The following is a 288,358-nucleotide window of genomic DNA, read 5'->3' on the forward strand; positions in this document are numbered from 1 at the left end:
GCGCTCACACAACTCTGGTACTAGTATTGGTTTCTACCAGATGTGCCGGCGGCTAGTGGCCGTGCGGTTCTAGGCACTTCAGTCTGGAACCGCGTGAACGCTACAGTCGCAGGTTCGAATCCTGCCTCGGGTATGGATGTGTGTGATGTTCTTAGGTTAGTTAGGTTTAAGTAGTTCTAAGTTCTAGGGGACTGATGACGTCAGATGTTAAGTCCCATAGTGCTCAGACCCATTTGAACCAGTCTACCAGACGTAATCTCTCTTGCCAAACTCAAAACAGGATTGCATTATTGCGTGCAGCAAAACCTCCTCTTTCGCAAACCACGGTACACTCGTTGAGCCCTGCTGGACTCCAAAACGCGGTATGAGTGTCTGCATACTCCGCACCTATCTGCGACCAGCGCGTACTGTGAATTCGCGGCAGGTGGCGCAGTATCAGTTTCCTTCTGACTGAAAAAGGAGTGGTCGAGTCAGCCTCCTTAGCCGAGTGGTCATGGAGTCTGACATGCAGTGGGTCCGTGGTTCGATTCCTGACTGGGTCGGGGATTTTCTCCTCTCGGTTACTGGGTATTGTACTGTCCTCCTCATCAACACCATCACACCGACATCTAGGTCACCTGGTATGGGGTCGACTCAAAGGAATTGCCACTCGACGCCCGAAATTCTCCAGTTGGGGGCTGCCGACCATCAATGTCACACGATCATATCATTTCACCAGTGAGAGATTTGAAATATACGGACAGCTGGCACAGTTTTCACCACTTTTCCTAAGTGTTTAACCCAAACGCCGGGTTTATTCCATTCTATATAGCACGAATGACTTTTTTCTCTGTTTTTGTTCTGTATGAGACTGTGTCATAGCTCTTTCAGACTTGTCAGTGACGAAATGTTCTACCGTCCCTCCTTCCTTACGTCTGGATCGTCAGTGTAGGGCCTTACCAGATAAGAACTAAGAATGAGCACCAGGTGTTCCTTGGTAGCAAGACTGAGAAAGTTACGGACCTGTGCATCAAATTCCAACGGCAGAAGCGTTGTGCTCCACAGGTGGATTTACTGACACCATTCGGTGAGTTTACGTTCCAACAAGTGTAAGAAAAGTATTACTCCTCTCCACATACATGTGGGGATATGAGCACACGATAAGGAAATCAGAGAAATCAGAGCTCATATGGACGGAATCTGTAGCCCTCCTCACACGGGGCAAGGCGTCTAACGTTGAAGTGGACGCGGACGGGAAGTCCACCTCACGCGTCACAGCGCCCGCGACACACGGGATATGCCGGTTAACGTGATTTGAAACTGTAACGATCTCCAGTGGCAGGTGTCGGCTGTATTTGGTTCCCAAACCACGCAGTTTATTTACGAAAAGGGCCCCGCGTAAAATTTCTGCGTTAGCTCTAGTAAAACGGACATTTCCTCCACTGTCCATATGGTAGTCACGTTGTTCGGACTGTAGTATGTATAAACAAAAGCCTCATCTTCATGAACATATGAACATGTTATAAGACAAAAAAAACTCACAAAATCGAACTGACTGACTCCAGAGACAAAGCTTACTTATACGAGGTCTGTTCAATAAAGAATGATCATAATTTTTTTTTTGACAGCATACCTTTACTTATCCTCATAATTTTGATGGTCCTTCTCAAAGTAGTGTCCCATGAATGCGATGCACTTGTCTCAGCGTTTCTTCCAGTCTTCAAATACATGCTGGAAACCATTTTTTGAGAGGTCCTTCAAAATCATCTCTGCAGCCTTCACCACTGTTTCTGATGATTGATAATGCCTCCCACGAAGGCATTTCTTCATGTTAGGGAATAGAAAACTTACAGATGGGGCTAAATATGGACTATTTGGAGGGTGAGGGACACACTTCACGTTGATTTATGCAAGATATTCAGCAAATACATTGGCAATATGAGGCCACGCATTATCGTGGTGCAGCATCCAGCCTGCTTCGCGGAAATGTGGTCTTTTGCGCCTAATATGGACTTGCAATGTTTTCAGGACATATCTGTAGTATTGTTCAGTTACTGATGTGTTCAAATGGTTCAAATGGCTCTGAGCACTATGGGAATCAACTGCTGAGGTCATTAGTCCCCTAGAACTTAGAACTAGTTAAACCTAACTAACCTAAGGACATCACAAACATCCATGCCTGAGGCAGGATTCGAACCTGCGACCGTAGCGGTCGCGCGGTTCCAGACTGAAGCGCCTAGAAATGTTCAGTCTAAGGTAATTCGTCGATCCTCTCTCACAATGACACCAGCAGTGATGATGTTTTTTCCGTAACTGGAGCACCGGGTCCACCTTCCTTTGAAATTGATTGTCCCCCTCTGCCTCGTGATGACTGGGTGTTGTGTGATGTCCTTAGGTTAGTTAGGTTTAAGTAGTTCTAAGTTCTAGGGGACTGATGACCGTAGATGTTAAGTCCCATAGTGCTCAGAGGAATTTGAACCAATTTGATTGTCTCCCCTCTTTAAACAATTTAAACCGCCTTCGAGCTGTGCTGTAGGGAAGAAAAGGCTCTCCATAGGCGTACTGTAACATTGTATAGGCACCAGCTAAAGATTTGGTGAGACAAAAGCAGAATTTCCAAGCTGTATTGTTCCTCGCGTGTTACCTCCTTTGCAGCAGTAGGTGGTACTGAACATGTCTGACCTCGCCTGCCTCTCACAGGCGGGAACCAGGAGTCCTAACAATGAATCTACTACAGCGTGTTTGTTGCACATTAAGCTAACAGAATATCATAAGATTAAATTTTAGCGCGAGAAATTATGACCATAAAAAATTATGATCATTCTTTCGTGAACAGCCTGCGCATTTACGAAGGCATGCTGAGAAGTGAAGCCTCCGATTTTTTATGTGAAATCTCTTAAAGCTTTCTTAATAAAACGAATTTCTTTAACATTCTGCACCTTCATTCTCTTTGTCTGCATACTTTCTGTCCTCTGCCGATAGATGGTTCCGAACTGTAGCGTGTAATATGGCGATGTGTAACATAACTTATGTCGGAGCGTTTTATAATCGAGTTTCGAAATCGAAGAGTTTTTCTACTCTTGGAACACCCTATCCTTCAGTATGACAACGCCAGACCACGAACGAGTGTTGCAATATCTGCAAAAAAACTGACGTAATGAATTCTTGGTCATCGATCATCCTCCATACAGTCCCGACTTCGGCTATCTGATTTTCATCTATTTCCGAAACTTAAACAAGACCTTGGAGGATAGTAATGAAGCAGAGCAAGCAAAGGTGGGGCTGTTGCTCCATCGAAATTCTAAAGGTTTTTGCTCTTTAAAGAAGACACACTATAAGAAACGTGTGTGTAGGGTGATTCAAAAGTGGCTTTAGACACTTCGTGGATGTAATGCATGGATCTAAACTTGATTAAAATGTTAAATAAAGTTCTGTCTGGAACTGTTTCATTTCGGAGGTATGGTGCATAATGTCATTTGTTAAAATGTTTCAAATGGCTCTGAGCACTATGAGACTTAACATCTGAGGTCCCCTAAAACTTAGAACTACTTAAACATAACTAACCTAAGGACATCACACACATCCATTTCCGAGGCAGGATTCGAACCTGCGACCGTAGCAGTCGCGCTGTTGCGGACTGAAGCGCCTAGAACCGCTCTGTCACGGCGGCCGGCTTAATATCATTTGTGGTAGGTATTATTTCGTGGGCCAGTACAGGCTTTTGGGGTGTTGTGTTCCTCTGTATATCTATCGAGATTGCTTTGTAGACGGTCCCCCTTCACATTTCAGTCGGGAGGCAAGAGAGTATGTCAGCGTTGCTTACCCCGGTAAGCGGACAACGGGTCGTACAGGACCAGTTTCTTGAGCCGCAAAACTCGGGATCTTAGGACGCTGGACTCCTACCTATGCAGTTCGTCTCAGGGAGCTCCTGTGTAATGCTGCAATTGAGAATGCAGCACACCTGCAGCAGCGAATTGAAAACAGCTGTGCAAGTGTGCAGAGTAAGATGAACGATGCCTGCAACATTCTGAGAGCGCTAAAAAGTCGAGCGCCTCACTGTCTTCGCCTACATGGACACCATTCCGAATAAGTCTCGGGATAACTAAGCAGTATGTAGTTGAGTTGAAGTTCGGGTCCCTTCATGTCGTTGCTTCCGCAGAAGAATTAATCTTGTGTTGTTTCTGTTGCACTTGTGATACTTACTCTATTGCATAACTCTTATTTTGAGTACTACATTACACATACGAAGTGTATATAGTTACTTTTGAGTCACCCTGTAGAACGAAAATAGGATAAGATGTGAAATTTACGAAATTACATAATCAAAAAAAAACATAAGGTAGTTCCTACCGTAATAAAACATTAAAAGCAAAATAGGAAGTCTACGCTTTTAGAAAACCGAAATTATCTTTAATGAAAGGCATCCAGCAACCAGAGGGACTAGCGGCGCGGTGTGGCCAATTATTACTATACACCTGTCAGTGGACGATCTTCGGCTGTCTTATAGTGTCGTACTTAGCCCGGCAGCGTCTCCGTGTTTGTACGCTGCAAGTCACGGCAGCGCCGCGTTGCACTTCCTCCACACCGTGTCGCAGTTTTATTAATTCACTGTGACTGTGAATTTAAATGGGAAAAAGAAATTTTATGATATTGTAAACAAGTACTCCTAGTACCTACCGTACACCTGTGAGAGGTTGCACCGATGGGCTCTGGTCTCAGGATAGGCGAACACTAGTCCATACAACCGTGTAGTGCTGTCAAAGTTATCCTAATGTGGCACTTTAACCAAAATGTTGTGTAAGTTCAAATGTGTGTGAGATCTTATGGTAATTAACTGCTAAGGTCATCAGTCCCTAAGCTTACACACTACTTAACCTAAATTATCCTAAGGACAAACACACACACCCATGCCCGAGGTATGACTCGAACCTCCGCCGGTATCAGCCGCACAGTCCATGGCTGCGGCACCGTAGCCCGCTCGGTTAATCCCGCGCGGCTGTTGTGTAAGGGATGAGACCAGTTTACATCTACATTTACCTCGTGGATTACTGTGGGGGCTGTTTTATTCTTTGTTTCGTTATGTAACTTCGTAAACTTCGTATTTTATGCTATTTTCATTCTTTATATTTTTTTACGGTGTGTCTTTTTTTAAAGAACAGAAAACAAAATCAGTACATAAAGGGCGGTCATGTCACTGCTGGCTGCATTTTGCGTTTGTTTAAAGCTCGGCATAGACGTTTGCTTCTGGTATTTGAAACACCTAGTTGGGAAGCGAACGGCCTTGGTGCAGTGGTTCCCGTCCGATCACCTAAGTTAAGCGCTGTCGGGCTGGGTTGGCACTTGGCTGGGTGACCATCCGGTCAGCTGAGCGCTGTTGGCAAGCTGGTTGCAGTCAGTCCTTGTGAGGCAAAACTGAGGAGATACTTCATGGACAACTAGCGGCTCCGGCCACGTAAACTGACACACGGTTGGGAGAGCGGTGTGTTGACCACATGCATCTCCACACCCGCATCCAGTGACGCCTGTGGGCTGAGGATGTCACGGCGGCCGATCGGTGCCGTTGGCCCTCATGGCCTATTCTGGAGCAGTTCAGTTTCTTTACTTTGGAAGCGAGCGTAGTGAGTACGTGCCAGGAATAAGGGTCCACCTATTTACTTTAAAGTTGCACTCTGTAGCACACATTTGTTACCACAGAGAGAAAATATTTTGTAAACGACTCTGAGATTATTATTGTAGCTATATATTGTGATTTTATTTATCATAGAATGTCCTGAGGATGGTACTGTGTACGAAGACCGGTTGCCAGTAAATAAGAAAACTGAGACTATAGACTAAAACAAACTTTCTTTCTGAAACGTTTGACTTTTCGACTTGTAACCGATCCTATCACCTGTAACGTTCCCTGGCAAACTCACGTTATTAAAGAACAAGAGTTTATTTGTACCATATACGCCGCTCTGAGCAAGTTGTATATATCGAAATTATTGAACAAAAATATTACTGAATGTGGTGTAAAAGACATTTGTTATTCTCCCTATATTTTTTGTTGTAATATTTCTCTGTATTTAGGATAGGAATTTTTCTGTATTTATTATGTGATTGTAAAATGTGTCAGTATTTGCGATAGCAGAGATATAAAATGTTGCCAGAAAAGAATAATATCGTCAATTTGCAAAGAAATGTTAATAGTCAGCAATACTATTTAAGCACAATGCATTATGTATTCTTTGGTCTTCTCTGTTCAGAAGTCATTGCGGTAGGACACTGTGAAAGAGTTTTTTACGACTGTGTAGACTTCTTTTGTCTCTGTCTGGACTTAGCCGCCATTAGACGATGCGTTACGAATTAATGTGAGTTGTATTGTTGTTTGATCTAAATATATTAGAGTTTATCAAAAGTGTGAATTATTTATGTAAATTAGCTTGCCCACGTCATCTATAAAATTTCTTTAAGAATTTTTCAGCATTTTTTAGCGGTGTTGCTGGGCTGTGCCGCGACCAACAATAGCAGCGGCGGCGTATTTAAAAAATTATCAAACCCGTAAATCGGGAACAGATGCATAAAAATCAATAGTGAATTAAGAAATTGTTCTTCTTTTTCAGTAATCCTGTGGCTGATAAAATTTGAATTAATTATACGTTTGTGCATTCGTAGGCGGATAGTTAATGTTGGTTAACATTGAAATTTAAACAGTTTGGTTCTTTAAAATAACTCAAATGCGTAGTGAAGTAGGTTTGATCAGTGATAAATGTCGGCTTGGCAATAATTAAAACATTTTCTGCTAATAGAGGTAATCTTGTGTTCTATGGCTAGTGCCGGGATAAAATTCAGTAAAAATATTTAACAAAAAACCCACTGCATCTGGAAAGTGTATGCCAAGGCCGAAAGATTTAAAGGACTCAATTCTCAACCTAATATTCTTAACCAGTTCATATGAGTTCACGTAAATATTATTTTTTCTTTAAATGTACGTAATTCTTAAGAAAGTAAAAATTTTTATTACAACACGAAAATAAGAGAGTGGTTCTACAACAAAGTTCGCACGAAAGAAAATTAACTTAAAAGCAAAAGATAAAATTTATTATTCTTCTTTAACGAAATTGTGACGATTTCGTTAAATTGGCGCCCAACGTGGGGCTCGAATATGCAGTGGCCACTAAATACCCGTGAGATAACTAGGGAATTAATATAGTCGAACTTTGTTGCAGAACATTTAATAATTTTTCTATGTATTGTATGTATTGCATAACCAATATTGTGTGGTAATACCTGTGTATGATTTTTTGCATGAGAACACTATGTACCCAGAGGCAAGCTGAAGAAGAGAGCTCAATATTTCGAAAAATTAATTACCTACCACAATATCAGGGGGCAGCTGCACCCAAGATAGATCACCAAAAGGTAAAGCTACAGTGTAGTTGTCCTGTGGGTAGGAAAGTAGCCTCAGTGCAGTGTTCTCGGATCATTAGTGGTGTGCTTGTTGTTAGTGCTTTGTTTTAAAATAACAGGGCATTTGAGTAGTTAGTCATTGTAGTATATAATAAGTGTGTTTTAACAAATGACCATTTCTTGTGTGATCATGTCAGTGAAACCTGAGTGTTAGGATATTTAGTTCAGATTTTATTTCTTTTGTTTACTATGGTTAGATTGCGTAGTCAGAAAGATATCAACATGGATAATGAGCAACAGTCAGTAAGTAGTGATACCGAGTTGGAAAGTGGGACAGAAAGTAATGTTAGTGACGTAGTTCAGGAAGTACAATGTGAGAATCTGGGGGCCGAAGGACAAGAAATGTTGCCACTGCCACCCAGTGATTCAGTTGATAGCGGAAGCACTGGACACGGACCAGAGAGTGGTGTGATGTCAGAAGTGCAATCATTAAGAGTTATGTTCGAGCGCATGCTCAATTTCCAAGCTGAATTTGTACATATGCAAGCAGAGCGTGACCAGAGATTGGTAGCTGAATTTGCATGCAAACAAGCAGAACGCGATAAAGAACGTGATGCTAAACAAGCAGAGCGTGATAAAGAACGTGATGCTAAACAAGCAGAGCGTGACCGACGCCTGCATGAGAGGGACTTGCAGTTGATGCAAACTTTAGAAGTTATGCAAAGTGAGCTTGTTAGTTTGAAACAAAAATATGAAACCATACCCAAAACAGTGCATGAATTAAGCGAAAGAGTAGACAGTATTCAAGTGGCTAACGCCAATATCGTAGAGGAAATCAGTGTCCTGACTAATAGGGTCGACACAACTCAAGTAATTGAGAACAAAGTGATCGAACAAGTGCACAAAGTAGAAAATGAGGTCATAAAAGAAATAGATCAGAAAGTGCACGCCGCAATTGAGGCCAGAGATGTGGGCTCAAGTGCGGATGTGCAGGATCTAAAAAAGATAGTGCACAAAGACATTCCGCTGTGACAGCGGAGTGTGGACCGTCGTCTTGCCGAGATGGAGCTTGGCTTGCGGCATGACGAGGCACAGACGTATGTCACGCCAGCCAGGTCCAACAATGATAGGCCTATAAATACTGCAGTAAAAAATTGCGACTGCGAGACAGAACAGGCAACCAATGTAAGCGAAACAAATAAATGTCATTCCAAAGTAGTGATTGAAGAAAGCTTGATTAGGAACCGACAGTGTCAGATCTTTACAACGGAGAAGAAATCTGTTCACCCTGTAGTGTTTATCAAGGGATTTAGAAACATTTTGCCTAGCGTTTGGAGTCATACCCAGAAAATACAGTTCGTTATGTCTTACATACAAGGAGATGCTGCATTATGGGCAACCGAAGCAGCTGATAGTTGCGATTCATATGAGCAATTTGAGAAGGCATTCTTGGCCAAATATTGGTCAACATGTATTCAGGAGAGATTACGGAAGGAGGTATATAATCCAGAGCCGTATTCTCCACGACTAGGCAATTTGCGAAAATATTTCGAGAAGTACATTAATAAGACCCGTTACTGGGACGAACAGATTTCATCCCGGGATTTGATCAGACTTTTGAAATCACACTTGCCGATACATGTAAAGGAAAAACTTATACACGTGCCCGAAAATGATATGGAACATTTCTTGTCTGTTCTGGACTCAATTGACCTGATTCAAGAGGACGTTAAGGCAGCCTCTGAACAGGATAGAAGTAACGGAAATGGTTATAGAAATGGTAGAAATAACACGCCTCCACCAAGTAATGGAAACGGCGGAGGTAATAATAGGAGACAAGAGTATGCACAAAACGGAAATAGAGGTAGAGACCGGAACGGCAATAGTCCGCCGGTGAATAATGACCGGAAAAGGAGGTTCGATGACCGGTATGAAACAGGCCCACCAAGCAATAGTAGATGGAAAAATGCCAGGGGCCCGAGCAATACTAATACTTATAATGATGCAAACCGAACTTGGCCGCAGAACCAGAGGCCCAGTCCGGACCGGCAAAACAGTGATAGATATGACAATAACCGACCGCCACCACAAAATGCGCCAATTGCGCAACCGTGGCGGCCGACGCAACACAACGTGCACATAGTGGAGGTCAGTGACACAGAGCAGCCACGCCCATCCACTAGCAATAATTCAACAAACTAGATGCAGCCGAGATACGCTCTCCATCGTCGGCTGAGGTTTGGAGTGAGAGCAGCCCGACACAGAACAAAACACCGAACAAAATCTGTATCCTTAGGTATAATGACGGGGTACTGATGGGAGATGAATTAATAACTGAACCATCCACGTGCGTAAAGGAGCACTAAGACAAAGTACGAGCGATAATAGAGATCAAAATTAACAATATTGATGTGCAAGCGGTCGTAGATACAGGTGCTACTGTCAGTGTTATGAGTATGGACTTATTCAAAGTACTGGGGAAGGAAAGGCGTATGCTGACTTTTCCCGTGAATAATTGTAAAGTCACTGGAGCCATAAGTGCACAGCGACAAATAATTAAACTCCAAGTGCGGGTAGAGATGTATTTAGGGGATGAAGCCATAGCGTGCTCATTCCTGGTAGTAAAGGGTTTAAAGGTAGCCTGCATTTTGGGGGTAGATTTTTTAAGAGAAAGGGACGCAATAATCGACCTTTCTCGGGGAAAATTAAGCTTGATGAATGCTGATAGGAGAATAGAATTGTCCATGCTCAGATCTGAAGAGGTACCTGTACCTAATTGTAATGCTATTAACATAAAGTGTAGGAATCAGTCGATACTACATTTAGACAATCATCGTCTAGGACAGAATCTCTATTATCCTGACGTACAAGGTGATCAATTAAAAGCAAATGTGGACGCACTTGTGAACAAAGTATCACAGTCCGAAAATTTGAACTCTATGCAACAGCAGGATTTGGTACAGTTATTATCTAATTATGCAGATGTATTTTCAGAACGACCAGGATATCAGTACAATATCGAGGTGAAGCCTCACAAAACTTACTGTCGAGCCTCATACTCCATTCCTTGGTCCAAGAAGGAAATAGTAGCTAAAGAAATAAGAAAACTGATCGAGTGGGGAATAATAGAACCGTCTTTGTCCCCTTATAGTAGTCCTTTGGTGGCGGTAGCAAAAGCAGACGGACAGGTACGGTTAGTACTAGATGCGAGAGACATAAATGAAATTATTGTACCTGTTAGGACTCATCAGGAAAATCTTGATGAGCAAATTCAAAAATTTCATGGAGTGCAATATTTGACATCTATTGATATGAGAAGTTCTTTCTGGCAAATCCTGCTCACACCCGAGTCGAGGAAATATACTGCATTTATATTTAGGGGAAGGAGCTACCAATTTAGGGTACTACCTTTCGGCCTAAATGTAAGTGCAGGAGTTTTTATAACAGCCCTCGACGCGGTTTTAGGTCCGGATTTGCTGCAAAGGGTAACAGTGTATGTAGACGATCTAGTGATTGCCACTGCCACCTGGGAGGAGCACGTAGAACTACTGAGTAAAGTCTTAGAAAGGTTTAAGCAAACGGAAGTAACAGCGAATCTTGATAAATCCAAATTTGGACGTAATCAGATTAAATTTCTAGGTCACATAATAACGCCACAAGGCATCAAACCTGACAGCAAAAAACTTGATGCAATTCGTTGGTTCCCTAGTCCGAGAACTAAGAAACAGCTCAAAGCATTTATAGGTCTAGCAACTTTTTTTAGACGGTTTGTTCCCAACCAATTAATGAATAACGAATCTTTATTGAGCCTGTTGCGTAAAAATGCGCACTGGGTGTGGACGGAAGAATGTCAACGCGCATTTGACGATATCAAAAATGCCTTGGTGAACGCAAACATACTGCGACACCCAGACATGACAAAAGATTTTTGTATAGCGACAGATTCGTGTTCATACGGTCTGGGCGCGTGTTTATTTCAGTGGGACAGGAGCAACGACCCCACAACAATCAATATAATCGGATTTGCCAGCCGCACACTAAACAACTGCGAGAGAGCATATTCCGCTACCGAATTAGAGGCTCTTGCAGTGGTTTGGGCGTAAAGAAATTTAACTATTACATCTATGGTAAAGAAGTCAAAGTATTCAGTGACCACCAGGCTCTGAGCTATTTAATGACTTGCAAATTATACCATACCCGCTTGCTAAGATGGAGGTTAGCATTACAGGAATATAAAATTAAAATCATGTACCTAAAAGGACAAGATAATGTTGTAGCAGACGCCTTGTCGTTGCTTCCACTAGGGCTATCCTCAATGTCAAATATTTTGGAACAATCGGAGGAATATCGAATACTATTAGTACAAGATAAGGTACATAGGAGGGACTTTTTACATATGTGTAAAAATATGTCTATATTGCAGGAAACTGATCCGATCTGGCGAGATATCATTAGTAAAATTAAAGAAGGAACCAATCTTAAAAGTGTTCAGAATTTCAAAATAGTAGATAATATTCTGTATTATAAAACAGGTGTGTCAAATGACCATGGAGTCGTGTGTATACCACAACAGGCTATCCCAGCTGTAGTGTGGCACACGCATTTAGCATGGGGTCACGCTGGGATAGGCAAGACAATAAGGATTTTGTCCAAATTCTGTATTTTAAGGGGATAAGCCAGCAGACTCGCACCATTATCAGGACTTGTCCTCTGTGCCAAAAAGCTAAGTTTCAAAATAAGTCCACAAGGTTTGAACTGCATCCTATAGTGCCTCATCGACCACTTCAGTTAGTATCTATAGACATAGCAGGACCCTACCCACGAGCCAGGGGTGGATTATAGTACATTTTAGCGGTGTATGACCTTTTCTCTAAATATTTAAAAATATACTGCCTTAAATCAGCCACTGCTCGTGGAATAGTTAAATGGTTAGGGAAGGAATATTTTACACAAGTGGGTAAGCCTGAAGCGATAATATCGGATAATGCTTCCTATTTTACAAGCCATACCTGGAAAAACTATTTACATGAACAAGATATAAAGCATATACTAATTTCCCGTTTTCACCCACGAGCAAGTTTAGTAGAGAGAACATTTGGAGAGTTAAATAAATTGTTCAGGTTATACATTGCATATAAGCACACAAGATAAGAAAAGCAGGGTGCAACCTTACCAGGTGCGCTCAGAAAAGGAAAGAAAAATATAATCGACATGTGACGAATAACAAAAAATTTAGTGTTGGGGACTTGGTACACTTACGCAATCATCCTAAGTCCTCGGCATCCTTGAAACAGAATAGCAAGTGGCAATTGGTGTACAATGGACCTTTTAGAGTAGTAAGTGTGCCACATGAGTGTAGCTATCTCTTAGCAGATCCCCACTCAGGGAGAGTACGGGGACTGTATCCGCGTAAGGATGTAAAAGCATTCCTACAGTAAAAGACTAATAGTCCTATGTGGACACCATTCTTTTGTAAATAATGAACATTAATGATGTGTGATCTTTAGAGATAATGTACTAGTGTAGAAGTGTTTAGTTATAAGAATATGATTGACTTTCTCATGTGTATGGATATTTGTGTTATGTACTCTTTTAATTTGTGTTATCTAGAACATGCTCTAAATGTTTGCACAGATAATCTGATTAGTGCAATTATTTGTAGTGTTAAGCTGTGACAGAGTTCAATCAAAAAGAACATTTTAGTAATGATTAGTTAGTGTACTACATAATTTTCTATGTGCCCAATTTTGAAATATTTCTTGGCACAATCTTTTCTATTATGTGTATGTATGTATATATGTGTAGTTGTCAGATTGACAGATTCGAACCCAGAATAATATCAATAATATGAGGCCCTGAGAACTTTATTATCTAACCAATGTTATTAGAGAAAATAATGCACCCAGTAGTGACCCGAGGGCACCACGGGAGGCAAACGTGTAGCAAATTTAAGTAGTGCAAAGTTACGCACAAAGAAGCTTCAATTGAAGCACGTGCAGATTCAAACAGTAAAAAAGAGCTAGCCAGATACAGTCCAAGTCAATTTTTGCCTACAGAGACTACGCTGTAGTTACGTAGGACGTTGATAGTAAAGTGTGACATGAGTTCAAAGGAGTTATTGAACAATATGCCTGAATCCGGCTGGAATGCACAAATAAAATCTACTCGAACACGAATATAGATGACTTTTGGGCAAACTACTACCAAATTTTGAATATTTGTTACCATGTACGCAAACATCACACCTTGGTAAAGAGTTACGAATGTGCTATTACAAAAAAAAAAAAAAATTGCACCGCGGACATTGTAAATAAAAATAAAGGAACTTAAACAAAAGTGCAGTATTGTGCGGCAGACAAACAGTGACTGTTAAACCTGCAGCAATACGTCACGGAATAGTTGAGTATAAGTAATAAAAAAAACTGTATCATCGCCGTGTGTGCAAGTGGACAAGGAACTAGCACGACACGAACAGTGAACCGATAACGGACGGTGGATCAAGCTAGTGTCAAACTTTAACTCTTTGTGTGTCAAGGGACGCTAGGAAAGCGCATTGACTACAGAGATACATTTTGTCCTAAGGTGAAAACTTGCGTGTGACTAATGACAAGTCATGACATGGTGAAAAAATATTGTATGCCCATAAAACGTGTTACTGTGACAACGAAACATTGTGCAAACCAGACTAGTGAAGGCCTACTGAGTAATAGCTGCCACTAACTGTGTGCGTTCTTTCCCACAGCAGGAAAAGTGCCTATAAGGATAGTACACTGTTTCTGAACTTGTTGCATGTTTCCTGGAGCACTGCAAGAAGACGTCGCACGGTCGAGCGGATATCCAACGCGCATCCGGCTACATCAGCTATGCAGCGGCCGCAGCAGGCCCGTAGCAGACCAGACAGACAGCCACGCCCCTCCGCGCCGTAGCTGTCAACGCCGGGGGCGGTGACCTACACGGAGTCAGCGCGCCGAGCCGAGCGCCGCTCAACAATCACTCCGCACCGCTCACCAAATACAGCATTATTGATTTTTTTTATGTTCACATAAACTGAATAACATGTCAATGACTTCATTTCGATAAACATTGAACATTTACTATGTAGGACAAGTGACCTTGTAGTGTATCACAAGAATAATAGTGTCACGCACAAAAACTTCCGTTGAACTGTATGTGACTGTGATATTGTGTAATTGTGTAACCGTTTGTGACGAACAGCTAATTTAATTCAAATGAATAACTGCTAAAGAGACAATATTGACCATGAACCAACTGGGATGGCTGGGCTCCGGCACAGTTTTGCCCAGGTTTCCTGTTTGCCTACGCCCAAATGGGGGAGCCATGAACTTATATAACCCTGGGACTAAATAAAAGAGCCATTCCGTAAAATATACAAGTGTAAAGAACGTTACTGGCACCATTGTGTCAAAGTGTAAAAACTCTTTGCCAAATGCTGCCAGGGGCAATGTAACGTTCCCTGGCAAACTCACGTTATTAAAGAACAAGAGTTTATTTGTACCATATACGCCGCTCTGAGCAAGTTGTATATATCGAAATTATTGAACAAAAATATTACTGAATGTGGTGTAAAAGACATTTGTTATTCTCCCTATATTTTTTGTTGTAATATTTCTCTGTATTTAGGATAGGAATTTTTCTGTATTTATTATGTGATTGTAAAATGTGTCAGTATTTGCGATAGCAGAGATATAAAATGTTGCCAGAAAAGAATAATATCGTCAATTTGCAAAGAAATGTTAATAGTCAGCAATACTATTTAAGCACAATGCATTATGTATTCTTTGGTCTTCTCTGTTCAGAAGTCATTGCGGTAGGACACTGTGAAAGAGTTTTTTACGACTGTGTAGACTTCTTTTGTCTCTGTCTGGACTTAGCCGCCATTAGACGATGCGTTACGAATTAATGTGAGTTGTATTGTTGTTTGATCTAAATATATTAGAGTTTATCAAAAGTGTGAATTATTTATGTAAATTAGCTTGCCCACGTCATCTATAAAATTTCTTTAAGAATTTTTCAGCATTTTTAGCGGTGTTGCTGGGCTGTGCCGCGACCAACAATAGCAGCGGCGGCATATTTAAAAAATTATCAAACCCGTAAATCGGGAACAGATGCATAAAAATCAATAGTGAATTAAGAAATTGTTCTTCTTTTTCAGTGATCCTGTGGCTGATAAAATTTGAATTAATTATACGTTTGTGCATTCGTAGGCGGATAGTTAATGTTAGTTAACATTGAAATTTAAACAGTTTGGTTCTTTAAAATAACTCAAATGCATAGTGAAGTAGGTTTGATCAGTGATAAATGTCGGCTTGGCAATAATTAAAACATTTTCTGCTAATAGAGGTAATCTTGTGTTCTATGGCTAGTGCCGGGATAAAATTCAGTAAAAATATTTAACAAAAAACCCACTGCATCTGGAAAGTGTATGCCAAGGCCGAAAGATTTAAAGGACTCAATTCTCAACCTAATATTCTTAACCAGTTCATATGAGTTCACGTAAATATTATTTTTTCTTTAAATGTACGTAATTCTTAAGAAAGTAAAAATTTTTATTACCACACGAAAATAAGAGAGTGGTTCTACAACAAAGTTCGCACGAAAGAAAATTAACTTAAAAGCAAAAGATAAAATTTATTATTCTTCTTTAACGAAATTGTGACGATTTCGTTAAACACCCTATTTCCTATTCGTAATGTCTAGTGTCGTAACATCGTCTTATGTTTGGAATTTTTGGTCTCGCTCGCAAAGCATTGTGACCTTGCCACCATTCTAGTTATCTTTCGTAACACAACTTCGACACTGTGAACACCGTTTTTATAACCTACACATTCCTCATATTATTAACCTCGTTAATGACTATCTGAAAATTAAATAAGCATTCTTACTTCTTCGGAGTGATTTGGAGCACAACTTAGGGGATCGTTGCGAATCAAAGTTATCAACTTCGCCACTTGCCTTCAACTGTTGTTCTAACAGACGGCGACTAAAACGCAGTGACAGCACTTAGACCATTAGGTCAGGATCGAAACTCACTCATCTTGTGATCAATCCTTCTGAAAACTTATTTACTGCTTGCTATAAATGGCCGCCTGCTAGATATTGCTTGTTGCGTCTACATCTATACTCCGCCAAGGCACCTCGTGGTGTGTTGTAGAGGGTACCTTGTATGCCACTGTCATTTGCTCCCTTACCTTTCCCAGGAGCGAATAGCTCGCGGGGAAAAGGATTGCTGGAAAACTTCGGTGTGGCTTCCAATCTCTCTAATTTGATCTTCACGGTCTTTTCCCGTGATATACGTGGTAACAATAAATTAGCACACTCTTTTTGAAAGGTGGCCGAGCGGTTCTAGGCGCTACAGTCTGGAGCCGCACAGCCGCTACAGTCGCAGGTTCGAATTCTGCCTCGGGCATGGATGTGTGTGATGTACTTAGGTTGCTTAGGTTACTTAGGTTTAAGTAGTTCCAAGTTCTAGGGACTTATGACCTCAGAAGTTAAGTCCTTTTATTTTTTTTTTTTTAATTTTAACAGTAAACCAGACCGTGTTGCAAAACGCCTCTGTTGTAGCATGTGCTACTGGAATTTATTGACCATCTCTGTCACGCTTTCGCCCTTACTAAATGAACCTGTGACGAACCAAGCTGCTGCTGTTTGGATTTGCTTTATTTCCTGTATCTATCCTATCTGCTACAGATCCCGTAATAACGGGCAGTATTTAAATATTGGTCAAAAATGGTTCAAATGGCTCTAAGCACTACGGGACTTAACATCTGAGGTCATCAGTCCCCTAGACTTAGAGCTACTTAAACCTAACTAACCTAAGGATATCACACACATCCATGCCCGAGGCAGGATTCGAACCTGCGACCGTAGCAGCCACGTGGTTCCGGACTGAAGCGCCTAGAACCGCTCGGCCACAACGGCCTGCAAATATTGGTCGAAGGAGTGTTTTTTTAAGCTACCAAATTTGTTGATGGCCTACATTTTTTGCAGATATTCAGATGAATTCCTTCGGACATCTGCCTTTCTGTGATTTTATTTATATCGTCTTTCTGCTTTAAGTAGGTCCGTAACTATACTCCTTGATATTTTATGGAAGCAAGAGCTTTAGCGATTGTTCTGCAGTCATGTAATCGTACATTAAAGGGTAGCTCCGTGCATGTATACGGAATAAGTTACATTTGTTTATGTTTATTTTTGTGTTAGCAGAAGAGCCAACACCGTGTTACGAATGGAGGCCGAAATGCACGCGTTTTAGCTCACGCAGGCTGGCGTGAGGAGGGAAGAACTATATTGACGTGAGGTCTGGAACATGACAAGGAATGTGAATTCAGAAAGCGGACATAATTAGTTAGATACTTAACTGTAATCCATTAATGAAGAACGTCGCTCTTGACGCTACATGATACACAATATTATCTGTTCAGAATACATTCTTGAAGACAGTATTTATAGTAACTGAATATGGCGCCTTGCTAGGTCGTAGCAAATGACGTAGCTGAAGACTATGCTAAACTGTCGTCTATGCAAATGAGAGCGTATGTATAAAGTGAACCATCGCTAGCAAAGTCGACTGTACAACTGGGGCGAGTGCTAGGGAGTTTCTCTAGACTAGACCTGCCGTGTGGCGGCGTTCGGTCTGCAGTCACTGATAGTGGCGACACGCGGGTCCGACGTATACTAACGGACGGCGGCCGATTTATAGGCTACCACCTAGCAAGTGTGGTGTCTGGCGGTGACACCACATTTATGGCACTCCCTGCAGCAAAGGTCAACCCTCTGCAGGTCTTGCTGCATTTCGCTAATATTTTCATGGGCTTCGACTTCTATGAACACAACAGCATCACCCTCAAAAACTCTTACGCAGCTTCTGATGTTTGATGTGGCATATAGTGAAAAGTAATGCATATGCAGTGTTCCCTTGGATTACATCCGAAGTTACTTTTACGTCTGTAGATTTTCTCCATTGAGAATGACATGCTATGTTCTTATGGTCAGAACCTCTTCACTCCAATCACACATCTGGTTTGATAATCCGTATCTTGTTCATTTGGCGGTAATGCAGCTGTTCGAATGTCTTTCGGAATACAGGGAACACTATATCTATCATCTTCTGGGTCCCGTGAACGATCAAAGCGAACTATGTTCCACACGATCGGAGCTGTTGGAACTCATGTTGATTTCTACGTACTGGAGAAATTGTTTCGAAGTTAGCAGAAATAGATCACGTCCTGGACGTCGTACCACAAGATGCTCTCTCATTATGACTGCCAGCAGGCTCCTCTTCCCAGTTCAGTCAGTCTGCGGTACACTTCTTACCGGAAAAAGGGCGTCCCCAAAACGGAAAGTGTCAAATCACACGTGCCATACTTTCTCTTCGCTGTCCACTGGGACTGCTGTGCAGTTCCCTTGTAGAAAAGGTGTTTCCAAAATGGAACAACAAGGGGAACAGCTTGACCGCGCTCGGCCAAATGATTACCACACTTCCTACGCAGAATACTTCGCATCAAGTAACAATGATGTAAGGTATACGTCGGAGAGGCTCGGACCGTTTATTTGTACATTTCTGGTTTATTCATATATTTAAGGTTAGAAGAATAGCTAAACAGACTGTATCAAATAATCTTGTACTTTCGCAAGGTTTATACACTGAAGAGCCAAAGAAACTGGTACACCTGCCTGATATCATGTAGGGCCCCCACGAAAACGCAGAAGCGCCGCAGGACGACGTGGCATGGACTCGACTCATGTCTGAGGTACTGCTGGAGGGAAGCTACACCATGAATCCTACAGAGATGTCCATAAGCCTGCAGATGTAGGGTATGTGGAGATCTCTTCTAAACTGCACAGTGCAAGGCATCCCAAATATGCTCAATAATGTTCATGTCCGAGGAGTTTGGTGGCCAGCGGAAGTGTTTAAATTCAGAAGAGTGTTCCTGGAGCCACTCTGTAACAACCCTGGACGTGAGGGGTGTCGCATTGTCCTGCTGGAATTGTCCACGTCTTTCGGAATGGACAATGGACATGAATGGATGCACGTGAACAAACAGGATGCTTACGCACGTGTCACCTGTCAGAGTCGTATCTAAACCTATCAGGGGTCCCACATCACTCCAAGCTTGTGGAGGCTCTGTAATGGTGTGAGGTGTATGCATTTGAACAATTTACTGCCGACATGCAGGGTCCATGCATTCATGAGGTTGTCTCCATACCTGTACAAGTCCATCCACTCAACACAATTTGAAACGAGACTCGTCCGACCAGGCAACATCTTTCCAGTCATCAACAGTCTTGCAGGATCTTTCTCCGATCAAAGCGATGTCGAAGATCTGGTGTTTTACCGGATTCCTGACATTCGTGGCACACTCGTGAAATGGTCGTACGGGAAAATCCCCACTTTACTGCTACCTCGGAGATGCTGTGTACCATCGCTCGTGCGCCAACTATAACGCTATGTTTAGACGCGCTTAAATCTTGATAACCTGCCATTGTAGCAGCAGTAACCATCCAACAACTTAGGCAGACACTAATTGGGTTGCATTGCCGATTGAATATCTCCGTATTTGAATTTACATGTCTATACCAGTTTCTTTGGTGCTTCAGTATATTAGATCTCGGTTTGCATATGAGCATCATGACACAATCAATACTTCAAGCAAAGCGTGCGCATTCGCACAGACGAAGCTCAATGGCCAGGTAGCCTTTAATTGTACGAAGACGGTATCTGATCCCGAAAGAACAGATACCATTGATGACAGTGAAGCTTCTCTAGAATGAAATGATAATTACATCAAAACCGTTAGCTACTGACAGGTGTTGTTGATATACATCAATGGGGAAAGCCGAAAATGTGTGCCCCGACCGGGACTCGAACCCGGGATCTCCTCCTTACATGGCTGACGCTCTATCCATCTGAGCCACCGAGGGCAAAGAGGATAGTGTTTCTATATGAGCATCATGACACAATCATACACTACTGGCCATTAAAATTGCTACACCAAGAAGGAATGCAGATGACAAACGGGAATTCATTGGACAAATGTATTATACTAGAACTGACATGTGATTACATTTTCACGCAATTTGGGTGCATAGACCATGAGAAATCAGTACCCAGAAGAACCACCTCTGGCCGTAGTAACGGCCAAGGTACGTTTGGGCATTGAGTCACACAGAGCTTCGATGGCGTGTACAGGTGCAGCTGGCCATGCAGCTTCAACACGATACCACAGTTCATCAAGAGTAGTGATTGGCGTATAACGACGAGCCAGTAGCTAGGCCACCATTGAGCAAATGTTCTCAATTGGTGAGAAATCTGGAGAAAGTGCTGGCCAGGTAGTCAGTCGAACATTTTCTGTATCCTGAAAGGCCTGTACAGGACCTGCAACATGCGTTCGTGCATTATCCTGCTGAAATGTAGGGTTTCGCAGGGATAGAATGAAGGGTAGAGCCACGGGTCGTAACACATCTGAAATGTAACGGCCGTCTGTTCAAAGTGCCGGCAATGCGAACAAGAGGAGACCGACACGTGTAACCAATGGCACACCATACCATCACGCCGGGTGTTACGCCAGTATGGCGATGACGAATACGCGCTTCCAATGTGCGTTCACCGCAATGTGGCCGAACAAGGATGCGACCAACATGATGCTGTAAACAGAACCTGGATTCATCCGAAAAAACGACGTTTTGCCATTCGTGTACCCAGGATCGTCTTTGAGTACACCATCGCACGCGCTACTGTCTGTGATGCAGCGTCAAGGGTAACCAGAGCCATGGTCTCCAAGCTGATAGTCCATGCTGCTGCAAACGTCGTCGAACGGTTCGTGCAGATCGTTGTTGTCTTGCAAACGTCCCCATCTGTTGACTCAGGGATCGAGACGTGGCTGCACGATCCGTTACAGCCATGCGGATAAGATGCCTGTCATCTCGAGTGGTAGTGATACGAAGCCGTTGGGATCCAGCATGGCGTTCCGTATTACCCTCCTGAACCCACCGATTCCATATTCTGCTAACAGTCATTGGATCTCGACCAACGCGAGCTGCAATGCCGCGATACGATCAACCGCAATCGCGATAGGCTACAATCCGACCTTTATCAAAGTCGGAAACGTGATGGTACGCATTTCTCCTCCTTACACGAGGCATCACAACAACGTTTCACCAGGCAACGCCGGTCAACTACTGTTTGTGAATGAGAAATCGGTTGTAAACTTTCCTCACGTCAGCACGTTGTAGGTGTCGCCACCGGCACCAACCTTGTGTGAACGCTCTGAAAAGCTAATCATTTGCATGTCATAGCATCGTCTTCCTGTCGGTTAAATTTCGCTTCTGTAGCACGTCATCTTCGTGGTATAGCAATTTTAATGGCCAGTAGTGTATTTTTATAACACACCACGAGCGCTGTGAAGTACCAGCGTCCCTTTACACACTGTTGAGTTGACTGTAGGCTAACTGTGTGCTGCCGTGGTACTGGGTTGTCGGCGTGCAGAGGAGGCGCGGGCGCCGGCCGGCTGGGCAGGATGTGTCGCAGACGGCAGCGGCGGAGGCGGCTGGCTGCTGGCTGCGTGCAGATGTGGCTGCGGGGGGCAGCTGGCGGTCGCGGCGCCGCCTCTCGGGTTACGGCGGGAGGCGGGGGCGGCGGGCGGTCCAGGTGCCGCCGGAGGTCTGGCCGCGGCTTCCGGCTGGCCGGCGGCCACGTGTGTGCGTCTCGGCACGCGCGCATCCGGCGCCGCCAGCTGCGGCCGCCGCCACACGTCGCTCCGGGAGGATGTCGCGGTGTGGACTCCGCCGGCAGCCCGGCACCTGCTCGCCAGGGGGGCGGCGTACCTTACGACCCGCTAACAGCGGGTAATGGCGCTACGACCCCACAACTAGGGACAGATGTAGCACCAGGGGTCCCCCCAGGGTTCAGCACTGGGTCCGTTACTCTTCTTGCAGGGCCTTCACAACTTACAAACAGACCCAATAAATACACTCCAAGACAAGAAACCGACGCACCACGAACTATCCTTATGGGGCGGTACTCAGAAGAGTGTTATGTGTGTTCACAGTCAAACAAATGATTGCAATTCGAAGCAGGAGTATCACTGAAGACAATTTTACCCCAATCAATGACAATCCAGGCCGAACACGTGTCTGAAATCCCTGTGAGACCTGGTTGTTAAGTGAAGGCAGGAATCGGTTACAATTGTGGACGGGGCCGTAATCAGTTACTATTGGTTGCCTTTTACACTTACACGTATTTATTTTTAAAATAGTATTTCCGGGCTTCAAAATAAATTTAAAAAATTCCACACATTATTAATGAAGGAATAAACAACTGTGTAAATAGTAGTGTTTTCAATGCGTTACAATACAGCAGTCACCATGTATCACGGCCGGGAGTACAAATGGGTGGGGTGGTACCTCAAAGTGGTTGTCGTTTTGTTGTGTACATAGTTCCGCGTAGTTAGCGCGTACACAACTTTCCCACTAGAGCGCGCCTCGCTAAGCACAACAGCGCAGGCGCAGCGCTCGTCCGTCTCCGCACTACGAGATGGCACTGTCTTAGAGACGGACCAAATTCTGCTTCCGCCGATCCGCGTATTAATATGTAACGCAGCCAATGAGATTGCTGCTAATGTAGAACCTTTTCTCCTCGCGGATCACGCTCGCGCAGTGATACCTGAACTCTCGAGGTATTATAACGAGTGTACAGACCTCCGATTAGTCAGTCTGCATCATTCTGCATCAGTCTGCTTTAGTCTGCATTTGTCTGTACCAGTCTATTGTCAAGATTCTGTCTGCGACTAATAAGATTGTCATATTCCTGTACATAGCCATGAAGAGAAATGTATAGACACTTTGTCAAGTATCAGAGATGTGAGAATAAGATTAACGTACCAAGACTAAAGGAACTTCAGATTGTCCATTGTAAACAGCATCCAGAATCAAGTTACGTAATATCTATGCCTTTTTATTATTTTAATAAATGTGTGTGAAAATTAATTAAGTTCTGTTTAATGTTGGTCACCGTCAATCTGCTACTCTAAGCGTGCAAGTGGTATTTCTATCATCTGACCTAACGGCAGGAGATAAACACGCCACGATAAGACCATGAGACATACTGCTGACACTCGCCTACTACGCTAGAGCGACAAGTCGAATAATCTGATGGTGTGTGTACCGAAGGCCTTACAGTACGCACACCACACATTTCTGCTTTTCTTGACCGTGCGCCTGTCCATACCACGTACCTGATAATCCCGCGGCGGTCGTACTGTTCTGCTCCACACTGCTGTTGGCTTGCCTGACATTATTTATCGAAATATGCAATCGAATTAGGGGAGCCACTCAACGTTAAGCACAACACTGTTCTACGTCTGGTATGAACATCTGTATTCTGAGACGATGTGGAAATCACAGGTTGCACTGTTTACACTATAAGTCGTAAATGTTTATCCCAATTGACAATGACCTCAGCAGTTGAGTCCCATAGTGCTCAGAGCCAAGAAATGGTTCAAATGGCTCTGAGCACTATGGGACTCAACTGCTGAGGTCATTAGTCCCCTAGAACTTAGCACTAGTTAAACCTAACTAACCTAAGGACATCACAAACATCCATGCCCGAGGCAGGATTCGAACCTGCGACCTTAGCGGTCTTGCGGTTCCAGACTGCAGCGCGTTTAACCGCACGGACACTTCGGCTGGCTGCTCAGAGCCATTTGAACCATTTTTTGAGAACGCATGCCCTTACAGTGTGATTACCTGTAAATACCACATTAATGCAATAAATGCTCAAAATGATGCCCGTCAACCTCAATGCATTTGACAATACGTGAAACATCTTGTAGTAACATAGGTAGAATATTACGTAGGAAATCAGCATACATTACACGGTTTAGATTGCCATCGATTAAATGGGGGCCAGTTATCCTTCCTCCCATAATGCCGCACCATACATTAACCCGACAAGATTTCTGATGTTCCACTTGTCACAGACATCGTGGATTTTCCGTTGTCCAATAGTGCATATTATGCCGGTTTACGTTACCGCTGTTGGTGAATGACGCTTCGTCGCTAAATAGAACGCGTGCAAAAAATCTGTCATCGTCCGTAATTTCTCTTGTGCCCAGTGGAAGAACTATACACGACGTTAGAAGTCGTCGCCATGCAATTCCTGGTGCACAGAAATATGGTACGGGTGCAATCGATGTTGATGTTGCATTCTCAACACCGACGTTTTCGAGATTCCCGATTCTCACGCGATTTGTCTGCTAGTGATGTGCGGATTAGCCGCGACGGCAGCTGAGACACCAACTGGGGCATCATCATTTGTTGCAGGTCGTGGTTGACGTTTCACATGTGGCTGAACACTTACTGTTTCCTTAAATAACGTAACTATCCGGCGAACGGTCCGGACACTTGGATGATGACGTCCAAGATACCGAGCAGCATACATAGCAGACGCCCGTTGGGCATTTTGATCACAATAGCCATCCATCAACACGATATCGACCTTTTCCGCAATTGGTAAACGGTCCATTTTAACACGGGTAATGTAACACGAAGCAAATACCGTCCGCACTGGCGGAATGTTACGTGGTACCAATACTTATACTTATCTATCACAAAGCGAAAAAATTGGTCCAACTAAAACATTCCTATTTCTTTACGTACTACACGAATATGTAATAAAAACTGGGGGTTCCTCTTTTAAAAACGCAGTTGACATCCGTTTGACCTATGGCAGCGCCTATGGCGGGCCAACCATAGCGCCATCTGGTTTCCTCCTTCAAGCTAGTCGAGTTTCTTTCTTTGTAGTTTTTTCGTTTGATGCTTATTTCGTGAGATATTTGGCCCGTTCACAATCAATGGACCACCCTGTATACATCCACTGATGTTGTGTCATTGTATTAAGTTACACTCATATCCCGCCATGGTTTCTGGGTGTCTCACTTTTCCTGTCAGGCGCTGTAAATATACGTCTTAGAGCAATACACTTGTGTAGAGATTTAAATTCGGAATAAGTCACTACTTTTTTTTAATTCATGGATATTACCGTTACTTCTTGGCAGAACAGTTCCATATTTAAGGTTGAGCAACAATTGCACTGTTTCTCTTCAGCTGATTTTTTTTATTTCGAACTAGTTTCCGGCTTATTAGGCCATTTCCAGGAAACAACTGACTAGCGTGTGGACGGGACACTGATTCTGAGGTAACAAGACATTAAAGGCGAAGATACAATCAATTGCATAGAGTGTTATGCATCAAACTTGTTTCTTAATGTTGAAATTACACATTACACAATGGGAAATGTTAAGTACAACAAATAATTAAACTGGACAATATTACATGTTCAGTGGATTTTTTTTTCCTTTTTTTCCAAGATACTGTTAAACTGAGTACTGTTCATTTATGCTGTGCCACAGACACATTAAAAGTTATATTGTTGAAGTTTGTGGAGTGAAGGATAGGAAAAATGGTATGTTTTAATTTTGAGTAGCAATTTGTGGGTATGTAACTGACTGATATCTTCATCTGAAGCTTAAAAATGGAGATGTGCTCAGCTGTAATGATCATTTAGAACCAGCTGATGATTTTGAGCTAAATGTCTATTTTATAAGGCATCTAATAGGCTTAGTTTTCTTCCTTTGTTGGCTGCATACAGAAATTCTGTGTGGATTTGGTACACCTTCAGCAAACACGGAGTCTGATTTGTGCAATCTCCAGCAGCGTTTGTGTACAATCAGCCTAGTTGTTATGGTCCTGCCTGTCTGACCTATGTACAGTTTATTGGGGTCATAGCAAGTGAGTCTGTAAACACCAATGTTATTTAATAAATCTGTTATTTTTTTCCTTTCTGTTGAATAGGGTATGGTCTGTGATGCCTCTTACTTCAAATGAAGTTTTGTAATTGCATGATTTGGGGGTTGTAGCTAATTTGTCAGATAGCTTTCCTAACTACGAGACAGTCCACCAGTTGGTTTTAGATATGACTGTTGCTGTTGATGGGGCATAAAAATAGGATAACATTTTTCTTTTTTGTATTTTTATGTAAAATTTTGCCAATTAATTCAGGGATATAGAAATTATGTTTTGCAGTACATTTAATAGTGACTAATTCCATTTGAAAATTTTGTTTTGGAATTGGTATGGATTTAAGACGATGAACCATGGAATGGAATGCAACAGGTTTGAGTGATATTGTCTGTTGTGAACATGAGGGCATTACAATGTCTGTTGTGGTGGGTTTTCAGAAAATGTTGAAACTATTTGCGTAGTGATATCTATGTTGAGATCAAAGAAGTTAATTTATTTTTCGCCAAACTCCATGGTGAAGTGTATCTTTTGTGTTGTGAGTTTAGATGTTCAACGAATGTGCTCAGTTGTCCCTTGGTTCCAGTCCACAGACACAGTACATCATCTACGTATCTGTACTAATATTTGATATTATCACTGAGAGGCTCATTATTTAGGAACTGTTTTTCAAAATGGTCCATGGAGATATCAGTTAAAAGAGGGCTGAGGGGCGACCACATTGCCAAGCCATCTATCTGCTTGTATAGAGCACACCCAAACGGAAAATAATTTTCTTGTAAACATGTCTGGGTGACCAGTATTATGCCTCCTACCTGTACTGGGCTTACACTTGCACTGTATAGTAGTTCTGTCAATACATCGAGGCACTCTTTCACTGGTATGTTCGTGAATAAGCAGCTAACATCAAAAGATGGTAGCTTTGCACTATGTAGAATAGGGAGGTGTTTAATTTTGTTAACGAGGTCCACCGCATTTGTAATTCCAATCTTAGATTTAAATTTTGTCTTGGTTTCCTTACAGAACTGTAATTCTTTGGTAATTTTGTAGTTTGATGCATTGTAGTTTGGCACAAGAGATCGTAAAGGTTCGTCTTCCTTGTATGGGTTAGATAGTTAACGCAGTTAGGAGCTGCTGGATTCACGCTGATAAAATACTTAGATGCATATTCAGGTATTTTGCTTTAGCATCTCTTGGTAACGTGTTCGGGTTCTTCACGGAAGGGTTTGGTAGGATCTTTGATGAGGATATGATAGGAATTGGGTGTGAGGAGTTTTCCACTTTCTCAACACAATCACTTTTGTCCATTAGAACTAAAGTACTACTTCCATCTGCTTTTGTGAGAAAATCTCCGACCCAGCCGGGAATCGAACCCGGGTCCGTAAGATTGACCACTCAGGTACCGGGGGCGGACATTATTATACTGTATACAGCACTGTAGCAGGCCTTATGTAATTACAGATGTGTTACGCTCTCAAGTAATTCATTTACTTGTTTTCAAGCAAGTAATGAAGAATTTCGAGACTACTGGAAGTACTATCAACAACTTGGAGAAGACGTTTTCGTGAGATATTTAGCATTTGATACGTACGTGTCTCACTTTTATCATTAACGATGTATGGGACAAAGCACAAAATATATATGGAGTTGGTGGATTGGAACCTGTAACCTTCACGACATTAATGCCAACAATAGGGAAAAAATAATTATTAATAATTCATGTAACCAATGTTAGAGTCCTACAAAATTGTGATAGTAGTAATGATGTCCTGCAAATACTTGACAGAAACATCATCGAATCGCTTAGCTTTTACCCATCAGAAAATTTTGTTTTACCCCTCTGAGGGTTATTATCCCCAGGGTGGGCAAAACTGTCCTAATTGATCGGAATACGTCCTAGACCATTGTTTTAAATTACTAATTTTACTCCACTCTTTAAGTGTTAGAGTAATGTTATGGAGATAGAGGCACTGAACTGTCTAAGCCTGTAAAGTTCTTGAGGACTTTGGAAGTGAGTGGAGAGGTGGGACAAACACCACTACTGTTACACGACCGTCATTCCCAAACTGTCGCGTAACTTACGTGAAACTTATAAGAAAGAGTGAAATCAAATCGGCATAAATTGATTCCCACTGTATAATGCAAAGTGAATTATTTCCTGTGATTGCCAATGCTTAACTACGTAAATTAAGATTTAATACGTTAAACTGCATGAATAGCTGAATGACAATCCGCCGTGTAAGCGCGCTGCACTCCACTGTGGATGAGGGGAAGCGAAGTTGGGCCACGAAACGGCAGGGAGTCAGCTAGCAGCACCATCTGCAGAGTAGCCACTAGCACCTTGTGTGATGGGAAACTCCATGCAGCTATAATGTCAGACTAGGCTGTGTTTTGTGGAATGAGAAGCAGAAACAAGGGCACCCTGGCGCCATGTGCCTGAAATCAGACAAAGAAGATTACATCTCACCTGCTGGTCTAAATAGTCTGCTTTTCACGAACAGTGTGGCCACGAAACGTGTGCTGCTCAACGGTTGAGTCCCAGAAGATCCGCCACAGCAGAGGGAAACAGTGGACAGACATACTCCACCGAAAAACACGGTCCGTTCAGATAACACCTGAGAATGTGAGGCGGGAACAGGGAGTTCGGTGCTTCTATGAAGATTGTGGGATGCCGACACAGGCCTGGTGGGGCCAAACGTAAAGTTTAAGGAAATGTGAAAACGGCTACCTTTCGTTCACGTGAATAATTTGGAGGTGGGAGTAAGGATTGCGACTGTGCTCAGAGAGGCCTTACCGCATTGGCCAGAGCACGAAAGTGGGCAGACAGAGAACGTCAGACTCATTTTGCAGCACCAGGACTAACATGTTCCTTCACTGGTTAATAACCTGAAACCCAACTAATGGAGGGGGACCAGCGTCTTGTAAGATTACTTCTTGCTGGATGATACTCACAAGAATTAGTATTGAGCCAGTCAAAACTACGTGGCACCGAAAAATACACAGAACAGAGTTTTTTTCTTGTCGGAAGCACTCTGCCGATAGTTACTTATCAGGTAGGCTCCTTCTCGGGTAGACTTCACTTCTGGACGACTTCGGAACATCCAGGATCGTCTCTGGCTGAGTTAAACTTAGGGAGAGACAGAGAAGAATTTTTGGTTCATAGCCAGTGACTGATTTTGCAGACACTTCAGCTGCCACTTGCAGATCGTAGGTACAGTGAGATCCAGCAAAGTATAGGAAAAGGCCAATAACTTGTAACGATGTTCAGTAATTTAAATCTTTGTTTCGAAGACTTGTTTGCAGTTAGAGGTTGCTCTTAGCAACAGATGCACAAGTTTGTCCTTCTGTAGTATTTTATAAATGTGTCCTAAGCTTCAGCGGTTACAGTGCGACTCTCACGAATGTAAATGTCGTGTCCAGACATATGTTCATTTGAATTACACTTCATATCTTCTATTCAGGTTTGCCAAGGTAACAGTTAACTCATTTCAATGATCATTTGTTTCTTGCGAAATATTGTAGTGGAATTTCCTGAGTTACGCTGCATTACTGTTCTTAGGAAATGTACCACCACTCGAGGCAAGCTGATGTCCTCCAGTCTCGAGAAAAACACAACACTCCAAACAGAGACAAAACGATTAAACCCACGCGGTTGCTCCAGTTCTATGACGCGTAACTTGTCTAACAAGGGAACTCCCCACCGCACCCCCTCAGATTTAGTAGTAAGATGGCCCTGTGGATAGCCTGTCAAAAACTGTACACAGATCAAGCGTGAAAACAAGAAGAAGGTTGTAAAGTTTTCATTAGGGGTTCATTACTATTCGCTAGCGCACTTGAGCAGATTTAATTTCGATGGACTGCTCACGTACTGCCTGCTATATGGAATATCTATGCTACAATAGTATCGCAGGTCAGAGCAGTGTTGGCAGTAAGTGGAGTTTAGTAGGTCGTAGAGAGCATTCGTCTTCTGTAGCTCGCACAGAGCACCTGAGTTCTGGAGTTCGGACAGGGCAGTCCAGCGGTTGGCTTGTGTTGGGCCAGTCGTGCAGAACGATTGCAGTGCCTGAGAGATGTAGTATAGGGTAAAAAATAGATATATTGTTGTTCTTTGTTGCCACGCGCATATGTTAATTGTCACAACTTATTTAACCACAATTGTAATGTTAAAGTCCCATGTAATTCCTTGCAGAAATGTTTCAATAATAGCTTTTCTTCTGAAGAAAAGTTTTGCCAGTCATTTATCTGAGTTTAAAGATTTTGCGAATTTTACCTGTGCATACTCATGTTGATTAAGCAAAAGAAAATCAGTTGTTTCAGTGCAAATGAAAATCTAGTGGCCAGCATTGCATTGGGCTGTGCCAAAAATTTCTTGTAGGAGCAGATATATAGATAGCGTTGTCCGGCGACATTATTGTGAGGTAAGAATTTTCTCACATTCTCAGGAGGGCCATGACGCAGAGCTGCTGACATCAAAACTTATTAATCTCGATATGCAGTCAGTCTTTAATGGAAGGTCACATTAAAACTTGAAATTTTATTATTGGAATGAAATTTTTCTATTGGGAACTCAAACGAGATTTTTCAGTAGGGAGGTTACACCAAATGTGAATATGGGATCACCAATTTAATATTGGAGGGCAGCGTGGAGGGTAAAAATCGTAGGGGGAGACAAAGAGATGAATACACTAAGCAGATTCAGAAGGATGTAGGTTGCAATAGGTACTGGGAGATGAAGAAGCTTGCACAGGATAGAATAGCATGGAGAGCTGCATCAAACCAGTCTCAGGACTGAAGACCACAACAACATAATTATTTTGCTGTTGGGAGGTTACAAGGTGTACTGAACTGCCAAAAAAATAAAAAATAAGAACAATGTACGACCTAAGCTCAACGAGTGCAATATTGAGCGAAGTTGAACAGCCATTGCTTAAGTGGGTACGGTGTTGGATTGTAAACTGGACGAGCCGTGTTCGTAGCTCCCTCGTACTGTTTATTTTTATTATTTTTTTCACAACATTGTGAACTGTCCGTCCGGTCGCTGAAATGTTTGTTCTCTTTCTGTAGTCTTGGCGGTTCTCACACTATACATCGGTTATAAAATATGAGTCATGTGGTAAGAATCGTTACCGCCGGACTTATATGTGATGATTGGTGAGAGAAGGTGAGATATCACACGGACGTCTCACAGAAATAAAAACAACAAACTGGTGTGAATCATGTTACAACAAAGGAATTCAGGATTCGAAACTTTCAGAAGAGAACGCAACTTCATAAACGTTAAAAACATCTCTCGACAGAGCATAGAGAGAGACTTTGTGTTTGTGAAACTATTGCGTTCATTTGTTGAAGCTTATGTGACAAACTATTATGTTTTCAGCATTTCCTTGGGAGTAATCAGATTCACATTCATACGAACACCTAAATCGGGCAAGGAGGCGTACAAATTAGGTGCGTCGATAAGGGCTTCCTGTCATATGCACAAGTACGGTCACTAATGCCGTGTGTGACACACCAGAAATGTTTTCCGGTGCAGGATTCGGTTGACTTGTCGCCTTGTCGTCAAACGTTTGCGGTTCCCATTCAAATGCCACTTCCTCTCGGCTGCTGATAGAGTAGTTGCGCAGAATCAACTGTCAGTACAGGTTCCTTCCTTACACCTCGCTGTTAGAAACGGACGTTACACCACGACAAAGATGCGAATCTAAATACAGCGAAAAAAAAAGAAAAAAGAAAAGAAAGAAATGCACGAGGGGCGTTCTAATACGGCTCGCCTGCTTAGAAGTCCAACTAAACCACGACACCCACATCTTTTCTGGCTGCTCTGTATTGCACTTTTTGTCCATGATAGACCGTTCACTGGGACTGCAGTCTTTCTCGGCGTATTCCACTGAAGAATTCATCTCGGGTTATCAGCCGAGTGGTGGCGTCCTCTTGTCGCAACGTTTCAATGAGTTTCGTACCCATTTTCTTCAGAAGATGATGGGTGCGAAACTCACTGAAACGTTGCGACAAGACAGCGCCACCACTCGACTGAGAACCCGAGAAGAATTCATCCGGATCGTTAACTGTTTCTACTTTGCTTTTTTCTTCACAGTTCAGTACACCTTCTTCCTGTCTTCATGCTTGATCTGTGTTCAGTTTCTGACGGGCCGTAAACTGTCCCTCCTATAACTAAATCTGGCGGGGTGCGATTCGGGTTTTCCCTTGTTAGTGTAGTAACGCCGCGGCTGTGCTGTCCCTCAGAAGACAGTCCACTCCGCCAGCCAAGCGCCATCCAGACTCCACGCTTCTGACCCCCTCTCTCCACTGGCTGCTGACCAACAGAAGACCACATGGCCGGCCAGCGTCGCCATTTAAAACACCGGCAATTAAATCATACAAGTCAGACTTATGACTTGTTATAGAAAGGTCGTTAAAGTTACCGTAATGAACCATTACACAGATTTCAATACGATAAAACGTATCAAAACAAACATTTTCTCTAGCTATACACCCACCCGCCCACCGGATTTATCTGACATGCATATTGCAGCAGTTATAAATAAAAACGTTGATTGGTGCTCTCATACCACTTTAAAATGCGTAAAACATAAGGACTCACATTCGGGAAGACGACAGTTCAAACCTGTTGCAACGTAACCTTCCAGTACAGGTGGTGGTAAAAGTCTACGAAAGTAGGTAGATTATCGTCGCTTTGACATGTCCTACCGCTCCTGCAAGCTACCGTCTGTGGTAAATGGTTTCTTAAATTCGTGTGGTCCACGAAATTACTGGCCCCAGCGAGTTATTGCTAGGTATTAATAATTTATAGCGGAAGGTTTTAACGAACCGGTAAAAATTTGAACGCAACGGATAACGCATTTTTTTGAACCACTACAGAAGGCACCTATACAGGGCTTAATAGGCAGTATATAGCTTTTATTTGCTTTCATGACACAGAATTCGACTGTGGTACTGACTGCCACCTATTCTTTATGATGGAAGGAGTAAATAATCAGTCGAGGGTAGAGATTAATTGATATTTATTCAGTACCGATGGTATTTCAACAACTAGTTGTGTTTCTCTTGCAATGTACATCATCAAAACCGGTCTCTAATTAACATGGGTCAGTTTCGCCACGTAATTAAGGAATGGGACAGAGGAGCGCAGACCTGGCTTCAATGTAATTTCATACAACCGCACAATTATACCTAAACCCACGGTTATTACATTCAGTTGCTATAGATTACTCAGAACAAGTTCCGCAAAGACAATACAAGCAAAACTAGGTCAGGGTGGAAGAGTATTTCGCAAATCTTTATCAAATCAGTGGGCATTAAAATCCGATACTTTTCCTAGTGTCACGAGTATTTTACTTAACGCACAACATCGCCAACAACTCAAATCATTTTCAATAGCCAACAGAAACCCAGAAAAATATGGACACACACGATTATTCCTTCCTTATTTTACATTCGCTCACTATCGTTTGATTATTCATCGTGTACAATATATTTTCAGACCGAAACTACAATTTATCAATGCGGCGGTTGCTCCAAACGACCACGTGGCGCGAAAGTAAGTTCACAAAGAAAACATATGGAAAATAAATAAAAATCCCCAAAATATTACTGTAAATGGAAGAGCAGATTACAATACATTGAATGAGTGAATTTCCGTTAAGCACAGAGCAATGACGTGACCGTGAGCTTAAGGCACATGGTGCGTTGCCTGAACAAGGCACTAACGCAAGGTCTACTGAAATTCGAGTAAATTAAGAAAATAAATTCCCTTATGGGGTTCAGTGGTAATTTCGCACCTGATTTCAACATCTGGACTTCATTACAGAGCAGATTTCAGACAATCTAATACCTATGTTAACAAGACCAAAACGAGAGCTGCGTCTCCGTGTCTGTCCAGCACCACGACCCAGGAACAAGTGCTCTTCCAACCGAATTCGCCTAACCGTTCCACTTACAAACGTGGTGGGGGTGGCGCGCCAACCTGACAGAGCCAATACGGGCGCCTACGTGTTACCTTTGCCCTGACCTGCGAACTTGGTCTCTGCTAAACTTGTTCACGCTTGGGGGGTTGGTACTACCCTACCCCAGAACGACCATTCATGCAGTGTTACAATCTGTACCTAAATCTTTCTGCTACTTCACACACTCACTCATTTATACCGTCCAGGCCGCACAAAGGAAAGGAAAATGGGAAACGTGGTACACAACAGAAAAAATTCAATAAATAACACTGTTTAGTCCATTCTCTCCTTTTGGACACTAGCTGAGGTATTACATACAAGAGAAGAAACTCTTGCTAATAATTTCTGCGTGCTAGCAATTTAATAAAACATTGGAACGGTACAACAAGTTCCGTTTCACTGTGTCTGGCCATCCTGATTTAGGTCTGTCGTGGTTTACCTAAATCACTTTAGGCGATTGCCGGGATATGTAGGGAAGTAGCCTACTCACGCCATGTAGAATTCATGTGCTTTCCATTGTGTGCCAGCCTAGTCCGCTGTAACTAGCTATGACATCATGAATGATGCACAATACCTTAAAAGTAAAGTAAATAATCTGAAAGGTTAATAACATGTCAGGAGTGATGCTAAAATGATAATGTGTTAAGTTTCAGTTTTGTAACTGTAACAGTTTTCTAAATTTGGACGTTTTACATAAAAATCATCGGCGCTACTGGAAGGAGCTACAAACTTCAAAATTTATATTCGGATTCCTTTTTTATTTTAATTTAATGGAAACAGCATGCTGTATCTCACAAAGTAATATTTTGGTTGAATTTCATGATTTTCTGTTTTTGTGTGCTAAAAGTACGGAAGCAAGGTAGATTAAGTAAGTGATTAGATAAAGCTAGGATGTTTAGATTTAGGTAGAATGGAGATACGCTATAATAACAAAGTTGTGAGAAGTTTTCAAAAGGTAGCTATAAAACTATAGTTGTAGCGTCTCTCCAAAGGGCAGGTTCAGAGCTCATTTATTGCGGCTGGTCAGGAAGGTAAATTTTGTCGGCTGCCGTTTCGGCGGTGGTCCGCACCGCGCCTATGTAAATAACGGCGCTGTGAGCTAGAGTCAGGCCTCAGTTCTCTTCTAGATTCATATCAGCGCGCACTCCGTCTCGGAAGCCGCATCGCTTCTGTGCAGTTGCAGGGAACAGTCTTGGATGCCGTATTACGTAACTCGGTATGCACGTAACAAGGAGTTCACATTATGGTAAAGTGTTAGTTGCAGAACGACCTCAGTGATTTATTCTCAGTGTGCGTGCGTCGTATTTTCACTTCTCGCTGCAGGACAGACATTCTACCATTACTGGCGTGGCATTTGATGAGTATTAACATCAAATTTTGGCGAGCATTCACTTTGAACATTTACATCGATAACGGTTATTGAACAGTTTCGTTATCTAGGGATAATAGGATCTGCGCAATAGACTCTGAACAGCTCTGATAGTACAAGAACTGATAGAAGTATTGCTTGGGTAAACTTTACGCTTTATCGTTTTCAGAACACAGTGAAAGGTGTTATAGTACATTTTCTATGAATACCAGACATCATGCTAAATCCTCAGCGTAATGAACTTCAATGATCAATAACTTTATTTCTCCATCAGAGTTGGCACAGTGAACTTTAATTACAGGGATCACGTTTTTGCTAATCACTTTCTGGTTGCCAACATTGTAGTTAGAGAGCCTGTGTTGAGAGCAGCAACTATAGAAAATATTCCACCCACCGCCCCACAGATGGTTCTTTTGAAAGTGCACGGCCCATTTCTTTCACCATCCCCGATGATCTCGCTGTTTGGTCCCCTCCTCTAAATCAACCAACCAAAACATAACGAAATACATAATTGTAAATGATTGTGCCATATCAAAAAGGTAAACAAACTTTATTCTGTCTTGTGATGCGCTCAGTTCACAACTAGCTGACGCCAGATTTGCAATATCGGCGATTTACTCAATGTCTACCAACATAAAACATAAATTGGCATACAAATGTCATTTAGAATTAACGTCAACCATGTTTAGGTAAAGCATAAGCGCGTGAGGCAGCAAACGCTTGTATCTTGCTACGAGTTTCTGGGAATTATTTCGAACGCAGGCTCGTTTCATTCAATAGTATTTATTAAAGTCGTTGTTACTCCAGTATCATTTGAGTTGTAGACTAAATCATTGTGCACCTACAATATACAAAAGCCTCAGTTTGACATATTGATGAACGGTGTAGCTACAGTGGTTTGCCAGCAGTTTAACTTATAATGTGAGGTAAATCACAGTTTAAGAAGCTGTGTAGCTTGTGAAATGTAGGACATGCAACAAAGTGGAATGCTGCAAGGTACTCGTGAAATCAAGTCACAATTTTATATTCTCATGCATTTTGAGGCTCCATTAGATTCAATTTTACTATTTTTCATGAGCCGTCGGCGCGCACGCCCCCGTCCCCCAAACCCTTTCTCCACCAGTTCCATGGCTTTAACGTTCTCACCTGCTCCTGAATACCTAGACACGCTGACGTGGACCGTCTAGCTGCAGTGCTGCCCCGCCATTTCACAAAATGGGTAGTTTCAATAAAAGTGCAGAGCGCGCTGTCTCTTAAACTGCTTGTACGGCATCCCTGAACTGGATTCGACGTGAAAGTTCATTTTCTTTTAATCCAAGAATGTAAGTGAACTAGAAACAATAATTGCACAGACAGGGTGACGAAAGAGTGCACGTACCTTGCGAGAAACAGCCTTCACGATTGGTCGTTGAAGTATGTAATTTTCAGATTTCCGAGTTTCCTACCAGTTAATAGGAGGAGCGTTCAATAAGTAGTGCAACACACTTTTTGTCAAAGCACGTTGGTTTTATTCCGGATTACAACGCACCATTTTGTTCCCCATTCTTTTGGATACAAAATACTATTTTTCAACACAATCTCCGTTCAATGCACCGACCTTACGCCACGTTACTGGAAGGGTCTGTAAGCTCACATGGTACCACCCTACTAGTCGACGTCGCAGCCAATGTCTCCTTGCATCAGTAACCGTCCTATAATCCACACACTGCCTCCCGCGGAGTGCATCCTTTACTGGGGCAAACAGATGGAAGTCGGAAGGTGCGAGATCCGGGGCGTAGGCCGGCCGCTGTGGCCGAGCGGTTCTAGGCGCTTCAGTCTGGAACCGCGCGACCGCTACTGTCGCATGTTCGAATCCTACCTCGGGCATGGATGTGTGTGATGTCCTTAGGTTAGTTAGGTTTAAGTAGTTCTAAGTTCTAGGGGACTGATGACCTCAGATGTTAAGTCCCATAGTGCTCAGAGGCATTTTAACCGGCCCGTAGGGTGGATGGGGACGAATAGTCGAACGAAGTTTTTCGAGCTTCTCTCAGGTGCGAAGACTTGGGTGAGGCCTTGAGTTCTCATGGAGAAGGAGAAGATCGTTATTTTTGTGGCGAGGAATACGCTGAAGCCGTTTCGTCAGTTTTATGACGGTAGCACATTACACTTTAGAACTGATCGTTGCACCATGAGGGAGGACATGAAACAGGATAACCCCTTCAGAGTTCCAGAAGACTGTCGCTGTGCCTTTACCGGCTGAGGGTGCAGATCTGAACATTCTTCGAAGGAGAGATGGTGTGGCGCCATTTCATGGATCGCCGTTTTGTTTATGGTTCGAAGTAATGAACTCTTGTTTCATCACCCGTGATAATGTTTGACAGAAAATTGTCACGCTCAGCCTCTTAATGAGCAAGCAATTCTGCACAGGCGACGAGGGACTCAGCCAGCACACACCTTTCAGTACCCCAATTGGTGGACGAGCGTGTCAGTACTACCAACAGAGACGTCCAGTTATTCAGCGAGGTGTTTGATTGCGATCTATTACCTCGAATGAGAATGTATGCACGTCCTAATATTGCAGGAGTCACAGCCGTGCAACGACGACAGACGCCTCGAGCAGCGATTCACCGTGCTTTTGTTCGCTGCCAGGTCTCCTCAGAAATTCTGCAAGCGCCTATCAGTATTCGCAATTCTCTAGTTTTCCGCCAAAATAAACCCAATGACAGTTCTTTGCTTGGAACACACGTCGGTCACAGACGCCATTTCGAAGGTGTACGTAGGCTGTTTAGGTTTTTATGTTGGTAACGCCACTTAGCGCTCTGTATGAAAATCACTGACTGTGCTGTGTGCAGTCTGTGGCTGGTTGGACTCATTGTTGGAATATTCGCTTGTGTAGCGTTGGGCAGTTGGAGGTGAGCCGCCAGCAGTGGTGGATGTGGAGAGAGAGATGCCAGAGTTTTGAGAGGACGATCTGGACGTGTGTCCGTCAGAAAAAGGAAATTTGTTTAATTGGATGTCACAAAATTATATATATATATATATATATATATATATATACATATATATACATATATATATACTCCTGGAAATTGAAATAAGAACACCGTGAATTCATTGTCCCAGGAAGGGGAAACTTTATCGACACATTCCTGGGGTCAGATACATCACATGATCACACTGACAGAACCACAGGCACATAGACACAGGCAACAGAGCATGCACAATGTCGGCACTAGTACAGTGTATATCCACCTTTCGCAGCAATGCAGGCTGCTGTTCTCCCATGGAGACGATCGTAGGGATGCTGGATGTAGTCCTGTGGAACGGCTTGCCATGCCATTTCCACCTGGCGCCTCAGTTGGACCAGCGTTCGTGCTGGACGTGCAGACCGCGTGAGACGACGCTTCATCCAGTCCCAAACATGCTCAATGGGGGACGGATCCGGAGATCTTGCTGGCCAGGGTAGTTGACTTACACCTTCTAGAGCACGTTGGGTGGCACGGGATACATGCGGACGTGCATTGTCCTGTTGGAACAGCAAGTTCCCTTGCCGGTCTAGGAATGGTAGAACGATGGGTTCGATGACGGTTGGATGTACCGTGCACTATTCAGTGTCCCCTCGACGATCACCAGTGGTGTACGGCCAGTGTAGGAGATCGCTCCCCACACCATGATGCCGGGTGTTGGCCCTGTGTGCCTCGGTCGTATGCAGTCCTGATTGTGGCGCTCACCTGCACGGCGCCAAACATGCATACGACCATCATTGGCACCAAGGCAGAACCGACTCTCATCGCTGAAGACGACACGTCTCCATTCGTCCCTCCATTCACGCCTGTCGCGACACCACTGGAGGCGGGCTGCACGATGTTGGGGCGTGAGCGGAAGACGGCCTAACGGTGTGCGGGACCGTAGCCCAGCTTCATGGAGACGGTTGCGAATGGTCCTCGCCGATACCCCAGGAGCAACAGTGTCCCTAATTTGCTGGGAAGTGGCGGTGCGGTCCCCTACGGCACTGCGTAGGATCCTACGGTCTTGGCGTGCATCCGTGCGTCGCTGCGGTCCGGTTCCAGGTCGACGGGCACGTGCACCTTCCGCCGACCACTGGCGACAACATCGATGTACTGTGGAGACCTCACGCCCCACGTGTTGAGCAATTCGGCGGCACGTCCACCCGGCCTCCCGCATGCCCACTATACGCCCTCGCTCAAAGTCCGTCAACTGCACATACGGTTCACGTCCGCGCTGTCGCGGCATGCTACCAGTGTTAAAGACTGCGATGGAGCTCCGTATGCCACGGCAAACTGGCTGACACTGACGGCGGCGGTGCACAAATGCTGCGCAGCTAGCGCCATTCGACGGCCAACACCGCGGTTCCAGGTGTGTCCGCTGTGCCGTGCGTGTGATCATTGCTTGTACAGCCCTCTCGCAGTGTCCGGAGCAAGTATGGTGGGTCTGACACACCGGTGTCAATGTGTTCTTTTTTCCATTTCCAGGAGTATATATATATATATATATATATATATATATATATATATATATATATATATATATATATATGTGTGTGTGTGTGTGTGTGTGTGTGTGTGTGTGTGTGTGTGTGTATGTGTGTACAATTACTTTTGAACGCTATTAAGGTAAATACATTGTTCGTTCTCTATCAAAATCTTCCATTTGCTAACTATGCCTATCAGTAGTTAGTGCCTTCAGTAGTTAGAATCTTTTATTTAGCTGGCAGTATTGGCGCTCGCGATATTGCAGTAGTTCGAGTAACGAAGATTTTTGTGAGGTAAGTGATTCATTAAAGGTATAGGTTATTGTTATTCAGGGCCATTCTTTTGTAGGGATTATTGAAAGTCAGATTGCGATGCGCCAAAAATATTGTGTGTCAGTTTAGTGATGATCAGAATAGGTAAAGAGAAAACTGTCTGAGTACGTTGAGTTTTGCTCAGCTGTTTGAAAATCAAATAATGTGAGAGTTTTTCCAGCACTGTCATTCATAAATTTTCCAAGGAGAAGTTTCAAAGGCTATGCACAGAGCCGCCGCCTATCGGAACGTAATGAATCTATAGTGGCTGAAGCGGGAATATTACACGATGTTCCACAACAAGTCAAGCATTTTTTTCAACCGAATCTGACAGACAAGAGAAATGTGCTGCATTACTTACTGAACGCCCCTCGTGTCTTCTTTCCACTGAGATGTGCATCCTACACATCTGAGTAAGAGGGCAACAAAAGCCGCGAAAATTCCATCGATAGAATTACGGTCTCAGCTGCGAATTTAAAAATCTAGAGAGCACTATTTTATTCAGAAATTTCCTCATTTTGGAGAAGGGATCTCCACGACTGTTAATAGACATTTAAATAAAAGGCAACTCCAGGCGCCTGAAATATATTTTGTGTCACAGCACCTCGCCGTTATACTGCGTTATAATTCAACACATCAGAAGTCTTGGAATGAGGCTATGAATAGTTATGAAGATAAATCAACCGAACTTCAGCATCTTTCTCATAAAAATAAAATGATGTAATGGAAGCTCCAGCTACAGTGAAATAGTAAAGTTTACTTAGAAGAGTCTAATTTGTCTACATTCTCAGTAGCCAGTTCTTCCCTTTTGTATAAGGATATCTGATTTTTCACGAGCTAGTATTGATGCTGGTGATCCAATTGCAACCGATTGTATCTCACGATTCGGATCGAGCCACGTCATGTAGTTGAAATAAAGAGCTAGAAAGATCAGCACAAACATCCAGGACTATCATATTGAAAAATACATTTTGTGACGTATGATCGTACTACTTTTGTAACTATTACAAACAACTCTGTCTTCTGGCCATCCGCTGTTGTGGAAACACACATTGCAAAAAGGACACCGCTTACAGGTGCATAAAACTCTTTAATTGGACACGACCAGTTTCATAGCCTACAGCCGCATCCTCAGGTGTACATGGTGCTTTTTATAATTAAAAACATCATTACTCGGCGTTACTCGCCAAACGCACTGAATCGCTTGACGGATAATGTCGTTTCGTCAACAAAGCTAGGGTCCCTTCCTTCTACGATGATGCTTTTAGTGACAAAAGGCAACATGTACACCTGAGAATGCGGCTATAGGCCCCAAAAATCAAATAAAGGAACAAATTTTTTATAAACGTGTTTATTTTCACAGAAAATAATTTGCTGTACATTGCAGTATTAAACAACAAACAACATATGCTGAATAATATATTGTGAGGATGCTTTGGATACGCGTGTAAGTAGCATGAGTGAGATCAATGACACTGAATCCAACAGCATTCTGACAAAAATGCGAAAGTGACTTCCGTTTATTAAACAAATACGTTTGCTCGATTGTCCATTCGACTCAATGTATACCGCGGTGCATGATTTTTTTCCAGCTCACAAGTCGATGTCACCGAGCATCGATATAATATATCCGGTCCTTCCACAAAATTTTGCAGAATATCTTAGCAGTGACTGTAGTAGGGGAAAGTTCGATCCTCATTATTCCTTTAGACCTACAGCGCTTTTCAGCTGATATACTCGTATTTGGTTTGTTTATCAGGATTTGTAACTCATCCATCCATCCTTCGCTTATACCACTGTTTTACAATCTTTGGTTTATATCGTACTTAAATTAACGGAACTGATGAAACTTATAGCTTTATAATATGCCCTCGGATTAATCTACGTATAACTTGGCTCCAAACACACGGCTAGCTACATTTACCGCGTTAATAGACCGTAGATGTTTCTTACTTTGTACATTGGTACACGGTATGTACGTTGATACACGATCTTAGTTTTTAATTCTGTCCGTAGTCTGCTACAAAATCAGCGGTGTTACCGTCATTGTTCCACGGATTCTTCAATCCAGGTACCTAAATTTTAGATCTCTAACTTTTCCGATCCATTACAAATTACTAAACTGGAAGTAACAATCAGCCTCGAGTTATGTTACCGTTCGGGGAAAGCTGATTACATTTAATTACTAGAAATGAACAATGAAATAAACAATTCCTGCCTCCCTTCCTCGCTATGACATCACGGTTGTCTTCAGTAGTCGATGCCACAAAATAATTAATAATATGCGACTGTTTAGACATATGAAAGAGTGAAATTCAGTAATTGGAAGGTCTGATTACCAAACACGTTAATGAGATCAAGATTCGCAGAAATCACAGTACGTTAGAACAGAATCCGCATCATTATATTTGCTTCTGAAAAACGGATACCTATTAAACTGTTGCATATTCCCAGGAGACTCACCATTTTCAGAATTATGTACCAGTCCCTACTCTTTTCTGTCTTTGCTTGCTTCACAGTCACTCGTGCAACGCAGTTATGCTGACGATTCTTTGTTGGACTGAATGTGAACTTCCACAGCAAGAAATACCTGAATACGAGTAAATATCTAGGAAAACAGACTAGGAATTTTTGTAAATAATTTGCTTCTAGTGCTTCCTCCACTTAGTGCAGTAACAATATTTTTTGTGCAGCAATAAATAATGGATCACGGGAAAGCAGAAACAGCTGAATTTACAGAAACTTCTAGAAAGATAATTTCCGTTAAAAAAGAAAGAAGAAAAAAGAAAATAAAACGAAATAAAGGACGATCTGTTCATTTTTGAAAATAAACACGCTTTCACGTAACAGGCTTGCTGACATTCATTGGAAGATGTTGCTTTAAATATTCATGTCTAGACGTACAAAGTAAACCAACATATTGCGCGCGGTCGGTAAGTTCGTAGATGAGATTTCATTCAGCAACACTGGCTTCCCTTGAGGGTAAATGGCGTGCCCTATAACGGGGCGTTTGTGCGGTGACTTCAGCAGCAGTTATGGTCGAGGACGTAATTAAGGAAGTTGATCAGCGGGTCGTAGAGGGCATCGACGACGTCTGTGGACCAGAGAAAGCTGAGGTGGCTGAACGACTTGGTTGGTATCTGGTAGCTGCCCATCAGCTTCGGAAGCCGACCCGCCAACCATCGCATATCCTGGGAACAGGGAAAACGAGCAGTTCAGAGAAATACTGATCGAAAACATACATATATAAAAACAGGTGTATCTGTGTAAATGTGTCTGTGATTGTGTACGTATGTTCCAGCTTAGCTCAGTAAAGCGTAGAGTAATTTTAACCAAACTTGGTACAGGTGTGTAAGAAATTAGTAAATGAATGCAAGCAGCCTTGTATGCTTTCGACAGATGTAAACCCATTTTCGTCAGAAATTCTTGTAACCTAAGGACAATGTAACAGCAAAAACTAAAAACTCGGAAACATACACTATGTGATCAAAAGTATCGGCACCCCCCGAAAAACACACGTTTTTCATATTAGGTGCATTGTGCTACCATCTACTGCCAGGGACTCCATATCAGCGACCTCAGTAGTCATTTAGACATACGGACTTCGAACGCGGCTAGGTGATTGGGTGTCACTTGTAGCGAGATTTCCACACTCCTAAACATCCCTAGGTCCACTGTTTCCGATGTGATAGTGAAGTGGAAACGAGAAGGGACACGTACAGCACATAAACCTACAGGCCGACCTCGTCTGTTGACTGACGCAGGCCGTAATGTGTAATAGGCAGGTTCGTAATGTGTAATAGGCAGACATATATGTAGACCATCACACAGGAATTCCAAATTGCATCCAGATCCACTGCAAGTACTATGACAGGAGGGAGCTGAGAAAACTTGGATTTCATGGTCGAGAAGTTGCTCATAAGCCACACATCACCCGGGTAAATGCCAAACGACGCCTCGCATGGTGTAAGGAGCGTAAACATTGGACGATTGAACGGTGGAAAAACGTTGCGTGGAGTGACGAATCACGGTACGCAATGTGGCGATCCGATGGCAGGGTGTGGGTGTGGAGAATGCCTGGTGAACGTCATCTGCCAGCGTATGTAGTGCCAAAAGTAAAATTCGGAGGCGGTGGTGTTATGGTGTGGTCGTGTTTTTCATGGAGGGGGCTTGCACGCCTTGTTTTTTGCGTGGCACTATGGCAACACAGGCCTACACTGATGTTTTAGACATTTTCTTCCTTCCCGCTGCTGAAGAGCAAATTCGGGGATGGCGATCGAGAAAGTGTTTAAAATGCACGGCCTGCGGCGGAGTGGTTACACGACAGCAACATCCCTGTAATGAACTGGCCTGCACAGAGTCCTGACCTGAATCCTATAGAACATCTCTGGGATGTTTTGGAACGCCGACTTCGTGCCAGGCCTCACCGACAGGCATCGATACCTCTCCTCAGTGCAGCACTCCGTGAAGAATGGGTTGCCATACCTCAAGAAACCTTCCAGCACCTGATTGAAGGTATGCCTGCTGGAAGCTGTGATCAAGGCCATACTGAATTCCATTATTACCAATGGAGGCCGCCACGAACTGTGAGTAATTTGAGGCAGGTGTCAGAATACATCCGATCACACAGTGTGCTTGTCAAACTCACGCGTCATGCAGAGACCAAATCATCACATAGGAGTCGTAACATCACATATATCATTAAATATAACCAAATGAATAAAAACTAATACTTATTAAAATTTCACATCGGCAAAACACCAAATAACGAAGCAATTTGACATTTGTCCAATGAAAACATAGTGTCAGCATATATCATTGTATACATTAAAAAATATTCTGGCCCTTATGGTCAGGGCTTGTCAAGTAAGAATAGTTAAAACGTTAAAATCCAAAAATAAAACCAATCAAATAAAATGTCAGATTATGTTCTGAGCCGCACGCCGATTGACAGGGAATGGAGAGCGCGAACACCAGGAAAACCAGGCAGGTGGTGGGTATGTCGAGATGGAACTACGCCCGCGGCATAAATGGCCAGTAAGTGGAAATGCATTTACAGTGGGAGGAGGGGGGGAGTTAATGAGAGAATAGTGATAAATAAAGGATGGCAAAGGATGCTATTCTAAAGTAAAATATGGCAACTTGCATTAAAAAACTTTCAAGACACCACAAGTACATTATATTATGCGCAGTAATAAAGTTAGTGTGTGAACATGCTGTGATAAACGTACGTGACGATGAAGGGCATTAGTGTATGAGTCATCGTACAGTAAAAAATATGCAGTAACGAGAGTGGGTAAAATAGTGCTTTCAGAAAATACGAAGCGGGAGAAACGAAAACACGTATACACAAAGAATGTATACTGACAAGCACTGGTCATAGGGGTCAACATATTTAACAATGTACACAATGATGTGCGCTGACAGCATAGGATCACTTCATTATTTACCGTTTTTCCAATGTGAAATTTTAGTAAATACTAGTTTTTACTCTCTTGGACTTGTTTTATTATATATGTGATATTCCACGGCCTTTGTGAGGATCTAGTCTCAGTATGAAGCGTATGTGAGTTTCCGAGTTTGTAGTTACTGCTTTTACATTGTCTGCAGGTTACAAGTATTTCTGAAGAAGATGGGTTCACATGCGTCGAAACCACGCTCAGAAGTTGAATATAACCACCTTTTATTGCAACTGGTAGGCTGTTTGGATTCATTCACTTGTCTCTAACAGTTTCTAAAGAGCAGTCCTGTTCAAAATAATGGAAGGAAGCTCTCCATTTACTTGCCGTGTCAAAGTCGGATAAAATCCTGAGCTTTTGATAATTGTCCCCATCATTATCATCAAGGGTTAGATCTAACCGTCGTGCAACTGGCGTGGCTCACATTTTTATGTCTAAAGCATGGCATGCTAGTGGCTGGATTACGTAATGGAGACAACACGGAGTTGACCCTTCTGAGGTCTGTAGATTGTTATGTCTGCACTCTCTTTCCATCATCGCCTGGGATTGTATTAGAATTTGAAGTGTCAAGTAAAAAGTAAACTGAGAACTTTTTATTCAAGGACTCTGTAGCGAAAGAGTCCGTCATGATATTGATAAAGACATGAATTGGTACCAGCAGATAAATTACAGTGGGGGTAAGGCACCTCTAGGTCCTCTATTTATAAGATTGGGCGGTGGGAGTGTGGTTTATTAACTCGACTCAGGATCATACACATAGGATTTTACAAATGACAGTATGAGGCAAAGAAATAAAAGGAATATAATTACAAAAAACTAAAATTAAACAGTCTTTGTCCATAAGCGACGAACTGCTGTAGCATTTTCTTGTGTCTTTGACGACTCCTCTTTACAAGAAACAGGCCAACATAAACATTTACGGAGATGTTTCGTCGCCTGTGCTTGTACATGTCCGTAGACTGTTGTCAGATGCCATTATTCCCATTTCATGACGTTGTCCTTAGATTTGCCAACGTACGGTCGTTGCCTATACTGCGATCTCTATGTGGTCTGGTCCCGGTGGTGTTCGTCTCGTAAGCTTCCTGCTGGCTTTACCCTCCATGGGGATCATAGCCCCTTTTGTCTGGTTTTCTTGGCTGATGTATTTAGTGAAGATGTTGACTGTAAAAACTCCTTTTTGAAACTAGACCTAGTTCTTGGTGGCTTACGTCCACGAAACGAGAGTATCACTCTTTCTTCGACTTTATTTCTTTCGGCATTTGCGGTGACTTACCGATGTACATCAGGAGGAGAGACAGCTCATAATCTACAATTTATCAACAGGAGTTGGTTGCAGACACCCAGTAATTAGCCTTGCTGTTTCCTCAAGGACTACATGTTCTTCTTTCGTGTGGGTGGATTTATACCACACTGAGGAAGCATATTCACCAGCCGAGAAACAGTGTGCCTTAGCAGAAGAACGGATCACCTGGGACTGGGCACCCGAATTACCACCAACAAGTTTCCGGATGATGTTTGGAGCTGACAACTTTTGTCTGATATTAGGACAGTGCCACCTGAAAGTAAGTGATCTGTCTACTCTAACACCAAGAAATTTGGATGTAAAACAATGTTCCAGATCGATGCCTTCTCAAATCGCTTTCAGAATTATTCCTGCCTGTCTGTTTCGTTGGTGGAAAACGCAAAATCTGAGTTTGGTGTGGGTTTGGCTTCAGGTGGTTCTTGTTACAGTAATCATCAGCACTTGCTTTGTTTTCTCAAAAGGTGCCACCAAAAAAATTAAGAGTGCTGGTCTAAGAAAACAAGGTGTCATTTGCATAATATGAAGGTGTAGTGTAATACATGTGTAAGAGCTTGATAATGTTTCTCCTAAATATGCGATGCCCTCTGCCTTAAATTCACGGAAATTCGGAAACAGCCTGGAAACAGGATATTTCTTTTACTATCACTAATATCTCATAGACACTTTTCCTAAAGAGTCCACAGCATATTGGTCAATCGAATATGTCCATCAAGACTACGAGCCAAACTAAGACGTCTCTACTACGGAAGTCGGGAGCATAAGGTGCTATAGCGACAGAGGCCCTTTTCGTCATTCTGGGAACAAGTCTCGCTGACATCACTGTACGACATCTTGCTGCAGAATATTCATTGCGGCGGCATACCGCAGATAAAGTACAATAAATTACGGGTTCCAGAATAACTAATAAGTTAGATCTTCGGGACTGGGTACTTGATGAATGGCAGCGGTATTAGAGCACAGATTGCAGGACGTCGGGTATGCAGTCTGTTTCGGAACATAAGAGTGAAAGACTAAAGATGAATTATATCGGCTTCAATGGAGGTATGCTTCACTTTATGACAGGACAAGGCCATTACCCCCGCTATTTACACAGTACATGAAAGACAGCGTCAGCATTGTGTGAGTCTGGTGATTTAGGATCCTTTGAGAGTGTGGTGTTCACATGCCCTCTCCAAGTGGCTGCTAGAAGACATGGACCCCCCTCAAAGCTAAATGTTGTCATTGTGGTCTTCAGTCTAAAGACTGGTTTGAAGCAGCTCTCCGTGCTACTCTATCCTGTGCAAGCTTCTTCATCTCAGAGTAACTACTGCAAAATACATCCTTCTGAATCTGCTCGCTGTATTAATACCTTAATTTCCCTCTACGACTTTTACCCCACACGCTTCCCTCCAGTACTAAATTGGCGATCCATTGATGTCTCAGAATGTGTCCTACCAACCGATCCCTCCTTTTAGTCAGGTTGAACCACAAATTTCTCTTCTCCCCAATTCTATTCAGTACCTCCTCATTAGTTACGTGATCTACCCATCTAATCGTCAGCATTATTCTGTAGCACGACGTTTCAAAAGCTTCTAACCACTTCTTGTCTAAACTATTTATCGTCCATGTTTCACTTCCATACATTGCTACACTCCATACAAACACTTTTATAAAGGACTTCCTGATACTTAAACCTATGCTCGACGTTAACAAATTTCTCTTCTTCAGAAACACTTTTCTTGTCATTGCCAGTCTACGTTTTGTATCCACCCTACTTCTACCATCATCAGTTATTTTGCTTCCCAAATAGCAAAACTCATCTTGTACTTTAAGTGCCTCATTTCCTAATCTAATTCCGTCAGCATCACCTGATTTAATTCTACTACATTCCATTATCCTCGTTTTGCTTTTGTTGATGTTCATTTTATATCCTCCTTTCAAGATTCTGTCCATTCCGTTCAACTTCTCTTCCAAGTCCTTTACTGCCTCTGCCAAAATTGCAATGTCATCGACAAATCTCAAAGTGCACTAAATAGTGTACCTAATTAGGAATGCTGACACATTCCAGTTATAGAACATAGTCAAGAACAATATATCTGGAAAAGAACTAAACGAGTTCAGAACCACTATTGGAAACACAAATATGGGTGTGAGAAGTGGCAACAGAAGAGAGGAAATGAGTGGGTGGGAAGACGCGAATGATGATTCTGAGGAAGACAAAAACACTGCGTGATCAGTGGAGTATTGTGTGGTATCTGTTAACAACAGCATATTCAATAGTAACTTAGTTTTAATTCATTTCTAATATCAATAAACTAGTTATTAATAATGATAATCCAGATAATTTGAGGTTTCTTTCCGAGTCGCTAAACAACTGGACAATTCTGTTATTAATGGTTTTCCGTCTTGAGTTTACTGCAGTTTAATTAAAGAGAATTACAATAGAGGCATTTCGTTTTTACTTGTAAATCATCTTCCGTGGATATTCTACTGCGGAAGGTAACCACGTAAACAAATCTAGTATAACTGGACAATTAATTACAGATGGCTGAAAGGTAGGCTATTGTCCTACGCAGCATAGGCAAAACCCGAAGATGTAGCTAGGTAACCACAAACGGTAGTAACCTGAAGAAATTTACATAAAAAGTAACATCATCTCTTTTGATTATTTCATTACTTACTTTCGTGTTATTTCTTACTATCTATTTACTTTTCTCTACATAAACGCTTATTACTAAGATTTACTGTGTAATTTGATATCTTAATATTGCATCACAAATTTTTTTTTTAAATGTATGCCATTATCTAGTGAATTTTAAAGGTACTGATGTATTATACGATCTTCTTTGGACACACTTGTTTTATGACTGCAATAAATAAAAACTAATATCCACTGTCTGGTGGATCATGGGATGACAGCTGTTATTATATCTTTATGTGTGGTAGTGACAATTGTTTCTGCATCTTTATGTAGGGAGGACGACAACTGTTACTATATCTTCATGTAGTGGGGATCAGAGATGTTGCTACATTTTTATATACCAAGGACGTCAGTTATCACTATATGTTTATATAGTAGGGATGATACCTTCAGCTGCATATGTTTGTTGTTTTATTTGCAATCGCTTTCAATTTTCCATTACGCCATCTTCATGACCCTGATTACATTAAACAGATCTTTATCATAATTGTATTTGGTGTAGCAAACTATTATAGCTGTTTTTTTTAAATTTATGATACATTTATGCAGTTTAACTAAAACAATTCCATGTTTCATATTTACGTGTGACCATCAAAGTATTAAGACCTTGACAAAAGACAAGAGCTGTGGACAGTGCGTATACTACAAAAGATTAATATTTATTTCACTAAAATCAGGCAGTTTAGATAGATGTACTAACAGCCAAGAACAGTGAAAGCGCATATTGTGGTTCGATGCATTTTATTATTATTCAATAGGGTGTACACCCAAACTGAGCTATATTAACAATAGGAGGGGTGCTGTAGTTCTCTTGTGTCACTGACACCAACAGTTCAGGTGGAACAACGCATAACGTGTCACTTACACGGGGTGGTACCCGAATAAATCACGAAACAGAAATGTAACAACCAACCAAAGTAGTTGAAACGTAAAGTGCGCTAGTGAGGGCAAAGTCATTATTCGTATTGTAATGTATCATATTGAAATCTGCAGCAATAAAAGCAAGTGCCACAAATACAGCCGGAGGGTCATCCCTAATACATAAAGGTAAGGCATACTGGTTAGCCATATGAGCGACAAATTTTCAGTCTGTGGTGGGGTCGATCAGTGATCCTTGGAGGTTGGGGGAGAACAGTCCCGTGAGAGCTGCTGAAGTATTCGTTCCTATTGCCCAGTGTTGCTCTCCTCTGACGCCTTAGACAGCGGCTGAAAATGGGGACGTTGACAGATAATGATCAAAAGAATGAAAGACTGTTGGAGTTCAGTTTTGCGTAGTCTCTGTGCGACATTATAGCAGACCTGAAGCTAATTAAATTACCTCGAGCTTCCAGCTGAATTAAGTGGCTTATTATCTACGAGCTTCCAGACCAGTACCCCTCGGCTACTGTCAAGCTGACACCTGACAATGGACGAGGAACGATTCATCTGCGTCATGTGGTTTATTATCCATGAGCTTTCAGACGAATACTCTTCGGCTATTGTCGTCACTGGACAATGGATGAGTATCGCTCGTCCGAAAATTCGTGAACGTTTAAACACTTGTGAGACCAAAAATTCTAGAAAATAGTTTCAGTTCATGTCACCGTGCGCCCGTGCACATTGGATGTCCATTGTAGACATACGTCTGAATTTTTCATCCACGTTTCAAGAAAATGTTTTGCAGTACAACCGAATATCTACTTTTGTGTCAAAAGTTTGTTCCAGACTGTAAAAGCTGAAGGGAGAAGCGCTCTGAAACGCTCGTGACTGGAAGAGTGTTCCCCTAAGAGTGAATCCTAAAACAACACCCATAAAATTTCCTTTAGACTGAAAATCCGGCCCCACGCGTTTCCTGACTGGTAGTCCTGTTGATACAGTCACAACTAACTGCTATTTATGCACTGAATACCAGTTGTTCTAAAACTGTAAACTCATACCTCGGTTCTTGACTGGCCACTTTCTATTCGAATGCAGAGATTTTTAGTTGAGCTGTATAATCTTCCCCCAACCATGGGTGTCAGTCACTTTGACAAAGGGCGATGACCCACGTTATAGAAATGAGAACGAAGGAAATAGCGGAAAAGAGCACAAAATGCTAGAGTCAATAGTAAAATTAATCATCGATCAGCCGACGAGACCTGCATTAGGTCCTGGAAGCACCCTTCGACGTAAAATAATGAAATTTGAGTATGAGGAGTGTAAAGTAATAAGACTGACAACAAGTATTACGTATTTATTTTGAACTTAGATGCATAGAATGCTGCAGTGTTATGTGATGTGAGCAAATACCGCTTTCCGTGTAGCGAGAGCCTTGTTTAGCAAAGCCTTTTCGACTGCAACTTGCTCGCTTTCGCAGTGTGTCTGGTCGAACCCGTTAACGCTACAATTCAGTAAACAGAAAACCGCAAACGACGGTAATTTGCAAGCGCGTTAAACACGGAGAAGCGAAAAATGCAGTATTTTTATAACACTGCAGTAATTAAAATTCCGCGTTTTTCTCATTTGCCAACACCGCGAGTGGAAACCGCAACATAAACGGTTGTTTCATCTGCGTTTCTCACCTCAGTGGCTGCGAGAGGTCGCTGATGTAATTTACGAAATGGCGAATAATTTTCCGCACCCTTACCTAAAACGCATTAAAGCAAGAGCATAAGCGGTATCACCACTGTCAAGAAGTTATTATCTTTCTACGTATTTTGTCAACAGCGATGTTTTGTGGTCCACGATGCAGATCACCATTGTAAATCACTATTTCTGTCGAACATTAGTTAATAGATTCTCTCGCTTTTGCAACCTTCTCTTGTATTTAATGCTTCAAAACCTGTCGTGGTCGCAAATTAAATTTTGCCTGGGAATAATACACAACTAACTGTATATCTGAAAAGAGTAGTTGGTGAGATGCTTATATGATTAGCGATTTTAAACGTGTCGATGGCTTCGTACAAAATATTTTTATTTTATTTTATTTCGTGTTGTTCTCCCATTTATTTCTTCATTCCAAACAAAGCATATAATACAGAGGTGGCTGCCAACAGATAAACCCCAGTGTTTCCTGGGCGAAAGAAAATACACTGTGTTACAAGTGACACTTGTTGACAACCATAATTCTCTAAAATGAGCAGTAGAACATCAACGTGATATCGAGAACACCTACAAAATTGTCACCAGCTTGATATGTGGTGCGGAGTGATGCGTCAACTAAGCACCGTATCACTTATTTCGCAGTAAAGAAATCCACAGCACTAAAAACTTTTCTATGAAAGTGGTTCGCGCCAGACGAATCCCTGCTCTGTGTACTATTTCTCTAGACACCACCTTTCTTTCTTTCTTTCTTTCGCTACCGCTTTTATCCCTTATTGTGCGCAGGATCGGCAGGATTAAGTACGGAATTGGCATGGTTAATTTTAAAGGGTGGCCGGATGCCCTTCCTACCGCCCCCCCATACCCCCCAGGATGGAAGAAGAGTACCCCAGCTGTCTGCGTCTAGTGCGAATCGTGAAATAGTGTGAATGGGGTTCATATGACTGCAAGTCGAATAACTGAGGCGGGACGTGCGGACCAGCCCAGAATTCACCTAGTAGGATGTGGAAAACCGCCTAAAAACCACATCCTGGCTGGCTGACACACCGGCTGTCGTCGTCAATCCGTCGGGCGGATTCGATCCGGGGCTGGCGTGACTACCCGAGTCCAGGAAGCAGCGCGTCAGCGCTCTTGGCTACCCTGGCGGGTTTCTCTAGACACCACATCAATCAGTTATTTCGTTTACGTGTTACATGAATGAACGTGTTTATGCCAGTAAAATAAGCAATCTTCAAGAACTTACTAAACCTATCAGTACGGTAACTCCACAGTTGTTGGATCGAATGTGGGTAGAAACTGTGGAGAGCCAGCACATGAACAAATCCTCGCTGGTGACAGTTTGTTCATGGACACTGTTCATAGTCCACAGTCTGGAGTTAGTGAGGGTGGGATGGTGGTGGGATGAGCGGGAGGGGGGGGGGGGGGGGTAATAGTCTGGAATTGGTAACACAGAAACCTAGTGGGGACAAATGATCATCTTATGGATTAAATAAAGTATGAAACTGACACTCAAGCATCAAATCAAAAGAATATGACAAGTCTGGGAATCACACGATATTTATTTAAGCAATCGGGAAACGGACAATCTGTAAAGCAACGGGTCACAGAGAAGTGCTGTTGGCATACGGACGGTTGATATCTGCGACGCCGGCCGAAGGACTATGACCTGTGTCCAGGCGTATAACTACGTATCCCAGTACACAACAGTAAATATCTTCCCAAATATTTGTTCTTCTTAGCCTGTATTCTTCAGTACCCCTTAACGTGCGCTGAGTTTGTCACTCCATCTTTTCCTTGGACGGCCTATATTTCTTTTACCAGCTAGTAATTTATTTCCTACGATTTTCATAATCTTCCGTGTAACAATTCACTCTACGTGATTGTTTCGTTCAGGTTTTCTCTTATGCACCCACTCATTGATGGAAACCGTTTTACATCCTTTTCTAACGCTTTCACTTCTCTCTCTATCTGTCATTGTCTTTCCTACAATCCTTTGCAGTATTTTCAGTATCGTCATTTCTCAAAATTTTATAGTTTTTGATGTTTTGGGTCTTGTCTCAGTTGTGTAAGTCATAACTGGTATCACTATTGTTGCGTACGTTCTTGCCTTTGCATCTTTCCCAATGTATTTTCCCAAATTGTATCATTTAAGACCCTGGCACGCTACTTTTGCTGCTTCTTTTCTAGCATCATTTGCAAAATTTCCACAGCTTGGCAGTTCGATACTAAGGCATTTAAATGTCATTACCCGCTGAATAATTTTTCTATCCGCTTCCAATTTGGGTCTAATTGGCTCCAAATAATCGTACATTCGGTTTTTTGAGTGGATATGCGCTTATTAAGAGTCTGGCTGCCACGTCAAATTAATGTAAAAGTTTATGGAGGTTATTTTCACTATTCTCTGGCAGAACTGCATCGTCAGCATAACAAACGGTTTTTATTTCTTCGTTCCCCATTCTATAAACACTGACAGCCGATACCTTCTCTATGACCATGTCCACGAGTACATTAAACAGTAGCGTGCTTATACAGTCTCTTTGACAACTGTCACTATTAACTGCTATACAGTTAATTATTCTGGCACCAATTTTCGCCAGGATGTATTTGCTGGAATAAATGTTTCAGTTTTTTTTGTTAAGTTTTAAGGAATGCTCCGGCTGTAGAACAGGTTTACGACATCTGTTAACTGAATCGTATCAGGAGCATTATGTAAGTACGTAAAAAAAAAGATAAGCTGGTCCGTGGTAGTCAGTGACGCCTCTACGGCCTGTTTAAGAATGACTGCGTATTCGCAGATTTTTCAGAATGTGTTTGACACGGTGGCCCAGTACAGACCGTTGACGAAGATCCGAGTATATGGAATAAGTTCACAGATATGTGAGGGGCTCGAAGACTTTTTAAGGAATAATACCAGGGCTTTGTCCTCGGCGGCGAGTGTTCATCAGCGATGAGGGTATCGTCAGGAATGTTCCATGGAAGTGTGACAGGACTGCTGTTATTTTCTGTACACATAAATGATGCGACGGACAGGGTGGACAGCTGTTTGTGATTGCTACTGATGCTGTGTTGTATAGGGAAGTGTCGTCGCTAATTCACGGTAGGACTTTACTGGATGACAGACACAATCTATAGTTGAAGCGATGAATGGCAGATCGTTCTAAATGTAGAAAAAAGTTTAGTTAATGGGAAAGAGTAAGATAAACTATCATGTAATGTTACGCATCACCCCCTACGGCGTTAGTAGTGGGCTGCTTGACACAATGCACAGTCGTTTTAAACGTAGTGATTGCCCCGCTAACAAACAGAAATTATGTGAAATGGAACAGGTGTCAAAAGGTCAATGAGAGATTCTTTTAACGAATTTGAAAGCAATATTTTATCTGCAGATTCTAAAAATAACCCCAAAAACTTATGGTCGTACGTAAAATTATGAATGCAACAAGTAATTCAGTACCTTCTCTTGCTGACAGTACGGGTAATGTAACGGATGATGATAAACAGAAGGCCGAAATTATAAACCTAGCTTTCAAAAACTCGTTTACGGTGGAAGACTGCAGCACCATTACTTCTTTCAATTATCGAATGGCTGACGTAGTGTTTAGTGTATCTGGGATTGTAAAACAGTTAAGATCCTTAGACGCCAGGAAGGCATCTGGCCCAGACGGTATCCCGTAAGATTATATGTTGGCTATGCTACAAATAGAGCAACACTCTTATCAATCATCTATGAGAAATCATTGGAACAGCGGAAAGTTCCATGGGACTGGAAGAAGGCCCACGTCATAGGAATCGATAAAAAGGGTAGAAAATCGGATGCACCGGTCAATTTCACTGACATCGATTTGTTGTAGAATCATGGAACATATTTTGTGTTCAGATAATAATGACCTTTCTAGACTCTGAGAAGCTCATCTGCGGAAACCAGCACGGTTTTAGGAAACAGCGGTCCGGCGAGACACAGCTGGCCCTCTTAGTGCATGATATGCAACAGGATCTAGATGCCGGCTCTCAGGTTGATGCCATATTTCTCGACTTTCGAAAGGCGTTCGACTCAGTTCCGCACTGTCGCTTGCTCCAAAAAGTGCGCGCTTCCTGTTTATCCGATGACATACGCGGTTGGATGGAAAGTTTTCTAACAGACAGAGGGCAGTGCGTCGTCCTGAATGGGATGACTTCAACAGAAACAAGCGTAACTTTTAGGTGTGCCCCAGGGCAGCGTAATAGGTCCACTGCTTTCTACGATTTACATAAACGATCTGGTTGGTGGTATTGACGGAGGCATTAGACTGTTTTCCGATGATGCTGTAGTCTACAGGAAAGTAGTATCACACGAAAGCTGTGAACAAATCAATGAGGATTTGCAGAAAATAGATGCGTGCTGTAATGACTGGCAGTTATCTGTCAATATTAGTAAGTGTAACCTACTGCGTACAACAAGGCGAAAATCCCCATTAATGTAAGAGTACAAAATAAATGCCAAGTTTTTGGAAAAGGTAACATCCGTCTAGTATCTGGGTTGACAATTCGAAACGATCTGAAATCGAATGATCAGATTACACAAGTAACGGCAAGGCGAAATTTACATTGCGGTTTATTGATAGAATCCTGAAGCGATGCAGTCCTTCAACAAAGGAAATTGGATAAAATACGTTAGTTCGCCCAGTATGAGAGTATTGTTCGTCTGTATGGGCCCCTTACCGGTTTGGTCTGATTCAAGAGATTGAGAAGGTCCAAAGAAGAGCGGCAAGATTCGTGACTGGTACATTTAGCCATCGCGAGAGCGTTACAAATCACATATAAAGTATGAAGTGGGACACATTTGCAGGTAGACGACGCGCTAAACGGAAGGGGCTGCTCGCTAAATTCCAAAATCCGATCTTCGCCGAGGATGTAGAGCATATATTATTATCGCCAACTTTAAAATCGCACAATGATCACCATTCAAAGGTAAGGGAAATTAGAGCTCGTACTGAGGCGTTCAGACAATCGTTTTTCCCCCGCGCGATCCACGAGTGGAACAGTGGGGGGAAATATGACTTTGGCGCGAATTGTGCCCTCCGCCACACACAGCTTGGTGGCTAGCGGAGTATATATGTAGATGTAGATGTATATGCTGGATTAAATATCTTGGCATAAAGTTGTAAAGCAATGTGAAGTGGAATAATGACAATGACGTGACAAAGGATTAAAAATTTAAAAAATTATTTCCTGTGGAGATCGAATCCACGACTTTCTGCGCGTCAGGACTGTAACTTACGCACCACGGGCTACACCTCTACTTGCTGTAACAACGTTTTATTTGAAAAAAGAGCAGCATTGGTCGTATATTTTTTACTATTGCAAAATCGATTTTACTATGTGATTGCCGTAAGCTTAGTGACAACAGTGCATCCCAATTTAAGTTATACAATATAGCACTGAAGATGGTCACTCAGTGACAGAAAATCGATTTTGCAATAGTAAAAAATATACGACCAATGCTGTCTCTTTTTTCAAGTATACCTGTTATATGGTCGTAGTGCACAAGACAACATGGAGTCGCCAATCAATAACGTTTTATTTATCCCTCTACAGAACTTCTCGACAAAGATTTGCTGCCTTGAAAAGTTCAGCCTCATGCAGTGTCGTATGAAGTTTATCTGCTGTAGGCCGGTCTCTGTGATGATAGTAATTGAATATGTGACGCTGTATCGCATCTTGAGCGAAAGGATCCAGTAGTGTTTGGCCAATGCTGTATATGAAAGATGCGTATTTCGTTCCGATCGTTGTGTGTGTATGTTTTGTTTTGGTATGATTATCATGCCTGATGAAATGCAAAATAAAAAGATCAGACCCAGAACTCGGGACCCAGACACATCAAGAAAAGGAAGCGGGACAAGGAACTGGAAGTGAACTCATCACGTGTTGTGGCAATTCGAAAACGGTGAAACGTTCGCTCTGGTTGGAAGAATCCCGCTCCAATCCGTGAAGTGTCAACTAGCAAGTAAGAAACTTCGTGTCAGATTAAAACTGTTTGCCGGACCGAGAAGTGAGCTCGCGACCTTTGCCTTCCCCGTACAAGTGCTGTACCAACTGATGCTGTGAGAAGTGGTAGCGCGTCGTGTTTGTGTAGCGCAGATGGTGGAGTACTTGCCCAGCAAAGGTCCCGAGTTCGAGTCTCCATCCGGCACACAGTTTTAATCTGATACGGAGTTTTCTATCAGCGCATACTCTCCTGCAGAGTGAAAATTTCATTCTGCAAGTAATTTTAATCAGACTACAGTGAGCTCCCTAACTCAGTGACCTCTTTTAACCGGCCCATCTGTTGTTGCTGTTTCTCTGGAGAAACGCGTGGTTCCGCCTTACGAGATCTCTAGTGGTCAATTCCTTATTACATGATGCCGTCCGAACACTTTTTTTATCATATAGTGTATATTTTACAGTCGGTAATGTTCGGTAACGTGGCACGGAACAAGAGCCATAATGGCCTTATTACTTTAGGACATGGTGTAAAAAAGATCTGAGGATGGTCATTACGGACTGAAACCGGTCATCGTCTAAAGAATTGATATTGAGATCAAAGACTGTAATAAAAAACGTTTGACAATATTGGATCACTGTTTGTATACGCGACTATGTCGCAGTTGGTGAAAAGAGTATAAGAGTTTTCGAGTTATTTAGTGGTACAGTCTCCTCCCTCACGCAGTCCTACAGCTGTTGCGGAGCTCACCTCGGCGGTGGTGAAGGGGTCGCTGTCCCCGTAGAAGACGGCGGTGTGCGCCGCCACCCTGTGCAACGGGTACTCCGGGGGCTGCGCGCTGCCGTACACCCTCTGGTTCTCTTCGGCACCGTGGTCGAACATGCTGAAGCGGCCTGTGGGCACACGAAACACCACGTTACCGCACAGCGCTGATGCCGAAGACGAGCGTGCACTTTGAGGGAAATGGAACAGTCCTCTGTACAAGGGTGCCACAGATTTCAGTTCTGGGGCTGCTCACAAGAGGCACCCGAAACATTTGAAGTGTCTATTAGGCAATGATAAGTGGCAAGCAGAAAGTTTCCATAAATTTAGACAATGATGTCCGTGGAGCGCAGCGATCTGGTGCTATACTTTGGTTAAAGACAAGAGACTCGATTAATATTTGTTTTGTATTACCGGTTTCGGCTTATGTTAAAGCCATCCTCAGATATTTTTGCCTTCTATGGATGGTGCTGGCGGCTCCCCTATTTCTCACGTGATACCACGATCGTTCACTGTGTATTCTGAGGATGGCTTTAGCATAAGCCGAAACCGATCGCAATAAACAAATGTTATTGCGACCCTGACTTTTGTTTTTACCCAAAAAGTTACCGTTCTAAGCCCACACAAACCCCTTGCCTACATGTCGGTGCTTATATACCTGCATCGGAGACGTGTAGGGTCACACATACACTGCAGAAATGCCCTCAAACGCAGACTTTCTGATCGCAACATAAGTTTCTTAACCATCTCAGCCTCCTCCTGCCTTTTTTTAGTCTGTTAATAAATTCATATGTTTGCAAGTGGTTCAGAATTGTTGATTATATGTCATCCTCTTCCTGTCATGCGGTATATGGAATTGATAGCTGTGTAGTTTAGGACTTCCATGTGATATAAATTCAAGACGACAGTTCCAGAGTGGTGGAATGACATTAATATTTTCCCGGTTTTCTTAAAGCAGGCACCTATATTCAGGAAATTACTAAATACAATTACTTTCTTTTAAAAAAATTAAAAATTCTCCTTGCCAGGTTTGTCTTCATTCGTTCTAATTTGACGTGCTGTTAAATATATTTTGTGTCTCAGAGTACAAGTTGGAAGAACCGATATGTAGGGTGTTTGTTATTGGTAAAAATGAGAGGGAAGTGTAGAGGACAACAAAACGAGTAGTAATCCAAATATAGGTCCAGAAACCAATGGTTTCCCCGATGCGACGTGCGACGACCGAGATCATGAGCACCTTGTAGCACAGTCCCCGTGGTTCCACACTGCACAGCCGGCCGGAGTGCCCGTGCGGTTCTAGGCGCTACAGTCTGGAACCGCGTGACCGCTACGGTCGCAGATTCGAATCCTGCCTCGGGCATGGATGTGTGTGTTGTCCTTAGGTTAGTTAGGTTTAAGTAGCTCTAAGTTCTAGGGGACTTATGACCTCAGCAGTTGAGTCCCATAGTGCTCAGAGCCATTTGAACCATCCACACTGCACATATGCAATTGAGGACGAGTATGTTGCGACAGGTGTTCCACGCGGCCTCTGGTAACGTGAAGACAGCCTTCAACACGTCTCGTCACCGATGTTCAAAAACTCCCAGGCGCTTTCCGATCCCACTGACAGCCATCTACAACGCGTTCCCAGAGTTCATCAGCGCCATCAGCACAGTTAGAATAAACTGAAACATTTAAGGGGCTCCGGAACGCCCTATACTTGCAATGTTAAAATAACGCTTATAAATTACATCTTTCCTCACAAAGTATTTGAGGTAGGAAGTTGAACTTTTACAGATTATTTATTGGAATATGGGCTACAACTTAACACAGGGATTTTACAAAATTTTAGTTCAGTTATTAAAGATGATTTTTTTCAATTGTAATGAAAATTCACAACATTTTTTTTGCAATTTTTTATTTATATATTCAAAAATATACAGTTTTTTGGAAAAAGGCTGTGTTAAATTATGCAGAAGGTACTGTGTAACATTTACTGAAAGTTTGAAACAAATATGTTTGGAAGATCCTTAGAAAACATGTAATTAGTATGAGAAAATAAAAGTTTTGGGAATCGAGCGACAAAGATTGGATTAACTTTTTAGTGCATTCCAGGTCCATAGAATGGATTATCTTCATCCTCTGCAAACTCCTCCTCCAGCTTCTTCTTATTCCTCCTCCTGTTTACTCTTGCTTGTATTTCTAGACTCTTTACAGCCCTGTCTGCAGCCCGAAGGCGTTCCTTGTCTAAAGCAAGCATCGCTCGTTGTTGTGTTCGTAGATTTTGCTACCATTTTCTTCAGTTGTAGTTACTGCAACACTGTTCCAAAAGGTGGTCATGTATGAACACTTATCACATTTCAGTTGTATTTCACTAGCAAGTCCTACGTGCTTTATTATGGAGAGTTCCAGACCAACTTCACTACAGTGAATACATCCGACACAGTTTGAAAAAATTCCTTTGAGAACCGAAATATCAAATATTTCATTCACATCCGATTCGCCCATAAAACATTCATAGTTTTCACTCATTGAACCAAGCTTCTTCTGTGAAGTATTTTCTTTCCCACTTTGACTGCTATGGGCAGGTGTACTTGAGAGGTTAGGTTCACTCACTTGGTTATCGTCTTTATTGTTTACAGTAATAACACATACCTTTGGCTTTCCAACATTTCTCCTTTTCTTAAAAGCCTTCAGAGGATTTCTAATAACTTTACTTTTACTCATTATTATACTTCAACAAAACAGAGACTCAAGAAACAGAATTAATTACGAATATTTTCGAGATAACGACAGAGTAAATAAACATGAAACAATCGACAATCACACCAGCGATATATATTGAACCATCACAGGTTAGCCACAACACATACTTTATCTCACATCACTAAAATGTACCTGATGAACACGGACGTTAATAATAACACCATTTGACAGCAGTTTAACAGCGCCACAGTGGGTCACGCCCATGTAGAACACATTTCAAAAAAAATTTAAAAATAGTTGTAGTCTTCGGAATTGAATAAATTATGTATCTATTAAAAGGTAATAGTCTGCAGATTCAGAAAACGCAAAAAAGTAAAAATTGAACTTTTCATGATTTTGAGCCTTTCCGGAGCCCCTTAAATGTCCCCACACAGAAAATATCCAACGCTTTTGAGTCGGAGGACATAGCTGGCCATGGTATTGGCGTACTGCCGGAATGATAAATCAAACAAGGGCAGTTCATCAGTTTGTAATTTACACCTTATTTGCTGTGTTCCGAAATAAACGTAGCCTTAAGACACTGACAACGCTGTAACGTTGCAACTTGGACGTTAACACTTCTTTGCAAAGTTGACAAATGACTCTGCTGCGGTGTGCAGACATAAACTCTGAGCCTGAGATGTTATTATCACGAATAGCAGCCTGCGAACAGTAGTTGTTGAGAAGAGTTGGAAGTGGTCGGACGCAGGGTGCGGTGGAGGGAAGCCGAGCGACATGAGAGATCGTAGCCTCCCTTGATCGTGCTAGCAGCGCCGGACGAGACTTGGCTGTTAATTGAGGATTTCTTGGTAATTTGCCTTTTGTTGCACGTAGTTGTTACTTGCTTGCGCACTGGAGAGATTTTGTCAGATTTGTGTGTGCATACATTGAGAGTAATACTCGTATCTTTGTCGTGGCCAGAAACGAGTTTATTGAGTAAAGACATTGTGGAATAGTTGAAGTCTGTGTAAATTTTATCAGTGTTTAAATAATCTACTTTGTGAATGTAGTAAATTAAAGTCTTTATTGGTTTCTTTCGTTTTTTACCCAGTTTAGGAGTAGTTGATGAAACCCCTCCTGATCGTTAAATTTCTATATAAATAAAAATTTGTTATGATCACGCTTTGCGCTCTGCATGGATCGCAGTATTGGTTTTGAAATATTTGTAGCGTGATGCTGATCACGCAGTCGCAGTGGCATGACGAGGTATGTTGTCTGTTACGAACAGGAGTATTGCAGACCTGTTGTTAGGAGCAGTTAGAGAATATTTTAAAACTCGCAGTCAGATATTTGAGAACTGATTTCCTTATCACAAGTCCATTTTAAAAAAATAAAAAAAAATAACTAATGTCTGTTTCTTCATGTTCTCAGTCGGAATTCCATTATTCTCAGAGATGCAACGTCAGATATTTCCGTACGTCTTTCAGCTGAACAAACGGTAATTACAAATCTACACTAGTTTAAAAATAATTAAGATCCAGTTTCAACATTGCCTTGACTGCAAGTGTGCATACGCCGTATCGCGAAAACCATTCATTTCTGGAACTATGTCTGTTACTGTTGTTTGCCTGTGTCATTTTCCTCTACTTTCTCCTTTCGTTTGTGCCGATAGTAGTGAAAAGCCATGTATATGCCAGAAAGAAATGTTGCTTAATCAATGAATACCGCATATTTTTTTCTGAAAACATATTTACTTCTTGGTCTGAGTATTAAGTTACTTTAATGACTTTTTACTTACCAGTCCTGATCACATGAACGCTTCTAACCCCTCGCTTTCAACAACTGTTAATACCGAGCGATGTGGCGCAGTGGTTAGCACACAGGACTCGCATTCAGGAGGACGACGGTTCAAACACACGTCCGGCCATCCTGATTTAGGTTTCCCGTGATTACCCTAAACAGCTTCAGGCAAATGCATGGATGGTTCCTTTGAAAGGGCACGGCCGACTTCCATCCCCATCCATCCCTGACGTGAAGGGACCATTGACTTCGCTGCTTGGTCCCCTCCCCCAAATCAACCAACGAACCAACTGATAATCTTGGAATTTTAATGTCATGTCAAATCCATTTGCCCACAAGGCTTCCTTCTCACAGTGTTCACTAACACTTCCTCCTTCCATCCACTGAGCTCAACTATGAGCGCAACACCGAATAGATACCGCTTATTACGCAGATGCGACATTGATGTCACTCTGATATAACAGGTAGAAAATTAATATACAGTAATGCGCACCATAAACCGAATTCGCTGTCAGACCACTGCACCATTTCAGTTACTACTTCACTTGTTCGACCGTCAAATGACTGAGTTGGTAAACATCACATAGGCCTAACTACGGTATATGCAAACATATACACTGCAGAACCAAAGAAACTGGTAAGGGTATGCGTATTCAAATGCAAAGATATGTAAACAGGCAGAACAGGACGCTGCGGTCGGCAACGCCTATATAAGACAAACAAGTGTCTGGCGCACTTGTTAGATCGGTTACTGCTGCTACAACGACAGGTTATCAAGATTTAAGTGAGTTCGAACGTGGTCTTGTATTCAGCGCACGAGCGATGGGATACAGCATCTCTGAGGTAGCGATGAAGTGGGAATTTTCCCGGACGACTTTTTCACGAGTGTACTGTGAATATCAGGTATCCGGTAAAAAAACAAATCTCCAACATCGCAGCGGCCGGAAAATATCCTGCATGAAAGGGACCAACGACGACTGAAGATAATCGTTCAACGTGACAGAATTGCAACCGTTTCGCAAATTGCTGCATATTTCAATGCTGAGCCGTCAACAAGTGTTAGCGTGCGAACCATTCAACGAAACATCATGGATATGGGTTTTCGGAGCAGAAGGCCCACTCGTGTACCCTATGATGACTGCACGACTCAATGCTTTGAGTCTCATAATCGACATTGGCCTGTTGATGACTACAAATACATTGCCTTGTCGGACGAGTCTCGTTTCAAATTGGATGGAGCGGATGGTCGTGTACGGGTACGGAGACAACAACAACGATCCTGCATGTCAGCAGGGGACTGTTCAGGCTGGTGGAGGGTCTGTAATGGTGTGCGGCGTATGCAGTTGGAGGGATATGAGACCCCTGACACGTCTAGATACGGCTCTGACAGGTGACAGGTACATAAACATCCAGTCTGATTACCTGCATCCATTGCTTGGGAAATTCCAGCAGGACAATGCGACACCGCACACCCCCGAATTGCTACAGAGTGGCTCCAGGAACACTCTTCTGGGGTTAAACACTTCCACTGGCCACCGAACTCCTCAGACATAAACATTATTGAGCAAATGTGGGATAACTGGCAAAGTGCTATCCAGAAGAGGTCTCCACCCCTCGTACTCCTACGGAATTGTGGACAGCTCTGCAGCATTCATAGTGTCAGATCCCTCCAGCACTACTTCAGACTCCATGCACTTTGTAAGTAGGCTGTTTACGTTCTTTTATTGGTAACGCCACGTAGCACTCTGTATGAAAATCACTGGCTGTGCTGTGTGCAGTCTGTGGCTGGTTTGCATTGTTGTTTGCTCAGCGCGTAGCGTTGCGCAGTTGGAGGTGAGCCGCCAGCAGTGGTGGATCTGGGGAGAGAGATGGCGGAGTTCTGAGCGGGTGATCTGGACGTGTGTCCATCAGAGACAGTAAATTTGTAAGACTGGATGTCATGAACTGATATATATATATTATGACTTTTGAACACTATTAAGGTAAATACATTGTTTGTTCTTTATCAAAATGTTTCATTTACTAACTATGCCTATCAGTAGTTAGTGACTTCAGTAGTTAGAATCTTCTATTTAGCTGGCAGTATTGGCGCTCGCTGTATTGCAGTAGTTCGAGTAATGAAGATTTTTGTGAGGTAAGTGATTCATGAAAGGTATAGCTTATTGTTAGTCAGGACCATTCTTTTGTATGGATTATTAAAAGTCAGATTGCGTGCGCTAAAAATATTGTGTTTCAGTTTAGTGTTGATCAGAATAGGTAAAGAGCGAAATGTCTGAGTACGTTTAGTTCTGCTCAGCTGTTTGAAAATCAAATAATGTAAGAGTTTTATCAGGACAGTAATTCATTAATTTTTCTAAGGGGACGTTTCAACTTGTGCGTGTTCGCGGGGGCCCTACACGATATTAGGCAAGTGAACCAGTTTCTTTGGTTCTTGAGTTTGTATGCAACATGTAAAACGGATAAACTGTTTCGAAATTGTTATCTGTATACAGTCTCCGCGATTTAGAATCGGAAGAAAACAGAAATCGGAGGAATAATTAAGTACCACTGGAAAGGCTGGAGGACAGAGAACCGGCACGGGCAGAGAGGGTGGGTGTCGCAGCACGTCTGTGTTCGCTCTGAACAGGAAGCATTCGTGCAGGGGCGGGACGCAGCGCTCAGGTGTTGTACGGAGCGACAACATCGGCCTTTCAATTATTCAGCCGCAGATGAAAATATTTGATGCCAACGACAGGTGGCGTGCGCACGAGGCGTTCTGGAGTCGCTCAGTGAAACCCCGAACTTATTATCGCGTTCTCCGAAAAAAACACCCACACTCGCCCGTAGCTCCTCGCGCTTCGGAATCGACACGAATTCAAACAGTGGTGATAGGGGCGTCTGTCAGCTCATTTGACGTGCGACTACGCTGCCGAAATATTTTCCCACTCTTGTTACTCTTTTCAGAAATACATTTGATGATGACGTGCATCGGAATTTGCAGCCATCACATTTTCCGCGCTTCATGCTAGTCTGATGACAGAAAATGCAGATCGAGCAAGCTTTATAATTACTTTATGAGCCAGTGCCCTTCACTGCTTCTATTGGTTGCAAGTTGGCGTATTGTACGTACCACGTACTCCACGAAGAAAAAGATGGCTACCATTACAAATAAAGACAGGTAACTTTTTCCGGCTCTTCCTATGAAATTTCCTTAGGGAAAACGGGTAAGTGGCAGACTAATCATTCGATAGTTTCCTTATTCAGTCGCTCCTTCTTTCTTTCACAGCGCGATGATACTACTTTTCTGGAAATCTCACATTAATGCGTATTTCTGGGTATCTTACGTTAAGTCATTAGTTACAGAGATTTTTTTCGCTTGTTCCAACACCATTCTGCGCCATTATCACCCACAGTTCCATAAAACCGACACCTCCTGCTCTCCTTGATATCAGGTAATTCACTGCTCTTTCAAACACTAACTACATGAAGGGATTTTCTATATCTTTTATATCACCTTCCCTTTTCTATCCAGATTTGTAACTGTCTCTCACCCTCACATAACCATCAGATGTCATGTTGGCACATATGTGCTCAATTTCTGCATGTTACCGAAGTTTCCAATAGTCACCTCGTAAACCATCAGATTTTATGCTAGGGTTCTTACACTTTACCCGTCTAATACCGGGTCGACGTTTTCAACAATAATTTTTACGTGAACTAAACCTGTTGTTGTTGTTGTTGTTGTGGTCTTCAGTCCTGAGACTGGTTTGATGCATCTCTCCATGCTACTCTATCCCGTACAGGCTTCTTCATCTCCCAGTACCTACTACAACCTACATCCTTCTGAATCTGCTTAGTGTATTCATCTGTTGGTCTCCCTCTACGATTTTTACCCTCCACGCTGCCCTCCAATACTAAATTGGTGATCCTTGATGCCTTAGAACATGTCTTACCAACCGATCCCTCCTTCTAGTCAAGTTGTGTCACAAACTCCTCTTCTCCCCAATTCTGTTCAATACATTCTCATTAGTTATGTGATCTACCCATCTAGTCTTCAGCATTCTTCTGCAGCACCGCACTTCGAAAGCTTCTATTCTCTTCTTGTCCAAACTATTTATCGTCTATGTTTTACTTCCATACATGGCTACACTCCATAAAATACTTTCAGAAACGATTTCCTGACGCTTAAATCTGTACACGATATTAACAAATTTCTCCTCTTCAGAAACGCTTTCCTTGCCATTGCCAGTTTACATTTTATATCCTCTCTACTTCGACCATGATCAGTTATTTTGCTCCCAAAATAGCAAAACTCCTTTACTACTTTAAGTGCCTCATTTCCTAATCTAATTCCCTCAGCATCACCAGACTAAATTCGACTACATTCCATTATCCTCGTTTTGCTTTTGTTGATATTCATCTTATATCCCCCTTTCAAGACACTGTCCATTCCGTTCAACTGCTCTTCCAAGTCCTTTGCTGTCTCTGACAGAATTACAATGTCATCAGCGAACTAGACCTATAATGATTAATTTGTGCTAATACCAAGAAAATAAATCACTTTATCAAATATATTCAAAAACTGCAAATGATGTGCAGTTCACCGAAAATACATACAATAATAGTCTCAAGACACTTACGGGCCTTATTTGTGTCACTACGGTAAGATGATGTCGGCAACGAGGATATGGAAGAAAAAATGTTCAAATGTGTATGAAATCTTATGGGACTTAACTGCTAAGGTCATCAGTCCCTAAGCTTAGACACTACTTACCCTAATTATCCTAAGGACAAACACACACACACCAATGCCCGAGGCAGGACTCGAACCTCCGCCGGGACCAGCCTCACGGTCCATAACTGCAGCGCCTGAGACCGCTAGGCTAATCCCGCGTGGCTATATGGAAACACAGCTCACAACAAATCGGGCATTATAATTAGGGAAAGAAAGCTTAGTAATTATTATATAGTTTTATGGGCAACGTGATCAATAGTGCCTAAAATAAATGACTGTGACCAAACTAATATTAATGCCTGTAAATTGGGATTGATTCCTTCGGCCGTAACACGAGAACTGCCGTACAAGTTGCTTCTCCATAACTATCAGCCAAATACATAATTCCAAAATTTTGAATTTGTTCCTTGAAAGCTGCAGAATACAGCTTTCAGAGAATTCTTGAACTTATTCTGAGTTTGAAATTTCACTGGGATGGAAAGCTACATTCCACAAATCAGTACGGATTTAGAAAGTGGTGGATGTGGGGAAGTGAGATGTCTGATTTTTGAGAGCGCATGATCTGGACATGTGTCCATCAGAAACAGTACATTTGTAAGAATGGATGTCATGAACTGATATATATATAACATGACTTTTGAACAGTATTAGGGTAAATACATTGTTTGTTCTCTATAAAAAATCTTTCATTTGCTAACTATGCCTATCAGTAGTTAGTGCCTTCAGTAGTTTGAATCTTTTATTTAGCTGGCAGTAGTGGCGCTCGCTGTATTGCAGTAGTTCGAGTAACGAAGATTTTTGGTGAGGTAAGTGATTTGTGAAAGGTATAGGTTAATGTTAGTCAGGGCCATTCTTTTGTAGGGATTTTTGAAAGTCAGATTGCGTTGCGCTAAAAATATTGTGTGTCAGTTTAAGGACAGTCTTGTATAATTTTTCAAAGAGGACGTTTCATATGTCGACCCTTAGCCGAGGATACCTCACTGGAATCTTCTGATTTTTTCTTGTAGTTTGTGTAATTAGTGTAGCTATTGTTTATTGCTAGTGCGTAATTGTAGAGAGAATCTCCTTTGTAGTTGCAGTCTTTCATTGTTGTACCGTAAAACAGTTGTGGCATGCATGTAGATTTGCACCAAGTATTTCGCAGCTGCGCTTGCAATTAACTAGACATTATTTTCAGTGCTATGTTAATGTGTTTTCTATTTTTTTTTCTTCAAATTGTGCTTTTCTGCGTTGTCGTGTGTAATATTGTGACAATAATGGCGTGTGAAAAACGTAATACTAGGCTCCAAAGTAAACTTGGAAATGACAGTGAAGACGAAAGCAGTGTGTTAGCGCCACCGTGTAATGAATTAACTAATGTTCAACATAGTAATTTGGTAATTGTGCATAGGGAAATGGAGCGGGCGGCAAACAATGGTGTAGACAGTGAAACAATTAGTGAACAGGGAAGCATTATCGATCGATAGGTCGGCAACAGCCCGCCTCAGGAATCGGGAATGACAGGACACAATATTGCAAATACTGCAGATTCAGGTTTTGGGTCCTCACCGTTTTCTCAAATAAGTCAAGAAACATTTTCTGCTTGTCAAAATGTGAATGTTTCCGGTGCAACTTCACTGCCGAAAAGCACTGAGGAACATGTTTCAGACACCAGTGCATTGTTATTACAGTTAATGCAACAAATGGGACAAAGGCTACAAAAGTTAGACACAACGCTTGAACAAAATCAGAAACAAATGGGACAAAATCCTCAAAAGTTAGACACAATAGAACAAAATCTTCAAAAGATAGACACAGTGGAACAACGTCAGAGACAAACACAGCAAAAGCTTCAAAAGTTAGACACCAAACTAGAACAAACACGTGAAGATTTAACTACTGAGTTACATAACATTGAATCGAAATATCAAAAAGTCTGTAATGACGTAAAAACACAAATTTGTGAGCATTTTCTACCTATTTTTCCGCGGCATGAAAATGCATTACAGAATCACGAAGCAGCCATAAAAGAACTGCAAACTATTGTTCATGAAAATCATGAGACCTTGCAAGCTAAAATTGACTCAATTGCATCTACCGATTCGGTTACGCAACTTCCAAAAATTCAGGAAATCTTGAAGGACACAGTACATTCGATTTCAACACAAATGGACACTCTGAAACTTGGTTCAGAAAAACACACTGAGGAAATGTGTTCACTATCGGAGAAAGTAGCCGAACTTTCGGATCAGGTCACTAACTTATCTACAAAGGTAGATGATGATCTGAATGACACAAGACCTGTAGCCTTCACGGACACTGAAGAGTATGAACAAATTAGAAAATTCAAACAAAATCAAAATCAAATCAATACACTGTACAAAAGAGAAATCCGGGAAGTACAAGATCAGTTGGCACAAGTAATACAAGAATTACATATTTCAGAGGACACTCGCGCTCCAGTACGGGAAGAGGGAAATAGAAATACGGAACAACCACAAGATAATAACACAGGACACTGGAAATTATGACAGAAATAGGCAAGGTGCATTGGATTTTGAGACGGAACCGCCAAAACGAAGTAACAATGAGCGATGTGCGACTCGCCGACACGATGATTTTGACTATAAGCTGTTCATTACTACACGTAAATACAAAACATTTAAGAATTCTGACAACGAAATTCGTCCACAAGCATGGATTCATCAATTCTCTCATTGTTTTCATCCCAACTGGTCACTGGAGCACAGGTTAGAATTTATGTGTGGCTACTTGGAGAATGAATCAGCTGTAAGAAAGCGATCGTTCATTCACGATTGTCACAGTGAAGGAGAATTTTATCATGCCTTCCTCTCAGCGTATTGGTCTCAAGCTACACAATACCGAGTAAAACATAGCATCATAATGATGAAACGTTTCGAACAATCTGAATTTTCCAGTCTTATCAAATATTTTGAAGACATGTTGCATAAGAACCAGTATCTTTTAAACCCATACAGCCCCTCAGAACTCATCCGCATTTGCTTAATCAAACTGCCTGAACATTTACGACATATTATTTTAGCAGGACGTTGCAAAGACGACATTGAAGCTTTTCAGGGACTGTTACAAGAACTGGAAATTGACACTGACAATCGCGGAACGCGAAAACAGGAGCACAACAATTACAGGTCACATCTGTCACAATTCCGCGATGACAGAAATAATACACGACAAGGCTATTCTTACAACGTAAATCGTAACCAAAACAGCCACCACCCGTATGACAACCGTTGGCAGAGTAGTAATAATTACAGGGAAAGATCACCTCTCCGCGGTAATGACTATCACAGAGACAATCAGAGAAACAGACAATATGGGAACCAAAATAATTATTATCAAGGGAGACAGAATAACTTTAGATGCAACGGTCCAGCGCGCAGTTACGATTCAGGGAGAAATTCTCCACCACTTAACCGACAAGAAAGAAACTACAGGAACTACCGACATGACGACAGATGATGTGATCGTAACGACAGACCTGAATTGCATCAGAACTGGCGGGATTTAAACAGAGCAGGGCCCTCTCGACAAGGTGAATTTATAGAAGTTAGGTCTCCAAATCCCAATAACGACGCGCGCCGACAAAGACACAATAGGCAATGACTCATACTGCTGGCAGCCACAAAACGTACTTATGAAACTGACGATGCAGCTGCCGTAGATAGTAATTGCGTAAAAATGGAAGACATTAGGGACATCTTACTCCAGGAACACGACGTAAAACATAACAACATTACATATCCTGTGATTCACATTACTGTAAATGACGTAAAATTTACGGCAGTACTTGACTCTGGCAGTCCCATTTCAGTAATTAGTGAAACAGCTTTTAGCAAATGCAACAAATCGGACGATTGCCCCACACTTCCGTTACGTAAGATTAAATTACAAGGTGCAATCGTTGGAAAAAGTGTAGATGTACGCCAACAAACCAACTTAGAATTCTTTTGTCGAAGCCACAGCTTCTCTATGAACTTTCTTATTGTTCCATTATTGTCGACGGAAATTATATTGGGAGTAGACTTTTTGAATGAATACAAAGCAATCTTAAACTTTCACGATGCTGAAATAAGTTTAGAGAAAGAAGGTAAGTCAATAGCTTTGGAATTTGAAGATTGGCTCTCAAACCATGACGAGGAAATTAATCGGCTTTTCCTTCTGTTAGACAACAGTTCGGAATTTTCTACGGAACTAGACACTAACAACCACTCTGCAAGTACTGACAGGGATGATATCGACGGCATATTTGAAACTAATGAGTTAATTCAGAATAAAATTCAAACAATTGAGAATTGTAATGACACTGATAGGCAGGACCTTTTTGAGATTTTACAAGCACATTCTACAGTTTTTACTCACAAAACAGGAACAATCAAGGGATTTCAATACCAATTTCGTGTTCGTGAGCATACTAAATTTTGTGTTAGACCACACGTAATACCAGCACATTATAGGGACCGTGTTAGAACAGAAATACAATCTATGCTTAATGAGGGCCTTATTGAGCCTGCAGTAAGCTCATACAATAATCCATTACATGTTGTTGAGAAGAGAAATGGATCGATCAGGCTTGTCTTAGATTCGAGACAAATCAATATTATCATCATTCCTGAAACAGACAGGCCGCAAACGTTGGAAGAACTTCTTCAAAATTTTAATGGTGTAAAAGTGTTGTCTTCCATTGATCTCAGATCCAGCTTTTATCAGATCGAACTTCATCCAGAATGTAGAAAATACACAGCATTCCTTTGTTTCGGCGTTTGTTATCAGTTTCGGAAACTTCCTTTTGGTTTCATCATTTCTTCGGCAGCATTCATTCCATATTACCTGACTTCTTAAAACGTCACATCACCTTATATGTGGACGATATTCTAATAGCAGAAGCTTCATGGGAACAACATAATCGCATCCTCAACAGTTTGTTACGTATTTTTGCAGAATCTGGAATTACGGTTAACTTGGAAAAGTCTGAATTCGGTAGGTCAAAGGTGAGGTTTGTGGGACATATTATTTCTTCTGAAGGCACTCAGCCGGATCCTGAAAAGTTAGAAGCAATCAGAGCCATTCCAGTTCCATCCACAAAAAAACAAGTCCGCAGTTTTCTAGGTCTCGTAAATTTTTACCGTCGTTTTCTGAATATGCAGATTCTTGTTACACCAAAACTTTGTTCTCTCACTGGAAAAAATGCTATTTGGAACTGGGACGAACAAGCACAGTTGGAATTCAATTCTTTGAAAGAATCGCTACTTAACGCGCCAATACTAGCTCATCCAGATCTGTCACAAGATTTCTGCCTTAGCACGGATTCTTCTGAAGTCGGTCTTGGTGCCCATTTATTTCAAGAATCCATAGAAAATGACACTACTGTTCAGAAAACCACTGCTTTTGCTAGCCGAGTGCTAACAAAATGCTGAAAAAAATTATTCCGTCACTGAATTAGAAGCTTTAGCTATCGTTTGGGCATTTAACAAATTCCGTTTCTTTCTTTCTTTCTTTCTTTCCGGTAAGCACGTAAAAGTATACAGTGATCATCGTGCATTACTATTTCTTATGTCTTCTAAATTAAATCATGACAGGTTAAAACGTTGGGCATTGTTTCTGCAAGAATTCCACTTCACAATAGTCTACATTCCCGGCAAGGAGAACATTGTTGCGGACGCACTGTCACGCGCACCGGCTGGGCTTGAGAAAAGTAACGCAGAAGGCAACCTCGAGAAAAATGTCAATATTCTTTACATTCAGAAAGACGCCTTTGGAAACTTCATCTCCACATCTTTAAAGGACATTGCTCACGATCAAGATAAAGATCCGATTTGGAAAGACATCAAAAGTAAATGGCATGAAAATACACACACTCAGATCCGGCATTATTATCTGGTTAGATACAACATACTCTTCAAACGCTGCACTGTTGATGACAAGCTATGGGTACTTTGCATTCCAGATGATTTTGTTAATAAGCTCATTTGGTACATTCATTTCAGCTACGCACATTTTGGTCCACGAAAATGTTATCATATTCTTCGAACGACTTGTTATTTTAACAATATCGAAAAGAGAATTCGAAGAGTCTTGTCTATTTGTAAACTTTGTCAGAAGGCGAAACCATCTACTATCTCACATCGTGCTCCGTTGTTTCCTATCATTCCTTCTAAATTAAAAGAATTTGCTGCAGTTGATCTCTTGGGACCCCTTGTCAGAACATCGAATGGATTTTCGTACGTTCTAGTCGCTGTTGAACTTACTTCAAAATTTGTTTCTTTCACTCCGTTACGTAAAGCCACTGGAAGGTCTGTATCCAACGCCTTTGTTAAAAATTTCTTACGTGAAGTTGGCCACGTTGCTAAAGTCATTTCAGATAACGGACCGCAATTCAGATCTGCTGTTTGGTCACGCATGCTTCGGAACCATAAAATCAAACCTGTTTTTATTTCATTGTACTCACCACATTGTAACCCGTCTGAACGGATTATGAAAGAAATCAATAAGCTTTGCAGACTTTGTTGTCACAGAAAGCATCAGCATTGGGACAGATATTTACACTTATTTCAAAATGTGCTGAATGAAATGCCTCATGACTCCACTGCTTTACCACCTATTCTTGTACTGAAGAATGAAGAACCACCGAACAGAATCAGAGAGCTTGTACCTTTCCCGAATACACGTAAACTTCGACACAAAGACATAATTGATTTGGCTATTAAAAATATAAAATCTGCAGCAGACAAAAGAAAAAAACTACGCGGTAAAGCAAATGCAAAGAAATTATATATCGGCCAGAAAGTTCTCATTAAAGCTCATTCATTGTCACATAAGCAGAAATACTTAAGTCACAAATTCTTTCTGATTTACAATGGACCTTACAGTATCCGACGTATACCAAATGATAATTGCGTTGAAGTTGAAACTCTGCGTACTAGGAAGAGTAAAGGATTGCACCACATTTCACATGTAAAACCGTTTATTGAGAGATAATCTTTTTTTTAGTAATTTAGTCTTTACTATAAAATTTTTCACTTCACATTACTAGTACTCTTTGTCACACTTACAAACTGTTAACATGTAACTATGTTTTAAAATAAACTATCCAGTCTATAACCTAGGGAACATATTTAGACAGTAATTAAGAATGCATTGTTATAGTGAACAGACGACACAGTGTTATTGTGTGTGTACATTCTTGCTTGTTAGTTGCACAATTACGTAACAACTATAAGGCTCACATACTTAGAACATTTACCAGTACTGCTAATGAGATTTTAATGCAACATTTTGGTTTACTTGAAAATACATTCTGGATTTAAATTACTTTCTGTGAGATACCAGATGACACAGTGGTTAGTTTATGTGACAGCTACACGATTTTATCACGACGCTACTAATGAGTGACAATTTACAATGTTGCTTTTGCGGTGTATCTGTTTTATATCTGCACAGTTTTTCTGAATTCTTCTGGAAAGTAAAACATGTTTTAGTAGTAACTTTTGTGGTATAGTCACAAGGAGACAGCCTTTTCCGTAGCACAACATACGTTACAGCACAGTCACTTCTTCATCACGGCAATAAGCGTAATAACTGAGATATCTATATGTAAAGCATTTCATTTTTGTTTATCATGAGGTAAGTACATTAACTTCTGCAGAACTTAACTTTCGGAGGACGATAACTACGACACTTCCACAGAGATTATCTTACAACAAGACGCATAGTTTAGCGCTACAGTACACGTATTTGAGTGATTAATTTTGTACTTGAAACATTTATTTTTAAAGATCTTTGAATTACAACGATATCAAGGTTTTCCGTGATACATTTCATTCCATTGCTGTAATCTGTAACACCTGAGGGTATAATTACATTTATCCTCAGGTGGGGGGGGGGGGGGCGTACACGCTTACTTTGTGTATCATGTGTTTGGCAAGCACAAGGATCCCTAGCTAATATGGTATTTGCTTATACAACTTTACACGTCAGTACCATATTTCTCTAAGACAGAATTACACAGCTATCTGATCATTTAACTGAGAGAGACAAACATTTTTTTTCTACGTCAGTGACAGATGTTTACGCAATTACACAGCTGGATAACTTCACACTTATGAAATTGTATTTTGTCTTTACTGTGCGAACCCTTCATATGTTTCGGAACCATTGTGATACTATGAGAGCTTTGAATGATGTATTTGGTATGGAATCATGATTTTTAAAGTACTTTTGAGGTAGATGAAACTTTTGACATGAGCAGAGAATTTTTTTTAGGTTTTGAAATTATTGGAGGAGGCTACGATGATTTTGAGATTTGGCTGAGGGTTTATGACATTGTGATGACGATGTGTATTACGCTGTTGCCGTATGTTTATGATCAATAAGCTGATGCTATATGAGGAATTTGATTATGCTATGTATTTATTATGATGAAATATTGAAGAACTGTCTACGAATATGTATATGTCTAATAAACTGTTATATTTACAGGATTTTGTTTCTACACATTTGTAACGCAAATTCTCGACCTGTGAAATTTTTTATATGAGACTGTCACTGTAGTGCAAGCTGGTGTCGTAAATATTTTGGTAAGAAAGTTAAGTGATCACCTGCACGTAATGCGTCATGGGCACCCAGCTGCATGACAGTCGCCTGGAAAACAGCCATTAGTGTGTGCCTTTCAGAGGCACAAGTAAAAAAAAAAAAAAAGGCCATTATCCTTGCTATTGACATTTCTTTGTAGAAAGCGTCGCAAATTCGACACGCTCAAACTTGAAAACATATGATTACACTTTGGAGCTCTTAATTTATGATATTTACTAAAATGCCTAATGAAATTATGAGAAACATTTTTACATCTATTGTCTTTCTAGTTGAGAGATTGCTCAATTTGTTTAATATCTAGTTTCTAGCTGCCCTGCAGCATTGGTTAAAAAAAATTTTATAGATGTACTAATATAAATATTTTATGCCTACGGACCCAGTAAAGAATAACTTTATGATGTACTTAAAAAAAACGAAGGGGCACAAAAAGACATTTCCCTTCATAGGAATGGCATACAGAATTTTCTTTTCAAGTACTTGGTAATTTCATTTGTAGAATAAATTGTGATGCATCACTCTAGTATTAAGATGTGACATAGGTATTAGACATGGCCATCTTTAGTGTAATATTTTTTCTGCTTGAGCTTTGTCATGTTTAGATATAAGTTATTACATTTGCTGCTGCTGTTTGCAGGCACAGTGCTACTAAATTTCATGTTGTATTACTCTGTTAAGCTAGTTTTACTACTGATTTATTTTCAATTCTCATGTGTGAAATTAATGTTTCAAAGACTAATCTCGTTATTTTATTTATTTACTTCTGTCATAATTCCTGTAACACTGATGTATATGTTATTTCGATTCTTTTGTAAATCCTGTGCTTCTACAAATGTTACCTGTACTGTTATGTTCTTTGATGATGTATTTTTTACCTTTGTAATTGTATTCTTATGTTGTAAATTTATAATTGTATAGACACCAGTTCTTCAAATTAAGTATCATTTCACTGCACACGTTTCTGTTGGTCATAGTATATGCACAATTTGTGAAAGAAAGAGGACTATTAGCGCTCCCACGTGTGTTTATAATTCAGCAAGGGACTGGTTAACAGCATTGCTGGTTCTAAGGACAATTCCAAAAACTTTGTGTGTGCACAAGTGATGGTTTGTGGACTTGCTATATTCTCCACAAGACTCTTCGATGGTGATTGTGCACCTCCGCAGTCGCAACAGATGGCTGCTGGCCGTCTCTACAAGGACTATAGTGGGTCTGCATCTTTGATGGCCCACCAATACCATTATTTCTACAAGGACTACAGTGGGTCTGCACCTTTGATGACCCACCAATACCATTATTTCTACAAGGACTACAGTGGGTCTGCACCTCTGGTGGCCCACCAATACCATAATCTCTACCAGGACTACAGTGGGTCTACTCTGTGATGACCTACCTACCAATATTCTTCAAAACGTCGAATGACTCTGCTGTGGGTTTCCTCTGTTGTGGCCCATTACCTGTCTGCATGTCGAGAGTCAGCACTGTCTTTCCGTTGGAAGGACAACACTACTTCTTCAAGACTGCATGGAAATCCACTACTTCCGTGTGCATTTTCTTTTACAGCTCAGACTTTGATAAAAACACTGCAATTTTACTGTGATGAATGATCAGGACTGTCTTTATGGACTGTGAGAAAATTTTAGCTTATGGCCAACATTGTATTAATAAGTGTGTGCATTTGATTTCTTTGTTATTGAAATTAGGAAAAATTTTTTCAAATCTGTATTGGCCACTGCCCAAAACAATTTGTAAAATTTTTTGTGGGGAGCATGGGGGCTATGTAAGTAGGCCGTTTAGGTTTTATTATTGGTAACGCCACGTAGCGTTCTGTATGAAAATCACTGGCTGTGCTGTGTGCAGTCTGTGGCTAGTTTGCATTGTTGTCTGCCATTGAGGTGTTCGGCAGCTAGATGTTAACAGCGCGTAGCGTTGCGCAGTTGGAGGTGAGCCGCCACCAGTGGTGGATGTGGGGAAGTGAGATGTCTGATTTTTGAGAGCGCATGATCTGGACGTGTGTCCATCAGAAACAATACATTTGTAAGAATGGATGTCATGAACTGATATACATATAACATGACTTTTGAACAATATTAGGGTAAATACATTGTTTGTTCTCTATAAAAATCTTTCATTTACTAACTATGCCAATCAGTAGTTAGTGCCTTCAGTAGTTTGAATCTTTTATTTAGCTGGCAGTAGTGGCGCTCGCTGTATTGCAGTAGTTCGAGTAACGAAGATTTTTGATGAGGTAAGTGATTTGTGAAAGGTATAGGTTAATGTTAGTCAGGGCCATTCTTTTGTAGGGATTTTTGAAAGTCAGATTGCGTTGCGCTAAAAGTATTGTGTGTTAGTTTAAGCACAGTCTTGTACAATTTTTCAAAGGGGACGTTTCAAACTCAGCATGCACTTTTCCTGCATGATATCCTGCTAACCATTGATGAAGAGCAAAAGGCAGATGGCATAATCCTAGATGATTATCGGAAAGCCTTACACACGGTGCCGCACTGCAGACTGTTAACGAAGCTACGGGCGTTCGGAATACGTTTTCAGCTGTCTACATCTATATCCACACAGGTACTCCGCAAGCCGCAGTATAGTGCGTGGCGGAGGCTGCCTACTTACTACTCCATTCCCAAATAGAGCGAGAGAAAAACGACTGTCTGTACGTCTCCGTACGCGCTCTAATTTCTCGTATTTATCTTCGTGGTCCTTACGTGCGATGTATGTTGGTGGCAGTAGAAGCGTTCGGCAATGAGCTTCAGATGCCGGTTCTCTACTTTTTCTAAATAGTATTTCTCGGAAGGAACATCGCCTTCCCTTCAGGGATTCTAATTTGAGTTCCCGAAGCATATCCGTAACACTTACGTGTTGTTGGAACCAACCGGTAACAAATCTAGCAGCCCGCCTCTGAATTGCTTGGATGTCTTCGTTCAGTCCGACCTGGTAAGGGTCCCAAACACTCGAGCAGCACTCAAGAATAGTTCGCACCATCGTCCTATATGCCGTCTCCTTTACAGGTGAACCACTCTTTCCTTAAATTCTCCCAATAAACCGAAGTCGACCATTCGCCTTCCCTAACATACATCTCACATGCTCGTTCCACCTCATCTCGGTTTGCAACGTTATGCCCAGTTATATAAACGACTTGACTGGGTCAAGCAGGACACCAACAATAATGTATCTGAACATTACAGGTTTCATATTTCTACTCATCCTTATTAACGTAAATTCTTCCAAATTTAGGGTAAGGTGCCATTCATCATACCAACTGGAAATTTTGTCTGTCTTGTGTCTTCCTACTCAACTTTGACATCCTACCGTACACCACGGTATAATCAGCAAACAAGCGCAGATTGCTGCCCACTCTGTCAGCCAAATCATTTATGTATACTGAGAGCAACAGCGGTCCTGTCACACTTTCCTGGGGCACTCCTGACGATACCCCTGTCTCTGATGAAAACTCGTGCCGTCGAGAACAACACACTGGGTTGTATTACTTAAGAACTCTTCGAGCCACTCACATATCTGTGAACCTATTCTGTACGCTCGTACCTTCGTTGAAAGCCTGCAATGGGGAACCGAGTCAAACGCTCTTCGGAAATCTAGAAATATGGAATCTGCATGTTACGCTTCCTTCATCCATAGTTCTCAGTATATCATGTGAGAAAAGGGAAGCTGTATTTCGCATGACCGATGCTTTAAATGAGCGGCTCGAAGACTTCTTAAGTAATATATGAAGATGGTATTTGTTCTTCCAGACATATCCGAAAGAACAGATACCATATTCATATAATTAAGGCTAACCGGCAATTAACCTTCTTCTTCTGAGCTGGAGGCACACGCATTGCCCGAACTCTTACGGGACTCGGTAAGATTGTCTGCCGCGAGTAATGGGTGTAATGGGCAGGGGCACTACGAATGTAGTGTGTGGACATTAATTTGGGAAAGTGGGTCTCACGGGTGGCTCAGATGGATAGAGCGTCAGCCATGTAAGCAGGAGATCCCGGGTTACAGTCCCGGTCGGGGCAGACATTTTCAACTGTCCCCGTTGATGTATATCAACGACTGTCGGCAGCTTAAGGTCTTGACTTAATTATCATTTCTTAAGTAATAGGACGCAGTTTGTAGTCCTCGACGGCGAGTGTTCATCACAGATGAGGGTATCATCAGAAGCGCCCAAGGTAAGTGTTATAGGACCGCTATATACACAAAATGGGTGGGCAGTAATCTGCGGCTGTTTGCTGATAACGCTGTGGTGCAGGGGAAGATGTTGAGTGACTGTAGGAGGGTACAAGAAGACTTAGACAAAATTTCTAGTTGGTGTGAAGAATGGCACATTGCTCTAGATGTAGGAAAATGTAAGTTAATGGGAATGAGTCGGAAAACAATCCACTTGTATTGGTGTACAGAATAAGTAGTGTCCATGTCGATTAAATACTTATCCGTAACAGTGTCGAGCGATATGAAATGGAGCGAACATTTAAAAACGGTAGTACGGAAGGTGAATGGTCGACTTGCGTTTACTGGAAGAGTTTTAAGACTGTATGGTTCATCTGTAAAGGAGACTGCGTGTAGATCACTAGTGCGTCCCATTCTTGAGTGATGCTGGAGTGTTTCGGGTCCCCACGAGGTCGATTAAAGGGAGACATCGAGGCCCTTCTGAGTGGGGCTGCTACATTTGTTACCGGTAGGTTCAATCGATTGGTCAGTATTACGGAGATGCCTCGTGAGCTCAAATGAGAAAGACTTTATGGTAGATGACATCCTTTTCGCGAAACAGTACTGAGAATATCTACTGGACCGACATTTCACGTTGACTGTAGAACCATTCTAGTGCTCCCAACGTACATTTCGCGTAGGGACTACGAAGGTAAGAGTATTAGGGCTCGTACGTAGGCACTTAGACAGTCGGACTACGAAGGTAAGAGTATTAGGGCTCGTACGTAGGCACTTAGACAGTCGTTTTTTACTCGCTCTGTTTGCGAGTGGGAGAGGAACGGAAGCGACTAGAAGTGGTACAAGCTACCCTCCACCATGCTCCATACGCTGACTTTTGCAGTGTGTATCTAGATAAGATGGACTTCCAAAACACCATCGCTGCTGGGTCAGCACAGTAACGTCTACCTCCCAAGTTCAGAAATACGACATAAAATATAAAAACTTGACTTTGTTATACTAAATCTCACCTGACGCCATGAGCTGCATAAAGTGGCACATGGTCTTGATGGACGTCTGCGTTGGATAATGGGCAAACAGCTCAGGCAAGAGAGTCTGCAAAGAGAGAAATGGTTGTTAAGCAAAGACAAATGTTGTCGACAGAGAATAAAGCTTTGATGGTAGTAGTTTTTGTTGTGCTGTACGAAGATGGTCCATCATCCGATGTAACAAGAGCCCTCACGTGTATAAAAACACCCCGCGAGAATTAAATTCCATGTCTAGATAGAGGAGATGATCAAAGCTTTTAAATGCTGCCGGTAGATGGAGGTAGCTGTGCCGTTGCCCTCCAAAGTACAGTTTCAAGGTGGAGGGGTTGACTGATACGGGTAGTCGCCGATTAAAGTGTGAAGTGTAATAATATTTTTGCTTTCAAAGAAAACGTTCCAGGTTTAACTCATCACCACCTAGTTAAAGCCTACGGAGCGAGTATAAGGTCACAAAAAAGGTGTGGTTTTGTGGGAGGAATTTTATAGAGGCTGAATAAACGTGTGAGAGTTCAAAAGTCACCGCGACGAAGCGCTTCTAACTGTATGGCGAAATCACAATCGTCCAGTTTAACCACTCGATTGGCCAGTCCACTGTTTTTTTTTCCATTCAGTCGGTTGTTTCTTTCAGTTGAAAGATACAACTGGATGAAACTAGTCTTTGCGGCCATGATCAGGTATAAGCATATTTTTCACCTACTCTCAGGGTGCGAATGGTTTTGGTTTCACTCAGTGCGAGACAAACGGCTAACACAAGTTTCTGACTGCAATGTCAGTAGCTGTATGAAAGCTTTCACTCAGTTTCCCGATAGGAGTGTTTCCTTTTAGATACTTCTTCAGCCTTTTCGGTTACACGTGACCCATGACAAGGGTTGCCATCATTTTAAAGACATGTAACGTACCTTATTTCAAAGAGAGTTAAATGAAAAGTACATGTCTAAAAATGAACTATTTTCAGAATTTGTGTGTTATTTATCGAAATAGGAATTTTTCGGACTTCTGGCCTTAACTATCAATATTTGATTAGTTTTTAACAGTTTAATAACTGTCATTACCTTACAAATTTATGTTTAAAGGAACAGTGAGGACTTGATGTTAGATTTTCAACTTCAAGAATCAGACCGCTAAACAGGTAGAACTGGAACTATCTCAATATGATAAGTAAATTTGAAAGTTCATTGTAATCTTCGCTCCTTTCAAATCTTCATAAAGGACTTTTCTTATTAATTGCTGAGGCCATGGTCCTTTCCTCTAATTGGTTTCGCACCCATTCCCCTTAATTATATTTCGCTGAATACTGGCGTGATGTGAACAGCAAGCTTAGAGGATACCTTTTTTCTTAACTGGGGAATTAATCACGTGCTTTTCAAACATATCCTGCTGCTTGTCGTAAGCTTATTTTCACGAAACATGCTTGTCACATTCGTCAGTTTTCTCTTACCAGCCTAGTATTCGTCTAGACGATTGTTGGGAAAACGCCTAAATGACTCAGACTGGCCGACAGACAGAGTACAGACTAATTGCTATAAAATGATGAATAATTCAGCTAATATGCAAAACTACAACGGACTATACGGATCTCTTTTGATTCGATTGCTGCCACAGTTTCACTTGAAGGAAATGAATGAATGAATGAATGAATGAATGAATGAATAATAGTCCAACCGGCAAGTAAAACTATTACATTTCACTCGAAAGAAATGAATGAATGAATAATAGTCCAAGCGATACGTAAAAGTATTACTGACTGAGTTGATTGTTTTCATTTGGTTATTCCTGTCAGTAAACATAAGTCGGGTCGAAGGTTTATCTCAGCGCAGTCGTAGCATTCGTATGTGGCAGACTGCACATGAACTCAACATCACTGGCAGGGCAGTCGATATGTTGCATAACACGTCGGACTACCAGAGGAATTCATGCAGCAACTCTTACCTGTCAGATGAGAGTGAAACAAAGCGAATGGTGTTGCCCCGCCAGCACTTCTTGCTGTATTAGGAGGAGCGCAAGCCCATTCGTGTTCCGAATCGTCACAGGGGACGAAACAGAGGAGCATATTGTAGCAACTAAGCCAAATAAAATGTCAGTGTCATGGACACACCCTCCTTTTCCCCTGACAAGATTCAAAATAACAGTATCGGCTAATAAAGGTATTGTCATAGTTACTCAGGACACGCAGGTTGTGCTACTGGCTTATATCCTCACCCATGGTGTAATTGGACGTCCACCTCTAGCATTACTTTGCCTCAACAGTGGTTGTCGATACCAGTATTACTTTTCGTATTTTGGACAGGTCGGTATTATCTCAGTTGTTTTTCTGAAAACTTTCATATAATCTTATAAACAGTATTTTATATTTCAATCTAAAATTTATGAAAAGGAATTACTTTATAAAATATTTTAGTTTCGATGTTACAATCGATAAATACTGGTTCAGAATGTACAGTTAAAATTATTTTTTAGAAACATTTGAAATTACCAATTATTTGCACACTTAATATTTCTGTTAATAATTATCCTGTACTGTTTACTACGTTTATTTCTATATTAATTTATGAAATAATAATAGATATCAATAATGTAACACAAACTAGTAGGAATTCATTTATTAAGAAAAATTTTAACCCGTCTGGAATATTGTTATTTCCGCAGAGTGTGAAAGTCATAAGCTTGCCTCTGCTGTGATCGGACGTATTTTCTATAATAGGCGTCAACAATGTAATTTCGGCTTCGTTAATGTGAAAAATCAAAACACTGTATGAAATACTAAAACGTGAGAAAATCAGTGGAAAATATATATACGTAAAAAAATTCTATAACAACGTTCTTCCGATTTATTTGGTTCAAACCAACAGTGAGGACCTGATGTTAGATTTTCAGCTTCAAGAATCAGACCGCCGACAGGAAGAAATGGAGCTATCTCAACATGACAAGCTAAGTAAATTTGAAAGTTTATTGTAATCTTCGCTCCTTTCAAATCTTCATAAAAGACTTTGCTTATTAATTACTTGGACTGGACATTGTTTAATGTGGACAATAGATGGAAGAAGGAAGGGGGGGGGGGAATACAATGGGAACACGCGTTAATATTGCCCCGCTGGAACGGTTGCAGACAGCGATTCGGAGGAAAGGACTGAGATTACGTTCGACAGGTATCGTATTTCTGCACGAAAACACCCAACCACAGTTGGCTACGACGAAGGGTGATTTTGTTCAGATTTTCCGATGGAATGCATTGGAACGTCGTCCAAACGGACTGGATCCCGCACGAAGAGATTTGACATCTCTTCGGTCTACTGAGGAACCCTGCGACAGGTCGTCACTTCAGAAGCCATTTATACTTTAGCAGGCCGTTGCTAAGTGACTCCTATACATGGACCCTGATTTATTTCATGCTGGTTACAGTATACCTGTTTTCCGACGAAACAAGTGCTTGGACAACCATGGTGACTATCTGGCAAACTAATATGTGCCAGTAGTTTACAGACTCTGTGTACCTCTAGAATAAATCTTGTGCCTCAGTGGACCATCCTTAAATGTAGCCTTAAGGTAGACACACAAACACACACTAGGACTGTAGATAAAATGTCGATATATCGATTCTTTTTCCAAAAGTATCGATTTAATTATGTGGCTTACCTTCTACGATATATCGATATCGAAATGGCAATATCGATGGCCGATATTTTTATATTATATTTTTTGGAGATTTTCGGTAAATATTTGAAGTTGATCTTTTGATATTGTAGTAGAACTTAAATTTACTTTCACTGTGTGGAGGTGTCTTACTGCTTTATGAGCTTCCATCACGTCCAGACATTCTCTTTATTTGTGTGAAACAAGTTAGTATAGGTGGGACAAAGAGGGGTAGCGACGTGACTGGAATCGCAAGACTTCCGTTCTGAAGAAATAGCACACCAGCTGCGGTAAAAAAAAAAAAGTCGGCATTTTTGAATAACAGCTGCTGATAACTATGAACAAAAATCTAAATGACAAGATTAGTCTTTTCGGTGGGCGGAGGCGTGGAGGGAAATGCTGACGTAATCGGTGCTCGGCGCTACTAACGCGAACTGCAACGTTTAACTTCACCACGCAATTTTGATACTACAACTGCTAGGTCTCAGGCGTTTGCAGAAATCAAAAAACGGGGAAGTCGATATGAAGTGTTCTGGACAAATCCGATATGTGACGAAACCGAACGACGGACCCATCAGACACCGTTTATTGTGCCACTTACATGCAGTTACCATTGTTAGCAAAGTTGTTATCGCCGAGAGTGAACGTGCATGGTTTTCCTTCCAATTCTTGCTCTAAGGAGGATAAGCAAGCTGTTAGTTTGTTGATGTACAGATATAACAAATAATAAATCAATGCTTAAATATACAGCTCTAAAACCGGTAGTATATTTACAGTGTTTAATCTTGTGTAATACATCTCGCTCCGTCATGTGTAATTTTGTATTGTGTTCTTTGACGATAGAGTCAGATGTATTTCGCAATGATATCAGTGACTGCAGTTTTGGTACTGGAAGGCTAAACTCTTTGAAGGAAGGGTGATGGGTGGTGAAAGAGAGTGAAATAAATAACGTATAAAATGCACATTCGACCCATCAGCTGTTTTTATTTTAAACCCAAATATCTACCACTTTCGCTCTTGGACTATTTTTACGGATGAGAATTAAAATGTTTTAAGCAACCATATTGTATTAGTCATTACTTAGAAAATGTAGTGCTTGGAATGAATGTAAACATGTGACACAGTACTATAAAACCAAACATACGAATACTAAGTGTGTACATAGCAGTACTCAAGAGTAGATCAGGACTGTGAAATAGACAACAATGATGACCCCGTTTTATTGGGAGGCAAACATGCATTGGAAATTGGACTGTCTGGGTAGAGAGCGGATGAGAAGCTGTCAGCAGGGCGAACTCGACTGTCACAGAGTAAAATAAAAGTTATATTTCGCATCTCAGAACGTGCCATGATATACTTCCAGTTTTTAACCAGGCGGAGGCAGGCGAGCTATCTGACCTGCAATAGAGCTAAAACACAAGGGAGCAAGACTATGCAGAAGCTGAATGAGTTAATGGAAATAGTGCTGGATTGAGCTGCGTCTTCGAACTCTGTACTCTTGGACTTTGGTCCAGCGATTCAGCACTCATGGAGTAGCGCGTGTACCTGGCTAGAATACGTGAAGACAGAACGTCACATATTAAGTGGAAACGCGGAAAATATATAAGATTGTTATTAACTTCTAGTGATCCATGTTCAGACGGAGAGCTGGAATTGTAAAGCAGTAGTCAAAGGGCGGAAAGTATTCATATCACGTACGGTCATGGGCCGAAAGAAATGCAGAGTGATTGGGGAGATATGGCGAGAGATGGACCGTTACAGAAAGACAGAGGTAGAGGTGGAATAGAAATGGATGAGACATTAATGACCTCAATTTGATTTTGGTGTAGTATCAAGTAGTCCTTAGCGCTAAAAGTCATGTAACAAGATAAAATAGCTATTCTTTTATTCTACATCGTGATTATACCTTTGTTTTGTTTCTGGCAAACAACATTTAGTTGGTGGGATGAGGGAAGCAAAGAATCTCAGGGGCAGAATGGGAGAATACCTAATGCGGTAAACCATACAGTAACACTGTTAGGCAAAGCCAAGCGCGATTGGTAAACCCCGTGGTTCTGTCGGCGTCATCCTCATCCACATTCTCAGTGAAATGTACTCAAACCCTTTAATGCAAGGGCATGTGATACGACTGTGCTCAGACATACCAACTCATAATTTAACTACAGTTAAATTTGCCCAGGTGTGCAGCACTTCGATACGGCAATCCCCTACATAGTAATTCCGCGCTGTTTTCGATTACTGTTCTATCACATAACACATTAATTCGCTGTTTTAGGACGAAAATTGAAATAAATTATCAAACGGTCGATCGGGAAAAACCGCATTTTTCAGTAGGAGGTATCTACGTGAAGCTGTTTGCTACTGTCGTCCCACCGTCTGACTACACTTCTTTTGTTTTTTTCCCAACCTCATTGTCCACCTGAGCCGGTAAACAGCGGAAGCTAATTACTGGCTCACCGGTCACGCAACTGCCTCTCTTCAACATGCTTCATCGGTAAATAAGGCTTCGGACGCTCCTGCGATTCCCGAACTGCAGTGTAGAGCGCGTCACGGAAGAGGAGACGCGTAATGCATCAGCATGTCACCTTTGTTCTGGTTCCTTAAACGCGTTTTCCAAAAGAGTCTTTTTGGAATGCGTCACTGATTCGTTACATGCTTGCCATTAACCTCACTTTTTACGCCTTCTTTCTGTGGAGTTATATTAAAGATAGTGTGTATGAACGAAAGCACGGGATCTGACTGATCTGATGCTACAGTCACCATTTGTAAGGGTCTGCTATAGCGAACATTGCAAGAGATTTGACACAAAGTCAACATGTATTCAGGAAGTATATCTCTCGTGAAACACAACTAGTTCTTTATTCGCACGAAATAATGAGTACTATCGACTGCGGATATCAAATTGATTCAGTATTTCCAGATTTCCTGAAGGCTTTTGAAGTCGTTCCTCACAAGGGACATCTCACCAAATTACATGCGTATGGAGTATCGATTTACTTGTGCGACTGCATTCGTGATTTTCCGTCAGAAGAATCACAATATTAACCGATGGAAAATCATCGAGTAAAACAGAAGTGATATCCTCCGATCCCCAAGGAAGTGTTATAGTTATATTGCTGTCCATAATCTATATAAACCATTTATGGGACAATCTGAGCAGCCGTCCTAGATTCCCAGGTAGATGTCGTGTTTCTTGACTTTTGCAAGGCGTTTGATACAGTTCCCCACAGTCGTTTAATGAACAAAATAAGAGCATATGGACTGTCAGACCAATTGTGTGATTGGATTGAAGAGTTCCTAGATAACAGAACGCAGCATGTCATTCTCAATGGAGAGAAGTCTTCCGAAGTAAGAGTGATTTCAGGTATGCCACAGGGGAGTGTCGTAGAACCGTTGCCATCCATAATATATACAAATGACCTTGTGGATAACATCTGAAGTTAAAGAGGCTTTTGTGGATGATGCTGTAGTATATCGAGAGGTTGTAACAATGGAAAATTGTACTTAAATGCAGTAGGATCTGCAACGAATTGTCACATGGTGCAGGGAATGGTACTTGTATCTCAATGTAGACAAGTGTAGTGTGCTGCAAATACATAGAAAGAAAGATCCTTTATCATTTAGCCACAATATAGCAGGTCAGCAACTGGAAGCAGTTAATTCCATAAATTATCTGAGAGAGTGATTTAAAATGGAATGACCATATAAAATTAATCGTCGGTAAAGCAGATGCCAGACTGAGATTCATTGGAAGAATACTAGGGAAATTCAGCCCGGAAACAAAGGAAGTATACTTGTTCGTCCACTGCTTGAATACTGCTCACGGGTGTAGGATCCGTACCAGATAGGGTTGATAGAAGAGATAGAGAAGATCCAACTGAGAGCAGCGCGCTTCGTTACAGGATCATTTAGTAATCGCGAAAGCGTTACGGAGATGATAAACTCCAGTGGAAGACTCTGCAAGGGAGACGCTCAGTAGCTCGGTACGGGCTTTTGTTGAAGTTTCGAGAACATACCTTCACCGAGGAGTCAAGCAGTATATTGCTCCCTCCTACATATATCTCGCGAAGAGACCATGAGGATAAAATCAGAGAGATTAGAGCCCACACAGAGGCATACCGACAATCTTTCTTTCCACGAACAATACGAGACTGGAATAGAAGGGAGAACCGATAGAGGTACTCAAGGTACCCTCAGCAACGGCTTGCGGAGTATGGATGTAGCTGTAGATGTAGATGTAGATGATGCTGTTGTTTACCGTTTAGTAAGTCATCAGATCAAAAGCAATCGCAAAACAAACTTACAGACGATATCTGTTTGGTGCAAAAACTGGCAGTTTTTTATGAATAAGAAAGAGTGTGACATGAGTACGAGAAGAAATCCGTTATATTTCAGTTGCACGATGAATCACTTATATTTAAACGCTGTCAATTCCACTAAACACTTAGGAATTACAGTTATGAGCAACTTATAATGGAACGCTCACATAGACGATATTGTGGGGAAGGCAAAGCAAAGACCGTGTTTTACTGTCAGAAGACTCACAAGATGACACAAGTCTACTGAAAAGACTGTCTCCCCTGCGCTTCTTCGACCTCTGCTAGAGGATGCAGTATGGTATCTTTACCAGACGGTATTGCCGGAGGACATCGAAAAGATTCAAAGATGGACAGCTCGTTTTCTATTATCGTGAAGTAGAGTGTGGCGGGTATGATAAGCGAGTTGGGGTGGCACTCATTAAAACAAAGGCATTTTCCGTTCCCGCGAGATGCTTTCACGAAATTTCCGCCACCAACTTTCTCGAGAATGTGAAAATATTCTCACGAACCTGCGTAGGGAGGAATGATCATCGCAGTAAAATAAAATAAAAGAAATCAGAGATGGCACAGAACGATTCAAGTATTCATTTTTCCCTCCCTCTGTCAGAGGCTTGGACAGTTTAAAGGAAGATAGTACTAAGTACTTACACCAACAGCGATTGTCAAATAAACTGGAGAGCGCAGAGAGAACAGCAAAAGATAAAAATGAGTGTATAAAGGTTTTCTCTGCCTCGTGATGACTGGGTGTTGTGTGATGTCCTTAGGTTAGTCAGGTTTAAGTAGTTCTAAGTTCTAGGGGACTGATAACCATAGATGTTAAGTCCCATAGTGCTCAGAGCCATTTGAACCATTTTTTATAATAAAGAAGGCCATAGATGAAACAGCGAAAGAAGCCGTTGGAACATAGGTGAAGAAAATGAAACCAGTTTGGTGGGATGCAGAAAGAGCAGACATGGTTGAAAGGATAAAAATAAACTTATTTGACATTCCTAAATATGAATGACAGTCAAAGTAGAGCTAGATATAGGACACTAAACAGAGAAGTAAAAAGAGAAGTGATACCACGTAAAAAAGGCATGGGAAGAAATATGTGATTATGTAAGAAGGATGGTTGGTGGAGCTCGTAGTGCTAAGGCCCGAAGAACAATCAAGTCAATACGAGCGTCAGCTAGTGAATTGTTACATCATAAAGTTCTTAAACACTGCTATGAAATTATATGAAAATAACGCAGTGAGAATAAGCGCTTGGATTAGTTGGACAGAAGAATTCGATGTGAAGTATTGTCTGCGGCAATGATGTGGGCTGTCACCAACACTCCTTAAGCTGCATCTAGGAGAAATTCATCTGACTTGGCATAGAAAAAGCCAAGTTATGAGGGTGACAGTAGACGGCAGCAAGATATTTAGCCCGTATTTTGCAGATGACCAGATTGCAAGGGTAAAATATGAAGACGATCTGCGGTGTAAACGAAGAACGCTTAAACAAGAAGACAATAAGGCCGGTCTGAAGATGAACATGAAGAAATTTGAGTACTTGGCTGTTGGAACGGAAAAAGTAAATAATTTGGAGGTAGATGGAGAAGTAATTGTAGGTGTGGGAAATGCAAAATATTTTTGGGTATTATTTAACGAGCAGGGCACAAGCAATGCTGGAATCGCTAGTAGGTTTAACAACGGCGCTGTAAGAAGGGCTTTGAACTCTATTCTGTGGAACAAAAAGATAAGATGAACAACGAAGAAGGGAATGTGTAAGACTAGAGTCAAGAGTCTAGTTTTGTGTGGGGCAGAAGTCTGGGACGTTACCAGAAGAACTAAGAATAAACTGCTTGCCACTGAGATGAATTTCTTAAGATGAAACACAAATTATTACTAGGATGGATAGGATAAGAAATGACGTAATCCGGCAAGGGATGAAAATGGATAGAAACATCTGTGAAGACATCCAACAAAAACAGCTGATGTGGTTTGGCCATTTGAATAAGGCGAATGAATACGATACTACAATGAATACCGTCCAAGCGGAAGAATAGGGGTCACCAACGACGCAACTGACAAAATGATGTGGAGGAGGCAGTGGAGGAAAGGAATATGAACGGCGAGAAAAGTGAAGACAGAAGAAGAAGGCTACTGGGGGCGGAGGAGTGGCGCCAGCCGTAGATAATCCACAAGAAGAAGAAGAAGAAGAAGAAGAAGAAGAAGGTATCCTGTATCACCACGCCAGATGCTGGCCACGTATAGCTGGCAAATGCAGTTCCGTTCGGAGACCCCACACGTGGATAGGTCCATCGCGATGCTGTATGCAGAAATGAAACTCGCTTGATAAAGAGGACTCGGTGCCATTTTTTCCTATGTCAAATGTTGTTGGGTGTCTCTCTCGCTGCTGTTGACGTGTTGACGGAAGTCGCAGCAACTGTCACTGTTCTGAGAGTGTGTGCTGCTTAAAACGATGCCACAGTGTCCCTAAAGGTGAGTGCCTGGTAGCAAACAAGCACATCTCGTGCCGTGGTGTGGCTGCACGGCCGAGGAAACCTTATGTCTATCCTCTCGGACGCCAGGCGCTTCGGTCCGTAGAGATCGCGCACGACATTTAGTAGGCTATCGTGAGTGTATCGATTCCTTATTAACATCACAGTCGTAGGATCCTGGCCAATATAGAGAAGATATAAACCGCAGTGTCTAATTTGCTAGTGCTAGTAGAGATTTCTGCTTCTTCCACGGGACGTAACACAGTCTTATCAGAAAACAATCTTCATTCAAGTGCTGTTTTGACTGTAATCTTTCCTTGTACACAGAATATAAACGTCATTACTTCTACCAAATTTTTGCGATTCTGCTGAAATTTTTTTATCCATGCTTTTAGTACACTTCACCTCAGTCTGACGTTTGTTGTATGCCGCCTCATGGTGTTTCGGTTTTAGTGGCCAGTAGTCCTATTTAAGTTTTTTCTTCCACTTAATACACCTCCGTTTGGGCATCATAGCTGCATCTAGCATATGAAGGCGATATAACATCTAAATCTACAGTTACATTGCTACAGTGCAGTTCATACTTAGGTGCCTTTCTGTTCGCCAATCTTCCAGAAAATATGGAGAATATAAACTTTACATTCCGCCAAGTTCATTTCCGTAATCTGTCCCTCTTTTAATCCTGACATCGTGAATTTTTAAATTGGTCTTTTGCGTCAAGATTCGATAATCAATAATTAATTTCAATCCTCTTGTATGTAAATTTATGTATATTCTTCTGAGCAAAGGATGTATTTTCCACTCGTAATTCATACTGTTGTATGATGGCGTTCTTTTAGAACTTACAAACTGCGTTTACGTCCAATACGATATAAGTAAGCCCCTTCAATGATAGAAAAGATAGTTTTGTGCTCGTTCATTAAAAACATGTATGGACTGACATCGTCTAGTACCCTTAATCTATTGTATAATGTCTGCATGTTGGGTGAATGGGGAACAAGCAGAGATGTGAAACTTGTGGTAGAACGGAAGGACACAGGAAGCTCACACATTCCTTCGGACAATAGGACGGGACAGTAGCTTCCGGCGCTAATCCCGGGACCCGTCCATTAGCTGCACAACTGCCAAACGGAAACATGTGTCCGGCAAGTAGGCGTAAGAAAACGGCCTGGTGAGCCAAAAACACATGGCAGCAGGTATTCGCGTACTTTCCTACGGAAATAGAAAGAACTTCCAGAAACTTCGATCTGGATTATAAACTGTGATTGGTCGGCGTTCAGAAACGAGCGCCTTCCGGAAAGATGATTCGCCAACTTTAAGGGGGAGAAAAGACTTTGAGGAGTGAAAAGTTGAGAGAGGTAAAAAGTGAGTGGTTGCGGGGTCGTAGAGCAGAAGAGTCGTCTTGGAGGTCCATGGAAGTCGACTGACGTCTTCGGCTGTAATTTTGGTGAAGTACAATTTTGCTATTATCTCGCTGAGGCGAGAAGTTCTGTGGTAATAGCTTCTGATCATTACGGTGATCTTCCTTGTGCACCGGCGTGTAGGAAAGTGAATTTACATTGGTGAATTACGTATTCCACTCCTTTCTGCACTGTTTCACACTGCTCATTGAAATAGTAATTCCTTCTTGCTGTTTAGCACAACGGGGGATGTCAGTTACTTCGCGCCTAATCGCAGATCGCGAGCACATTATAGGGCAGAGCCAGACAGTTTAAGGACCAGTATTAATACAGGGAGACTCTGAGATTTGTAATCATTATTTTGTTTCCTTAAATTGTTTTTTTGATGAATAGATGTGTTAAAATCAAGCCATTTATCCTTTAGTAGATACTACACTCATGCTCATAAATTAAGGATAATGCTGATACATGGTGAAACAACGCTCTGGTGGGCGGTTTGCGGGTTTAAATCACCTCGGGGTATGACCATGCGGTTCATTTCACCTGCGGTCGTCACGCAGTGGCGCTGGCAGCAGTCCACATATGCACAGGTGTGTTCGTACATGTCAGAGTACGCTGCAGCAAGTAAGTGTCCAGACGTTTTCAGACGTGCTAACGGTGACTGTGTGTTGAAAATGGCTCAAAGAACACATATTGATGACGTTATGAGGGGTAGAATACTAGGGCGACTGGAGGCTGGTTAAACACAGCAGGTCGTAGCACGGGGCCTCCGTGTGCCACAAAGTGTGATCTCAAGATTATGGCAACGATTCCAGTAGACAGGAAACGTGTCCAAGCGCTACAGTACGGGAAGTCCACAGTGTACAACACCACAAGAAGACTGATATCTCACCATCAGTGCCCGCAGACGGCCATGGAGTACTGCAGGTAGCCTTGATCGGGACCTTACCGCAGCCGCTGGAACAGTTGTCTCCAGACATACGGTCCACAGACCACTGAACAGACATGGTTTATTCGCCCGGAGATTTGCAAGGTGCATTCCACTGACCCCTGGTCACAGGAGAGCCCGTAAAGCCTTGTGTCAGGAACACAGTACATCGTCATAGGAAGAGTGGTCCCAGGTTATGTTCACGGACGAGTCCAGGTATAGTCTGAACAGTGATCCTCGCCGGGTTTTCATCTGACGTGAACCAGGAACCAGATAGTAACCTCTTAATGTCCTTGAAAGGGACATGTATGGAAGTCGTGGTTTTATGGTTTGGGGTGGGATTATGATTGGTGCATGTACACCCCTGCATGTCTTTGACAGAGGAACTGTAACAGGTCAGGTGTAATAGGACTTCATTTTGCACCAGTATGTCCGCCTTTTCAGAGGTGCAGTGGGTCTCACCTTCTTCCTGATGAATGATAACGCACGGCCCCACCGAGCTGCCATCGTGGAGGAGTACCTTGACACAAAAGATAGCAGGCGAATGGAGTGGCCTGCCTATTCTCCAGACCTAAACCATCGAGCACGTCTGGGATACTCTCGGTCGACGTAACGCTGCACGTCTTCAAACCCCTACGACACTTCAGGAGCTCCGACAGCCACTGGTGCAAGAATGGGAGGCTATACCCCAGCAGCTGCTCGACCACCTGATCCAGAGTATGCCAACCCGTTGTGCGGCCTGTGTACATGTGCATGGTGATCGTATACCATATTGATATCTGCGTACACGCGCAGGAAACAGTGGCGTTTTGTAGCACATGTGTTTCGGGACGGTTTTCTCAACTTATCGTCAATACCGTGGACTTACAGATCTGTGTCGTGTGTGTTCCCTAAGCGCCTGTGCTAGTAGCGCCAGTTTTGTGTAGTGCCACGTTGTGTGGCACCACATTCTGCAATTATCCTTAATTTATATAATTAATGAGAATAACGTTCTCCTACTGGGGAACGTATGTGTGTCAGGGCGATTTCAGTAGCGTTAAAATATCCATTCCACAAATTATCACTTGTACGTGCTCATGGCAAGTCTCCTCCATCAATAGCCAGTAGAAGAAGTGGAGGTTCGTTATATTGTTCCAATACATGCACCAACCTTTCCAAACTCTCATTCGTAACATACTCCCCATACATTCCAATACCATTCTACTCCTCTCTTTCCCTATTCAGCTGTTAAAATCTCCTGTCAATGTCAGTTGATGGCCACTTACAAAGGCTTCTATAGTCTCTATAAGCATATGTGCAAACTCTTCTTTTTTTACTTCCAACGACGTCTTCAATAGGGACAAACACTCCCACTATCACTACATTCATGGCTCTACTTCTCAGATTGAGCTTTATCAACCTTTCAGTAACTGCTTCCCAAGAGGTTACGTACTTTGACCGCCATTTGTTTAGAATGATGGATACTCCTGCTCTCACCCTACTGCTTTTGTCCACTCCTCCAAAATAACGCGCGCGAACTCAAGCAGATATTCACAACCAGTACCTTTCTTTTTTGTTTCGGAAAGTACAGCTTCAGCATTGTTATGGTGCCTCATATGTATTAGAACTTCTTGTTGTTTATTACGCATGTCGCATACATTTCAAATATGAAAATGCAAAGGCCACTGGGTACGAAACACGATGACCTTTGCTCCGCATTGCGGGTAATTTGGACAGTAGCCGACGTGTTAAGGCCGTTGGCTGTGTCCTGTCTTAGGTATTTCTCAGACGTTACCTCAGAATGAGTCTGCATGAAGACGTGCCATCGTGGCCAACTTCGACACAGAAGGTACACAACTGACATCCTTTGGCTCGCACGTCCTGAAGATTTCTCGTCCACTGACGACACCTGGTCGTGGGCTGTTGACGGACTGGCATGCCAACACTCGCCAGCAGCTGAGACTGATGGACTCTGGCATACTGCTGAAAAAGCATGCGATGACGTACACGTGTCTGTCACCCAGCCCAGTTCGATTTGATGGCCAGCTGGTTCACAGTTGTAGTTATTATCGGAGGTGGAAACTCCATGTTCGCAACCATCATGCCCCCAAATCGACCACAAATTTCAAACATATACTTTTCTTTTCTCCACTGCTTATATCCTCGGTAGTACGGGGACATTATTGTCAGGATATGGCAAATTTTAATTTATTGTTTAACTCTGAGCCCGGGTGCCCTTGCTGATGCCACAGTCGTCAATGTAACCCAGAGTTATCCTCACAAGGCAAGTGTTTGTCATCGCACAGCTCGCCACACGTGGTGTCCTTCGTGGGTGCTGCACGTCCTGAAACGACCTACCTGTATCCCGCGGAACGTAGCCTGGCTCCTCGTAGTGATATGCGACCTTAGCGCTTTCCATGGGCGGTTCCCGGCTGCTTTTGACGTGTAAATCACACTATTTATTTACGAAAATGGACGTTTCTAATACAGCTGCGTTAGCGACTGCCGAAGAAGAGATCTGAGACACATATTAGTGGAAGCTATTGGGTAATTTAGTGGAATCTCCATCCCAATTTCAACTTTAAATGGAACTTAGTGAAAGTATAGTCTTTAATGTCAATTTGTGCATGCATAATATTTCACACTATCGATACTGCGTTGACTACCATCACTCGAAGTAACATACTTCATCAGGTATACATTTAAAGATCGAGATTCGTTTCGCAATTTCATTTGAAATGATGTGATTTTTTCGAAACTGCTCACCACCACTAAAAAGGATATTAGTGGCAAACTCCAAACATGAAGCAGTCCATAAAACCCAGAGACAGGTATATATATTTTACAGAAAATTTTATAATAGCAAAAACTTCCAGTACCCAACTTGTGTGTACTGACTGGCATAGACTGGCAGAAACGTCAATATTTCCGGCCACTGGGCAAACATTGCAGTCGTTGGACTGTGCAACAAGGACTGCATGAAATACATTATTTATAATAAACACCATCGACTTCTGATGATAATCGTTCTATTTATTTAATAAGGAAGACCCAGAAACCGTTAGAAAAGATAAGGTGAAAAAAAACTTGAAAGAAGGAAAGAGAGGCACGTAACAGTCAGTTGCCGTCCCATTACCTTTTCTTATTCTTGAAAATCTATATTTCGGCTACAGATAGCCATATTCAGTGCATTTTCGTTATATTTCTACGGACTCGTGGCAGTACATGTCACCATATGTTCTTACAGCTGTATATGCAGAAGGACAGCCATTCCATCGATTGTCGTTTCGTTTTGGGCTCAAAATGGTGAACTCAGGTTTCATCACCTGTCACAATCCGGGCCAAGAAGGCCTTCCACCCAGCTCAGAACGTTGCAACAAATCAAGACAAATATTTTTTCTGTGCTATTTGTGATCCACCGTTAGACACCGTAGGACCCATCTTGCACATGCTTTTGAATATCCAAGAGTGCGGATAATTGCATCCACACTTCCTTTGCTGATTGACGGATGCAGCACCAACTGCCGGGTCGTAATGTGTCTGTCCTCGAGAATGAAAACACCAGCACGCTGCAACACGTAAGGTGTGACAGCCGTGGATGGCCTCCCCGACCGCTGCAAACCGTGGACCTCCAGCGAACCAACTTCTGATGACCTCACCCTCCGTGCCCAGCGACTAACTGTAATTCTGTCGACAGCAGATGCTCCATAGACTTTGCACAGGCGCTTGTGAATATTCCCCTCAGTTTCTTCCTCTGCAGTGAGAAATTCAATGATGACAGACGCCATTTTGAGACTGTCCTGCAGCTACGCTGTCTGTCGGAAGTGACGGAAACTTGGCGCACTCACTCAGAAGACGTCAAATAATACATATATAATGTTTCGCATTCGTAGCATTGTTTTAGGGTGAGAAAAAAAATGCAGTGCACTACTTTCTAGGCAACCCTCGTACTAAATTTTGATTTTGACTTAAAATCGTTGTCGCACCTCATTGGCCACGTTCGTCTCCACGGGACAAACATCTGACGCGCCACATTGATTATTTCACGTTCCACAGTGTAGAGAAACCTCAGATTCCCCGCTGTGACGTCACCAGCTGCTCGTCCATGGGCGTTTCCACGTCCCGTGAGAGGACAGCTTAACGTAGGGAAGTCGTGAGCGCCGTCTGTCTATGATGATTCGTGTAAAATTTGTCTTGTGTGTTGTTCATGCACAGATCCTCTGAGGCTCACGTTGCGGAACAACGCAAAAGTGGCTTAAACGAGCCCACTATCATCAATCCTCTGCACGCAGTCGATCCGATCCTGGTTTGCATTCTTGTCTCACGAGTTAGCGCGCTACATGTTATACTATACGACGAGATGCTGTGTTACATACGCTGCGCGGAGTGGCCGTGCGTATTGAGGCTGTCAGTTAATTCATTTATCCGTTTCTAAGCAGTTTTTGGACTACTGCAGTTCCTGTCTGTAGCTTGGAGACGATAATTTCGTGAGATATTTAGTATTTGTTACAGGGACTGCACGGGACTGCACGGCAAAGGTTCGAGTCCTCCCTCGGGCATGTGTTTGTTTATTGTTCTTAGCAAACGTTAGTTTAAGTAATGTGTAAGTCTAGGAATCGATGACCTCAGCAGTTTGGTCCCTTAGGAACTCACACAAATTTGAACATTTTTTGTATTACATACACACAATATGTAAAATTTAGCTATTTTCTACCCATCACGGTGTAGCAAATTTAATGGCCAGCAGCGTATGTGTACCGTTTTGTGACAAACTTCAAATATCTGACTTCTCATTTTAGCTGTGTATCGCTGCCTAGTACTGTGTGCAGAGGGGTGTGGGCAGAACTGCGCATCACTTGGCCCCCTTAGGAGTCGATATTCCTTCTTTCTTTTTTACCAAATTTCATCGAAATCGGTTCAGCGCTTTACAGGTGGACATATAACAGCCACGGTTACTTTCGGATTTATAATATTAGTGTGGATTTTGGCAGCCAGTACGCTTGGAAAGCCAGTACATTAGTTAAGCAGTCAGATGGATATCCTAGGGCTGTAGCTGTGCGTTTTGTGCTGATAAATTATTTCAAGGGGATTTTTATGTTAGGCTCACCCGAGTCGAACTATATCAGAACAATTACGATGGTGGATAGCTTCGTAGCGTTTTTCCAGAAGTTTAAAAGTCTGTGTCATGTATATCTGTCGTGTTTATTAGACAGCAATAATATTTTCTCCTTTACGATTTACGTCTGCCCACGCTGGGGTATCTATTCCAAAAAAAAAAAAAAAAAAAAAAAAAGTTCAAATGTGTGAAATCTTATGGGACTTAACAGCTAAGGTCATCAGTCCCTAAGCTTACACACTACTTAATTTAAATTATCCTAAGGACAAACACACACACCCACGCCCGCGGGAGGACTCGAACCTCCGCCGGGACCAGCCGCGTGGTCCATAACTGCATATCTATTCCATTGCGTGACTGTAGAAATAACGCGCTTGTGAGGCGAAGAATTCGCCGAGCCACGTTCGGAGCGCGTTTTGATCCCGAAAGGAAGTTCCTTGAACTTTCTTTGATAGTGCGCGGAAAAGGAAAAAATCTGAGGGCACAATATCAGGTGAACAGGGTGGGTGGGGAGTGACTTCCAAATCCAGCTCCTATGTAGTGTTTCTTAAGAAGCTAACAGAATGCGGGCGCGCGTTATCGTGAAGTAGCATCACTTTACGTCTTCCTGGTGGTTGTTCTGCGGATGCGTCTGCAAGACGTCTCCGTTGTTGACAGTAGATGTCAGCATTGTGGTTACACCTTGGGGAAGCAATTCGTAGTACACCACACCACCGCTTTTCCATCACATGCATAATATTATCTTTCGTGGATGCGCGCGGGCCATTGTACGGTGAGCTGTTACTTTGTTTGGGCTCAATCATTCCTCTATCACCCAGTAAAATTACAGGATAGGGATGGTTGCTGTTGTTCGATGAGTAAGCAGAGATGAACGTATCGCCACCCTCTGATTTTTGTGACGTTGGCTTATACCACAGGTTCCCCGCCCCCTCCCCCACCTTACCATTAACTATAGCTCGTAACTACAATGTAGAATGAACGACTTCATTTAACACTTTTATTTTTAAAAAGATTGAGGGTGAATGATGTTTAGTTTGTGTGTTTGTGTGTGTGTGTGTGTGTGTGTGTGTGTGTGTGTGTGTGTTAGAATGGAATTCATGGTGCATCACAAGAGCTACCTAAAAATTCTTCTCAGATAAGAAAGCTATCTAATCACAGTGAGGGCAGACAGTTTTTGCAAAAGATACTTATTCTCCCGCATTACTCCTCTCCTTCGTGGCACTTACTTGACCTGCACACTCCAGCCCCATTTAAAATAACCGAATTGAAATGTGTGCACTATACTTACCGTTCGTAAAGCACTTGATTACCACACGCCTTACTTCTGAACTGGCAGAAATTGGACGATTTCAGGCAGTTAATGTTTGCGTCTGATCACAGCCATTAATAGTAATAGTAATAATAATAATAATAATAATAATAATAACAGTAACAATGTGTAAACCACTAGAGTAGCCCTTCTCTAGTTACTGAAGGGTCGTGCTGTCAATTAAATCATTTATCTGTTTCAAAGCAGTTTTTGGACTACTGCAGATGCTATCTATATCTTGGAGAAGATAATTTCATGAGATATTTAGTATTTGTAACATATATGCGTTACCTTTACAATCAACGATGTACGGGACAAAGCAAAACATATGTGTGCAGTGGTTGGAGTATGTGAGGAACCTGTAACCTACATCGCATTAATGCTATTAATTGAGAAAAAAAGTTATTATTGATAACTTATATAGCCTGTATTAGAATCTTACAAAACTGTGATAACAGTAACGATTTTTTGAAAATAATTCAGTTTCATGACTGAAATAGAATCGTATTGTTTCGTTTTCACCCCTCAGAAAATTTAATTTTTACCCCCCCAGGTTGGAAACCTCTGGCTTAGAGCATGCGATACTCATACACACAATTTCTGAACCTTCGCCGTTGCATGCAAACGTCGCACGGTGGTGAAATGAACACAGCTCATCACATTTGTCAGTTCCCGAGTACATTAACGTGGATCATTTTGGGTCAATGCGTTTAAAAGATTTTCATCAAACCCCGAAGGTCTTGCTGAGCGTGGAAAGTCATTAATCTCAAAAAGATCCATCTTCAAACGAAAAAATCCATTTTCTTGCCGTGCTCTGTCCAAAGGTATTATTTCTCTACACGGTGCAAATGTTCCTGGTTCTCTCCGCTTCTCTTACCTCTTCAGTGAACTCAAACAGAAAAATATGTCGGAAATGTTCCGATGTCTCCATTTGGCACTCCACTTTCTAGCGTCCAGAGCTTCACTTACTATATTCAAATGACAAAATGTCAATACGTAAACTCAAACAGCAACAGTGAACTACAGATAAAAAATGGCAATCGATAAATAGACCTGTAGCAACCACAATACCAAAATGCAAAACAAAAATTCTACGAACTTAACGCACCAACCTAATGCAATCGTGAAAGTTGGGCTCAGGTTACTGACCTTAATTTCCAACCTGTCAGAAAAGGGAATCTCTAGACAGAGGCCAAAAATACCAAAAATTTTGTATGGAATTGCGACCAAGTTTACAGAATGAAATACGTTATTTAAATTCGCAGCAGCATAAGATTCTGATTTTGATGTGTAACGCGGCAGGTCAATATCATTTCACCAATCTGTATGAGCTCAGTTTATTTCATCAATGAAAGCTGGCAGCATGAAAATTTTGTTCTAGGTTGATTGTTCTCATTTAAGAAAGCGATTTCCGGTACAGTCCGTGTTTGCTATCCAGTTGCGACAGAAAAACTTGCCTCAAGTCACGAGTAGCAAACATCTGTGACGCTCCCAGGGACAGGTGGGGTTGGTCACCTTAGGTAATTCTAAAGTGGTAGTTTCCCGGTATACATCATTATTTCCAGCCGAAGGAGCGCCTAAACTCTGAAGTGCCCACCTCAGTTGTTGTAAGTATATACTTCTATGGGCAGTAACAAGAACACCGCCTTTTCATTTCGCTTGCAACATGAGGAATTTCTTCTCGCCTCCAGCGTATCGCCCATCCTACTAAGACACTGTGTGTGCTGTGTCCAACAATAAAAAAGACTGTTCAGGCTCGGTACTAAGCTGATAACTGTAATATTCGTATTTGTAGGACATTTTAGCACCTTCCCCTCTGTTTTAAGATAACACTTTCACGTTCCTCATATTGGCAACAAGCACGCTGTCGTCCCTCTAAAAGAGTTTCTGACACGTGTTCAGCTAAGAAAGGTGAACATAGAAATCTTTTAATCATTTGCTTTCTGGCTTTCATCCTGTGCTGACCGTGCACTCTGAAAATGTAAGTTTCGGTTTCACAGAAACGCTGTTACCAAGAGGTGTTTCTTATATGTCAGAGCGCGTGTTCCGAGCATCTCGCATTTAATTTATTCGTTTGTGCATCTAGAAAGCGGAGTTTTTTGTGTTATTTCTCTCTTTAATTTTGAAAATGCAAGCTGGCCAGATGAGAAGCGCTTATTTTTTTCATTTCTTGCAATCTTCCTAACGACTTCAAAGTCCCTCATAATTAGCTTCAGTTTCTCGTATTAGTTTTCTGTTTCTAGGAGTAACATTCCAGTAAGATTTCATGTTGGTTTTTAAAACTGAACGGAAGTTTGCCAATTGTGAAATATACTTCCATTTGTGAAACCTATTTCCTACAACTTCTTCCGTGGTTAGGTGACCCTTATTTAACAGACATAACTAGTTGCTGATGTTTTCGGAGTGATGGTTGAAAGGTCTCTGTTGGATTCTCTTCATGTTTGATTTCTTAAATCTGTTGTCATTTATGGAAGAAATTCCTCTTCTAAATTTACTGTGGCGTTTCTGACTATCTGGGAGGAGACTGAGTAGTGGAACGTGTTACTTTTACACATAAACAAGAACGATCAGTCACACTACTACACTTTAAAACACAGTTTATATGTAATTCATGTCACACAGTCTCATATGGAACCCACATCCGCTTTCTTTTATATACTGTATATGATAAGATACTGTCATCCCCCTTCCCTTCTGTGTGAGAGGATGAATGAGCAAATGTGTTTCTAGTTGCATGCTTGAGGGTAGCAGACAAGCCTGTTTGCTAGAGAAAAGTAGGACCAACGTCGGAACAGGTAGCTACGCTTTCTAAAGGCAGAGAGGTTTCCATTCTTAGCATGGTCCTGGCCGTCCGTTGTCATGTTGGTATAGGAAGCTGCCCCTCTGGCCACTTCCGTTTGTATCTGTGAGCCACCCTCAGGAAGCACACTCGGTAGGAGCGCAGGGAGTCTGTCCGTGGCGAACGTCTGAAGTGGTAAGATCTCCGGCAAAGCGCGTGTCTGCTAAGTCCGTAGGACAATGGATTTCTTAAGTTCAGCCTAACTGAAAATTTAATCACCTTTATTTCAGGTTTAGCTCTAAAATATCTAATGTTATCTTAAATTGCAGCGCATTGTAATTCTCGTGTGAAGTTCAGATTATTTTCCGGTAGTTGTTTTGTCACTACTTTATGAGTAAAGTGGAACCACGTGTGGATCAGTAACTCTAACTAAGATCAATCTTAAATGCGAATGCTTGTGTGATTATAACGTCTCGTCTTGACAATATTTTTCAACATAGCAACTTTTCTTTATGTTCAACCCATATGGGGTGTACTTTGCGAGACCAGTACCACGTGCTTATATAACTGTTTGACCCGTCAGGTTAACAGTAAGACGTTAGTAACCAGTTCGAGGTCTTTCTTTTGTAAATTGCTTTTCGATCTAATTTATTTTAATTATCAAAATTATTGTGGAGTTACACTCTTTGTGTAAACCAAGTTGACCACGTGAAGCATGTGGTGTAATCATCAAAGTACCCCTCAGCTATTCTTTTCGCGAAGATTTCACAAAGAGTTAATATGAATTTAGTATACCAGTGTGTGGTAATTACATGACGGACAGGATTGTGCTACGAACGTAATTTCTTTGGGTGAAAATTTGAATCTGTTGGTAGTGGTTAATTTTCCGTTGCATATGTTTCAATGTTCTTTGTGTGTTGTTTTATGAATGCAGTGTTGTATGCAGACTCCCAATCTTGGCTCTATATTTGATGTGTTCCGTAAGATTAAAAACTCACATTTTCACAGTCCGAAACAAGGCACCAGCTCAGTTATAACTCACGTTTAATATGCTGAAATTTCAATGATCAATCTTAAAATAAATTTCCAAATATAAACTGATTTCTTTCTTTTTATTTAAATTCTCTTATATATATATATATATATATATATATATATATATATATATATATATATATATATATTACCGGTTGTTGTATGACTATTAAAAGATTATAATTAATGTTAGTCTGTTTGGGAATTTGGTAAACCTAGACTAGACACCTGGTGAAATAGTTGCTTAGTGATGGAAGATTAACTTCCCCAGACAGCTTACAGCTTTTAACCCGCTTTTACTGTCAAGCAGTACCGCTTTCATAGCAAAATTAAAGTAACAAACTTACATGGTGTTTCCACGTCCATAGTGGCCAAATAATGAGTGTGTGAGTGTAATTATATATAATAAACAAATGAGTTAAATCAAGTGACGACTGGCTAGCGCTCGCACGTTTTATAACGGAGTTATAAATCAGTTAGTATTAAAAATTAGTTTCAGAAGTCTGCCACAGCTGAAAGTCATTCGAATCAGATTTCAATGAATTTGAAGCCATTTAGACTATTTTTGGACCGTGACTGTCCCAAGAAATATGTAAAGGTATTTTTAAATTACCGCTACCAGTCACAAACTTTGTCAGTTATTAGAGTACTTATTTATTTAGCGACATGTTTCGAGGGTTAAATCTCATCTTCAGGCTAGATGGCATTACAAAAACAACTTTACATTAAGGTCATACTCATTCTACAGAACTGTTTGTGATCGTGTTTCCAAGTTACTGCTACGTTAGTGACAATTTGTGAACAGTAACCAAGAGAGCCACGGAAATGGATACACCGCAACACATCACAAGGAGACTGCCAAGCCAGAAGAACAAAGATGACCACAGCATTTACGAAAATATTATGTAATATCAGTATGACGTTAATGTAAAGTTGTTTTTGTAGTGCCATTTAGCCTGAAGATGAGGTTTAACCCTCGAAACATGTCGCTAAATAAATAAGTAATCTAATAGTTGACAAATTTGTGACTGGGAGCGGTAATTTAAAAAACTTTACAGATTTCAGTGGGTAAGCTCGCGAGGAGAGAACAGTGGTAATGAGTGAGGACAAAACGCGCAGCAGTAGGGGGAGGAGAGAGACGTATTGAGAGGGAGAGTGAGACAGACCATGTTGAGGTTGGCGGTGTATCCGGCGACGGTGTCGAGGAAGCGGGCGCACAGTGCTCGCCCCACGATCGGCGACCGGCACAGCGCAGACATCCGCGACCGCACCGCCCCCGCGTCCGGAGGGAATGCCCACACGCCGCCCATACGTGACGCCGTCTGGAAAGCAAGCGGGCCGTCCGTCATCTCCGAAACACTCTGTGTACCCACAGGGCTCTGACAATATTAAACAGTACCTCTGATGTTTGATAATGGTAGAAAGTAAAGAAATGAATTAAAATTTGTGCCACAGTCGGGACTTGAATCCAGGTCTCTTGCTTACTAGGCAGATATGCTAAATATTATATCACCACAGCGTATGGCTACCACGCTGTGCTGACTACCGTAATCCAATGGTCTGTGCTGAAGATGTGAATTGAAGTTTCTGTTAGGGAGGGCATTCGACTACGGTGGTCCATGCAGCTGTGTTAGTCACACACTGCGGTGGCGTAATGGTTAGCACATCTGTTTAGTAGGCACGAAACCCAGGGTCAAAGTCCAGTTAAGGTACAAACTTTAATTTGTTTCTTCAGCTTCTATCATTATCGAAGATAAAGTTGAGACTCATCTCTCTCAAGGAAAATATAATTCTATCAGATCAATAGACCACCTCTTCAGTTGTTAAGAACCCTTTTAATTTCCATTGTCAGTTACGTTCATCGAATATCTTGAGGTTATATGTATGTAATATATTGCAGGCATTCTTTGATATAAATTGAAACGGGTCTGCAGGCCGCTGTGGACGAGCGGTTCTAGGAGCTTCAGTCTAGAACCGCGCGACTGTTACGGTCATAGGTTCGAATCCTGCCTCGGGCATGGATGTGTGTGATGATGTCTTTAGGTTAGTTAGGATTAAGTAGTTTTCTAGGGGACCTCAGATGTTAAGTTCCATACTGCTCAGAACCATCTGAACCATTTTTTGAAACGGGTCTGTCATTGTCCCCCTGTTTCATTAACTCCTCTTTCCGGGTGTTTATCAGTAGCAGGAATGAGCTGATATTCTTCGTCCATTCTGTAAACGAGAATGGGAAACTGGGGAATGGCCACAAGACTGGTCGACTTCTCTATTCATCCCCTTGCACAATAAATGGTCAATCGTGGACTGCACCAACAACCGAACTATTGTTTTGGATACAGATTCCTCCTTTTATACAAAAGACTGTTTCTTCCTGTTACTCAAACTGGTTTCGGCACCTCTGTACCACCATCAGTGGGCGCCGAATCACGTTCGGGTAACAAGAAAAAACAGTGTTTTGCATAAAAGATGGGACGTATATCCCATAATTTTAACTGCAAACGCAGTAAAAGTACAAGAGCTCTAAGTCCAAAACATGAATATACCGAACTATCGCTCAAATATCCCACGCCAACGAAACATTGTCTGTAGCGGTACATTCAGCCTCAGATATTCACAGAACGGATAGATTTTGCTGAACGAAAGGAAACTCGTGAATAGATGCTACGAGGGGCGTTTGAAAAGTCTGTGCAAAAATAAAAACTACTTACGTGTTTGGGGTGAACCTTTCTTATTTTTGGACATAGCCTCCTTTTACACTTATACACTTCGTCCAACGCTGTTCTAATGAGTTGAACCCTTCCGAATTATAGAAATTGTCCAAGTCTGCAAAATAGCTATTAGTTGCTGCAATCACCTCCTCGTTTGAATAAAATCTTTCTCCCGCCAGCCATTTCTTCAAACTGGGGAACAAATAGTAGTCCGAGGGAGCGAAGTCTGGAGAATAGGGGGGATGCGAACGAGTTGGAATTCCAATTCCAATAATTTTGCGACCGCAACTGCTGAGGTGTGTGCTGGTGCATTGTCGTGATGGAGAAGGACTTTTTTGAGGTCCCAATCGCCGGCGTTTTTCTTGCAACTCGGTCTTAAAATGGTCCAATAACGATGAATAATATGCACCTGTAATAGTTGTACCTTTTTCCAGATAGTCGATGACGATTATCCCTTGCGAATCCCAAAAGACAGTCGCCGTAACCTTTCCGGCCTAAGGAATGGTCTTCGCCATTTTTGGTACAGATTCTCCCTTTTAACCAATTGTTTAGATTGTTGTTTGGTCTCAGGAATATAGTAATGTATCCATGTTTCATCCACAGTGACAAAACGACGCTTAAAGTCCTGCGGTTTCTTCCTGAATAGCTGCAAACCATCATTGCAACACTACACACGATTCCGTTTTTGGTCAAGCGTGAACTCGCGCGGAACCCATCTTGCGGATAGCTTTCTCATGTCCAAATGTTTACGCAAAATACTATGTACCCGTTCATTCGAGATGCCCACAGCACTAGCAATCTCACGCACCTTAACTATTCTGTCATCCAACACCATATCATGGATTTTATCAATGATTTCTGGAGTCGTAACATCCAAAGGCCGTCCAGAACGTTCAGCATCACTTATGCCCATATGGCCACACCGAAAATTTTGAAACCACTTATAAATTGTTCTAAGCGAGGGTGCAGAGTCACCTTAATGTTTATCAAGCTTCTCTTTGGTCTCCTGAGGTGTTTTGCCTTTCATAAAGTAATGTTGAAACACCACACGAAATTCTTTTTCGTCCATTTTTTTGTTTTGAAATTCACTCGACTTCCTTGATTCACACGAATGCCAAACCCAAAGAAATAGACCAATATGGATGAAACTTGGCGTGCATTCTTTCCAGAGATGCTACTAACTAAACATGACCTCGATACCCGCCGGTGGTGCCAGCTCTCTGACTTTGCACGGACTTTTCAAACGCCCCTCGTGCGACAAATATTGGTAACTGAGAATTCACGAGTGTTGCAAGTTCCCGCGTTTATCTGCTTCCTTGGCTGTAGGAATGGGACAGGATTTGGTGAAAGCTGACACAGAGAAAGGGGATATAAAATACTGCAAAAGCTAAAGACATTTGGGAACAATAATAAATAATTCCGTTACATGTGATATAGATATTTGTTGAGCAATAGCAACGGAAAACAGAGTTACTAAAGCTTTGCATGGTGTAATAATGAACAAAAATAATCGGCAGTGCCGTAAAAAAAGAGTATTTCACAGTGTTCTTTATGGAGCTGAGATGTGGCCTCAGACAAGGATATTAGGGAGAAAATTAGAACGGTGGAAATGGACTATATGAGAAGATGTCCGCTCTTAATGAGGCAAGATAGAATACGAAATGAGGATGTATAGAGGCCAATGGAGATAATGTAATAATAAAAACTTTGGGCAACAGGGTGCACATACAGAGAATACCTAACCATTGGTGTCCAATGAAAATTTTGAACTGGGAGGCGTCTCAGAAGAAGAAGGAGAGGAAGGCCCGCCCTAAGATGGAAAAAATACACACAGAAAGCAATGAAGCTGATTAGCCTGGAGTTGAATGGTTTTCACTTTGCCAAGTCTCTTTCTTTGATTTTAGCTCAGTTAAGATAGGACACCGACCGTGCTTCATGACGCTGGCCACGTTCAACACGCAGTCAATTTCCTGTCTTTGACGACGCAGTCCGATGCTGCAGTCTCAAGTGAGCTTAGTCACAAAATCTTAATAATGACAGATCGTACAGATCGTTAACATGCCTACTGTACAGATTTTCACGTATAAGGGAGGTCTAATCGACACACAGGTTTGGTGCTGCCCAAAGGTGACTAAACCAGAATCATCCTCTCTCATGGCCGCTCAGGTTCATTCTAGTCCCTCGAGGCTGAGTTATAAAGCATATGCGTTGCTACGGAAGGGCATATTTTGTATGCACCCGGTGCTCGCAGTAATTGCATCACGCTTAGCGGAATCAGTTGTCGTAATCAGTTCACATATGTGAGAGCTATTAAATGACGTGTTTCGACAATTATTGACTTTTGGTTGCTAAGATGTCACACTCTTTACTTTTACAGGCCTTAATCTAATATGGCGAACAGTCAGGATCATTAAGAAAGGCACAATTTGAACAAGTTTTACGCTGAGCCTCATGATGGAATACTAACAAGTACAAATGTCTCTAAAGCATAGTGGGGAACAACCAAGACGAAGGGAGTTAGCTACACATCGAGTCTGTGCACAAGCATATGATAAGCAACGCTTTGTGCTCGCGGACGTATTATTTGGTTGGCTCACATCGGTTTAGGTCTTCAACATTGCGCTGCAGATGATTCTTACTATTCTGTCATGGAGCTCAACCATAAAGAAACTGTTGTCATTTTTACCAAGGTTCTAGACGTCCGTCACCTGAAAATGATCAATGATCATATCCAGTAGTAGAAATAAAACCATTTCTCAGCAGCAGCTGAGGCGACTTTTTCTATGTATAGTAAAGTATTAGGAGCGATGGAACGCAATGCGGAATATAAATAAAATTAGCTCCGAAATCTCTCGTAAATGCCAGACCGAAGTGAAATGGACGAGCAAAATCATAAACAGAGTAAAAAATACGATTTAAATTGCTCGTCGTCGGCACTCACAACTACACTACTGGCCATTAAAATTGCTACACCAAGAAGAAATGCAGATGATAAACGGTTATTCATTCGACAAATATATTATACTACAACTGACATGTGATTACATTTTCACGCAATTTGGGGGCATAGATCCTGAGAAATCAGTACCCAGAACAACCACCTCTGCCCGTAACAACGGCCTTGATACGCCTGGGCATTGAGTCAAACAGAGCTTGGATGGCGTATACAGGTACAGCTGCCCATGCAGCTTCAACACGATACCACAGTTCATCAAGAAAAGTGACTGGCGTATTGTGACGAGCCAGTTGCTCGGCCACCATTGACCAGACGTTTTCAGTTGGTGAGAGATCTGGAGAATGTGCTGGCCATGGCAGCAGTCGAACATTTTCTGTATCCAGAAAGGCCCGTACAGGACCTGCAACATGCGGTCGTGCATTGTCCTGCTGAAATGTAGGGTTTCGCAGGGATTGAATGAAGGATAGAGCCACGGGTCGTAAAACATCTGAAATGTAACGTCCACTGTTCAAAGTGCCATCAATGCGAACAAGATGTGACCGAGACGTGTAACCAATGGCACCCCATACCATCACGCTGGGTGCTACGCCAGTATGGCGATGACGAATACACACTTCCAATGTGCGTTCACCATGATGTCGCCAAACACGGGTGCGATCATCATGATGCTGTAAACAAAACTTGGATTCATCCGAAAAAATTACGTTTTCCCATTCGTGCACCCAGCTTCGTCGTCGAGTACACCATCGCAGGCGCTCCTGTCTGTGATGCAGCGTCAAGGGTAACCGCAGCCATGGTCTCCGAGCTGATACTAATTGCTGCTGCAAGCGTCGTCGAACTGTTCGTGCAGATGGTTTTTGTCTTGCAAACGTCCCCATCTGTTGACTCAGGGATCGAGACGTGGCTGCACGATCCGTTACAGCCATGCGGATAAGATGCCTGTCATCTCGACTGCTAGTGATACGAGGCCGTTGGGATCCAGCACGGCCTTCCGTATTACCCTCCTGAACCCACCGATTCCATATTCTGCTTACAGTCATTGGATCTCGACCAACGCGATACGATAAACCGCAATCGCGATAGGCTACAATCCGTCCTTTATGAAAGTCGGAAACGTGATGGCACGCATTTCTCCTCCTTACACGAGGCATCACAACAACGTTTCACCAGGCAACGCCGGTCAACTACTGTTTGTGAATGAGAAATCGGTTGGAAACTTTCCTCATGTCAGCACGTTGTAAGTGTCGCCACCGGTGCCAACCTTGTGTTAATTCTCTGAAAAGCTAATCATCTTCTTCCTGTCGGTTAAATTTCGCGTCTGTATGTAGCATGCCATCTTCGTGGTGTAGCAATTTTAATGGCCAGTAGTGTACATCCACACGCATTCACACACGTAAGCGATTAATACTATTTTATGGGCTGGGCGAAACGGCAAAAGAACTGAAGCATTTTCAGAAATGGCGTTACAAAGGACGTTGAAAATTAAGTGAGCTGACAGAAAGTGAGGCAGTCCTTCAGAGAATCGGTGAGGAAGGGAGCATGTGGAAAACACCGACTAGAAGAATGGAGAGAGTAATACGATACATGATAATACTGCAAGGAACAAATCCTTGGGTACTAGAGGAAGCCATCGAGATCAAAAACTGTAGGACAGATAGATATTGGAGTATATGCAACAAATAATTGTGGAGGTGCGGCGCGTCTGCTACTACGATATGAGGTAAAGAGGTTGGCACAGGAGAGGAAGTCCCGTCTGTTCACAACAAACCAGTCATAAGATTAAGGAAAAATATTTAACTGCATAAACTTTTCAATCAGAAACTTTATTAATTTGGAATATATTGTTATCTCTGACTTACGAAAAACAAATTTCGTTGTTGAAATCTCAAACAGTGTCAGAAATGTTCGGAACGAAATGTGTCTGCAGCTTCTCCCCCTTCGGGGCCTGATATTTCTATGTCAACAAAGGTCAAGTCACTCATTGTGCAGCAATAAGATTTTGTCGGAAGGGAGGATATGAAAATAATGCCGTGCATCTGTTTTGGTGAGGACGCTGATGGAGTGTCAGAGTTTTAATTGGTACACAAGGAGGTAAGGCCACAGTGGGTGTCAAAATGCTGATGGTGCAGGTACTGGTGATAACAGGTGCCAGCCAGTGCCGTACCGAGGGTAGGGGCGAGATGGTCCCCCGCATAAGCGCAGGCGCAGACGAGGCGCAAAAGACAGACCGAAGAAAAAACATAAAAATAAAAATGGTGGTATGGCATTACTGCCCGGGAGACTCCATCTGTGGTTGGTCTCCCGCTCGGTGCAAGTCCTATTTGACGCCATTTCAGCGATTTACGCCTGTTTATGATGAAGACGGGATGAAATAATGAGGACAACACAGTTAAACAGTCCCCAAGCAAAGAAAATTTCCGACCTAGCCAGCAATCCAACCCGGGACCCCTCGATATATAGGCAGCGTCTCTGATCACTAGAACACGGTTTAGGAATTGAGCTTACGTGAATTTTCATGCCCTTCTCTTACATATCTTCCGGTAAATGCAAACTGTTGTGACAGTTTTATTTCTGCACTGGTATTTCGTCCCAGAATCACCACAAGACAAGACCGCTACCGGGTAGAGGTCGCTTGCTGACGTGGTTTACGTCGTAACGGTGCCTCACACAGCTGCCGCCTCCACAGCTCGCTCGTATGCAACAGTGGAGACGTTGCTGCTACTTGGCCACGGTGTTTGAGGACCACGAAGGTCGGCTAGCGGATGCTAGGCCAAATGTTGTATTTGACGGAAGGTTTCCGATTTGTGTCGATCTCTGCCGAATGAGGACTGGAGCGAGACGCAGCGGTATAGGAAGCAAGCAAAATAGGTGCATGGGATATGAAATTTACTTGTTCCTCCAGCCAGAACTGTTGCTGCTCCAAAGTTTCGTCTGGTCGATATGCTGCATAAATAAAAAAAATTCTAAAATCAGCCTTCTGTGGCTGGATAAATAATGTTATGGAAGTTGTTAGTCGTCGTACCTAGAGATAGCTACACTCAGCTCATCTAAGTGGAATCCTGACGCAACAAACTTACGCTCTGCCATTCGTCGTCGGCAGCAGACCTAAGACCACTGGAAGTAAGTTTTTCTTATGTATTTGGTATTCTTTTAAAATCGTTTGGGCCTCCTCTGGAACACAGTGTTAAAGTGTTCTTTTTGAAGTTTGGTAGCGGTTCTCTTTTTAGTACTCTGAGCTTTTCTGTTACCACAACATTACTTCATTTCCCGCTAAACTATATATGCTGTTTCTCATATCACTTCCGGTACTATTGTGCCCTTGTAAAGGATGTTACGAACGGTCTGGTTTCAATAGCTCAATGGTAGTCAGCACTTACTTTGCATGAAGTTCTACTGAGTCATTCTCTATTTGCCTGATCCACAGGTACCCAGTGGCTTTACCCTTGTTGGCCACTGCCACTTTGAAGATCTTACAGGACAGCCTATGGATGTCCACGCTATAGGTGGCCGTAGAGAGCGGGCCATCTTCTGACGGCTAGGGAGGGTTTTCTTGGTGTGGATAGAGTTAACGATTGGCTCAAATGGCTTTGAGCACCACGCGACTTAATTTATGAGGTCATCAGTCGCCTAGAATTTAGAACTAATTAAACCTAACTGACCTAAGGACATCACACACATCCATGCCCGAGGCAGGATTCGAACCTGCGACCGTAGCGGTAGTTAACGATTGGATTTGTACCATCGCCTGCATCTGGCAGAATCCTTGGTCCCACCGCCTTTTGCAGGAAACTATTTTCTTGTAATTCGAGGGTTTTATTGGGTCTTCTTGTTTAGGGATAAGTGCTACCTAGACGACTGTCGGTCTGACTACTGCGATACAGTGTCATAGTTTGATACTCGTCGATAGATGTTTCGAGACATATGTTTGTGAAAGGGTAGTATGCCACATCTAGTTTGTTTTTCATTGGTTTAGGTAGTTTAAAATTATTATAGAGCGAATAAAACTGACAGTAGCAAAGTAACTTAAGAATTGCGATATATTAATAATCGGAATTCTTAAGTTACTTTGCTACTGTCCTAAGCGATTAACCCATATAGTTCTTGAATCAGATTTCACTGTGCAGTCTGTTACCCTGAGTATCATTTTTATTAAACTTACTTACAAAATTATAATTTTGGTGAATCTGGGCAGAAAAAAATTACAGCACGGATTCAGAAAATATTGTTCTTGTGAAACAAAATAGTTCTTCATTCAGACGAGACAATGAGTGCTATCTACAGAGGATCTCAAATTGATTCCACATTTTCACATTACCAGGGGCTTGTGACCCCTTTCTCATAAATGGCTTCCGATGAAACAGCGTGCTTCTGGAGTACCGTCCCAGTTGTGGCGTCAGAAAAGTCACACTTTGCAGTAAATCGCGGAGAGTATAACAAAAGTGATATCTGACGTTCCCCAATGAAATGTTGTTGGTGCTCAGCTGTTCCTAATCTATATAAAGGATCTCGGAGGCAATCTGAGCAGCCCCCTTGGATTGTTTGGAGATGATGTTCTCATTTACGTCTAGTAAAATCATTATAAGATCACAAATAATTGCTAAAAGGTTTGGATAAGATATCTGTGTGGTATGAAAAGTGGCAGCTGACTAAATAAAGAAAAGTGTGAGGTCATCGTTATCAGTACTAGGCGGCGTTTTATTTGTAGAAAATTTAGAAGATACAACAGATCTACTAAAGAAACTGCCTGCATGGCGCTTGTCCGGCCTCTTCAGAAGTATTGCTGCGCTGTGTGGGATCCTTACCAGATAGGACTGACGGAGGACGCCGAGAAAGTTCGAAGAAGGGCAGCTCGTTTTGTATTAGCACGAAACTGGGGAGAGAGTGCCACGGAAATGATACGCGAGATGGGCCGCTTTTCGTTGCAGCGAGGAATTTTTATGAAATTTCAGTCACCATTTTTCGCTTCCGCAAGCAAATATATTTTGTTGGCGTCCAGCTACATAGGGAGCAATTCTTTTTTTTTCGTTTGGGTTAACTAAGCACCACGCGCTAATTTCAATGCTTGCTCCTGTGTTCTTCTTTCTTCTTCCTCCAGCATTCTTTCATCTTCTCACTGGGTATCCTTTTTCTATCCTCATACCATTTTGACTCTGTCTTCTTCTCCCTCCTGCCTTGGGATACTTCCGTTTTTAACACTTCCTTCCTAAAAATCTCTATTTCTATTGCATCTTTATGAATTACGTTCTTTCTTTCCAAACCTCTCTTAACTTCTTGAGTCCTAGCTATTGTTTACTTACTGTCTCAAAGATGTTAAAAAATTGTTTGCTTAACCTGTTGCAGTTCATTCTGTGTAAATGCCCAAAAAATAGCAGTCGCATCTTCCGTAGCGTTTCATCTATATTTTCTACCTTACGATATAGTTCTTCGTTACTTCTCAGTTTCCAAATCTCTGTATTATTTAGCGGACCGAGTATTTTTCGAACAATTTTTCTTTCTAGGACTTCAAATTCGTGTAATTTGTAATTCAGTATGAGGCGTGGCGCCTTATATCGCTCCTGCCTAAAGCCTGTGTGTCGGGAGAATGACTCTCGAGTGCACAGTGACAGATGTTCTGAAGCGGTTCAGCCGGCCGCTGGTGGCCGAGCGGTTCTGGCACTACAGTCTGGAACCGCGCGACCGCTACGGTCGAAGGTTCGAATCCTGCCTCGGGCATGGATGTGTGTGTTGTCCTTAGGTTAGTTAGGTTTAACTAGTTCTAAGTTCTAGGGGACTTATGACCTCAGCAGTTGAGTCCCATAGTGCTCAGAGCCATTTGAACCATTTGAAGCGGTTCAGTCGAGTGCGTAGTTCTAATTTCCATCCACCAGAGTACAGCAGCTCACAGAGACATTCAAGAAACAGGCCAAGAACTTGTTTTTATGAATTATTCTGTTTTTTCCCCCTAAGGCTTTTTTGTTCGTTTATGTTCGTACAGTTTTGTAGTAGTGTGAATGATGCATGAATGTGGGCTAAATTAAATATGTAGATCACTGTTCTACTGATAAACGCTGTACGAACTAGCGTAAGAATTTTTTAAGACCGTGTGAATGCAGACGACGGGGAATTTTGTATCATAATATGTTAAGCAAGTTTGTGGTAAAAAGAAAGCTAATTCGAGTGCAAATGAAAATAGTGAATAACGTGAAGTGTGAACAAAAAGCCGGCCGCTGAGGCCGAGCGGTTCTGGACGCTTCAGTCCGGAAGCGCGCAGCTGCTAAGGTCGCAGGTTCGAATCCTGCCTCGGGCATGGACGTGTGTCATGTCCTTAGGTTAGTTAGGTTTAAATAGTTCTAAGTGAAGGGGACTGGTGACTTCCGATGTTAAGTGCCATAGTACTTAGAGCCATTTGAATCATTTTGAACCATATGAACAAAATATCAGAATGTTAATGTGCTTTGGGAAAAAGTACAGTTCTAAAGTGTGTGAAAGTGTGTGATTGGCTAGTCATTAGAAGCGCTGACTAACGAGGAAGGATAATGTTTTTTAACTGGTCTTATAGAAAACTGACCAATCAGAACGAAGTATGCTTCTCACGTGTTTTCTCTTGGAGACATAGAATGCTTACAGAAGTCTAAGGTATTTGGAACGCATCCTTTTCAGTGGTACGGTCGTGTGTAGTATGAGCTCAGAAGGAAGTTATAATTTGCCGGTTTCAGTTATGCTACTCGTCTTAAAAGTGTTTAAAGTGAAGGTATATTTAATCCGTTGTGTTTTTTAGAAAGTACTGATTTTTTAAGTAATTTTTTTTATGCGAAAAGACAGTAATTCCGCATGGCATATTGAGCAAATCCGTGACTAAAAACCTGATTGCATTACACACCGATAAACTTAATAGTATGGCGAACATTTTCATTTAAGAACAATTCCTGCATAATAGCTTTCACATTTCGGGAAATACGTATCCATAAACTTGCTAACGTGACTGAACGGGTTTGTGCAGGACTGTGTTAAGATTTGGATGGATTTGGCAGTGAACGTGTACATTATCAAGGTTCAGAGTATAAAGTCTTGCCAATGTTTCCATCTTTCATTCAAAATTAAGACCTTTTCCCGTTTCTTGGAATAGTTACGTTGTATGCAGTCTGGTGCGAGTTGCAGTACGGTAGGATTCTGCTTGGCTTTCCTACAGGCGACCTGCTGCAACGAGTTCACAGACAGGTGCAGGTAAAGGACGAAGGGGAACTTCGCTGCCGCAAGTATTAAACATTTACTTGCATAGAGACATTCTGGTTTTACTACTGTATTGAAGTGCTATATTTTCCATTTTTTAGACAGAGACCTTCTGTTGTAAATTTTTCTGGTTGTACCACATGCTCTCTCTCGATTTCACGTACCCTTTCTACTACAACGAGTTTTGTAAACCATTTTCCTGAATCTTTTCTCCCAAATTTCAAATTTATTAAGCCTCTTTATCTGTTCAGTACCTGATACTAGGATTTATAGGGCATTTGTTATGTTTGACATAAGTTTTGTTTTCTCTACAGAAATTCCTAATCCTGGTTTGTTGGCTATTTGTATTTCTGCATTTGTTAGGTTTGAGAAAGAATGGGAAAATCGTTCGCAAATGCTACGCAGTGAATTTCAGTACCTTTATTCTTAGTCCCGAGTCTTTTTGGTGATAGCTTATGTTCTTTTAGTTTTTGTTTCCATTCTCTTACTATTTTCTCCAGGACGCAGCTGAGTAGGAGTGGAGACAGGCCATCACTTGGCCTTACACCTGCTTTTATTTTGGATACCTTAGATATTTCACCCCGAAACGTAGTTTTGATTTGGTGTTAGTGAGCGTTTCAAGAATACGGTTTACTAGTTTAAATTTATTGCTAAATTCTCGGATCGCTCTGCCTAGGTTTTACATAGCAACTGAATCACCGGCCGGGGTGGCCGAGCGGTTCTAGGCGCTACAGTCTGGAACCGCGCGACCGCTGCGGTCGCAGATTCGAATCCTGCTTCGGGCATGGATGTGTGTGATGTCCTTAGGTTAAATAGGTTTAAGTAGTTCTAAGTTCTAGGGGACTTATGACCTCAGAAGTTACGTCCCATAGTGCTCAGAGCCATTTGAACAGAATCAAATGCCTTTTTAAAATCTATAAATTTTACAGCCATGTCTTTGTAAGTCTGTGATGGTATATGAAGTAATTATCGCCGTAATAAATTAAGAGAAATCAGAGCTCGTATGGAAACATTTAAGTGCTCGCTTTTCCCGCGCTCATCTCGAGAGTGGAACGTTAGAGAAATAGTCTGAAGGTGGTTAATGAACCTTCTGCCAGACACTAAAGTGTAAACTTCAGAGTAGTCATTTACACGCAGTTACGGCGGGAAACAGGGGGTGGTGCGGTGGCGTGCACGTTTGGTAATACTTGGAAACTTGTGGTAAGATCCTATGGGATCAAACTGCTGAGGTCATCAGTCTCAAGGCTTACACACTACTTTATCTACCTTTAACTTGCGCTAAGGACAACATGAACGCCCATGTCCGAGGGAGGACACGAACCTCCGACCGGGGGAGCCGCGCGAACCGTGGCAATGCGCCTTAAACCGAGCGGCTAACCCGTGCGGCTGGTAGTTCTACACCTCGGCGCTGGTGCCAGCGACCGGCGGCAGCGGCGGCTTACCATGAGGAGCGGCCAGAGCGCGGCCGTGCCGGTGAAGATGCTGGTGGAGCGCTTGAGGCGAGCGACTGGCGCCAGCAGCACGAGCGGGTGCAGGTGGCGCGCCAGCCGCGGCCGCAGCGCCAGCGCCGCCAGCGCCGCCGTGGCGCCCATCGAGTGCCCGACGAGCGCCAGCCGCGGCGCGCCAGTAGCGTTCAGCGCCGCCTCCACCAGAGCGGGGATGTCCAGCAGGCCCTCCTCGTGCCAGCTGCGGTGCAGCAAGCACACAACACGGGCCCATTCACCAGAGGGCTCACAGAAGGATACACAATTTTATAAAGCATTATCGTGTTAAATCCGTACTGAATCAAGGGCAAGGGAATACCATAAGTAAAGACAATTTTAGGTTCCGTAGGATGAGAGTACTGACTGAACAATGAGACGCCTTAACCCTGTAGCCCATCGGCCAAACGAGACGTTCAGCCTACCACCTTAGCTACAACTAGTAACTCTTCTCATCCCAGATTCTTTAAAGAACCGAACTGCCATGTACACTGCTCTGCAAAATTAAACGATAATGTATCATATCATATTAACTACTCCGTGCAAAGAGCCATGCAAAGAGATGTGGACGCCACATGGTGTGAGGTCACCTTGATTATAGAGCAAAACTTGGTTCGTCCCACAACACGAGACAGCTGAGAAAATGGGAAATCACTGTGCATGTCAATCAGAGAGCAATTACAGAGCACTCTGCTGGTGCTCTTCATTTCATGTCCGCCCCGATAGCTGATTGGTCAGCGTGTCAGATTGCCATCCTAGAGGCCCAGGTTTGATTCCCGGCTGGGTCAGTGATTTTCTCCACTCAGGGACTGGGTGTGTGTTGTCTTCATTATCATTTCATCCCCATCCGGCTCGCAGGTCGCCCAATGTGGCGTCAAATATAACAAGGCCTGCATCAAGGTGGCCGGACCTACCTCATAAGGGTCAGAGGTTTTCTTCACTCAGGGACAGGGAGTTGTGTTGCGTTCATCATCATCATCCCCATCGACGCGCAAGTCGCCAAAGTGGCGTCAAATCGAAAGACTTGCATCCAGGTGATCAGTCTACCCAATGAGAGGCCCTAGCCAAACAACATTTCATTTCATTTTAGTCCCTTGATAGTTCATCCCATTGAGAATCGTCAGAAATATGATAGAATTCACCCTGTGTCGATGACATCTAACTTCGCCTCTGCTTGGTCCTTCCCTCTTCTCCCTCCTCCTTACTCCAGTCCTACTCCATTTCCTCTCCCCCACCCCTGTAGTTTCCATGCCATTGCCTCTGGGTGCCACTCCCCCTCCCCAGCTGGAGAAGTGCCTCCTTCTTCAGCACACATCAATAATGGGGTTCCCTCCCAGGGTCCTCCTCCCCCCTCCCCCCCAGTGCCTGCCAGACCAGTGGCCTGCAGTCACAACACAAACATGGGATTCAAAGTCGGTGTGCCCCAAGGTTATCGACTCTCTTTCATTTCAGGATAATGCAGTAGCCTGCTCTCTGTCTGTGGCCTGTCCTCCTCGGTCTATGAAATCTATGTCCCAGGACAAGCGCACCCCCCCTCCTTCCCCTCGAGTGCCCCAGAGATGCCATCTCCCCCATCACAACCTGAGTCTGACCTCTTATGTATGGTTGTCAGTCCATCCTCGTTGGTGATGGATGGTGACCCAGTGATGTGATTGGCTCCAACCCATTCACCTCCCATTTGGATCCCAGTTCCATGCTTATTCAATGAACTGTAATGTGTACTACATCACCTCCCAGAGTTGCAATCCCTTATTTTCTTTTACTCAGCAGCTTGTCTCATTTGGAATCTCATTTAACTGATGCTCACTCACTCACTCACTGATCCTTTGTAGGTTTCGTGCTTCCTGTTGGAATTGAGTTGGTCTTTTGAGTACTTCCACAGGTCCACTTGTATTCAGCAGTCACAGTTTGCAGTCTTATCTCTATCCTGCCTGGCCACCTACAGCTACTGACCTAACTGGCCTCCATTAGCAACTCCCCTCTATCTTGCTCCTTCTTGTGGATTTTAACGTCCACCGTCCTTTGTGGGGCAGTGCTTTTTCATTTATTCAGAGTTCCCCATTGACCACTATATTGTGGACCACGACCTGTGCGTTCTTAATGATGGCTTCTCTACTCATTTAAGTGCCACATATGGCACTTCCTCTGCCATTTATCTTTTTCTCATTTCTCCACCCCTCCTTCCTTCCTTACACTGGTCATCATACGATAACCTTTGTAACAGAGACAACTTCCCATTGATTCCATTGTTTCCTTCCCACCTCCTACTCGCCAGGTTAACCTGATGGGCTTTCCATCGTGCTGACTGGCCTCTACGTACCTCACAGGTCGTGTTTATACCTTCCCTGTCAGGTTGTATTGATAAATTAGTTCATGATCTGTCCAGTAAGATAATCCGCATTACCAACATTGCCATTCTCCATTCGACAGGCTCCATTCACTGCCGATCAGTCTCGTGTTGGAGCACAGCCATTTCCACCGCCATCTGTGATCGTCATCGTCCCTTATAATATCTAAAGTGGCACCCTCTTCCACTGGTCTTACTACCTTTAAACGTCTTCACGCCAAAGTTCATTACTTACTGAAACAGAGCTAGTGGGTTTTTTGGAACGCTTCGTCTCCTTCCTCGGTTCTTCTGCCCCTTTCTCATTCGTCTAGGCTACATTACACACCCTCCAGGATTGTCTGTGGCAGTCTTCTATTCCGGGCCTTGCCCTTCTGGGTGGGCTTTGTAGCGACCCATCAGTTCTCGTGGAACACCTGGCGACCCATATTGCGATGGCGTCGGCGTCAGCTATCTCTGCAGCCGCTTCCTTGTCCAGAAACAGTGGGCTGAAGCTTCCCACTTATGTTTTACCCCTTCTCAGGCGGAATTCTATAATGAAGGTTTTACTCAGTGGGAACATTAGGCCCTCTCTTCTTCCCACAATCCAGCTCCTGGCCTGAATCCATGTATAACCAGTTGCTTCAACACCTAGCTCCTTCACAATGAAAGTATCTCCTCAAGGTGTTTAACCTTATTTGATTCCAAAGCGTTTTCCCCTCTCAGTGAAAAGACCGTATGGTGGCCCTGTCGTTAAGCTCAGTTACCAGCCCATCAATCTAATCGGTGCAAGTTAATTGAATGGACAGTGGCTTGTCGGCTCACTTTGGTCCTCGAATTTCAGGATCTTAGGACCTTTTGTCTTCTTACCAGTGTGGCTTTTGAGAGGCATAACCTCCGATCGATCAACTGCATCAAGTGGAAACCACAGTTCGGTAGACCTTTTATTAGTGCTGCTATCCTTTTGTAGTTTTCTTCGACCTTCGTAAGGCCTATGACACGACTTGGCACCCTCACATCCTACTTATTCTCCATGAGCGAGGTCTTCGTGGCACTTTCTCGTTTTTTATCCCCCAGTTTCTGTCCCAATGGTCGTTCAGAGTCTGTGTTGGCACCGTTCTAAGCTCTCCGCAGACATAGGAGAATGGTCTTCTACAGGGCTCTGTATTAAGTGTCTTTCTTTTTCATATCGGTGTTACTGGACTTGGAAATCCAAAACCTCGTCTACATGTGTGAGAAGGTTCACGTGACCTCTAACATCAGCATCGTTCCACAACTGACACAACACGTCAATCTTGTGTGGGAATTCTCCGAAAGGACCATCTCGCTGCATAGAAGGCCACAATTTGACCCATTTCAAACTAGCTAAGTTGGCTGTAGGAAGCATGAGGGCATCTTCGTGGCATAGTCACCTTCTTGCTTCACACGTTTGCACCACACTGAGCCTTCTGGCTGTGAGCATTCTCTATTATAGAATAGAAACAGATGGCGCACTGTTATCTATGCCATCTGTTGGCGGATGACGTTGAAGCCATTATCAATATATCTACTGTCGTCCAGGTGGAATTGGATCAAAATCTACATCGTCTTTCCAAGGTAGTGAAGTTTGGGTAATATGACTGCACCTTAAATTTTTGAATTCAGTCAATAATAATATGAACTGCTGAAAATAAATTTTCTTTCAGCTGTAAGTCTTTCGACATATTGCCCACAACTGCCCATTAGTGACGTAGATGGCCGCCTGACACGGAGACCGGGAAAGAGCCGTTCAGTTGGGAGTCGTAAGCATAGGTTTGCCACAGGGCGTTCACTCAGCCCCTGCCGTATGTCCGTACTTACCACACTGGAGTGAAAGACAGAGATATGTTCCCAGAACACGGAATGTTAACGCTTAACGGACGAGAAGAAACTTGCGTAATGACGGAATGCCTCGGAGAAACAACTTTTACGGCAGCTGTGTGTGGTCTTTTAAGTGTGGGAATTACAGGCAGTGCACAACAGTTAAGAAAGGAGTCGTAACATAATTTCATTGGCCAGAAGAAGACTGGTCAAGCCCAGGCCGAGGGAGAGATTTCTGCAGAGCACTGGGGAGAGATATAGAACTAGTGTGAGAGACGATTTCCATACTGCAGATAAGTCGTAGGTACATCGATGATGGCCCTGATGAAATGTAATTACTATCGTGCCACCAATGTAAGACATCCAGCTCAGGCTGCTGGCAAAGACAGACACTGCCCATAGTACCCAGGGTGCCACGAGATGCTATCATTCGACTCTGGCAGGCATTCAGCCGCTCCACCAGAATCCCTACCATCGTCTAGTACGTGACGAACTCCCACTGAACCCCACCTGCCACCTCCGTCTGTGTCTTATCAGCCACGATTTAACTCTGATAACGATGATGAGAATTCTTTTTATTATTAAAGGTCACACGATTACATTTAATGGGAAGTAATGGAAACAGATCAAGTATACTGTAACAGAAATTTGTTACGTTTTGTATCAGTGGTCCATAATAATTTTGTTTGTAAGAATAAACGTGTGTGACAGTCTAATAAAATTCTTGTGGCTGTTTATTTGGAATACAGATTCCAGACTCAAGTCCAAACACAATTAAATGATGATAAACGTCAACACAAATCCCAGTCAATCAGCAAAGTCTTGTTACCGTTTCGTGGATCATTTGTGTTGGTTCAATGAACAGATCTATTTGTAGTGGTTTCTCGTCATTTTATTATGAGTTCCCCGTTATCCTTTGCACCAAAGAAAATAAATGAGAGGTGCAAGAAGCGGCCCCCGCTCTGTCCACCATCCCCTCCCCCCCCCCCCCCCCCCTAGCAGTCTCATGGACAGCGTTATTACTACAGAATTCTTGCACAGTTCCAGAGATTATAACACAGATTTTCTACCTACTTTTCACTGTATCTTGTAAATATTATTTGACTACTTTTTGCGTACATTTTGGAATTTCACCTGTGATATAAGTTGAAATATGTTTCTGTAATTAATTCAAATACTGTAAAGGGATTTAAATTGCCTTTGTAATGTAATTAATTTTATGATTACACCGGTTCAGTACGGACAGGGAATGCTGGGTAATTTTGTATCGTTTTGCAAACAGTAAAATAATAATGTCTGGCATAATTGTGGAACCACATCGCTCGTACTTACAATTTTAATAAAATGCAGTCCACATCGCAATAAATTATCCATTTTTGGTTCCTGTAAATGGTTTTGCCCTATAAGGCCATCTGCAGACCAGGGGCTCCAGGTGACCTGGGAGCCGTTGCTGAGTAGTACCTGGAGCAACCTATCGCAACTTCACCGGGTGTGATGGCACTGTTTTGCGTACTTTATTCAAAATTCAGGTAAACGGGAAGTATAGGACGCTATTCGTAAACATAAGTTGTTGAAGAGTTTTCCCATGCATCATTTATGCACTTTGGAAACCACTGTCTTAAAAATTTCTGACGCGGTTGAGCTGACTTGTTCAGTGCCAAATTTCACATAGCCGACAACAGAGGCCGAAGGCTAGATGTGGTGACAAAGAGACAGGACAGTATCAGTTCTGGTTTCGTCTATTGGCCTGAATTTTGAATTTAGTGCAAATCCGTATGTGAGTACGCGTAAGACCACTTTAGCGACGAATAAAAAACCACACACATAAAATAAAAGTCAGTAGAGGAAAAAACTACTGTAAGTGCGATACAGCAAACACAGCTAATGATTAGTAAAGAAACCAAAAATGTCGAACGCAATGAAACTGTAACTTTCGGCCACTTTCGTAAGGAACAGGCAGTGGAACAAAGAAAGCCACGAGCAGTGGAATCCATTTTTGAGGGCATGCCAGCAATCATCACAGACGCCGCCGTAGAAATCCAACGCTATACAGAAACGGAATTCCAAGCATTTTTGTCAACTCCACCGAATACAGTACACAAATCAAAACACAATCAGTTGACAATGAATACGTCTTGGAAATTGAAAAAGAACCAGAGTCAGCAACACAACTAGAATCTACTGGAAATGTGAACGATTAATTATAAAGTTAGATCAATAAAATGATTTGCTGTCATGTAAAATAGATGCTCAAAGTAGTTTTTTTGTGTTTTGTGGATGCCCACAATGTATCGACCAACAGAAATACTGGGACTCTGAACGAAAAGATTGATTCTACTAAAACAGCAATATGGGTTATGGTTACCGAAATCGATAATGTTAAGCCTGAAATATCGGTAGTAAATTCGCATGTTGCGGATATGAATAGTCGATATGACTGGGAAGTGGTTAGGATTCAAGGCAATACTGAACATATTGCGGAAAGTACAGTAGGAAAATTGCGAAATTAAACTGAGAAGAGAAACACATACACACAAAAGAGTTTTCAAATCTGAGGACGGTTGTAGCCACAAAAGATATTAAGTTTAACAGGGAGATCGAAACTTATGAAAAGAAACAGACGGGAATGGATACGTGGGCGACAACCACTTCACAAGTAATGAGTAACATTGCGAACACAGAACAAAAACTGCAGTAGAGTCCTGTAACACGTACATAGTACAGGCGTAGTTGCGAAAGAGGAACGATCTGATCCACTCAAAAAGCAGGATGGATGGTACCCAACGCATTTTATTAAGAAGAGTGAACTGGTATTGCCAAGAATGTGGACAGACTAACAGAAAATTAATGCTGCTGTTGACGCATTAGCAGAGAATGTTAAGGGGTGGGGCTTGAAACTCGGAGTCCCTGGCACGAGTTTTCGAGAATACAGAAACTAAATCTTGAAATAGTACAGTTGTGAGCAATAGCAAGACTGCGTGTGCCTTAATTTCGAAGTGACAGTATCATACGACGGCAACGTGAGAATCTAGATGAAGGAGCTTTGTGAGAACTGGTTCCACAAATTAGAATATTTGAATGTACGGTGCAGAAAATGAGAGATAGTTTGGGAACTTTCCAACAACTCTGGTTCGTTGGTTGATTTGGGAAAGGGGACCAAACAGCGAGTCATTGGTCGCATCTGATTAGGGAAGGATGGGGAAGGAAGTCAATCGTGCCCTTTCAAAAGAACTATCCAGGCATTTGCCTGGAGCGATATAGGGAAATCATGGAAAACCTAACTCAGGACGGCCGAACGCGGGTTTAAACCTTGGTCCTCCCAAATGCGAGTCCAGTGTGCTAACCACTGAGCCACCTCGCTCGGTCCCAACAACTCTGAACATCAAATTAGTAGTAATTACACAACGACTGCTAAATTTTTAGAAAAGGTGGCAAATGAGGACAACTGGAGGAATCATCACAAAAATTACAGGACTCGCGGTAACAGGAGTGAGATAGCTGAGTAGCACGTAAACACGGTAAGGATCCAAAGACGAGATAATAACTGGAATCGGAAACATCAGACCAAGCTGAAACTGAGAGGTTTATCAACACAAAGCAGGAAAAATATTAACTGTGCTAGTTAAGGACAAAATGGGCACAATTACTACAACACAGGTTGCTGAATGTACCAAAAGGGTACTCAGTAACAGGTTTTCTATATAAAAAAGAAATAGAAAGTATGAACATAATTTATAGACTGCAGCAATCAGTCGTCCTTTTTTTTGTTTTATATAGTAGTATTCAAAGAACTGTGACTGACGCCCGAACAACAGGGACTTACATACACTGAGAATAGAAAATAGTGCACTGAGAATGCCTAGCTACTAGCCGAAATCTGGATTTGTGTAATAAAATCTAAAAAGGACAACTGATTGGTGCACTCTATAATTCAAAAGTCACATGACAGTCCCTGAGTGCACCCACTTTCCGAATAGAAGGTAACCTGAATAGATAGTGTGCTTGTCATGAGGGCGATGGAAAAACTTTTATGGCCAGTTTACATGGACGACATATACACTCATGCTCATAAATTAAGGATAATTGCAGAATTTGGTGCCACATAACGTGGCACTACACAAAACTGGAGCTAATAGCATAGGCACGTGGGGTTCACACACGACACAGATCTGTAAGGGCCACGGTATGGGTGATAAGTTGAGAAAACCGTCCCGAAACACATGTGCTATACAACGCCACCGTTTCCTGCGCATGTACCTCGTGACATCAATATGGGATATGATCACCATGCACACGTACACAGGCCGCACAGTGGTTGGCATACTCTATATTAGATGGTCGACCAGCTGCTGGGGTACAGCCTCCCATTCTTGCACCAGTTCCTGTCGGAGCTCCTGAAGTGTCCTAGGGGTTTGAAGACGTGAAGCGATACATTGACCGAGGGCATCCCAGACGTGCTCGATGGTTTAGGTCTGGAGATTAGGCAGGCCACTCCATTTGCATGACACCTTCTGTTTCTAGGTACTCCTCCACGATGACAGCTGGGTGGGGCCGTGCGTTATCATCCATCAGGAGGAAGGTGGGACCCACTGCACCCCTGAAAAGGCGGACGTACTGGTACAAAATGACATCCCGATACACCGGACCTGTTGCAGTTCCCTTGTCAATGACATACAGTGGTGTACGTGCACCAATCATAACTCCACCCCACACCACCAAACCACGACCTCCATACAGGTCCCTTTCAAGGACATTAAGGGGTTGGTATCTGGTTCCTGGTTCACGCCAGATGAAAACCCGGAGAGAATCACTGTTCAGACTATACCTGGACCCTCCGTGAACATAATCCGGGACCACTGTTCCAACTATCATGCTCTGAGTTCTTTACACCAGGCTTTACGGGCTCTCCAGTGGCCAGGGGTCAGTGGAATGCACCTTGCAGGTCTCCGGGTGAATAAATCATGTCTGTTCGGACGTCTGTAAACTGTGTGACAAGTGTTCTAGTGGCTGCGGTAAGGTCCCGAGCAAGGGTACCAGTTGTACTCCGTGGCCGTTTGCGGGCACTGATGGTGAGATATCCGTCTTCTTGTGGTGTTTTGCACTATGGACGACCCGTACTGTAGCGCCTGGACACGTTTCCTGTCTACTGCAATCGTTGCCTTAATCTTGAGATCACACTTTGTGGCACATGGAGGACCCATGCTACGACCTGCTGTGTTTGACCAGCCTCCCGTTGCCCTAGTATTCTACCCCTCATAACGTCATCAATATGTGTTCTTTGAGCCATTTTCAACACACAATCACCATTATCAAGTGTTAAAACGTCTGCAGACGTACTCGCTGCACCGTACTCTGACATGCACCAACACACCTCTGTGTACGCTGCCAGCGCTACCGTGCGACGACCGCAGGTCAAATGCACCGCTTGGTCATACCTCGAGTTGGTTTCAACCCGCAAAGCGCCCATAAGAGCGTTGTTTCACCATGTATCAGCATTATCCTAAATTTATGAGCGTGAGTGTAGATGTGAAGATAGTAATTTTTAGTACTACTAATAGTAGATAGAGATGAGGTTCTCTCACCTGTAGTTCCAGTACGCCTGATCGCTGGTGGACAGCGTGAGGTGCTCCTTGGAGAAGACGTTGCCGCGCAGGTTTCCCATCCAGACGTCGTAGCCGGCGTCGGACAGCCGGTACCCTGCTGTACACAACTCGAGCCAATTACGCAGATTCTCGCTGTCGTCACTCAACGCGCGAAGCAAGACACAAGGGGAACGTAGCAGCTTTTCACAGATATTTACCTCGAAATAAACAGAAAAACATTTAAGAACGATTCGTAAATGTGTTGAAATCGGCAGTGTATGTAAAATTAGAACTTGTTTGGCAAACCAAACCCTTAACTTCAAGGAACTGTCCCAGCGCAGTTGACTGTTATTCCACAATCTGAAACTATGGCTGAAAATACAACATTTGGTGTGTGTGTGTGTGTGTGTGTGTTTGTGTGTGTGTGTGTGTGTGTGTGTGTGTGTGTGTGTGTGAGGAGAGCAGCGGGGAGGGAGAGAATGGAGGGGTCGCTAGCCCCTACTGTTTGATGCAGTCTGCCAATATTTCCTCCGCTTTGCCAATCTCAGAGTACCAGATACAACCAGAGCTCTCGTAATTTGTGGGAAAGATCCTTGCTAGGATTCTCTACAACTGACTACTTCCTCTGGCTAAAAAAAAAGTCCTACCTGAGACAGTGCGGCTTTAGACCGCACAATACATCATCCCACACTGCAATCCAAATGCGGCGTTCATGGCAATACAGGTAATCCAAGTTTACCGGCGTCGATGAGATTCTCGCTGGCATCTAATCATGTTCTCGCGATTGTTCAAGTGGTTTATGACTTCGCGAACCGCGGATTACGTCTCGTGAAGTATACGAATGATTACACAGCATCAAACACCTTTATAGTCACAAAATTTACTTGTTCTCTTAGCCTGATTCCTTAACATCTTCACACCACGCACACGGTTAAACACCACCAAGTGACTCCCTCGCTCGTTCTGAAGCGGAAAAAAAAGAGCCAAGGAAGCGACCATAGCGATGTTATCATAATCGATATCAGTGCTACTCGATACACGCTTACACACGGTGGGTATGATTTTCAGTGCAAGATAAATGCATCAAAAACCTAAAGAACAGAACCAGCCCTTCCCTGTACATGATATCCATAGACCTTGCCAAAACTCTTGGCTCTGTTAATCTAGAAGCACACTGGAAAATTCTGGCGTCAAATGGATGTCCTAGAAATTACATCAAAATACACTCCTGGAAATGGAAAAAAGAACACATTGACACCGGTGTGTCAGACCCACCATACTTGCTCCGGACACTGCGAGAGGGCTGTACAAGCAATGCTCACATGCACGGCACAGTGGACACACCAGGAACCACGGTGTTGGCCGTCGAATGGCGCTAGCTGCGCAGCATTTGTGCACCGCCGCCGTCAGTGTCAGCCAGTTTGCCGTGGCATACGGAGCTCCATCGCAGTCTTTAACACTGGTAGCATGCCGCGACAGCGTGGACGTGAACCGTATGTGCAGTTGACGGACTTTGAGCGAGTGCGTATAGTGGGCATGCGGGAGGCCGGGTGGACGTACCGCCGAATTGCTCAACACGTGGGGCGTGAGGTCTCCACAGTACATCGATGTTGTCGCCAGTGGTCGGCGGAAGGTGCACGTGCCCGTCGACCTGGGACCGGACCGCAGCGACGCACGGATGCACGCCAAGACCGTAGGATCCTACGCAGTGCCGTAGGGGACCGCACCGCCACTTCCCAGCAAATTAGGGACACTGTTGCTCCTGAGGTATCGGCGAGGACCATTCGCAACCGTCTCCATGAAGCTGGGCTACGGTCCCGCACACCGTTAGGCCGTCTTCCGCTCACGCCCCAACATCGTGCAGCCCGCCTCCAGTGGTGTCGCGACAGGCGTGAATGGAGGGACGAATGGAGACGTCTCGTCTTCAGCGATGAGAGTCGCTTCTGCCTTGGTGCCAATGATGGTCGTATGCGTGTTTGGCGCCGTGCAGGTGAGCGCCACAATCAGGACTGCATACGACCGAGGCACACAGGGCCAACACCCGGCATCATGGTGTGGGGAGCGATCTCCTACACTGGCCGTACACCACTGGTGATCGTCGAGGGGACACTGAATAGTGCACGGTACATCCAAACCGTCATCGAACCCATCGTTCTACCATTCCTGGACCGGCAAGGGAACTTGCTGTTCCAACAGGACAATGCACGTCCGCATGTATCCCGTGCCACCCAACGTGCTCTAGAAGGTGTAAGTCAACTACCCTGGCCAGCAAGATCTCCGGATCTGTCCCCCATTGAGCATGTTTGGGACTGGATGAAGTGTCGTCTCACGCGGTCTGCACGTCCAGCACGAACGCTGGTCCAACTGAGGCGCCAGGTGCAAATGGCATGGCAAGCCGTTCCACAGGACTACATCCAGCATCTCTACGATCGTCTCCACGGGAGAATAGCAGCCTGCATTGCTGCGAAAGGTGGATATACACTGTACTAGTGCCGACATTGTGCATGCTCTGTTGCCTGTGTCTATGTGCCTGTGGTTCTGTCAGTGTGATCATGTGATGTATCTGACCCCAGGAATGTGTCAATAAAGTTTCCCCTTCCTGGGACAATGAATTCACGGTGTTCTTATTTCAATTTCAAAAGAATCACAACAGCTCTTATCGAACTTCCGTTTGCAGCCGATAACGTTATCTTGGCAAACACAGAGGAGGATCTACAAACTACCCTAAATGCATTTAGTCTGGCATACAAATCCATTGGTCTCGAGCTTAACACAGACAAAGCGAACGTCGTCTATCAGCCAGCCCCAAATACCACTGCACCCGCTACATTTATCACTGTTAATGAAACACCTCTAGAGATTGTAGAGTATTTTACATACTTGAGAAGCCATCCTTCCGCAAAATCAAACATAGATGCAGAAATTCAACACAGACTAAAGTGTGCAAGTACTGCACATAGTCGTCTTTTTGAAAAGAGTGTTTGATAACCACGATATGAGTGCTAAACGGCCGGAGTGGCCGATCGGTTCTAGGCGCTACAGTCTGGAACCGCGCGACCGCAACGGTCACAGGTTCGAATCCTGCCTCGGGCATGGATGTGTGTGATGTCCTTAGGTTATTATAGATGTGAAACCTGGACCACCTACAGGCATCACTTAAAGTCCTTAGAAAAATACTTCCAACGCTGCCTAAGGAGAATGCTGAAAGTAAAGTGGCAGGATCGGCGAAGAAAATTAAGCATTTTGTCCTCCCAATTGAAGAATGGCGAACGCAGTCAAGGAGGGCAAACAAAACGATATAAAGAAGTCCTCAACTCAAATATGAGAAAATGTCAAACAAACTCATATGACTGGTAACTGCAGCCCTATATAGATACAAATGGGGACAAATTGTTCACCAAGGAACACTTAATTTTGAAAAGCAGTGACAACTGCAGGAGAATAGGAAGATGATGATGATGTTTGGTTTGTGGGGCGCTCAACTGCGCGGTTATCAGAGCCCGTACAAATTCGCAACTTTTGCTCAGTCCAATCTCGCCACTTTCATGAATGATGATGAAATTATGAGGACAACACAACCACCCAGTCATCTCGAGGCAGGTGAAAATCCCTGACCCCGCCGGGAATCGAACCCAGGACTTCGTGCTCGGGAAGCGAGACGCGATCGCGAGACCACGAGCTGAGGACAAGAAAGTAGGAAGAGAGATCGTAGAAGAGGACAAGAGCTCTTGAGAGGAACAAACCTGTTACATCATTTAGTCAACATCAACTGGGTATGGCATTGCTGCAGAACAATCTGTGGCTCCAGAATAGGACCATTTAGCCACCAAAGAATTCACAGTAACGGTACCAAAGACATTTCATGTTCGTCAACGAGTAAATGCCTATGATGATGATATCTGTTGTACATATTTCAGTATCTATGTGGCGCTGTAAGTTTCGTCTTTTAATGCTTCCTCTAGTACCACAGAAGTCGTTAACTGATCACGTGACACACAAACTTTCCCTGCTGTGAGAATCAGACTTACTCGCGCGTCGCACTTATTCGCAATTTTCTGCGCTTTCCTTGAACTTATTCTTTCATGCTGCCGCATATCGAGCCGTGAAGCCCCGACAGTCACGCAGCAACAGCGGGTTAAAGTGCACCCAGCTTTGCCCACCGGCAATTACCGATGTTGCCCGCTGTGTGTGCGCAAGCTGGGCGTAATGTCTAAATCAGGCACAGCTGGTCGGCAGCGCTCGTGAAATACAGGCGCGTCGAGACGTGTGATTCGCGGTAATGAGAACGAAATTGCACCTCTCTCCAGATTATGTTCAGTTTATAATCGTTCGCTCAACGTTTACATTTGAAAGTTGCCTGTTCATCTGCAGTTTAATTTTTTTGCTCACATTGTTCTTTTTCCTTCGATCGCGAGTTCCTTTCTCTCACAGTCAGCTTCGATTGGTCGAAATAAATCCTTTTAGCAATTTATTTGTCTGCATGATGTATTTAGTATCCTTGGAGGTTTTAGCCATTCGAGTTACCTGTACTCCCCTGATGCGTAATAATGACAGGTCGTCATGTGAGCTTTCCACCGGTTTTGCTAACTTCGATTTTCCGGTATTTCTTGACACCTCTGATCTTCGGCGCGTCTGTGCAAATGTAAGGATGTAGAAGCGAGTATCACTAGGGGTAAGATAGATACTGCCTACAGGAAAATGAAAGAGACCTTTGGGGATAAGAGAACCACTTGCATGAATATCAAGAGCTCAGATGGAAACCCAGTTCTAAGCAAACAAGGGAAAGCAGAAAGATGGAAGGAGTATATAGAGGGTCTATACAGGGGCGATGTTCTTGAGGACAATATTATGGAAATGGAAGAGGATGTAGATGAAATAGGAGATACGATACAGCGTGAAGAGTTTGACAAGGCACTGAAAGGCCTGAGTCGAAACAAGGCCCCGGGAGTAGATAACATTCCATTGGAACTACTGACAGCCTTGGGAGAGCCAGTCCTGACAAAACTCTACCGTCTGGTGAGCAAGATGTATGAGAGAGGCAAAATACCCTCAGACTTCAAGAAGAATGTAATAATTCCAATCCCAAAGAAAGCAGGTATTGACAGTTCTGAAAATTACCGAACTATCAGTTTAATAAGTCACAGCTGCAAAATACTAACACGGATTCTTCACAGACGAATGGAAAAACTGATAGAAGCTGACCTCAGGGAAGATCAGTTTGGATTCCGTAGAAATGTTGGAACACGTGAGGCAATACTGACCCTACGACTTATCTTAGAAGAAAGATTAAGGAAAGGCAAACCTACGTTTCTAGCACTTGTAGACTTAGAGAAAGCTTTTGACAATGTTGACTGGAATACTCTCTTTCAAATTCTGAAGGTCGCAGGGGTAAAATACAGGGAGCGAAAGGCTATTTGCAATTTTGTACCAAAAGCAGATGGCAGTTACAAGAGTCGAGGGGTATGAAAGGGAAGCAGTGGTTGGGAAGGGAGTGAGACAGTGTTGTAGCTTATCCCCGATGTTATTCAATCTGTATATTGAGCAAGCAATAAAGGAAACAAAAGAAAAGTTCGGAGTAGGTATTAAAATCCATGGAGAAGAAATAAAAACTTTGAGGTTTGCCGATCACATTGTAATTCTGTCAGAGACAGCAAAGGGCTTGGAGGAGCAGTTGAACGGAATGGACAGTGTCTTGAAAGGAGGGTATAAGATGAACATCAACAAAAGCAAATCGAGGATAATGGAATGTAGTCGAAATAAGTCTGGTGATGCTGAGGGAATTAGATTAGGAAATGAGACACTTAAAGTAGTAAAGGAGTTTTGCTATTTGGGGAGCAAAATAACTGATGATGGTCGAAGTAGAGAAGATATAAAATGTAGACTGGCAATGGCAAGGAAAGCCTTTCTGAAGAAGAGAAATTTGTTAACATCGAGTATATATTTAAATGTAAAGAAGTCGTTTCTGAAAGTATTTGTATGGAGTGTAGCCATGTATGGAAGTGAAACGTGGATGATAAATACACTCCTGGAAATGGAAAAAAGAACACATTGACACCGGTGTGTCAGACCCACCATACTTGCTCCGGACAATGCGAGAGGGCTGTACAAGCAATGATCACACGCACGGCACAGCGGACACACCAGGAACCGCGGTGTTGGCCGTCGAATGGCGCTAGCTGCGCAGCATTTGTGCACCGCCGCCGTCAGTGTCAGCCAGTTTGCCGTGGCATACGGAGCTCCATCGCAGTCTTTAACACTGGTAGCATGCCGCGACAGCGTGGACGTGAACCGTATGTGCAGTTGACGGACTTTGAGCGAGGGCGTATAGTGGGCATGCGGGAGGCCGGGTGGACGTACCGCCGAATTGCTCAACACGTGGGGCGTGAGGTCTCCACAGTACATCGATGTTGTCGCCAGTGGTCGGCGGAAGGTGCACGTGCCCGTCGACCTGGGACCGGACCGCAGCGACGCACAGATGCACGCCAAGACCGTAGGATCCTACGCAGTGCCGTAGGGGACCGCACCGCCACTTCCCAGCAAATTAGGGACACTGTTGCTCCTGGGGTATCGGCGAGGACCATTCGCAACCGTCTCCATGAAGCTGGGCTACGGTCCCGCACACCGTTAGGCCGTCTTCCGCTCACGCCCCAACATCGTGCAGCCCGCCTCCAATGGTGTCGCGACAGGCGTGAATGGAGGGACGAATGGAGACGTGTCGTCTTCAGCGATGAGAGTCGCTTCTGCCTTGGTGCCAATGATGGTCGTATGCGTGTTTGGCGCCGTGCAGGTGAGCGCCACAATCAGGACTGCATACGACCGAGGCACACAGGGCCAACAGCTGGCATCATGGTGTGGGGAGCGATCTCCTACACTGGCCGTACACCACTGGTGATCGTCGAGGGGACACTGAATAGTGCACGGTACATCCAAACCGTCATCGAACCCATCGTTCTACCATTCCTAGACCGGCAAGGGAACTTGCTGTTCCAACAGGACAATGCACGTCCGCATGTATCCCGTGCCACCCAACGTGCTCTAGGAGGTGTAAGTCAACTACCCTGGCCAGCAAGATCTCCGGATCTGTCCCCCATTGAGCATGTTTGGGACTGGATGAAGCGTCGTCTCACGCGGTCTGCACGTCCAGCACGAACGCTGGTCCAACTGAGGCGCCAGGTGGAAATGGCATGGCAAAGCCGTTCCACAGGACTACATCCAGCATCTCTACGATCGTCTCCATGGGAGAATAGCAGCCTGCATTGCTGCGAAAGGTGGATATACACTGTACTAGTGCCGACATTGTGCATGCTCTGTTGCCTGTGTCTATGTGCCTGTGGTTCTGTCAGTGTGATCATGTGATGTATCTGACCCCAGGAATGTGTCAATAAAGTGTCCCCTTCCTGGGACAATGAATTCACGGTGTTCTTATTTCAATTTCCAGGAGTGTAGTTTAGACAAGAAGAGAATAGAAGCTTTCGAATTGTGGTGCTACAGAAGAATGCTGAAGATTAGATGGGTGGATCACATAACTAATGAGGAGTTATTGAATAGAATTGGGGAGAGGAGGAGCTTGTGGCACAACTTGACTGGAAGAAGGGATCGGTTGGTAGGACATGTTTTGAGACATCGAGGGATCTCCAATTTAGTATTGGATGGCAGCGTGGAGGGTAAAAATCGTAGAGGGAGACCAAGAGATGAATACACTAAGCAGATTCAGAAGGATGTATGTTGCAGTAGGTACTGGGAGATGAAGAAGCTTGCACAGGATAGAGTAGCATGGAGAGCTGCATCAAAGCAGTCTCAGGACTGAAGACCACAACAACAACAACAACAACAACATGATATGATATGTTTCTGCGATCCCTTTCCTATTATTTGTTCCATCTGCTTGAGAGAGTGCATAACTGTCTGTGTGTGATGCTTCAAAATGCCATGATCCATGGGCACTGTGTCCTTGTGGATGCTAGTGGCAGTTTAGCCAACTTTTGTGTAGAATTTTGATAGAGCTATGCCGGGTTAAAGAGAAACTTTTGGTCACTGCTCAACAGCTATTGTCCCTAGGTTCGTACAGGTAGCTGGAGCTAAATTAAGTTACTTTCTGTTCCTTATTTCTGAATAGATTGCGTGTTCTTTATATGTTCGTGCTAGAGTTGTTTTTCTATCGTTCAATTTCATTTAATTTAGCGAGTTTCGTGTTTTAATAGGTTGAAAACATCAGCCCATCAGTTGCAAATCAAAGGTTTATTAACCCTTGACCTAGGTTTCGATACTTACAGAAATATATTCTTCAGAAGGAGTGTGCCCTATTTTTAAAATTTTTAAATTAATGTCCATGTACTTGGCGACAGCCTTTGATACCTGGGCAAGCATATAGTATATTTCAAGATCTTAAACATGGCTGCGAAGCTGCGAAACAGCAACTGTGTAAATCTGAAGAGGTTGAGAAAATTAGCCAACGAGTTGCAAAACAAACGTTTTTAGCCCTTTGGTGTTTCTTGCAGCGTGCGAGATTGTTCGAACGCCCTTACGTGTTTCTGATGTGGAGTACTGAGCATTCAGTTCTGGTAATGCATCATCTTTTGCAGTAGAGTTTGAAATAGTCTTCCCTGTGAATGTGAGTTCTTGTGATACGAATATCTTCCGCTAGTTCAGCGTTTTGCACCGTCTATCTCGTCTGAGTTAGACCACGTTTGTAAAGATCATCTTGTTGGTAAATGTGTTTCTTTCTGGTAGAATTTATGGAGAGATGCGTGATCTTCACGAACGTTTACTGAAGTGAAACTTTGTCCATTGCTCAATCGTATGGCTGTTGGTATATTCATGTTCATTGTTTAATGTAAATTCTATGTAGTGTGCTAAACCACTTTTGTTCGACACGCTTTTTTGTTTATCGTATTTCCGAAGTTACGTATGTTGCTGGTCATGCCACTGACCGGTAAAAACAGTTACTGTCTGGTCCAATGTATAGTGTATGGTAATATCCTTACAGATTCTATTCTTCTCTCTGTTTTGTCTGTTAGTATGAATGTACTCATACATGTGCATACGCTTCATTGAATCCTTTCTTTACTTATCCTACATACTCTCCACGTGTTGAGGTATAACTCATGAAGTGCATGCTCTGTTTTGTGAAGAGTATTACGTGCCAGCAGTCCCTTGCCACGATGGTTTTCAGTTCATATCTTTTGTGTTTTGAGTAATCTAACCAGAAAATAAATGTTCAGTTATTTCTTAACTGCAATCCGAATATTTCTTCCTCCAATTCAACCCATCTTTCCACCCTGGTCTCCTCCAAAGACATTCGCTTATCAGCTCCTCAGTGGTAACTAATTATTAATATTTTTTTAGGGGTCGGGTGGTAGGACACGTGCTGAGGCATCAAGAGATCACCAATTTAGTACTGGAGGGAAGCGTGGAGGGTAAAAATCGTAGAGGGAAACCAAGGGATGAATACACTAAGCAGATTCAGATGGATGTAGATTGCAGTAGATATTAAGAGATGAAGAGGATTACACTGGATGGAGTAGCATGGAGAGCTGCATCAAATCAATCTCTGGACATACGACCACAAAAACAACATTTTATTTTTACACTACTGGCCATTAAAATTGCTACACTAAGAAGAAATGCAGATGATAAACAGGTATTCATTGGACAAATATATTATACTAGGACTGACATGTGATTACATTTTCTCGCAAATTGAGTGCATAGATCCTCAGAAATCAGTTCAAAATGGCTCTGAGCACTATGGAACTTAAATTCTGAGGTCCTCAGTCCCCTAGAACTTAGAACTACTTAAACGTAACTAACCTAAGGACATCACTGACATACATGACCGAGGCAGGATTCGAACCTGCGATCGTAGCGGTCGCGCGGTTCCAGACTGTAGCACATAGAACTGCTCACCACTCCGGCTGGCTGAGAAATCAGTACCCAGAACAACCACCTCTGGCCGTAATAACGTCCTTGATACGTCTGGGCATTGATTCAAACAGAGCTTGGATGGCGTGTACAGGTACAGCTGCCCATGCAGCTTCAACACGATATCACAGTTCATCAAGAGTAGTGACTGACGTATTATGACGAGCCAATTGTTCGGCTGCCATTGACCAGACGTTTTCAATTGGTGAGAGATCTGGAGAATGTGCTGGACAGGGCAGCAGTCGAACATTTTCTGTATCCAGAAACGCCTGTACAGGACCTGCAACATGCGGTCGTGCATTATTCCGCTGAAATGTAGGGTTTCGCGAGTATCGAAAGAAGGGTAGAGCCACGGGTCGTAACACATCTAAATGTAACGTCCATTGTTCAAAGTGCCGTTAATGCGAACAAGAGGTGACCGAGACGTGTAACCAATGGCACCCCATACCATCACGCTGGGTGATACGCCAGTATGACGATGACGAATACACGCTTCCAATGTGCATACAGTGCGATGTCGCCGAACACGGATGCGACCATCATGATGCTGTAAACAGAATTAGGATTCATTCGAAAAAATAACGTTTTGCCATTCGTGCAACCAGGTTCGTCGTTGAGTACACCATCGCAGGCGCTCCTGTCTGTGATGCAGAGTCAAGAGTAATCGCAGCCATTGTCTCCGAGCTGCTAGTCCATGCTGCTGCAAACGTCGTCGAACTGTTCGTGCAGATGGTTGTTGTCTTGCAAACGTTCCCATCTGTTGACTCAGGGATTATGACGTGGCTGCACGATCCGTTACAGCCATGCGGATAAGATGCCTGTCATCTCGACTGCTAGTGATAAGAGGCCGTTGGGATCCAGCACGGCGTTCCGTATTACCCTCCTGAACCCACCGAGTCCATATTCTGCTAACAGTTATTGGATCTCGACCAACGAGAACAGCAATGTTGCGATACGATAAACCGCAATCGCGATAGGCTACAATCCGACCTTTATCAAAGTCGGAAACGTGATGGTACACATTTGTCCTCCTTACACGAGGCATCACAACAACGTTTCACCAGGCAACGCCGGTCAACTGCTGTTTGTGTATGAGAAATCGGTTGGAAACTTTCCTCATGTCAGCACGTTGTAGGTGTCGCCACCGGCGCCAACCTTGTGTGACTGCTCTGAAAAGCTAATCATTAGCATATCACAGCATCTTCTTCCTTTCGGTTAAATTTCGCGTCTGTAACACGTCATCTTCGTGGTGTAGCATTTTTAATGGCCAGTAGTGTAGTTTCTTACCTTAAGCATGTACTAATGCAATACTCGTTTACCAGCGCAAGCTTGAATAGAACCAATCAACAGTTAGTAAAAATTTAACGACTCATATGCAGCATTTCCACTGGCAGTATTAGCATGAGACACCAGCGATCTGAAGGAAGTTCTCAGACAGAGAGGCTGCATACATAAAGCACTGTGCCAGTGAGTCAGCTGGTTGGCTCAAGGGTCCACATAGTAGCTGACGACAGATACTGCCAGATAGCGCAAGTGTGGCCTGCTTCTGGAACAAACTCTGGTACGTCAGCGCAAACATACGCAGACGCACGAGGCTCGCTGGGTGCGTTTGTGCGTGACACGTTGCGAGTCTGGCACCACAGATAAGCCCACCTCAGCTGCTGCTCTGTGTTTGCCTGCGGTGGAGACAAACACAGGGCGTGCGAGCGAGCGCCCCGAGGCCACGGTGCCCAAAGCTGGCTGCACCGCAACCCCACCCCCACCAACAGCTCTTCCCTGTCGGCGACCCCACTTCCTCACAGCCAAAGCAGTACCGTTCCCCTACTGACTGCCGCAGCTGCGCATTTCACTGACGCGCGGAATAGTTCCTCTTGTTCAATGGTTCCTACTCAGTTTCCACCAAACATATCCTACTTAACCATCAAGATGAGATATTCGCCCTAGTTAACTATGAGTAAGTCTCAGTCAAACAATTTTCAAATTGGTGAAATTAAAATCTAATGTTGCAAAACTACTTCTCTGATTAGCAATTAATGAAAATCCGAACAGAGTGCCTTCTATTAAATACACTACTGGCCATTAAAATTGCTACACCACGAAGATGACGTGCTACAGACGCAAAATTTAACTGACGTCAGTTTTGCGGATGAATACAGGTTCTGTTTACAGCAACATGATGGTCGCATCCGTGTTTGGCGACATCGCGGTGAACGCACATTGGAAGGGTGTATTCGTCATCGCCATACTGGCGTATCACCCAGCGTGATGGTATGGAGTGCCATTGGTTACACGTCTCGGTCACCTCTTGTTCGCATTGACGGCAGTTTGGATACTGGACGTTACATTTCAGATTTGTTACGAGCCGTGGCTCTACACTTCATTCGATCCCTGCGAAACCCTACATTTCAGCAGGATAATGCACGACCGTATGTTGCAGGTCCTGTACGGGCCTTTCTGGATACAGAAAATGTTCGACTACTGCCCTGGCCAGCACATTCCCCTGATCTCTCACCAATTGAAAGCGTCTGGTCAATGGTGGCTGAGCAACTCGCTCGTCACCATTCGCCAGTCACTACTCTTGACGTACTGTTGTAAAGTGTTGAAGCTGCATGGACAGCTGTACCTGTACACGCCAGTCAAGCTCTGTCTGACTCAATGCCCAGGCGTATCAAGGCCGTTATTACGGCCAGAGGTGGTTGTTCTGGGTACTGATTTCTCAGGATCTATGCACCCAAATTGCGTGAAAATGTGATCACATGTCAGTTCTAGTATAATATATTTGTCCAATGAATAACCGTTTATCATCTGCATTTCTTCTTGGTGTAGCAATTTTAATGGCCACTAGTATAGTATAGGCATGCATATTCAAATACATAGATAAGTAGACACTCAAAACACAGCTCAGCGGTTAGCAACGCCTATATAAGGCAGCAAGTGCCTAGCAAAGTTATTAGTGTTCCGGCGTAACGACCAGTGACGTCACAAAGACGAAGATTGGAAGAGCAAAGAAGGCGGTGAGACGACGTCAGCCAATACCCGCTGACAAGGACAGCACCACTACAGGAGCGCCCTCTAGACAAAGAGAATATAACCGCCGCTCCTGCCAGCATCGGCTAACAGTATTCGCAGAGTACTAGGAGAGCACTATGATTCCAGTCACGTCTGATCCATATCAATTGCTTACATGGACCTTGTATACAGCAAAGGACTCTGACTTATTTGCATGTCGTCCATCGCTAGCGACACCATTGTAAAATCAAAGTTAAGTATTGTCTATCTTCTTTACTGTAATAAAATTTATTAATGTGATTTGCTTGAATTGCTGTATAGCATTGTGAGAACGCAGCATCTTTTAGGCACCCTATGCAAGATGAGTGGGCAGGATCCCACAGTTAGATCAGTTACTGCCGCTCATTGTCAAGTTATCAAGATTTAAATGAGTCTGAACGTGATGTTATAGTCGGCGCACGAGCGATGGGACACAGCATATCTGAGATAGCGATGAAGTGAGGATTTTTCCATATTACCGTGAATATCAGGAAACCGGTAAAACGGCAAATCTCTGACATCGCTGCGGCCAGAAAAAATTCCTGCAAGAACACGACCAATGACGACTGAAGAGAATCGCTCAACGTGACAGAAGTGCAGTCCTTCCGTAAATTGCTACAGATTACAATGCTCGGCCATCAACAAGTTTCAGCGTACGAACTATTCAACGATACATCTTCGATATGGGCTTTCAGAGCCGAAGGCCCACTGATGTATGCTTTATGACGGCCCGGCACAAAGCTTTACGCCTCGCCTGGGCCCGGCAACACCACATTCGACTGTTGATGACTGGAAACATATTGTGTGGTCGGACGAGTCTCATTTCAAATTGTATCGAGTGGGTGGACGTGTACAGGTATGGAGACAACCTCATGACTCCGTAGACCCTCCATATCAGCAAGGGACTGTTCAAGCTGGTGGATGCTCTGTAATAGTGTGGGTCATGTACAGTTGGAGTGGTATGGGACCTCTCATACGTCTAGATAAGACTCTGACAGGTGACATGTACGTTAGCATCCTGTCTGATCACCTGGATCGATTAATGTCCGTTGTGCACTCCTACGGACTTGGGCGATTCCAGCAGGACAGTGTGACACACCATACGTCCAGAAGGGCTCTAGGGACGTTCTTCTGGGCTTAAACACTTCCGCTGGCTACCAGACTTCCCAGACGTGAAATTTATTGAGCCTATCTGGTATGCCTTGCAATGTGCTGTTCAGAAGAGATCTCCACCCCCTTGTACTCTTACGGATTTATGGTCAGCCCTACAGGATTGGTGTCAGTTCCCTCCAGCACTAATTCAGACATTAGTGGAGCCATGCCACATCGTGTTGTGACACTTTTGCATGCCCGCAGTTGCTCTATCCGACATTAGGAAGGTGTACTAGTTTCTTCGGCTCTTCTGTGTATAGACACCGTATCCCTTTATCTTTACTATCCCAATTCTTTTTGACCAGAAGCAGAATAAAATAATGTATCAAGAAAAAGTTGTTTACCAAGAGAACATTATCGAACCCAACTGTCTTTCTTGTAACTTGTTTCGTCACAAAGATATGACAGCAGTTCATCTTTCCTAAAAGTGCCCTACGGTTTTATATTTGGTAATACACTGCTTCTGTGTTATAAATATTTATAAATGTATCACAGTGCACCATTCACAGAGACATGCCTTATTAAAAATAGAAAATTAACTTCGACTCTTCTGTCTACACACAGTGCAGCAAACTGGAAATGTAACTCGACAGCTTGCTGAAGTTGGCACTTGACAAATGGAAGCACAGGAAAAATGCATATTGGTCATTTAGTCGACCTACTCGTCTATGGAAACTGTAAGTTAGCATGGCAATAACTGCAGTAATGTTTTCTTATTTACCTGTAAGTACATTTAGGACCTCATAAATTAAGGCTGTCAACGTTAACAGTGCAAGGCTAATTCTGTTCTTATAACCTGAAAAGATAGCGGATACATGGAATGAGTACAACATTCAAAGCCACTATGTGGGTGGAGGAGAGAGGTATGTAAAGGCGCCAGGGGGAGGGAGAGAGAGGGATGCGCAGGAGGACGCCAGATGATGTGACAGAACAAGAAATAGCAGTTGATATGGAAAACATGGTGTAATAACATTAAAATCAGAGTTTAATAGAGCTCTCGAAGATTTACGAACAACTAATGGAGAAGGGATAGGTAATATGCCTTCGGAGTTCCTAAGATAATTGGCATAAAAGGCAACCAAATGATTATTCAGGTTAATGTGTAGAATCTATGAAGCTGGGACATTGGGACGTGTCAGAAGAAGAAAAATTTATTAACATCGAGTATAGATTTAAATGTCAGGAAGTCGTTTCTGAAAGTATTTGTATGTAGTGTAGCCATAGTTTAGACAAGAAGCAAATAGAAGCTTTCGAAACGTGGTGCTACAGAAGAATGCTGAAGTTTAGATGGGTAGATCACATAACTAATGAGGAGGTATTGAATAGAATTGGGGAGAAGAGGAGTTTGTGGCACAACTTGACTAGAAGCAGGGATCGGTTGGTAGGACATTTTCTGAGACATCGAGGGTTCACCAATTTAGTATTGGAGGGCAGCGTGGAGAGTAAAAATCATAGAGGGAGACCAAGAGATGAATACACTAAGCAGTAGGTACTGGGGGATGAAGAAGGTTGCACAGGATAGAGTAGCACGGAGAGCTCCATCAAACCAGTCTCAGGACTGAAGACCGCAACAACAACAACCAAATTTTCGGATAAATCTCACTTGTACAATTCCGAAGTTTGCACGGACAGATAAGTGAGAGAATTATCGCAATCTCAGCTTAACGTTTCATAATCCAGGTTGCTTACATATTACACCGTCCCCCCCCCCCCCAAATACATCTCGCGTATTCACCACGAGGAGAAAATTCAAGAAATTACAGCCAATACAGAGGCTTACCGACAATCGCTCTTCCCACGCACTATTCACAAATGGAACAGGGTTGGAGGGATCAGATAGTGATACCGAAAATACCCTCCGCCACACACATTAGCTGGCTTGCGTAGTATGATGTAGATGTACACTCCTGGAAATGGAAAAAAGAACACATTGACACCGGTGTGTCAGACCCACCATACTTGCTCCGGACGCTGCGAGAGGGCTGTACAAGCAATGATCACACGCACGGCACAGCGGACACACCAGGAACCGCGGTGTTGGCCGTCGAATGGCGCTAGCTGCGCAGCATTTGTGCACCGCCGCCGTCAGTGTCTGCCAGTTTGCCGTGGCATACGGAGCTCCATCGCAGTCTTTAACACTGGTAGCATGCCGCGACAGCGTGGACGTGAACCGTATGTGCAGTTGACGGACTTTGAGCGAGGGCGTATAGTGGGCATGCGGGAGGCCGGGTGGACGTACCGCCGAATTGCTCAACACGTGGGGCGTGAGGTCTCCACAGTACATCGATGTTGTCGCCAGTGGTCGGCGGAAGGTGCACGTGCCCGTCGACCTGGGACCGGACCGCAGCGACGCACGGATGCACGCCAAGACCGTAGGATCCTACGCAGTGCCGTAGGTGACCGCACCGCCACTTCCCAGCAAATTAGGGACACTGTTGCTCCTGGGGTATCGGCGAGGACCATTCGCAACCGTCTCCATGAAGCTGGGCTACGGTCCCGCACGCCGTTAGGCCGTCTTCCACTCACGCCCCAACATCGTGCAGCCCGCCTCCAGTGGTGTCGCGACAGGCGTGAATGGAGGGACGAATGGAGACGTGTCGTCTTCAGCGATGAGAGTCGCTTCTGCCTTGGGGCCAATGATGGTCGTATGCGTGTTTGGCGCCGTGCAGGTGAGCGTCACAATCAGGACTGCATACGACCGAGGCACACAGGGCCAACACCCGGCATCATGGTGTGGGAAGCGATCTCCTACACTGGCCGTACACCACTGGTGATCGTCGAGGGGACACTGAATAGTGCACGGTACATCCAAACCGTCATCGAACCCATCGTTCTACCATTCCTAGACTGGCAAGGGAACTTGCTGTTCCAACAGGACAATGCACGTCCGCATGTATCCCGTGCCACCCAACGTGCTCTAGAAGGTGTAAGTCAACTACCCTGGCCAGCAAGATCTCCGGATCTGTCCCCCATTGAGCATGTTTGGGACTGGATGAAGCGTCGTCTCACGCGGTCTGCACGTCCAGCACGAACGCTGGTCCAACTGAGGCGCCAGGTGGAAATGGCATGGCAAGCCGTTCCACAGGACTACATCCAGCATCTCTACGATCGTCTCCATGGGAGAATAGCAGCCTGCATTGCTGCGAAAGGTGGATATACACTGTACTAGTGCCGACATTGTGCATGCTCTGTTGCCTGTGTCTATGTGCCTGTGGTTCTGTCAGTGTGATCATGTGATGTATCTGACCCCAGGAATGTGTCAATAAAGTTTCCCCTTCCTGGGACAATGAATTCACGGTGTTCTTATTTCAATTTCCAGGAGTGTATATGTAGAAGTAATAATATACACAATAATGGAAAAGAAAACTGGGGAAGTGTTAGAGAACGATCAGACTCAGCTTTCGGAAAGGTAAGGACACCAGAGAGGCAGTTCTGAGACTGATCGATAATAATAAAAGCCTGACTTCAGACTAGTTAAGATTCGTTCATAGAATTTATCGTCACAGAAAAAGCATTTGACAATGCAATTTGGTGCAGGATGTCAGAAAATCTGAGAAAAATAAGGGAAAGACGAGTAAATTCTATCATGTAAATTAAACCAAGACAGGACAGTAGGAATGGAAGACTAGGAACGAATTCCTCGAATTAATAAAAGAAATATATACTAAGATGGTATCTGTTCTTTCAGACATGACCATGCAGCTCGTTAGAATGAAATTACAATGAAATTAAAACCCTTAGTTGTTTACAGGCGTTGACATACGTCAACGGGGGTAGATGGAAACGTGTGCCCCAACTGCGACTCGAACCCAGGATCTCCTGGTTACATGGCAGATGCTCTATCCATCTGAGCCACCGAGGAAACAGATGGTAGTGCGACTGCAGGGATTTCTCTCTGGCATGCCTCCCGCGAAACCCCCATCGTATTGTCCCGCACTACATTCGTAGTGCCCCCGCCCATTATACTCATTACTCGCGGCACGTTGCCGATTTCCGTAAGAGGTCGGGCACTGTTTGTGCATCCGCACAGAAGAAGATGATGGTCAAGTGGCCGGTGAGTCCTAACTACATATATACTAAGATGGTATCTGTTCTTTCGGAACACATTTTCATCTGTCCCATTGACGTATGTCATGGCCTGTAAGCAGCTAAAGGTTTTCATTTCATTGTAATAATAAAAAACTTAAAAAAAATAGTCAAATGTCTTGTAAAATGATTTGTTAAGAGTAAGAAATAAAATAGATTAGAGAAACATTTGATATGCCGTTGAATAATGTTCGGTATCAGATACAGCAATACTATCTCAGTAGACAAATGTTCCAAGCACTCTTTAAAAGTCTAAGATGAACACTAATAGCAATTCTGAGCCCCAAACAAAACGACATCAAATTTTTCTCTGATCTACTTCATTTTTACTATTAGACAAATCATTTCACAGGAAATTTGACTATTTTTTCTTAACTTCCCTGATTACTTTCAAGCAATTATTTTTTTTTTTCAAAACTAGACTTCGTACTGGCAAACTCGATACCCCATTTGTCTATTTACCACTTTTCATTGGATCACGAAAACTAGTGTGTTTCCCAGGTTATTAAATTTCTAGCATACACTAGATGCTAATGATAACGAACATATTTATATTCAGTCCTGGTTTGTGTTATTTAATCTGATGTCTCCGTTGAAAGATTAGCTTTTATTTTGGAAGAATTAAAATTCCTGCTATGCAATATATTAGGAAGTAACTCAGCACCGACAAGCAGCTCAAGATAAAGAATGTTAGAAACCTTCAGTTTCTTCACCAGTAGTGCTCCAGATGCATCACAAAGAGAAGAAAATATTGTTGAACATATAAATGCTTTTATATCTAATTAGACTAAATGTTTCTCTGACGTTTTACAGTTTGTCTATGACTACAGAAACTAACAACGCCTGACGGTGGATCAGCAGGGCGTAATGGGAGTCACTATGACACAGTGCTAGTAGAGTACTGTCAGCGCCACATGCGAGCGCTACACGCGTAACTTCGTTATTGACAGCCATTATCTCTCCATTTATTGCGAAAGAAAGCACTTTGGTCATTAACGAACGGCTGAATGCTGATAATGTGCCATTGAAGTTAATGGATACACAGACCGAGGCGCACATAACACCCGTCTCTGCCAACCAATGTATCGAATCTGAAAGTGACCTGGGCCGCAAAACATAGGGAGGAAAGGAGGAGCACTCTTTTGTTTAGACGCAATACACGAGGGAAGATCGAAAAGTAACGCACAGTAATTTTTTTCTCTCCTGGAACTGCAGATGGAATGTTGAAATTTCACAACGATATAGTTTGAAGTTTTCGCTACAGACGGTATTTTGTTTTCACTAGCAGCTCTAGTGGGAGAAGCCTGAACTACCAAACAAACATGGCACGTATATTACTATCGTCAACGTGTGAAGAGTAGCGAAGTGTAGTTTTATATTTGTGGGTAGAAGGACATAAACCGAGTGAAATTCACAGGGACATGTGTGGCGTTTACGGGAACGACTGTATGGAGCGTAACATTGTCTCCAGTTGGTGCGCATTCTTCTAAGAAGCTGTTTGAACCTTAGTGATTCGTTATGATCCGGACGGGCGGTAACATAGAAGCTAGTCTTCTTATAAAAGTAAATATCTAGCAGTAATTTCAATATGTTTTGTTATTGTTGGGGCTAAGTCCCCTCTTCCAAATGGCTCATATGGCTCTGAACGCTATGGGACTTAACATCTCAGGTCATCAGTCCCCTAGAACTTAGAACTACTTAAACCTAACTAACCTAAGGACACCACACACATCCATTCCTGAGGCAGGATTCGAACCTGCGACCGTAGCGGTCGCGCGGTTCCAGACTGAAGCGCCTAGAACCGCTCGGCCACCAGCGGCCGGCCCCCCTCTTCCAGCTCGCGTCTGTAGACTGTAGGTGACTCGCAGTACAGAAGAGTAGAGGTACATGTAGCGGCATGTCGGAGTCATCGAGGCAGCAATTTTCAACGCAAATGCGAATATCATCGCAGTAGCTCCCCGAGACGCTGAAATTTCGTAAAATTAGTGCTCGGTAGGTGAATAAGAACCTAACAAACAACCACAAGGGCCAGTGAAATTACATTACTCCGCAAAAAGGCGTGAGATTCTGAAAGCCATAATCACTGTGATGAGTCATGGGCCTACCACTACACGTCCGAAACAAAGAAGGCAGTTTTCCCAGCACGAAAAGAACTCAGAGTGACTCAATCTGCTAGGAAAGTGCTTGTGACAATGTTCTGGGGTATGCATGGCGTGGTACTGGTGCACAGGACCACTGTGAATGCTGCAGCCTACATTAAAACTGGTTAAGATCCGTCGTGCTCTTCGTGACAAAGGTCACAACATTAATTCTGACGGTGTCAGAACTTCTTCGTGACAACGCTCGCCCCCACGTTGCTGCTCGTGTTCGTTAGAAAATCACCAAATTTGTGTGGGAGGTGCTCCAGCATCCACCACATAATCCGGACACTGCAGCGTCGGACTTTCATCTGTCTGGTTCCATGAAGAATTTCGTGGCCGACCGAGGTTTAGCGACAGATGTGTAAGTAAAATCAGCAGTCCGCACTCAGGCTTATACGAACCACACAGACTTATACGAACGGGGCGTATTGAATTTGTTACCACTATGGGAGAAATGTGTTGAGGCCTTTGGTGACGATGTAGAAAAGTAGGTATAACATATAAGTTCACTTTTAATTTCTTTTGTTACCTATTATGTTCCATCTTATTGCCACAGAGGCAGCACGCAGCATTACACTTTGAAACTGCTGCATAACCACGTTATACCATCTGAAGATGCGCCTGGAAAGTTCGAAAACCGGCTCATGGAATAAACAACTATTTCAGAGTGATTCGTTGAAGTTTTCTGTATTTACATTAGACGAATATATGTCTATTAATTTCCGTTATTTCAAAATAGTTCATCTTTCCCTCTTTATGGTTGTGATGTAATAGCTCATGTTTCTCCTTGTAACTATGGCCTTCATTAAGCAAGTGGACTGTAAAAGTAGAGTCTCGTTTTCAAAGTTTCCAACTTCTGTGGTGTTCCTTCAAGTGGGTGCGTATTGCTGTGCCAGATTGACCTGTACAGAATCTGCCACAATTACATGTACTTTTATGTATTCCTTTCTTACCCTTTTTACTTTCTATGATAACAAACAACTGCTTCACTTATCTGCTTAATCTCACTAGTATATCTTAGGTCTTTACAATTTAGGACTTACTAAAGACAAGATTATTTTGTGTAGCCATACCTTTGGAATATGTCACTAACGTTTATAGTTGAATTTTTTTCTGCTATGAACAACTGTTGTAATTTGTGTATAATTCATTAGTTAATGTGCCACATATTTTATCTCAGTTAAATAATCTTAAATTGCATTTACACTGAAATAAGCCCTATTGTTTTATTCCTGAACCTAATGTTAAAATTTTTCATCTCTGGAAATAGAGATATTCCGTAGATGCACTAGTTTACAATCTTTGATCCAGAAAAATTTCATTGCATCACATAATTTTCTTTGCACCTGATGATGGCGTAGCAGCCCAAAATCGGTTTATGAAATAAATGTTTTAGTAGAATATTACACCAGTGTTGTGTGCATTTTAATTGATAATACATATCCATCATTACTCTCTCGATTTCAAATTAACGTTTAGCAATGTAATGGCAAAACATTCTCTCGAACTATCGCCTTAGCACTGCAACGACACTTTTAATTTCCACTGGCTGTCAGAAAAGATTTTTATACTTTTTACATTTCACAGTCGTCATCAGGAAGCGTTAAAACTTCTTGGGTTATCGCAGCACCTCTTCTTCAACACTTTTTCCCAAGGTTTCGGTACCACTGTGAGAACGTTCTTCACAGGATACTTTTCATTTCTCTTGCCTGAACTTCTGCAACCTTCTGTTATCATTTGACTGTTCTTTGCCATAAAGCGTAATACGTCTGGGTCTCCCATTCGCTCTTCTACGGTTGTTAGCGACAGCAAGTGTAATGACATGAAAGCGGTTTCCGACCTTTTAAGAAAAGTAGCTTGGCATTTACAGGCAAGTGTCTCTACTATTCGGTATTACGAGTCACCTACAGTCTGTAGAAGCGAGGACTTGGCTCTAACAATAACAAAAGATACCGAAGAACGAAATAACTGCCAGATATTTAATTTTAAAAGAAGACTGGCTTATAGAAGCAGAAAGACAAGTTGCCTAGAGAATTGCACACTGTCCCTTATAACTTGTGGAAGCAAAGAATGTTGTGACCTGCGTGTTTTTAAACATGCTCCCATCCAGAGTTCATTTAGTTCCGTGAGACAAACTGAACACAAAGAATTTAATCTTAAACACGGTCCAATATTTTGAAAAAGTACGCAGTTTCACTAGTCTTCATATTCCTCAGATGTAGGTTACGTATTTCAGTTTTGAGTAGGCATGTCATAAAAAAGTTATATTTTCTAATCCCCAGCTGCGAAAGGTTCACGTTACATAAATACGGTGGTGGATGAAATAGTGTAGGCGATGAGGATGAAATGAAATTTAACCTTTGGCATTACCTAACGACAATGTGAAACTCTTTTCGTTTTAAAATTTATCAAATTGGTTTGATTTGTTATATTTTGGACCAGCAGAAGTTTTATATTGCACAGTTATTTCTTATGAAAAACTATTTTCTTTCTCATTTTGATATCTATTTACACAGCTTTAAATTCTCTGTTGACGGTATTTTCCCCCAAGTTTGCAATGTTTGAGTCATTTCTGAATTGTCTTTGATTTCGGAAAATAATAAATCGACAACATCAAAAACTTAGTGAGCATGAGAAAAACCTAAATATTGAAAAAGGGCAAATATGCCGCTATCCATTTATTTTGAATTGGTAGTTCAGCACTAGAATTTTTTTACACAAATTAAATGCAGTTTAAAATCTGTGCAGGTGGCAGTTACCGTAAAGAACCACAGATGTAGTAAGAAGAAAAGTTGGCAAGATTACATACGATGTTTTATGAATTACAAAACGAAACAAATACGATAAGGAAATATTTATTGTGTGGTGTCTTCCTCAAGACAGCTCCAGAAAGAGAACGAACTGCTGGCCCACTTACATACGAATGAAGGTTCATTCCTGTGTAGACTTCACCATAAAAACACATTACAACTGCTAAGATCTCATGACTCTCTCTCTCTCTCTTCATCGTTATTTCAATCAACATCATGTAATAAATCTAAAGAAAAGTAGATTTGTATGTCCAGCACACTAAACCAGGGGATCAAATCACATAAAGAAAAGATCCTCTGCGAATAGTATAGAACTTTCAAAATTGGGTAGCTAACTGCTCACAGCCACTGGCAATAACTTTATAGGAATGTCTAATTAACAAAATTATCTTACAAAACTAATATTCAAAGGCCTCTGAGCCCATTTTTATTAAATGTTAATTCTGAACAGGAATAAAATCTCCTGAGCCTGAATTCAGGAGCATAATCAATAAGATAAAGATTGGTTATCTTAGGACAGTCCTTACAGACATGAACGGCAGAGATGTATACAGTGCTCATTGCATGAATGGAAAACACAACACCTTTACTAATAAAGTCCTTACATTATCTGAATACTGTTTTCCCCCGAAACTAACCCACATTAGACCAAAGCCTGCAAACAAGCCCTGCGTTACTCAAGAACAAAGGTATCTTGTGAAACAAAACGGAAGCTGTATCTGTCGGTCAGAAACAGCTCTGACGTTGATGCTACCTCACTACAAGACGTATTACAGAATACGAAAGACAGTAATATGGACATGAAAGCAGATAATTAAATCAGGTAACAAAATAAAGGCAGTATGGAACACTGTGAGGGAGGAGAATGGTAGAAGCAAACAGGAAGAGGAGCAGATAACATTAAGAAGAAATGATACTCTGATAACAGGTGTGTGCAGTGTTGCAGGAGTTTTTAAGAAGCATTTCATAACTATTACTGAAAGTATAGGGTTGTCAGTTTCAGTAAATGGTGCCATTGAATATTTCAGACCAGTTATTACACATAGCTTCCGTAGCACAAATATGACTGACTATATTAGTAGAAGTACTTTAAAATCAAAAAAATTCTAGTGGTTGCCATAAAATGCCAACAAAGTAAATCAAATAGCATGAGTATGCTTCTGAGTTTAATAACATGTTAACTTTCTGTGTAACCAGTCATTTATCAGTGGAACGTTTCATGGATGATCAAAATGTGCTGAAGTTAAGACGTTGTTTAAGAATGGAGATAAAGGAATACCATCAAATTTATGTCCAATTTCAATTCATGCCAGTATTCTCGAAAACTTTAGGAAAGGTTATATATAATTTGCTTGTTAACCATCCAGCAACAAACGACGTATTATCAAAGCTCAGGTTTCTGACGGACTCTAATGTTAACAAAGCTATCAGCACATACAGTGATAATGTACTTTATTAATTAGACAATGAATTTCAGGATTTTTTATTATTTTTGCGAGCTGTCAAAGCATTTGGTCTGTCAAAGGCATCTCAGCATCCTTTTAAGTAAGTTAGAAAATTACAGTATAAAAGAAAATGATTTAAACATTGATACCCTCTACTCCTAATAAATAACAAAGGTTGTCATGAGGAAAGAGACATTTATTAACCAATGAGGCATCATCCAATATGGAAATAATTGCATTTGGTGTCCAATGGTTAGCGCCCTTAATTTTTCCTGTGCATATCAGTGACCTTTTATCTGCAACATTGCCAGATGCCAAGTTTTTTTTGTTTGCAGATGATACAAACATTGCAGTAACTAGCAAAACGAGTATAGTCTTAGAAAGATGGATTAATGAAATTTTCACTGGTGTTAATAAATGATTCCTAACTAATTCTTTGTCTCTAAGTTTTGAAAAAAATACACTACATGCAGTGGAGAACTTATTAGAGGTTTTTCACCAGGATTTCCCCAAAATACGACGACAAAAGAATGGAAGACGTTGTCAGTGTTAAATTCTTGGGATTACTGATTGATAATAAATTCAAGTGGGAGGAGCATACCACAGAACCGCGAAAGCATTAAACAAATCTCCATTTGCTTTGCAAATGTTGACAGACATAGGTGATATAAAAATAAAAAGCTGACGTACTATGCTTACTTTCATTCGTTAATGTCATATGGGATTATTTTTTGCGGGTAACTCTTCAAGCCACGTCTTTCGGGCCTAGAAACGCGTAATAAAAATCAATATTTGTCGTGTGCACGCAGTGATATCCTGCACAGACCTGCTTAGTGAACAAGGGATATACACTACTGGCTATTAAAATTGCTACACCACGAAGATGACGTGCTGCAGACGCGAAATTTCACGGACAGGAAGAAGATCCTGTGATATGCAAATGATTAGCTTTTCATAGCATTCATACAAGGTTGGCGCCGGTGGCGACAACTATAACGTACTGACATGAGGAAAGTTTTCAACCGATTTCTCATACACAAACAGCAGTTGGTCGGCGTTGCCTGGTGAAACGTTGTTGTGATGCCTCGTGTAAGGAGGAGAAATGCGTACCATCACGTTTCCGACTTTGATAAAGGTCGGATTGTAGCCTATCGCGATTGCGGTTTATCGTATCGCGACATTGCTGCTCGCGTTGGTCGAAAGCCAATGATTGTTAGCACAATATGGAATCGGTTGGTTCAGGAGGGTAATACGGAACGCCGTGCAGGATCCCAACGGCCTCGTATCACTAGCAGTAGAGATGACAGGCATCTTATCCGCATGGCTGTAACGGATCGTACAGCCACGTCTTAATCCCTGAGTCAACAGATGGGGACGTTTGCAAGACAACAACCATTTGCACGAACAGTTCGACGACGTTTGCAGCAGCATGGACTGTCAGCTCGGAGACCACGACTGCGGTTACCCTTGACGCTGCATCACAGACAGGAGCGCCTGCGATAGTGTACTCGACGACGAACCTGGGTGCACGAATGGAAAAACGTCATTTTTTCGGATGAATCCAGGTTCTGTTTACAGCATCATGATGTTCGCATCCGTGTTTGGCGACATCGCGGTGAGCGCACGTTGGAAGCGTGTATTCGTCATCGCCATACTGGCGTATCACCCGGCGTGACTGTATGGGATGCCATTGGTTACACGTCTCGGTCACCTCTTGTTCGCATTGACGGCACTTTGAACAGTGGACGTTACATTTAGATGTGTTACGACACGTGTCTCTACCCTTCATTCGATCCCTGGGAAAGGCTACATTTCAGCAGGATAATGTACGACCGCATGTTGCAGGTCCTGTACGGGCCTTTCTGGATACAGAAAATGTTCGACTACTGCCCTGGTCAGCACATTCTCCAGATCTCTCACCAACTGAAAACGTCTGTTCAATGGTGGCCGAGCAACTGGTTCGACACAATACGCCAGTCACTACTCTTGATCAACTGTGGTATCGTGTTGAAGCTACATGGGCAGCTGTACCTGTACACGCCATCCAAGCTCTGTTTGACTCAATGCCCAGGCGTATCAAGGCCGTTATTGCGGCCAGGGGCGGTTGTTCTGCCTACTGATTTCTCAGGATCTATTCACCCAAATTGCGTGAAAATGTAATCACATGTCAGTTCTAGTATAATATATTTGTCCAATGAATACCCGTTCATCATCTGCATTTCTTATTTGTGTAGCAATTTTAATGGTCAGTAGTGTACCTGCAGATACATCTACGTCTATACTCCTCAAACGGCGTTACCATGTGTGACGGAGGGTACGTTTTGTACAATCTCACTTCCCCATTTTCTGCTCCACTCGCGAATCGTTCACAAGAAGAACGATAGCTGAAGGAAGCCTCCGTGTTGATTGGAGTCTTTCTAATTTTACCTTCATGGTCTTTTCGCAAGGCATACGAAGGAGAGAGCAATATTCTGATTGACTCTTCTATGAGCGTGCGCTCTCGGTACCGTGATGCAGGACGCCCCTCTTGCAGCGTCTTCCACTGGAGTTGGTTGATCATTTCAGTGACGCTTATGTGCTTACTAAACGAACCTGTAACGAAACTTGCTGCTCGTCTTTGTGTCTTCTCTATTTTCTCTATCACTCCGGTGCAGACCCCACTCAGACGTATTGCTTGAATGAGAGTCTTGTGAGCTCTTTATTTTTTCCTTTTTGTTCCCTTGAAGGTTGTTCCAATGAATCTCAGTCTGGCATCTGATTTACCCTTAATTAATTTCAAGTGGTTCTTCCACTTCAAATCCCTCTGTACCCATATTCATAGATACTTTATTGAAGTAACTGCTTCCAGTGATTGTTCTACAATCGTGTAATCACACACTAAAGGGTCTCTTCTTCTATGTAATCGCAATACGTTACATTTGTTTATCTTGAAGGGTAAATTGCCACTCTTCAAAAATGGTTCAAATGGCTCTGAGCACTATGGGACTTAAATTCTAAGGTCATCAGCCCCCTAGAACTTTGAACTACTTAAACCTAACTAACCTAAGGACGTCACACACATCCATGACCAAGGCAGGATTCGAAGCTGCGACCGTAGCGGTCGCGCGGTTCCAGACTGTAGCGCCTAGAACCACTCGGCCACCCTGCACCCCGGCCGGCAAATTGCCACTCTCTGCACCAAGTTTCAACCGTCTGCAGGTCTTCCTACGTTTCGCTACAGTAAGTTTCTAGAGTCACGACTTCCGTGTGTAGAACAGCATCGTCCGCAAAAAGGCTCATGAAATTTTCGACGTTATCTACGGGTTAATCTATATACAGGGTAGTCCACTTAAACGTTTCAGCGCAGATATCTCTCGAACAAAAATACATATTGCAAAACACTTTCATGAGTATGAATGTAAGGCAGGACCTCATGAAAGTAAATAGTATGAGACTTTTTGAAAAGTAAGCAAATATTGTTTTCCACGCGAACTTTTTCTTTCAAATGTATACTCCATATTATACCTTACGCACTCAATAACATGAAAAACCACAAAAAGAATGGCGTTGGTCGCATCGCAATGCGTTAATTACATCCCAATAAATTGCAAAGTGAAATTGACACTTGAAATAAACGACATACGTCTGTATTTCCCTTCTCAAGACGCAAGTTTGAACGTCATGTTGCTTGTAATCGCCATGTGACTGATGTACTACAATGCGACAGTCGCTGTACATTTTGCTATCAACACTGTTATTCACTTTATTGGAATCAGTGCAGATGTCCAGTCGCACAACTGTGTACAACTACCATTCACTCCTCTGTTAGATCCTTCGTCAGCCATAAATTATGTGTACCCTGGCTTGTGACACTCGATTTTTCCTTACCGTTATGTTTATTCTAATACTGTACTAAAGATGAATAACGTACCAACTCGTAAACACTGCACTTTTCACTTTTCATTGTGTGTTACTGGATAACTGTAATGGGTCCAGCCTACTTAGTAACAGTGCAAATAGCAATAAATATAGCGTTTGTTGCGTCGCAGTACGTCAATCACATCACGATTACAATCAAAGTGGGGTTAACGCTTGCAGCTTGGGATGTGCAATAGCGTTGCGTTGTGTTTATTTCAAGCTCCAACTTCACTTTTTGACGATGTATTGCGATGCAACCAACGTCATTCTTCCGTGATTCTTCATGTTATTCATTGCTTAGGAAACAATACGGAGTTTCCATTTGAAAAAAAAAAGGAAAAACACATAAGTTTGTGTTGAAAAGACACCGAAGCGCCAAAGAAACTGGTATAGGCATGCATATTTAAATACAGGAAGGTAAACAGGCAGAAAGCGGCGTTGTAGCCGGCAACGCCTATATAAGCTTCGTTTCACTTGATCGTCACTTTCGGAACCTACTTTGATTTCTACAGAGGAGATATCCGGTCCCCAGAAATTCCATAATACGCGCGCATGAAACACGTCCCAAAATTCTACAACAGACCGTCGTCACAGAAGCAGGCCTATAGTTTTATGCGTCTGTTTGATGACACATTACAAACAGCAATGACTTGTGATTTTTCTCGAACCATTTGCAACGCTTCGCTTGAGGAAGAAGACCATTGCTGACAGAAGAGCAACAAGTTTATTCGCATACTTTGTGTGGAATGCAATTGGTATTCCGTCAGGTCCTCTGTTGAACTATTTCAGTTGCTTTCTATCCCACGAGCACTTCTTTCGATATTTATATGGTCTTATCCCGATTGCAACAAGAACTCCTCAAGCAAATAACTACGGATTTTGAATGAAATGATCAGCACTGGCTGTAAAATACTTTTTATTAAAGAGTCACGACCGGTTTCGCGTTCGTTGAAGACGCATCCTCAGGCGATCTGTACAAAATTAATAAGGGAATTCCTTTTTTTTTTACGTAGAATTAATAACAACTCTCTAAAGAATAAAAGGATACTGAAAAGTAGTATTTCATAGGATTACTTGAAGAGTACGCACAAGGATCCTTTTTAACAAGTCATGGCAGAAAGCTAATTGCCTTAGAGCCAATCCCCATCGTTTACGTCAAATTGTTATTGTTGTATTTGTTGTGGTCTTCAGTCCAAAGAGTGGTTTGATGCAGCTCTCCATGCTACTCTATACTGTGCAAACGTCTACCTCTCCGAGTAACTACTGCAACCTACATCCTTCTGAATCTGCTTAATATATTCATCTCTTGGTCTACGTCTACGATTTTTACGCTTCGCGCTTCCCTCCAGTACTACATTGTGATCCCTTGATGCCTCAGAACGCGTCCTACCAACCGATCACTACTCCAAGTCAAGTTGTGCCACAAATTCCCCTTCTCCCTAATACTATTCAGTACATTAGTTACGTGATCTACCCATCTAATCTTCAGCATTCTTCTGTAGTACACCAGGCAAAAGCATCGATTCTCTTCTTGGCTAAACTGTTTATCGTCCATGTTGCACATCCATACAGGGCTACACTCCATACAAATACTTTCAGAAAACACTTCCTGACACTTAAATGTATACTCGATGCTAACAAATTTCTCTTCTTCAGAAACGCTTTCGTTGCCATCGCCAGCCTACATTTCATATCGTCTCTACTTCGACCACCCTTAGTTATTTTGCTGCCGAAATAGCAAAACTCATACACTATTTTAAGTATCTCATTTCCGAATTAATTCCCTCAGCATCGCCTGATTTAATTCCACTACATTCCATTACCCTCGTTTTGCTTTTCTTCGTGTTCAAGACACTGTCCATTCTTCCAAGTCCTTTGATCTCCTCGAGAGAATTACGATATCATCGGCAAACCTCAAGGTTTTTATTCTTCTCCATGGATTTAAATTTCTACACTACATTTTTCTTTGGTTGGTTTTGATCAAATTAAACACAAATAATAGGTTAAAAGCGGTAGTCCATAGTTAAAGTGAAGGGGCTAGCAGAACCTATAGAAATAAAACTTTGTTAAAAACCAAACTTGCCAAACAAAGATATAGACTAGTAACGCACATAGACAGTTTCTATATATGAACCTGCTCAACGAGAAGAGAGTTAGCATTCTAAAAGCAGGAGTGTGGTTGAGCTGGCAGGCTAGGAAGATAGTACTGATCACTTTGCAATGCGGAAAGTGTTTACAGGTGGCGCCACAACGACGGAAACAAACCCGTTGCTATAGAAGACGTAAAGGGTGCGAGATGGGTGGGAGGCTGTAAATTTGCTGAACTACAAAAAAAAATATGGAAGACGGTATAGAAAAGATTGAGTACCGTTTGTAAAAATACTGAATGTGGACAGTTAAAATATAAAGTCTGAGTGACAATACAATTTTCCTATTTCGCAAGTACAACTTACAAAAATACTGAAAATGGATAGATTAAATGTAAACTATTAATAAAAGCCGAGTAGTAATACACATTACCTCTTTCACAAAAATAGTACCAATGTTAATCTACTAACGATAATCTGGGCAGCTAGGAATTTCGTTAAAATAAAATAGTTGGCTGTAAGGGTAACGCCTATCTGTTTAGACAGTCAAAATGCACTAAAAGACCCTTGTGCTGCAAATCTGTCTGCTTCTTCAAGGTTGATTCAAGGAATATTTTTGGAGCTGCGGTAAATCTCAACTTCTTATAAAATACTAAGGATTTTTCCTTTGCTTTCGAAATGTAGTACCTGCATATTCTTTCGGATGTCGGTAATAAGGTTACGCCCAAATACGCGCTTGGTGCCGAGTCTGATCTGGAATCGTTGAGATGCCTTCTAAGGCGGATCTCTCCCCACCTGACTTACATATTTAGTATTACAGCCATCACAAATGATACTATACATCCACGATCACTTAAATTTATCTCGTGTTGCAGTCTGCTATGGGCCGAATTTTTTGCCATTTTTCTTTGGAATGTAAAACGCAGGAGCTATGCACTGAAGAGCCAAAGAAAGTGGTACACATGCCTAATATTGTGTAGCGCCCCCGTGAGCACGCAGAAGCGTTGCAAAACGAACCACATGGTATGGACTCGACTACTGTCTGAATCATTGCTGGAGGGAACTGACAACATGAATCCAGCAAAGCTGACTATAAACTCGTAAGAGTACGGTGTGGAGATCTATCCTTAACAGCACGTTGCAAGGCATCCCAGGTATGCTCAATAATGTTCATGTCTGGGGAGTCCGGTGGCCACCGGAAGTGTATTAACTCGGAAGAGTATTCCTGCAGCCACTGCAGCAATGCACAACGGACATGATTGGATAGACCTCCCCTGGCAGCTGAGTGGACGTGTTCTGTCGGAGGGCTGGGTGCTCCCTGTAACAGAAAAATACTGTCAAGGAATCAACGATCAACTTGAACGGATGTCTTGTGACGTCCGCCCAGACCAAACACAACGAACTATATCTAACAAAATGAAAACAAGGGGTCTACGCGCCAGAATGTCAATCCTAAGGGCCCGGGTTCGATTCCCGGCTGGATCGGATGTTTTCTCAACTCAGGGACTGGGTGCTGCGTTGTCCTCATCATCATTTCATCCTCATCGACGCGCAAGTCGCCTCCACCAGCCTGAATAGTCCCCTGCTAAAATGTACACTACTGGCCATTAAAATTGCTACACCACGAAGATAGCGTGCTACAGACGCCATATTTAACCGACATAAAGAAGATGCTGTGATAAGCAAATGACTTGCTTTTCAGAGCATTCACACAAGGTTGGCGCTGACATGAAGAAAGTTTCCAACCGATTTCTCATACACAAACAGCAGATGACCGGCGTTGCCTGGTGAAACGTTGTTGACATACCTCGTGTAAGGAGGAGAAACGCGTACCATCACCTTTCCGACTTTGGTAAAGATCGGATTGTAGCTTATCGTGATTGCGGTTTATCGTTTCGCGACTTTGCTGTTCGCGTTGGTCGAGATCCATGACTGTCAGCACAATATGGAATCGGTGGGTTCAGGAGGGTAATACGGAACGCCGTGCAGGATCCCAACGGCCTCGTATCACTAGCAGTCGAGATGACAGGCATCTTATCCGCATGGCTGTAACGGATCGTGCATCCACGTTTCGATCGCTGAGTCAACCGATGGGGACGTTTGCAAGACAACAACCATCTGCACGAACAGTTCGACGACGTTTGCAGCAGCACGTGCTATCAGCTTGGAGACCGTGGCTGCGGTTACCCTTGACACTGCATCACAGACAGGAACGCCTGCGATAGTGTGCTCGACGACGAACCTGGGTGCACGAATGGAAAAACGTAATTTTCTCGGATGAATCCAGGTTCTGTTTACAGCATCGTGATGGTCGCATCCGTTTATGGAGAAATCGCGGTGAACGCACATTGGAAGCGTGTATTCGTCATCGCCATAATGGCGTATCACCCTGCGTGATGGTATGGGGTGCCATTGGTTACACGTCTCGGTCACCTCTTGTTCGCATTGACGGCACTTTGAACAGTGGACGTTACATTTAGATGTGTTACGACACGTGTCTCTACCCTTCATTCGATCCCTGGGAAAGGCTACATTTCAGCAGGATAATGCACGACCGCATGTTGCAGGTCCTGTGCGCGCCTTTCTGGATACAGAAAATGTTCGACTACTGCCCTGGCCAGCACATTCTCCAGATCTCTAACTGAAAACGTCTGTTCAATGGTGGCCGAGCAACTGACTCGACACTATATGCCAGTCACTACTCTTGATGAACTGTGGCATCGTGTCGAAGCTGCATGGGCAGCTGTACCTGTACACTCCATCCAAGCTCTGCTTGACTCAATGCCCAGGCCTATCAAGGCCGTTATTACGGCCAGAGGTGGTTATTCTGAGTACTGATTTCTCAGGATCTATGCACCCAAATTGCGTGAAAATGTAATCACATGTCTGTTCTAGTGTAATATATTTGTGCAATGAATACCCGTTTATCATCTGTATATTTTCTTTGTGTAGCAGTTTTAATGGCCAGTAGTGTAGGATCCTTGCATTTATGAGGTTGTCTCCATACCCGTACACGTTCATCAACTCGATACTATTTGAAACGAGACTCGTCCGACCAACGTACGTGTTTGCAGTCGTCAACAGTCCAATGTCGGTGTTGACAGCATCAGGGGAGCCGTAAAGCTTTTTGTCGTGCAATCATGGGTACATGAGTGGTCCTTCGCCTCCGAAAGCCCATATCGATGATGTTTCGTTGAATGGTTCGCACAGTGACACTTGTTGATGGCGCAGCATTGAAATCTGTAGCAGTTTGCGGAAGGGTTGCACTTCTGTCACGCTGAACGACTCTCTTCAGTCGTCGTTAGTCCTTTTCTTGCAGGATGTTTTTCCGGCCGCGGAGATGTCGGAGTTTTGATGTTTCATCGGATTCCTGATATTCACGGTACACTCGTCAAATGGTCGTAGGGAAAATCCCCACTTCATCGCTACCTTGTAGATACTGTGACCCATCGCTCGTGAGCCGACTATAACATCACGTTCAAACTCATTTAAATCATGATAACTTGCCATTGTAGTGGCAGTAACCGATCTAACAACTGCGCCAGACACAGGTGTTGCCGACAGCAACGCCGTTTTCTGCCTGTGTACATATTCTGTATTTGGCCATTCTGATACAAACAGTGCCATATAAAGGTATGATACGGAATTTATTTTCGGGGAAATATGTGCTACTTGCTGGAGTGAGGAGGGTCGAAGCTCCGTACATCAGTGAGTCATGAGCCGTACTACGCATTCAGAGTTATATTATTGTTAATTTTACAAACAAAATCCTTTTCAGTACGCCATCAAATGAACTATTTTCAATGCTCAATTATGAGCTTCGCGGGATAATGGGACAGTATGCAATCTGTGGATCAGAACACTGAATCCTGCCTTTTTGATCTGCTATTGGTGGTTATATGTTTCTGTATGACGACGTCAGAAGTGTCCGAACTACCATCACTTTTTACAGACTGATTCAAGAAGGGAGGGCTCATTATTTCTTCGTTTCATAGTGTAATTAATCCTGTCACACATTTTGTTCTAGTCGAGGGGCATGAAAGGGAAGCAGTGGTTGGGAAGGGAGTGAGACAGGGTTGTAGCCTCTCCCCGATGCTATTCAATCTGTATATTGAGCAAACAGTAAAGGAAACAAAAGAAAAATTCGGAGTAGGTATTAAAATCCACGGAGAAGAAGTAGAAACTTAGAGGTTCGCCGATGACATTGTAATTCTGTCAGAGACAGCAAAGGACTTGGAAGAGAAGTTGAACGGAATGGACAGTGTCTTGAAACGAAAAGCAATGCGGGGATAATGGAATGTAGTGGAATTAACTCGGGTGATGCTGAGGGAATTAGATTAGGAAATGAGACACTTAAAGTAGTAAAGGAGTTTTGCTATTTGGGGAGAACACTAACTGATGATGGTCGAAGTAGAGATTATATAAAATGTAGACTGGCAATGGCAAAGAAATCGTTTCTCAAGAAGAGAAATTTGTTAACATCGAGTATAGATTTAAGTGTCACGAAGTCGTTTCTGAAAGTATTTGTATGGAATGTAGCCATGTGTGGAAGTGAAACATGGGCGATAAATAGTTTGGACTAGAAGAGAATAGAAACTTTCGAAATGTGGTGCTACAGAAGAATGCTGTAGATTAGATGGGTAGATCACATAACTAATGAGGAGGTATTGAACAGAATTGGGGAGAAGAGGATTTTGTGACACAACTTTACAAGAAGAAGGGACCGGTTGGTAGGACATATTCTGAGGCATCAAGGGATCACAAATTTAGCATTGGACGGCAGCGCGGATGGTAAAAATCGTAGAGGGAGACCAAGAGATTCAGAAGGATGTAGGTTGCAGGAAGTACTGGGAATGAAAAAGCTCGCACGGGATAGAGTAGCATGGAGAGCTGCAACAAACCAATCTCAGGACTGACGCTCGCAACAACAACAACAACAACAACAACAACAACAACCCCTTCGTCAACATAGCCAATATTAATTACGTCATAAATTCCACTGAATTCCTTCATTTCAAAAATGCACACCTCAAGTTACAGTACTCGTACTACGTGTGTTTGAAATTTTTGTTGTAGCACGTCGTTAGGTGTCCATTTAGTCTACGGTCAGAATTCCAAATTAGGAAAGATGTTTATATAGTATGATCCTAGGGCTGCGTTACAAACGACAGTGATTTTCTTCCTCTGTTCAATATTTCCGAGAACGTAATTTGTGATACATGAAATTATGCCGTAGTAACAAATACTTAATGATAACACTTCAGCGTCTACACAATTATAAAGTTCACTTAATTTTCACCTGAAGTAGGTTATGAATGGATACGGGGGTTGTGACCCACTGTAGATTAGAATTATTTGACTTACAAATCCCGGCCTTAGTAATTGCAGAAATGCAGCTTACCCTCAATAACTATGAATAGTAACAAGTGACACGACAAAAACAACAAAACCATATTTCGCTTTAATACGAATGCCACGTTTCGGAAATGTTCAAACGCAACTTTTCAATACGGTAGAACGGTAATGGAATTTGGAGAGAAGCTCCATCAATCTTCCGCGTCCCGTTGATTTATTGTATTCTGCGGTGTTATTCGTATTTGTTGGAAGCAGAAATAATCGCTGTTGATCGATGGATGACATGTGTGCGGTCAAGTAACGTTGTTAGGCACAAAAAGCTATTGCTGTCAGGCTGTGTACAAAAACACTGCAGCAGAGAGAGCCATTTGTCAGCGGGCGCGATAGCTGCTGCGAGGCTGGAATACTTCCTCAGCACCCGTGACGTTTCCACAAAAGTTCGAATTAAAGGCAAAAAAGGCAGTGTTGTTCGGAAAACGTGAGCGAAAACAATCCTCACAGTATACTGAATACAGATCCTTCAGCTATGTACAACCACAGAGCCGACTGTAACATTTTTTTGGGCTCCAAGATTTCAGAAGAAGACGCACACCTGTGCTTAAAACAAATATTGGGCCTTAACGTCCAGTTGGCCACGAGATCTTTAGAGACGTAGATAGGCTTGTATTTGGCGAGTATGTTGGAGGAAATTGATATCAATGTGGCTATGTAGTTGAGTACATACGAAATATTCTACCGACTCATCTGTTACATAAGTCACGGCTACAAAATACTAACACGAATTTTCCATAGAATGGAAAAACAGGTAGAAGCTGAGCTCGGTGAAGATGAGATTGGATTCTGGAGGAAATGGGGGAACACGCGGGGCAATACTGACCCTGCGACATATCTTAGAATACTGATTAAAAAAAGGCAAGCCTACGTTTGTATATAGTACTTGTGTATTTAGGGGGTGTTTTTGACGATGTTGACTGGAATACCCTCTTTGAAATTCTAAAGTCAGCAGGGACAAAAAAAAAAAAAAATGAAATGCCATGAAGTCTTTAATTTGTTCACAAAACATATGACATTTATAAGTTGTGCACGAATAGGACAGCGTTGTAGCCGTTCTACGATGTTGTTCAGTATGTAAACAAAGCAAGCAGCAGAGTAAATTGGGAAGGAGAGTTAAATTTTAAAACGAATGAATGAAGAAGTTAAGATTCTGTGATGACATTGTAATTCTGTCAGAGGCCGTAAAGGATTTTGAAGTTCCACTGAAAGGAATGGGCAGTGTCTTGTAAAGAGGTTATAAAATGAACTTTAATAAAAGTAAAACAAGAGTAAATGAACGTAGTTGAATTAATGCTGTTGATGTCACGAGGATCTGATTAGGAAATGAGACAGACAGTGATCGTAGGAGATGAGTTTTGCTACTTGGAAGCAGCTGATGACTGGAGGAACAGATGCGATATAAAATGTATACTGGCAACAAGAAGTAAAAGTGTGCCCAAAATACCGACATTTAATAACGTCGACTATAAACTTTAAGTTCTAGGATGTTTTTATTAGGTATTTGGGAAGTGAAATGTGGACATAGGGAGCACAGACAAGAAAAGATTACAAGTTACATAAAAATGAGTACATTGGAATACTAACAGAGAGGTACTGAATCGAAACGGTTCGAAAAGAAATTTATGGGATAAGATGAACGCAAGAAGGTATCGCTTGGTAGGACACTTCCTTGGTAGGAAAGTGTAAAAGGTAAGAATTGTACAGATCATGGTTTGTCTGGATGCAGTTTGCAGAAGTTATGCAGAGTCTCAGACTTCTAGTACAATATCGTCTCCTATGGCACCCTACAGAACCATGCAAGTTATTCCCTGGACACATATCGCGCCTTCCTACACTTTTCTTCTAGTTCATATTTTCACAAAGTGCTCTGTTCAGTAAATCTGCGAAGAACCACATTATTTCTCTCTTGTCAATGCACCTGATATTTAGCATACTTCCCTAACACCACGTTCCAGGCACCTCGATTCTCGTCTTCTACGACTTTCCGATAGCCGATGATTCGCTTCTCATCAATTTTGTGTTTAGAAACTTAGTTTCATCTAGAAGTAGGCCACACAGAAAATTAAATGGCCTCTGAGTCCACTGACCTTCGGCGCTCCGCAGTATTGTCTCTGGAACAAACTGTTGCTTGAGTGAGCACTATAGCGCTCGCTCCGGCACAGAATTACACCTTATCTCATAGATTTCAAGAAGCAAGTAAAAAAGAAAAAGAGCACTAGGAAGTCGTGAACTGTTAGGGGGTCGAGTCACCATTCAGTAATTTAGGAAATCAGTTTCTTAACCTCAAAGTGCTGTAGGTGAACCCAAGTGTGTAAATTCTCCTTTTGTGCCTCAGACGTGAGGCGTTTCTCTCTATCCCGGGGCAAAGATTACCGTCGTGCTTCGGGACGAAATATTATCCTCGCCTTGGGAGTGCCAACAGAGATGTTAATGCTAAGACATTACCAGAGCTATTCAGACCGCTGCAAACATATGAAATCGCGATGTATAAAATCCGTTTAATGTAGCTCTATTTCGCAATGGAGATTATTTTCTAAGTGCTATTCCAAAGTTACAGCGGTCAGCGTGACAAAATCTATCTGCTGCACTTTTCTTTAAGAAAATAACGTGTTGCCTTGTTTGCAGTGAATTATTTTGTACGTAGCGTGCTTCGTGGACACGCGCTCGCTCACCTTATTACACGGAAACCACGTACGCCAGCGCTGTAGGCACACGATAAGACCAGTGAAATTTACGGGTATTACACGCCTCGAGATGGTTAAAAGCCAAGGAGAGCCATTATCTCGCAATATAAAGACGTTTACGCTATTACATTTGACACAGTATTTGCAGAAAGAGAATACTTGTAAAAGATGAGGCAAGAGACCTTCCCGTTTGTTCAGGTTGACAAGAATGTCGTTGGTAAAGTGCTCCCATATTTAGTCCATTAAATTTCGGGCATGCAGCTGCGCAAATAAAATTTCTTCTACTGATATTTCGGTCCCGTATGGTCCGACTATCGTCTTGCGACTCACTCTGAATACATTTTTGGGCATCAAAAAACATTGACAGCAAAAGTGAGTAAAAGTAAATATTGTCACGTATACATAGCAGGAACCAAAATACAGATTAAAGACATCCATCTTACGTATCAAAAAACAAAATTGTTTACTTAGAAGTAAGCTCATAATAGAAATTAACTGGACACTTGTACTTATTTCAATTCCTGGAGCTCACTTATTTTACGAGTACATAATGGCAGACATGATTCATAACTTGTACGAGACTATGTACCTAAAGGTATATTGAAAGCTAAAATATTTCCGAGTCAGTAATAAACCAACTTACTGCATGCAATAACACAATTTTAGTTAGTAGAAATTATCATATTTCGTGAAGTTAATAGTTGTTCATTGTTCCATATATGCACGAATCTCATACAGATTTTCCACTGACGTAAAGTAGCGGGAGGATACGAGGAAAATAAAGTAAATTGACATAGGGAATGAGTGTCAAGTAGAGATATTTCATTGTAGGGACATTGATATATCTCGATAACATATGATGAACTACGGATACGGTGGCTGAAGAGTGCAACCTGGCTAAAATTTTCTTTGCATTTAAGAAAGGCTACAGAAGCTTCGCAAACAACTGTAGAGGAATTAGCGTCTTTAAAATTGGCTATAAAACCTATAGTACTACATCAAATAATGGACATGCCTATCTCCGATATAGTTCTATTAGAAAAAAATAGGTTTTTTAAACGGACTGATGGTACTTTAGTAGAAAACAATTGGCAGAGAAATGAAAAGAATGTAGCATACAAACGCAGATAGCTTTTGTAGATTATGCGAAAGCTTTTAAAAAAGACAGTAGATACCTATTGCGGCTGTTATGAAAAAGATGTTTTCCAATGCGTACAATTTATTTTGTTAAAGCTCTTCATAAAGAGATAGAAATTATAATCGTAGATTGAGATAACTTAAAGATTTCTTTAAATTACTTGTCTAAATAGGTAGCAAAATGAAGAGAAGTTGGGGTGAGGACGTGGCCTGTCTCCAACTCTATTCAGTATAATGACCGTCAGGGCCTGGAAACAAAACATTGGCTGCTGCATCGATATCAACAGGAAGAAACGTTTAAATAGTCTACTTTACGCCAGATGATGAGATAATAATTCAAGAAAATAAAGATAACCTTCAAAGAACCTTTTATCACCTTAATTTATTGGATTCTAAATACAACATGAATACCTCCACTAATAAAACAAAGATTATGGCATTGAAGGGAAAATCGCCTATGAAGTCTAAAATTATAAAAAGTAATGATTACTGGAACAGTAATACTTTCAGTATGTCGTCTGTGACATAGGGCAAAATATGGTGAACGAAACTGATGACAAGATGCTAAAATTTAACCAGTTTGTGGAAGAACTAGAAACAGCTGCAAAGATAAGTAACGAAAGATAAGACATCAACGAAGTTTTACTTAGTCGTGGCAGCACTAGGCTCTATGGATCTGAAACCTGAGTTCCCACGCAAAAAATATAATCAGGATCCACGCTGTGGAAATGAGATGTCTCCGTAGTGTCAAAGCGTGCATTAGAGAGACCGCTTCGGAAATAAAAACATTAGTAATGAATTACAAGTTAATTCCATGAACAAGAAAATAGATGTAAACACATTCTGGGAACATGTGCACAGAATGTATGGAAACATACTTTTAAAATAAATTCTTGTGTACAAAACCTAGAGGGACAAGACAGAGGGGAAGACGACGGAAGAGATGGGTGGACCTGTTGACTGGAAAAGGTGGAATAACATAACCCATGAGGAGAGAAGAGGAACAAGTAAGTAAAAGGAGGATACAGTCATACGCGGTGTGCCGTCGAGATTCCATTCGCCGACAATTTTTCATGTACCCGTAGTCTCTCCTCAGTAAAGACGTCTGTTGATTAAATACAGGGTGACTAAGCTGAAATTTGCTCCGCATATATTGCCGAAATGGAAAATGCTATTCACGTGCGGTTTTTACGGAATGGAATGGTAGCCAGGGGTCCATACTGTTGGCTAATAAAAAAATGTCAATGGTCTGATTTGATCCATTGTAAATGGTTTTTGAAATGTCAATGGTGTTTATAGATGATTCTAGAAAGCGTCGTTTAAGAGGTATAAAGTATCCACACCGATTTTTATCTGCGCCATTCAACCTGCGTAGTTGCCACGTACGATGTTGTTATGTTTGCTTACAGTGTGCTCGTGTTTTCCTTGAGTGCACTGCTACTTGCTAGTCAGTTATAGAGTGACATTCCAAGCAGTAGGTCAAAAGTGGACGATGGGATTTACCAATGCAGAAAAAGCCCAAATGCTCATGTTGTACGGAGAGTGTATGAAGAACGCAGCAAGATATTCCAACAGACGTCAACCATCACGGCCATTGTGTATCCAGCTCTTCAACCAGTACGTGAAAGTGGTAGAGTAATACCTAGAAAACGTAAAGACAGTAGACACCAATTGCGGCTGTTATGAGCTGCGAGCTGCGTGGCAGCGATTATGAGAATTGTGTTAACTTCTGTACCTTAAGACAGGACACTCCAGATGTGTCATATACTTTGTTGGTGATGAAGCCACATTTACCAATCATGGCCAGGTAAACCGCCGAAACATGCACTGTTTGTCTGTTGACAGTCCCCGTTGGCTTCGTCAGATGGAACATCAGCGTCCATTGTGTGTAAATGTGTGGTGTGGGATAGTGAGGCATCAGCTGATAGGCCCGTTTTTCACAGATGGAACACTGAACGTGCACGAGTATCGCAGCCTCCTAACAGATTATCTTCCACGGATGCTAGAACTCCTTCTGCAGACTGGGAGGAGCCTGTGGTACCAACGTGAGAGCCGCCCAGCCCATACTGCAGGAAGTACTACAGCATGCCTTAACGAATCGTTCCCCGGATTTGACGCCTGCAGACTTTTTTCTGTGGAGAAAGTCGAAATATGCTGTCTACAGGGACATATCAATTACGCCAGATGATATGCAGCAACGTATTATTGCAGCCTGCTCGGACATCTCCGCTAAAATAATGGCATGCGTGCAGCAGACGTTCCATACCAGACTGGAAGAGTGTATTGCTGCTGCCGGTGGGAAATTTGAATACAACCTGTGATAGCTGTCTCGTTACTGGTCATAATCCACATAACTAGAGTATGCAGTCACGTAGTAAGTTACCACAGGTATTGTACAGCTGTCAGTGTGGGAACTTATCAAAATACGCTATCTCGTAAACGACTCGCACTAGAATCGTTTAACAAACACCATCCAAGATGCTATTCCAGGCGGATGAAAATGAATGTGCGCAACGGAAAATAATAAACGCTAAAATGATGATTTGGCCCTGTCTGACTACCCCCTGAAGCAGATCTTAGGATCCCTTAATTCTATAAACTACAATCTAAACGGTGGCCGAGCGGTCCTAGGCGCTTCAGTCGGGAACCGCGCGACTGTTACGGTCGCAGATTCAAATCCTGCCTCGGGCATGGATATGTGTGATGTCCTTAGGTTAGTTAGGTTTAAGTAGTTCTAAGTTGTAGGGGACTGATGACCTCAGATCTTAAGTACCATAGTGCTAAGAGCCATTTGAAACATTTGAACAATCTAAACATAAACGAATGATGAAGGCAGCTAATATTACTGAAAGATAAACGTTGTTGTTCAATACATATGTATTTTACATTAAAATCAACCCTTTAAGTACAATTGTCTGTATTTCCTAACTAAAATTATTAATCAATTGCCCAACTCTGCCCCTTATTATGACTGCACGCTCTAATATCAATAACGCGAAATGACTGACATCATCTACGTACCAAACACTAGAAGACACTATTTTCAAAGATGATCTACGGTGATGTGGAACCTCAGTGGAAATAAACTAAAGTGATCACAGCTGTTTAGCTTTATAGCCCTAATACGTCGAACAATTTGCGATATCACCGTATGTACTGCGTCCGGTGCGTCGAAGTAATGGTTCTCGTACTCGTCTGCGACGATGGAAGAACTCCAGCCACAAAATACACTCTTCTAAACACTCGGACGGCAGAAGGCGGTCCAATGACTAATATACTCTAATGCTGACTTCTCCTCTCTGTGTTCTAAAGACGAGACATGTGGACTCCCAGCCACAAGGACGGAGTTCGGATAACGTCTCAATGTAAGTACAGGCAGAGAAAGTGCTCTCAATCACTGAACTCTGGGTACTCAACGACGACTTCCAACCCGGAGGTGAAATCCAGAATCGTATAGGTTCGCAACAGACAGTGCCTAATTGTTCTAACTATAAACTCTCCTGAGAGTAAAGACAGCAAGTCCGTCTGTACCAACAAAGTTGATACTGAGCGACCGTCACACACGGGCACTCACAACGGAAGACCTTGACTCTCCACTGCTGACTTCCCAGCAAGGCTCGACTCCCCACCATCGTAATTCCGAAAAGGAATCATATTCCCGAAACCACGGAATATTCTCCCTCTCTAAAGATTCTTCTGAACGCCGACCAACCATATTTTAGTCTTTTGTCGTCCAGCGTGGGAAGTTTGCGAGGAAATACCTATACTCATACAATGGTACGCTTTTAAGTAAAAATCCGCGGAAACAACCCACCCTGCGTGATTTACAAGATGACGCTTTCTCGTACCTCTTAGCTGCGTCCCAGATTATCATAGTTTCCGAAGTATAATCTTTTCCATCTGGCTACAAAACCGGCCAGTCGCGACTCTATTGTGCTCCAGCGCTCAGGTGTCCCAACGTACGACTTGGTATTTCCTGTGTTTAAGCAGGACCAACACACCTGTGTGGGCCTTCCACCCAGAGCTTGAGTTATAATAAACGCTAAAATGGTGATTTGGCCCTGTCTGACTACCCCGTGAAGCAGATCTTAAGATCGCTTAATTCTATAAATTATAATCTAAACGGTGGCCGAGCGGTTTTAGGCGCTACAGTCTGGAACCGCGCGCAGTCTGTAACGGTCGCAGGTTTGAATCCTGCCTCTGGCATCGATGTGTGTGATGTCCTTAGGTTAGTTAGGTTTAAGTAGTTCTAAGTTCTAGGGGACTGGTGACCTCAAAAGTTAAGTCCCATAGCGCTCAGAGCCATTTGAACCATCACTTCAGCAAGAAACGATGTGTGCAAGTTTGCTGCGCGAATACTGTGACGAATCTACTGCAAAAGGTCATTTGTCCGTTAAAGAAGCCTAAGTTAATATAAACGCTAGTCCAATATCCTTAACTGAGCGACTGTTTCAACCAAATGTTTAGATTTATGCCAACTATTACCTTTAATGACTCTTGTAAATTTGTTGGTCGTAATTGCTTGTTGCATTGTATAGTTTCTTCAGCAACTGGTGCTTCTTCTCTCGAATGGACACTTTTAAACGTAAACGCATTTGATGGCTGGTAGAAGGCACGCAATTCCCCATTTTAAAACAATTTCTTTTCGATTTCAGTCGTTTCGAGCCGAGGTATGGCGTTGTGGGTACAGAAGCCGGATGCCGTATTTTATTTTCTTGCTTCGCCCAGTGTGTGCTCGGAGACACTTTTGGTGGTCGTCGCGTCACCTCAGTAGCCAGCAGCTCTCCACTGAACGACCCTTCAGAGAGCGGAGCTGGTGCAAGCCGACCCGGTGAGGCTGTTGAGTGGCTGGATACTCCAGCAGAAGCCGCGAGAGAGTGTGGCGGTCGCTCTTAAGTCTGACCGGCACTTGAAAATGGTGCCCGACACGTAGCACCTCCCGCATGTCCCATGTGTTCTGCGAAAGCTCCTCAAATGTCTTCAAGTACCATCTGAAGCAGCGTTAACGACGCCACAAGTGGCTGGCGGGCAGACTCCAACAGGAACTTTGACGCTCTGATCCGGTAACGTGAGGTGACTTTCTACTTTGTTGGCCAGCTCACTGAGAGCTGTGAGGGAATGGAATCATACCAACTTAACAGCAAAAATACTCGACGAAAAATACAGCCGAGAAAACTGCTACAAGCGTCTTAATGAGAGAAGGAATTAATATCATCGTAACAGCAGTAATGCTCGATGGAAAATACAGATGAGTAAACTCATACATGCATCTTGCGGAAACAAGAAATTAATATCGTAATCATTTTATACATTATGCTTGTAACAACAGAATCAGAAATACAGCGCTACTTCTGTCGCAAGTACGCATAAATTCCACCGTAAGTTACAAAAACCGCTATTTTAAGTCACGTTCAATGGCTTTTCGACGCTGTGGATCTATCTTCAGTTGCTTTGAATTCTTCGGAATCTACAATCCTGGAAAATGAAATAAGAACACCGTGAATTCATTGTCCCAGGAAGGGGAAACTTTATTGACACATTCCTGGGGTCAGATACATCACATCATCACACTGACAGAACCACAGGCACATAGACACAGGCAACAGAGCATGCACAATGTCGGCACTAGTACAGTGTATATCCACCTTTCGCAGCAATGCAGGCTGCTATTCTCCCATGGAGACGATCGTAGAGATGCTGGATGTAGTCCTGTGGAACGGCTTGCCATGCCATTTCCACCTGGCGCCTCAGTTGGACCAGCGTTCGTGCTGGACGTGCAGACCGCGTGAGACGACGCTTCATCCAGTCCCAAACATGCTCAATGGGGGACAGATCCGGAGATCTTGCTGGCCAGGGTAGTTGACTTACACCTTCTAGAATTAGTGTTTTTAATTAAAAAAAAAATCTCACGGGATAGATAAGGATGTGCACTGTGCGGCTGCCGCGAGTGAAATGAGCCAGCAGCAGCCAGAGCACCAAGGACAGCTGATAAGACGTCACGCGCGCCTTATCGTGACGTCACTTCCGCTGATAAGTTTGATTTTCCAGCAACACGGGCTAAGTAAATATATATAGCGGTGCCGGAGGCGCTCAGCCAGCGCTGAATACTCTAAGTCCAGTGATCAGACAGAAGTGCCCACCCACCATCCCCACACCTAATACCACCCAACACAGAATTATTTAATGATTTGTTTAACTACTGTGATGTCCCAGGGAGCATCCCAGAGTGCCCCAGAGGTGCATCCCAGAGTGCCACAGAGAGCTACAACACTAAGAAGAATCGCTTCTCGGCTTTTGGCAAGATCAATGTGTAGTCTTCTTTAATAACAGTAAACAAGATAAGAATTACTGATAAGAAATTAAATAAGATAAAAGTACCATAAGACGAGAAGAATCATAACAAGTATAACCTGCTCAAGACATGCTAGCAGTCAACATTTCATTAATGATCCTACTAGATGATGGGGTTCAAACTCCAGTTCGCCCTACCCGATTTTAGTTTCTCGTAATTTTCCTGAATCGCCTAAAGTGAGTGTTACGATATTTCCCTTTATAAGAGAGCAGTCGGTTTCCTTCGTCCTCCTTCTCCAGTCGGAGCTTCTCGTACACCTACGAGGGACCGTTCATTAAGTAAAGCAATACATTTCTTTCTGAAAGCGGGTTGGTTTTATTCAGGATTCCATTACACCATAGTATTACGCACTATTTTGGCTACAAAATCCTTTTTTTCAGCATAATCTTCGTCCAATGCGACGGCCTTACGCCACTTTACTGGGAGGGCTTCTATGCTCGCACGGTACCACTCTACTGGTCGACGTCTCGCTGCATCAATAACCTCCGCAACACCCACGTACTACTTCCCGGGTAGCGCATTCTTTATCGAGTCAAACAGGTGGAAGTCGGAAGGTGCGAGATCCAGGTTGCAATCAACGAAGTTTCGTGAGTTCATCTCGGGGGTGCAGGCTTGTATGAGGTCTTGCGCTGTCGTGGATAAGTTCGTTTGCATTTGTGTGACGACGGACAAGGTGAAGTCGTTTCTCCAAGTTGCTGGTGGTAATATAATACATTTCAGAGCTGATCGTTTCACCATGAGGGAGGACATCAAACAGAATAACCCATACAGAGTCCTAGAAGACAGTCACCATGACTTTGACGGCTGAGGATGCCGCTTTGCACTTTTTTTATTTTTTATTTTTTTAATGGAGAAGTGGTATGGTGCCTCTCCATGGATTGCCCTTGGTTTTCGGTTCGACATGATGAACGCATATTTCATCGCCGTGACGATGTTCGACAAGAAACTGTCACGATAAGCCTAATAAAGCGCAAGCTACGCCGCACAGATGGTCTTTTGTTGCTCTTTATGGTCTTTGCGTGACCTTGTAGTGATGATGACAGACGGCACGCCCAACGACTCGCCGTGCTTTTGTTCACTTCCAGGTCTCCGTAGACATTCTGCAAGAGCCTATCAATGTCAGCGATACTCGGGTTTTCCGTCAAAGTAAATTCGATGACAGCAGTCTGCTTGGAACGCAGCTCGGTTACAGACGCCATTTTGAAGGCTACGTATAGCGTCGGCACCAATCGGAGCTTCATGAAACTATAGGGGCGCGAATATTCCCCCATGTCCCGCAACAAATTCCGCACTGCAGGTTATGGATGTAAATGTAGAGCTTGTCGTCTCCATCCCACTGAGAGTCACCAACACAGCCACTAGCTTTCACTCGATGAGATTCGGCGGAGAGTTTCGGAAATTGGGCCAGGGATTGGCGTAAGGTAGACTACCTCATAGTCTCTTCTGTGGCTCATGGGAAAGTTTTACACCACAGTTATTGGAACCTGCCTACCACCGAGCGATGCCGCCAAGCTCAAGCGACCTGTTCGCAGAAGTCGATTCAAAATCGTCCCTGTGGTTGAAGCTGAACTTTGGAAGGTGAGCTGTGAGGCTAAGTGCTGTGCCGTGCTTACATACAGCGCGGTCGCCGTACGTAAGTCGCGGCCACCGCCTTCTCTAGCACCGTGTGCCATCGTTTCAATGGCAGCAGCGCGACACACTTCAAAGTGCTCACAGTGGGGGGAGAGATGCAGCAGTCATACAGCTAGAGACGGAAGAGTCAGTCACGATGCAGCCCCACTTGATAAAGTCGCGTCGTCGCGGCCCGCAAGGGGAGTCATTTGGTGGACCTCCCAGAGTACGGAGCAGGTATCCTCTCTGTCGCGACGCTGTTACTGTGATAGAGTTTACGGGACATGAACTTTGGCTACGGACCTGGACACGCGGGATTACGCTGAGTTAGGTTTCTTGTTTTCAGAGTAAATCTTCTAAGTTGTAATTAATTCCGAATTTCTGTTTGCTAGTTTGTATCTGTGACACAACATTAACCACCAGAATACGGGAAACTAGCGATGGTTGATAATAGCAGGAAGTCAGTGACACCTGGAGCGGCAATACGTTCGTAACCCGCGGGAATTCAGCGTCTGCGGATACTCTATTCCTCAACACCTGATCAGGTAAGCATGACATTATTGTGGTGCTCACGCACGCGTTAATGAGAGATAGAGTGGAAAATTGTGGGAAGAGCGAAACGACACCTGCGGACGGCTTCCCCGTGGAAGCCCGCAGAGTGAGATCCGGTGTTGGGCGAGTGGCGTATCTCGCCGTCTCTATCTTAAGCCCCCGCACGCAGCACGCGAGCTCTGCCAACAACAGCACAGACCGCCACGGCTGCCCGAGAGGTCGATGCAGACGCACCAGCGTATCCGGTAACAGCTCGGCCACGGAGTTTTCACTGTACCAACACGACGCAGGATTACGTACCTCTGAGCCTACAATAGGTACAATTGCCGCTGTCACTTTGTATTGGGAGACACTTCCTTCATTGAATCTTTTCGTTGAACATCTACACCGAAGAGCCAAAGAAACTGGTGTGCCTAATATCGTGTAGGACCCACGCGAGCAATCAGAAGTGCCGCATCACGACTTGGCACGGACTTGACTAATATCTGCAGTCGTGCTGGAGGGAATTGACACCACGAATCCTGCAGGGTGTCCATAAATCTGTAAGAGTACGAGGGGGTGGAGATCTCTTCTGAAGAGCACGTTTAGAGTCATCCAAGATATGCTCATAAGAGTACGAGCGGGTGGAGATCTCTACTGAACAACACGCCGAGAGTCATCCAAGATATGCTCAATAATTTTAATGTCTGGGGAGTTTGGCGGGCAGCGGAAGTGTTTTAACTAAGAAGAGTGTTCCTGGAGCCACTCTGTGGCAATTCTGGATTTGTGGGGGTCGCATTTTCCTGCTGGAAGTGCCCAAGTACGTCGGAATGCAGAATGGACATGGATGTATGCAGGTGATGCTTACGTACGTACGTATGTGTCACCTGTCAGAGTCTTATCTTTTCGTATCAGGGGTCCCTTATCACTCCAACAGCACACGCCCCACATCATTACGAGCCTCCACCAGCTTGAACAATCCCCTGTTGACATGCACTGTCCACGGATTCACGACGTACTCTCTATACCCGTACACGTCCGTCCGCTCGATACCATTTAAAGCGAGACTTGTCCTTCCAGGCAACAAGTAAAAACAAGTAAAAACACGCTCTATTTTTTAAAATAAATACCACACCACAAACAAATTATCTGAATGGGACGGAAATCGTTAGATGTTATGTAATGTACAGCCAAACAAATGATTATAATTGTAGTAATATTTCAAGAGAAAGAGTTTCACGCGTTGGCCCACATCTGGCCCTTATGCAAGCAGTTATTTGACTTCGCACTCATTGACAAAGTTGTTGGATGTCCTCGTGAGGGATATCGTGGCAGATTCTCTGCACCTGGCGCATTAGATCGTCCAAATTACGAGCTGATTCGAAGGCCCTGTCCTTAATTCTGCAGATATTCTCAGTGGGTGAGAGATCCGGCGACCTTACTGTCTAATATATGGTTTGGCAAAGACAATCAGCAGAAACTCTCGCCGCGTGTGGTCGGGTATTATTTTGCTGAAGTGTGAGCCGAGGATCTTGCCATAAAACGGGCCGTAGAATAACGTCGACGAACCGTTGTGCTGTAACTGTGCTGCGGGTAACAACCAAAGGAGTGCTGTTATGAAATGAAGCGGCACCCAAAATCATCACACCTGGTAGTCGGGCCAAATGACACGCTGTAGCCAAGCGGACATGGCGCTTCGGTCCGGAACCGCGCTGCTACTACGGTCGCAGGTTCGAATCCTGCCTCGGGCATGGATATGTGTGATGTCCTTAGATTAGTTAGGCTTAAATAGGGGACTGATGACCTCAGATGGTAAGTCCCATTGTGCTCAGAGCCATTTGGATTTTTTTGCCAAATGACGTGTTGGTACCCTACCTTTGTCCGGGGCGTCTACCAACACATCTTCGCTGATCATAGGGACTCAGTTCGAAGCGGTACTCATCACTGACGACAATTCTACTGCACTCAAACAGATTCCATGTACTTTCAATCGGCTCTCTTCTCTGTGGTTTAATTTCACCGAGGGCTGTTTGACTTTTCTGTATAGTGAATCAGTGCTTTTGACGGCTATTTCATTTTCGATCTCTTCACATTCACTACCTATTTACTTCGTTCCTTTTTTTTTTTTAATTTTCTTCTGTCGTCGATCAACTGAAACATGTCTTCTACTACCCTGATCCTATATTCGTCCGTCCAACATCTCTAATTGCCATTTCCAATGTTTTCAGTTCTTCTTAACTGGACTACCTGTCTTGGAATTTATTATCGTGGTACCCACAGCATCTAAAGTCACCTAACCTTTCTTCAGTATCTCACTTCTTTCCACATTGATTCTTCCCGACGATGTCCTAGAACTTGAGCCTACCCTTTATCAACAATAAATTGTTGTATCTTCTCCTGCGCAGATCTTACAAACCAATAAATGATTCCGAAATCTCTGTCCAGGATGTAAACCAATTGGAGAGCGCGGAATACTCAGAAATGGAGAAAACCGTTAACGAATCCCGTGTATGATATGCAAGCTGTCGCATGTTCAAGCTCAGACACAAAAAGAGGTTCTTTTCTTTGCTAAGCAAAAATACCGTAATAATAACGAGCTTGGAGACTCCGACTCTAAAATTAAATATTTTTGTCGTTTCAAATCTGACATTCACTTTCGTGATAGTAAAACTAATTTGCGAACTGTTCGTCTTGGCTACAAACATTCCAGGAAAACTGAATCACAAACCTGTTACTGGTACGATTGAGTACTTGAGGATTGTGACTGATGCGGCTACGTATTGCCACTTTGTAACCCTTAATTCTCGTTTCTTATGGTGTTAAAATGCTATAGAATATACCAGTTCTGGAAGGCTATGAATCTATGAATAATCATGTATGTTTTTAGTTTTCGTTTTTTACTGTTTCCGGTTCCAAATTTATTGCTTTACTTTAGAAGCGAACTTGTTGAATGCCTCTTCACCATACAACATCAATCTGGTCTGAACCTTAGACAAAGAGGAACAATATTTTTCTAGCTTGTATTGTGATTACGTACATCAGTGTTGAGCTGAAATTGATTTTTACTGTCTGCAACATGAAGCAGTGAGAAGTAGATCTACAGAGAAGTGAATGCAAGGCTTCAAGAGCGGAAAAAATGCTTCTAAAAGGCATACGATTATCTGCGTAACACAGTATTTCACAGCTAGATTTCTGATTAAATGCACGAGCTAAGAACTCTGAAAAAATGTCTAACGTCGGCATCTTGATGTTTTTTTGTAGTCTTTGTACCACTCATAGAGTTAATGATTGATGTCAGCTGTGCTCTCAACATGATCAGGTTATTTCCTAAATAGTCTTTGACTGATTGTTCCTCCAGGCCAACAATCCTTTGAACATGTTCTAGGAAACGTTCAAGAACTTTGAATGAGAATTTCATTGTACAATTTCTATTTACCTATGTTTTACTAAGGCTACTTCAGATGGTCTTGTCAGTGAAGATGCAAGTACCTGTCCATAAATCATACACCTTTGCTGCTTTGACGCCGTTCGATTTTTTTCGCATGAATGCACATGTAGATGCCATCTTTCTCAGAAGTAACTATATTTTAAATCATTAATAATGACGTTCCTAACCATGTGGATCCTCTTTAAGGTATTCAAGTTTCCACTGTGCCGGCCTTAGTGGCCGAGCGGTTCTAGGCGCTACAGTCTGGAACCGCGTGACCGCTAAGGTCGCAGGTTCGAACCCTGCCTCGGGTATGGATGTGTGTGATGTCTTTAGGTTAATTAGGTTTAAGTAGTTCTAAGTTCTAGGGGGACTGATGACCTCAGCAGTTAAGTCTCATAAAGCTCAGAGCCAAGTTTCCATTGTGTTAGCACTATCTTAGACAATATGTGTAGATATTTTCAGAAAACAATAATTGAAAAATAAGCACCCATATCACTGTGTTGTCGGGGCTGACGGTCTACTGATAATGCGCGTGCCTGGTAACCGAAAGGTGGCGAAATCGAATCCCAGTGTACTTTAGGGACACCTAATTAACTAAAGTGGCGTCCAACTGAAAGACTTTCACCTGATAAACGAACGACATGGAATTATTGTTGTGTTGATATATTATCGAAACTCTTTTGTTAACAACAGACGTACGAAGTCGTATAAAGAAGACGCATATACACTCCTGGAAATGGAAAAAAGAACACATAGACACCGGTGTGTCAGACCTACCATACTTGCTCCGGACACTGCGAGAGGGCTGTACAAGCAATGATCACACGCACGGCACAGCGGACACACCAGGAACCGCGGTGTTGGCCGTCGAATGGCGCCAGCTGCGCAGCATTTATGCACCGCCGCCGTCAGTGTCAGCCAGTTTGCCGTGGCATACGGAGCTCCATCGCAGTCTTTAACACTGGTAGCATGCCGCGACAGCGTGGACGTGAACCGTATGTGCAGTTGAAGGACTTTGAGCGAGGGCGTATAGTGGGCATGCGGGAGGCCGGGTGGACGTACCGCCGAATTGCTCAACACGTGGGGAGTGAGGTCTCCACAGTACATCGATGTTGTCGCCAGTGGTCGGCGGAAGGTGCACGTGCCCGTCGACCTGGGACCGGACCGCAGCGACGCACGGATGCACGCCAAGACCGTAGGATCCTACGCAGTGCCGTAGGGGACCGCACCGCCACTTCCCAGCAAATTAGGGACACTGTTGCTCCTGGGGTATCGGCGAGGACCATTCGCAACCGTCTCCATGAAGCTGGGCTACGGTCCCGCACACCGTTAGGCCGTCTTCCGCTCACGCCCCAACATCGTGCAGCCCGCCTCCAGTGGTGTCGCGACAGGCGTGAATGGAGGGACGAATGGAGACGTGTCGTCTTCAGCGATGAGAGTCGCTTCTGCCTTGGTGCCAATGATGGTCGTATGCGTGTTTGGCGCCGTGCAGGTGAGCGCCACAATCAGGACTGCATACGACCGAGGCACACAGGGCCAACACCCGGCATCATGGTGTGGGGAGCGATCTCCTACACTGGCCGTACACCACTGGTGATCGTCGAAGGGACACTGAATAGTGCACGGTACATCCAAACCGTCATCGAACCCATCGTTCTACCATTCCTAGACCGGCAAGGGAACTTGCTGTTCCAACAGGACAATGCACGTCCGCATGTATCCCGTGCCACCCAACGTGCTCTAGAAGGTGTAAGTCAACTACCCTGGCCAGCAAGATCTCCGGATCTGTCCCCAATTGAGCATGTTTGGGACTGGATGAAGCGTCGTCTCACGCGGTCTGCACGTCCAGCACGAACGCTGGTCCAACTGAGGCGCCAGGTGGAAATGGCATGGCAAGCCGTTCCACAGGACTACATCCAGCATCTCTACGATCGTCTCCATGGGTGAATAGCAGCCTCCATTGCTGCGAAAGGTAGATATACACTGTACTAGTGCCGACATTGTGCATGCTCTGTTGCCTGTGTCTATGTGCCTGTGGTTCTGTCAGTGTGATCATGTGATGTATCTGACCCCAGGAATGTGTCAATAAAGTTTCCCCTTCCTGGGACAATGAATTCACGGTGTTCTTATTTCAATTTCCAGGAGTGTATTTATCGTCCATGTTTCACTTCCATACATGGCTACACTCCATACAAATACTTTCAGAAATGACTTCCTGTCACTTAAATCAATACTGGATGTTAACAAATTTCTCTTCTTCAGAAACGCTTTCCTTGCCATTGCCAGCCTACATTTTATATCCTCTCAACTTCGACCATCATCAGTTATTTTGCTCCCCAAATAGCAAAACTCCTTTACTACTTTAAGTGCCTCATTTCCTAATCTAATTCCCTCAGCATCACCCGACTTAATTAGACTACATTCCATTATCCTTGTTTTGCTTTTGTTGATGTGCATCTTATATCCTCCTTTCAAGACACTGTCCATTCCATTCAACTGCTCTTCCAAGTCCTTTGCTGTCTCTGACAGAATTACAATGTCATCGGCGAACCTCAAAGTTTTTATTTCTTCTCCATGAATTTTAATACCTACTCCTAATTTTTCTTTTGTTTCCTTTACTGCTTGCTCAATATACAGATTGAACAACATCGGGGAGAGGCTACAACCCTGTCTTACTCCCTTCCCAACCACTGCTTCCCTTTCATGTCCCTCGACTCTTATAACTGCCATCTGGTTTCTGTACAAATTGTAAATAGCCTTTCGCTCCCTGTATTTTACCCCTGCCACCTTTAGAATTTGAAAGAGAGTATTCCAGTCAACATTGTCAAAAGCTTTCTCTAAGTCTACAAATGCTAGAAACGTAGTTTTGCCTTTCCTTAATCTTTCTTCTAAGATAAGTCGTAAGGTCAGTATTGCCTCACGTGTTCCAGTGTTTCTACGGAATCCAAACTGATCTTCCCCGAGGTTGGCTTCTACTAGTTTTTCCATTCGTCTGTAAAGAATTCGTGTTAGTATTTTGCAGCTGTGACTTATTAAGCTGATAGTTCGGTAATTTTCACATCTGTCAACACCTGCTTTCTTTGGGATTGGAATTATTATATTCTTCTTGAAGTCTGAGGGTATTTCGCCTGTTTCATACATCTTGCAGTATTATTATTATTATTATTATTATTATTATTATTATTATTATTGTTGTTGTTGTAGGACATCGTTGAAAAAATATTTAAATACTCAATAAATTTATAGACCAGTGTTTAAATTTCACAACCAGATCGCAGCACCTGGAGTAACTTCATGCCAGTCTTACAGGTCATCATTAAAAGCGTCGAGAAGTAACTACTCCACTACTTGCGTTATTGTCTACTCCACCGGAGCACATAATTTTCCCAACAACCACGATTCTTCAGGGTGTTGGCACAGCTGGCTTGTCACGTCGAGTGGCGGGGAGGACCAGACCCTGGAGCCTTCGCCGTTGGGTTTTGAATTAGATGGGCGTTTTGTGATGCGTGTTCACTGCAGTGTTCTTTCCATTTCTCGGTGACATCGAAAATGCCTAAAATCGACCGAAGATTGCTTACGTGGCTTCAGACTAATACTTGGTGGGTTCTGGGAGGTGCTACTCAGATATGAGCTCTTATGCGATTCTGTCAAATGTTTTCGCTGAAGGCAGCTTTTCTTCTGAGATCCGGAAAGGTAATATTGGAGAAAACAGGCAACCGAAGCTAGCAGTGCCAGTAATGGTCAGCATGTTCTTCTTCAGACGTACATCTATCTTAGTTACAGGTGCTTTGTTTCCCTTTGCAGTAGCACAAATTTCAGCAGCTGACAATACAAGAAAAAACTGCAGAGCTGCGTTGCTTTTCTGCATTCTCTCACCGGTTGTTTCCATTTGTGTAGTGGAATGGATTTACTCTTGATCGAGGCTTCTTTGACAAGTTCTCACAGTATTAGATGTTACTTTAAATCGGTCCTACAGGCTCAACGAAGTAATTGTCGAAAACTTTGACCTCGTAAAACAACGCGTCTTAATTCCTGTGTGCCTCATTATCACGGAAAAGTTGTGATTTCTCATTTACTTCAGTTTAATTGGAATCTCCATTTGCAAAAGTATTCGTTCAGTTTGGTAAGGCCACGTGAGAGTGTTCTTTTGCTTTGCTTGCTATTTTCCTTCCACCACGTTCACGCCATGTCATCTACATACTGGACTTGCTTGGAGCCAGTTGCTGGTATTTCATGGACAAACAAAATAACACGGTGGGAACGACGACTGAGCCTGTAGGCGGGCCATTCTTGTGGATTATTCATCTGATACTTTTCCATTCAGAAATTTGGAAAAGGGCGATCGGAGAGTATTTCGTTCCGTAAAGGTTCTAGCTTCTGACAAGGAATTACATAAAAAAGTTTAGCATCGGCCTTTCTCCCCATGCTGTATCGTAACTTGTCGTCAGATTCACGAAAGCTGTACCCCTATGAAAATTCAGACTCAAAAAAATAATTTTTTGAACCGTGACTGAAGAAAATTTTATAATGGAAAGCAGATGAGTTCGCTGATTCTCTCAGCTAATAAGAAGCTATATATAAATAAACATACAAGCTTATAAACGAAGCTGGCTCAGGTATGCAGCGTTAATACGGATTCCTTGACAAAGGTATCCACTGATTTATTGTCAGCTGATACTGTCCAAACGGTACAATATTTCGACGATCGATCCTGTCCCTGTTATCAGGTACTTCATGGCTATGACAGGATCTGTCTCCAAATATGGCCGACAGTACACCCGTGAATTATTTTGCCCTCGAAGACGCCGCGAAAAACTAGAGAACCACATATTACTTCTACGTTTTTCCAGCTGAAGTGTCTGCAAGCTTCCTCTAGCGCTGCTCAGTATACAGACTGAAGAGCCAAAGAAATTGGTGCAGGAGTCTAATATCGTGTTGGGCTCCCGCGAGCGCGCAGAAGTGCCGCAACACGACGTGGCATACACTGGACTAATGTCTGCAGTAGTACTGGAGGGAACTGACACCAAGAATCCTGCAGGGCTGTCCATAAATCCGTAAGAGTACGATGGGATGGACATCTCTTCTGAACAGCACGTTGCAAGGCATCCCAGATATGCTCAATAATGTTCTTGTCTGGAGAGTTTGGTGGCCAGTGGATGTGTTTAAACTCAGAAGGGTGTTCCTGGAGCCACTCTGTAACAATTCGGGATGTGTGGGCTGTCGCATTGTCCTTCTGGAATTGTACAAGTCCGTCGGAATTCACAATGGACATGAATGGATCCAGGTGGTCAGACTGGATGCTTATGTACGTGTCACGTGTCAGAGACGGATCTAGACGTATCGGGGGCCCCTTTTTTCTCTCTAAATGCACACGCCCCACACCATTACAACGCTTCCACCAGCCTGAATAGTCCCCTGCTGACATGCAGGGTCCATGGATTTATGAGGTTGTCTCCATACCCGTACACGTTCATCCGCTCGATACAATTTGAAACGAGGGTCGTCCGACCAACGTACATGTTTGCAGTCGTCAACAGTCCAATGTCGGTGCTGACGGGATCAGGTGAGGTGTAAAGCTTCTTGTCGTGCAATCATGGGTACAGGAGTGGGCCTTCTGTTCCGAAAGCCCATATCGATGATGTTTCGTTGAATGGTTCGCACGCTGACATTTGTTGGACGGCCCAGCATTGAAATCTGCAGAAATTTGCGAAAGGGTGGCACTTTGTCACGCTGAATGACTCTCTTCAATCGTCGTTTGTCCCTTTCTTGCAGGATGTTTTTCCGGCTGCAGCGATGTCGGAGATTTGATGTTTTAGTGGATTCCTGACATTCACGGTACACTCGTGAAATGGTCGTACCGGGAAATACCCATTTCATCGCTACCTCGGAGATGCTGTGTCCCATCGTGGACTATGACACCACGTTCAAACTCACTTGAATCTTGATAACCTGCTATTGTAGCAGGAGTAACCGATCTAACAACTGCTCCAGACACTTGCTGTCCTACATAGGCGTTGCCGACCGCAGTGCCGTATTGTGCCTATTTTCATATCTCTGTATTCGAATTTGCAAGCCTATATTACTTTCTATGGCGCTACAATGTATTTGGTAACACGAAGGCGGCTTCTCTGACTCCCCTTCCAATTTTTCTTCAGTATTCACGTATGGACTGAATCAGTACCTTATCACTCAAGAGTTGCCAGTGCTCTTAGAAATGTATGCACTTTTTATGTTGAAGGCTGTGAAATACATAAAAGCTTATGTTTGGAGGATGTCAGACACTTGTGCCCTTCCATCCATTCATTTGACCAGTGTGCGTCTGACGTCGCCACAGTGTAGCCCCTATTCGGCCTGCCTCTCCTGGGCGATATTGATTCCGTAAAGATCACCGCGAGGCCTGTTTTAATCCAGAGGGCCAGACGGGATTACAGTTATTACGCTGCAGAAAACGCCGCCGCGTGCCTCCGCGGACTGCATTGTGAATTCAATAGCAATTACGCGCACGCCAGAGTGCGGCAGGCCGGCGTGGCCAAAATAAACACGTTTAAGCAAGCACGCCTCCGCAGTCGCCGGCGCAGCCGAGGAATTCCAGCCCGTCTTGCTGCATTCTGCATGAGGCCGTCCGTCTGTCCAGAAGCTGGCCCTAGCAGCGTCGGCGGTGCCTGCGAACTGCACAGTCACAGTGGGGCCCGCATTGTGCTACACTGCTGACCGTTAGATTCAAACGTTCAAACGTGTGTGAAATATTATGGGACTTAAATGCTAAGGTCGTCAGTCCCTAAGCTTACATACTACTTAACTTAAATTATCCTAAGGACAAACACAGACACCGATGCCCGAGGGAGGACTCGAACCTCCGCCGGGACCAGCGGCACAGTCCATGACTACAGCGCCTTAGACCGGTCGGCTAATCCCACGCGGCTGACCGTTAGAACGGCACAACCAGGATGGGCATGATTTTACACATTGTGAGTATGCTACATCCATTAAGAATGCATGACTGTAGATGATTCAGGGGCATACAAGACCAGGTATGAAACTTTTTTACATGGTGTTCAAAACACAATCGTAATCCGGCTAATCAAGGAGTCATTCTGAGCTTTCACGACAGATATGGATTTGCCGCCCAATACTGCTTTGACGATGGTGATGATGATGTTTGGTTTGTGGGGCACTCAGCTGCGCGGTTATCAGCGCCCGTACAAATTCCCAACCTTTACTCAGTCCAACATCGCCCCTTTCATGAATGATGTCGAAATGATGAGGACAACACAAACACCCAGTAACCTCGAGGCAGGTGAAAAACCATGACCCCGCCGGGAATCGAACTCGGGAGCCCGTGCTCGGAAAGAGAGAACGCGACCGCGAGACCACGGGCTGTGGACCATACTGCTTTGGTTCTGAACCGCAGTTCTCAGTGACTGACGAGTGGAGGTGTGCCAGTGACCAGTCATTACAATGGTTGAGACGTCTGGAGACCGAGCTGGCAAGCGCTTCAGGAGAAAACACTGTGTATCGAGGGCCATACGGGGTGACAATATTGTACAAACTGCTATTTCCCCGACCTGTGTCTGATTCGTGATATAATCATACAAACTGTCAGTCAGGTGTCCGTACGATCGTTTTCTGATTGCAAGACGGCATTCCGGTCAACGGACAACGATCCCAAAGATGACATCAGCCCACCTATCAAACGGGATAGTGTTCGCCGGGTAGTCCCACATCCACAACCGCTGTGTACACAGTCACAGACTGTGCAGTGCGGCACAGACAAGTTGCCTACCAGATACTCTGCAGTGGAGGACCATAGAAAGAAATGAGACGCAACAGTCTCAAAAATTTGGTGCGATAGCTTAAAGTCAATCGTTCTGATTTCTCTCGGATGAAGCGATACTTTATACAGACTGAATCAGTATCCCGAAGACCAGGACACGGCCGACCACATGTGACTTTAGAAGAGAGGATCGTTATTTAGCTATAAGGGCACGACAATACCGCCTTAGTACTGCACGGCAACTGGCTGTATGTCTACCTCTGAGCCGTCTTCACAGAAAAGAACTAGAGTGGAGTCCTCAACATGCCACCTGGCCGGTCGAACAGTGGGCTAAGGTTCTTTTCACAAATGAGTCCTAATTTAGTCTCGGAAGTGATTCTCGATGGATTCGAATCTCGAGGGAACATGGAATACGATTTCTATACCCAAACATTGCGGAAAGAGGCCGATATCGAGGAAGATCCCTAATGGTATAAGCAGGGATTGTGTTAACCACTCGAACACCTCTTCATGAAAGTGTACGGGTGAATCAGCAAGATTTAACTCCTGTCAGGTATCTTGATGAGACCATGGTGACTCATGTGCGGTTGTTGCGAGGTGCTGTGGACTCGGACTCCGTATTGATGGACGATAATACTAAACCTCATAGAGCACACGTGGTTGATGTTTTCTTGGAAACGGAAGATACTGCACACATGACGTGGGCTGCTCCCGATTTGCATCCCCTAGAGCATGTCCGGGATGCACTAGGGAGACACGTCAGCGTCCACCAACCATACTCCAAGACTGCGAACCGCTCTGCAGGAAGAATGGCCGTTATTGCCTCAACATGAGACTGATGACGACATTCACAGCATGCCCCATCGTTGTCAGGCCTGTAATGCTGCCAGAGATGGTCATACCCCATACTGAGCACATTAACCAGTTGGCGGAATGTGTGTGCAAACCCGTTATGATGAAAAAAAAAACGAATAACGTTTTTGTCTATCGTTATGCACGTTGCAGTTGTTTACGTTCTGTATCCTGTACATTGTTTGTGCTGTACTATCACCTGTTTATAATGTTTTGTGGCGAAAGAAACGCAACGTTGCAACGCTTTAATTTTGGACACTAATGAATATGAAAAGAAACCTAAATTACATACAAACTACGGAGTGCACACACTTTACTCAACATGTAAACGTCACTAGAGATATTTCGATTTAGGTTATAACATGTTCCATATGCCTGCCATCATTGGAGATGATGGGGCGCAGACGAATAGCGAAATTCTGCATGACGCGCTGAAGTGTCGAAACATCGATATTGTCGATGACCTCCTGAATGGCTGTTTTCACCGTCAATGGTTTTGTGGTTATTGATGTACACCTCGTCATTAACATAGCCCCACAAACAGGAGTCGCTTGTGTTCAAGTCCGGAGAATATGGTGCCCAATCGAGGCCCAAGCCAGTGGCCTCTGGGCACCCTAGAGCAGGAATACAGTCCCCAGAATGCACCTCCAGGACATCAAACACTCTCCTTCGTCGATGGGGTCGAGCTCCGTCTTGCAAGAATCACACTTTGTTGAAATAAGGATCACTTTGGATAATCCAAAACCTCCATGTACTGTTCGGTAGTCACCGAGCCAGAAAGGAATATCGTACCAATTATTCCGTGACTGTACACTGCACACTACACAGTCACCTGTGACTTCTCGACTGCGAAATTCGGATTCTTACTCCCCAAAATGCCCCAATTTTGCTTATTGACAAACGTATCCAAATGAAAGTGGTCTTCGTTGCTAAAGCAAACCACAGGTATGTACATACTAATTCTCATCATGATCCGTGCCCAACCATGCAATTTGAACGTCCTAACGCAAACCGTTGAGAAATTATGACGATTTTATTTCATGTAGTTCAATAATTGTTACCCTGTAAGAACAGCAGGGGTAAAATATGGTCTTGGATTACCTTGTTGAAATTCGTTGACAGGACACAGCACCCGCAATCAACATGTAGGAAATGTAACGGCTGCCTTCAAAATAAACGGCTCCACGAACGAGAACTAACCACTGTCAGATTGTAGGCAAGCAAGGCAACGGTACTGAAACGAATAAGTTTTAATGTCAGTGCAATAGAGCTCCTGATGTATGCTGATGCCACTAACAAAAAGTCTGCGTCATACACATACATAAAATAAAGTATTTAAGTATTGTGCCAAAACTTGGTCAGATTCTGTGAGATTATGAAAATATTTAATATTGTGAATCGTAGCATGGTTCGCTAATTAGTTATTTCACACAACCACTCTTCTTGTAAAAGTCTCAGACGCACATAATATTAATGCTAGAAAGTTCAAGTTTCGGAATTTGATGCAGCTTACCATAAAAATACGTGATAGAAGTTTTTGATGTTGCTAAGAAACATTCATACAATAATTTTAAATGACCACACCGCCATTTGACTGTATTGTTGTTTATTTATATTACGACCAAGTTTTACGCCTTTTATGACATTTTCAAGTGACTGAGTCTATGTGCTGCAATAAACGTTAATGACATAAACCCAGTCACTTGAAAATTGCATGAAAGGTTGAAACCTAAGTCGTAATGAAATAAACAACTATACAGTCAAATGGCGGTGAGTCGTTTTAAAAATCATGGTAGAAGTTTTCAGGAAGTTAACTCTTCCACCTTCTCACTTATCTCACATTTTTCGAAATATTACAAGCATGTAATATTGGAGTTACAGTGCTCTGCTTCTGGAATTAGGTTCACTTTATCACAAGAAGTATACTGTACGTATTCATCAAGATACCACATCCACATTTTGAATTATTAAATTGTGTCCAAATTTTCTAAAGCGAGTTTGATTAACTCAGCTTTGTTGTTAATCAACAAAACCAAGATGACAGCACTATATTCGTTATGTGAAATAATGAAGCTGTATCAAGTCTCAAGATAATTTTGTAAATTTTATAAGGTACTGTAACATCCACGAGATAAATTTTAGCTACAGTGCGACGAGAGGAAATTATGCCTCTAACAGTTATAAACATTATCTATTCGACGTATGAAAAAAAAAATAGTGAAAACGATGATAAATATTAATTATTTATGTAATATTCTATTATGTAATTGGACATCTCGATGTGTATCATACAAAGACAATGATAATTGTAAATTCCTTTTATCATCTGCGTTTGTCTTCCTTTGTTTTTACCTTTTGTTGGTTGGCTTTTGTAGGTTGCGGACGCATATCAAACTGAGGTCTGTTAAGAAATTGTAATTATTTGTTAATTATTACTTGAGAATAGAGTTCATTATTATTATAAATATGAGTGAATAATTATTTGTAACTCTAATTCCTCTCTCACTAAGCATTATCCGTGTTAATTATTTCTTTCCGCTGCAAGGAGCGCAGCCATTGATGATAGCGATTTGTATCGCGTTTTTGTCTGTGTTTTCCTTAGTAACAAATTAAATGTTTGCTTGATGAAGTCTAAATAGTGCACAACACGAAAGTAGAGTTTATAGAGTTTAATAAGCATTTCAAATACTTACTTATTTGGTCTAACAATAGAAAGTCTCTATCAGTTGTCTGCCCCCATCTTAACAATTATCTCAGCGGCAAATTCAAATTGCGCAACTCTGCAGACATAAATGCCGAACATAATACAAATGTGTAAAAATAAATGTGCACCTGTGGTCCCGAACTCATTTTAATGAAAATGATTCGAATCAGATTGGTTCTTTAAAAACAGTGCTCATAGCACGATCGTTATAACAAACTTTTCTAGCTGATGTATGGAGCCGAAATTAATTACGCACAGGTTGCGAATAATATTGTTTCAGGTAACATACGTCAGTGTTGTACGCGGCTGATATTCGGTGGTTTTAATGATCATTTTGCTGAAGATATCTATTTCCATCATAATCAGTAGTTGTATAGAATCTGTTGTATGAACTGTGATTTAGTGACACTTACACAACTTACAGACAACACTTTAACACGCCGTTAACTTGGAGTTCTTTAGCAACTTGACCAAATCTTTAGCCGGGAGAAAATTTATTTAGTAATTACTCAATGTAATAAAATAAGATTATCATTTTCATTTACAAATTAGTTAAATACCAAACCACTGAATAACACAGCGAACGCCACAGTACGGAATTAAAACAGAGACACTTCAGAGGGGACCATCTATTGTCGGATTCGTTTAGAAAATTCTGGAGTTCAAAATATAAGAGCTACTGGGCTAAGGATATTCTCGGACGTAAATGGAGTACAGACATACTTACAGAAAAATTTGGATCGTTGTTAGTGTTCAAATAATATAAATAATTTTGTAACCGTAAAAAGTGCTGGCTGGTGAGGCGGAACCAGTTTGGAGCAAGCTTTCCGTTCGCCGTCCGCACAGAGCGTATATAAATAACGAGGCCTCTGCACCTGAAAGGTTATTCGATCGTTGTCAGTCATACGGGAATGTGCTGCGCTCCGCTGCGAGTATGTTTCGTCCGCCTAACCCTCGGCTGGCGTTAATAATGGCTGACATTATTGTGTTTCGGTTCAATGATATATCGCGTATAACTGGTGAAACTGTGTAAAAGTGAACGTACCTGGATTATGAATTTATCTGGAAAATTCGTGTTTTGTTTTCCGAGTTCTGTTTTGTGTGCTGCCCGCTGTGTTACAGAAACCCGTGTGGCTAATGTCCGAAATTATTCTCCATTTTTCAGACGAGCAATGAACTTTTTCGTAAACGGGAACAAACAGCAGAAATCTTCTGTGAACGGTTTCGAGTGCTGAATGTGAGTTTTAATGATTTTCACACTTATTCTTTTGCATGTGAAAATTTATCATAATATACTGTTTCTTTAAATGACAGTAGACTTTTATTTATCATCGTGATTCCTGACTCCTTTGCATTATTCTTAGAGAGTTAGAACTTTTTCAGAAGCTGCGACATGGTCGCGAATTGAACAGTGACACGAATATAGAATAGATTTCCTTTGCTACACGTCTATGGTCACAAATTTTTCGTTATCAGACTACCGGTTTCGGTCTATAATGACCACCCTCAGATCTGTTTTAAAAAAACATGTCCTAGTATACTGGAGCCATAGCGAGATAAAACAGATCTGAAGAAAGTCGTTATAGACCGAAACAGGTAGTCTGATGATAAAAAATTTGTGACCGTAGACGTGTAGTAAAGGAAACTAATTACAACATTTTGTTTCAGTTAGGTGAGCTGAGAAGTGGACCTGTAGATTGAAGACTATGGACAGTACGTTCTCCATCGCCTTCTGGTTGTCTGCACAAATAGTTTTCAGGCCCTTTTAAAAGGCCGTGCGTGGTACTTAAGAATTGCATAGGCCTACCAAATATTTCTGCTTGTAACCTATAAACTAAATATGAAACTTGCTGGTCCAAATGACGATAACGAAAGCAGTGCGGCAACACTTGATTCACACACGGATACGCCCGTCGTGCACCCAGGATCAAGATTCGTTCGAAAAGACGACGTGGTGGCAGACCTGTGCCCCTTGTTGTGGTTGGGCGCACCACTACCGGAGACACCCCCCCCCCCCCACCCCACTCCCAGTCGCCATCCTCTGTCTGTTCCCGCGACACTACTGTAGAGTGACGTGACGACAGCCCCTGGAGCTCCACATGTCGTCGCATTGTTCGGGTAGATACTCGTATTGCTACAGAAGAAAGTGACGAGGCTGAAAGATTACACGTATACTTGGAAGGCACTACCCAACCAGTTTCGTGCCGTTGCTGGCGCTGCCATGCCGATCATTTGCATTTACACTGCAGCGCCAAAGAAAGTGGGTAGGCATACGTATTCAAATACAGAGATATGTAAACAGGAAGAATACGGCGCTGCGGTCGGCAACACCTATCCACGACAACAAGTGTCTGGCGCAGTTGTTAGATCAGTTACTGCTCCTACAACGGCAGGTTATCAAGATTTAAGTGAGTTTGAACGTCGTGTTATAGTCTTTGCACGGGTGACGGGACACAGCATCTCCGAGGTAGCAATGAAGTGGTGATTTTCCCGGAAGACATTTCACGAATGAACCGTGAATATCAGGAATCCGCTAAAACTTCTAATCTCCGACATCGCAGGGGCCTTAAAAATATCCCGCAAGAACGAGACCAACGACGACTTAAGAGAATCGTTCAACTTGCTTCCAAGTTGCTGCAGATTTCTATTCTCGGCCATCAACAAGTGTCAGCGTACGAACCATTGTACGTAATATCATCGATATGGGCTTTCGGAGCCGAAGCCCCACTCGCGAACCCTTGGTGACCGCACCACACAAAGCTTTACCCCTCGCCTGGACCCGTCAACACCGACAATGGACTGTTGATGACAGGAAACATGTTTCTTGGTGGAACGAGTCTCGTTTCAAATTGTATCGGGCGGATGGTCGAGTACGGGTATGGAGACAACGTCATGAATCCGTTGACCCTGCATGTCAGCTGAGGACTATTCAAGATGGTAGAGGCTCTGTAATGGTGTGGGTTGTGTGCAGTTGGAGTGATATGGGATACCTGATACGTCTAGATACGACTCTGCCAGGTGAAACGTACGTTAGCATCCTGTCTGGCCACGTGCATCCATTCATGTTCACTGTGCATTCAGACATACTTGGATAATTCCATCAGGACAATGCGACATCTCTCACGACCATATTTCTACAGAGTGGCTCCAGGAACACTATTCTGAGTTTAAACACTTGCGCTGGCCACCAGACTTCCCAGACATTTTCAGACGGTTTCTATTCTATTACAATAAGTTAAATTGACTTTTTCCAGATTGTTCAGTTTAAGTAAATATTTACTTTTTTATTTCTGTAACACTAAATGCGATATGCCATACTACAATGGGCTATGTACGTACATACCATGTCGTGGTTCAGAGAATGCAAGTCATATCGTTTCTTTATTTTTGTTACAGGTAAAATTCGACAGACCAAAGAGTATTTGTAACCTTTTAGGTATTTGTACTTTGTGCATGCGTCAATTTAATCTCTTTGGCGATCATATGGTATCTGTACTTTTAACAGTTATAACGTGTCAGTTGTTAAGTATGGAGTGATCACCAACTGTGTATTACTGAAGCTGTGCCAATGCACTGCCCATTATATGGACTGTGTCCAGGCGTACCGTTATTAGCTATGTATCGTCTAATTCGGTTGAGTCATATTTGACGAAATTGTATTTTTGATTTATTGATGTACAGTATGATATGCTATGGCTTTAAAATGACCTGTTTTAATTCCCACATTTCGTATGATGCTTGTGTACATTCTGTATTCGTCTTCTTTGTGCCTTACACGTTTCTCCTGTGAAGATGTTTTTAATAACCGAAACGGGTAGAGAATGAACACACAGTGGTAGAGCTGACGGCACAAATGTTTAAAAAAAAATATTTAACACCTACAAAAAATTTCAATAAAACATTCATTTTACGTACTATACATACCAGCACTAGTCATAAGAACTGCATTTAGATACAAAAAATGTTATCCAAAACGCAAGAAGGCAATTTTTAGTTGCAAAAAGTATAACTTCAAGAAATTTAATTACGTTTACATGACAACGAAGATAACGTAGCAGGAAGCTCACTGAAGCTGTTTCCATTTTTTTAACGCTTCATACAAATACCAGATAATACTAGAAAATGAAAAAATTCGCCTTTATTCCATCATTCATGAAATATAGCTAATGAAGTTAGTCGAAGAAGGCTATAAACGAAAGCGAATGGATGAGGTATAAGGGGGAACGGGAAGAAAAGCATTAGTCCGGAAATGTAATGATCTTGGGTTCGAGTCCAGGTCCGGCAGTGTGCTCGTAATGAAAACGTTCCCATGTTCATTGTTAGGAAGTCACGGAAATTCCATAACGCTGTATAAAAGTTCCTCGAGACTGTAACTAGATTCACAGCCACTCAGACGAATATCTGCCGAATATATCCATTCCTCTCTTATTTTCCAATACACTAGCAGACTATCAAGCTGATGAACTCTGAGGCTCTAATATGGTACGATAACACCAGAGAAGAAACCGACGTTGTTGCCGCATTATTCCGGCCTTCACAGCAAGCATGCAGATTGTGAAGCGTGGGCAGTTAAGGTTTTGGCAACAAGACAACCAAATACACTCTTTCAGCAACAGTTCTATTTTACAACATTATACACTTTAAAAAAGACTTAATATTACACCCCCTCTGCGTGCAGGCTAACGTGAACTAATCAGCACTGAAAAAAATTGTTCACTATCCATACGCTGGCAAAATCTCAGAAAATATGACATAAAATTTAAACAGCTGTCAAAGATGATCTGCGTTTAATAATAGCAACAAAACATTGAGATACTGCTGAAAATAAAGGAAATATAGTGTCGCACTTTCGGATGGACGTGTAATCCGTAGGATAATAGAAAAAAAGATGTCTGGATCAATAAACGTGTATATAGTAATTGGGTTCTCTGTACGTTGGAGATGTAGAACATGACATAAAATCGATTTAGCGATTGTTGAGAACTATGAAAACCACTCAAATGATGTAAACACTTACGTTCACCATACAACTAAGATTTCAAAAAGTTGAATTATTGGAGATAGAAAACATACGATATGACGTGTTATATTCATTTTAATAAGCACACACATTGTATTTCTATTCCTGTAAGTTTCATTTACACATGTGCAATATAAACAGATAGTTACAACAGTAAAACTGATTTCGTTTTCAAAATATAACTGCATATTTTGTATAGTTCTTTAAATCGGCGTGGTAGTGTCGCAGACATAAACTACGGAGGAACACATTCTGCGAAGTGACATTCCAAACCGAGTGCCAAGAAACGTTTGCTTGATACCTTTCATGTGACTGTCACTAAGGTTAGAGAAATTCGGGCTTTTCTAATCAATCTTCTCGCGTACCGCCCGCGGAGGGGGCGAGGGTGCAGAGAGGATTTAATTTAGTGCAAAATCTACCCTCCGCCATACACCATATCGCGACTTGTGGTGTACCCAGGCAGATGCAGATAGTGCCATGTAAGATAATTTTTGCACGCAGTGAAAACTGAAGTCCTGAAGAATGTTCCTTCAATATACGTGCGAATATGACCCCATAATAGTTCTGCCTAAACAATCATCCACTAGGAAACAGGATTCATGTACAAATATAGTAAAATCACGATGATAGAGTTCAGATACACTCATTTACGAGTAAGTGCTGTTTTATATAGATATCAGAAACGGGGCAGGGCTGAAATTATAAATTAAAATGGAATGGAAATTTCCAATTAAATGCGTTTTAATTTATCACGAATATGTTGAATTATTTCCTCAGTTTGAGCGATACAGCCGCAGCACAATGTGAAATGTTTCCGCAAGAAGTTATTTCTATTATTCTGCATTAAACCACATTAGCATAAAAATTTTAAATTCTGATTTTGCTATGAAGTCACGCGTACAGCATGCCCTGAATACTGTGTGAACCACCCAAGCCTAATTTTTTTACAAAAGGGAAATTCTCGCATGACAGAAATGAAGCCCTCTATTGTGTGCAAGCTGCTCTCGAAATTCTGATGGTGATGTCTCCACCAAAGCATATACAAATAAATAAATAGTATCAAATGTTGCGAAATGTTAACTTAAGAATAGTTGTTTTAAGAGCAGTACACTCGTAGAACACTGATGCGTCACTTACAGAAAAGATAGAGTATTTACATATCAACTGCGGAGAGAGAAGAAGAAAATTTCTTCGTCTACTTTGAGGCAATGTTATTTAACGGTTGTAACCCCTGTCTTTTTTGGGCTATAATGTTGTAGGGTTGTGCTTTTTAGTAAGACTTAATCAAGCGGATACTGTTCGGCTAAAAAGTTCTATCTTAGCTAGACACTTTAGTCTATCAATACTTTACAAATGGTACCCTCAACATCTGCTAGTATCTTAGTGAATGTGTGGTTACTCTCTACCATTGACTTCTGTATGAAATGTTCCTTCTTTTAACAAAATATTCGATACGTAAACTTTTGGATTCAGTGACTATCAAATTTGGATCAAATGTCACCCTTGCCTTACCTTAACGAGAAATAAACCAGAGTTGCAGTCTTCTTTCGGAAAACCTTTTTATTTTGGAAGATCACAAGGAAGGATACATCAGTTACTAGTTTAGACCAGTTAATTGGCCTTCTTCAGATTACATAATAGAATACAGTGTCTACATCGGCTCCTGAAGTATGACGCTTTGTCACCGTCACAATTTCAAAGTCAAAACTGTAAACGTGATTGTGACTAAACGTCGTGCTATTGGAGTCGATGTAAATAATGCATTCTATTATGTGATCTGAAGAGGGCCGCGTAAGTGGTAGAAATCGATGTATCTTTCCTTGTGATATTGGAAAGTAAATAGTTTTTCTAAGGAAAACTACAGCTCTGTATAAAGATCGCCTCCTGCTACACTAACAATGTCAGGCAATTAAAACACACAAGAACTTCAGCGCTTTACACACTGATGTGGCAAAAGTCATGGGGTAACGATATTCATATACACAGATGGCGGTAGTATCGCCTACAGAAGTTGTAGAAGGACAGCGCATTGGTGGAGCGGTGATTTGTACTCAGGAGATTCATGTAAAAAGGTTTCGGGCGTGATAACGGACGCACGACGAGAATTAACAGACTACAACGTGGAATGGTAGTTGGAGCTAGACAGATGGAACATTACATTTTGGAAATTGTTAAGGTATTCCCTATTCCGCGATCCACGGTGTCAAGAGTGTGCCGAAAATACCATATTTCTGGCATTACGCAGGGACAACGCAGTTGCGGACGATCTTCACTTAACGACCGAGAGCAGCGGCCTTTGTATATGATTGTCAGCGGTAACCGCAGAAGTCAGTGTGGGACACACGACAAACGATTCCGATCGGACAGTGGGGAAAAATTTGGCGTTAATGGTGTATGGCAGCAAACGACATACCCCAAGAGCCTTTGCTCACAGCATGACATCGTCTGCAGCGCCTTCCGTGGGTTCGTGACCATATCGATAGGACCCTAGATGGCTGTAAAACCGTGTTCTGGTCAGATCTGATTTCAGCTGGTATGAGCTAATGGTAGGGTTCAAGTGTACTGCAGACATCACGAAGTCAAGGACCCAAATTGTCAACCAGACACTGTGCAACCTTGTAATAGCTCCATAATGGTGTGGGCTATGTTTGCATGGAATGGAATGGGTTCTCTGGAGACGATCTACACCCATTCATGGATATTACGCGCGCCATGTCACTGCGCCACAATTGTTCACCATTGCTATGAAGAACATTCTGGACAGTTCGAGAGATTGGTTTGGCAACCCAGATCGCCCAACATGAAGCCCACGAACATTTATGAGACAGTCAGTTCGTGCACAGGTTCCTGCACCAGCAACACTTTCTCCATTTTACAGTTTTAAACATGGCTGTTTCTAAGCAACCGTATATTAGTTGCAACATAGGAATCACACAGCCAGCTGGTTGCAAATAACAGCTATTTGCAACCGGTTGGATGCGTCATTCCTATGTTGAAGCTTTCTCAATTCAGCTATAGGAGTAGCATGGTTCAATATTCCTGCAGGGGATTTCCAACGATTCGTTGAGTCCATGCCACGTCTAGTTCCTGCACAACACTGGGCAAAAGGAGGTCCGACATGGTGTTAGGAGGTACGTCGTGACTTTGTCACCTCAGCGTATGTTACGATTTATTGCACGCAAGTACCTTTTGCAGAGGATAGTCCACGTATCGCCTCTCATTTCGAAACAGTGCTACTGAACTCGTCTCTGCAGTGGGTGACGAATTGTTTCAGACTTAGTTTTCCAGCGATCTCAGCACCGCCTCAGAGAAATTGTGTAGATTGATGTTAGCTCATCTTTAAGTACGCCTCCGTACATGCATGGTCAGCGCGTCTGACTGCCAAGTGGGGGACACGGGTTCGATTTCCGGCACTACCAGGCATTTTTCCTCGGTGGGAGGACTGGTGGAGGTCAAATGATGAACTATTTCCAAAAGTAGTCGCTATTTCGAGGTCACGAAACGCGGCAACGGTCGAGAGAGCAGTGTGCTGACCATATGGCGCATTCTATGACGCCACTGGCAAAGGAGGACATGGTCGGCTAGACCGACTAGTCCCTCTACGGCCAGAACGCGGAACTCTATGCCTTTATAGGCCGTGGACCATACTGGAGCCTTAGATGCAGTCTCAAATCAGCAGTAAAATTTGTCAGTTCCCCTCGTGTGTGAACCACGTTCCTATCCAGTGGCAGACATTTGAGCCCTATTGGATGGAAAGTGAATTAAAAAGCTCCTGCTTCAAGTATGTTTGTACTACATAGATCAACATTTCACAGTGAATTCGGCGACGGCTCGCAAACACGCATCCAAAGTTATCTCGCCAACAGCTACTTTGTGGAACCAGTTGTACTGCAAAGTTTTTGATTCCATTGTGTTCTCTCAGTAGCGTCACTTTTCGCTATTGGTTTAATACATAATGTAGTAACCACGATAAAGAGATAAAAATTTACTTACTCGTATCCCAGCCGACGGCCTTGTCTAGTTGAATAAACCAGTTCTCGATACATCACCGACGTAAATGCAACGTCGGTCGTGAACTGTACTTGGCTAAGTAACCGCTTCTGTACGCCGCGCGCTGTTGGCTGGTTTACATTTTGCCTTTACGGAAACGGGCGGAAGGATGGCGGCGTAAATTTCCTCATCAACAGATTTTACGCTTGTGCCTTTAATTAAATTCCAAACCCCTCCGCACTGAGTCATGGAGTGAAGGTATCATGAAACTGTCGATGGTGATCCGTCCGTTGGATGGGGACGTTAAGCTCGGCGACATCTTTTGTTTCTATTCGAGAGGAGTAGGCTACGAGCCAGCACCGGGTTTGATACAGTCCCTCTTCACATCATCATCCGACACAAACAGATACTACACTACACACACACCCATTTCACTCAACTACTATACTTATCACATACGCTTCAACATGCAACTCTCACATTTTGCGAAGGAAAGGTGCAAACGTGCGCGAAGGGTAAGAAAACATTTAGTTAGCCAGCTGAACTTCTCTTTGATATCTCGCAGCCAATAGTGACATAAGACTTTAGTTGTTTTCTATTCCAATCTCTGAGGCAGTAGAAACTGGTTCCCTTCCCATTCCTAGCCGCTCGCAACTGCACATTTAAATTAAATCACACACTGAAGCGCCAAAGAAACTGGTTTAGGTTTGCATATTCAAATACAGCTATATGTAAACAGGCAGAATTTGGCACTGCGGTCTGCAACGCTTATATAAGACAACAAGTAGAATGAAATTTTCACTCTACAGCGTAGTGTGCGCTGATATGAAACTTCCTAGCAGATTAAAACTGTGTGCCGGACCGAGATTCGAACTCTGGACCTTTGCCTTTCGCCGGCAAGTGCTGTACCAACTGAGCTACCCAAGCACGACTCACTCGCCGTCCTCACAGCTTTAATTCCACCAGTACCTCCCGAGTTCGAGTCTCGGTCAGGCACACAGTTTTAATCTGCCAGGAAGTTTCATATCAGCGCACACTCCGCTGTAGAGTGAAAATTTCATTCTAGAAACATCTCCGAGGCTGTGGCTATTCCATGTCTCCGCAATAACCTTTCTTCGATGAGTGCTAGTTCTGCAAGGTTCGCAGGAGAGCTTCTGTGATGTTTGGAAGGTAGGAGACGAGGTACTGGCGGAAATAAAGCTGTGAGGAGGGGGTGTGAGTCGTGCTTGGGTAGCTCAGTTGATAGAGCACTTGCCCGCGAAAGGCAAAGGTCCCGAGTTCGAGTCTCGGTCCGGCACACAGTTTTAATCTGCCGGGAAGTTTCAAGACAACAAGTGTCTGGCGCAGTTCTTAGCTCGGTTATTGCTGCTACAATGGCAGGTTATCAAGATTTAAGTGAGTTTGAATGTGGTGTTATCGTCAGCGCACGAGCAATGTGACACAGCATCTCGGAAGTAGCGATGAAATCGGGATTTTCCCGTACGAACATTACACGAGGGCACCATGAATATCAGGAATCCGGTAAAACATCAAATCTCCGACATCGCTGCGGCCAGAAAAGGATCCTGCAAGAACGACGGCTTAAGAGAATCGTTCAACGTGACAGAAGTGCAACCCCTCCACGAGTTGATGCAGATTTCAATGCTGGGCCATCAACAAGTGTCAGTGTGCGAACCATTCAAAGAAACATCAACGACACGGGCTTTTGGAGCCAAAGGATCACTCTAGCACACTTGATGACTGCACGACACATATCATTACGTCTCGCCTGGGCCCGTGAACACTGGCATTGGACAGTTGATGACTGGAAACATGTTGCCTTGTCGGACGAGTCTCGTTTCAAATTGTATCGAGCAGATGGACGTGTACAGGTATGGAGACAACCTCATAAATCCATGGACTCTGCATGTCAGCAGGAGACTGTTGAAGCTGGTGGAGACTCTAATGGCGTGAGGCGTGCGAAGTTGGAGTGATCTGGGACCCCTGATATGTCTAGATACGACTCTGACAGCTGACACGTACGTAAGCATCCTGTCTGATTACGTGTTTCCATTCATGTCAATTGTGCATTGCAACGGACTTGGACAATTCCAGCAGGACAATGCGACAACCCACACGTCCGGAATTGCTACAGAGTGGCTCCATGAACACTGCCACTGGACACGAAAGTCCCCAGACATGAACATTATTAAGCATATCTAGGATCCCTGATGTAGAGGCTTATCTCACTAGGGGTAAGTTAGATACTGCTTACAGGAAAATTAAAAAGACCTTTGGAGAAAAGAGAGCCACTTGTATGAATATCAAGAGCTCAGATGGAAACCCAGTTCTAAGCAAAGAAGGGAAAGCAGAAAGGTGGAAGGAGTACATAGCGGGTCTATACAAGGGCGATGTACTTCAGGACAATGTTATGGAAATGGAAGAGGATGTAAATGAAGATGAAATGGGAGATACTGCGTGAAGAGTTTGAAGGAGCACTGAAAGACCTAAGTCGAAACAAGGCCCCAGGAGTAGACAACATTCCACTGGAACTACTGACGGCCTTGGGAGAGCCAGTCCTGACAAAACTCTGCCATCTGGTGAGCAAAATGTATGAGACAGGCGAAATACCCTCAGACTTCAAGAAGAATATAATAATTCCAATCCAAAAGAAAGCAGGCGTTGACAGATGTGAAAATTACCGAACTATCAGTTTAATAAGTCACAGCTGCAGAATACTAACACGAATTCTTTACAGATGAATGGAAAAATTGGTATAAGGCGACCTCGGGGAAGATCAGTTTGGATTCTGTAGAAATGTTGGAACACGTGAGGCAATACTGGCCTTACGCCTTATCTTAGAAGAAAGATGAAGGAAAGGCAAACCTACGTTTCTAGCATTTGTAGACTTAGAGAAAGCTTTTGACAATGTTGACTGGAATAATCTCTTTCAAATTCTGAAAGTGGTAGGGATAAAATACAGAGAGCGGAAGGCTATTTACAATTTGTACGGAACCCAGAGGGCAGTTATAAGAGTCGAGGGGCATGAAAGGGAAGCTGCGGTTGGGAAGGGAGTGAGACAGGGTTGTAGCCTCTCCCCGATGTTATTCAATCTGTATATTGAGCAAGCAGTAAAGGAAACAAAAATAAAAATTCGGATTAGGTATTAAAATCCATGGAGAAGAAATAAAAACTTTATGGTTCGCCGATGACATTGTAATTCTGTCAGAGACAGCAAAGGACTTGGAAGAACAGTTGAACGGAATGGACAGTGTCTTGAAAGGAGGATATAAGATGAACATCAAATAAAGCAAAACGAGGATAATGGAATGTAATCGAATCAAGTCGGGTGATGCTGAGGGAATTATATTAGGAAATGAGACACTTAAAGTAGTAAAGGAGTTTTTCTATTTGGGGAGCAAAATAACTGATGATGATCGAAGTAGAGAGGATATAAAATGTAGACTGATAATGGCAAGGAAAGCTTTTCTGAAGAAGAGAAATTTGTTAACATTAAGTATAGATTTAAGTGTCAGCAAGTCGTTTCTGAAAGTATTCGTATGGACTGTAGCCATGTATGGAAGTGAAACATTGACGATAAATAGGTTGGTCAGGAAGAGAGTAGAAGCTTTCGAAATGTGGTGCTACAGAAGAATGTTGAAGATTAGATGGGTAAATCACTAATGAGAAGGTATTGAATAGAATTGGGGAGAAGAGGAATTTGTGGCACAACTTGACAAGAAGAAGGGACCTGTTGGTAGTACATGTTCTGAGGCATCAAGGGATCACCAATTTAGCATTGGAGGGCAGCGTGGATGGTAAAAATCGTAGAGGGAGACCAAGAGATGAATACACTAAGCAGATTCAAAAGGATGTAGGTTGCAGTAAGTACTGGGAGATGAAGAAGCTTGCAGAGAATAGAGTAGCATGGAGAGCTGCATCAAACCAGTCTCAAGACTGAAGACCACAACAACAGGATGCCTTGCAGCGTGCTATTCAAAAGAGATCTCCACCTCCTCGTGCTCTTACGGATTTATGGACAGCCTTGCAGGATTCATGGTGTCAATTCCCTCTAGCACTACTTCAGACACTAGTCGAGTCCATGCCACGTCGTGTTGCGGCAACTCTATGTGCTCGCGGGGGCCTTACACGATATTAGGTAGGTGCACAAGTTTCTTTGGCTGTTCATTGTGTTAAGACACTTAAAATGGATTACATTCCGCGTGAACTGTTGCCCTTTTCGACCCGTTTGGGAGGAAGGTAAAGAAGGGAAGGGGCTGCGTTAACTCACCCAGGCCGGTGTCCGGTCCGGCGATGACCCAGTCCAGCGAACTGGCGAGCACCCCGTGCTGCAGCAGGACGACGGGGGCGGCAGTGGCGCCAGCGGACTGGCGCGGCAGGATGCGGTGCAGCGCCAGCACGTGGCCGTCCGCCGTCACCGCGCGGTGCTCCTCGGCCGCGTAGCCGTGCTGGCGCGCCAGCTCCACCTGCGACAGGCGGATATGGGGTTGTGCGAGTGTGGCCGGAACGCTCCCTCGTCGCTGGATACCATATACAGCGAAGAGTACGTGCGGGAATATCTACAGAGGATTGGCCCTTGGTTCAGGGAGTTGCGATTGATCCTCACCACACGCAAATGTAACGTATTGCGAATGACTAGACAGAAACAGCCGTTACTGTAAGACTACAAGACTGCACAATAATCACTGGAAGCAATTACGTCACTAAAACAAATATGGTTTTGTCGACGGAGCTGCTTAAAGTGGAATGACCACATAAAAGTAAGGCAGATGCTGGACTGAGATACGTTAGAAGAATCGTCAAGAAATGTAGCCCACCCATGAAGGGGCTAGCTTACAAAGCCCTCGCTCGATCAATACTCGATAATTTCTCGTCAGCCTGGGATCTGTACGAGACAGGACTGATGAAGGAAATAGAGAAGATCCAGAGAAGAGCAGGGCGTTTCGTTACTGTTTCACTCAATAAGCGCCAAGGCATGTTGTACTCGGAATCTCAGGGGCTTTCGGCACTACCGCGATTAAGGCACTGTGCGTGGTCCTGGGAGTTTTCCCTATAGACATTTCAGTTCGCCACAGAGCAGAAGAGGGGCAAGACGTGGGAAAATGAGAGAAATAACTGGACAAGACATAACCCACAAACGGAAATCAACAACTGGATAATCGATACATGGCAGACAGAATGGGACGCAACTGATAAGGAAAGACGACTCTACTCTTTCTTCACCTGTATACAAGAGCTGATGAATTTGAAGTACATAAATCCAGCATGCGGCATGGTGCACTCTCTCACGGGCCGTGGCCTGTATCCTGTGCATCCCCACAGGTTTGGCCTAAAAATTTCATACTTGTCCCTATGGTATGGCACACCTGAACACGTAGTGCTCATCTGTGATGCTCTAGGTCACATAAGACCGAGTTTAGGTAACGACGAAATAGGACAGTTAATACGCAGACAAGGTGACTAGTAGTCTATAAATAACATCTCCGACGAAGTATTGCAAGCATTTTATGCGGCATACAAACAGGAGAGACCATACGGTAGAATACGACAGACTCCACATGGGGCAGATCAGCAGTACAGAAACAAACACAGACACAAAATCAGACGCTATAAAACACACAGGAAATGAAGACAAGGTAAACATACAAACATAACAAAAGTAAGCGAGGGTTCTACCACTAAATCGAATCAGTATGAAAATGTAATTCTCTATGTAACTGTTGTTATACCATTTCATAGCATGTAACACTATCTGAAGATGTGACATTTCTTCTTCTTTCGCTGCATCAGGTGTGACTGACTGGAAGTTTTACCGAGCCCTCGCACCTGATGCAGCTGACTATGACATTTTAAATCAACTCGCGATCTCCGCTGTTACGTCAAGTTCGGAAACACGTTATAAGCTAACTAATCAATACATTAAACTAAGTATTACCACTGTCAAGGCAACGTATGTAACACATGTAACCATACATGCAGAATGTATGAAGAAAAGAATTGTTGCATCACGTATTAGTCAAATTGCTCTCTCTTGTTTCTTCCATTAAATACAGCTTTAATTTTAATTTAAAATACATCCACATATATCTTATTTACTTTCATTTCCTAAGTTATCAACAAGTTTAAATAAATATGGCTACGAAGTCTTTCGCGACGTATTTCCTGAGTAAACATTTCTCGGTGTACATGCCGCGTCAAATCAGGATAAATATCCAAGCTTTCGACCACTACCTCCATGGTCGTCGTCAGGGCTAAAACTGACTGTCGTGAACTAGCGAGGTTCCCACTTTTATATGCAAAGGACGGCTTCTTATTGGCTGGAATACGTCAGCGATATGGCGCGTAGCGAAGTGGTGCCCTCTACTTCCATAGATGTAGTTGCTATCCCGCGTTGCTTGCAGCGCCATCCCTTAAATCGGGAGGTAAAGTGCGAGAAGTTTTTCTCTGCGATTTTTCTTTATCCAGTGCACTCTTCCAAGTGTTGCTAAGTGCATAGCCATTGTCTCTATTAAAGTTATTAGCGCTAAGTCTAGTTTCGACTGCTTCCCGGATCACAGAGTCCCAGTAATTCGATGTGTGGGCTATTACTCTGGTTCCTTCAAATAAAATCTTATGCTTGTTAAGCAGGCTATGTTCAGCCACCGCTGATTTTTCCAAATACCTGTATTTCAGGTGGCGTTGGTGCTCGATGCAGCGGTCGGCAACGGTTCTTACAGACTGGCCCACGTAATTCTTGCCGCATTCGCAAGGAATAGTATAAATTCCCGGCACTCTTAAGCCGAGACTATCTTTGACTGGTCTCAACATTTCCTTAATTTTCCTAGGTGGTCGGAAAACTGGTTTTATTCCTTGCCTCTTCAGGACTCTGACTATCTTGCTCGTTGTAGCACCGCAAAAAGGAAGCCGCGCTATGTGTTGGTCCTCTTCTTGTATGTGGCCGGCATCGTGTCTTACTTTCTTGGACAATACTGATTTAATTTCAGCGGCAGAATAACCATTCCTCTTGAAAACAGTCGTCAAATGGTTGATCTCGGGACCGAGGTGGTCCTTGTCGGAAATAGTCCTGGCTCTGTGTACTAAAGTTACCCTTTTTAGATGTGTTGGTAGAGCGAAAGCCGGATGGACGACTGGGTCATTCTGTGTACAGGAAGCCAACCCATACAGACTTATATCTGCATAGCCATAGCTTCCATCATCCGTCTCAGAAGAGAGCTATGCTGAATACTTTAGTACACAGAGCCAGGACTATTTCCGACAAGGACCACCTCGGTCCCGAGATCAACCATTTGACGACTGTTTTCAAGAGGAATGGTTATTCTGCCGCTGAAATTAAATCAGTATTGTCCAAGAAAGTAAGACACGATGCCGGCCACATACAAGAAGAGGACCAACACATAGCGCGGCTTCCTTTTTGCGGTGCTACAACGTGCAAGATAGCCAGAGTCCTGAAGAGGCAAGGAATAAAACCAGTTTTCCGACCACCTAGGAAAATTAAGGAAATGTTGAGACCAGTCAAAGATAGTCTCGGCTTAAGAGTGCCGGGAATTTATACTATTCCTTGCGAATGCGGCAAGAATTACGTGAGCCAGTCTGTAAGAACCGTTGCCGACCGCAGCATCGAGCACCAACTACACCTGAAATACAGGTATTTGGAAAAATCAGCGGTGGCTGAACATAGCCTGCTTAACAAGCATAAGATTTTATTTGAAGGAACCAGAGTAATAGCCCACACATCGAATTACTGGGACTCTGTGATCCGGGAAGCAGTCGAAACTAGACTTAGCGCTAATAACTTTAATAGAGACAATGGCTATGCACTTAGCAACACTTGGAAGAGTGCACTGGATAAAGAAAAATCGCAGAGAAAAACTTCTCGCACTTTACCTCCCGATTTAAGGGATGGCGCTGCAAGCAACGCGGGATAGCAACTACGTCTATGGAAGTAGAGGGCACCACTTCGCTACGCGCCATATCGCTGACGTATTCCAGCCAATAAGAAGCCGTCCTTTGCATATAAAAGTGGGAACCTCGCTAGTTCACGACAGTCAGTTTTAGCCCTGACGACGACCATGGAGGTAGTGGTCGAAAGCTTGGATATTTATCCTGATTTGACGCGGCATGTACACCGAGAAATGTTTACTCAAGTTTAAATAAAATTGTATATATGCATAGTACTTATAGTATATGTACATTTTATTACTTGTTATTTTCTTTTAGTTATCCTTTTGTAAAACTTTCAACAAAAAGAATGTACTAGTAATAAAACTAAATTTGTATGACATAACACACGAAGTTCAAATGGCTCAAATGGCTCTGGGCACTATGGGACTTAACATCTATGGTCATCAGTCCCCTAGAACTTAGAACTACTTAAACCTAACTAACCTAAGGACAGCACACAACACCCAGCCATTACGAGGCAGAGAAAATCCCTGACCCCGCCGGGAATCGAACCCGGGAACCCGGGCGTGGGAAGCGGGAACGCTACCGCACGACCACGAGATGCGGGCACATACGAAGTCGCACAATGTACGACCTGCTGTATAATTACAGGCAGCATATTTTTACTGTATACACGAGCTATTCTGAGAGTAAGGTGCGATAGTTCGCGAAATGACGGTGAAAATCCGATGAAGCTTTTCAGTAATGTGCTGGGAAGTGCCTCTAGTATGCCTGCCGATCACGTCACGTAGCTGTTTTCAGTTATGAGCACGCATTGAGAACATAAAAAAGCCTATAAAGTACTGTCTCCCGCCTAGTATGGGTGCCCGCTGAGAGGTTTCGCCTGATTTCATGGAACACCACATAACGTACCTGTCACGTATTTTCTTCTTCGTAACAGTTCTCTGCCGCACACTGAAGGATCAATGGGGACGCTGCTGCATAGTTTTCGATGGGAAGTGTCTGATCACCCACAATACAGACCGTAATTGGCTGCCGCTGAGTTTTATCTCCGCTCACATGAACCGCTGGCTATAAAGACAACATTTCGGCCTGTACAAGGAACTGCAGACCAGCGTAGAGAAGTGGCGGAAAGCACAGGCGGCTTCCTTCTATGACGAGGTTATTGGAAAGTTGGTACAACGCTACGACAAAAGCCTGAATCATAGCGGCGACAATGTAGATACGTCGGTGGAAGGTGCAGCAAACTGTTGCAAATAAAACATTTTTATTTTCACTGTGGTTTCCACTTCCCGTCTGATAGGACCTCACTGGACCACCTAGTGACCCTACGACTTATCTTAAAAAGATAGGTTAAGGAAAGGTAAACCTACGTTTATGGCATTTTTAGACTTAGAGAAAGCTTTTGAAATTGTTGACTGGAATACTCTCTTTCAAACTCTAAAGGTGGCAGGGGTCAAACAAAGGGAGCGAAAGGCTTTTTACAATTTGTGCAGAAGCCAGATGGCTGTTATGATTCGAGGGGCATGAAAGGGAAGCAGTGATTGGGAAGGGAGTGAGACAGAGTTGTAACCTAGCCCGATGTTATTCAATCTATATGTTGAGCAGGCAATTTAGGAATCATAAGAAAAATTAGGAGTAGGAATTAAAATCCATGGAGAAGAAACAAAAACTTCGAGGTTTGCCGACGATATTGTAATTCTGTCAGAGACACCGAAGGACATCGAAGAGCAGCTGAACGGAACGGACAGTGTCTTCAAAGGAGGATATAATATGCGGATCAACATGAACAAAACGAGGGTCGGGGGTTGTAGTCGAATTAAATCAGGTAAGGCTGAGGGAATTAAAGAAGAAAATGAGAGACACAAAGTAGAAGATAAGTTCTGCTACTTTTGGAGCAAAATAACTGATGATGATCGAAGTAGAAGTATATAAAATGAAGAGTGGCTATGGAAAGGAAAGCATTTCTGAAGAAAGGAAATATATTAACATCGAGTATAGTTTGAGTGTCAGGAAGTCTCTTCTGAAAGGATTTGTATGGAGTGTAGCCGTGTATGGAAGTCTAACATGGACTATAAACAGTGTAGACAAGAAGAGAATAGAAACTTTCGAAATGTGGTACTACAGTAGAATGCTGAAGATTAGATGGGTAGACCACGTAACTAATGAGGAGGTACTGAACAGAATTGGGGAGAAGATGAATTTGTGGTACAGCTTCACTAGAAGAAGGAATCGGTTGGTAGGACACGTTCTGAATCATCAAGTATTGGAGGAATGTAGGTTGCAGTGGTTGTTCGGAGACGAAGCGGCTTGTGCAGGATAGAGTAGCATGGAGAGCTGCATGAAACCGATCTCTGGACTTAAGACCACAACAACAACAACAACAAAAACAACAACGACAGGACCTTACTTTCGGGACAGCTGTCGTACATGCTGGTAATAGCTTTATTGTATTTAGACAGCGCTTGAAAATGATCCATCGCTTGAAACTCGTAGCAGTAAACAAAATACAAAAAAAGCAGATGTGCTGGCTGAATTATTATTACAGCAGTAGCATTAAATTGAATTTAATCCTAGTTATTGTTTTACATAATGCATGTGTACCGACCTAGGTGGCGCAGTGGCTAGCACACTGGACTCGCATTCGGGAGGATGACGGTTCAATCCCGCGTCCGGCCATCCCTAAATCGCTCCAGGCAAATGCCGGAATGGTTCCTGTGAAAGGGCACGGCCGACTTCCATCCCCGTCCTTCCCTAATCTGATGAGACCGATGACCTCGCTGTCTGGTCTCCTCCCCCAAACAATTCAATCCAATCCAATCCAATGCATGTGCATCAAGTTACCTTCAATTACCAGTGTGGAATCCACTCAACGACTATGATATGAGTTTCAAAATTATGGAGCGCAGCGTTCAGTCATCCGTTCCTGTCAGACTTTATTAAAACAAATTTTGATTTCGGCTATTAAGTAGCCATTATCAGTGCAGTATTTGAGAGCTTTAATACATGTCCTAATACGTCAGGCCCCTGTTGCTCGGGCTCCTGTCACATTCCTTCTAGACTACTATATCAGCACTGATATTGGCTAGTTACTAGCCGAAATCTAGATTTGCTTTAATAAAGCCTGAAAAGAAAGGACGACTGATTACTACGCTCCAGCGTTTTGATTGCACGTCTATGTCTGTAGTAATAGTGTAAACACAAATACCCAGATCACAACTCGGTAACACGTCATGAGAGGTTGCTCCGTTGGCAAGTTACGGTACGCGGTATTTCATTGTTTGCCACCACTATTTTCATGAGCATACAAACAAACAAAAAATTAATTGAGTAACTTTATTTTTTCGAGGTGATAGTTAAAAATGAAAATACCTCGTAAAAAAGTATTATAAATTTTTGCTCCTTTGCCTAAAGGATCTCCTCAATATGGTACGCATCTCTAAGGACCAAAAGCAATTCCAGTAGATCAGTACTGGAAGAAAGGGCACCTGAATGTTGTCGGTCTTGTTTCAGAGCTGTTAGAACGCGAGCAGAGCCTGGGGAGCCCTAAAGGCGTGGGCCGCTCCCCTAGCAGCGACTCCTCAAAGCGCTCTGCCGCTTTCTTCCACAGTGGGGGAATCAGCACGTGCCCGCCGCTTCCCTCCACTCGTCGCCGGCAAAGCTCCGCTACTCCCTCGCGTATTTTTTTGCACCTGTCTCTTCGGCATCCACCCTCGCGATCCGCGTATAGCACCGCACCCTGTTTGCCTGCCCCGCTACCGGCGCCTATTGGCTCTTCTGAGGGGATGTTCGCATCGCGGGCAATTTCTTGTCCGGGAACGCTCCCTCCACGAGCGGAGGAGGTTATTTTGCCAAGTCTGCATCGACGTCGTGCCCGCCTAGCAGCGTCAGGAAATCCAATATAGCAGCATGAACCCGTTGTTCTCCGACTCCCCTGTTCCCTTACCTTTCCGGATGCTTCCTCATATGGCAGTGAAAGTGCAGCAGCATTAGGCATAGTGCTCGGTCTTTCGTGCACGGGATACAGTCTCATAGCAGAAACGGTACAGTCCTGTCTCTTTCTTGCGCTGGCAACGCTACTAATTTTAATTTAATCACATCACTACTTTTAAAACGCTTTGTCCACAGTGTACTGTTTTTAAAGTGCTATGACCGATTACAGTATATACCAGTAATAATAATTTTCTGCTTCAGTAATGGTTTATTTAAACCCGCAACGGCCGGCCGTGGTGGCCGAGCGGTTCTAGGCGCTTCAGTCTGGAACGGCGCGACTGCTACGGTCGCAGGTTCGAATCCTGCCTCGGGCATGGATCTGTGTGATGTCCTTAGGTTAGTTAGGTTTAAGTAGTTCTAAGTTCTATGAAACTGATGACCTCAGATGTTGAGTCCCATAGTGTTCAGAGCCATTTGAACCAACCAAACCCGCAACGAGATTTCGAGGAGTAGCGGAAATGAGATCAGCGAAAAACTTAACACCAAAATTCGTAACCACAGAATATACGAAGTTAAGGAATTATGCTGCCTTGGAAGTAAAATAACAAGAAGTACACGAAAAGCAGACAAGCACAGACAGGCAAAGTGGGCATTCGTGGCCAAAAGACATATGCTGGTATCAAACATAGGCCTTATTTTGAGAAAGTAATTTCTGAGAACCTATACGTTTGGCTCACATCATTGTACGATAGTGGGCTATGGACTGTGTAGGAACCGGAAAAGAATCGAACCTTTAGAGATGTGGTGTTACAGTCGACTCATACACTGATAAGATACGAAATAAGGAGATTCTTCGCAGAATCAGCGAAGAAATAAACATGGAAAGTACTGAAAATAAGAAGGGATAGAGTTATAGGTATCGTGTTAGGGCATCAGGGACTAACTTGCAATACTTACACCTTATTTATTTTAACGTCTTTGTTTCAGAGTAACATGTACAACTAATGACCTCATTTATTGGACGTATTCCACTTTCTGTCTTTCCATAAGGATTTTTCCTTCTATTTACCCCTGAATTTATAGCAACCATAGTGAATATTCTTGACACTAACGAGACAGTGAAATAAATGGAAATCTCAATAATTTAAAAGAATCTTTCTATTGGCTTCCCACAGCGTTTTTCCTATGCCAACGTACACTTCAAAGTCGCACCTTCACCATATAAGCTTCAATTGTAACGTAAGTGCCTTCTGTGCAACACGGCAGGAAGGGGTACCTGTGAGTTTTGTTGACTGACACTGAGTGTATTTGATGACATCACACTCAAGTAACTCCCTTATGTCATTTATAATGTTATACGAAATGTAAGTGTACACCGGCAAAGTAAAATTAAAAACGCTACTGAAATGACAATAGACGGATGTTAGCTATTAACTTTTCTATTTATTTCTTGAAAGTTTAACAGTGTCCTGTTCTCTTGTTTGTTCTTCCTGCCAGTGTTTCCCACATACTCCATTTCTCATCAGTCCTATGGAAAACATCCTAACATCTAATTAGCACACTTAGTCCTCCTCTAACACGACGTTTCAAACGTTTCAATACCCTTCATCTCCATTGTTACTAGAGACCATGATTATCTTCCATACAACGTTACGTTCCAGACGCACATCTCACTAATGCCTTTGCAAATTAACATCTATGGTACGTATTAATAGACTTCTTTCGGTGAAGAATTCTGTCTTTGCCACTGCCTCCCGGATTTTTATATCGTCCTCACTACGCAGTTCGAGCGTTATTTCGTTTAGAAGGCAGCATAACTGTACGGTTTTGTGTTGACCCCAATTTAAATGCTAAGTTTGTCCAAATCTCGTTTTTGCAACTGCACAATATTCTCGTCTTCCTTTTGTTTGCTGTTAGTTTTTGTTGTGTTCTCATTAGACTGTTCATTTCATTCAACAGGTCCCGTAACTTTTCTTCACTCTTGCGAAGAATACCAGTGTCGTAGCGAATCTTACCTATGAAGAGTTTTATCCTGAATTGTGATCCCAGTTGTGAAACTTTGATTTACTTCCATAATTGCTTCTTTGGTATACGTACAAGTTAAACAGCAGAGAAGAAAGACTGCATCCCAGCCTTACTTCACTTTTAATCTGAGAACCTGTCTCCTCATCTTCCATTCTTATTGATCCCACTTCGTTCTTGTACACATTCTGCATTAAAGGACTACATTCAACCTATACCAAATTTCCTTGTTATTACAAACATTTTGCGCTATTGTAAAGAAATGAATTAACAGACAGTACTAAACCAATGGAAATGGAACATCTACATAAATATCCGTAAAAAAAGCCCCTACGTAACGGATGGCGGAGGGTACATCGACCAATGTTATCTAACCTGTTAAATTCTGGTGGTGAGTGAGGGAAAACAAGTGAAGAAAGGGCTACAGGCGAATATCAGCTTGCTGCCAGGACTGATAGAAGAGAAAAACTAATTAACTCCTGCAACAAATGTCAGCAACTAATAGCGAATAATTTGTTCAAGAAACGCGAGAGAAGAAGGAACTATATTTGGAGAAGGCCGGGAGATGCAGGAAGATTTCAGTGACATTACATCATGGTCACGAAATCAGATCACACTTTGGTGGTGACGAAGAGGAGGCTGCAGTTTGAGAGACTAGTCAGGAAGAATCGGTGGGAAAAGTAGAGATATATGGAAGTACTAACGAATGGAGAGACACACTTAAAGTTCTCTGAGACTGTAGATACTGCGATAAGGAATAGCTCAGTAGGCAGGTCAGTTGAAAGGGAATGGACATCTCCAAAACGGGCAATCACACAAGGAAAGAAAAACATGAGTACAAAGAAAGTAACTACTGAAAAAACCATATGTAACAGAAGAAATAATTCAGTTAACCGATGAAAGTAGAAATTAGAAAAATTTCCTGGGAAGTTCTGGGATACAGAGAGTCATTTACGAATGAAATAAATAGGAAGTGCAGGGAAGCTAAGCCGAAATGGCTTCAGGAATAATGCAGTGAAATCGAAAAAGAAATGATTTTCGGAAGCACTGCCTCAGCATATGGGAAGGCCTAATCAACTTTCGGTGAAATTAAAACCAAGGGTGGTAACATTAAGAGTGCAATGGGAATTCCATTGTTTAATACAGAGGAGAAACCGGATAAATGGAAAGAGTACATTGAAGGTCTCTATGAGGGGCGAAGACTTGTCTGATGGCGTGATAGAAGAGGAAACACTATTAGATTTAGAAGCCATATTAGAATCAAAATTCAAAAGAGCTTCGGAAGACTTAAGATCAAATAAGGCAGAAGGGAAAGGTAACACTCCATCAGAATTTCTGAAATCATTGATGGAAGTGGCAACAAAACGACTATTCACTTTGGTGTACAGAATGTATGGGTCTGGCAATATACCATCTGATTTTTGGAGAAACATCATCCATACAATTCCGTAGACTGTAAGAGCCAACAAGTGCGAGAATCATCGCACAATCAGCGTAATAGCTCATGCATCCAAGTTACTGGTAATAATAACATAAGAAAGAATGAAAAAGAAAATGGAAGATCTGCTATATGGTAATCAGTTTGGCCTTAGGAAAGGTAAAGGCACCAGATACGCAATTCTGACGTGATAGCGGAAGCACGACTAAAGAAAAATCCAGATATGGTGATAGGATTTGTCAACGTGGAAAAAGCATTCGACAATATCAAATGCAGCAAGATGTTCCAATTTCTGAGGAAAATAGAGATAAGCTACAGTGAAAGATGGGTAATATACAATATGTACAAGAGACAAGAGGGAACAATAAGAGTGGAAGACCAACAACGAAGTGCTCGGATTAAAAAGAGTGTAAGACAGGGATGTAGTCTATCGCCCCTATTGCTCGTCCTAAAAAGTTCAAGGGTAGAATTAAAATTCAAAGTAAAAGAATATCAGTGACTAGATTCGGTGATGACGTTACTATCCTCAGAGGAAGTAGAGAAAAATTACAGGACCTGTTGAATGGCATGAGAAGTCTAATGAGTACAGAATATGGATGGAGTCTAAATCCAAGAAAGGCGAAAGTAATGAGATGTAGCAGAAATGACAACAGCGAAGAACTTAATACAAGGATTCATGGTCACGATGTAGGTGAAGCTAAGGAATTCTGCTACCTAGGCAGCATAATAACAAATGATGGATGGAGCAAGTACGACATCAAAAGCAGACTACCTCTGGCAAAAGTATATTCCTGGCAAAGAGAGTTCTACTCGTATCAAACACACCCCCTAATTTGAGGAAGAAATTTCTGAGAATGTAGATTTGGAGTACAGCATTCTGTGGTAATGAAGGACTGTGGGGTAACCAGATAAGAAGAAAATCGAAACATTTGTAATGTGGTGCTAGAGACGAACGTCGAAAAGTAAGTGAACTGATAAGGTAAATATAAGGAGGTTAATGCGCAGAATCGGCGAGGAAAGAAATATGTTGGAAACACTGACAACAAGAATGGAGAGGATGGTAGGACAACTGTTAAGACATCAGAGAATAACTTCCAAGGTGCTAGAGGTAGCTGTAGAGGGTTAAAACTGCAGAGGAAGACAGTTTGGAATATATCAGGCAAATAATCGAGGACGTAGGTTGCCAGGGCTACTGTGAGATGAAGAGGTTGGCGCAGGAGAGACGTTGCATAGTGTCTCCCACCTCGTTCTCGTGATCGTTTGGCGAGACGTACGACGCAGATAGCACAGTCTTATTCAAAGACATCTGGATTTACCCGGGAGGGTTTCGCGAAAACTACGTCTTCGCTCTTCCCAGGATATCCATTTATGTCTCCAGAGAATTTCTGTTGCACTATACAATAAGCCCGCGATAATCCGGCAGTCGATAATCCGGCAGACGCTTCAATCGGGCACGCAACAGACATTTTCCCGTATTTGTGGCTCAGCGCGGTTGGCAGTGCAGTCGGAAGCCTTCGAGAAACATTGGATGCGTTCGGCGTGACGCCTCGTCAGTAACAGTACTGTCAGCCCCACTGAGTGATTATATCTTCGCAAGTTGATTTGTTAGCTTTGTGCTATTATCAACAGTTCCTCTTTCTATAGACCTAAATTTACAGTACTTATAAATTAAATACACACAAGAACGGTATAACTCAGTACAATATTTATTATCAGTTTCACAAATCACTTTTCGGCTGTTACGCCATCATCAAATACAAAGGTAAGTATGTGGTGCTGTGAAATTTAGTTGAATCAAAGATTTTAAACTAATGCGTCTGAGAAGTAACTCCATTTCCAGAGGAGATACAGGATGGGCATGGTATAAATTACCCCTCTTACTCCTATGCCTCCTATTCCTTTAATTACTATAGTTTTTCTCATTATGTTAAAAATTTTGCTTTGTATAGTCACATCTACCTCACTCACCTGCTTAATATGATTGTCATGTCTTATTTGTTTGTAATTTAGGACCTATTAAAAACTAGATTATTTTGTACAGCCGTGTCCTTGGAATATGTCACCAAAGGTTATTGATCAAATATTTTTTCTATAAACAATAGTTGTAATTTATCTATAATTCATTTGCTAATTTATCATATGTTTTATCTTCGTTAAATAGTCTTACATCGCATTTACAATGAAATAATCCCTTGTTTTATTCCTGATTATAACATTAATATTTTTTATCTCTGGAAATGAAGATACTTTTTAGGTGCACTATTTTAAAATCTTTGAATCAACAAAATTTTACGGTATCGCATACTCATCTTTTACCTGATGACTGCGTAACAGCCGAAAATCAATTCGTGAAACAAATAATAAATATTGTAGACACAAGTGTTGTGTGTGTTTCATTCATAAAGTATAAAATATTCAACCACGAACCGACGGTGCAGTCAATCAATGCAGTTACAGTACTTACATTTGCATATGTGCTGAGTGATTTTGTAAGTCATTGTACTGTACAAAACTAAGCTACTTCTGCGACTGTCAAATAGACTACAGCACAGTAGAAAGTTCGTACGTGCACAGCACGGCTGCAACTCCTTGGACCTCTGTTAAAAAGTACATTATAGAAGGCCCGGAGAAAATTGTGGCACAAATTGGTCGAAGACGCCGAATGGAATGCGATGTAAATGATGAGTCGACAACTGATTGCTCTGAATTCTGGACGCTCTAAGTGCGTTTCGAGCCGCAGAACTTGACGAATGGATCGACAATGACAGAAATTTGACCATCGAAGAAGAGCTAGCAGACGACGTGATATTACAGAGTGTCTTCAGGCCACAGGAGGCACCAGAAACTGAGAGTAACGAAGGGGAACAACTCCTATCTCGTGAGCTGAAGCTTCAGAAGCCTGAAACACACTTCTGAAATTCGATGAGAGCAGCCAGCAACATAACGCTTCTCAATTTCTGAGTCTGCTCGTCATACAAAATAACTTTTGTCAGAAACGGAAATCCAAAGAACAAGTTAGCATTTCTGCAATGCTCTATAGGGCTGACAAAAGAGTTTCAGGATAATCACCAGTGGCAGGTATAAATTCGACATATTTCACCTCGTTGCCAACGTCAGATATCTGTGCCAATCCTGAAGACATTGCTTCCGATTATACTGCACCAAATTCTTAGTAACATTTTTTATTAATTAGCTGGTTCTTGATATTTTCAAATCAGTGGCGCTTATTTTACTTCGTAACTGGTGTAAAAAACTATTTCCGTTTTTTGCAGTTTTCTAAAACTTCGAGCCTTAAATTGATTTAATAGAGCGTTACAGTACTTGACTTTTAATTCAGTTCTAATTTTACAGAGAAGCAACAGGTACTTATAGTTTTTTGTTCTGCTATCTCTCCTGTTGTGTTTAATAAATAATAGTTACATGTTTTCGTGCTTTAAAACTGTAGATTTTGCTGGTGTCCCTTTTTTAAAACCAGGTATTTGAAGATGACCTTGATGATCCGGCATATTGGGCAATCTATCATCGACAGATCCCCGAGCATGCCGGATTATCAAGATCCTGCCACCTAGCAGTGGATCTCTGAATTGTTTCAATGCCTGTCGACGTTCCCATCGGATAAGGAACCCAAACATTGGAACAGTACTCTAGAAATGGTCACACTGGAGTCTTGAAAGCTATTTCGTTTCAGATGCACTGCATTTTTCCAGAAACCTTGTGAAACGTCCCCTTAGAACAATTATACACGACTGTCCTTAAACTGACACACAATATTTATAGCGCAACGCAATCTGACTATCAAAGATCCCTGCAAAAGAATGACCCTGACTAACATTAACCTATACGTTTCACAAAAATCTTCGTTACTCGAACTATTGCAGTACAGCGAGCGCCACTACTGCCAGCTAAATAAAGGATTCAAACTACGGAAGGCACTAACTACTGATAGGCATAGTTAGCAAATGAAAGATTTTGATAGAGAACAACCAATGTATTTACCTCAATAGTCATAATATATATAGCAGTTCATGACAAATTTCAAAACTGCGCCATCTCTCTCCCCACATCCACCACTGCTGGCGGCTCACCTCCAACTGCGCAACGCTACGCGCTGTTCACATCCAGCTGCCGCTGCCCAACACTACAATGGCAGATAACAATGCAAACTACCACAGATTGCACACAGCACAGCCAGTGGTTTTCATACAGAGCGCTACGTGGCGTTACCAATAAGAAAACATAAACAGCCTACTTACATAGCCCCCATGCTCCCCACAAAAAATTTTACAAATTGTTTTGGGCAGTGGCCAATAACGATTTGATAAAATTTTTCATAATTACAATAACAAAGATATCAAATGCATACACTTATTGAAACAATGTTGGTCAAAAGCTAAAATTTTCTCACAGTTCATAAAGACAGTCCTCATCATTCGTCACAGTAAAATTGCAGTGTTTTTCTCAAAGTCTGAGCAGTAAAAGGAAATGCACACGGAAGTAGTGGATTTCCATGCAGTCCTGAAGAAGTAGTGTTGTCCTTCCAACGGAAAGACAGTGCTGACTCTCGACATGCAGACAGGTAATGGGCCATAACAGAGCAAGCCCACCGCAGAGTCAGTCGAAGTTTTGAAGAATATTGGTAGGTAGGTCATCACAGAGCAGACCCACTGTAGTCCTGGTAGAGATTACGGTATTGGTGGGCCACCAGAGGTGCAGACCCACTGCAGTCTCTTGTAGAAATAATGGTACTGGTGAGTCAGCAAAGGTGTAGACCCACTGTAGTCCTTGTAGAAATAATGGTATTGGTGGGCCATCAAAGATGCAGCCCCAATGTAGTCCTTGTAGAGATGGCCAGCAGCCATCTGCTGCGACTGTGCAGGTGCACAATCACCATCGAAGAGTCTTTGCAGAGAAGATAGCAAGTCCATAAACCACCATTTGTGCACGCACAAAGTTTTTGGAATTGTCCTTAGAACCAGCAATGCTGTTATCCAGTCCCTTGCTGAATTATTAACACACGTGGGAGCGCTAATAGTCCTCTTTATTTCACATATTGTGCATATACTATGACCAACAGAAACGTGTGCAGTGAAATGATACTTAATTTGAAGAACTGGTGTCTATACAATTATAAATTTACAACATAAGAATACAATTACAAAGGAAAGAAATACATCATCAAAGAACATAACAGTACAGGTAACATTTGTAGAAGCACAGGATTTACAAAAGAATCGAAATAACATATACATCAGTGTTACAGGAATTATGACATGAGTACATACATAAAAGAGCAGAATAACTTTTGAAACATCAACTTTTAGTAATCTAAGTGTACTATTCGCCATCTCTAACACTGATTTTACGTGATTATTCCATTACCATATCACTTCTTGATATTAATTCTAAATGCTTATAAGCCGTTAACCACTGATCTTGTAATGGAACTCTATAGGGTTCTTTCTCTTTGTTGTAGGCCTGTGTTACATTTACATAGATGTAAAGAGAGCTGTCATTCATTACACCAAGGGCAAATATTTTTTCAAGTTTTTCTCAGATTGGTTAAGATCTTCCAAAGACGATACTTGCTTGAACTCAACAACGTCGTCAGTAGACGAGCTTATATTGGTGCCGATCATATCCGAATAACGGGTTATGTAAACTGAGGTCCTATTAAAGTTCCCTGGTGCGCACCAGATATTTCTTTCGTTTCTGCGAATCTCTCGCCGTCAGATATAATGCACTTAGTTCTATTAGTCAAATAGTCCTATTATATTTGCGAAAATACTCGGTGTGAACATATCTTGCTTACTAGTCGACGGTGTGATGCAGTGTGGAACACAATTCGCAAATCTGGAGAGATGTAATTTATCTGCTCATCTGCATTTATTGTTTGCAAGCTGTCGTGTATGAATGAAGCAAGCTGTGTGTCACAATAGTGGCCTTCCCTTAATCCGCGATTATTTTGTAGAGAAACGTATTGTCATCCTGCAAAGCCACAACATATTAACTTAGAATATGCTGCAGAAGCCCCCAACAGGCGGGCGGCAAAGAGATTTTAATCCCGTGCGTCATCCGACCTCTTATCCTTTTTGTAAACGGGAATGACCTGCGTTGCTTCCCATTCATACGACACTGTACGCTGCGCGAGATTCTCGATAAATATGAGCTGGTCAGTCGCGAAGACTCTGCGAATTAGGACCACCTCTGAAGATTTCCAGCGCAGCTCCGGACGAAACGTCAGGAAGGAAAAAGTTTCGAGGACCACGACCGTAGAACCCGTAAGTTTCAGTAACAGCTGAGTTAAGTTAGCAAAGCATGCGCGGATCGCAAACATTCATAAGTACCTTCGTGATACGAGAAGACTAGTTGACAAAAACTAGAAGATATACGGGAAGCGGACACATATCGGTGGATAGACCAGTCCTCTAAGTTTTTATCCGTAATGTGCGCCATCGCGTACTTGCACTAGGAGGCAGACGTGACAGAACCTGCAGACAAATTATTCGCTCTGAGCTTTCACATCGAATTTAGTCTGTGCCTGCAGATAGGCAATTTAATGAACAGATTTCCTAAACGGGTTGCTGTCGCAGCTTCGTGGGCAGTTTGTTTGAGCTTTTCCAATAACTGCACGTACATAGTGACATTCGCTGCTTCAGAAATTGTGCCGATGTTGAGCACCTATAATGTCACTCAAATACTTGCAGAAATAGTCAACGCACTGATAAGTGTCAGTCTCCCGTACGTCGTTTACTTCTTGTGCAGGCGTCTTCTGGTACCCTACATAGACATACAAAGTAATCTCTGTGGCGCACAGCCCCTGGCGATGTAGAGTATAGCACTTTCTTGCAGTGGTACTAGTACGGGGAGGGTGGCATGCTCTACATCTCAGTCACATTTAACACTCCATCCCTCGAGAAAAATTCCCAGTATTCGTCTCATGTCAGGGTACAGTGGACCAAGAGCCTTCCTAAAGGATCTGGAATGAGGAAAAAATTCACGCCCTTATCTAGAATGGGACATTAGAACTACAGTGATTGAGCCTAGTACTCTATCCACTAGAATCTACACAGAGCACCACGGTCATAGACACAGGGTATTTCAAAGTCTTTGCGACACATGTCTAGGAGCAATAGATCACATCACGGAAAACAACTTTTGTTAGAGCACATTAAATTTATTCGCAGTTGCAAGTACCATCAGAAAATGAAGACAATAAAAATCTGTGCTGGACCAGGACCCAAACCTGGACCTTTACGCCGGCCGGTGTGGCCGTGCGGTTCTAGGCGCTGCAGTCTGGAGCCGAGCGACCGCTACGGTCGCAGGTTCGAATCCTGCCTCGGGCATGGATGTGTGTGATGTCCTTAGGTTAGTTAGGTTTAATTAGTTCTGAGTTCTAGGCGACTGATAACCCCAGAAGTTAAGTCGCATAATGCTCAGAGCCATTTGAACCATTTTTGGACCTTTACGCTTTACGCAAGCGGTCCCCTTAAGGGGGGTAGGACGTCAATCGCTCCGACTTTGAGCAGGAGAGGCATCACAAGACATTTTAATTTCCAGTGTCTATACTTTTACAAATGAATTCATAAAACTTTGTCAGCAGCACCAGGAAGGATTCAGGATTCACACTCATTGCAGTGGATGTTCGAAAACGTAACAAAATAATTTTTTTTTACGTGCGAAATTTCGTAATTTTTTCACTTACTAATGGCTGCATTTGTTGCAGTAGGTACACTTTTCTTCATAAGTTAGAGAGATTCTTCTATGAATTTTGCACAGCATACCTACCATACTTACAGGTGTATGAAACTCTAGAATTTATTTAATTTATGAGAAAACGAATGAGCTGTTATATTTTAAACTTCATGTTTAGAAAAAGCACAAATTTTCTAGTTAATTACTTCAATTTTTACCACAGTTTTTAATAGATTTGGAAAATTCTATAGTTTCATCTACCTTTAAGTGTGTTTTGTATGCTGTGCAAAATTCATCGAAGAATCTCTCTTACTTATGAAGAAAAGTGTACCTATAGCAACAAATACTGCGATTAGTAAGTGAAAAAAAATGATGAAATTTCACATGTAAAAAAAATCATTTAGTTATGTTTTCGAACTTCCACTGCTATGAGTGTGAATCCTGAGTCCTTCCTGGTGATGCTGACAAAGTTTTATGAATTTATTTGTAAAAGGATAGACAGTGGAAATTAAAATGTCCTGTGGTGCCTCTCCTGCTCCAAGTCGGTCCGTTAGACGTCCTACCTTCCTTAACCGCTGTAGCTATCCGTGCACGTTTCACGGGCCGGCCCGAACTTCCATGTCGCCGCTCCTGCGCAATAACCTGTGCTCGTACACACAGTGTGTAATTCGTATACACGGGAGGACATTTTGACTGAAACTCGCTGCCTGGTATCGATGGATAAAAACGATGTTGCAGTGCTGTCTTGTTCAGAAGAACGATGCAATGTTCCTTCGGACATGCAGGTATGTCCAAAGGAAGATGCACTGTGGCGGCTGCAGCCGGTATGAAACACATAAAATGTATTCGCAGTTTCATCGTTCTTCCTAACAACATAGGCACTGCAACCGCGTATTCTGTTAGGGCGAAAATGTCTGCTAATGCTTTCCGGCGACATTAGACTTCCTTTAAAACTCATTATGCCCCTAACATGCGGCAAGGAGTAGGGAATTTGTGTTGTGTGTCTCCTAGTCATCTGTTCGGCTTCAGAGGCGATTAGGTGCGCAAAATGAAGTCCCTGATTTGATTCTAAGACATCTTTCAACGTTTAGAGACACTCATTCTTTGGTTTTCTTGTTGAGAATCACTGTATCAGTTTACTGGGGTAGGTAGTGCGCTGCACACCATGTTAGTAGACCCTGCTGGTTCGGCGAAATCTCGTCATCCCGCGGCCGGCGAATGCCTGAAGGACGCCTAGCGTTGCTGCGAAGCGACAGCGTACATTTCGTTTGTAACAGAGGTTGTTCCCCGTCACACCTAGACACGTTTGTCACAAGGATCTTGAAACGCTACGCATGTGTTCGTGGCGAAAATAAATTTTGCTTCAGAGGGTAAAGAAGACTGAGAAGAGTAATAAACTGGGACCAACCCTAACCCCCCAGAATTGACCTGCGCCTGCAGATTAAAGAATCAAATTTCTTTGCATATTCAATGTACACTTGATAGGACAAGACATCATGCTGACAATCTGCCGCGACGTTGCATGCCGCCTAGTAGCGTTAGGGGCACGTGACACAGTAAGAAAACTACGTCAGCGCAGCAGACACGGACAAGGGATCCCCCTAGTGAAGATATGGACAGCAAATGGGGAAATCCATGAAGATAAGTGACTTAGAAAAGGGCAGATTATTATTACACAGAGTCTGCTAACGAGTATCTAGAAAGGGCGAAGCTGGTCGAATGGTCACGTGCTACTGTCGTGAACATCTACAGAAAGAGGTAGAAGGACAGTGAAAATATCACTAGGCGCTAAGTGGTTGGGCGTCCACGACTCTTCACAGAACGTGTGCTTCGGCTTGTCTGCACTGTAAAGTTGGATAGATGTTGATCGGTGGCATCTCTGCCGAAAGAGCACAGTTCTGGTGCTCGCACAGGTGTTTCTGAACACATCGTTCATCGAACATTTGAACATGGAGCTCCGCAGCAGACCATCCCTATATATTCACATGATGTCCCATCGACATCGTCAATTACAATTGCAGTGGGCACGAGGTGGTCTGGATTCGACCATCAATCAATGGAAATGTGTCGGCTCTTTGGGTGAATAACATTTTTGATACACTAGGTTGATGGTCGTCTCCACAAACGCCGTCATCATGGTTAACGGCGGCTCGAAACGTCCAGCGCACCACGGACGCAGGCTACTGGGGGCAGTATTATACTATAGCAATTATTCTCTTGCGTTTATATATGACCCGTGGCGGTAATAGAAGACACGCTAACAGCTGCGAATGACCTACATACCTTCATGCTTGGTGTCTTCCCCCACAACGATGTCATCTTTCAGCATTATAACTGTGTGTGTTTCGGAGCAGAGCAGCGCTACAGTGGTTTGAGGAGCAGCACAGTGAACTAACACTGATGTCTCGGCGACCAAATTCGCTCTGATGTAAACGTATGCAACCCTCCTGGCTCACTATCTGGCGCCATCATCGAATCACTGCTTACGTAAATCAGCAGCTAGTTATTTACATCTACATATACATTTATACTCCGCAAGCCACCCAACGGTGTGTGGTTGAGGGCACTTTACGTGCCACTGTCATTATCTCCCTTTCCTGTTCCAGTTGCGTATGGTTCGCGGGGAGAACGACTGCCGGAAAGCCTCCGTGCGCACTCGAATCTCTCTAATTTTACACGTGATCTCCTCGGGAGGTATAAGTAGGGGGAAGCAATATACTCGATACCTCATCCAGAAACGCGCCCTCTCGAAACCTGGACAGCAAGCTACACCGCGATGCAGAGCGCCTCTCTTGCAGAATCTGCCACTTAAGTTTGCTAAACATCTCCGTAACGCTATCACGCTTACCAAATAACCCTGTGACGAAACGTGCCGCTCTTCTTTGGATCTTCTCTATCTCTCCTGTCAACCCGATCTGGCACGGATCCCACACTGATGAGCAATACTCAAGTATAGGTCGAACGAGTGTTTTGTAAGCCATCTCCTTTGTTGATGGACTACATTTTCTAAGGACTCTCCCAATGAATCTCAACCTGGCACCCGCCTTATCAACAATTAATTTTATATGATCATTCCACTTCAAATCGTTCCGCACGCATACTCTCAGATATTTTACAGAAGTAGCTGCTACCAGTATTTGTTCCGCTATCATATAATCATACAATAAAGGATCCTTCTCTCTATGTATTCGCAATACATTACATTTGTCTATGTTAAGGGTCAGTTGCCACTCCCTGCACCAAGTGCCTATCCGCTACAGATCTTCCTGCATTCCGGTGCAATTTTCTAATGCTGCAACTTCTCTGAATACTACAGCATCATTCGCGAAAAGTCGCATGGAACTTCCGACACTATCAACTAGGTCATTTATATATATATATATATATATATATATATATATATATATATATATATATATATATATACACTCCTGGAAATTGAAATAAGAACACCGTGCATTCATTGTCCCAGGAAGGGGAAACTTTATTGACACATTCCTGGGGTCAGATACATCACATGATCACACTGACAGAACCACAGGCACATAGACACAGGCAACAGAGCATGCACAATGTCGGCACTAGTACAGTGTATATCCACCTTTCGCAGCAATGCAGGCTGCTATTCTCCCATGGAGACGATCGTAGAGATGCTGGATGTAGTCCTGTGGAACGGCTTGCCATGCCATTTCCACCTGGCGCCTCAGCTGGACCAGCGTTCGTGCTGGACGTGCAGACCGCGTGAGACGACGCTTCATCCAGTCCCAAACATGCTCAATGGGGGACAGTTCCAGAGATCTTGCTGGCCAGGGTAGTTGACTTACACCTTCTAGAGCACGTTGGGTGGCACGGGATACATGCGGACGTACATTGTCCTGTTGGAACAGCAAGTTCCCTTGCCGGTCTAGGAATGGTAGAACGATGGGTTAGATGACGGTTTGAATGTACCGTGCACTATTCAGTGTCCCCTCGACGATCACCAGTGGTGTACGGCCAGTGTAGGAGATCGCTCCCCACACCATGATGCCGGGTGTTGGCCCTGTGTGCCTCGGTCGTATGCAGTCCTGATTGTGGCGCTCACCTGCACGGCGCCAAACACGCATACGACCATCATTGGCACCAAGGCAGAAGCGACTCTCATCGCTGAAGACGACACGTCTCCATTCGTCCCTCCATTCACGCCTGTCGTGACACCACTGGAGGCGGGCTGGACGATGTTGGGGCGTGATCGGAAGACGGCCTAACGGTGTGCGGGACCGTAGCCCAGCTTCATGGAGACGGTTGCGAATGGTCCTCGCCGATACCCCAGGAGCAACAGTGTCCCTAATTTGCTGGGAAGTGGCGGTGCGGTCCCCTACGGCACTGCGTAGGATCCTACGGTCTTGGCGTGCATCCGTGCGTCGCTGCGGTCCGGTCCCAGGTCGACGGGCACGTGCACCTTCCGCCGACCACTGGCGGAAACATCGATGTACTGTGGAGACCTCACGCCCCACGTGTTGAGCAATTCGGCGGTACGTCCACCCGGCCTCCCGCATGCCCACTATACGCCCTCGCTCAAAGTCCGTCAAATGCACATACGGTTCACGTCCACGCTGTCGCGGCATGCTACCAGTGTTAAAGACTGCGATGGAGCTCCGTATGCCACGGCAAACTGGCTGACACTGACGGCGGCGGTGCACAAATGCTGCGCAGCTAGCGCCATTCGACGGCCAACACCGCGGTTCCTGGTGTGTCCGCTGTGCCGTGCGTGTGATCATTGCTTGTACAGCCCTCTCGCAGTGTCCGGAGCAAGTAAGGTGGGTCTGACACACCAGTGTCAATGTGTTCTTTTTTCCATTTCGAGGAGTATATATACATATATATATATATATATATATATATATATATATATATATATATATATATATATATATATATATATATACCGGAACTGCATGACCGATCGTAGTCATCTAATGGCATACACATCCATAAACCTACCAAAACACTGTCGGATCCCTGGTACGCAGAATCAGTGATGTATTTCGTTCGAAAGACAGACAAACAAACTATTAAAGAGTTAGTCTTAATGTTTTGGCTTATCAGTGTCAAATTTACCTGGTGCTCGTCACGTCACTGCTCAGCGTCTGGGCAGCGACTACGAGGCTTGGAACTGCTGGTGCAAACGGACGGAAGAGAATCGCAAGATAACAGGCTTCCTGGGTGGGTTGGGACCACTACCATGACTGGAAGGCCAGTGACGGCTGCGTATAACACGGGCAAAGCGACTGCCAGTGGCCACTCACGGAGGCACGAGCGCCTGGCGGGTAGGCAGCCCGCTGGCCGGCCTCGGCGCAGCGTCGGAAGCGGCTGTCAGTCGCGGCGGGCTTACTCGGGGCGTGGCGCCTGCAGCTGGCGCCGCGTTATGGTCGATATGCGAAGGCGGCGGGGGCGGCAGAGGCGGCGGAGGCGGCACCCGTGCGCCGCCAGATAAGCGGCCTCCCACGCGACGTCGCCGCGTCTGCAGCTCTATCTGAATCCCGGCCCGCCAGCTCAACTTGAGCGAGCCCCGCTGACGTGCAACTTGGCTGCCCGCATTCCTTCCTCCGTAGACATAACGCTAATAGCACCCAACTTTCTGAAAGTTGCCGCACCCACTTCTCGGGAGCTTCAGACTGCGAGCGCAGCACACGTCGGCAATGATATCCGTAGAGGGCGTTCGCCAACTCCGATTAACGGTGCTCGACAATTGCGCTCGTCACCTAAACCGGCCAACGGAGAGATAAACTGTTTCAATTCCACTACGCTCACCAGACCAGAAAGGCCAGAAATTCCATAACAAATGCTCTGTAGACAAATATCTATTTCAAGAAAGTAGACTTGCATGAGCGTTCTCATTTTGCATAAAACCCTTTCGGCCCACATACAATGATGCTTTAAATGCAATCCGCCTACTATTTTAAGGTATCTTAATATACAAGGGAAGTATATGCGTAAAGTGTTCTCTTCGCTTATAGCTTTACAGCACCACCATCATTTGGTCATAAATGTTGTATTTAAATGGCAAAAGGGGATAACTTTCACATCACGACACGACTGTATGAATTAGAGTTGCAGTCCTTAGGGCTCTTCTCCTAATACCAGAAGGGCATCGGTGCAGCTTCTCACGTCTGCACGTTTCACAAGAGAAATGCTCATCGCGAAAGTGGAGGGTTGATCAACTGCGACGCGGTATGCTGGAAGCGATATGCGGCGCCACTGAGAGCTCTGTCGCCAGCCGCTTATTGCCGAGCGGTTCTAGGCGCTTCAGTCTGGAATCGTGCGACCGCTCCGGTCGCAGGTTCGAATCCTGCCTCGGGCATGGATGTGTGTGATGTCCTTAGGTTAGTTAGGTTTAAGTAGTTCTAAGTTCTAGGGGTCTGATGACCTGAGATGTTGAGTCCCATACTGCTCAGAGACATTTGAACCATTTGAGAGCTCTGTCATACTCATGGAAACTGCTGGCTTAAACACAGAACTCGAAAAGCGGCAAAAGATCGTCTACTGACAGTTGCGGAGTAACACATAGTGGAAGGAAGTAATACACTTTCATTTGGTTACTACGAGATTTAGTGTACATTTACATGCACCTAATTTATAGATAACTGTTCCACATACATTACCATTACTAAAAGGCCAAATACAGGTTTATTTCTTAAAACCTCTCTCTCTTCCCGGATTGCAGCTTTCAACTCATCAGTTTGTGGAGTCGTCGTGGAGAAACTTTGTACTTGAAATGACCGCGCAGAACACGATTAGGTGATGAAAAGACAGGTGACTTCGACGGCTGTGCTTTGTGTGCGAGAAATGTCGGACATTTCGCCTATTGACATACCCATGCAGATGAAAGTTTGTCTCTTCAGATATCACAAGATTTGTCGGAAATGTGCCATATTGGTCAATTTCGTCTGCTAATGTTATGCAGAAATTGTGCCTATCTGCCAGCAGTAACTGTGAAACTTCAAACCCTTTTCACAATCCTGTGCAGACACCTGTGAGGGATCTGTAATGCTCTGGAATGGCGACTGACGGATCGCTATGGCGTTCCGTACAGAGCTGCACGAACTCGTCGAATATTTCCCGGTGTTCGGACTGTCATTTCAGGCCCATTTTCTTCATAGTGGTTACGGAATACATTTCACGGTACTGTTTTATCCATCTGGATACGTCCTCCTGTCTGGAACACAGATACGGCTTGCGGTGCCCTTCCAGGCCCTATGTGCGTAGGACAGCTCCAACGCTGTACACACGACACAACTCTTCCACTGCCCTAATATCTGCATCCGCTGCCAACGCTCCGTTGTGAACTGAATGGCACACTATACGCGTCCGATCACATGCAGAAGATGGCGCAAGTACATCTGCATGTTAGCAGCATGGCCAACTGAAGATATACGAATGGTGTCCAATAAGGAATGCAACACTTTTTTCTCATTAGTTTCTGTTGAAAAAAAAAACGCGGAATTTGTTGTGGGGCATGGTGAAATATTTCCGCTTATGCCCCTATAGTTTCATGAAGTTTCTATAAGTTCTGGCGCTTAACGTAGCCTTCAAAATGTCATCTGTAAAGCACGTGCGTTGTATAGCATTCCGGTTCTCCTCTTCAAGCTCCAAACCTTCGCCATTCCTATCAACTACGTCCGTCTGATCGGGTCTTTTCTTTCCCAACGTCCTTCCTACGTCACCATCCATAACACGGATTCCTACACCTTCTACCCCTCTGCCGGTGTGCCCCAAGGTTCTGTCCTTTCCCCTCTTCTCTACCTTCTGCATACGGTGGACATGCCGCCGCCTTCACCCCCGTCCACCTTCTCCAGTACTCCGATAACACCGCCTTCCTTCCACTCGCCCCCACCCTGCAACGCTCCCAAAACCTTCTCCAATCCCATCTTGACCGGTTCACCACTTGGTGCAACCAGTGGTTGCTCAAGGTCAATCCTTCTAAGTCCCAGGCGATCACTGTAGGCAACGCCATCCCTTCCTTCCGTCTCCTCGATTTCTATATCACCATTTATAGCCGTCCAATCGCCCTCACCCCCACCCTGAAGTACCTTGGCATCACCCTCGACCGTCGCCTCTCCTGGACCCCTCATCTCCGGACAATCCAAACCAAGGCACACTCCCAACTCCATCTCCTCAAGCTCCTTTCTGGCCGCACATGGGGTCTGGACACCTCCACCACGCTTCACTCCTATAAATCCCTCATCCGCCCTATCCTCTGCTACGCCCACCCTGCATGGATCTCAACCCCTCCTACCTTTCACAAATCCCTTCAAATCCTAGAACGCCATGCTCTCTGCCTCGCCTATCGCATCCGTCTCCCCCACACGGATCCTGTGTGACCTTATTCCGTTCCCGCACCTCCTCCTTTTCCTCGAATGGATACAGATCCTCTAAATCTCCTGTAAACTTGATCCCCCTCACCCGCTTGTCTCTCCCATCCTCGCCCACCCCTGTCTGCTGCTGCGCCTGTATTCCCATGTCCCACCTGCTCTCCATATCTCCACTGTCCTTACCCTCACCCAAGGTGGCTTACACCAACTCCCCCTCCCTGATGATGCCCTCATTCCCTCTATCTACCCCTCCTATCAACTATGATCCTCCCCTCCCACATCCTGTGTTTCCTTAGGGCACCCTCTCTCTTTCTCTTCCTCCTCCCTTCCTCCCTCCCTCATCCCCCAGGGCTTCCCCTACTCCCCCGTACCTTCTTCCCTCCCCCTCCCATCTCCTCTGCTACTGGCATCTACTCTCTCCCCTCTTCCTCCTCCCCCACCTTTTCCCCTTTTGGCAGGTCCCCGGACTCGCACACATCAAGTGAACATTTGCGCGCCAGAGATCACTGACATCGGATCTGTGTGTGTGCCGTCGTGTTAGTGCTTCAGTGTTTTCGCCGCCCACACTCCTTCGTTCACGTGTGTCATCTCAGTCATCAGTGTTCGTGTATAGTGCTGACCGTTTTTTATTTTTCTACACCTGTGAACGACTCCGTGTTTTTTGCTCATGTGTCTACTGTTTTTTGTCCACGATTATGTTTTGTTTTTATGTGTCTTCCTTGTTTCCATTTCTACTGTCTGTGGCCTAAGAGCGGCGTACTATTGCCGCTGCCGACCCACCTTTTGTATAAGGTGTTAAAGTAACAATAAAGGGAAAAAAAGCAGGTGCGTTCTGAGCAGAGAGCCGTTATTTTCTTTTGGCGGAAACCCAGACCATCGCAGATGTTCAGAGGTGCATGAAAAATGTCTACAGAGACCTGGTAGTGAAAAAAATCATGGCGAGTCGTTGGGCGAGGCGTCTCTAATCACTGCAACAAACTTGTCCCAGCAAACTTGTCCGATCTCCCGCGCGCCGATCTTCATGCAAAATTGGGTCGTGCAGACACTCTCATTCGTGGTGGCAGATCACAAAAAAACACCTCGCTGCACACCTGGACGTGTCTGTTGGCAGCGCTCACACACTCGTCCACCCTAAAAGGTGTGTGCTGCGAAGTAACGGACGAGTTGTGGCGCCCTGAAATTATTCTGTTCGGAGTTGTCGTGGCCGCTCGGGCCGCGGTTCGTTAGCAAGCGCGTGATTCCGCACAATGGTCGGACCACGTGGCTGGGAATTCCTTGGTGACGCTGTGTCGATGAAAGAGACTTGTACGCTGGGAGTGCCAGAAATGTCTTACTTTGTGAAACCTTAATGGCAGACATTTCACTGTTCATATGGAACTTAATAGTAGACAGAAGAATCATCAAACCTCAAAAAGAAACATGTATGTTACCATTATTCGCACAACCATTCTGATGGTGTGATCAGATTTTAAATACCTTTATTAGTTTAAAGTTTAGTATCTGGCTGTAAATTGTATAACACCCAGTAAAGAATTCCCAAAATCTAAACGGTTCATCCGATTTTGTCGATCAATGAGTCTATATAAAGCTATTAGCGGAAACCTAAACTGGTATGAATTACAGGCATGTAACTTGAATAGTACATGAGTTATTGGAGGTCAAAGTGGAGATTACTATTAATCGCATCGTGCCATAAGTACTCCACAGTGACATGAAAAAATGGTAGCAGCACGCTTGTAAATAATTTGTTTTGATCCCATATACAGGGTTATTACAAATGATTGAAGCGATTTCACAGCTCTACAATAACTTTATTATTTGAGATATTTTCACAATGCTTTGCACACACATACAAAAACTCAAAAAGTTTTTTTAGGCATTCACAAACGTTCGATATGTGCCCCTTTAGTGATTCGACAGACATCAAGCCGATAATCAAGTTCCTCCCACACTCGGCGCAGCATGTCCCCATCAATGAGTTCGAAAGCACCGTTGATGCGAGCTCGCAGTTCTGGCACGTTTCTTGGTAGAGGAGGTTTAAACACTGAATCTTTCACATAACCCCACAGAAAGAAATCGCATGGGGTTAAGTCGGGAGAGCGTGGAGGCCATGACATGAATTGCTGATCATGATCTCCACCACGACCGATCCATCGGTTTTCCAATCTCCTGTTTAAGAAATGCCGAACATCATGATGGAAGTGCGGTGGAGCACCATCCTGTTGAAAGATGAAGTTAGCGCTGTCGGTCTCCAGTTGTGGCATGAGCCAATTTTCCACATGTCCAGATACACGTGTCCTGTAACGTTTTTTTCGCAGAAGAAAAAGGGGCCGTAAACTTTAAACCGTGAGATTGCACAAAACACGTTAACTTTTGGTGAATTGCGAATTTGCTGCACGAATGCGTGAGGATTCTCTACCGTCCAGATTCGCACATTGTGTCTGTTCACTTCACCATTAAGAAAAAATGTTGCTTCAGCACTGAAAACAAGTTTCGCACTGAACGCATCCTCTTCCATGAGCTGTTGCAACCGCGCTGAAAATTCAAAGCGTTTGACTTTGTCATCGGGTGTCAGGGCTTGTAGCAATTGTAAACGGTAAGGCTTCTGCTTTAGCCTTTTCCGTAAGATTTTCCAAACCGTCGGCTGTGGTACGTTTAGCTCCCTGCTTGCTTTATTCGTCGACTTCCGCGGGCTACGCGCGAAACTTGCCCACACGCGATCAACCGTTTCTTCGCTCACTGCAGGCCGACCCGTTGATTTCCCCTTACAGAGGCATCTAGAAGCTTTAAACTGCGCATACCATCGCCGAATGGAGTTAGCAGTTGGTGGATCTTTGTTGAACGTCGTCCTGAAGTGTCGTTGCACTGTTATGACTGACTGATGTGAGTGCATTTCAAGCACGACATACGCTTTCTCGGCTCCTGTCGCCATTTTGTCTCACTGCGCTCTCGAGCGCTCTGGCGGCAGAAACCTGAAGTGCGGCTTCAGCCGAACAAAACTTTATGAGTTTTTCTATGTGTCTGTAGTGTGTCGTGACCATATGTCAATGAATGGAGCTACAGTGAATTTATGAAATCGCTTCAATCATTTGTAATAGCCCTGTATACTATTCATGAAGAAATTGGTCAATTATTTACTGTGTTTTAGAGACATTAGGCTTCTGGCTTACTTCTGTTCCATTCCTTTGATATATATATATTTTGTTCATGTATTTAATAATGTGTGTTAGAGCGTGTTTATAGTCCAGCCGTAGGAATATTTATTTAATTTCAGGATATTTAAATGTAAATCCAGTATTTCGAATGTGTTTCATTATGTTTGTGAATCTGCATTGCTGAAAGACATGGCAAGAGCGCTCTAGCCAATCACAGCGCTTGTGAATGGGGAGACTGGATGTAAGTGGGAGAAGAGACGGGAGAGGACACGGGAGAGTTCTGAACAGTTAGCCGCGAGGGACAGTCGCACGGGACATGGAGAGAGTCAGGGACAGTACGGCGCGACGGACGCACAGTCGCGGGAAAGACTTGGAGAGTGTAGCAGTTTTGCGTGTGGTCGCGGGAGATAGAAGTATTTCGTAGTGCCGACTTGTGTACTTGTGAGATTTCCGTGGATTCTGCAGTGAAGACGTAGTATGCGTCAGGAAGTGAATATCTCGCGAGCTATGTCGTTGCTCATGACTAATTACTTGAAGTAGGAATCTATTGTTTCCCTGTTATTCCACTTATATTTTGTTTAACTGTTGGACCATCGACACCAATAACTGTTTTACAGTAATAAAAGTCATTCTTAAAGGTACTTCTGCTATCATACTCATCGTTAAAATAGTACCTGCAGAATTTATTTAATTGCAATCTTTCATTTATAAATTACTATGTTGCATTAAAAATTCACAATTGCCGAGTGATTAGGAACCTCCGACCATTCGATTCATGTGTGTTTTCATATTGTATACTGTAGACTCAGCAGTATGTGGCTTGTAATGCGGCAAGTATGTATCCCAGCCGCTAGACAACGAAACCAGCTAAAACGTTTAATATTTCAACTCTGAGTCAGAGCGTACGTAGCTGAGAGCCACCACATCACACCACATCATTTTATTTAAAAGCCGGCAGTGCCCGCTGGATTTCTCTCCGCCAAGAGGTAGACCATAAAGAGCAACAAAGGACAATTTGCACGGATTTGCCTGCGCAATATGTGGCTGATCGTGACAAATTTTTGTGGAACATCGTCACCGCTGGTGAAACGTGGATTCACTTCCAACTGGAAACAAAATGGCAATACACTGAGTGGCGCCACACCACATCTCCTCCGAAAAAATGTTCAAAGTCGCACCTTCAAGTGGTAAATGGAGACGAACTTCTGGGACTCTCAGAGGGTTATTCAGTTTGATGTCCTCCCTCACGGTGCAACGATCAACTCGGAAGTGTATTGTGCTACCCACCAAAAACTGAAGAAACGGCTTCAGCGTGTTCGTCGCCACAAAACTGCAAACGAACTTCGCCTCCTCCATGGCAACCCAAGGCCCCACACAAGTCTGCGCATGCGAGAGCAGTTCACAAAACTTCTTTGGTCTGTTCTTCCTCTTTCACCCTACAGCCCGGATTTCGCACCTTCAGACTTCCATCTGCTTGGCCCAGTGAAGGATTCACTCGGTGGAAAGTAATTCATGGATGACTGGGAGATGATTGATGCAATAGGACGTTGGCTCCAACGTCGACCAGTAGAGTACTACCATACGGGCGTGCAGGCCCTCCAAGTAAAGTGGCGTAAGGATGTCGCATCGAAGGAATATTATGTTGCAAAATAGAGTTTTCTCGCCAAAGGAGTGGTGAATAATCTGGTGTATTGAAATCCTGAAAAAAAACCAACCTCCTTTCGGAAATAGAAGTTTGTTGCGGTATTTGTTGACCGCCCCACGTACTATTTCCAGCACTCCACGAAATATACAGTTATAGTGCGCCACTATTCTCACTGGATACTAGCTAATCTTTCCTGTATAAGTATTTTCGGCTTTTAGTGTATAATGGTATTATTATGAACAACGAATGCTTGATTAATAGATTTATGTTCAGAACAGGATTTTACAGTGCTACATGCCATAGAAAATAGTGAATGGAAATATAGTAACCTAGATTTGTTGTTTTGCTTTTAATGTTATTACAGTGAGGACTGCTTTATTCTTTGTCCACAATTTATATTTTTTGTCTTGTTAGACTACTTTCATAGTGTGATACGTTTTTAGGAAGAGAAGCGGGTTACTCCAATCACTGCCAGCACTAGTTTTACATCTGTTATTTTAAAGTACAGCACTGAACTTTATTTCCAGTAGATGCCACATCTGCTTGGGAAGTGGGCATGATGATTGCCCGTCGGGGCTACCTGTACACTTTACGGCTGCACTCTATAAACCATGCATCTGCTGTCATGGGAAAATCGCCCTACAAAGGCGATTGAAAGCGTGTGTTCCAAAGGTTTCTCGCCAGATTGATTTTCTTTGGCGCTCCGCTGGTAGTTCCACGAAGAAAGCTGCGGATCCTTCAAAAACCAGTCATTAATTATACGATTTGTTGTAATAAGATGACGGGAAAGGTCCTAACGGCGATTAAAGTATTATTGTAGGTTGCGTATCTCGAAAGTATGCTGGTTCAAGGCATACTGAGAATCCATAAAAACGCATTATTCTTGGTACAATTTTTATAATAAAATGTCACTTAATTACACATCTATGATTAAGGCTTTCAGGAGATGGTAAGATGCAAAGTATGGTCGCAGACCATTTGGGATGGTCAAATGTAATGAGAAAAGATGCAGGTTAGCAATGTAACACACGTAAATATAAGTGCGCTCAAGCTGAGACATCAGTTTGTTCGATTGGCTTCGTCTAAAAATCATCTCGCACTAATTACCGTAAGATACTTTCCATTTTCTTATTTCAAATTTTTTATTTTACATGTCCTAAACGTTGTGCTACTGAACAGGAACACTGATCAAGTAAGAATGACATTAGGGTTTTACTGAAAAGCGAGAATGATGAAGTAATTTCTATCTTATATGGAGAATTATTGCAAATTTCTGTCCCACTATTTGTAATGTACATTTTGTAAACCGATGTCCTTATTGACTATACGTGGTACTTTCCTTTTTGACTAATGCCATGTTTCTGGATACTGAAATTTTTATTCATGAACACTACAAGCAGACCATCATCACTAGCGTATGGACAAGGGAGAAAATTTGCATTTTAGCAGAGCTAAAGCAGGAACTGTACGCCCGTCCATTTCTTAAACAGTGTGATTTCTTAGCCGACAACTGCCGCTGGAGTGCGCTGCGATCGCGTGTACCACGTTGTGGCACAAGTACCATATACACAAGTAGCATTATTTCTGAGCATTCAGCAGCACGCTGAACTATGGAGTCTCCATGCTTGCGTTCGAAAGAACGGTCCGCGTGCCGACGGCATAGCTGGCCCTGGTGTGGCGGTAGCCCGACCCTTCAGACGCGTGTACAGGTTGAAGTTTGCTCGAACGGTGCTGGTCTGAACAATGTGGCGCATTGCAGTGACTGTATCCCATGTCCGGAGAGGATTCACTCCCTGACAAGGGCACCGCAGCTACTCGCCAACACTCCTTTCGTCCAGGTGTATGGTGTATGCAGGGCTTGCCCAGAAATGAAAGTGAAGGAAGTGGTAGCGCAGGTGGCCTAGGGTTTTGAAAAAATTACGCATTTTTGGTACGAGTATGTGCCATTTCTGTCAGTCTTGTTCCCAGGCAACGGTTCCCGCTGCGTAAACATTACAGAACGGTAAGAAAGGGAGGGGGTGCGTCGAGTTTCTATAACGAAACTATTAATTTCAGTTTTTACATAAAAAAGGACAGAAATAACACTCAATATGTTCTATTTATTAATATTTACATAAAATGCATGGAGAAGGAAGGCAAAGGAAAATTCCGAACTGCAAACGAATTTACGGGGAAGGATTGTACTTGCAGCGTCCACAAGTAATCTGCAAATAACTCTTCAAGAAGGGAACTGCAATTAAAGTGCACAGGACTTTGTACTCTGTAAGTTTCGTGTTGATCTACCAGCAGCTCTCGGCAGCTGTACGCGAACAATAGGCTGCAGGGCTCTTTTGGACCGACGATTCAAAAAAACAGTTGGATGAGTACGCGGAAAAATATAAAATGTCTACCTCATCAGATTCTTGGCGTCTTACAACAAACTTACACAAAATTTTTTCGACTGATATGATGAAGAGAACAAATTGACTCATGGGGAGGACAAAAAATCAACTATTGTACGACGACATTTCTCCGTATGGAGTATGAGTGTCATAGTGCACTACTAAACTGTTCCTCCCCAGATGCCCTCCGCTATTGCAACCCAACGATGTCTGTTTTTGTCGTGAGTAAAGAATTTGATCAGAAAGCTTCGAAACTGCTCTTAAAACATCGGAAGAGGAAAAGAAATTAGGTTTTCAAAGTCTGTAATTTACGGCATGTCAATAGTACCGTACTATTAAAGAAATCGCATCCCGAGAAAACTGCATCAAAGTACATTCCACTGCATACTACCTTCTGTCCTCGCTAATATTTGACAAAATGAGGCGTTACTCCTGATTTTCTGCCAAACTGTCCGATGAAGGAGAACCTTTTATGAATACAAATCAAGTTTGTTTTTTTACGAAAAACTTAAAACAATCATGAAACTTTAAAAATGCCGCATTTATGTTGTGTGCAAGATGCCAAGAAAATTACTGCAATACATACTTAGGTTCCTGGCAGTGGATTCTTTAAACAACATGCAGACAATTTCTCTATCGTTCCACAATCTAACGGGGCGTAAATCTTCCTGTACGAGCTCCTCTAATTTTTAGTTTTCCATCACGATGATCATTGCTCCCTATGTAGTTTTGCGGGAATAAAATATTTTCGCATTCACAGAAGAAAGCCGGTGACTGAAATTCCGGGAATAGATCCCGCCTCAAGGAAAAATGCCTTTGTTTTAATGATGTCTACCCCAACTCACTTAACACATACGTGACACTTTCTCCTCTATTTCTCGATAATACAAACGAGCAGAGCTTCTTTAGACTTTTTCGATGTTCTCCGTCAATCCTGTCTGGTAAGGATCCCATACCACATAGCAGTACTCCAGAAGAAGACGGACAAGCGTAGTGTAGGCAGTCTCCCTGGTACACCTGTTGCATCTTCTGAGTGTTCTGCCAATAAAACACAATCTCTGGTTTGCCTTCCTCACAAAATTATTTATGTGATTGTTCCAGTTTAAGTTGTCCGTAATTGTACTTCCTTGGTATTTAGTTGACTCCCCTGTTTTTACGATGAATATTACTGCAACACGTGTAAATCGTCAACTGTGAAATTCTAAATGTACGCCTTACAATCTCCCTGGAAATTTATTCATAATCCCAAATTTTCTTTTTCCTTTAGTTTTGATGCCTTTTAAGAAAACGTTAATGAACATATTATACCAAGCATTACTTCCGTTCTTTGCAGTGAAGTAACGTAAAAATTTGAAATACGAAAATCGTTCCCACGCAGGGGTTCGACACAACTATCGCGACTTATGGTTCGGTAATCTTGCCGCTGCGTCCAACGCTTCCTGAAAACAAAGCTAACACAGATGGCTCATGCTTCGCCCGAACCGCGCGAAAAATGTTATTCCTGATGACACTTGGTCATCTGTATTTCCCACTTTTGTCACTTTCATATGGACGAAATCGCTGATTTACGAGTAGGTGCAGTCCCCTTGCACGAGCGAGCTTTTGCGGACACCGATGTAATGGCTGGCAGGGGCGGAGGGGGGGGGGGGGGAGTTGGGAGGGGGTGGGGTGGGGTGGGGGGTGAGTGCAAGTGCTGCACTCTGGCGGGATGCCGCAGCACTCGTTGCTAGGTTACGGAGTCAAAGATAAGATGGGAAGTATACTTCAACTGATACGGCTCGTGGTCCTGGAGCCAACATGTCAAAAATGATTCAGTCAACTAACAAAACAGGGAGCACTGGCTGTCAGCTCCGCTATCTTAACAAGGAAGAGGAACTGTGGTCACACTGCGTCATCGTAATACACTCCTGGAAATGGAAAAAAGAACACATTGACACCGGTGTGTCAGACCCACCATACTTGCTCCGGACACTGCGAGAGGGCTGTACAAGCAATGATCACACGCACGGCACAGCGGACACACCAGGAACCGCGGTGTTGGCCGTCGAATGGCGCTAGCTGCGCAGCATTTGTGCACCGCCGCCGTCAGTGTCTGCCAGTTTGCCGTGGCATACGGAGCTCCATCGCAGTCTTTAACACTGGTAGCATGCCGCGACAGCGTGGACGTGAACCGTATGTGCAGTTGACGGACTTTGAGCGAGGGCGTATAGTGGGCATGCAGGAGGCCGGGTGGACGTACCGCCGAATTGCTCAACACGTGGGGCGTGAGGTCTCCACAGTACATCGATGTTGTCGCCAGTGGTCGGCGGAAGGTGCACATGCCCGTCGACCTGGGACCGGACCGCAGCGACGCACGGATGCACGCCAAGACCGTAGGATCCTACGCAGTGCCGTAGGGGACCGCACCGCCACTTCCCAGCAAATTAGGGACACTGTTGCTCCTGGGGTATCGGCGAGGACCATTCGCAACCGTCTCCATGAAGCTGGGCTACGGTCCTGCACACCGTTAGGCCGTCTTCCGCTCACGCCCCAACATCGTGCAGCCCGCCTCCAGTGGTGTCGCGACAGGCGTGAATGGAGGGACGAATGGAGACGTGTCGTCTTCAGCGATGAGAGTCGCTTCTGCCTTGGTGCCAATGATGGTCGTATGCGTGTTTGGCGCCGTGCAGGTGAGCGCCACAATCAGGACTGCATACGACCGAGGCACACAGGGCCAACACCCGGCATCATGGTGTGGGGAGCGATCTCCTACACTGGCCGTACACCACTGGTGATCGTCGAGGGGACACTGAATAGTGCACGGTACATCCAAACCGTCATCTAACCCATCGTTCTACCATTCCTAGACCGGCAAGGGAACTTGTTGTTCCAACAGGACAACGCACGTCCGCATGTATCCCGTGCCACCCAACGTGCTCTAGAAGGTGTAAGTCAACTACCCTGGCCAGCAAGATCTCCGGATCTGTCCCCCATTGAGCATGTTTGGGACTGGATGAAGCGTCGTCTCACGCGGTCTGCACGTCCAGCACGAACGCTGGTCCAACTGAGGCGCCAGGTGGAAATGGCATGGCAAGCCGTTCCACAGGACTACATCCAGCATCTCTACGATCGTCTCCATGGGAGAATAGCAGCCTGCATTGCTGCGAAAGGTGGATATACACTGTACTAGTGTCGACATTGTGCATGCTCTGTTGCCTGTGTCTATGTGCCTGTGGTTCTGTCAGTGTGATCATATGATGTATCTGACCCCAGGAATGTGTCAATAAAGTTTCCCCTTCCTGGGACAATGAATTCACGGTGTTCTTATTTCAATTTCCAGGAGTGTATGTAAAAGGTGAAATACCTTTATTCCAAATGCGAGTTGAAATGTCAGCATATTTTATCCCGCATATAGTCAACATCAGGTTGCGATTGTCACCTGACTTAGGTAAAGCGGTGTTCGATTAAACGATACGCAAAAAGCGAAATTACAGCACTTACTCGCCTTCCTTTTATGATTCATTACTATAGTGCTGAACCACTCTTGTTATTACAGGTACAACGAGAAATTCTTATAAAATGAGGAAGAGTTACCGGTACTGTCTGTGGAAAAGTCTCACAATGGTCTGATTACAATTTTACTGCCAAGAAGTACTTTACATATTAAACAATATCGAGACATAGTGTAATGCAGGAGTAATGCAACATGACAAACTTTTCCGATAGTGTTGCTGTTGTCGTGGTCTTAATTCCGTAACTAAGTTTCACGCAGATCTCCCCAACAGTCTATCCTGGGCAATGCTCTCTATGTCTGCATAGCTACTGCAACCAGCATCGCATCCACTTAAATCTGCTTACCGTACTGAAACGTTGGTCGCTCACTACAGTTTTAACCCCCCCCTCCCCCCCCGTCCCCTCCCCACGCCTCATAAACCAACTTCCTTTCATCGCCATATTGAACATTCCTTGGTATCTCTGATGCGTCCTATCAACCGAGCCATTCTTTTAGTCACACAGTGCTACATTTATATTTTCTTCCCCGATTCCGAGCAGTATCTCCTTAGTTATTTGACCAAGAAATTTCTATTCTCTTCTTGCCCAAAATGCTTATTGTCCACATTTCCCTTCAGTCAGAGTCGAACCATGGGGCTAACGTTATAGAAATTCTGTATCACTGTCCCAAAACCTTTAGAGTGAACGAAGACGAAGGTGCTTCCTTAATCTATTATAAAATCAACTAAAATATACAGAAAATTTCTGAGGCTGTTCACTCTGAAAGGTATGTTACAAAGCACCTTTTGTTTTCTCAGATCAAGAAGAAGCAGTTATTGTTCTGGGGGTGGGGGCTATGGAGCTAATCCCCATTCCCCTCCCCGGCGCCCCTCAAGCTTGCTTCACCAATACAAATACCTTCAGAAAAGACTTCCTAACATTAAACGTTATATTTTATGTCAAAAAATTTAGCTCTATCAGGAAAGCTTTTCTTCCATTGTCTGTACTTTATATCCTCCCTATTTCGATCATCTACAGCTATTTTCCATTCCAAACAGCAATACCCATCAAATACTTTTAGTGGATCATTAGTAATCTAATATCATCATTACATGGAATTGATCCTACCACATTCCACAACGTTTGTTTTACTGACGCTGACTTTCATCTTATGACTTCCTTCCAAGATGCCATCCATCCATTCCGACCATATGATCTTGAACTTTTTTGCCGTTTCTGATGGAATTACGCTATCGGCAGAACTGAAGGTTTTCATTTCCTCTTCAGTTCTAAATTTCTTCTTGCTTCCCTTTACTGTTTGCTCAGTACACAGATTGAATAACACTGGTGAGAGGCTACAACACTGTCTCAATCCTTTCTCAAATTCTGCTCCCCTTCCATGGCTTTCGACTATTTTACTGCAGTCTTGCTCCTTTACGAGTTGTAAATAAATCTTTCCTCCGTGCATTTCACCCGCAACAGGTACAGAATTTCAAAGAGTGTATTAGAGATAATAATGTCAAAAGTTCTACGTAAATCTACGAATGCTAAAAATGTGGGTTTTCCTTTCTCCAGTGAATGTTTTGAGATAATTCGAAGAGTCAGTACTTCCTCTCGTGTTCCAACAATTCTCTGGAACCCAAAATGATCTCCCATGGCCATATTTTACAATTCAATGTAAATTTACGACTGTGTTAGTATACTGTAAGTCAACCCATTCAATGAATACACATTTCGACATTTCTAGCACTGTCAATCTGCAGACGACAGGATGACTAATTTTTTACGTTTTACTCGCATAAACATATCAATTATTACAGTCGCACGCGGCCGGTACATTACTAGTCCGTAAGATGTGGCAAATGGTTATGTGCGATTAATATCTTAGTTTGCCTAGAGATGAACGAAGATAAAAAATATTGCACGAGAAATAAAAACGGAAGAATTTTGTCCTTCAAAATGTTTAAAAGTGTACACAACCTGGTCAAAAGAATCCGGACACCCAGTAGCGAGCATTAATATGGGTTGCGTCCTCCCTTCGCCTTTACGGCAGTTTCATCTCTGCTCAGGACACTATCAAAGAAGTGTCTGAATGTCTGTGGAGGAATGGCAGCTCATTCTTCCTGAAGAACCGAAACCAGAGAAGCTACTGATGTCGGGTGCTGGCGTCTGGAACAACGTCGACTGTCTAACTCATCCCAAAAGTGTTCTCTTTGGTTCAGGTCGGCAATGTTACAGCTCACAAACCATTGCCTCACAGATTCCGTTTTACGACAGGGTGAAACGCCATATTGATGCAAACAAAACCGTCTCCGAACTGCTCCCCTACTGCACGCAGTACACAGTGCTACAAAATGTAATGTTCTCCGTACTCATTCAGTGCAACAAAGGGACCACACTCCAACCACGAAAGTCACCTCCACACCGTATCACCACCTCCTCCGTATTTCGCTGATGATACTGCTCATGATTGCAGGTAAGACTCTTCAGGCATTAGCCAAACCCAAACACTTCCATCGGGATGTCGCATGGCACAGCGTGATTCATCATGCCTTATCACTAGTTTCCAGTCATCCACTGTCCAGTGACTCCACTCTTTATACCACTTCCAGCGTCGCTTAGCTTTGACTGGAATGATGTTCGAGCAGTTGCTCGACCTTTGTACCACTTTCTTTTTTAACTCCCTACACACAGTCGTCGTGCTAGTCGGACAGCTTGTAGCACTTTGGAACTCATGACTTATTCCTTCTAGCTGTGTACGGCCTTCTAGCTGTGTGCGATTCTTTACAACCACTCTCTGCAGTGCAAAGTTCCTCTCCTTCAGTAGGTGTACATCTCATCTTAATTTAGCTGTCGTTAAAAACCATTCAACAGCCAAGATCGCATGAAATATTTTTTGATCTGAGCCAACCGGGTTTCAACAGACTATGCCGTCATCTTCAGGTCTTAAAACCTCTTGTTGTAAGACATGTTTATTTTACGATGAACTTATGCACAACATGTTAAGCCGATAAAGACAGTTCTTTATAAAAGGATAGTCATCGCTAAAATATTTAAAAACATAAAGGTCCTTGTGCAACAGGCTACGCGCGACCGCTGCGGTCGCAGGTTCGAATCCTGCCTCGGGCATTAGGTTGGTTAGGTTTAAGTAGTTCTAAGTTCTAGGGGACTGATGACCTCAGATGTTAAGTCCCATAGTGCTCAGAGCCATTTTTTTTTTTTTTTTTTTTTGCAACAGGCTATGTCAATAAGTACATTACTTACAGTTGCTTGTTGCATCATACAAACACAGTACATGATAGCACAACTGTTTACATGTTGTTGTTGTTGTGGTCTTCAGTCCTTAGACTGGTTTGATGCAGCTCTCCATGCTACTCTATCCTATACAAGCTCCTTCGTCTCCCAGTACCTATTGCAACCTACAACCTTCTGAATCTGCTTAGTGTATTCATCTCTTGGTCTCCCTCTACGATTTTTATCCTCCACGCTGCCCTCAAATGCTAAATTTGTGATCCCTTGATGCCTCAGAACATGTCCTACCAACCGATCCCTTCTTCTAGTCAAGTTGTGCCACAAACTTCTCCCCAATCCTATTCAATACCTCCTCATTAGTTACGTGATCTACCCACCTAATCTTCAACATTCTTCTGTAGCACCACATTTCGAAAGCTTCTATTCTCTTCTTTTTCCAACTATTTATTGTCCACGTTTCACTTCCATACATACTGTTTACATATGCTGGACATATTTTAAACAGTGCGAATCCACTTTAAAGGGCGTATAAGGCACAACAGCTGTGGCTGTTCCTTCGCGTTTCCACTTCACAGTCGAGCACCAACAGTATACGTGGGCTGCTTGAGTTGTTCTGCTGGTATAGCTTTCCTACTGAGGACCCATTTTTTAAAACTCCTCTCGTTCTCCACTTCTAGTAGTGGAGCGGGCTGTTTGAGATCTGGCCTACTCAAGAGCGCAGTTCTCTTCAGCCAAGCTGGCAGTGGACAGATGGGGAATCCCAACTGCCAATAAATGGGAGGGGTTACCAGTTTCGGCATACACCTTCACTCCATTCAGTAATACAGGGTGTTTCAAAATGAATATACGTATTTCGAATGCATAATATTTTCAAATTCTGAAAGTGGCAGGGGTAAAATACAGGGAGCGAAAGGCAATTTACAATTTGTACAGAAACCAGATGACAATTATAAGAGTCGTGGGGTATGAAAGGGAAGCGCTGGTTGCGAAGGGAGTGAGACAGGGTTGTAGCCTATCCCCGATTTATTCAATCTGTATATTGACAAGCAATAAAGGAAACAAAAGAGAAGTTCGGAGTAGGTATTAAAATCAATGGAGAAGAAATAACAACTTTGAGGTTCGCCGATGACATTGTAATTCTGTCAGAGACAGCAAAGGACTTGGAAGAGCAGCTGAACGGAATGGACAGTGTCTTGAAAGGAGGGTATAAAATGAACATCAACAAAAGCAAAACGAGGATAATGGAGTGTAGTCGAATCAAGTCGGGTGATGCTGAAGGAATTAGATTAGCAAATGAGACACTTAAAGTAGTAAAGGAGTTTTGCTATTTGGGGAGCAAAATAACTGATGATGGTGGAAGTAGAGAGGATATAAAATGTAGAATGGCAATGGCAAGGAAAGCGTTTCTGAAGAAGAAATATTTGTTAACATCGAGTATAGATTTAAAATGTCAGGAAGTCGTTTCTGAAAGTATTTGTATGGAGTGTACCCATGTATGGAAGTGAAACGTGGACGATAAATAGTTTAGACAACAAGAGAATAGAAGCTTTCGAAATGTGGTGCTACAGAAGAATGCTGAAGATTAGATGGGTAGATCACGTAACTAATGAGGAGGTATTGAATAGAATTGGGGAGAAGAGGAGCTTGTGGCACAACTTGACTAGAAGAAGGGATCGGTTGGTAGGACATGTTCTGAGACGTTAAGGGATCACCAATTTAGTACTGGACGGCAGCGTGGAGGGTAAAAATCGTAGAGGGAGACCAAGAGATGAATACACTAAGCAGATTCAGAAGGGTGTAGGCTGCAGTAGGTACTGGGAGATGAAGAAGCTTGTATAGGATAGAGTAGCATGGAGAGCTGCATCAAACCAGTCTCAGGATTGAAGACCACAACAACAACAACAACAATATTTATTAAACTTTAAGACATACAAATATGAAACTTTACACACATGTTTACGAATCTCTCAAGTTCAGATTACAGATGTTAAATATATCCTCCATCAGTGACACGAACAATATCACATCGATACTCAAATTCCTCCCATACTCGGGCAAGCATGTCATTCGTCACTGGCGTTATGGCAGTACAGATCCGGTTCTTCAACTCTTCCAAGTCCTGTGAGAGTGGTGGTACATGAACGTTGTCTTTAACGAAACCCCACAGGAGGAAGTCAGAGGGTGTCAAATCCGGTGACCGTGGAGCCCAGCTGAGACATGCTAACTCGCCAGCTCCTTGACGACCAATCCAACGGTTCGGTAGAGTCTCATTCAGATATTCACGCACTTGGCGAACCCCCGTCTTGTTGAAAAATTAGGTTGTCTTGGTGCAGCCTCGGAAACAATCAGTTTTGTAATATAGCGAGATACTGCTGACCGTTAATCGTGTTTCCATCCAAGAAAAATGGAATGATTATAAAGAATCCGCCTCGATTCCAAATAGAAACCGGATGTTGACCTAGGTTTCGGCGCAGATAACCACGCCTTCTTCGGAACACACTAAAACCACAAACTACCTAAAGAGGCATGGTCCAAAATTAATACAGAACGCCCAAAAGGGCAAAAGACTCACATAAAATGTAAAATAAACGGTACGTATTTACCATGTCAATAGCTGTACTTAGCTCAAACGTCAGAAGTGTGATTCCTCACCCCAGCCAACGTTCGATGGGCCGCGGGCTCTCAGGTAAATTGACGTTTGAGCAAAGTACAGCTATTGACATGGTACACACGTACCGTTTATTTTACGTTTTATGCGAGTCTTTTGCCCTTTTTGGCGTTCTGTATTAATATTGGACCATGCCTCTTTAGGCAGTTTGTGGTTTTAGTGTGTTCCGAAGAAGGCGTGGTTATCCACGCCGAAACCTATGTCAACATCCGGTTTGTATTTGCAATCGAGGCGGATTCTTTACAATCATTAAATTATTCACGATTGCTGACGCGCTGCAATGTTAACAGTTCTCAAAGAAGAATGGGCTGTAAACAGATGATCGGGATACCACCCAATACACATTGACTTTGGGCTTCCTCGTACATGTTCAATGGCTGCATGTGGGTTCTGTAGGCCACAAATTCGAACATGGAAAGTCGCTTCATCACTGAACACAATGCGTTGTGCGAAAGTGTTATCATTGTCAATAGCATCAAGAATCTCGTTACAGAAAGTCACACGTTTGCGTTTGTCATCAGGACGCAGAGCCTGTAACAGCTGTAACTTGTACGTTTTCATAACCAATCGACGTCTCAAAACACGCCAAATTGGTGTTGTAGGCAGTTGTAACTCCCGACTGGCACGACGAGTTGATTTTGACGGACTACGTTGGAAAGCGGTTTGGATTCGTGCAACGTTTTCTTCAGGAACACGAGGGCGACCAGGACAGTTTCCTTTTCATACACATCCTGTACGTAGAAACTGTCGGTACTAACTGCGAATGTTCCTTCCATTCGGAGGATCGATTTGGTACCTCAACCTGAAACGTCTTTGCACTGTAATCACGGAATTGCACTTCGCAAACTCGAGAACACAAAATGATTTCTGCTGCGGAGTAACCATTTTAAAACATGATGGTTACGAAGCAAAACAGAAGGCAACTGACATCTAGCGACTAGTAATATAAACTAGTATATATATTCGTTTCTCCAATAGTCGAGCCGAGGCGCAGCGATCGACAAAACTATACTTTATAACACGTATATTATTTTTGAAACACCCTGTATACACACACTTGTACAACACACCCACCCTCCCCACACACATACACACACACACAAATTTTAACGTTTGGCGGCGAGAATGTTCTCATTGAAGGGCATTGTCTCAGAAAGAAATCAATATGGTTCCAGTCCTCCGGTTCCGACCAAGGTTTTCGGGACATTCCTGTTGGACAACACAGTACTCCCGGCCACCTTTTATACCGGCGGGTCCGCCTCTACTGACATCTAGTGCCCAGTTCCGCACTATGTAGTTGCATCCGGATTCTTTTGATCAGATAATTTTATTTCTATGTGATGCCGTGTGTGTGTGTTTGTGTGTGACCTTTCTTAAATTTTTTTTCCAACTTTAGCTGGCTTTTCTGGTTATTTATTCAATTTTTGAATTTTGAGACGCGACATTTATTGTATAAGGAAGTCAAAATTTATTATGAAATGTGATAAATAAAGACGTGAAAATTTTGAATATTACTGTAGTTTACCACAGAAACAAATAGCGACATGTGTGAATTGTCGAAAACAGGCGATGTTCTAGCATCATGCGTTTCTAAGCTGTTAGCCAAATTCACCCCAAAAATAAACTAAAGCTTTTAAGACACCTGCAAAACTGGTATACAAAATCAACGGTTAGGTTACTAATAATCCACTTAATATTTTAGGTGCTTTTATTTCGGATCTAAATAAGACATATGCTGCACAAGCTTAACGTGACTAACACGCCTGTCAGTTTATATGAATCTATATAAAAATCAAATACATTCGTATGTACTCTTTATTGAGGTCACTCGATGAGTTAGCCTTACATATCCAACTCGACATTAAGTAACTGCGCTCTCGGGAATATAACAGTATTTCTCGCTGTTGAATTTTTAGAGCTAGTCAATAAATTTGCAACGGCACTTCGGGCTAGACAAATTCAAATGCTATGAGCCAGCAGATTAAATATACTATGGGTACAACACGTTGTCCCAGTATCATTTACTGAATGTTAAGTAAACCTGGGACCTATACTTCATGAAATTTTGGGTTTTCAGTATATTGAAAATTAAAATACTACAGATCTTTCTCAGCTCCAAGTATTGAAAATATTATTTTCAATAATGTGCTGTAGAGGGCATGTCGCGACATTGAATTTCCATGGATACATGTTCATTGAAAACATCGTTTTTGAAAACTTCCGGTCTTTCCAAAGACTTTATATTATGTTGGCAACACCATTTGATAGGCAATTGTTTTGTCCACGTATTGTAATCTTTGGATACTGTTGTTTACATTGAGCATTTGGTGGCTATTGCACGATTTGTGTTTTATTTCTATTGCGTAACTGGAACTTATCAAATATGCCTCGATTTAGTAACAGAGTTTACAAGTGGAAGAAGCCTCCTCCGAGGTACACTAGTGGAACTGTGACAATTTCTCCGACCTTGGGAAATGATTCTGAAAATAGTGAGGTTATTCATGAAGTGAGATCTACTCCTCTCTCTAGCACAAGAAAGGAGTTGCATGGATCAACTGAAAAATACTGCAGTTTATTGGAGAAGTGTAGTGGGGATAATGTGAACGAAATAATTAACATTTCATTGTTCTCAAAGGTGATTGAGAGTTCAATATTGTGTAAGGAATGTTGCAAATTGAGTATGTCAGTAAATGTCAAGCGACACATAGGACTTGCAGCAGAAATCTGTCTCCATTGTACTAGTTGTCATTATAGTGTTTCATTTTCGAACTCAGAATATGTCGAAATAGGCCAAGGTGAAACTGATAGTGAGAAAAGCTAGTACTATGGTGTAAATATTAGATGTGTTTATGCTCTAAGGTCAATCGGTAAGGGATACTCTGCTGGTCAAATGTTTTGTGCTGTAATGAGTCTGCCACCACCACCAACGAAATTCTCAAAATATAACTCGGTTATTGGATCCTGTGTTGAAGATATTGCCCAAGAACCCGTGAAAGAAGCAATGGAGGAGGCTGTGGCGGTGAATGAAGAAATTCCAGATGTTGAGAATCCTCGGGACCTGACTGTCGCAATAGATGGTACGTGGCAGAAGCGCGAGCACACTTCACATAATGGGGTAGTAACGGCAACAAACGCTGATACTACAAGAGTTATAGATGTTGTAATTAAATCCAAGCACTGTAGGTGCCCTAAAACAGTGAAGGATGAGCATGCAGAAAACTGTCGAAGGAATTACAGTGGGTCTGGTGGGGCCATGGAAGTTTCCGGTGTGAAAGACATTTCCAGTCGCTCTCTTCTGTGGTACAAGGTCAGATACCTACAGTTCCTGGGTGATGGTGATTCGAAGTCTTTTGCTGCTGTATCTGAGCTGAAACCTTATGGAAATGATGTTACCATTACTAAACAGGAGTGCATAGGTCACGTTCACAAACGTATGGGAACAAGGCTGCGTCGACTGAAGACCACAATGAAAGGCCAAGTACTCAGTGATGGAAAACCTTTGGGTGGAGCTAAAAGATTGACAGACGAGGTAATCAACAGATTGCAGAGAGACTATGGACTGGCAATAAGACAAAATACTCACAGTGTTGATGCAATGGAAAAGGCTGTAATGGCACTTTACTACCACACCTTATCGACTGACGAGGAACCACTACATGGACTATGCCCACAGGGCCAGTTCCTGGTGCAAGTACAACAAATATCAGGGATCTGAACGTGTATACAAGCATCATCACGGTCTACCAGAAACTGTCACGAAGGCTATAAAACCAATTTTCAGATATCTTTCTGCAACTGAACTTTTGAAGAAATATCTCCATGGACGTACACAAAATCAAAATGAGAGTGTGAATAATGTAATTTGGACCAGAATCCCAAAAAATGTGTTTGTGGAAATTCACACTCATCATTTTGGAGTATATGATGCCATTGCCACGTACAACAAAGGTAACATTATAAAGTGAAATGTGCTGCAGAAGTCGGATGTGATGCCCGGAAAGTACATGGTGAGTGCAATGATGTCGATAGACAATGAGAGGAAATGGGATGCTGAAAGGAAAGAAAAGGAGTGTGAGAGGCAAGCCAGACAAAGAATGAAAGGTGTGAAAAGAAGGCTGGATGGGGAGATGTCTAGTGACAGTGAAAACCCCTCTTATGGTGCTGGACTCCACTGAAATGTTAGTGATACTTTGAATCTCGTTTTCCACAAGTTCACTTTGTTGCCATATAAGGAACATTTTCTGCTAAACTATTAGAGATAAAGACTTAAAATTTTCAAGAAATGTAAACAGCGCCAATATTCACCTTGTATCATAGCCTTTTTGTGATACATAATTGATAACAGATTTTATTTCCAAGATACTGTGCCAAAAAATGTGCCAATTATTTTCGGTAACAAAATAATTAATATCTTCCCAAAAAAACACCAATAAATTAAAATCCATATGATACATGGTATTAAATATATGTCATATTATACTGTAAAAGTTTCATCATTCTGGTGTTAATAGCTCATAAGAAAATGTACATTTAACATTGGAGTTATAGGACGTTCCGGGTCCCCTTAAAAGTTCAGAACATCTCCTCTCGGCTGTTCTTCGTTCCAGTTTGCTGCCCTCCTCGGATGCTCCAGAGGTGTGAGACTGTAGTTGCCTGATGAGGTGTTGTATTGCCTGCGCTAGCAGATGATTAATTTATAAATAAAAATAATTGCAATAAATGGTTGTACTTTGTCATAAGTTGCATTGAGAAGTATCATTTATTTTTATTTCTTGATGGTGACTAGTTTCGGCCACCTGTGTCCAGTTTCAAACCATTCGTGCTGTAAGTGTGACTAAAACAGGCGATAGCCCATGTACAGAAACAAGTTTCTCCAGCTGGATTCTTTGAGTCCACCTATATGTCCACTCTCGAATCCAGACATCTGCATATATTGTCCATGGGGCTTCTGCATGACATAGATACTGTCCAGATGAGTACCCACAATGAAATTCGCAAAGACTTTACACCCTGGTATCGACATATCCCCTGTTTACTTTCCTTGCCAGCTGTGTAATGAAATTGCAATGCAGCGTCACACATTCATGCAACGACTGTCAAAGTTCACAATTTCACATTTTCCGTCGATACCAGAGGAATATCGATTTGTAGCCAATTTGTATAATTCCTTTGTGATGCGTTTTTTTATTGCAGGCCATGGTTGGAACCCGAGTACCAAAGCACTCAGCCTGGCTGGCACACTTCCCCCACTGCCACGCCACGCTGTCTGGGCGTGTGGAAGAGGGGGGGGGGGGGGAATCTGTGGACGCGTCACATTTAAGTAGTGGTGCAGCCACGCTGCGTACGACTTGGTTTTATGCTTCAAATTTCTCAACAAGATAGATCACAAGCAAGACAAATTTTCAGTATTATCTAAATATTTTTGAGGCACTGAAGACGCAATATAACGTTTATTTTTGGTACAAACTGTCGGCTTATGGACAGACGCAGAAAATTTCACAGAGTTTCGCACTTCATTGGCCATGTAATCGTAACTTATCTAGTTTCACAATCGGATAAAAGCCTTTGACACAAATATGTCGATTGAAATGTTGTAGCACTTTTGCAACGTTGTTAAGAAAACACCATTTGAGGAAACTGATGTAGATGTTGTGGACAGTTTTAATGTAAAAATATTTGTCATTAAAACTGGAATTACCCTGCACGTAGGTCGGTTACATTTGCATGTGTACAGGGATGCTTCCAACTGAAACGGCAAACAGTCTCGAAAACGGCTTGAAAACAGTTGCAAGATTGACAGTGCCTTAGAAACCTTTGTAAAACTATCCTCGTAATTACTTCAAGGCCGCAATGAATTCTTCCAAATTCGCATTTTCTTTAACGCCAGTGAGGAACTAAGCTTTGTCAGAATGTATCCCTCGTTTAAAGCGGTTTCCATTTGAAATGCATCCCCATCAAATCAGAAAGACGTTATGTCTTTTACGTTATGTCTCTTACTGTGGGCAGTGTGCAGTCTTCACTGAAAATACGAAATCTACCATCCATTCTGCATGTCCTGCAAAATGATGGTCAGATCCTGCAGAAAGTGTCATCACTTCTGTCTCTATGCTGTTCATTTTTGGAATACATCATTCGACCAGCTTAGAGACAGAAGTGATGACACTTTCTGCAGGACCTGATCATCATTTTGCAGGACAATGGTAAAGCACGTACAGTGCAAGCTGTTACTGATTTGTTTGACTGATGGGGTGCTAAGTGCTATACCACCTACTGCACTCCCTGACTTAAGCCCTCGTGAGTTCAACTCGATTTCTAAACTGAAGGAAACACTTCACGGCAATCGCTTCAGAACTGCTACAGAAACGTCGGGCAATAGACCGCGCCGCTCGAGCTGTCACCACAACTGGCACTGCTAAGAGTATCCGCGACTTCCACATGGATGGCAACGGCTTATACACAATGTTGGTGACTACTCTGAAGGTCAGTAAAACTTTGAAAAAACGTATCTATTTTGTACGAGCTGTAAATAAATAGTTGCCACTATTAAAGTTCCAACCTCCGTATAATATGATCGACATTGGTGGAATCGCTGCAATGGTTATATGGTTGCATCATCACCCACGAAGCCTGACTTCAAATCAGAAGAGGCGGCAGTTCCTGTTGCAGTTAGAGTGACAGCTTGCACATCTTTACACCATCAGAAGACTACTTGATATGAGCTGCCTTCAAAAGGGAGCAAAAAGTGGTCTTCTTGCTCTTGCATATGACTATGAGTCTAAAGGACTCCGTACACATGTGAATCACCAACCCACCAACAAGTGTATTGTACTATATGCATACGTTCCTTATACACACACAACATGTCTGTGACTCTCTGGAACTGTGGGTCAAACGTATGTCAACATCACCCTAAATTTCGTCATGCTGCGGAATTTATTCATTAGTGTTTCTTCAGTTGGATACGGAGGAAATTTGAGTACTCTGTTCCTCGCTGAATTTATGCCATAATCAAGGCAAATAGGCGGTGTTACATGGTATTAGCTTGATGTCTCCAGATATTGAGCAACGTTTTATCCGGTGTTGAAGCCACTGAAAAAAGGCGAGGTCTTGAATACCTAATAACAACGTCACTGATTTTAGTATGTCCATCCTTCTGATGGTTCAACTGGCTCTGAGAACTATGGGACTTAACATCTGAGGTCATCAGTCCCCTAGAACTTAGAACTACTTAAACCTAACTAACCTTAGGACATCACACACATACATGCCCGAGGTAGGATTCGAACCTGCGACCGTAGCAGTCGCGCGGTTCTGGACTGAAGCGCCTAGAACTGCTCGGCCACCGCGGCCGGCCATCCTTTTGACTGGAGGTCTTAGGGACCACGGCCCCTCGTTACTGTAAAAAAAATGAAACGATTACAGCTGTCCTTATGATCTCATTTATTGTGTAGCTACCAGTTTCGGCGCTTCAATGCGGGAACCTCAGGCCTTAGTTGATGTTGAAGGGGTTACCACGAACCATATATACGCTGCATCAGTGGCCAACATAACTGATTTGCGCAGACTACCTCTAACTGTGACGTTGATGGTTGGAGTGCTAACATCTCAGTTACAGATAGTCTGCCCCAATCAGTTATATTGGCCACTGATGCAGCGAATATATGGATCGTGGTAACCCCTTCGGCATCAATTAAGGCCTGAAGATGGCACATTGAAGCGTCGAAACTGGTAGGTAGACAATAAATAAGATCGTAAGAACAGCTGTAGCCGTTTCATTTTCTTACGTTACTGATTTTCTGTCATTCGATTTGCGTGTTGAGCGACGGAAAAATGACTTGCCATATGCCTCCGTACTCGTCTCAACCTCTCTAATCGTATTCTCATGTTCCGCATCCGAGAAATACGCTGGCGCCAGTGTAACAGTCGCAGGCTATTGGACAATGCGGGACGTCTGTCTTAACCTCGTGGTGCACTTGTCCACTGCAGCGGCAACTCTTACTGGTCGCATCTTCGGCGTTTTCGGCCAATCCTGTGCCTGCAAATGAAGGTAGGGCACAGCACCTATTGGGAGTGTCCACTGGAGTGGGCTGCATGCATTTTCAGCGCCAGGACTAATCGAAAACGCCAAAGAAGCGACCAGTAACACCTGTCCACTGCAGTGGACATGTACACCACGAGGTTAAGTAGCATGTCTGCCACGTCAACGACTTGTCTTATGGATTTCATTCCAACTCATTGCGCTTCTTCTGTAGGGCCATAGACTTCTTTTTGCGGAAGGAGGGTAGAACAATTCTGTTGTTACTGATAGTGATCTAATACGAAATAATCCAAAATGGTGGATTATTTATGGAATATTCAGAAACACAAACATGCCAATTTCCCACTAAGGAACTGCAAACTGTTCAAGTTAAATCTCTTACAGCAACATGAAAAGAGATCTTAAAAGGCATTGACCACGAGGGTTTGTGATTTCTCGCTCATTTTAACTGAGAATACTGAGATGGATAGCGTAAATTTTGCGCAATAACCCACCTACTCGTGCTGGCTATAAGTCTTTCGATGCTGATCTACTGAAGTGCTTTTCTTTATCCTGTTTTCCCCTTCGTGGGGAGATAATTGTGGACGTGGAAAGCCATTTCTATGCTCTAGGTGTTTCGTGTCCCGAATGCGCCACAACTTAAAGCTGAGTTGAGGAGAGAATTTCCTTTCTTTTAAGGGCGTTGGAGTGGGAGTCGTGGTGCATATAATTTGCGTATTGAAATAATTTCAGAGAATGCCACAATGGGAAAATACTGTGCACAAAAGAGTTTATAATGAGCCCTCTGTTTCAATACGACAGCCTCTTTTCGTTTTAGAGATTTAGTATAGGCAGAACGCCCACTATCTTTCTGATTACATAGGCCATTAAATTTTTCTTTTACTACTCATAAAAGCATACCGACAGAAAGGAACTGTACCTGATCCACCACCCATAGAAACATTCTCTTCTCGTGTATTCCAGCAAAAAGGTCAAGTAGTCTCGTTAACGCTGTTCCATCGCCAATACAGCCTTAACTTTCCCAGTTTCAAGTGCTGCTAAAGGTGTTTAACTACAATGGACCCGCTTCATGGTTCCTTTCTTCACATGATCTTTCGGTGCACAAATTAAAGAAAGAGAAAGACATCGTTTCGCTGAATTCAGTATTGTTTGCAAAAACTATTTGACACACTTATTTCAGGGAACTATTTGCGTCATAGAGTTTAAGCATTTATATTTGCACAGTGTGATTAAATATATTAATTGCCGTTTATTGTCCAAGTCCCGTAAAGTTTACGCATTTCTAACTAGTTAAGATATTTTAGTCGTCTTCTGAACGGATTATACAGTATAAATTCTGCAGAAAATTCCTAGCTAAGATGAAAAATAAATCATAGGCGATTGTGACAGAAAATAGAGTTACTAGATGAAGCACATATTTCCTTATATTCTGATAAAGACGTCCACAGAAAGAGACAGCAAGAAAGGTAACAAGTTAAGTCAAAATCCAAAGTCCGTCTCAAACAGCGTATGCCGTCAAACGTTTAGACCAGAGACTTACGTCTGAGTGGCTTCTATTAAACATATAGCGGTAACATTCAGCAAGTGACAGAAAGTGGATTCAGTACATAAAATTGGCTTTAAGGCAGGCGTATTGAGAATATATATAGGTTGTGAGAATTACGGAGAACTGAACGATACCTGTTAAGCCAATGTACAACTCACAACCTCTTTTTCAAATCCATAGTTTTAGTAGTCGTCAGCATGTCGGCTCGAATGAAGGTACATAAATACACTCCTGGAAATTGAAATAAGAACACCGTGAATTCATTGTCCCAGGAAGGGGAAACTTTATTGACACATTCCTGGGGTCAGATACATCACATGATCACACTGACAGAACCACAGGCACATAGACACAGGCAACAGAGCATGCACAATGTCGGCACTAGTACAGTGTATATCCACCTTTCGCAGCAATGCAGGCTGCTATTCTCCCATGGAGACGATCGTAGAGATGCTGGATGTAGTCCTGTGGAACGGCTTGCCATGCCATTTCCACCTGGCGCCTCAGTTGGACCAGCGTTCGTGCTGGACGTGCAGACCGCGTGAGACGACGCTTCATCCAGTCCCAAACATGCTCAATGGGGGACAGATCCGGAGATCTTGCTGGCCAGGGTAGTTGACTTACACCTTCTAGAGCACGTTGGGTGGCACGGGATACATGCGGACGTGCATTGTCCTGTTGGAACAGCAAGTTCCCTTGCCGGTCTAGGAATGGTAGAACAATGGGTTCGATGACGGTTTGGATGTACCGTGCACTATTCAGTGTCCCCTCGACGATCACAAGTGGTGTACGGCCAGTGTAGGAGATCGCTCCCCACACCATGATGCCGGGTGTAGGCCCTGTGTGCCTCGGTCGTATGCAGTCCTGATTGTGGCGCTCACCTGCACGGCGCCAAACACGCATACGACCATCATTGGCACCAAGGCAGAACCAAATCTCATCGCTGAAGACGACACGTCTCCATTCGTCCCTCCATTCACGCCTGTCGCGACACCACTGGAGGCGGGCTGCACGATGTTGGGGCGTGAGCGGAAGACGGCCTAACGGTGTGCGGGACCGTAGCCCAGCTTCATGGAAACGGTTGCGAATGGTCCTCGCCGATACCCCAGGAGCAACAGTGTCCCTAATTTGCTGGGAAGTGGCGGTGCGGTCCCCTACGGCACTGCGTAGGATCCTACGGTCTTGGCGTGCATCCGTGCGTCGCTGCGGTCCGGTCCCAGGTCGACGGGCACGTGCACCTTCCGCCGACCACTGGCGACAACATCGATGTACTGTGGAGACCTCACGCCCCACGTGTTGAGCAATTCGGCGGTACGTCCACCCGGCCTCCCGCATGCCCACTATGCGCCCTCGCTCAAAGTCCGTCAACTGCACATACGGTTCACGTCCACGCTGTCGCGGCATGCTACCAGTGTTAAAGACTGCGATGGAGCTCCGTATGCCACGGCAAACTGGCTGACACTGACGGCGGCTGTGCACAAATGCTGCGCAGCTAGCGCCATTCGACGGCCAACACCGCGGTTCCTGGTGTGTGCGCTGTGCCGTGCGTGTGATCATTGCTTGTACAGCCCTCTCGCAGTGTCCGGAGCAAGTATGGTGGGTCTGACACACCGATGTCAATGTGTTCTTTTTTCCATTTCCAGGAGTGTAATTGGTACACTATAACAGGAGAGTGGTTTTGTGTGTGTTGTGTTGTGGTCTTCACTCCAGTGTTCCACTTCTCATTACCGGGAGTATTTGATCATCAGATCACCTGTAACACCATAGTTAAGATCATAAATATTTTTTTCTGAGTAATTATGCTTTATATAAAGTATGTTTTCTTCCGTATGTAATCTTTGACATTCTGTAAAGGTGTAGAAAGATATGCACTATGTTTTCTCTTCACCGTTAGAACACTTTACATCATTTGGAGGAGGATGACTTTAATTATATGTATTTTTTGTTGATTTACTAATATATGTAAATGAAAGGATTTTGTAACAGGTATGAATATACAAGTATGTATATGCTGATTCACACTTAGGACTTTTGAATTGTATAAATGAAAACTTGGTGTGCTTCCCTCTGAAACGAAAGTGAGTTAGCGCGCGCAAAATGTGGTTGGTGCAAGGGAAAAGGTGGAACAATAGTCAGTCGGAGACTAGCAACCGTACAGTCGGCAGCTAGTAATTGGAAGGTGCATTGTGCAGGTGCCGAGTGAGGCTTTCAGTGCTTGGAGATATTATGGAAGAGCCTCGGGTGGATGAATGACTCTAATACATTGTTCTGTTGCTGGAACATACCATAAAAGCTGATGATTGTCGCCAGGAAGAAAATAACAGAGCACATCACTTCCAACGGAGAGTCAACCTGTTGTTATGTACTCGCCACCGACATTGCGCAATCACTTCAGCAGAGAGGAGAAGTCAGTACTTTCGTAAAGTGTGGATCAGCACATTTAGTATGTGCAAATAGTTACCCATGTTAAATTCGTGTACCTACCTCGAATTGTCTTCTATCCTGATACCTCTTAGGATCCTCTCGTTTTGAATAATGATTTTCGAGTGAACTGAGTATGAGAACTGATAATCAAAACCAAGTGTTTGATTACTTTTGCTTGAAATTGAGTGCAAACAGGTGCCTAAAATTACTGTGGATTTTGTTGAAGTTGAGGGAGGAAGTAAGTGTTGCCTTTATGAAAGCCTCCCTAGTAACTGAATTGCTTCAGTTCAAATTTTTGTGGTTTTAAAGATTTCTTGCCTTAACTCTGGCTATAAAAGTAAATGATTGTGCTGATGACGAACAGTTAACAAGTCATGTTGAGGTTAGTTAAGGTAAATGTTTTCAAAGGTAGATTTGAAATACAATATCTGGTAAAAAAATCTGCTGCATTAACTGTTGAAAAGGCATATACGGTGAGTCAAATTAATGAAAGAGTGCTACCAAAGTTTACTGATTTTAATTTGCTTCAGAGAAGTGTGTCCAGTTTGCTTTATAATAGCAGTCAAGATTAAGCCCCCCCCCCCCCCCCCCCCCCCCCCCGCCCCCATTGTAAGTTGTTCAAAATGCATAAAGTTACTTGGTTAGTGAATATACCAAATGTTTTTGAGGTTATTGTTGAGTTTTATGCACATTTTGTGATAAAAAGAGTAGTATCAGATTGGGAGTCCCCTACTTACTGTTTTTATTACTGAAAAATGGTTCAAATGGCTCTGAGCACTATGGGACTTAACATCTGTGGTCATCAGTCCCCTAGAACTTAGAACTACTTAAACCTAAGGACATCACACACATCCATGCCCGAGGCAGGATTCGAACCTGTGACCGTAGCGGTCACGCGGTTCCAGACTGAAGTGCCCAGAACCGCACGGCCACACCGGCCGCCCTTTTCATTACTGAAGGTAAAGCTACTACGAGTGCCCTTATTCACAAAAACATTTACAACGTTGCTTACTAAGGAATGTGTGAATCTTAATGCAAGTGAATTTTAATTAAATTTGTACTGTGTAGGAAGTATCTGATTACATAAGACTAGGCCCATATCCATTTCTAGTTTAGTAATGAATTGCAATTACTGTAATGATGAAATAATTCAGGTTTGGCAAAGTATTTAATGTTGACGAGTGTTAAAGTATCATTTTTGTTTGTGAAAAGTTGAATATCTCACATATCTACTTTTATCCGCTATAACATTTTTCTGCTTGTGATACGGTTCATTGCACTCTCGTAAGAAAGGGGTATAGGTGCCGTTTTTCCACCAAAGCTATTTACCTTGTCTTTAAAACAAATGTTTCACATTTCTATGGCTAATTATGCTGGCGACCTTATTCTTATCTTTTGAATCAATTTGATTAGTTGAAAACATTCTCTAAATTAGATCTGACGCTTCCAGTGATTTTACGTAAAATTACATTTCAAGTCCGATAAGGAAAAATCCTTTAGGCATTTCACGGTTAAATGTATAAAAATCCTTACAGAGGGTAGCATTATACTGTATTCAAATACTAAACGTGGGTATTATCTATATGCTGACATAGCAAAACGGTGAGACCCAACTCGCTTTATTTGTTCATGAGACCCAGAAGGTATTAGATACAGGCTCCCAGGTAGATTCCATTTTCCTCGACTTTCGGAAGGCGTTCGATACAGTTCTGCACTGTCCCCTGATAAACAAAGTAAGAGCCTACGGAATATCAGACCAGCTGTGTGGCTGGATCGAAGAGTTTTTAGCAAACAGAACAAAACATGTTGTTCTCAATGAAGAGACGTCTACAGACGTTAAAGTGACCTCTGGCGTGCCACAGGGAAGTGTTGTGGGACCATTGCTTTTCACAATATATATAAAGACATAGAAGATAGTGTCGGAAGTTCCATGCGGCTTTTGCGGATGACGCTGTAGTATACAGAGAAGTTGCAGCATTAGAAAACTGCAGCGAAATGCAGGAAGATCTGTAGCGGATAGGCACTTGGTGCAGGGAGTGGCAACTGCCCCTTAACATAGACAAATGTAATGTATTGCGAATACATAGAAAGAAGGATCCTTTATTGTATGATTATATGATAGCAGAACAAACACTGGTAGCAGTTACTTCTGTAAAATATCTGGGAGTATGCGTGCGGAACGATTTGAAGTGGAATGATCATATAAAATTAATTGTTGGTAAGGCGGGTGCCTGGTTGAGATTCATTGGGAGAGTCCTTAGGAAATGTAGTCCATCAACAAAGGAGGTGGCTTACAAAACACTCGTTCGACCTATACTTGAGTATTGTTCATCAGTGTGGGATCCGTACAAGGTCGCGTTGACAGAGGAGATAGAGAAGATCCAAAGAAGAGCGGCGCGTTTCGTCACAGGGTTATTTGGTAAGCTTGGTAGCGTTACGGAGATGTTTAGCAAATTCAAGTGGCAGACTCAGCAAGAGAGGCGCCCTGCATGGCGGTGTAGCTTGCTGTCCAGGTTTCGAGTGGGTGCGTTTCTGTATGAGGTATCGAATGTATTGCTTCCCCCTACTTATACCTCCCGAGGAGATCACGAATGTAAAACTAGAGAGATTCGAGCGCGCACGGAGGCTTTCGGGCAGTCGTTCTTCTCGCGAACCATACGGGACTGGAACAGAAAAGGGAGGTAATGACAGTGGCACGTTAAGTGCCCTACGCCACACACCGTTGGGTGGCTTGCATAGCATAAATGTAGATGTAGGTGCACTGATAGTGTTATAGACCTATGAGAAAATCTGTCGCAAAAATTCCCTATCCTTCCTAGTAGAGTCGTATTCACAATAAACTTCGCGCGACTATTAGCCGTGGAAATGCGTACTGCAGCTTTCTTTCTGTAATAATTACAGCAGGAGCCCATTCACCTTTATTTCGGTTCGAGCTTTCTTTCTGCCGAATAGCACACTTGAGTTTCGCTCCTAACGGCGATGTGCTCGGGTTTCACCTGTTCAGGAAGCAATAAAGCCCCGAAGCAGGGCGGACTGGCTGTCGCTGGCAGGAAAATGAGCGCAACGCCGCGCTACACGAGAGGGGGTCGGCGCGGTGTCGCATTGCGATGAAGCACTAGCAGTCCCCCAGGAATTAGCCCGCTCGAGTTTCCCTCCCCGGGCAGCCTTCTCTGACAGCGTCCGCGGAGAACGGCAAAGCGCGCCTCTGGGTGGGAGCCGAAACTGACGAAAAGAGGTTCACACCAAAGCTGTGCTTTCCTGCACATTAGTCTTTGTGCGAAGCGGAGATACCACTACACTCTTCACTACAGCCTATGACAGTTCATGGCTACCTACACTACTGGCCATTAAAATTGCTACACCGCGGAGATGATGACGTGCTACAGACGCGAAATTTAACCGAAAGGAGGAAGATGCTGTGATATGCTAATGATTAGCTTTTCAGAGCATTCACACAAGCTTGGCGCCGGTGGCGACACCTACAACATGCTGACGTGAGGAAAGTTTCCAACCGATTTCTCATACACAAACAGCAGTTGACCGGCGTTGCCTGACGAAACGTTGTTATGATGCCTCGTGTAAGGAGGAGAAATGCGTACCATCACGTTTCGGACTTTGATAAAGGTCGGATTGTAGCCTATCGCGATTGCGTTTTATCGTATCGCGACATTGCTACTCGCGTTGGTCGAGATCCAATGACTGTTAGCAGAATTTGGAATCGGAGGGTTCAGGAGGGTAATACGGAACGCCGTGCTGGATCCCAGCGGCCTCGTATCACTAACAGTCGATATGACAGGCATCTTATCCGCATGGCTCTAAAGGATCGTGCAGCCACGTCTCGATCCCTGAGTTAGCAGATGGGGACGTTTGCAAGACAACAACCATCTGCACGAACAGTTCGACGACGTTTGCAGCAGCATGTACTATCAGCTCGGAGACCATGGCTGCGGTTACCCTTGACGCTGCATCACAGACAGGAGCACCTGCGATGGTGTACTCAACGACGAACCTGGATGCACGAATGGCAAATCGTCATGTTTTCGGATGAATCCAGGTTCTGTTGACAGCATCATGCTGGTCGCATCCGTATTTGGTGACATCGCGGTGAACGCACATTGGAAGCGTGTATTCGTCATCGCCATACTGCCGTATCACCCGGCGTGATGGTATGGTGTGCCATTGGTTACACGTCTCGGTCACCTCTTATTCGCAATGACGGCACTTTGAAGAGTGGACGTTACATCTCAGATGTGTTACGACTCGTGGCTCTATCCTTAATTCGATCCCTGCGAAACCCTACATTTCAGCAGGATAATGCACTACCGTATGTTGTAGGTCCTGTACGGGCCTTTCTGGATACAGAAAATGTTCGACTGCTGCCCTGGCCAGCACATTCTCCAGATCTCTCATCAATTGAAAACGTCTGGTCAATGGTGGCCGACCAACTAGCTCGTCACAATACGCCAATCACTGCTCTCGATGAACTGTGGTATCGTGTTGAAGCTGCATGGGCAGTTGTACCTGTACACGCCACCCAAGCTCTGTTTGACTCAATGCCCAGGCGTATCATGGCCATTATTAAGGCTAGAGGTGGTTGTTCTGGGAACTGATTTCTCAGGATCTATTCACCCAGATTGCGTGAAAATGTAATCACATGTCAGTTCTAGTATAATATATTTGTCCAATGAATACCCGTTTATCATCTGCTTTTCTTCTTGGTGTAGCAATTTTAATGGCCAGTAGTGCATTTCCGTCAACCTCAAAATCGATTTTTCGTAATACACACCAAACCCTTACATACTATGCCGTTGCGCACGAGAAACTGGGCCCGAGTACAAACTGCTCGCCAACTGTTGTCCGCCCCGAACAGATACAACAACAAATAGATAAATGTGTAATAACTGGATAATAAAGAAATAACTTATAAGATAATGCTAAGATCTATATTTATTGGACTGATTCTGTGTTTTACATTACATTACATTATGAACTAACCTTCACCGTGTAAGAGGTCCATGACTAAGGGATTTATTACTAGCGAACTCGAGAAGATGTAATTTCGATGGTTTGCTCCCGCACTGCCTGCGATATGTAAGCTATAAGAGAATCTCAGACCAGAGAGCAGTGTTGGCTGCAGTAAGAGCAGTGTCAGTAGGAGTAAGTAGTAGCTAGCAGTCGTGTGTATGGAGTTGGCTGGGCTGTTCGGGGGGGAGCGATGGCGGTGCCTGAGCCATGTAGTATAAGGTAAAAGCAGCCGCGCGCATATGTACTATTGTTATATCAAGTCCCATGTAAATGTTTCAAAAAATCTTTTAATAATAGTCCTTTTTATAAAATTAACTTTTGGAAATCATTCATATCAATTTAAAGAATTACTAATTCTTCCAATCCATGTTCATCCCGATTATTGTAAAGAAAAATCAGTTGTTTCTTTTTATGCATGACAAATCTAGCGGCCAGCATTGCACTGGGCTGTGCCAGAAACATTTCTTATAGGAGGAGATACATACGCGTTATCCGGCGACATCACTGAGGTAAGTATTTTCAATTTATTCAGAATGATCTTTTAGGGCCATGACGCAGCACTGCTGACGTCCAAAAGTTATCAGTTTAAATTCACAGTCAGTTAATTATTGAAAGGTTATATGTGAGTCACCAATTTTATTGAGAGGTTAGTTAGTAGTGTAACCCCCCAACAGTAAAAATACGTATAACATTCACATTTAGTGTAACGTCCCAACAGTTTATTATTCTCCAACCTCGCAATAATAAAGTAACTAACCTCTCAATAAAATTGGTGACTCATATATAACCTTTCAATAATTGACTGTGAATCGAAACTGGTAAATCTGGACGTCAGCAGTGCTGCGTCATGGCCCTGAAAGATCATTCTGTATAAATAGAAAATTCTTACCTGAATGAAGTCGCCGGATAACCTGTATATATCTGCTCCTATATGAAATTTTTCTGGCACAGCCCAGTGGAATGGTAGCCGCTACATTTGTCATGCATAAAGAGAAACGACTGATTTTTCTTTACGATAATCGGGATGACCATGGATTGCAGAAATTAGTAAATTCTTTAAATTGAGATGAATGATTGTCAAAAAGTTAATTTTATAAAAAGGATTATTATTAAAAGAATTTTTGAATCTTTTACATGGGACTTGATATAAGAATACTACATATGCGCGAGGCTGCTTTTACCTTATACTACATGGCTCAGGCACCGCCATGGCACCCCACGACCAGCCCAGCCAACTCCATACACACGACTGCTAGCTACTACCACTCCTACTGACACTGCTCTTACTGCAGCCAACACTGCTCTCTGGTCTGAGATTCTCTTATAGCTTACATATCGCAGGCACTGCGTGAGCAGTCCATCGAAATTACATCTGCTCGAGTTCGCTAGCAATAAATTCCTTAGTCATGGACCTCTTACGACCCGAAAATGCCATGAAGGCCCAACGGTACCGACCAGCCGCCATGTCAGCCCATAGGTATCATTGGATGCCGACATGGAGGGGCATGTGGTCGGCATACAGCTTTCTCGGCCGTATGTCAGTTTACCAGACCGGAGCCGCTACTCTCAATCAAGTAGCTCCTCAGTTCGCCTCACAAGGGCTGAATGCATCCTGCCTGCCAACAGCGCTCGGCAGACCGGATGGTCATCCATTCAAGTACTAGCCCAGCCCGATAGCACTTAACTTCGGTGATCTGACGGGAACCGGTGTTACCACTGCAACATGGCCGTTGGTACATTATATTACGTGTTGAAGAATGACCTTTCGCTTCAGTGCACTTTTGCGCGTGCCCTAATACGTTAATATACGTTTTTCGCAACACTGCCGCGTCAGTTCTCAAAATTTCATAACGAATGTTGTCCTTCAAGTCTTCCAAAGTTATTACGTGACTTGCGTACATTTTTCACTTTAGACTGCCCTACAGATAATTGTCTTAAGGTCACAGTTCCGGCGAACTCGGCGACCACAATCCTTTGCCGACAGTCTTTTCTTCTGTGAATCTTTGATGAGTTCGCGAGATGACTCGCGTGAAATGTGACAGCTTGCCCCATCCTGTTGAAAGGCAGCACACGTACGTTCGTGTTGGGTCATCTGTGCGTAAAATTCCTCAAATATTTGTCTATAGACTGCGGTGTTTACTCTTCTCTAAAATATGGGACGAACAGTCCAACATGTTGACACGGCACATCACACTCCGATTTTTTCACCGTGAAGAGGTTCCTCATTAATCCTACAGGGATTATATGTTGATCAGTATCTGTCTTCCTAGAAGTTCACATGTGCTATCTAATGGAACCAGGCTTCACCAGTCATGAAGTACAGCAGTGGATCCACTTGCAGTTGTTCAGTATAGCCACGTACAGTAATTCCCACGCTTTGCCTTATCTACCTGCTGCAGCTCTTAGACACATGTCTGTATTCAAGGTTTCACCGTCATATGGCACAAAACATGCTGACAAGAACTAAGCGAAACGTGCACTTGTAGTGACAATTTACGTGTCGACTTCTTTGGAGTATGGATCATTCGTGCTCTATATCTGCGATCACATCAGGTCTACTAGCGGACGGGGCTCGATTCCCCTTTTTTTGCGTTTGCTACTGTCGCTATGATACGCCATTTTGTCAACAAATACTGTAAACTTCTCTTAGCTGGTATGGGAAAGGCAGGAAATTTCTTTTAAAATATGTCTCGAGTTTCCTTAAATGAACGACCAGAGTCGTACGCCTTCTCTACTGCGATACTTTCTTGAAGAGGAAACATCTCTATTTACTTCACGCATCTTAACGGCTTTCGCACTGACAATACAATACGTAGTCACAACAGCTTCGAAACGATAGATGACAGTTGGTGGGCGCAATGTCCAGTCTAGCACTCTGGGTGGGTTTTTCGTGCGCCACCTGTAATAGCAAGCTCAATGCACAGGACATACTGTGTACGTGCGAGTCGTTGTATGGAATCAGAGCATGAAGATGGGTTGATGGAGAGACTTAACGAAACTTCAGAAGGGAGCTCTCGTGTTTGAACGTCAACATGGCTACATCGCCAATGAAAGTGTCCGTTTCGTTGGTCTATCGTCGCGGACTGTACAATGTATCTACAAGGAGAGATGTGCCACTGATAGTCTGCTCACAAGGAGATGATGGATATTTGAGGTAGGCCAATCGCCTCCCAAGCACATGTTCAGCAGAAGAGGGAGAGGGCACACGCGAGGAACGGGCCGCACTTACCACACGCAGACTGTGCCATCTACTGGGCGCCTTAGTAGCTGTCAACTGCTACGTATTGCAGGTCTACGGAAATAAAAACTGACACATAAGCTTGTCGAAAGATACACGATTCGTGAAATCGAAATTAAAAAGACCTAATAGTAAAATTTACACTGCGGCAATGAAAAAAAAAAAAGATTTAAATTTCGAACACTTATTAACATATGTACCGCTGAACTGTAAACACACGTAGACCAGTCGAGAATCAGCCTCATTATATTCCTCATCTGTGCATAATTCATGACTACCATCGCTACAGCCCGATTCAGTATCATGAATAATGATTTCCTCTACTGCGAGTTCGACGTGACCGTAGCGCCACCTTCCAGCTGTTGAACCCTCCTGCAGTAGCCTTCCGAGTCACCAGCAGTTACTAACAAAAGGGATTCACGGGAAATTTTAAACAGATTGTCACTGGACGTGTGCCACGAAATGCTGCGCTCCCTAAACATCCTTCTCATTTTGGCCCATTATTGTTCCACAGCACTAAGATCACAGTTGTAGAGCGGCAAGCGGACAACAGCATCACCTTTCTCTTTAGCAATCGCGTTGACCACTTACGATTGTTTAGCAAGTCTACGTTCTTCTTCCTCACCCACTCATCGCAACCAACACATCCGTTTTCCAGCCACTCAATAACCTCGCTTTGGTATCGTGCCGTGGTTTTCCACCTGTCTGTTATGTTATGGATCGTTGTCCAAGTCAGTGACTGTCTCTGGAAGAAGATTTGGGAGAACCATATTCTTATTTCAGCCGTAATTAATTAGAATAAAAATAATGATGACATTGATCTTCATATTCAACGTCTACATCTGCATGATTACTCTGCAATTCACAATTAAGTGCCTGATAGAGCGTTCATCCAACCACATTCGGGTAATTTTTGTATCGTTCCATTCTCCACCACTCCGACGGAAAAGAAAAAACTTAAAACTCTCCGTGCGTGCTCTGATGTCTCAGATTTTACTATGATGATATTTTCTCCCTATGTCGGTGGGCAACAACAAATATTTTCACTCTCTGAGGAGAATGTTGGTCATTGAAATTTCATAGGAAGTTTCTGCTGCAGCCAAAAACGCCTTGTTTTAATGACCGCCACCCCAATTCGCGTGTAATATCCGTGGCACACTCTCCATTTTTTCGCGACAGTGCAAAACGAGCTGCCCGTCTTTGAAGTTTTTCGGTGTCATCCATCAATCCTGTCTGATGCGGATTCCACGTCCTGATGTGTCAGGACTCTGATCCATTACCTTCGGCAAGCCAGCCAAATAACTTTACCGCTACGCTGCAATAGATATTGATTAATGGACGTTGTTACTGTTACATTAGTCGTCCAGTATACCAAAGGAATCTCTTTTTTGTTTATTACTCGCAAGTGAGAATCCACCAGGATAAATGATTGCAGGGTGTGATCTGGTAACATAACCTACGCAGCCGTACGCGTGACCTTACACACATGAACAAAATGCCCATTTTTAAAGTAATTCAAATGAAACGCTGAAATATACTTCTTTTTGATGAGAGAGTTTGGTGATATCCCAGGATTACCTTTAAAAAAAAAAATTTTCTCTCTCAGAGCCGGCAGATGTGGCCCAGCGGTTCTAGGCGCTTCAGTCTGGAACAGCGCGACCGCTACGGTCGCAGATTCGAATCCTGCCTCTGGCATGGATGTGTGTGATGTCCTTAGGTTAGTTAGGTTTAAGTAGTTCTAAGTTCTAGGGGACTGATGACCTCAGATGTTGAGTCCCATAGTGCTCAGAGCCATTTGAACCGTCTCACAGAGCTGAAGCTTACTCCCGCATACATCACCGTCAACGGCTGAGAGTGATGAGAGAGGGGTGGCAACTTATTTTTGTTCCCCAGCTCGTAACATTCAGCGACAGAATTAATTATTTTCCTAGTGCAACTCCGTAAAGTACTATTCCTTCATTCGTTCGGGAAGTGGAAAAAGTAACTGGTACTGTCCTTGATAGGCCAGGAACCGCTACGTTATTCATCAAGAGATGTATATTTGCGTCACAGCACAACATGGCACTACAGTCACTTCGTAGTGGATACGTACTCAGAGTCCGGTATTATAGTGTAGAGGTTGGCAGCGGCTGGACATGAAACATGTGCGGGCCGAAGTCGGCCGACATCTACCGACTTCTAACGATCCGCAACTAGGGAGCACTCATTTATCTCTCTGTGAGCAGACTGGGAGAAAAAGAGGGAGCAGACTGTGAGAACACTGGTCGTAAAAACAACGTCGTCGATGGGCATTACAGAAGAATTGTCAACGACGGTCAGTTTGTCGACAGAAATTGCAGCTATCAGTAAATGTAGGTCCACCTCATCTAGTTTGCGAACGAACACTGCAAAAGCAACTGCATGCACTGGATATTTGTGTTGGGTGCCTTGCAAAAGGCAATGGCACAAAAAGCTGTACATCTTCAATGAATGTGAAAGCACAGAAACCGGCCAGTAGCTCATATATCACCGGGACTCTGGTCGGATGAGTCGCACTTCTGCCTCTCTTCAAATGATAGAAGGTGTCGAATACACCGACGAGCCAATGAGGTGCTTAGGCCACTGTGTGTGGAACGTGGGGATGGTTCTGCGATGTTTCTGTGGCGTTATTTGTACCATGACTCTAGCTGATTCATTGAAGTTACCTTTAAAAAGCCTATTTAAACATTCGTGCTGGCTAGGAGTCTCTGTTTCTTCTAAATCTTCATGGTGAGTTTGCTGAGATACTCTCCTCATCGAGGATGAAATCATCCTTGTTCACACTGCTGCATGCATGAGTTTCTGGTTTGATAAACACTCACTATACCAGCACACACCATCTGGCGCGATATTAATCCCATATAAAAGTCTGGGACAATGCGGATCAGCGGATGCAGCGTAAGAGAGAACATCCCAGCAGTTTTGTAGCTCAACCGGACCTAATTATCACTGAGTGGGTGGTTTCAGCTGGATACCTGAAGAAACGTGTGTACCCTCTTCGTCACCAAACTGACGCCATTGAAAAGACTAGAGGCGGCGTTACCATGGCAGTAACATGATGTCTCCTGGGTGGGAGGGGGCAAGTGATTATTTTGTACGGTGCGCTTGATAATACCACTTGTAATGGCGAATGTCTGAACTGCCAAGACTTTTAGATGCAAATATAAAAGAAATCACAGGCGACTGAAATGTGTGTTACGACGCTACTGGGCACTACCTACTGTAGCTGAATAGTTTGGCTCGAGCCCCAGCGTGCTATGGTACGAAAATATGTATAAAATATACATATTGGTATACTCAACACTCAGGTTAGTTGAGCGGCCCAGAGATGTGGCTGGTCTCAGTGTTTGGCTACGTTTTTCGTCATAGGGTACCAGCACACACCTGTCGTAAACTCAATTTTCAAGCCGAAATAAAATATAAAAATACAATGCACGCAGGTATTGCGGTGAAATTTAAAAAATATTGAGTCACTCACGTTGATTTTTTAATTTGAACAAGCAGTTTATTTCTGTTTTTCCACGAAAGTCTTCAATATATTCACTAAAATCTTAAAACGCAGTCTGAGGGGCTTTTACGTAATAGCGTACATTAATAATTGATGCTACAACAGTTCACAATAAAATTCATATGTCGCGATCACGATACTCGACAATCTGTTCACGGTTCACAAAATATACTGTTGTCTGTTGTCCTAATCCACTATATTCCGCTCAACTTGATCGTTTCCGAACGTCGCTGCATACATACTTGCCGCGAACGTGGCTGCCAACCCACTACTACCCCCAGATAGGCGGCACGTCCGTCTCTTAGCGTCGGTCAACCCAACTCCCTGTCATCAAAGATGGCCGCCCTATGCACCCTCGAAACGACTGCTTAACTCAAAACAATGTTTGACAAAAAGAATTACGAATTTTCTAAAACTAAACACAAAAACACATATGATACATTGAAAAATATGGAAATTTTCCAGGCAATATCAATTTAAGGTCCAATTTTCTGTATTTGCACCGTTTATTCACAAAAAATGTTCTTGTGGCGTGATATTGTTTTTCCAAATTTTTGATACTAAATATAAATAAACAAATCAAACTACATACTTAAATACTCATCTATCTCTTTAACTTCAGAATGCTGCCGCTAGTGTCATCTCTTTAAATTTGTTACCAAAAACACAGTTTCTCTCAGTCGAATCCCATATTCCGACCTCTCATTCAACAATAGTACATATTCACCTAAATTGGCTATAATTGTTCGATGCAGCTCTACTAGCCACATCCGTAAATACTTTGTTCATATTAATCAGCCAAAACATTACCGAGATATTAGCTTTTGAACTTTCATAAATTTACAATTTTTAAGACGACTGTAACTGTTAAACTATTCTATACTTCTGTGACACGTCTACATAATTTAGATTTACATATTTTTTTGTCCATGGGTGCCAACTCGCACTTGCTTGTCACTCTTAGCTCTGTTTTTATCAGTTTCTCTCTGGCATATGAATTTCTCCCAGCGCGCTAACACGGCCATACGCACCCCTGCCAACTCCCGCTCGGTTTTTTCAAGGCCGCATAAACGCTAGCCGCTCGCCACGGCCCCATAGCAACCGCCAGCCACGTGCTCTGCGGCGGGAAACTGCCGCTCTAAACTCCCGCCACAGCTTGTATGCTCACAGTGTACAAACTTTTATGCTAATTTGTCATGCCTCCTTGTCTATCTTTTGAGGTTTCGATTAATAAGTCCTGTCGTCGTTCACTGGGATTCAGCTTCTCTCTTCTTTCTTTTAAGTTATAATCTCTTTTGAATGGGCTTGATGCTGTCCTCTACTTTTCGCTATATTGTGCCCATCTTCTCGTCTCCAGATGATGCTAGACCCCCACATTACCTATACTCTGTTTCTAGTCGTTTCTAGTCGTGGTCTCTACCTGCTGTTTTCCCCCTGTATTGCAATTTCAAGTACAAGGTTCGATATCCCTAGAAACCACTGGGGATGTCCTATTAATCTGTCAGTTCTTTGGCTAAACATCTTCCGCATACGTTCACTTTACCTCTAATTTTTAGTGCTTTTTTATTTAATTTGCTCTCTGTCCAATTCAATTTTAGCGCTCTTTGACAAAACAACATTTTTGAAGCTTCAATTTTCTTCTTATCTGGACTTCCGGCAGTCCAAGTTAAACACTAAAACAATTCTGTGCTCTAGATGCACATTTTCAGCAACTTGTTTCCCTCTCTCTCTCTCTCTCTCTCTCTCTCTCTCTCTCTCTCTCTCTCTCTCTCTCTCTCGTGTAAAGAACTCTTTCGTCAGTTCTGTAATCTACTTCTGAGATCTCCCTTTATTTGCTCAGCCCATGTAATCTAGCTTCGTAGATAGAAGTATTCTCTCACTTCTTCCGCTAATATATGACTGCAGTTTTGATAAGCAAATCATTACTTTCAATTCTGATACTGATTAGCACATTCGTCTCTGCTGTGTTTATCCATTACCCATACTTAGTGATGAGTAAATTGTCCATCTTCACTAGCAACCTCATATATCATCTTTGCATTTCGCCACTTCTGGTTATATCATTATCAAAGCTTACGTTTGTTGTGAGTTTCCATAAGCCTTTTATATATCCTCAGTATCTTTAGGACAAGAAGTAGTGTCTGAGTAGTTAAGACACTAGACATATCATATCCGGAAAGAGCGATCGTCGAATCATTAAATTGATTCATGCAAGTGTCAGGATGCTGTTTCCTCCATTGCTCCTCCAACCGTCTTTCAATGACCCTGATATTGATGAACCTTGTATAAGCCCTGCGCGTGTTACGAAACCATTTTGTCAAAATTGTTACTTACCATTATGAAGCTCCAATAAATTAGTTAGTCTAGCTGATCCAAATTAATCAGGTGGAAAAGAGAGTACGATTATAGTCACTATCAGTGATAGCTACATCCTTTACTATAGTTCCGTATTAAGGGTTCTTCTGGATGGGTCTATACGCAGATGCGAGGCTTGTTCACTAGAGGCTGAACAGAGGTCAGCCAAATAGAGGAGGCAGCCAGAGTCCCGTTATTAAGAGGGGTTTGAAGGACTTTTCAAAGGAAGAACACTGCCAGGGGAAGGAGGAGCACAGGTAGAAAGTTCGGAACAATACACAGCGTGCTGGTTAAACTCCGCCAATGAGGCAACGTCGTGGTTTAACTTGGAAGGTCCACCGGCACCAAAGGAATGCTCCACGACCAAACAATAAGTGTTAGCAGCATCGAGGTGCCCTGCCCTGAACAAGAAGCCAGTATTCTGGAAAATGCTAGACCCGAAGCAATACAAAAATAAAAACGTCTGAACTAAATTGAGGTCGGTGGCCATCTGGCACTTCTGTGTTTAAGATTATGGCACACGCAGCCGTCAGGCTGGTGCAAAGTTACATGCCTTGTTGTTGACTCCGTTAAGAAACAATAACAGTACCTATCATTCGATAATACCAGTTACTTGCCTTGTTGTTGACTCCATTAAGATACAATAAGAGTACCTATCATTCGATAATACCAGTAAAGTCTAGAGTGGAGGAAGAGACATCGCTATGTGTACATGGAGAAATACCTGGTTGGCTAAAACATGGAACAGGACAAAAATGGTTCAAATGGCTCTGAGCACTATGGGACTTAACAGCTATGGTCATCAGTCCCCTAGAAGTTAGAACTACTTAAACCTAACTAACCTAAGGACATCACACAACACCCAGTCATCACGAGGCAGAGAAAATCCCTGACCCCGCCGGGAATCGAACCCGGGAACTCGGGTATGGGAAGTGGAACAGGACAGGCAGTGGCAGTCAGGAGCTGCTTGTTTCTGAATTCCAGCGCTAAAACTTCACACGACTGGTTAATTATGATTAATCTTAGCATGGAAGGGAGATTATTACGTTATTAGAATGGAAGTCATTGGCTATCACTTAGAGGAAACATTGTCATTAGTACGCAAAACCACGCACAAGTAAAAAATTCTGCTGCTTGCTTGGAGCGCTCTGTGGAACGTGCTTCCATCCGACGGTCGCTATGAGACGTTTTGACCGAGAGAGGAACTTCGATGATGGGCTCTTGAGGAAGAGCATCCTTCGCTGTACACCAAATGGCCTGGGATATTCAGCCACCACTCAGAGGGACAGGTAGTGCTAAGTACGGTGAGCCCTTGCAGCATTTTCAGACCAAGAGACAGGATGTAAGAGGGGTTTTCACATTGATGTTAGGACTTCCACGTTTCTAAGTCAAGTAACTTTATTATCCATCTCGGATTCGACATTTTCTCAGTGGAGATAGTCGGTGCTTGCATGATTCTCTGATTGGCATTTGGCAACCATTGTGCAACTTCCGCGAACGTAATAGTCTGCCCCTCCCCCTCCTTCCCCAATATCCCGTTATTAACTTTCATGTAATCATCTCAACCTCGTTACCTAAATTTTGCAGAGATGCTATTATTCTGATTCCATTTTAACTTGTAGTAATACTCAGTGAACATAGCGCTTTCACGTCCTTGTATAGTTGTGTTTAAGTTGAATTCCACAGCAAACTATTATAGGCCCTACTGACTTTTGTCTCATTCAGTACTTTGGTGAAACTATTTTGTCAATTGGTGAGCTGCAGCAACCTTGTTTCACGTGTGGTGGACCACCCTGTTTAATAAAGTAAATTCGTTAGGTCATCCGTTGCACGACACCTGTAGTTAAATTCGTGGAGCGTGCTGATTATCAGGGAGGTCACTCGGTACAACCCTTTCTGAGATCCACAGGAGCATGTAGATGGCCAGCAGTAACCTCACACCCAGCAACGATTATGAACTCCATCACTTCAACAATTCTCCTTCAATTTACACTTTCGATTTCATGAAGTGGACATGCTGAAAAGCTGTACGTTCGTTATTCGCAATAACGCGTGTGCGTAGATGTGTACAGGACCAATATGTCTACATCTACATCTACATCCATACTGCGCAAGCCACCTGACGGTGTGTGGCGGAGGGTACCCTGAGTACCTCTATCGGTTCTCCCTTCTATTCCATGCTCGTATTGTTCGTGGAAAGAAGGATTGTCGGTATGCTTCTGTGTGGGCTCTAATCTCTCTGATTTTATCCTCATGGTCTCTTCGCGAGATATACGTAGGAGGGAGCAATATACTGCTTGACTTTTCGGTGAAGGTATGTTCTCGAAACTTCAACAAAAGCCCGTACCGAGCTACTGAGCGTCTCTTCTGCAGAGTCTTCCACTGGAGTTTATCTATCATCTCCGTAACGCTTTCGCGATTACTAAATGATCCTGTAACGAAGCGCGCTGCTCTCCGTTGGATCTTCTCTATCTCTTCTATCAACCCTATCCGGTACGGATCCCACACTTCTGAGCAGTATTCAAGCAGTGGGCGAACAAGCGTGCTGTAACCTACTTCATTTGTTTTCGGATTGCGTTTCCTTAGGATTCTTCCAATGAATCTCAGTCTGGCATCTGCTTTACCGACGGTCAACTTTATATGATCATTCCATTTTAAATCACTCCTAATGCGTACTCCCAGATAATTTATGGAATTAACTGCTTCCAGTTGCTGACCTGCTATTTTGTAGCTAAATGATAAGGGATCTATCTTTCTATGTATTCGCAGCACGTTACACTTGTCTACATTGAGTTTCAATTGCCATTCCCTGCACCATGCGTCAATTCGCTGCAGATCCTCCTGCATTTCAGTACAATTTTCCATTGTTACAACCTCTCGATACACCACAGCATCATCTGCAAAAAGCCTCAGTGAACTTCCGATGTCATCCACCAGGTCATTTATGTATATTGTGAATAGCAACGGTCCTACGACACTCCCCTGCGGCACACCTGAAATCACTCTTACTTCGGAAGACTTCTCTCCATTGAGAATGACATGGTGCTTTCTGTTATCTAGGAACTCCCCAATCCAATCATACAATTGGTCTGATAGTCCATATGCTCTTACTTTGTTCATTAAACGTCTGTGGGGAACTGTAACGAACACCTTGCGGAAGTCAGGGAACACATCATCTACCTGTGAACCCGTGTCAATGGCCCTCTGAGTCTCATGGACGAATAGCGCGAGCTGGGTTTCACACGACCGTCTTTTTCGAAACCCATGCTGATTCCTACAGAGTAGATTTGTAGTCTCCAGAAAAGTCATTATACTCGAACATAATACGTGTTCCAAAATTCTACAACTGATCGACGTTAGAGATATAAGTCTATAGTTCTGCACATCTGTTCGACGTCCCTTCTTGAAAACGGGGATGACCTGTGCCCTTTTCTAATCCTTTGGAACGCTACGCTCTTCTAGAGACCTACGGCACACCGCTGCAAGAAGGGGGTCAAGTTCCTTCGCGTACTCTGTGTAAAATGGAACTGGTATCCCATCAGGTCCAGCGGCCTTTCCTCTTTTGAGCGATTTTAATTGTTTCTCTATCCCTCTGTCGTCTGTTTCGATATCTACCATTTTGTCATCTGTGCGGCAATCTAGAGAAGGAACTACAGTGCACTCTTCCTCTGTGAAACAGCTGTGGAAAAAGACATTTAGTAATCTGCAGGATTCATACCCAGGATTGTCTGCAGTCCAATGTAACTAGTCTAACGTTATTCGAAATTTTATTCCTAGCAGCGAGACTGTTAATAATGAACGATAAGTTGTAAACAGCTCCTATATATAAGTGTAAACTATATTGAAGTCGTTGAAAATCGAGTCGTTTAATAAGCTAAACACTGCCCTGCTGTAAAAGCTGTGAATTAAATATGTCACATCAGAATAGTTGTACTTTATGCAGTTTTCCCACAACTGCTATTACTGCTTAAACTGTCAAGCTTGATAAAATGTATACAAAAAAATTCAGTTTATAATATCAGTTAACTATTTCATAATGCCCTCTGTAATGAATTCAATACCACCAACATTTCAATGTTCCTGTCATCCTAGAGTAATGTATTTATTCCATTACAATATTCGCTCACTACTTCGATTGTCGCTTTTGAAAATACTGTGAGTTACTTAATCATCCTGTTGCTTTATAACTGAGAATCTACAGTAATTTTCAGATGTATGAACAAGAGAAATCAAACTAAGCAAAGTGAAGAAATGAAGAATAACGATCATTTGGATTTTCTTGTTTGTAAATCCAATAATGACAATAGCTTACAGTGCAAACTGAGCTTTGGATGGCTGAAAATAGTCATTGTTCGCTAGATAACTACAATCAAAAAGAACATTTGTTTACAGCACAGACAACCGCTTCACTTTGATTGAGTAGTGTTTTACTCATCTGTATCTCTTGCATTAAATTTCCATTATCATGCTCGAGGACAGAACGTCGTAGTAATATGTTCGTTTTGGAGCGACGTTTCGACATGTATCCTGCTTATCAGGTCTGGCAAAATCTTGAGTCTCGTTTGTTGGTTTTGGACCCTTTACCACATTCGGGTAACGGAAGAGGTAGAAAATATTCATGAATGGTCGGCTCCATGTGGTTCCCAAAATATTCAAACAAGGCCGCAATGTTAATCTCGGGTTTCTTTCGGTCAGCGTGGTGTTCTTAACCAAATGGATGTGCATTATACATCGCGGGAATCCACACAAAATTTGAAGTGTTATCGAGAAAATTATTGTCCTGAGCCGTCTGCTAACCTAACAGGAAAGGAAGAAGACGATAGCGCCGCACCGCTTGCAATCTGTAAAATAGCACTTTACCATAACTACGGTTCAGTACTTTTGTTATAGTACATAAAAGTCGTAGCAAATGGTAGGATTACGGGTAATATGGTAGCGTCGATAGGAAAGAAATGTAAATGATTGTGTGAGAGGAAACTGGGAACCGACAACTTCTCTTTGTTTCGTGTTTGTTTGCCTATAACTAGAACACTACGTATTTCAGCGTTAGTGCATTGTGTATTCTATATCCTTGTAAAATATGAATTGCATTTTAGATGCAATAAAAATTTGTTGGCCACGTAACTTTTGCGCTTTTATGTACCCAAAGCAAGTACTGTTTACATGCAGAAACACAAAAAAAATATATTTATAATTTTCGTTGTTATTCTGTACTCGTTATAAAAGGCAAGAGTTTCCTGTTAATACTGAGAAGTGCAAAAGTTGCTTAGCAATAACCGAAACATCATGTACAGACAAAGCGATCGAAATGAGGTAACGCCAGATAGGTATGAACTCACGTGTCATACGGGTAACGTGGTCACGATCTTAGCTACTAGGAAGACTACAGTAGTCCAGACTTACTTAACGATAGCGTACGGTAGTTTTACAACTCTAGCACTCTGACACACACCTGAGTATAAATCTAGATGTTCGAGGACTAGTCACAAAGTCTGAACTATCATTTAGAAACAAAAAATAGTATTACATACTTTATATGCTGTCTCTTTGCAGATGTATTTCTTAGTGCTAGTGCACATTCACTTCACTGTGTCACAGTACCATAGAGGGAAAAACAAAATGGCGCAGCCCTTTGTTAAAGTGGAGTATCGAGCGGTAATTCGGTTTCTGTACTGAAGGACAACAACGCAGTAACAATCAGTGCTGAGTAGGTGAAGACCAGGGCAACAACGCACCATTATATGGCACAGTGGTTAGGCGTGGTAGACGCGTCCACTGTGGTCGCACTGGACTGAATGACGAAGAACGAAACGGCAATTCATTGCAGCAGGATTCGCAAAAAATGTAGAGGTCCTGGTGTCTGAAGACCGACGATAACAATCGGTTGTAGTCAGTAACCGAAGAGCGTTCGGCCGTAAGCTCGTGTGTACTTAATGACATGGCGCGACTGGAAGCTGGAGAAAACTTTTATCAGTGACAAAGCACCCCCTGACGGTTTACGTGACTGCTCTCATTTGGAGTTACTTTCAAGTTATAACACCACCGATGCTTTTTTTTTCTTAGGACTAGAAACAGAAACACGTGGTTTGTTTTGAAATAAGCACGCATTCCTCGTCACTGCGTGGCAGGGACGGCAACACTATGAAGCACACAGGACTCTTGCGGCAACGGCGAGTGTGAGGATAGTGCGTAATACTTAAGATGGAGACGTTTGCGTTACAATAACAGTTTGTAATCGTTCGTTTTCTCTATTTACGTGCGATAACTGAGACTGAAATTCAGCGTCAGTGGAGTGATACATATAGTGATGATGTCGCTGATGTGTGTTCGTAGGTTCGACAGATCAAAGCAGGGAGGATCGACCTGCGATAGCGAACCAAGAGAATCTCAGCCTCACACCTTGTCTGATGACATGACAGAGCGAGTGGAGAAAGCTGTCTTGGAGGATCGCCGTATGAATATGGAAGACATAGCCTCCAGAGTCAGCATGTCAGTGGGATTTGTGCACGAAATCATGCACGAGGACCAGAAAAGGTGAAAAGTGGCCTGCAGGTGCATGCCACGAATATTGACGGATGACTACAAGACTGCACACATGATACGTTGCCAGGCAATTTTGACGCGTGATGACGGTATCAGTGGGCAGTAATCGATTGTGATAACGGATGTGACAATCCTGTAACGAAGTGCCAGTCACTTCAATGGAAGCGCACACACTCACGGCCACTGAAACAATTTCGGGAAAGTTCGAATCCTGGAAATATGATGGTGCCCATGTTACACGATAAAGATGTAATTCTTACTCATTGCTTTCCAAAAGGCGCTAAATCGTCAGGTGCATCCTGCCGAGATGTTTAGCACAAGCTCCTTCCAGCATTACCTGGAAACGGTCGGAAAGGCTGCACGTGTGCTCTTTCACCAAGACAACGCAATGCGCACTTGAGCATCGTGTTAACGCGACACTGCAGTGTCTTCAAAGCAACAACTTTGAAGTGATTTCTCATGGTCTCTCCTCACCTGACCTTTCTCCTAGAAGGCTAAATGGTTCAAATGGCTCTGAGCACTATGGGACTTAACATCTATGGTCATCAGTCCCCTAGAACTTAGATCCACTTAAACCTAACTAACCTAAGGACATCACACAGCACCCAGTCATGACGAGGCAGAGAAAATCCCTGACCCCGCCGGGAACCGAACCCGGGAACCCGGGCGCGGGAAGCGAGAGCTCCTAGAAGGACCTCTCGGTGGTCGCACATTCACTAACCATGTCACTGTTGCATCAGAGATTTTCCAGTGGTCAAGCCAGACTCTTAAAGAAGCGTGGAATCAGGCCGTCGACGTTGTAAAAAACATTTAAACTGCTACAGGGAGATTAAGTCGAGAAGTGACACAGGTTCCACAGTTTTCGTGTGATTAGTGTCTGAGAAGAAAAATCGGAGGTCTGGTAACTTGAACGCACCTCGTAAAAGCCCACACAGCTGAGGCAACAGTGGAAATGTTACATTTGTGTCAGGCCAGTCCAGCTGACATTCTTAGCCGCTAATCACTGTGACATCGGAAAATATTAGCAAATCAAGCAGTGTAAACATGCGGGTCCACCACCATCGAAAAAGGCGAGGATTCATCCAAAATCTGGCAGTGTGATACTGAGTTTTTCTGAGACTGTCATGACGTGGTGCTAACAGATTATGTTCGTTGTGGTGTGCGTACTGTGAGACCTTCGGTACACACATGATCAGATTATTTGACTTGCCGCTCTAACGAAGTAGGCGAGTGGCAGCATTATGTCTCGTGGTCTTATCGTGGCTTGTTTATCTTCTGCCGTTAGGTCAGACGATACAAATGCCACTTGCACGCTTAGAGTAGCAGATTGACGGTGACCCACTTTAAACAGAACTTGATTAATTTTCACACACATTTATTAAAATAATAAAAAATATAGACATTACGTAACTTGATTCTGGATGCTGTTTACCAATGACAATCTGAAGTTCCTTTGGTCTTGGTACATTAATCTTATTCTCACATATCTCTGATACTTGACAAAGTGTCTATACATTTCTCTTCACGGCTATGTACAGGAATATGATAATCTTATTAGGCGCAGACTGAAACGTGACTATAGACTGGTACAGACTAATGCAGACTGGTACAAACTAATGCAGACTGACTAATCGGAGGTCTGTACACTCGTTATAATATCTCGAGCGTTCAGGTATCACTGCGCGAGTGTGATCCGCGAGGAGAAATGGTTCTACGTTAGCAGCAATCTCATTGGCTGCGAGACATATTAATACGCGGATTGACGGAAGCAGAACTTGGTCCGTCTCTAAGACAGCGCCATCTCGTAGTGCGGAGACAGACGAGCGCTGCGCCTGCGCTGTTGTGCTTAGCGGGGTGCACTCTAGTGGGGAAAGTTGCGTACGGGCTGACTACGTGGAACTATGTACACAACACTGGTAAAGTGGATACCATCGCAGGAGCATGTTGTGGAGACCTCGCAAAGAGCTTACGGGAGGCTACCAAGAGGAAGTGTCGAGAGAAGCTGTCCAGTGTGGTGTTTCTGCTCCACGACAGTGCCCTAGTTAATTCATCCACACAGGACGTTCTTCTTTGGGGTACCATATTTTGTCTCCCATCCTCTACTCCTATTCACCTGATATGACACGCAGTGAACTCTTCCTCTTTCCTTGGATCCAGAAGCTATTGCGTGGAAGGCATTTACAAAATGGCGGCGAGGTGATACAAGACCTAAACAGCCAAAATGTCTTCTCCAACCAACATCACCTCAAAAGCTATCCGCCGTTCGAAAAAAAATAAGTTGCATTGATGACGGAATATGTAGAGCAGGACTGACACCGTTACACAGATTTCATGGCTGCGACTCAGATCGTCCATGTTGGACTGTGGTTTGGAATCTGGGACTATTTATGACATAAAAGACAATTTAAGACAAGTTATCTGAGACGGTCACTTCTATTATCTACCGAGACGCGTTTGGAGGGTTCTCACCCTTGTCTTTTCAGATGTATGTACTGCAACGCACAGAACCGTCTGAAGACGAGAGTGTGAAGCCGCAAACCGCGTCGCGGTAGGAAATAAAACTCGCTGATACAGGGGAGCCCGCACGTTTTCACATAAGCAGGGGCGAAATATTTTCCCCATGGACTTGATTCAGATATATTGCAGACATTGTTTTTATTTGATCATCACTTTCTCCTAAAATAAAACGGTTTTTACATTCCCAGATTTTACGTTTTCCCCATTTATGTTATTTATGTTAATCCCGTCATTAGCTCTGTTCAATAAAACGCTTTCTTGTCATAAAAAAGTTGGTGTTGATAACATCCCACATATTTTCCGCTTTTGAACCACTACCACAAGCTTTAAAAGCGCCTTTAAAATCGATTTATGTGGAGACTGCACTGTGCTCCTGCTCCCGGTAAGATATTGCGTAACATAAAACTGTATATAATTCAGATTTTATTCCCTTCTTTACGTGTTTACTTTTAATATCCATTTATCACACATCAAATCATTCTTTTCATGTCGACAATTACGAGCAACAGGCATGCCTCTAGAAGAAACGCAACAGTGTTGCTCAAGAACGTATTCGTACAAGCTGAAAACAAACTCATAGTTCTTCTGATTATCGTCACTGTCTCGTGATTTACTCTGGTGAGCTTTACTGTAATTAATGTGTGCCGGACGCGGGTGGTGAAACAAATATATCGATACCGCGTGTCGATGTTGTACGAAACATAGTTACTGTCCATTTGTGAGGTATGGACATTCCGTCTTGATTTCCTTTTTAGACTCGTATTTGAATCTGAATTAAAAATCGAAACTGTTTCAGCAAATGTAGAAAAACAGACGTTCACTCACTTTCGAGAACCTCTGCACGTTGACAGCTGTTCAGTGCAATAATAGCCCTGCGATGGTTTTACGACAATTTTCGTACATCTTCAAAGAATAAAATTCCCTAATGGAAAACTTGGCAATTTTAAATTAATTATATTTTTTGTCATTTCAGTTCGAGCCTCCCATAAGTTATTCACTCTCCTAGCCCATTTCATAATTCTACCTATTACATTTCATACATATTATGCCGAAAACTGACATTTTGAGGCCGTTGCTGTGCACACAATACAGATTAATTCCTGCAGAGAAGATAACAGCAACCGGCCACTTTTTACAATCTTCTTTATTTACATAAATGACGCCGTTACCAGTTTCAAACCGACAATTCATCATCAGACAGCTTGTTCACGTTAAGACGCATTTCTGTTGTAGTTTACATTAGTTTTCTTGCCTCGGGCATGGATGTGTGTGATGTCCTTAGGTTAGTTAGGTTTAAGTAGTTCTAAGTTCTAGGGGACTGATGCCCTCAGTAGTTAAGTCCCATAGTGCTCAGAGCCATTTTTTAGTTTTCTCTCTTCCCCCTCGTAGAGAAAATTCCTTGGTGCGGCGGTGGGTGCCCTACAACCAAAACACTACGTGAGAAACTGTCTGTTTATCTGTGATGGTGCCTCATACCGATTTCAAACGATATAAACAAATTATTAAAGTGAAAATGCTTTAGTTACTTACATCGAAAATTCCGCGACATTGGTGTTGCAATGGTGACTGTTTGTGTTGATGCACTAGCGAAGGCTATACGAAGCATATTTTGACATATATGTTCACACACAACGTAAAGCAATATCCTGACACACCAATACAGCTTTGCCACATGGACGAATTCATGCAAAGACGTCGATATCACAACCGTAACAGTCCCAAAGTATTTCTCTCTCAGAGACATTGCGATATATACAGTGATGTCACAGTAGAAATTTACAAACTACAAATGTTTCATTACTTTCAGTTCATATTAGAAGAGAACCGATTACAATTAAGATAAACAAATAAAGAAGCCAGTTTGTTATAAAATGTTAGAGAGAAGATTTTGTAAATATTATGGTATACACGGGAATCAAAGTAAATAATGAGTTGCGGATATACATAAATAGATATTACCACAGTGGACGTTATATTTCATTTTGATAGCTAATTAGAGGCATTTTATGATTAAGTAAGCTATTATATTTTAGGCACTATTTCACGTTGGGTTAGTGCCTGCATGTTGTTATTGTCAAAGCGAGTGGTGTTTATTTTAAACCAGAAAGCAGGTGAGCTAAATTTTGAAAAAATGGATTGACTAACTCGGTCTGTTCATTGAGTGTTCACTTTTGTAATATTTATTTATGTACATCCAACCCTCATCATTTACTTTGCTTCCAGTGTATACGATAATATTTACATAACGTCATTTTATAGCTACCCGTTTTCTTTCTTTGTTTACCGTAGTTGTAATCAGTTTCAACGTAATGGCGCGAATTTCTCGACATTGGTAGTTAATAATCTGTTTACATCGCTCGAAATCACTATGAGGCGCAACTAAAGTTAAATACAGTTTCTCACGTCGTCTTTTTGCTGTGGTGCACCACCCCCGGGATTTTCACAACACGGGGGAACAAATGTTAAAACTATTGTAAACTACAAAAGAAGTGTGTGTTAACGTGAACAAGCCTTCTGAGGATGAACCTATCTGTTCGAAACCGATAACGGTGTTATTTAAATAAATAAACATAACTGTACAAAGTGGCTGGTTGCTGTTGTTTTCTCTGCATGAATCAATATATATTTAGTATGAGTTTTACGTTTTATCGATTTTTCATGCAGTTTTAGTGATAATTTTTCGGGTATCTTGGCGGTTACAAGCCCTTTTTTCGTAGTCGTAAACTATATCAGTTCTGAAACTTCTTGGCAGATTAAAACTGTGTGCCGGACCGAGACTCGAACTCGGGACCTTTGCCTTCGCAGGAGAGCTTCTGTAAAGTTTGGAAGGTAGGAGACGAGATACTGGCAGAAGTAAAGCTGTGAGGACGGGGCGTTAATCGTGCTTGGGTAGCTCAGTTGGTAGAGCACTTGCCCGCGAAAGGCAAAGGTCCCGAGTTCAAGTCTCGGTCCGGCACGGAGTTTTAATCTGCCAGGAAGTTTCATATCAGCGCACACTCCGCTGCAGAGTGAAAATCTCATTCTATGCCAGTTCTCGCTAATGGCAGCAGCCGTCACTGCACCCTCCAGCGGGTGCCCTTCGACTGACACAGATAATAGTTTTTTATTTCAAGTTCATGGCTGCAGCTCGACTTTTTGTGAGATGATGTTTAAACCTGCTGTCCCTCGTAGACGTCAACTGTAGATGCAGGAAAACGATCAACATTCTCGATCGCCGAGGACACACAGAATTCGACTGGTGTAGTATGTGGTTGGCGCAGCAAACGTAAATCACGGTGGCAGAGTGGGGATTCGAACCAGTGCTCGCGGCAGACAGAACACATCTGGCGCCGCTTATCGTTTGCCAGACGAGCGGCTGGTCAGACCGGCGTTAAACAGCGGCTCCGCGCACTCGGCAATCAGCGCACACACGTCGGCTCGCGACCACGCCGTTATGAGCAGCTGCACGCGGCAGCCGCTGCAGCGCTGCGGTCGCGCTCCGATCCGCATAAATAGAGCGCCCGGATTACCGCCGATTACGCAGCTCCAAATTGAATGTATTGCGAAATAAACACTATTACTTCGCCATCAAAAGCGCCGCGCAGCCGACCTGCGCGCTGCGCCAGCACAGTCCATTTCGCGACGGTCGCCGGAGGGCGCAACGCAAGCTTGCCGCATTGCTACGGATCATTTTTTCTTTATCCCCTGGAGAAGCTTAATGATTATGACTTCTAGTAACCAATTCACCTCAAATTTAACCGAAAGGAAGCAAAAGACTATGTTAGGTAGCTCATGGTTATCCCACAATGAATCTTCGTCTGAGTGAGGACAAACAACTACCAATGCTCCACAGGGTTCATTTCTGGGACCATCGCTGTTTTTAACATATGTAATTCATTGACGTCATTTGGAATAATTTTCTGGGACAGTTCCATACATGGACACACAGTATTCATTGAACAGAAATGTGCTGCTTGAATAATGTTTATCCTCCATCTTCACATATGCATTTCTTTAAACAAGTAGGCTTACAATTAAGAGCTTCAGAACATATTTACAATATTAAGAACGTGACTGTAAAGAATCCGTCAAAGTCTGACAATAATA

The 288,358-nt window shown here is 43.1% G+C and overlaps 1 protein-coding gene across 1 annotated transcript; it reads right to left on the reverse strand.

Annotated features, from left to right (window-relative positions):
* Positions 1–41,726: 41,726 nt before the first annotated feature.
* Positions 41,727–213,049, reverse strand: LOC124803167 (lipase 3-like). Its single transcript, XM_047264349.1, has 8 exons — positions 212,999–213,049; positions 205,421–205,616; positions 129,070–129,187; positions 119,287–119,530; positions 106,138–106,293; positions 81,994–82,078; positions 59,011–59,153; positions 41,727–43,491 (listed from the first exon to the last, which is right to left on the reverse strand). The coding sequence occupies exons 1-8, from the start codon at positions 213,047–213,049 to the stop codon at positions 43,324–43,326; spliced, it is 1,161 nt and encodes a 386-aa protein (XP_047120305.1). The 3' UTR covers positions 41,727–43,323.
* Between the last annotated feature and the right edge of the window lie 75,309 nt (positions 213,050–288,358).

Source organism: Schistocerca piceifrons, chromosome 6 (genome assembly GCF_021461385.2).
Source record: "Schistocerca piceifrons isolate TAMUIC-IGC-003096 chromosome 6, iqSchPice1.1, whole genome shotgun sequence".
Lineage (NCBI taxonomy): Eukaryota > Metazoa > Arthropoda > Insecta > Orthoptera > Acrididae > Schistocerca > Schistocerca piceifrons.

What these genes read in the sequence shown, in the direction of transcription:
- LOC124803167 (XM_047264349.1), bottom strand. Translation starts at nt 213,049, where the DNA reads ATGCCTAATGCTGCTGCACTTTCACTGCCATATGAGGAAGCATCCGGA. An exon ending in ATGAGGAAGCATCCGGAAAG is followed by an intron (nt 205,617 to 212,998) that starts GTAAGGGAACAG and finishes CGCCTGTCGCAG; the next exon opens with GTGGAGCTGGCGCGCCAGCA. An exon ending in CGCTCTGGCCGCTCCTCATG is followed by an intron (nt 106,294 to 119,286) that starts GTAAGCCGCCGC and finishes CTTGCTTTCCAG; the next exon opens with ACGGCGTCACGTATGGGCGG.